The sequence below is a fragment of the Pongo pygmaeus genome, chromosome 2 (genome assembly GCF_028885625.2).
Source record: "Pongo pygmaeus isolate AG05252 chromosome 2, NHGRI_mPonPyg2-v2.0_pri, whole genome shotgun sequence".
Lineage (NCBI taxonomy): Eukaryota > Metazoa > Chordata > Mammalia > Primates > Hominidae > Pongo > Pongo pygmaeus.
In genome coordinates, this window is record NC_085930.1 from 127,128,581 (window position 1) to 127,416,938 (window position 288,358).

At 38.4% G+C, this 288,358-nt stretch overlaps 1 protein-coding gene and 1 long non-coding RNA gene across 7 annotated transcripts; one reads left to right on the forward strand and one right to left on the reverse strand.

Annotated features, from left to right (window-relative positions):
• Positions 1-20,292: 20,292 nt before the first annotated feature.
• On the reverse strand, positions 20,293-108,762 carry LRRC3B (leucine rich repeat containing 3B). 6 transcript variants are annotated; one of them, XM_054483147.2, is made up of 2 exons: positions 108,298-108,762; positions 20,293-21,555 (listed from the first exon to the last, which is right to left on the reverse strand). In XM_054483147.2, the coding sequence occupies exon 2, from the start codon at positions 21,393-21,395 to the stop codon at positions 20,616-20,618; it is 780 nt and encodes a 259-aa protein (XP_054339122.1). In that variant the 5' UTR covers positions 21,396-21,555; positions 108,298-108,762; the 3' UTR covers positions 20,293-20,615. The 6 variants fall into 6 exon arrangements, with proteins under 6 accessions (XP_054339122.1, XP_054339126.1, XP_054339127.1 ...); XM_054483151.1 differs by lacking the exon at positions 108,298-108,762 and adding an exon at positions 107,484-107,937; XM_054483152.1 differs by lacking the exon at positions 108,298-108,762 and adding an exon at positions 106,027-106,891.
• A 6-nt stretch (positions 108,763-108,768) lies between these two features.
• On the forward strand, positions 108,769-224,637 carry LOC129033946 (uncharacterized). The gene is made up of 5 exons (XR_008501713.1): positions 108,769-108,928; positions 110,554-110,591; positions 111,685-111,831; positions 112,026-112,162; positions 224,587-224,637. It is a non-coding gene; the product is annotated as an uncharacterized LOC129033946 (long non-coding RNA).
• The last annotated feature ends 63,721 nt before the right edge of the window (positions 224,638-288,358 follow it).

Sequence of the window (288,358 nt, forward strand, 5' to 3'; positions counted from 1 at the left end):
TCTTAGCTGGTACTTTTTGTTTGTTTGTTGTTTGTTGTTGAATTCTGTCATGTTTGTTATTGAATTTTTTTCTGTCAATAGCATTTGAGAGCTTTGCCCTTTTCAAAACTGACATTTTACCCACAATTCTGCAAACGAAAAGTTTTTGATGGTATCTTAAACCCTTGAAGTACTTTATACAATTCAAATTTTAAATGTTTCTATTTTTAAAAACATCAGAAAGCGACTACTGTGTATTTTTGTATAGAGACTATTCCCCATCTGTGCAGTCTGTGTCAGAGAATAAGATCTCACAAGGTGCCAGGGATCCTCCTCACACAAGCTTTGGCTGCGTTTTCAGGGTTGCTCTTGAGATAGGCCTTAGACACAACATGACTGATGTCTCTGCCATGAGGGCCACTGGAGTTGGGATTTATATGACCAACATCTCCTTTATTCCTTTACAATAGAATGGGTCTCAATAAGCTTTTCCTCAACAAATATTTATTCGGAGTCCATTTTGAACCAGGCCCTAATTCAGCAACTGGGGATATAAGAATGAATAAGAGCAAGTTTTTTTAGGATCAGTAGGAGTTCGTGAGGAGAAAAGCAGAGGAACAACATCTCCAAGTGGTAGGAACAGTGGTTTCATCCTTTACATGCATTGCTTCCACTTGGTCCATAACTCAACTCTTCTGTCTTGTAAAGATTCTCTCAATCACTCATTCTGGAGGGAAGATCTGTTCCAGTTTTTCTTTTCATTCAAAGATGCTTGCCTTATAAGTCTGGTCTCTTTAGAACACCTTAGTCCACTGTTAAAGAATTTTCAACCATTAGGCACATGTTTGAAAGTACTTTTGGCAGGGTGCTGAGTGAGACCTTTTTAAATCTTCTTCCAATCACATGACTTAAAGGGGCTGATCATCTTTCCTTTGGTACCACAGATACCCTGGGGAAGAAATGCTTATAAACTGTCAAATAATTTTAAGTACTTTTAAACTTTTGCTTACATACTAAGTATGTAAGGTACCTGAAGTCATCTTCATTGCTTCTGGATCAAGCTTTACCTGCAGTTAACATTACTTCTAGATTGCTCAGATTACTATTTAAGCCAATTTGAGTTGCATTTTTCATTACTTGCCACATTAAAACAATGCCTAACTTATGCTTGTGTCTCCTACACACTGGGTATGTGCCAGCAAAGATAAATATAACATAGTTCTTGACTTTAATATTAAACAGCTATTTGATGGAGACAGAAAAGTACAGAATGATACTCACTATACAGTGTGGTATATGCTTGTATAGAATTAATGAGCCACATTTAGAATAACCTAGTTAACATATTCAGTTGGCCAGAATAATTTCTTCTGAGATCATTTGTATAAAATGACGATTGGCTATATCTTGACCTGAAGCTGAGCTATAGCTCTTGGCGAAGTTGATTACAAATGCTAAATTTCATCATGATCGTTTTTCCTGGGCCTAACCACTTATTTTCCTGAGTGTATGGCCTCCAACTGAATTATAACATTTCCAGTCTTTGGACACTAGGTGGTTCTCCTGGAAGAGTGTTGTAGAATTCCAGAAACCTCTGAAATAAAAGCACTCTGTCCTTGAGAAAGCATTATTTCTACAGAGTTTTCAAAATTGCTGTGCTTTTCTTTTCTTTAGAAGGGAAATAGACCAATCTTTGTCCTCCTCCAACTTTTAAAGTGATAAAAGTCACCTACAAGCAGAACTGTCAACTTGAACATTACAGATAAAAATAGGAAACTTCCTCCAAGTTATGAGTTTCCATTCTTCCCTTCATCTCCAGCTCCAAAGAAACTGAGAAGTCTTGAAGCATCCTATAAACCAAATGTGACATTCCACTGAAAAGGAGATAGGATTTCATGAAAAGAATCTATCTCTTTGAAAAATCAGGAAAAATGTATTTCTCTAGAATATATTCTAAGGTGGCTTTGTACTTGGCAGCAAAAGGGGAGAAGGAAGAAAGGGTTGAAAGAGAGAGAAAAGAATGACAATTGAAAATAGAAAAGGATAACTATAAGCATAAATAAGGAAGTAATAGGCTAAAGTATGCAATTTCAGGAATAATTTTGCAAATTGTATAAACATGTTATTATTGTGACATCTGCAATTCCTTGATCTTATTTTTTAATGTAGTAAAACTTTAGAAAGGATTAAAAAGACTAAATAATGCAGAGTGTTAGGCATCTCATTGGAAAGGCCTGCTTTTTAAGAATGAGAGGGCAAAATATTACGTGGCAGAGAGAGGCTTTTATGAAAGGTTCCATTTGTGTTGATTGAGGCTTTGCAAATCTGTCCCTAACAAAAGGATTTGTAGGTGGATTATCCAGATTAATTTGCTGAGCCGAGGACTAGTTTCTTCTTTTCCTTTCTGTTTTTTTTTGGTTGTTGTTTGTTTGTGTATTTTTTTCAATTAAACCTAATGCTTAAACCCAAAGCCTAGATATCCAAGTAAAATTTGCTGACTGCTGATTTAAGGAGAAGGCTTCAATGGCTGGGACTCAAAATTGGACTCTACTAAGAATGGTGGGATGGGTGAGAGGTTTGTTATTAATTCTAGTGAGGATGGGACTGTTTCTGGAATTGTTTCACAATGGTTTCAAGGAATGTAACTTTTAAAGAAATGGTTCTTAGTGTCTCTAGAGACCCACATGCAATAATAATAAGAAATAAATTGGAATAGAGCTTCAGTGGGAAACTGAAAACCAACTTTACCTGTATGGAACGAGTACAGTATGAAAATGATGGAAATGATGTCAATATTTTAAATTATTTCTTTTTTGGGTCAATAAAGATGTCATTTATAAGACAAGGTATTTCTGAAGTATGAGAAAACTTGATTCTTTCTGCTCACCAGGTCAGCGCCAATTGTTGTCCACTGCAGAACATGCTGGGTGGGGGAATTTTATCCCTAGACATATGGTTGAAATTCATTAGGGGTATGATTAACTAAAGGAAGAATTGTCCCAGCTGGACACAATCTATGTTCTCACCATTCAGCTAGAGGAAAAGCAGGAAAGGCCATTTCACCTAAGTCACCTGCTCATCGATATATGGCCCACCTGGAAATCCCAAGGACTGGGATTAAGGCAATGCATCTGATTTCTCAGAACCATTAGATCTCTTTAATTATATACCTGATACTATATAAAGATGCCTCTGGAACCTGAAACTTTACTGCAGTCTGATCCAAAGTTATTTACCCAAATTCACCTCCATGTATACTCGACTTCCAATCTACTGACCCTATGGAGACTGATCATATTTCTAAGGCTTAATTTTGCCTCTTGTGTCTGATTTTTCAGGCCTCATTTTTTATTTCAACTTTAAAAAATGAAGTCTCACCCTGTTGCCCAGGCTGGAGTGCAGTGGCACCATCCTGGCTCACTGTATCCTCTGCCTCCCTGGTTCAAGCAATTTTCATGCCTCAGCCTCCTGAGCAGCTGGGATTACAGGTACCCGCCACCATGCCTGGCTAATTTTTGTATTTTTAGTAGAGACGGGGTTTCACTGTGTTGGCTAGGCTGTTCTCAAATTCCTGACCTCAAGTGATCCTCCCACCTGGTCCTCCCAAAGTGCTGGGATTACAGACAGGAGCCACCGCGCATGGCCTCCCATCACTTTCTGACATAAAAATGGACCAGTGTTGTGGTTCATGATCTTCTTGCACATTGAAGTCATTTGGGGAGCCTAAATTAACACTTGAGCCACACCCATCAAAATGCTGAGTTAATTGGTCCAAGGTATGGATGGCATGGGCACTGGGACTTTTAAAGTTCCCCAAGGTGATTCTAATGTGTGGTCAAGATTGAGACCCACTGGACTAAATTCTAAAGGCCACAGAATTCACACCATTTTTGCCCTAGCCATTTCTCCCTTACTCTTACTCCCTCTTCTCCATCTCCATTTCCTGTTAAATTTCCTTGGGTAAGGACCTACATGAGAAACTGCTACAGAGGCTTTGACTCCATTTGGAGTGAACTGAACATCTGTATTTTGGGCCTCCACCTGATGGCTGGTACAGTTTTGTGGACCTTCTGCTCAGGGTGCTTGATGCAAGGCATTGACTGCTTGGGCAAGGTTTTCTACTCGATGTTTGACTTGTTGGCCATCCCACAAATTAGGCCCAAACTGATTTTCTCCATTTATTTTTTCATGTTGAAATAGTTCTGTAAATGGAAAACATAACTGAAGCATAGCAACCAAAGAAGAAACTCCCCTGCACTACTAGTTTTTCTCTGCTCACAGGCTTGCTCTCTAAGAGAAGTTGGCAGGTTGGAGGAAATCATCCTGTGCTCCCCATTGTGTGTCTGGCCTCAGACAGAAACTCCTTCCTGACCGTTGGTTTGTTGTGAGGGTGCTACCTCTGCTTACTGATAATCAGGAAGAAAGGAAATCCACTTCTCTATTAAGTGGAATTCAAAGAAGAATTTCAATGTCCTTACCTAAAGGGGTTTGAGAGATTACGCCAAAGGAGTAGAGAGCTGAGGAGGGGAATAGGGTGTTTGGCACCAGGTCCTATACCCAGTTTTAGGTAACGCCCATGAAACAGGTAATACCCTGGAAGGTGTCCTTCCTAAAAGGAGCTTTCAACCAGGACATTCTGTTGCTTGTTTCCCCTGCTACTTCAGAAACCTTTTCCCCTTTAGTTCTTTTTTACTCGGGTCCCAGTGTCCATTTTTTTTATTTGGGGAACCACCAGATTTACCAAGAATATGATCAACTCTTAATCTCTATTTTCCCCTTCTTATGTCCTATAAATTTGATACTCATGGGCATCAGTTGGCAACATTTTTATCCTTTGCTTTGTTGATATTGCTCTGATCTCAGTGTCCAAAAGCTTGGACATTGTGTGGGGAATGAGCTTGGTTCCCATTCACTCAGAAACGGGAAGAATGAGAGAGGGGTTCTATTCCAAGCAGTAAATTGTCCCCTTTAGGATATTTAAATTCAAACACAACACAATACCATAAGGTTTAATTTCTTTCCCAAGTCTCAAGTCTGAACATCTTGAGAAAAAACTATTCCTCATGTTAATTTAATTTTGATTTTCTTTCATAAACTAATAGCGTGGTCTTATAATGACTAAGAAAGCATTCACTCCTTTCCCTGAGTTAATTCAAAAAGCATTTGTATTACCATGACAGAGACTCTCTAAGCCCAAATCACAAATTCCTAATCCCTGGAAAAGACTAATCAATACAACAAAATGTTAGTTATCTCAAGTTTCTAACTAAACGAAAGCATTGTATCCTTCAGAATTTTTGCTGAGGGTGAGATATTGAAGTAAATTCATCAGACATAAAGATAATATTGTTCATTTGGTTTAGAAATGAAGTCTCTATTTCAAAATAGTAACTAAGGAACAGTGCGTGTGTTTGTGTGTGTGCATGAATGCACATGTGTGTACGTTAAAAAATGATACCTAGAAGCTATTTATTTACATCAGTCATAAAACACTTTTAAATTATCAGTGAATGTTTGTATCTCTCCTGTTCACAATGGAGTTGGAATGCTGTCTCCAAACACAATTTATTTTATGCTGAAGGTTAGTAACTCCTTTTAGATTACTAATGTGATTTTCGTCCATTAATCCAGGCTCTTAAACCTATATTTCAATTTCTAATTCTAATATTTTGACATAGAACCACACCTTAACAGTAGGAATGAATTTGCCTTCATGTCTTCCTAAAAGCATGACTACCATTTTTCTATTTCTATAGTGAGGATTTTTTTTTTTTAAATTTGAAAGGTATCATTATTTTCCTTTAGTGATCATATTTTATGACACATTTCAACTCTATGCCTCAGATATTTGTCGCTTCAACATTGCTTTGTCAAGTCTTTTTTATACCATGGCTCTCTTTTTATTCTGCAAATAATGAACAAGAGCATCAAGGGAAAACTGACACTTTTCACGAGTTTATTTCTGAGGTGGGAATTCATTTACATTGTATCCACTGTATTTTAGTAACACACTGGGTACACTGAATTTCATAGAGATGGGAACATTCAAACATTGATAATGTTGTTCAAAAGAAAGGTAACTGGGACAAAATTGCTATCTTTTATTATGAGAAATCCTTTGATTTAATCTGCATACTTTGAGTACAATGCATAAAAGACAATTTATTTGAAAGGCTCACAGGTATTTCCGGCAGGACAACATGTGCCTGTTTATCTACATGTTTCTTTCCTTGTTCTTGAAATAAGGGGCAAGAAACATGTAGAGTATTCTTAAATGGGAAAGCACAGGTATTTGCTCACCCTGTTCTCACACCCAGCTGACCCAATTTCTTCTCTTTTCAGACTCAATTATCTACCTTCTTCAAGGAGTCACCAACAATTCTCCTTGTGCACACTGAGTTTCCCCTTGCTTCATATAGTTTTGGGGTTTTGTCTCCTCAAAAATACTGCAGTTTCCTTAATTTTAGGGACCATATTTTATAATTCTTATACTTCTATTGTACTAAGTGTACAGTAAATTCATTTCACTTTTGCATTCATTCAAACAATATTTCATTAAACACAAGTTTGTTGAAAGTCCTCTAAATGTGAGTCATCATACTAAGTACTGTGAAGGCTACAGTGAACAATACACCCCTGCTTCTTATTTAGTGTAATGACTGAAGCTTCATGAAGAAGTGTTCCTCAGGAAGCAGCAGGAACCAACAACTGAGGATATACTATCTCCATCTCTAGCTTTCTAAGAACCCTCAGAGGTCCTTTTTGAACTCAAGCTTCCCCTCATCTACTTTTGGGTCTATATCTGGGCTCACAGGCCAAGAAGCTTCCAGGAAGCTTCCAGGAATACACTGTCAATAACACTGACATGTCCCTGAGGTGATCGCATAAGATCACAGTGGCATAAGAGATCCTAGAGATGTTGAGATAGTTATAGTGACTGTGGAACTGGACTTTCATTTCTGTTTTCTTTACATTGTGGGCCACAGTGATCAGGAATCACATAGGCCAAACGCCCCTTTTTGCTGCAGTTGTGGCTGTCACTCCTCTTCTCTATCCCTAGCTTCCAAATGTCAGCTTCTGGACAGTACAGAGGCTGGCAACCCCTCTGCTTTGGAGAGAAGCAACTCTAAAGGTGTTTCTGGGTGGCTGGAAAGCAATATTAGGGTTTATTTTCCTTGAAAATTATAACATCAATTACCATTTATTATTTTTAATGTGGTGGGTATTTCTTTTGATCATACCGTGTTCAACACATTGTTAAGAGATGGGTTCTTGCCCAAGAGTTATAGGGATGACTAAACATACAACACCTTATACTGGGCAGATGACATTGATAGCCATTTATTAGTCACATATACTCACATCCCCAGAGAGAAGAATACCACACACCATATAAGGTTACACAGGGGCTGTATTCAGCAACAGAACAAACAACTAATGGCTATGGTTGGCAGGCTTTATAGTACCAAGAAGGTGAGGTCTCCTTACTATGTACTTTCTATATATTACCTTATTTAACTTTCTTAATAACTCTACTAGAGAGTTATTTTTATCTCTTATTTTACAGTTGAAGAAACTAAAGTTCATAGAATTTAAACCACCCCATGTAATTTTCTAATAAATGGAAAATCCAAGATTAAAACGTGGATCTCTATCTCTCTATAGTTGTGACATGTATAGTGACACAGATTGTAAAGCATTCCTTGTGAATCATACGAGGCCATGCTTCCAACTCACAATGCATGTTGACACCAGAATGCAGATGAGAAAGTGGGGTGTAGATTTGTGATGCTCCTGCTGCCTTCTCTTCTCAATGAACTGCAGCTCAACTGATGGAAAACCCTTGGGTACAGTGAGTACCTTGGTTCTTATGCAAAGTGCTAATATCTTGCAAAACCTTAACAGCTTCTATTTCCCATGGATTATGTTTCCCTTGAGATTTTTGAAGTTATCATGCCAATCTCAGGGAGACATTTTAGATTAAAATGGGGACATGTGACTTGGAATTGTTCAATTAAAGTCATCTATGGCTATTTTTGGAAGCGAGCTAAATATTAACTGATATTAATGCCTACCATTATTCATCTTTTATGTCAGAATCAGACGGAATACACAAGGGCATTTGCTATTGATGAATGGTTTTCCCAAAGAATTTTACAAAAGAAGAGCATAGGTTGTTTCTATACATATCACACAGATGGTGTATTTTCTCTTAAAATAAAGTGATTGTCCCCTCCAGGCTCAGAATGCAGTGGCACTGATGAATTTCTCCACTGTTGATGGAGAGGAGCATTCACTTACAGCAGCAGACAGAAAATTTTAGATCACTCTTTTTCTCATCCCTTTATTTTAGGTATATCTTATGGGTTGTAGCAGTTAGCTATTGCTGCCATAATACTGCATAAGAAACAACCTAAATGTCTCAGTGGCTTAAAAGAGGGAACAGTTATTTCTCTTGAACACTGTTCTGCAAGTCAGCAAGGATGACTCTGCTTCAAGCTGCTAGGTGGTCCACTTCAGGGGACTCAAGGAGTCAGTTTCATGAGTCTGCCAGCCTTGTTAGATCAATGGCTACCTGGTATATGTTCTTCTAATAATGAATAGCAGAAGTGTAGGAGGGTATGTGGAAACATTTGACACCCTGTCTCTGAATGGGCACACTGTTACTTTTGACCAGTGGGAGGTACTGCAAATCACTTGGCACTGGGTAAGAAGTGATAGGGCTATGATCTAATCTGCCACAGGGCACCCAGCGCACTGGTACAGGGACATTTGTTTTCCTCCTTTTGGCTCTTTAAATTTTGCCTCCTGATTCCTCTTTCTATATATCTAAATCTATATTGATATCTATGTCTATATATAAAATCACAGCAAATAGCTATATGAAGAGCCACGTTAGAGTATATTTAATTTAGGCAAAGCTAAACCCTCAAAAAAAGAAGATTAAAATTACACCAAGATTACTTCACCCCCAAAGCTGATATTTTTCTTACTTTTTATATTTTTTTCAAGATGAATAAAAAAGTTGTGTTTTGGAGATATCTCCACTGTTTAGGAAGAAACAGGAACTAAATTTATTGCATACTTTCTCAAAGAAAAGTCTGTATGTTATAGCTAAATCACCCAATTTTCCATAAAGAAGAGCAATGTACGCATTCATGAATTGGATTAAAGCATGTGCCCAGAATGTGATGCATTTTAATTTATTGTCTTAAGTAAGATCTTTTTATCTTAAAATGGTTAGTAGGTTCTTGTTACTGGCAGTGTACTGTAATATAGGTGAGAATCGAACATGAATGTAGTTGTTAATACTAAACTGTCAAGTCTATTACTTATGATGAACAAGAGTTTTTATCACATCATGGTAGACGGTTAAAACATACAAATAATTACCTTTAACAAATCTAATGTTCCTTAATTTGTAAAATGCTCAGCGACTCTTCCGCATGACAGGAAGTAGGTAAATTCAGGACTGCCAGTACAGACTTGGAAATAGATTGTATGATGCTGATACATCACACTCATCAGCACTGAGTATCAGAAGACTGAGGTTATGGTCCCCATTCTGCCTAACTTTGAAAGGCTGGTAAAACACTAAAAGTTTGGGTGCATGGAAGATTATAATGGCACATAGTGTAAGTTCTCAAGCTTAAATGAATTAACCCAAGTGTTAATTATCATGATGATGAAAAACATGTAGACGTGTATTATCCTGGCACGGGGCAGCATTGCACAGCTTTGGTTTGGTGATGTGACCTCTAGAGTCAGAATGCTTGAACTGCAATCCCCTGCTCTACCACTTGAAGAAGGTGTGACCACAGATGAGTTTATTACCCTCTCTGAACTTCAGTTCTTTCATCTGTAAGATATGAATTGTAATGTATCTACTTCAGAGTGTTGCTGTGAAGACTAATCAAAGAAGGCATGAAAAATGCTTAGCATGATACCTGGCACATAGTAATTCCTTAATAACTGTTGTTAGCTAGAAGTTATAATTTTCATTATTTTAAAGTGTGCTGAATTTGTGCAACACTAAAGGGTCCCAGAGGGCATTTTATTAAATTGAGTCTTAAAAACAATGTACTTCATTTCATTTTGACAACCAGGCATTAATCCTTTATGCCATTTTTTGTTGGTCTTTTAGACTCCATGGGATGGTATCCAAGTGGCTTGGAAAATAATATTTAGTTGTGTTCACCCACCTTTAAAAGACATCTCTTTTGGTGAATTCCAGGTACAGCATGCCGCACCCTAATCTCCTGAATAAAAAGCTCAGCCATTACCTAGGTTTTTCAAGAAACAGGTCCACACATGTGTGGAGATATAGAAGGTGCTAGAAGGGCAGAGATTCCAGCTGATTACAACTCTCAGGTCAAAAATTAGACAAGAAATGTAATAAATGACATTAACAGGAGCTCAGTCATTTTCTTGCAAGGTGATAAGTGATTATAGTTTTTGATATAAAGCCTTCATTAAAGGATGTCTTCAAATAAAATTAACTCCATCCTTTTCTGACAACCAATATAAAAGATTTGAGACCATTTATTCTGTGATACAGTTTAAATCAAACCTATTTTTGGCTAGATCAGGTTTGACTTGACAGTGAAACTATGTTGCTGGCTAGAATAATTAAGCTGGTTTTACAAAGCCTCACTGACTCCATGTATTTTAATCATGAACTTCGTAAAGTTAAGGGCCAGAGCACAATAACTACAAAAATGATGATAATGATAGACAGACAGATAGATAGGTAGGTAGATAGATAGATAGATAGATAGATAGATAGACAGATAGATTGCATCTAACATATGCCTGATTGCATCTCCCAAGCATCTCTCAAATTCACCTGCTTTCTGTCTCCACTGCCACAGCTCTGGTCTATGCCTCTAGCTTTTGTTCACCTGGAATTAGTGCAATAAATACCTCGGCTACTTATATCCAATTTTCCTCCCACTCTTGACAATTCTTTCTGAATGCTGCTGCCAGTTAGCTTTCAGAAATACAAAGTTGATCACACTCCCATCTCAGCTTGAAGCTCTTCAAAGGATTGCAGTGGGGTGGAGTGGCAGGTTAGAGGGATGTCGTTTCCAGGAATTCAAGATAAGAGAGGTAGGAACCTAGTGGGTTATGAGTATGTCGACAAGAGATTATTCCAGAAAACTGGACAAGGTCGATCTGGAAGGGCCATATCAGCATGAAGGGGTCTGGCCTAAACATTATTGAGAGGGGCATAGGAAGTTATTAAATGTATCTCAACAATGTGCATAATATGTCACTTTTATATGAAATTTTAGAAATGTATGTGCAGGGAGAGAGAAGAGGTATAAAACAAAGCACAGAATAGGAAAGAATACTTATTTCTTAGTGGCTTTGGAATAATTTATAATTTCTCCTAGTGTCTTTTAATATTGCTCTCATTTTCTACATGATTTTATACCCTCCAATTTTTAAACATTGAAGTTATTTTTGTTTTGTAAGCAAACTAAAACAAAAGCAAAAGTCCTGAGCTCTTTTTTTTTTTTTTTTTTAACCACTCCACAAGGCAAATTAAAATACCGAGTTAATTGGGCCCCTCTGCACTTGTCTCTTATTGTAGCTAAATCTCTGGCCCTATGAACTGTTTTCTAATAGGCTTCCCACCGTCTCTGGCTTCCAAATTTCTTGCCTGAAGAAGTCTTTTTGAGTCTCTTACTGGCAGAACCATAGCCCCTGCTAGCTGAGCCGAGCCAGCTGTGAGTATCATTGACCGAATGGTAAACCGATTGTAATTACAGTGTTTTTGTTACTCTTCGAGAGGAAAGGGACAAAAGCCATCATTTACAATCCTGGTCAGAGTTTTCAGATCTCCCAGCCTCAGAAGTGATCATTGGAGTTGTAAACAGAGCCAATCTACTGTGAAAATTGCTGGAAGGGAATTAATAAAGCCTTCTCATTTTTTTCCCTGTTTTTAAGGAAAACTATTTTAATGGGTATTTGGGATTTTTAACTCTGAGGAAAATTCCTAATGAAGCTGGGCCAGGGGATAGAATAAGAATTCAAATGTAATTAAATGCAGATAATTATATCATTCTCCCAATTAAGATATTTCATTATATATGGCTATTTCCCCTTTAAAATAATTATCTGGAAATAGAGGCAGCATGATCTGATCATGTATTCATTTTTTCTCTTTTGCTCTCATGTATCTACACATAAGTTCTCATTTCTCAGAGGTATGATACATGCTTCTCAGCACAGGGCATTTCCAAAAGACAGAGGTAGATCTGTTTCAAAGGCAAAATTGCCCCTGAAAACTAAGGGCAACACAGAAAGATACACATATAGCACTCAAAATAGGATGGCATTAATTGATCATTTGCACTTCCTACAATTTTCCCATATTGCCTACTAAGAAAACCTTCCAAAAGTCCTTGGAGAAAAAGGGTTAATATGGTGTAGTAGTTTGCTGGAATGTCATAACTAAATAGCACAGACTGCGTGGATTAAACACCAGAAATTCATTTTCTCAGCTCTTTTGAGGCTAGAAGTTGAAGATCAAGGTGTTGGCATGTTTGCTTTTTTCTGAGGCCTGTCTCCTTGGCTTGCAGATGGCTGATTTCTCACTGAGCCTTTGAACACATACATCCTTGGTGACTCTCTGTGTGTCCTATTCACCTTTCTTAAGATATCAGTCAGATTGGATTAGGGCCCACTCTAATAGCTTCACTTTTGGTTTATCTCTTTAAAGGCACTGTTTCAAAATACAGTCACATTCTGAGGCACTAGGGCTTAGGGCTTCAACATATTACTTTTTGTCGTAATTCAGCCCATCATATATAGCATCAGTTGGAAAGCACAAATTGACAAAATGAAACAAGAAAGCAACTAAGATATTATTTGTTCTCTTATAACAATAGCAACAGTGATAAAATAATCTTCCAATCTGAGTAAAGAGATAAATATGGGCCTTTTTCACTCCAAAGAAAACCAAGAAGCTGCTCAAGCCAGATCATTACTCTTCTTCTTGCAATTGCCTGATGCCTCTCCAAAGGTGTTCATGCCTCATAAATGAAAAGTGGATGGAACATGAGCTTTGGTGTCAACTGAGTTTTCTGTAAGTCCCAGCTCTCTTACCAGGGAACATGTTGGGCAAGTAACTTAGCATCTCTGGGTCTCAGTTCCCTCATTTGAAAAATAATGCTCTCATCCACTCTACCTCCCTCCTTCCAAGGTGAATGGGGATCAAATTAGCAAAAGCTACTGGGGGGATGTGAGATTGGGAGACTTGAACTTATGTCTGATCTTGAATCTTGGTGATCAAGACATAGTTTCATAGCAAAGGATAAATGGATATCCAATATTTCTGGAATATGAAACCAAGTTTGAGGAAACAAATTATAAGAAATCAGAACTTGAGCAATATAGAATATTAAATGAGTCTGGGAACTATCTATAAATTTGAGAGAAATATAAAGGACAGCAAATAAATGTCATTTTCTTCCTTATTTCATTACATAAAGGATTTGAGAGATGGTAAATAAATACTTATAATAAAATGGGAACATACAAATAACAAATTTAAAATAATCAGAATAACTAATGACTTAAATGAAATAGCCAAAAGTAGAGGAAATTGGGCTACAGCTAGATGGGCTGTGAGGTTGTGTATCTGAAGCATAGATTTGTTTTTCTTATGATATTCCTAGGATGTAAGGCAAAACAGGGAACATTATTATGGGTTCACATGACACTCACTCTTCCTGAAGGAACAGAGTTCACTTTTTTTTTTTTTATGGCAGCAAAGTTTTGCCAAGTGCAATGGTCCAGAAAAAATTTCTAGTGCAGGATGCTTTATGGGTCAGTGTTGGTATCCTGACTAATCACTAAATCTTCAGAAGAAGGTTGATTAGCAGAAAAGACAGAGGCCTGAACCCAACCTCCAGAGATTTTAGTTTAGTAGATCTGGGTAATGCATTCGTACTTATATTTTTCAAAGGCTTTCTCAATCTGTCTGATCATTAGCCAGGTTTGGAAAGTATTGATGCAGGGTATATTCAGGTGACTTAGGTTGGGTTCCCCCGAAAAGTGGGCAATGAGATGAAATCTGAATGCAAAGAGTTTATTTAGGAAGTGTTTCCCAAAGGTTTATTTGGGAAACACCAAAAGGGAAGTAGAAAAGTGAGACAAGGGAAGAAAGACAGCAAGAATTCATCCCTCACAAAGGCCATTATTTTGATGTATGAGTTGAGCTTCATTCTGCTGGGGAAACTCTGCAACATGGGGTAGAATATATGCTTCCAAGAGTGAGGGGTCTGGGTGTTTATACACCAAGCTCTTAGTAGTCATCAGTTGAGGATTGCACCTGAAAGGTGCAACTCGCCAGCATTCCAAACCTGCTATGTAAGTGGCAAAATGTGCCATGGTGGCCACAGAAAACCCTCAGGCAAGTGGAGGCAGGAGGTGCCAGTTGGAATTTGGCTGGTGTACATGCAAATGGTAGGACTGAAGGCATATGTGGCTGCCAATGACACCACCCTCCTCAACATCCCCACCATCCCAGGAGCAACCTTGAAATAAAAGTCATCATTCCCATGACTGAAAACTATATGTACATCTGCCCCATCCAGGAGCCTGGTTTACTTTAGGTGTATGTGGGATTTCAGAGCTGGGCCTAAAGGGATGACTATAAAAAAGGGATAAACCATTGTGGTCCCCAAACACCAAGCTCTGCTAACTAGCTGAGTGAGCTAAGACTTGCTTTGTTCTTTAGAACCTCACTTCCCTCTTGTGCAAATTAAGAAAAGTGTCTTTCCCTATTCTTCTCCACTTATCATGAGTCTTAAGATGAGACTTCATAAAACGAAAGGACTAGGCAATATGACATTGGTGGAGCAAAGGGCTTTGCAGATAGCTACCTGGCTCTGCTCTTGCAGGATGCTTTCTAAGTTTTAGTTTCCTCATCTGTAAAATGAGAAAAATGATAATATCTACTTGATAATAAATGTTGTGAGAACTAGGAAAGATGGGAACAGAATCTTGCACTATGCCAAGTAAATGATAACCATTGTTAGGGAAAGGTGGAATTATTTGATAAGAGATTCTTTATCTGTGGCTTATGCACAGGATTCCTCAGTTCAGGTGAATATAAAAAGTCTTATTAATGATGAAGTGCTGAAAATATCAGTTTAAGTCAGTCCTGTTTGTCCCCCTAAAGACTTACTCCAGGCAACACTTTTCCGAGATTTTCTTCTTCCTTTCTCATATCGCATTCACCTCTTGTCACAGCAGTTGGCTCCTGAGGGAGCCCAAGAACTGGCAGGGCTGCCTGTGGGAATGAAAGACTCTGAGGGAAGACCAGCATCTTTCAGACATTTTCCTTCAGAAGAAATGCAGACAATCCCAAGGAAGCTGGCTTCCTGTGAATTAACCTCATCCTACTCCCCATGGGTCATTTTCTTTGGAAATCTATTCAACAGTCGATGCCATTAGCACAACAGATTGCTTGTTAATTCTTGGACCAACAGCTAGATTTCAGATTGCCTTTTGTTTTACAAACTCTTCTTTGTAAGAAAATAAAAATAAAAAGAATAAAACAAAAAAACATGAGGTTTTGGTTCCAACCCCAGAGAGACCCACAATGTATTCATTTCAGGCCTAGCTTTTGAGGTCAGATCCAGAGAACTCCTGCCATTTGGATGCCTGGACATCTACAGGGAAAGAAAGAAAATACGTCGATTCTTTTTTGTAAATGGTGAGCAAAATGCAGAACATTTTCCAGCCAAAGAAGAAATACAACTTATGAAATTGATCAACTCAGTTGCCACTAGTGAGTGACAAGTGTAAATGTTTGCACTCAACTTGGAGACAGTCTTAAAAATAATCTAGTAATTTCCCCAGAAACCTGAAACTTAGGCCATCCCTAGGCCAAATTTGGCAGGTACACTTTGTTTTCAATGTTTCCAGCATCTGTTTTCCTGATGTTTTCAGAACCCAATTCCATGTTACCCCAATGTGCATGCAGACACACACACACATGCACACTCACACACACATGCACACATGCATGCACACGTGCATGGTTCTTAAGTGATCCTCACTAGCTTCTGGTTCTTTTCCTATCGAAGAGATTATAGCCATAAAACTAGTGGCTTTCCTTTTTACTGTCATCCACCAATGAAACCATGAGACTCTATGTTCACCTTGTGGCCTGTACAGCATAATTTCCCTGAGTTGGATGAAAAAGTCTTGGACCTTGAGGAGTGCCCCTGGCTGAGGGTATGTAGCCCACTAAGTCATTTGGCACATTTGGGACCATCCGTATCATGAGTGTGGGCAAATGTGGGATGAGGAATGCAGATCTTCCTTTTTTTTTTTTTTTTTTTTTTTTGCGAATTCTGATTCACCTATTTGGACTTCGGAATGAGTTGGACAGGATATTTACAAATGTGTGGTAATTGAGATTGCCTCTGGTTTGCTTTGTCTGGGTCAGACCCAATCAACTTGACAGATGAGTGATACCACTTTGGGAAGCCAAGCTGACAAGAGCTCTGGAAATGGAGAAGGGCATCATTTATGAACAGTCATTCTCCTCCTGCCAAGCAGGGATGCACTTGATCACTTGTGGTTTATGTTGTTACTCAAGGAAACAAATGCTAATCAACTCTCCCTCTCCAGCAACTTGCACCAGGATTATTTTCTCCATCTCTCCACTGGGAAGCCAGGTCATGCTCAACATGGAGCATGTTATCTGGGGTCTATTTTAAAAGGCAAACTGATCTCCTCATCCTCTCTTGAAAGAACAAGAGGGTTTTTGGAATCATAAATATTCTTTACTGTGACTCTGTGACAATGTGGGAGCCTTACATGCCTTTTGAATCCTCAAGGAAACTTGCTGATGGCCAGTGACATTTTCATGGTGTATATTGTTATGTTATTGTTTCTTTGTTGATTGGGAAACAATTTATCAAGAGAGGAAATTAGTGTACTTTAAGGGATACTGGTTGGGGAACATGAGGACACAGGTGCTAATCTGCAGGCCTGCAAGGGTTTCAATTTCAACACCTGTAAAATAAGTAGGTAAGCTCATCCCTAAGACTCTCCCAGCCCTGACAATCTAGGAATTCACCTAACTGTAGTAACAAAAACATTTAATTAAGCAGAATTTTCCACTTCCTACCTCTGCCAGATAGATGAGAGAACTTACTATATGAATTGAAAGTATTAAGCCAATAAGAAAAACCTACCCATATCTGAGACTGCCTTATGTTTGTTGACGTCAGGACAAGAATTATTGTGAAGAATCAGAGAAGGACGTAAAAAAGAACAATGTGTACCTGGCAGATTTTGTATATCATTGCATTACAATTTGCCAAAGTGTTCTTGAAAGCTATATCTTCCATTACATAACTTTTCATTACTTTGTTAAAAATGTTCCAGTTGGGTTGGCATGTTTTATGATTTTCCTTGCTTCAAAGATAAGCACATTATCAATGATTAGACTAAAATTCCTAGGTATTTCTGAATTTAAAAGGTTTGGGTTAAGAAAGAGATGCCAAAAGAGAAGGCTGAGAAAAGAAGAGTTATTTAAAATATTTAGAAGGTAAGATAGAGGTAAGATAGTATGTGCCTTGGATAATGAGTTGATAGTTAATTTCAAAAACCTTACTATCCCAAAATAGGTAGCTCTCCATCTGCAAGGGTTTGGAAAATTAAGGGCCAAGCTGGGATCAAAACTGAAGCATGCATGTTGGGCCTTTTTCTGTGCAGACTTGAGTCTTAGTTCTTTTCACTCATTGGCAGCATATACTATTGGCCTTGGGGGACAGAGCATTCCCACAAGCTGGCAGGAAGAGCGCTTCTTCTCAATTCTGATCACAAATGGGCGCCATAGCCTGGTATTTATTTTAAAATAAAGAAACAAACAAAAGAATTAATTTTCTCCTCCAATGGCTTACACATGATTCATGGCAACTGAACTTAAAGGCTCTTTTTTTTTTTTTTTAAAAAAAAAAGCACTTAAGGCACTGTTAACTAAAAATCTACATATAGAATTCAGGCAGGAGAATTATTAACCTATGACACACCTCTCAGCTCTATGTATATGGAGAATTTCAAAGTGAATATATGGAAATTTAACTTTCCTGCATCTGAACAGGGATATAACTATACTTACAAAACTTTTTAGAGATTTTTGCTTTACGAGTAATTTTACTTGAATAATACAATTGACCATTGGGAAAATAAGCTCTCATTAGTGAAGACAAAGATTATTTTGGAAGAAGCAGCCTGGAATGGATTATCTGATTTGTGAAAGCTTTTCTAAAATGAATGTGACTCATACACTCAAATAAATACAATTAATTTACCTTTTTAAAGGGTTGTCTTAGCCAAGGCTTGATTTTCTTATTCTTTAGGAAAAAATATGTGTATTTCAGTTCAGTTGGGCATCTTTCTAGAGTACCTGCAGAGATACATTATAATATTGTCCTCCAGGGGGCGATAAATCTTCAGCAAAGCTTCAATCTCACTGGAAAGGTGAATTCTCAATTCAGTTTGTAAAAGCAGACAGTCTGGCTTCCTTCTTGCTCGGATGCAGGAATTCTTGGGCCTATATCCTGAATTTTACATCTAGGAGTTACCTCAGGCTTCTAGACTAGATCTAACTCTTTTAGCAAGTTTGGTGGGGTTGGGGTGAAAGCCCATGGCCCTGGGGTGTGTACCATGAGCAGAGCCTGGCCACAGTGCTCTGCATGCCTCGCCACAGGTCCTGGATTAGCTGACCCTGATTGTCCCTTGCAATAAATAAACATTTAAAGAGACTATTGCTGCCTAGGACCTCTAGGGCTTTCTGAGAGCAGAAATATTAGGCCCAAAGATACCCTAACTTGGGTTGGAGAAGGCTAAGTGTCTTAAAATGGCAGAGGTTCCCTCTTACCTACATAAATCTCACAAAGGGCTATTTTTGTGCTATTTGAAAAATAAAACCATCATGTAGGAGGCTGCAAAACTCTAGGTCTGAGGAATCAGCAACTTTAGGTGGTAAAGTTGATGAGCATAAGGCAGCACAGTGGATAAAAGGTTCGTAGGTTCTGGAGTTGACAGACTGGGTTTCAATGCCTGCTATGCTTACAAACTCTGTGTTAATTACTTAACTCCTGTGTCTCTGATTCTCATTCACAAAAGACTGTCTCACAGGGGAGTTTGTAAGGATTCATTAAGATACTCCAAAGAAAGTACTTGGTGCATAGTAAGTGTTCCATAAATGCCATCAGTTCTATTATTCCTTAGTCTGGAACTGAGATCTCTACTATATAGTTCCAGCCTTGTTTCTCACTTCTTTGCATAGACCCCTTCATCCCAAACACCTCCCTATATGGTATCCCTCTGCTCCTTCTGCTTCTTCTATCTTCCTTGTCTACATCATCACCTTATGAGATTCCCACCCAAGTTTTAAGGATTATCTGTAATGGTACCTTAAAACCAATAACTTCCACACAATTCCCTACTCCCAAGAACCAAATGTGCTTTCTCCTATCTCTGGCCAATGACAAGGACACAATATCTTGATTGTATGACAGATGCCAGGAGTATATATATTTTAAAACTCATAGAACTGTGTACTTAACCTAGGTGCATTTTTTAACAGAAAATTGTAACTATAAACCAACTCAGTAGGAACGTAATGTGAAGACCTTTCCTTGGAGACAGAAAGATCTGATTCAAATTTAAGTTCTAATACTTTCTACCCGGAAAATCAATGAACCTCTCTTACTTGAAGTTTTTTCCTACGTAAATAGAGCAGCTGTCACTTTCTTCTCTTGTTGTGAGAGTTTAAAGCCACAATAATAGCATAAAAATGCCTCTCACAGTGCTTGCACCCAGTTGATGCTACATGATTACGAGGACCTTCCTCCCTAGCATAACCATTTATATATTTGTCACACACACCCCAGTCCACCAGAAAGTAATCTTGAGTACAGGCTATGTGCTGTCGTTTTCTTTTCCATTTTGTCCAGCATAGAGCAAAGGTACAGTAAGTATTTGGATTCAATAGCTAATTATATCTATTTTTGAAGAGTAAATGCCAAAAGGCATCCTGACTTAAGCCTCTGAAGGATGCCACACTTGTGTATAACCACCTAGTAAAGCTCAGTATTTTAGAGTCTGACAGATACTTAACTCGGCCAATAATTCAGCTATGGCTCCCCAGTGTACAGTAGGGCTTAATAACACATTTTTTCATTGTGATAGTTCTTTGAGTTCATAAAGGTTGTCTGTTTTTCTTTAGAGCAAGTAGAATGACTATACTGTTTTCTTGACCAATAAGTCACTCTGTTTTCCATGGTTCAAAGTTAAGCTTTTATTTGGTTTTAAATTAAAAAAATAAATTTCATTATTAAATAGTGAGATGGATCTAACTAATGTTCAGATAGTAGCTTACTCAGAAATATACCATCGGGGGTACAGTTAAGGGGTGGATCATCTAAACTAAAATTGTTTGTTATGTTGTAGTGTTTGTTAGAAGTTCAGTAGTGGCATAATTCAAAAGAAACTGAAATACAAAGTTTCAAATGTTTACAATGGATGGGAGAAGTAAACCACTTATTTCTACTGCAATCTCAAACTACTTTCTTTCTCAACGCCAGTCAGTTTGGACACTATACCACAGTGCTAATATCATCAGGTTCATCTGCTTTCTTTTGCCTGCTTGGCAGGGATTTCAAGTATTCGAGGTGTCTCCGGGCATCCTCCTGATTTTGCCTCACATAATATACCACATATGAGATCACCATGGTGAACCAGCCAAACATGGTGACCAGCATGGCATAATCGGTAGTTTTTTTAGGGAGGTTACAAAGGTCAGCGTCGTTGGCAGCATTGAGGAATGGTCTGCCAGCATGTTCATCCAACACGGACGTTTTACAGATTACGTTGTGGGCTGTCTCATGATTGGACGCCATGCTCCTCAGAACTTGCTGTAGAGTACAGTCGCAGTGCCAAGGGTTGTTGGCAATTCTGGCCCTGGCCTTCAGGTTATTGAAGGCATTTTTGTGCACACTTTGAATCCGATTGTCGGACAAGTCCAGAGTCTGCAAGGTTTCAGCTACTCCTTTGAAGGCATGCTCATCGATAAACTCAATGCCATTTTTGGACAGGTTGAGAACTCTCAGTTGATGGAGGTCCTTAAAAATTTCATTGGGAATAGATGTGATCTGATTGGAGTCCAGATACAGTAGGACTGTTTCAGGAGGAAGATCTCTAGGTATTTCCTTGAGATTTGCATTGCTACAGGTGACATTTAAACCCCCAGAGGAAGAACAAAGACAGCCCTTGGGACACATACTGGCAGAATGAAAGCACAGTATCATAAGAACAAAACTTTGTAGGAGGAGACACATGGAGAGGGAACGGGTTAACCACAGGTCTACCAGATTCATGCTGGAATGTCAGCATAATCATGAGCCCATTCCTCATTTACTCCAACAAGCGTGGTAATGGTTCCAGCCGTGTCCACACTATTGATTTCCTTCTTGCGTGGTTCAAAAGGCTGCAGCTAACACACGTGTCTCTTCATTATTTCTTTCCTTGCTTGGGCACCTAAAGGAAAGGGAAACAGATGCAATTAGTTCCTTTGCAAAGGGAGGTACTTGTAATTAAAGGTGTTCTCAGGTGTCTGGCATTCTGCATGAGCAGGGGGGTTAGTTATGCAGGTAATTTCCATCAATGCCACTGGGAGTTATCTGCGAAACGGGAGTCTCCTGTTCAAATCCCAGGTGCTGGGGGAGAGAACTGTGAACATATGAAGATATTTCTGAATTCTGTTGCCTGGTTTTCAGTTGGATAGAATGAGAACAAATATTCCCTATTTCTCTGCTGCTCTCCACATCCTGGACCCCTTCGAATTCTACAAAAATGAAATTTAATTATGTCTCTCACCCTTTCTGAGAAAACAGATGCATTAATGCAATTTAGTCCTGCACTTGGGCAGCAATGAGAAATAATGCCAATATTTCATGGTTAATGACTCTAGACAGGGATATCTGTCATGTCTTTTGAATGGATGCCCAATTTGGAATATTGCCTCTAAAGAAACATCTTACTTGAATTAAGAAAATAATAAATGCATTCCAACAAAATATTGCTAGAGGCTGACAACCAAGAACCTCCAGGATAGTTGCCTTCCTTGTGACCTCTTTAAAGTACATTATACCTGGGAGGATGCTTTTAACTGAATTTCCAGAGGATCCTCTCTCTCTTTTCTAAGGACCATATCCCCTTCCCAATAAATGCTTAAATATGGCACACACCTATATGACTTTTTTATATAACAAGAGAATTAAGAAATGCTGTCTTTGAAGACTTCTGCAATAGACTTCACTCTCTATATGTTGCATGTTGCATATATATACTGTTAGTGTTGGCAGGGGCCACAGAAATTGCAAAATTAAGTGATGAACAAAGTTATGGAACTTACTCAACAGCAGAGAGCAGAGATAAGACTATAAGTTAACTCTCAAAATTACCCTTTAATATAGAGAAGAAAGCACACATCTTTGGGGCCAGTGCACAGAGGAGACAAGTGGATCCCAGAGAGATCAGGTTACTTACCCAAGGTCAAACAGATTGAGGTGTAGAGACAGGACTCAAGCCAAAGTCTTTGTTCTGACTCATTAATATCAAAACTCTTTCCACTATCCACACACTCTCTTCCAGTCTCTTCTGCTCTATAAGTATCCAGCAAGCATTGCTTATTGTGATTTCTGATGCTGTTATGTCGCAGCCCTATCTTTTATGCTATGAATACTGTTCCAAGTTGAGGACCCCATGGAGCTCAAGTGAGGGGTCCCTCTGCATTTTGAAGGGAACCCATGCCTGACTTAGAAGATTCCCTCCCAGGATCTAAGAAACAAGAAGAGCATTCACTCCTCTTACAGCAGTGAACAACAAACAACTTTCTGCATGAGCAACTAATGACTTTCTGAAAACTTATCTTTTATGAAGATCCCAGATGGATAAATACAGAGGGAAATGACTCCACATGTTACCAAACTCACAGAAGAGAAGATTAATATGAGCTGAAAACATAATGATCTGGATTGTTAATCATGGAAAAAATGAGATTAGCAACAGCAGAATGGAGCGGATGTGCTTTTGGAAAACTGAGTCCCTTAAATACCAGAGAATGCTAAAGAGAGACCCTAAGCTTACTAAGCCCTCCATCAACAGATCATTTCATTGGCAATGAAAGTGTCCTCCCTTTCATGTTTCCCTTCAAAACTGTATTGCATAGCACTTGGGGACTCTAGGAATCTAGATGGGAAAGAAAAAAAAAATAAACACGTGTGGAAGGGAAGAGAGAAGACAGGAGTAGAAGGACAAGGCAACGAATTCTAGGAAAAGGGCATGAGAAAAACACAGGAGATAGAAGAAATTAATGTAATTGAAGAAAATAAAGGGAGTCCACATCAACCAAGTGATTTCCATCTATTGAGTATATGCAACCAGCCTAAAACATGCTGAAAGATGAGAAGCCTTTTCTGGAGGACACTTCATATTTCTCTTGGGATTCATTAAAGGAGTTTGGCATAGAAAAGAAATGTTCTCTATTCAGAGTACAAGCTCCATGACAGCAGAGGCTTGTTTCTGCCTCCTGCAGAGACAATAGTAAGCAATTAAAAAGTAAAAAGTACACTGAGTTTGTATATCAGCTTTATTTATTTATTTATTATTTTATTTTTATTTTTTGAGATGGAGTCTTGCTCTATTGCCCAGGCTGGAGAGCAATGGTGTGATCTCGGCTCACTGCAAATCTCCGCCTCCCAGGTTCCAGCAATTCTCCCACCCCAGCCTCCTGAGTATCTGGAACTACAGGCACACACCACCACGCCCAGCTATCTTTTTTTTTTTTTGTATTTTTAGTAGAGACAAGGTTTCACCGTGTTGGCCAGGCTGGTCTTGAACTCCTGACCTTAAGTGATCTACCTGCCTCAGCCTCCCAAAGTGCTAGGATTACAGGTGTGAGCCACTGAGCCCGGCCTGTATTCCAGTTTTAATTCTTATTAGTAGTGGTCTTGGGGGAACTTATGCAATCTCTCTAAACCTCATTTTCTTTATCTTTGTATAAAGATTATAAAAGCACCTAATTACAAGGTTGATTTGAGGGTTATATGAAGTAATCCATGTAAAGCACTTAGCACAGTACGAAATTGGTAGTAAAAGTTCAATGCTTTTAGCCATAGTTACTATTATTATTCTCGGATACATTCCCAACACACAGCATAGTGCTTGGCATATAGTGAGGACTAAATAAATATCTGTTATATGAATAAAGCAACAAAATATTGAAGAGTCTAGGTATGCTTTTTCTTCTCCATGGCAATTATTTTTATAAATATTTTAAACATAAACATAAATATTTTAAACATAAACATTGGCTCATCAAATGTCTACTGGTCTTATACGGCAACATAATGGACTTTGGAAAGTCATATATGTTCAGGCTCCTAGGAGATGGAAAGAAGAATGGAACTCTTCCTCAGCAGGCTTCTTTACACTTAATCAGGGTTTCTCCAGAATGATCAGTCCAATGGTCATGGTCACGTATAAGAAATGTTTAGGACACAGGTTGAGTTCTCTACTCAGATTGCAGTCTTTCTTGAGATGGAATCCATCATATCCCAAACGGTCTACCTGTGAACTGGATGTAATGCTGGTTAGGAGTACAAACACAGAGCACCCCTTGCTTTCAAAGAAGTTGGACTTGAACTAAGTATTTCATTTTTTCTCTATTATGTTTGATAAAAAGAGAATAAAATCTTCTGGGCTTGGCTATATTGCTGAGCTACTGTGACTCACTCAGCCTCTAGAGCCATCAGCCCCAGCCAGAATAAAGTGACAAAAGATGCAGGATGTAGATAGCTGAGCCCTGGGATGCTGCTGTGGTTTGAATATGTGGGTCCTTCACATATTCTGATATCTAAATCTAATCCCCAGTGTGAGGATATTTGGAGGTGCGGCCTTTGAGAAGTGATTAGGTCATGAAAGCAGAGCCATCATGAATGGAGTTAGTGCCCTTATAAAAGAGGCCCCAGAGAATTCTCTCATCCCTTCTGCCGTGTGAAGAAACGGAGAGAAGAGAGCCATCTATAAGCCAAGAAACAGGACCTCACCAGAAACCAAATCTTCTGGCACCTTGATTTTGAGCTTTGCAGGCTCCAGAACTGTAAGAAATCAATTTCTATTGCTTTAGCAGTGCAAAAAGACTTAGACAGATGTCCAGGATGTAGACAGCAAAGCCAAAGGTATCAAGTCAAGGTCATCTTCACCAGGGAGGATGGAAGAGCTCCTCTCCACTCTATGATACTGGTTCTGTAGTTTCCAAAGGGATTATCAGTTTGACATTGCTTTATATTACTAGAGAGGTCAACAGTGGCTGTTGGAAAAGGAAGATATGAGGATATGTGCCTCAGAGAAAAAGAGGTGGATATTCTTCTGACATTGGTTATCATCCAGCAGAATACAGGGCTAAAAAGCTTGGAAGCCTAAAACTCCCTTAGCTTGAAAGCCTAAAACTCACTCCTGCTCTGATTGAATCACATCTACACACAAACCCAAAGCAGTAAACAAGCTATGCTGCTGGGCAAGAAGAGTGCCTTCCTACTAACTTCAGAATGAGTGGTTAGAACATAAAGAAGGGCCTGGGGTTGCACTGGTAATGGCAAAAACAGCAACAGCAACACTGCCTGTCTTTCTGATAAGGAATAAGACCCATTAAAGGGATGGACCAAGTTAAACAGCATCTTTCCTCCCTCCTAACTCCCCCTTTGCAAATCGCGACTCACTGGACTACCCTGTCCCCATCTACTCATTCCCTTTAACTACGTCTGGGTCAAGCAGAAGCCGTAATATTTCTGGATGTGGTGTTTAAGTATGCACTGCACCCCAAAGGAGAATTATTTTATCCAGACTCATATCTCGCTCACATTTTCTTGCCACCCAGCTTTCTGAGCATCAGCAGTTAATTCTGGGATTGAGTGGCAACCATCAAATACCATTTCCAGAAGAAAAAAACCAGTGCATTTAACAGAGTGTTCATTCAGTGAGAAGACAGGCCATTCAGTGGCTGATTAACAACTGACTTTCTGCTTATTTCTTTCTTTTCGTCATTAAATGATAGGAACATTCAGAGATTCTAACCCAAAAGCTTTTATTAACCCTTCTAAGTGAGTGTACCAATTCACAGAGAAATACCAGATACACCAGTTTCTTCCAATTATAGTCTATGCAACTCTATTACTAAACAGGAGAATTTGATTAAAAAGGAAATAGATAGCAAAACAGGAAGGGCTTTTAATTTAAAACATAAAATTCAAATCAACGGGGAAAAACCCTCATACATTTAATTATTTAAAATTTAAAACTTCTCTATGAGAAAAAGTTAAGGTCCTAAGCAAAGTCAAAGAACAAATGACAAAACAAAAGGCTGATTATTTTAATACACAGAAAATCCTTACAAAAGAATAATAAACTAATCTAATTAAAAAAATGGAGAGCTGGGTGCAACAGTACACACCTATAGTCCCTGCTACTTATGAGGTTGAGATGCAAGGATTGAGCCCAGAAGTTTGAGTCCAGACAGGGCAAGATAGCAAGACCCTGTCTCTAAAAAATAAAAATAAAAAAAAGAAAAAAAGCCAAAAAGAAAAATGGATGGGAAAATAATATACATAAATGGCAATGCATATGATGTATACAAAATAAACAATATGAAAAGATTCTTGATCTCACTGGCAGTAAAATAAATTCAGGTTAAAGTACTTATCATCTAGATTAAAATTAGGCATAGTATTTAGTGTCAATAAACATGTTAAGAACAAAGCGTTCTCAAACACTTGATAAGAGGATAGATGGTGCACTCTTGTCATATGAGCAATTTGGGAATATCAGTCAAAAATTTAAAATTGAAGAATAAGCTGTTGATGATATAAAGATGTCCAAAGATTACCCTAAAGAGCAGCTCAAAAAAAAGCAAATACTTATAATATAATCACATTTGTGTAGATTTTTTAAAGAAGATAAATATGCAAATATAAATATGCAATTAATATGTTTACACATGCATAGATCACTTCCAAAAGGGTATATCAGAAACTATTAGTAATGGTTAACTCCAGGTGAGTAGTAGAACTGAGGGGCTGTCAGGGGGAGAAGAGGCATTGCCTTTTTATTTTATATTCTTTTGTACGGTTTTAATTCCTGATGGTATAAATGTATATTTTATTTTATTTTACAATAAATATTTAAAAGATAATGCAAAAGGACTAGGATTAGCCAAAAAATGAACCTACATTTAATGCCTCAGAAAGCAACTATTCAGTGCATGAAAGAGTTGAACAATGGTGGCCAAGATGCCAAAGGCAAATGAAAGAACAATGAATTATTAAAAGCAGTACATGTTTCATGATGAGAGACTGAATATACAAACGGACAGTGGCCACACCATATACAAAAATAGATCTCTGACGCACAATCTGCAGCAACTAGACCAGGAAACCAAACCACAATCTCTGTAGAAAACAGCCCAAATCAGCCAAGAACTGATTATTAACTGATAATTTTCCTAATTTTTGACCCTGCTTCCAACTTAGGACCAACCAAAGAACACGAAATGTACACCCCTAACCAATCATGTAGGCTGCCCTTCTAGTTAGCCCACCTATAGCTTCCCCATGTCAACAGCCTTCAACCAGAACTCTCCTGAAGCCTTCCTTTCTTCCCACTATAATGCTTTTATACTCCTCTGCCAGCCTTTGAGTCTCTCTGTGAAATGCAAGGGATGGTGGTTTTCTCTTTTGCTGTAGGAAGCTCTGAATGAATAGCATTTGCTTATTCTCATTTGGGTGGTTTTTGTTTATTTTCACAAAACCTGAAGTTTGAGTACTTGATATCTTTAATGCGATATTCCCAAAATTAGTCTTATTGACTATCATAGAGCTTAGATATGATTTATTTATATGATCAGGTTATCCATAAAATAAGTATGGGTTGCATAAACCATCAATATGTCTAATTTCCTGTGTATTTGTGACTAAAATAACTAGGAAAAGAGAGTTGGGACCTGGCTAATTCAGGTGAATAAACTGCATAAGTAATTTTTCCACTGCTGGTCTTTGGGATCATGTTTGGAGATAATAACTTCTTCATTCACATCTTTAGCACTGAGTTCTGCCATGGACTTTAGTTCTCCATTTCCATTCTCAACCATCTACTACAGGAAGAGTTCATCAGGGCCTCAAACTTTGCATACCCAAAAGTAAAATCATAATTTTACCCTCAGGTTTACCCAATGACTCCCGCCTCCACTGTAGACCACCCTGTCTTCCCTCCTGATTTCTTGAAGTTTTTATTTCTCTTCTCCATTCTACCTGTCCCTTGCTTTGCATTCTCATGGCCTCTTTCCTAATTCAGATATCCAACATCCTGTTCTGAAAGAGCAAAATCCTCCTTCCTGAATTGTTGGTGTCCAGTCTCTGTGCTTCCATCCTTCCAATGTCAGGTTAAAGTAACACTCTTAACCACATCAACCTGCAGGTCAAAAAAGCCCTAATGACCCCTGATGGTTCATAACAATCTCCTTTTACAGTTGTATCTCCCATCATGTTTTCTTACACAGACACAGAAACATGAATTCAACAAACAGCTCAATGAGGAGAAAACTGATGATGAATGGCACTTTGTTCCACAAATATGAGATTTATCAGAAACCAATCCAACTGAAGATCTCTACACTGTAGAATAGCTTTCCTGATTTAAAATCCCGATTATAAAGTTCTGGCCCATGAGTCATTTAGGTGGCTCATTAATAACAACAGCTGTGATCCTTTAGTCAAGGATATGAACTGACAAGGCAGACAGACGCATGAAGAACAGAGAATATTTTCGTTTAAAAAGAGAATAATCTGGTAGCAGATCCAGAACTGTTTAAGGCAAGGAACTCTTGCAATCCCCAAACTCTCCTTTCTCTAATATTCCAGCCTTTACTATATTATTTACTGTTTTCTACTTCATATTAAATACATCACTTTACCTTCTCTACTGCTAGACCATGAGGTTCCAACAGGCAGTGTCAGTGTTTTGCCCGTTTTACATTCTCACATTGCCCATAGTAAGAATTTAATAAACATTTATTGAAATGAATTATAATCCATTCTCATTTCATTACAACACAGCTATCATTTGCTTGGCATTTATTACACATCACGTATTTAAGTGACGAATTCATCTAGAAGGATGGTAAAATTGAAATTCTGACAAGGTTCTTGGTTAAACGAATGTAGAGTTAAAAAGTTACCATATAACTTTTTTTGGAATTAAGGGGTTAAGTTACCATATAAAGCTTGGCTGACACATGTTCTGTGAGTCAATGTGTCCTTGCCCACTTTGAAAGTAAAACGGTCAAAAGGTACTTATCATGTCACCTTCCCAAGGAAAGGAGAAAGTTTAGTACATGACCCCTGGAGTTGGGAGGCAGAGTGTCTTGGAAAGAGAACCAGGTTAACCTGTTGTTTGGAGATGCAGTTGGGTGATGTTTCGATGTTGGGGTGAGCCTACACTCCCAGAGTTTGTCAATAAGGGATGGGAAACTATTTCCTATAGGTCAAATGTGGTCACTAGAGGGGAAGAGATTTTCAAGGAGTGAGCATCTTGAGTCTTATTTCACTGTTCCATAGGATTTCTTCGTAGAACATAGGGATTCCAGCAACACAAAACTGTAGGGTAGATGCTTAGATTTTGAGCAAGTGGCCACCTGAAACGAATCCACTATCAGAGTCAGGGGAGCCACATCGGGGGAGGGCATGAAAGCCTCAGGAGAGAGAGACCTGAATCCTCTCATCCTATTAATTCTACCTCCTGAGCAGCTGCCACCCAGTTATGCTCACCTGGGGGTGGGGGTGGAATGGAAGGCAGAGAAGAGAAATTAAGCCACTTACTAAATCCTCTTTCCCTTTGAGCCTGAAACAAAGGGAAGGGGAGAACAGTTAAATATTAAATGAAATTCAGGGTTTTTGTTAATCCCTTAAACTACACATTTAAATGATCATGATTAATTTTTATTTTGGTTTAAATTAACTGAGTTTGTGACTTAAAATAATATTAGGACAATCTATTATCTAGGAGTAAGTACAACATTATGGGGCTTATTAACGTTTGCATTCAGGGACTAGAAGAGAATGATCAAGAGGATAGAAATTAAAGGAACGGTACAGGCAAGAAGGAAAGTTTCATTTTATACTGTTTACACATGTATCACCTCACCACAGTTCTCACAAAACCCCTAAAAGGTAGTAATTGCAACCCTCATACGGATGAACAAATTGAGGCTTAAAGAGGTTATATAACCCATTTATGGTAACTAGTGCTGAATGACAGAGGCAAGAACTTAACTGAAGTCCTTTGGCTTCCAGAGCATGTGTGATCAAACATGGCACCATACACCATTTTACAGCTAAACTATAATTTTTTTCCTTCCTAACTGATTCCACTAAGATAGAAAACAAGGACCAAGACGGATTTTTTAATTAAGGGAAGTATACTTCCAAGTCAAAAGCTCTAAAATTATCCATTTGCCGTACATTTGTGAACTATTTTAGAAGTTTGTGGGGCAAGATCACATGCATGCTTTCATTTGATTATCTCTAAACAGCACTGTCAAATACACGTAGTGGACATTATTAGTCTCTATGTTAATACAGTAGAGGAACTCATAAAATGGAGACTCCTCAAAGCCACACAGCTGGTTAGCAGCAGGAAAGGACCTGCATCTCAGATATCCCCGAGAACAGGTCTCATTTAACATGCATTGGTTTCTATATCTTTTTTCCTGGCCACTTTTTATATGAATGTCTGTAAACACAAATGCTGAGTTTCAAATGCCTCACCAGCCCTCTTTTGACCTCTTTCTGCCAAATTTGGGAAAATCAAAGAGGGAGACAACCCCTTCTCCTGTTAGAATTTCTAAAAGGCCACTCTGATATAAAACTTTTATCAAAATCACATGAAATCCATTTGTTCTAGATCTCAGTCAGTTAAGGCACTACTTTTCCACTTTTGAAATCTATTTCACAAGATAAATCTTCAAGCAAACCCTCAATATATTGGGAAAGAATTGACTCTTCTGAATACATTAACTACTTCCTACAAAATCTAGTGCTTATGGATCTTCAGAGTGGGTTTAGAAGTTCTTCCTACCAATGAATCCACTGGAAAAACAAACAAATACATTTTTAAAACCCACTTTTTATGAACCCAGAATTTATCTCTCTGTGGATACTGAGAACAGCATAAAGACACCACGATGTCTCTGCTACATCCATATTTATTATGCAACATGCTGCAAGTTTATAGGGAGACTGAGTGGGAATCTATCCATCTTGGTTTCTTTCTGTTTCTCTACTATTATTTCACAGCAATGCTTATGACATTTACAACGTGAGAGCTTTGCAAACTTTTAACATCTAATCTACATAAATGTAGGCTCTCCAAGATTCACCAGAGTCCAGGATAACTTGAAAGCTTCCTTTAGAAAGCCCTTACTTATTCTGAATTCAGTTGTACTTCTGAGTAGGATGAGTGTCACAATTTTTTTAAAAACATATCCTGCTTAACCCTGCTTTATCCTTCTTACACAAGATGCTGTAATAATATTCACTGGGTTGGTGGGAAAAACACAGGATTGAGATCCAAAATGAAGACTCAGAAACTGGATTCAAACCTCAGCTTCCCAAGGAATGAATTTCAGGAATTTAGCACAACACTCATACTCCCATCCCTTAGTTGCCTTAGGACTATCATCAATAATATCCACCTCATTGGTCTCACAGTTACAAGGAGACAGTAAAATATGTGTGAAATGTGCTTCAAAATCTGTTAATGACCATTCAAAGATGATTAGGTTTAAAATTTAATTATTTTCCTAAAATATAAGATCATTCTGTCTTGAGGGTTTCACATTTCTTTTTCTTAAGTATAACCAATTAGGAAATGATTCTCACATCACATACAGTATTCATGCCAGTATATATTTAACCCGAATCTAATCAAGAGGAAAGCATCAGACCAAGTCACAACTTGAGGTATTTTACTAATCTGGACTTTTTGAAATTTCACTGAAGAAAAACAAAAAACAAAAATAAAAAATAAAACAAAATAACAATAAAACACAGGCTTTAGAACTGTTCTAGATGAAAGAAAGGAGATGTCGCAACTGAAAACAATGTAAGAGATCAACTTCTGGATTTAAAGGAAATGCTAGAAAGGGACATTATTGGAACAACCGGGGGAAATTTGAATGTATGCTGTATGTAAGGTATTATTGCATCAAATTTACGTTTCTTGAAATTTATCCTGATATGAGTAGAACGGAGGTAGTTGTTGTTCTTAGGAGGCACATACTGAAGTATTTTGGGGTAAAGTGTCTTGACAACCGCAGCTGTCAAATTATTCGGCAAAAACGAAATATATCTGCCTATATATTGTGAGAAACAGTGATGGAAAAATTTAACAATTTTTAAAGGGATGGTGATGGATATATGTGTTCATTGTACCAATTTTTCAACTTGTCTGAAAGTTTCAAATTTTTCAAATAAAAATTTGGGGTAGGGGAGATTCTACAACTTAAAAAGAATCTTCAAGGGGAAGATAAGTCCTTTTTTGGTGATGCAAAAAAGTCTTAGGAATCCTAGATGGAGTAAGGCTTATCCCCTCAGAGTGATACAAAATGGAGACCCAAGGTGAAATGAGCAGTGATTCTCTGCAATTGCATTTCATGAACTCCAGGACTCCATTTCACTGCCCTATGAGACATGTGCAAGGTGCACTTGGTTTTAATTGGCCAATATGGAGATCACAGCTTGGCCACTAACTCATTGCATAATTTCTCTATCCTAGTTTTCTCATCTGAACATGAGGGTAATAAAAGTTCCACCTCACAAGGGTGAGATGGGGATTAAATGAGATAACACATGTAAAACATTTAGAATATCTGCTGTTACAAGATACTCTCAGTCAGAGTTACTACCACTACCACTCCTAGTACTACTGCCACCACCACCACCACCATCATCATCATCTTACACTGATGTCTGCTATGACAATGTGGAGCCTTCACCATCTTACACCTTGTCTTCTCTCTGCTATGACAATGTTTCTGAAGAGTCAATGATTTCATTTTATCAACTTTTTCATGTTATTCCAAGAGGGATCCACATTCAGAGACACAGCTAAATCAGAATCATAGAATGGTAAAGAAGATGAACCATATAATGAGGGAAGAGGATGAAGAGCATAATTCTGATGGTGGCTAACATTTTGTGGGCACCTTCTATGTACAAGGCACTGGGCCAAAAGCTTTACTTTAAAAATAGAAAGAAATTTTGCTCCCAAGATGCTTATACCTAGAGTCTTTGCATATCTGATTTAAATGCTAAAATGTGAGGGTTTTGGGGTGATATTTAGATGAGATTTTGTACTTTGAGTTGATGCTGTAATGAATTGAGAATTTTGGGGGATGTTTGAATATGATTAATATATTTTGCATGGAGGATGGATGTAAATCTTTCGGAATCAGAGGGTAGATTGTGATAAGCCAAAAATGGTCTAAAAATATCTAGGTCCCGATCTCTGGAGCCTGTGAATGTTACCTTTTATGGAAAAAGAATCTTTGCAGATGTCATTAAATTAAGGATCTTGAGATGGAAAGATTATCTTGGATTATCTGGATGAGCCCTAAATGTAATTTTGAGTGCTCTTATAAGAAGGATACAGAGGGAGATCTAACACAGAAGAAAAGGCAATGTAACAACTAAGGTAAGGATTGAAGTGATACAGCCACAAGTCAAGAAGTGCTGATAAGCTACCAGAAGCTAAAAGTTGCAAGCAATGGATTGTCCTTTATAGTCTTTGGAGTTAGTGTGGTCCTACCCCCAAAACTGATTTTTTGTCCATTGAAACTGATTTCAGACTCTACCTCCAGAACTATAAGAAAATAGATGTGTGTTATTTTTAGCCACCAAGATTGTGGCAAATTGCTACAGAAGCTATAGGAAACTAATATAGTAGTAAATGGAGAATAGAACTTGAAGTCAATTCTATCTGACTCCCCATTATATGAGTTAAGAGTTTTTGCTGCAACTAAGTACCTGACTTAACTCTGAGTTTCCTGGCAGCTAAAGACAGAAAACAAAAACATCATATTACAAAATGGTTATTATCTAAAACAGTCAAAACGATTAGTTATTAGCAGAGATAAAATTTTTTCAAATTTTATCGTTTTCAAAAACTCCTAGGAAAGAGCTGCCAAACAACACAATGGACAATGTCTTTAAGATTTCACTGATGATGCAGATACATTCTTCTTTGGTCTTTTGCATACAGCGAAATCATTGATGTGTACAAGACTTTCTAAGCCATAGAAAGTTAAATTATGATCCAGGGATGATGTTTACTAGAGGTCAGGATAAAACCAGGATGAGATAGAAATGTGGTGGAACAGGATAGTTAGTATGTCCCTCACAGTGAGGGGCCCACAGAATTTATTGTACAAACAAAGACAAGTCTAACAGTGAAAAGCAATGCTAGTGACAATTGTGCTGGGACAACAGGTTCAAGAAGGAACAGTCCCAGGCAAAATGGAACATGTAGTAACCTCACTTAAAAACAGCATTCTTAAGAGTTAGGGGAGAGTCTGATCAAATTTATAGAATGCCATTTTAAGAGAATATGTCAATCCCTGAGACTACAACAAACCTCCATGCACAGCTCATAGTCTTCCTAGACATCCACAGAGATTAGCCCCTGTAGGCTATTAATTTAAAATTTTACAAATAGTGTTAAAAACATTTGAACTTTAAAAAATAAAAAAATGCATAATTCATACATGTAACACATCAAATATTTTGTTCTTCCAGGCCTTATATGTGTACACATGCATCATTTTACAATTGCCATGTTAGCATAGGTAACAATTTTGTGTTTCTGTCTTTTTCAGGGTTGTAAATTGTCATGACTTTCATCATTTTAATGCCTGCATAGTACCTCAGTGAATGGGGTTATATGTTAGATCTATTTAGACATTATTCTTTTGTTAGATATTTAGGTTGTCTCCCATGATTTCCTATCATAAATAATGTGAAATAAAATTATTCCATTCCTGGTCTACATCATTGAAAGAGCCAGCTGATAACAAAATGGGAATACCTGTAAAATGAGAAAGGTTTGGTTACATCTCTGTCCTTGGCATCAAAGATAAACTGTGCAGAGTTGTTCCATGGGAAGGTAACAGCCTGAGGAGGCTGAAATGCCCTCTCCTGGTTTTAGCCATTGTGGATTTTGGACATACAGGCATCTGATGAGAACCACTGTCTCAGTCCTTTTACTACCTTGTTAGAACAGAGCAGACCAGAAAGTCAGGGTCCTATTTTTTGGTCAAAAATAAATATATATTTTTGGTGAAAAATAAATATATATTTTTGGTGAAAAATAAATATATATTTTTGGTGAAAAATAAATATATATTTTTGGTCAGAAATAAATATATATTTTTGGTCAGAAATAAATATATATATTTGGTCAGAAATAAATATATATTTTTGGTCAGAAATAAATATATATTTTTGGTCAAAAATAAAATATATTTTTGGTCAAAAATAAATATATATTTTTGGTCAAAAATATATATTTAAACACACATGTTTATCTGCAGATTCTATAACATTTCTTAGAAATGGTCCACTATGTTTCCTAAGAAGAGACATTGGGGAAAAATAATGCCCTTTATGTGTTTTCTATTAAAAATGGAACTGTGCAAACACATGTATATAAAACTGTTTTTTTTCAAACTGTCTGTTACAGCAAAAAAGAAAAATAAAGAAGTCTTTTTGTTTGTTTGTTTTTTTGAGATGTTGTCTCGCTCTGTCACCCAGGCTGGAGTGCAGTGGCGCGATCTCAGCTCACTGCAAGCTCTGCCTCCCTGTCTCATGTCATTCTCCTGCCTCAGCCTCCCAAGTAGCTGGGATTACAGGCGCCCGCCACCATGCCCAGCTAATTTTTTGTATTTTTAGTAGAGACGGGGTTTCACCGTGTTAGCCAGGATGGTCTTGATCTCCTGACCTCATGGTCCCCCCGCCTCGGCCTCCCAAAGTGCTGGGATTACAGGCGTGAGCCACCATGCCCAGCCAAAGTATTTTTTAAAAAATAGAATTAATCTAAATATTCATCATAAAGAGATTGATTAAATAAATATGGTACATCAACAAAATGAATGAAGCAATCTGAAAATCCTGATAAAGAGATGTCAAATACATATCACTGAGAGAAAAATTTGAATGTGTAATCCCATCTGTGTAAGGCAGAACAGAAGCATTACACACACACACACACACACACACACACACACGCAAAAGCTTTAAAAGTTGTGGAAAAACAAGAACAAATTGATAATAGTTTTACCTTTAGGGGACGGTTCTGCGAGTTGATGATATTAAGCAGAATTTTTACTTTTTACCTTACATCATTTTCTATAGTCATAATTTTTCACCATGAACATAATCATAATAACAACTAAGCAACAAACAAAGAGATTGGCCAGGAGGCATTGATAGACAACCTATTCCGTGTTAAGTGTTACGGAAGATATGAAAGTATATGAGACATAGTGCCTCTTCTTACCAGTGGAGCCACCCTGGACCGTTTAAACTTTCTTGGTCTCAACAAAATGTACAGAAATCATCCAGAACCTGAAGCTAGATAAAATCAAGTTCAACTTTCATTTCTGATACCAGCTAGCAGGTCTTGGACAAGCCAACGAATTGTTCCGCATGTCAGTTTCCTTAACTAGAACTAAGAATAATGCTTATTTCATTGATTTCTGATGTGGTTCTGATAATGACTGTCTCATAGTAGATGCTTGGGAAATATTATTAGCTCTGAATACACCTTCAAAGGGATCAGAATCACATTCACATTTTCCAGGGGTTCTATGGAAAGTTAGGTGTCTGAGAGTTCTACAAATGAATATTATGAAGTCATAAGTCTGAAAAACACTCTTTCTGAGACTCACAATGGATATCAGCCTGTTAAAGGTTCTGACAGTTGCAGTAAAGTATTTATTAACCCAGACTTTCCCAAATATATTTGGCTCCCTGCTGAAGGCCTCCAGAGGTCTTCTTATTTTTATAGTGAAATCACCCATAGAATAAAACATTGCTATTAATAAATTAAATTAATACATTCAGATTTAAATGCACAACATTTAATACTACCTCTACTACTACAATTACTACTACCAATACATTCACACTTTACCTAAATATTCTGGAAGAGTATGAGGTGACAGGTTTTGCAAATGAGGCTTCTAGTTGCACTTGATCACTGTCAAGTTGCATAATATTACCATAGAGAAACACCCACCACCAACTAATGTCTATTGCAGGCAGAGAAGAAAAAATTAATAATCAATAGTTATCACTAAGGGTTATTTTTTGTTTTATTAAAGAAATGTCCCTGGACTTAAACTAGACATACTTATAAGTAAATGAAGATGAATGGACTATTGTGTTTCAATTTTATACTCTGCTATTTCCTCATCCTCAGATACCACTTTTCTTTTTGAAAAGATTATTTAATACTATTACCCTTAAACGTTTTGAAAACCCTATAAAGCAGTATTTTTTTTAAAGGACTTTGGAATTATGCATACCCAAGTTTGTCTAACTTTGTCATTCAGCCTCTTAGTAGTTACTAGTTACTGCTAGTAATTTGAACTTATTAGTTTTGCAATTTTTAGGGCATGTTACTAAACACTGGACCTCAACGTTTTCATCTATAAAATGGGCATGATAATATCTATTTCACATGGTTTGATAGATTGCTTCCAAAACTGACTTCCATGATTCCTCATCTTGTATTATCCATGGTCTTTTGCAATGCGACCTTAAAGCTCCTTAAATTAACAGGTGGAGCCTATTTTCCCATTCTTTAAATCTAGTCTAGATTGGGACTGTTGAGGCAGATGAGAGATTCATGAGGCAGATGTGACACTATGACAGTTCTGATCCTAGGATTCTCCAAAAGGTCTTGCATGTTCCTGCTCTTGATCTTAGAACCCTGCCCAGCCATCATGTGAACAAGCCCTGGCTAGCCTGCTGGATGTTAAGAAACCATATAAAGGAGAAGCCTGTTGTTCTAGCTGAGGTATCCCAGCCTAGAGCCAACCACACTCCAAACATATCGCAAAACCAGCCTGATCATTAGAGCCAACTACTTGATCTGCAGCTGACCATAGGCTAAGGAGCCAAGAATAGAAGAACCACCAAGCTACTCACGGATTTGTGAGCAATAATAAATGCCACTGAATTTGTAAATACTTGTTATGTAGCGAAAGCTAACTGATACACATGGCTATTTTACCAATTAAATAAGTTAATATATTTATATTTATGTTTTTATCACAAACCGTGATTAATATTTGTTTCACACATATACAGTAACAACTAATAGAACAGTATGCTTTTTAATAAAAGTATAATAGAAACCTCATTTTAAAATTTTGTAATTGCTCAATGCTGAAGGACAACACAGTTCCATTGTCATTAGATACCAAATCATTTAATCCTATTTGCTGACCATGACAGTCAATAATGTTCTAAGTTGTTATGGTAACTTTCAAGCAGCTGAGAAAAACTGATACACAGATGAAAGATATCCATGCACTTCTAAGGTGTAATCTGAATAATAAATTTAAATATTGTTTGCTCACATATCCCTGGTGTCTAGCACAGTTCCTGGTGTGGAATTAGTGCTGTATTAGTATAGTCCAGGGGTTAAGACCAGGGACTCAGAAGTCAGACTATCTGAGTCTAAACCCCAGTTTCCATATTAACCTTGCCTTACCTCAGTTTCTCCACCTGTAAAATAAGTGTAACAGCAGTACTTATTTCTTCTATTGGTAGAAAGGACTAAGTGATATCATTTAGGCAAAATAGAATGAGACCTGGCAGAATAAGTACAAAATAAATATTAGCTATTTCTCTTTGTTGAGTGATTTTTGTTTTAAGCATACTCTTGCAAATAGAGCCTGTGTGGTATATAGTCATCTCAGTGGACATGTGTGGATACCCATCCTAGTGCCTGTTGATTCTCTGCAGCTCTCAGAAGCTCTTTTGCAAACACAAAGACAAACATCAAAGAGACAACTACAAAGGAAGCAAAAATTCTAGAGATTCAGTGAATAATTTAAATGACATGTCTTGGCAATTCTGATGAAACAGAACTGACATAAATAACATTCTGTTAATTCAGGAATATTGCCAGCACGTGGATAGTATAAGGTTCTCACCCAATATTATGTCTGCAAAAGGCGTCCATCAAATGGAGCCCACTCTCCATTATCCACGACTGAAGAGTAGGCTATCAAGAGAGTGCTCTCCCCCATTTCATTTTGACCATTGGTCCCCCAACAAACCTTGTCCAGAACTGTGGCATCATGCAAATTCTCACTGAATTATCCAGACTAATGACCTGAAACTGACACCTGGATGCTGATTTCAATTAGAAATGGATGGAGAAGTTATTTTCACACAATACTTATCCTTCCTTCCCGTTTTTATTTCCTAATCAGGAAGTCAAAAATCTGGTTACAGAGTCAGTGAGGTGGGTAAGCAGCTTGGAGTTGAGACAGATTACACACATGAAGCATGAAATAGCCAAATTTTCAAGAATCATCTCAAAACAAAGTTGCTCTTGTGAATCTCATCATTTTTCTTTTCCAGAACCACTGTCCATCAAATCAAATGGAATAACTACCCCTCCAATTTGTTGGTAGAAGTCAAGTAGGGTATAAATCATCCCTATAACCTTCATATAATTTGTCCTTGATTTCAGGTTTAGATTCTTCACTCTCTTAGGCATCCTAATGTAAATTTTCAAATTTCATCTTCCCAATGATCACACGGGAGATCACGTAAGGTCAAAGTTTTCCTCATTTGATTTATCCTGTCATATATGTATATATACACACATTCATATACATATACATACATATATATGTGTATATATACATATATATGTGTGTATATATACATATATATATACACACATATATATGTAGGTATATGAAAGCTTAAGTCCTCGTTCCTTAAAATGACAGAATGGAAAAGCCAATCAACTAATATTTGTAGAACAATGAAGTCATACAAAATATTGCCTAAATACTATCAATGGCAACGTAATTCTAACAGTAAGATAATCAGATAGGCTGCCTCCTGTTTACCTAATTATGCCAATAGATCACTAGGCAACCCTTTTAAACCAATTATTTGGAGATAGTCTAGAAATGTTCTTGCCTCTATGTTATCACATGAACAGTTTATCTTCTCAGTTAGACACAGATTTTTTCCAACCAAGAGAAATCTTCCTTTCATAGTAAGGAAACCCCCAAGAACAAAAAAGAAAATCAGAACTGAGATTACCACCCATCTTTTCTATACTGTGCAGTTCGTTGAAGTGCCACAGAGAAATAATGTTGCTCTGAGTTGATTTTCCTCTGGGAAGCACCCAGAAAAATGAACAGCTACCTAGGGACTTAGCTTTTGTCAACAATGAACCAAATAAAACTTCCAAACCCATTTAATTGTCTGCATGATGCAGTAAGACTTCCCCTATCTCCTTGCTCAGACATAACACACCAATTTAAATAAAACCAGATTGGCATTCTCCAACCTAGCATTTATTCTCTCTTGGTGAACTGACTGGCAGGTAAGACAAGTAAAGACAGTAGGAATCCGTGCAGGCAAAACTAAGAAAGTCAAGCAGAGGAGAGACAGCCATTTCCAGAACAAGATAATGTAAATCTTCACCTAGCCTTCTTTAGATACTTGCACAATCTTTTAAAAATAGACATCATCATATTAACATGAAGTCACAAATTTCACTGCCTCTGAGGTAGTTTCAAGAATCATGACCAAATTGCTACCATATCAAACCAATTTTTACCCATATTCAGCTCAACAAACCTGTTTTTGGTCAGGTACGCCCATGTTTTACATTTCTGCTATGCCTATGGTTTTTGCTTTATGCAGAGTCATAGCATGTAAGAGGAGGAAGGTGGTGCAGAACCAAGTGGGGTCTCCTCAATTCCCTGATTTAGTAACGTTCAGTCTAAGCAGAGGCACAATCCACCCTGAGCATTTCCTCCTGTTTGTCTTTCCAATTCACCAACACCAAAAGTCACAGATGGGAGGACTGGACAGAGCAGAGCAAGACACCCATGTGTTGGGGGGCCTGCGGACCATCTGACCGTTACAGCTGTGGGCATCCCCAGAGCTGCCTTGGAGCAAATATTATAGTCTGTGCTCAGAACATGTTTGCTCAATGAAGATCTGGATGGCTAAAAAGATGATGGGAGCCTCTCAAGAACCTAAAAGTCCTGGGGGCGGGCCACTCTACCCTTAACAATGCAGATTTTGCCACCTCTTTATGGAAGTCCATATGGAAATGGAGAAAGAGCAGGAGAGAGAGTGAGCCACTAATTACCAGCTCCTCCTTGCACAATCAGGTTCAAAACAAAAGGAGGGAGCTTCTCACATTGGGGAAATGGAAACAACAGTATTTAATTCATGAAAACTAAAATTTGGAAAGATGAAGAGGATGACACGTCTATTCTCCGGGAAAGCCACCCAGGGATGGCCACTGTCAGAAGGAGGTCAGATTCTGTGAGAAGGTCACCATTGTTTAACCTGTCAGGACAGGTCCTGGTGTCCCAGATGCACTGTTATTGAGCCTGTGATGCTAGCCTGGCCTACGAGTTTGAGAAACACGTAGTCAAAACATGAGGGTAAAATATTTACAAAGAGTGAGAGTCAAGGAGAGACTGAATCTGTACTAAGTAAATTTTTCACTTTAAATGCACCAGCATTTCTCTCTTTTCCACTACTTTGTCTCCAACTTAGAAGAAAAGACATCATTTTTAACCCTTAGGGAGATGGAGCATCTGAGAGTCTATAAGGGCTCCTCATGCTCAGCTGCTGGAACTCCCTGGAGTCTAGGAAACATCGCAGTTCTGCAGACACTGAGGTCTCTCCCCCTGTGGAAAGTGGCACTCATCCCATTGTGGGATAACTGAGGCCTTGGTGACGTTAAAAGCTGATTCTTCTACTTTGCAGGTACTAGATTCTTATCTGTTTCGGAATCTAGGCACATCTGTTTACAAGTGACCAACAATTATTTGTGGAAATGCTGTGCTTGCCATTCTACAGCCACAAACGAAAGTGGTTAAAAATTGTACTCTAGGCAGTGATTATGGGGGTGAGATGGTGATATGGTTTGGATCTGTGTCCCCACTCAAATCTCATTTTCAACTGTAATCCTCAATGTTGGAGGTGGGGCCTGGTGGGAGGTGATTGGAACACGGGGGAGGATCTTTCATGAATGGTTTAACACCATCCCCTTGGTGCTGTTCTCATGATGATGAGTTCTCACGAGATCTGGTTGTTTAAAAGTGTGTGGCATCTCCCCTCCTTCTTCCTGCTCTGGCCATGTAAGATATGCCTGATTCCCCTTTGCTTTGTGCCATGATTGAAAGCTTCCCAAGGCCTCCCCAGAAGCTGAGCAGATGCCAGCATCATGCTTCTTGTACAGCCTAAAGAACCATGAGCAAATTAAACTTCTTTTCATTATAAATGACCCAGTCTCAGGTATTTTTTATAGCAATCTAGGAATAGGCTAATACAGATGGGAACAGTCATTATTTTTTATTGGTGCTGGCAAAGATTCCCTGACCAAGTCGAACTTTCAACCTTGGCACAAAGCAGCAGCAAATATTATTCTTTCTGCAGATCTTTATTTAAAATGTGTGCCTGCTCTTCTCTGTAAGGGAGCATTCTTTTCTGCTGACCAGAAAAATATGGATGCCCAGATGTCTAGAAAGAGCTGTGGATGTATTTTAATTATTTTTTACTCAACATAATTCATGGGTTCACATCTGGATATATCTTTATAGGTTCGTCCCTTTTCTATTAATCTGTCATCATAAAACTTCCATGTTATGTCCTCCCATGTGCACCAGGGATACCTGAGCCTCCTTCTGATGTAACCAAGATGGAAGCTTCAATGAGGTGTCTTTATATCACCAAAGCAAGGAGGAATCTGACAAAAGTCTTCCCAGAGGCTACTTGTGAAGCATCTCCTTGTTTGGTGGTTCTGTCCAGTGGCTGCTGTGGGATGAGATAAAGCTGCAGGAGGCAGAGGAGCCAAGGCTAATTCTTCCTTATTCAAACTATGGATTATCTCAACCCTTGATACTCTTCCCATTCCATCTGTCTCCTCAGTCCTGGGTCATTTTCATTGCTCATTATCACCAGCACCAGAGGGAAGGCAGAGGAAATGAAGGAAGTTGAAATTCAAATGAATCGATTCTACCACTTGTTAGCAGCTCAGCTCACAAGTACACAAAGGGAGGAGGCTGCAGCTCTTCTGTGGGTTTCAATTCTCCTTGCTATTCTTGTACCCCATGCTGCCAGGCAATATTGAGTGGGCTGTATGGAAACGATCTCCGGGATGAAAAAAGAAGTGGGGGTAGCTCCCTCTAACAGCAGCTTCTTCAAAGAAAAGAAAAAGCAATTATATGCTCAGTGGCAGCGTGCCACACAGAGAAGCCCAAATTTTATTAAACAAACTCATATTTGGAAGCATACTATCCCCTCAGAACTAGAGAGAAAGGAATGCTTAGAACATATTTAGAGCAATTATAATGCACAGGATACACTGATTGTCATAGCAGCAAAATTTTTAAATAAAGAGGACATTTCCTTAAAAGATTACGCCAAGGACATCAAAAGCAGAAGCAAGCAAAGGCTGTATTAAAATCCTACCTAAAGGATAATGAAAAGGAAGAAAAATGCATTAAGACCTTTAAAACCACTGTTTCCAACACAGGTAGAATGGCAGGGAGAGAATAGAACCCTGGAACAAATGGAATCATCTTTTTCTCCCTGCACTTATAAGATAAGAAAGGGTTGGACTACAGTCAACCTGTCCTGTTCTGTTCTCGATGGTGGACACTGCGAGGCACCACCTAGATGACCCTGCAACAAAGGGTTTGCCCCAGCTTCTGGGAGTGTTGGCAGCAGAGAGCTTTCAATTAGTGACCCATTCGGGGATTGTCTCTGTGGCAGAGAGACACTTTGCCTTCCAGAAACAGCCCACATCCGATGACTGACCAGTGGGGGAGGATGAAGGTCTGGCTCCCTCAGCCTAATATGGGACAGCTCTGAAGGACCAGTCTAGATCCAGAGCTGGCTGTGAGGTTGGCTGAGGCTGTGGTTGGTTCTGCATCACAGCTCATCTTCTCCTTCTTGCCATTCCTTCCCACCCCCTTCACAAATGTTGATCCCAAGGGTACTCCTTAATAAACCTCTTGCATGCCAAATCCTATCTCAGAATCTTCTTCCCTAGAATGTCAACATGCAACAGTTAATAGTCACTAATCTTTGCACACTCTGGCTTTTTTTGTTTTCTGAACACCTTTTTTCTGAGCTGAATATTTACTTTTGTCAATGAGGTTGGTACATACTCCAAGAAGTGAAGTTATGTAACACATCAAAGAAGAAACACAGGTTGGTTGGTGGGGGATGCAGGAGAGAAAAAGACTATGAATGATCCAAATGGAAATTGAATAAAAAGATTGGGCTTCAAATTAAATATTTAAAGAAGCAGTGTTGAAGTTACCATAAGGAGCATGGAAAATTAAGAAATAACCATTTACCAGCTTGGCGCAGTGGCTCACGCCTGTAATCCCAGCACTTTGGGAGGCCAAGGCAGGCGGATCACAAGGCCAGGAGATCAAGACGATCCTGGCTAACATGGAGAAACCCCATCTTTACTAAAAATACAAAAAATTAGCCGCGTGTGGTGGCAGGCACCTGTCGTCCCAGCTACTCGGGAGGCTGAGGCAGGAGAATGGTGTGAACCCGGGAGGCGGAGCTTGCAGTGAGCCATGATCGCGCCACTGCACTCCAGCCTGGGCAACATAGTGAGACTCTGTCTCAAAAAAAAAAAAAAAAGGAAAATAAATAACTGTTTACCTAGGCAAAGCAAGGGGTATAGTCTGTATAAATGCCTATATCATGGCCGAGTCTATTAATGAACAAGTAACTTTTTTTAACTAAGCCTAAGAACTTGGTATTTTCTATCTGAGGTAGCTACTGCCAATAGAATCTTAGAGAATGTTTGCCACCAGAAAAAGATATCATAACTGAGAGACTGGACTAAGCTATCCATGGAGCATATCTGGGCATGTCCCCCCACTGAACCACTAAATGACATTAGAGACAGTATTTAAACCCCAAGTCTGAAAGGAGGAAAGCAGGCAACTTGCTCAGTGAATAGAGATTCATGAAACTAAGATCTTTCTGAATTATTGTATATGAAATTTCCATCAATTGCACTGCCTAAGTAAATTAAGGTATAGTCATAAAATAGTAATAGTAAATAGTTGTTTTTAAAAATGAGGTATATATATGAGTGAAGCTTGTATATATTTGAAGAATATATGTGAATATATATATATATATATATATATATATATAAAGAGAGAGAGAGAGAGAGAGCTAGAGAGAGAGAGATAGGGAGAGAATCTACCATATCTTAATATTAAAAGAAAATATGCCAGTTGCAAAACAGTGTGTGTGGTGGCATAATTCCATTTTAATCAGCAAATCTATGTATGGCATCACGTACTACTCTGATAACTTCACAATTACTAACTTATTTAATACTCATAACCATTTTTTGAGGTATTTACAATAATTATCCCCATTTTCCAGATGAAAAAAAAAATACTGAGGCACACTGAAATTAGTTCCTCCAAGGTCACAGAGCTGGTAGGTGACTAAGCCAGAATGTGAACCCATGCACAATCCATGCTAACCACTACATCGGACTTTCTCTCACTATTATCATGTCTGTGCAAACAAAGAGCATATCAAGTCAATTGAAATTCTCTGTCTTGCCCTCTCTCTCATCACACTGAAGCTGGCTCTTGCAAAGAGGAAGTATCCTGATATCACCTTACATCTGAATGGTGTCTTAGGGTCTATAATGTACCTTTACAGAAGTGGGGTCATCATTACTACGCTTTACAAAATTTTCAGTTCTTCTTCCTTGGGAAGTGGTAGGATTGCCCTCTCCACTCTCTCTATTTATTTATTTATTTATTAGAGATGGAGTCTCACTGTGTTACACAGGCTGGAGTGCAGTGGTGTGATCACAGTGTACTACAGCCCAAAACTCCTGGGCTCAAGGGATCCTCCTGACTCAGCCCCCCATGAGTAGTGGGGACTGCAGGCTTGTGCCACCATGCCCAGCTTCCAATCTCTTTGAAGTTAGGTATGGCCATGTAATCACTTTGGCTGACGAGTCTGAGCAGAATTTGTATGAGTTTTAGGCCTTTCCCAAGCCTCCCACCCCCAACCCCAGTATTCCTTGGTCCATGAGTAAATAGGAAGACCATATCACTCACTGACCCATATTGAACACATAACATAAATGAGAAAATAAACTTTTGTCCTTTTAAGCTTCTGATATTTGAGGTTCATTTATTACCACAGCATTATTGAGCCTATCTTCACTGTTACAGTTGGGTATCCTCCTTCCACAAACTAAGATTCAGAGAAATGTAATGACTGGTCCTTGGTCACATACTAGTAAGATAGGTAGCATTTTGACAAGCAGAGACTGAAGGGAGGTGATCATTTTAGAAAACAAGAAAGTCAAGTAAAATCAAGAAGGCAAAAATAAGTGAACAAACATGAAACCCCCCAAAAAACAACAACAATAACCCCCATGTGGGCCAGGCACGGCAGCTCATGCCTTCAATCCCAGCACTTTGAGAGGCCAAGGTGCGTGGATCACCTGAGGTCGGGAGTTCAAGACCAGCCTGATCAACTTGTTGAAACCCCATCTCTACTAGAAATACAAAATTAGCCAGGTGTAGTGGCACACGCCCGTAATCCCAGCTACGCAGGAGGCTGAGGCAGGAGAATCGGTTGAAGCTGGGAGGTGGAGATTGCAGTGAGCTGAGATCACACCACTGCACTCCAGCCTGGGCAACAAGAGTGAAACTCCATTAAAAAAAACAAACAAACAAACAAAAAAAAACCTGTGTTTGAGTGACTGCAAGCACTCCATTGTATGTGAGAACGGAGTAACAGAGATCTGCTACTGGTGAACTCAGGGATCTGAATGAATAATGAGTTCCACTCTGAACGTATTACATATGTTTATTGAAAGTCAGTGCTATGGTTTGAATGTTTGTCCCCTCCAGAACACGTGTTGACATTTAACTGCTATCCACAGTATTAAGAGGTGATACCTTTGAGAGGTGATTAGGCTATGAGGGCTTTGCCCTCCTGGGTGGATTAATGCCATTAAAAAAGGACAAGTTTGGCCCCCTTTTAGTCTCTTTGCCCTTCTGCCTTCTGCCATGTGGTGGTGTAGCAAGAGGGCCCTTGCCAGATGCCAGCACCTAGATCTTGGACTTCTCAGTATCCATAACTGTGAGAAAATAAGCTTCTGTTCATTATAAGTTGCCCAGTCTCGGGTGTTCTGTCATAACGCACAAAATGGACTAAGGCAGTCAGTAAGAGAGCTGAAGTAAAGAACCAGAAATTGTCAGAAAGGAGATAGAAAAGAGTAAGCACAGATGCGGCACATACCATGGTCAAGGCGAGGATAGTATCATAATTTTCCAACCAACTTGTCCATTTCTGAATACCGCATAGTCCTTTAAAAGCCATATAGATTGAGGCTGACTTAATTTCAGTGGGAACCAGTGGGATTGACAGTTACATACAATCTACTTTCACCCCTGGTTCCTTGGATACTATCAGAAAGCACAAAGCTTTGTGAAAGCACAGAGAGGGCTGGAACTTTCCCAACTTTGTTTTTAAAAAATGTGGAGAATAAAGATTCCAAGGAATTGTTCATCCAACCGTGATCCTGACTGAATAACTTGAGCAAATCATCTAAATTGGCTGATTCACCAGGAGAAACGGGACAAGGCCACAGCAGACAATTCAGCCAGAAGGACCCTGAGAAAATATAGAGAGAAACAAGCCCTGTGGACAAAGGATCAGCTTTTCTCAGACATCAGTATGACTTATGCACAAAAAGGAGCCCAAAGAGCTGGTGCCAAGATTTATCTGACAAAGTGCTGTAAAGTAAGAACAGAGATTTATTCCTGAGAAATTGTGCTACAGATATCTTAGGAAAAGTGTGCATCCTATCTCTACACAAATAAATGAGGTTAGGGGAGGTAGACGGAAAATGGAAAGCTGGCAAGGCTGCTGTCTTAGGCCAGAAGAATTGATAACTAATGGGCTGAACAGAGTGGTGGAGTGGTTCTGCTTTGAGAAAGTAGTATTTCTAGTTTCACTGTTTCAATAGGGTGCAACCTTACGCATGTATGGTTCCACCCAGCCACAGCCTTCCTAACCTCATGGACAAGGACTTTGAATGTGGCTGTGCTTTTATTCCTCATTTGAGTTCAACATCCCTTGGTGAGGACCTGCCATAAACCTCTGCCTCCTGGGGATCCAACTCATAGCATATCTTTTCCAACCCCCTTGTTTATTTCTCTAGACCTTGCTGGAGCTTATGTTTGGCCTAAACTGATGGGCCCCAAAGAACTATGATGCTACAACTGCTCAAATCTGGCTTTGCCAATATTTGGATATTTCAGCTGCTGCTACCACAATTTACCCAACAGATCAGATGGTTGTGGTACTGAAATACCATCGTGTAGTAAAGTAGTCCTATAATGTAGTTTAAACTGCTGTCTCCTTCCTTGACAGGACAAAGGATGCCTCTGGCCTGTAGTGTGATTTTCAACTGCTGCCCTCTTCCTTGATGGGACAAGGGATGCACCATAGCCTCTTAGTTTCTCTTTCCTTGGTCTTGGCCTTTCCTAACCTCCTCCCATTCCCAAATGGTGCCCTAGAAGTCCCAGAACATCCTGCAACCAAGTAAGCATGACTGGAATAAAAAAGATCTCAGAATTGAGCTTCCGGGACTTCAAAACTGGCATAAAAACTATAGATAGGATTGTTTTTGTGTGTCATTCTTACATGCTGCAGAATGCCTGTGAGAGAAACACAGGGTATAAATTAGAAAATCTCAGATTTTACATTGTTTGGGGTAAACAAAATGGAAAAGTGAAACAGGAAATAGAGAGCTAATTGATATAGAAGAGGAAAACACAGCAATTTTTTGACACTTTTAATGTGCAGCAGCTGAATGCCACATGCAGTATGCAATGGGAAGGGAAAGACTATCCACTGAGGCAGTGCCACTTTCATGTGAGAACCCTGAGAGGGGAGCTGTGCAGAGGCCCAGTGGTACTTAAAAGTGAATGACAGCCCCACCAAAAGGAGCGTTTAGTTTTTCTCCAGGCTGGGGATTGTCTTTCTGGTGGCACTTGGCCAGGAAACCTACTTTCCCATCTCAATGACAGGACCTCCTGGGGGAAAATAAATAGATCTTCCCACCAGGAACAAAGGCAAAAGGAAATGTAGTTATGAATAACTACAGTTATTCAGTAAATAAGGTGACTTGAGACAGCAACCAAAGCAGTTCTTTTCTGCAAGTGACAACGTATATACGCATGAAAGTTTGAGGTTGGAGAGGTGGCAGGAGAAGCAAAGGAGAAAGGGGCAGTGAACTTCAGTGTTTGCCAGGAAAAAGGTGGCAGTAATGAGAGGCAAGCTATGTGTATAGCGGTTCTCAAGCCTAGGTAGCGTGTAAGAAAAACAAAAGGAGCTTGAAAAACAGTTGGACAAGAGGAAAGGGCAGCTACAAAGCTATTGGCAAGTCTTGTGGAGAAGGGATTGGGAGTTAACCACAGTACCCTCTTATTTGCGGTTTTGCTCACCATGGTTTCAGTTGCCCCTGGTCAACCATAGTCCCCAAATAGGTGAATACAGTATCATGAATTATTCTGAGAGAGAGAGGGAGAGACCACATTCATATAAATTTTATTAAGAATATTTTTATAATCATTATATTTTATTATTATTCATTGTTGTTAATATCTTATTGTGTCTAATTTATAAATTAAACTTTATCATAGGATATAATATGACAAGAAATGTATACACAAAAACTTGTATGTATAGGAAGAAACAGAGTATATGTAGGGTTTAGTACTATTCATGGCTTCAGGCATCTGCTGGGGGTTTTGGAATGTATTCCCTGAGGGTAAGTGAGGACTACTATATTCAATTCAAGAGGCTTTGGCTTATTTTAGAAATACTTTTGTTTTTACCAGATCTATCAACCATCTGGTTGCTACTCTAGTGCCTGACAGTGATTGACATTAATGATAATATAGTGATAAGAATAATTATTATAATTGTAGTGGCTGACATTTATTTGGCCCTTATTTGGGACTATAGGCTTTATACACTTCATGTTATCCTATTTCACCTCCAGAGCTACCCTGAAAGATATGAATCACTGTCATCCCCTTTTACAGATAAGAAAAATCAAGTCTCAGAGAAGCTTGCTCGAATTATTAATAATTGCTAAGCTTGATTTCAATCCAGATCTGCCAATTCTAGAGCCTGAGCTCATAGACATTATGGAATATTATTTCTTGCTGAGCAGAGACAATGAGGTTTATGTCTGTTCTTCCCTAGTAGACTGTGAGGAAGAGAGGTCACATGTGCTACTAATATGTTCTCATAAGTATATTTAATTTAGCCTTAGTTTTCAAATCAATTTCCTGTTAAAACTACATATTAAATAGGACACATTTTTCTCCCCACAAAATCCACACCTATAATTATGTTCGTTAATACAATTCAGTGTGATCCCAAAGGATTCACATTATGTTAATTATGTCTAAAAGCACTTCCATAAACATCAAAAGAACAATAAAAAGTACAAGCAATGTCAATAAGAACAGAAACTATATATTATTTCCAAACTATCCTTCGTTTCTTCTTCCTCCCTCAAAAGCTACTTTTTTAAAAAGCCTACTCCAGACCACAGTAATTCAGTTGTCTTTTGTAGTATATAAGTGACAAAAATAAATATTTGGGAGAACAAAATAACAGATTTTTCTCTTCTCTGTCCAATGTTACCTTCGGTCTTTGGCTTCCAAAACTAAATTCTATGATTAATAATGAAATAGGAAAGATAACACCTTCTTTCTAGATTAGGATGCTTTTCTGAAATATTTGGAAATCTGTCTTTTAGGATATGCCAGAATAAATCCCCTGTCTGGGCTAGACTGTACTTTGTATCTTTTGGTCACAATGAAACAAAGTTGTTGGAGACGAGGGAAAAATCAGCTATAGAGTTTCCTTTACCAAATGCAATGCCAAATAATCTTGGCATATTTTATGCACAGGTTTATGACATTCTGTGTGAAGATATGGGAGGTCAATTGTTTGGACAATACTGGGATGTAGAGTAGGAATTGCACGCTGTGACACAGAATGACGGAGAGGCTTTGGGGAACTACTGAGGTGTAATATGTGTGACACTTCTGGGCTACCCTACCCACAAATGGATGCAATATAAAATTCTATTTCCCAGACCCATTGAGGAAATTTACAGGCTTTGCTTGTGGCATCAGACCTCAAATAGGAGAAATCCTGTAAGAACATTCTTTTACTTTATTTCTAAAACAGAGATACAAGCCATTTCATCTAAATAGATTAATGAGACAAATATTCCAAAAGCTCAACTTAACAAGATTCCTTAACATAGAAACTTCAAGAAGAGAATTTATACATTTAATTATTCCCGCCTCAATGGGTGTTTCTACTGGGAAGTAGGGGTGGAGAGGTGGTATTGGAAAGGTTGGGAAGCACCTGTGCCTGTCGGGCGGGCTTTGTAATACTTGCCCTTCCCTGGACTGTGGACCAGCAGCATCTGCATCACCTGGGAGAGTCCTAGAAATACTGAATTTTAAGCCCTGCCTGAGACCTACTGTGTCAGAATCTGCATTTTCACAAGATCTGGGAAATTTGTTGCACATGAAGGTTTGAATTGCTTTGCTTAGGCCTCCTCTGCAGGCTGAAGAAGAAAAGCAAGCAAGCTCTGTAGAGGATGGTGTAGTGGCCAATGGAGAAAATGAAGCTCAGGGATTCCGTGTTCTCTGTTATGTGACATACCTTTGTTCTCCTAACCCAAATCCTTTCATCACTCCTTCTCATTCATTTATTTGCTCATTTAACAGATATTTTCTTATGAGCCTCCTACATGCCAGGGACTGTTCTGGATGTTGAGCCTACAGCAGAGAACACAACAGACAAGGTTTCTGCCCTCATAAAGCTCCACATTCTGGTGGAGGAGGGCAGGGAGGACAGGTGACACACAAATAAATGACGTAATGTCAGGAGAAGTAATAACTACCAAGCAGAATAACAACAAAGCAGAATAAAAGCATGGAACATGTTGCAGTGGATGGTGCTATTTTAAATAGGAAGGTTAGTAGAAGCCTCCCCAGGGAGGTAACACTTGAACAGAGAACTGACTGAAGTGAGGAAACAATCTATGAAGACAGTGAAAGGTGCAGAGCTCCAGGAGAAGGAACACCATGTACCAAGACCCTGAGCCACCCTCAGCTTCTTTGAAGAAAAGTGAAAAGTTGAGTGTGACTGCAGCTAAGCAGGCAGAGGCACAGTGGCAGAGACAGGCTTGGCAAGGCCATCGGGGAGAACATGGAGATCTCAAATACGATGCCAGAAGGTTTGGATTTTATTCTAAGAATGATGAGAAGCCACTGGGATTTGATCACAGAAGTGAGATGAACTGATTTACATATTGAAAAGATCACTCTGGCTGTTGTGGTCACACCAAGACTACCTGCTATCATCTTTCTTGCAGAAGCACCCAGTTGACAGATCATCCAACCTAGAGGATTTTGTACAACTCTGTATAAATATTTGAATAACTGAATGAATAACTGATGAATGGATGAATGAATGGTTCTAGCTGTCCAGGTTATGGCTATGCATAACAATCCTATGCTGTCTTATTCATGAGCATAGGATTTGATAATATCTTTTGTCATCAAATACATTTGTATTTGTTGTATGATAGCAGACCTGTTGTCAACAGAGCCCACCCAAATACTCCTGGAAGATCCGCTGTTAGAGGAATTCCAGTTTCCACTTTTTTTAAAATGAGAAAGAGAAAAGGTACACATCTTTCCCATGGAAAGAACTTATGCAACAACTCATAATTCTTCTTCCCAGAAAGTCTTTATTCTCTCTTTATTCTCTAAGGCTTTTGTGCTACCCGTCAACAGAATATGAATTGGGTATTGGATAACCCCCAAAGTCATTTTTATATCTGGTTCTATGAATCTATGATTTAATATCCTCCTATTGTGGTGCTTTTCCAATCCTTCTTTCAGAGTAAGCTTTAAGAACCAGCATCATGCTTCTCATGTGGTTTTGAGGGTCCCCTGGCTCTTAGGTACAAACCTTGAGTACAGATGCTACTCAGGATACAGAATCTGATTCTTCAGGCATCAGCACTGACCAGGAATCCTACTACTTTTTTTTTTCGTTTTTTGAGACAGGGTCTCAATCTGTTACCCAGGCTGAAATGCAGTGTTGTGATCTCGGATCACTGTTACCTTCGCCTCCCAGGCTCAAGCTATTCTCCTACCTCAGCCTCCCAAGTAGCTGGGATTACAGGCATGTGCCACCATACCCAGCTAATTTTTGTATGTTTAGTAGAGACGGGGTTTTGTCATGTTGACCAGGCTGGTCTCAAACTCCTGGTCTCATGTGATCCACCCACCTCAGCTTCCCAAAGTGCTGGGATTACAGGCATGATCCACCGCACCCAGTGAATTCCACTACTTCTCCCATATGTTTATAAATTTCACAAGAAAGCCTCTTGGACTTTCATATGTACCTAAAACTACTGTTAAAAATACCAATCTTGGCTGGGCTGGTGGCTCACACCTGTAAACCGAGCACTTTGGGAGGCCAAGGCAGGTTGGTCACTTGAACCCAGGGGTTTGAGACCAGCCTGGGCAACATGGCGAGATCTTGTCTCTACAAAAAAATAAAAAAGAAGAAAAATACAAAAATTAGCCAAGCATGTTGGCACATGCCTGTAGTCCCAGCTACTCAGGAACTGAGGTGGGAAGATCACTTGAGCCCAGGAGGTCAAGGCTGCAGTGAGCCATGATTGCACCACAGCACTCCAGCCTGGATGACAGAGTGAGACCCTGTCTCACAAAAAAACAAACAAACAAAAGGCAAAACAAAAAAAAAATAGCTATTTATCATATTGGTGATCAGTTTTGACTGATAATAAGAATGTGTTATATGTATACTTGTGTTTCTTTGGTTGACAGTAAGAATGTGTTATATGTATACATGTGTTTCTTTGGTATTGTGGCATTATTGTCCTTATATGCTCTAAATATTCTTCGAAGGTCTATGCTATTGGCACAGGGATGCTCCCAGTGTTCCCCAACAAGCTGGCCCACTGTCCAATCTGCTTTGACTCACATAGGCCATCCCTTCCTCACATACAAGCCTGCCAGCCCTTCCAATGTGGGCTAGGATGCTGGTGAGCAGCCTGCCCCCTGGCAGCAGTGCAAGTCGATCACAGGCAAATAAACACCTCCCACAGTGCCTCCTACCCGGGGTTGTGACCACTGCCAGTCACTGGCTGAACCTTCCTTAGGTTCACCCTGGTATGAAAGATCATGGGAAGTACAGCTTATGGGAAGTACACCAGAATACTGGTGTTTATTTTCAGTGTCACCCCTCCCCTCACATTCCCACTCTCCAGAAAAAAACATGGCTTCCTTGTATGATGAGTGCCTAATTTTTTGCATAGCCCTGTGCAGTTATCAAGGTACTTCATGCACATGATTTTCTTTGATTATTCAACATCCCTGTGAAGAAGGAAGGTATGGTTTTTGTCCCCATTTTGCAAATGAGATTGATGACTCACCTTCTTGACTCATGAGTGATGGAGCTAGAATAAGAATGTGTGCTCTTGACCCCTAGACTAGTGTCATTTCTATTCCACCATGACACCTTGCCCAACCCCGCTTTATATCGTGATTTTGGAAGCACTAACACCTCCATTCTACACTTCCACCCAGAGCATGTCTACAGTGAAGCCTGGACCTCCTCCTTATAAATCACACTGCCAGATCAGTGTTCATGGATATGCAAATTTAAAAATGAAATGACATTTGGGTTGGTTCCAAGTCTTTGCTATTGTGAATAGTGCCACAATAAACATACGTGTGCATGTGTCTTTATAGCAGCATGATTTATAATCCTTTGGGTATATACCCAGTAATGGGATGGCTGGGTCTAATGGTATTTCTAGTTCTAGATCCCTGAGGAATCGCCACACTGACTTCCACAATGGTTGAACTAGTTTACAGTCCCACCAACAATGTAAAAGTGTTCCTATTTCTCCACATCCTCTCCAGCACCTGTTGTTTCCTGACTTTTTAATGATCGCCATTCTAACTGGTGTGAGATGGTATCTCATTGTGATTTTGATTTGCATTTCTCTGATGGCCAGTGATGATGGTCCAACAATGATAGACTGGATTAAGAAAATGTGGCACATATACACCATGGAATACTATGAAGCCATAAAAAATGATTTCATGTCCTTTGTAGGGACACGGATGAAGCTGGAAACCATCATTCTCAGCAAACTATCACAAGGACAAAAAAACCAAACACCATGTGTTCTCACTCATAGGTGGAAATTGAACAATGAGAACACATGGACACAGGAAGGGGAACATCACACACTGGGGCCTGTTGTGGGGTGGGGGGAGGGGGGAGGGATAGCATTAGGAGATATACCTAATGCTAAATGACGAGTTAATTGGTGCAGCACACAAACATGGCACATGTATACATATGTAACAAACCTGCATGTTGTGCACATGTACCCTAAAACTTAAGTAATAATAATAAAAAAAAAGAAATATACAGGCCCAAATTGAAGGCTATTCTTTGAAGTAACTGGCCAACACTCTTCAAAAATGTTAATGTCATGAAAATAAAGATTGAGAAACCATTAAAAAAAAAAAAGAGAAAGGGGCTTTATAACTATAAAAAAAATGAAATGAATGAAAGATGATGTCAGATTGCCACATTTTATTTTACCAACTACCACCATTATTTAATAAAAGAAATTATATGTTTCATCATAAAGAATAAGAAGATAAACATTCTAGAATAAGAGCTAGTCTTTCCCAAGAAACAACAATTAAGGTGTTTCATATCAACCTATTTTTAAAAACACTGTATATTTTCAAATTTAAAATTAAAACAATTTTCCTTTAACTATGCTGTAATTATTTAATTGATACCTGTTTGCCAACCTGAGTATATATTCAAATACATGCATATATATTCAACAATGCCAGAAAAAAACAGTTGTTATTCCAATTAACTTATTTTTTATCAATACCTTTGTCAAACTTCCAGTTTCACATGCTGTTTGGCAAAAATGGAAAAAACACTCACTGGGGCTTCTTCACACAGCTTGGAATATTCTGGGCAAACTGAAAGAAGTTGAGAATTAATTGTTTCCATGCCACCAACCGCTTTTTCTACATTCTCACTCTCTGGAGCGCCAGGAAGACAGTGGGTAGTTGGCACAGTGTGTGTCTGGCTGGAGGTAGCAAGTACTCCAGGAGGGGGCATATGGCACCTAGAGCTCATGGCATAGGCCTGACTCACAACCTCAACCTTGTCAGTGGTGAATTCATCTGATTGGGGTATCAAAGACACATGCAGACTTGATTTTAAGAATCACTGGCTTTGTTTATATGCTATACCTGAATGTATCCATTTCATTTTAAGAAAATGACAAAAGCTCCTACCTGTATCTACCTGCTTATATAGGTATCTACTTATATGCAATAGAATCAGGTGGGCAGAACCACACTGGGAAGACATACTACTAAAGTACACAGAAAACAAAGATCAAAGACTAGAACATGTTGAGAGGAGGACTTCTTGTTCTTTCTGCCTCTGATACCCCAGGGTGTTTCCAATTATTTCAAGTCAAGTCATGTCATGGAATATCAACAAAATAGCCCAACATAAAACTACTTGGAATCCTTTTTAAATTATATTTAAGCCCATGCTATTTGGGAAATCTTCAGGAAAAACCATAGACAGGCCCTGGTCTAAACTGACACCCAGGTATTAGGCCGGGCGACCGCACTGAGAAGGAAAACATGGGAGAAGAAGTAGAGAGAAGGTTGTAGGTTGGAGCAAATAAGGAGGGAGCAAGGATGAGTTCATTTTTAGAAATGCCCAATCTGAGATGTTTGTGGGGCTTCCCAGTTGTGATATCTAGTGGGTACTTATAAGTTTATTTAGTCATCTAAAATATTCATTATATATATTTACTATCAAACCCTGTGTTTGGTACTAGGCATAAGAGTGAATATAGGCCCTGCTTCCATGAATAACCTAGATTTTAACATCAGGAATCAAATAGATAGAATGTTTTTATTCTTTGAGAAAACTTGTTTTGAAATATATAATTCATTTAGAAATTTTAAAAAGCAACCTTCTTTCCTTTTTATAAGAAAACAAGAACGGAAGCCAAGTACTAAGTCATTTGCATAATATCAATATTTTACTTTATTTTGATCTGGCTAAATTAGTCAAAAGCTTAAACTTTATTTTAGTCCATTTAGTTTCATGTTAATGTTTTCATATTCATAAGTAAATGTTTTGCTTCTGTCCTATGACAGCATGACAAAAAATATTTACCAAATATTCATAATTAACCTGTTGAACTGGAGATAGTGCAACCTCCCACAGACTTCAGAAGGATCTTCTCCATTGATTAACTTTTGGAGGTGATGAAAGTCATCATGTTTCTGATAGTACAGCATCAGTAATCCAAAAACTAACTCAACATAAACCTCTCCTCGCCTATGAAATGCAGAGTATGCTTGTTTCAAAAATTCAAGTGATTTAAATGATTTCTATGAAATCACAAAGTTGACTTAGTTCGAAAGCTCATCATTGACAAGCCTACGTGTTTGTTTATTATGTATTTATTATTTGTTATTTACAATCTACACTAGGTCAGGAGATGAAATTGGGCCTCCTGCAGTCTGGCTGGCTTTCCAATGTGGTCCACAAACCAGGGACCAATTTCAAGAAGAAGAACCTCAAAAGAGTGGACAGGGTGGGTGTCACTCACCAATTAATGCACTACATTAAGAAAACTCTCCTAGAGCTGACTGATTTTGTGCAGACTTCCTGTTTGAGTGGGGGAGGCTGTTCTTCAGCAGGCAGAGGTAAGGATGGAGATAATATGAGGGGGATCTCACAGGGCATATGACACAGTAAGAAGGCAGAGCAGCTTAGAGACCCAAGCCAAGAAGCAAGATGGAGGGCACTGCTTCCACTTCATGCTATGTCAGGCTACTGGAACCACTGGAATATTCTCTTCTCTTTTATAGGCAAAGAAGACGTATAAAACAGGCAAGCACCAGAAAGTATTTGTGTCCACCATACCTTATTGCACTGCATAATTTTCTAAGACTGCTTCTCAAAACCTCCCCAAGCAGTTGAACAAAACTTAACATGAAATGAATACATTTTCACTGTTCTGTAGCTCAACCTTGGTGCTATTTTTTTCTCCCCATCTACCTATCTCCCAATACCCTCTTCAGCATAGTTGGGTTTTCATCTCACACAAAGTGTATCTAAAGGCACAGCATTATAATCAGTATTGTTTGAAATGAAAACCTTAAGATAAGAGAAATAAAAGACTGTATGAACTCAGTTTTCAATATTGCATGTTCTGATTTTTTTTTAAAGAATGACTTCTAGAAAAAAGATAAAAGCAACCTATGACCACTTTGATTTTTCTTGATTTTATATTTATGCAGAAAACAATTGCTTGCCACTGCAGCAGACCTTTGTTTTATTTAAGAGTAATTTCTAAGATCCATTTCACGTGGCAACACTGACATGTACCAAAGCTAGAAATTTGATTCTCAGGTGCTGTGAGACTGGACTAGTGGAGTAAAGTTTTTGGACAATAAATAAACCTACTTCGCCAACCAGAACCCTCATTTCACATTTGGAAGAAGAAATGCTGTTCTCTCAAAGTCATTCTGTACAGCTGATCTGGTGGAATGTTAAAAATATTATTGCTCCAAAAAGTGGCCCTTAAACAAAGCATACTATGGAGTCGTTTCTGAATTAAGATATTCCATAAAGACTTGGATACACTCTATTAGAAATGTATTTCAAAGACAAGAAAAGGGGGCAAAAAAGGAAAAGATGAAATACACTGAATCCGAAAATCTTAAGCAGCTACGTAGCATAGCCACTCTAATTGGAGCAATAGATTTGGGGCTGAGATTACATTTGCTAATAGAAACTGGATAATAAAGTTGAGATTTTACATTTAACAATAAAAATGGTTATTACCATTAGGGTGACTAGGCTGGAGGCTGGGAGCAGAAACTGAGTATAAACTGCCAGTTCAGGAACAGGATAATAGAATTAATCCTCCGTTTCAAAAGGAAAGTGGTCTTCCCAGTGTCTTCTCAGGCCCTCAAGTGAAGGGCCACTTGTTTTGGATTATTTACAATTAACATGAAATTATGAGGAGATGTTTTCATATCTCTGCATCATAACCAAGCCTTACTAAGCAGATTAGAACTGAGCTACCAACTGAGGAATAAAAATAAGAAATCAGGCTTGCAAAAGTGCATGGCCTATTGCAACCTATTAATCACTACCCTTCTCCTGTAAAAAAAAGTACTGACTGTGATTTCTAGGATATTATATTAACTAAAGGCTGTGGCACTTTTTTTTCTTAATATCTTCTGCTTTGCCTTTTGAAAAAATCAAAACTATTTTCTTTAAAATGCACTCTGTTAATTAAAACATAAGATGATAAATGAACACCTCAGTTACTGAGCAACAACTTCTTTAAATGGTTAAAGCCTGGAGCTGGGGTGTTGAGGTGCAGAGAACACGTTATTGAAAGGTCTTTAAAATGTGTTTAAAATGAGTTTAACAATGAGTCATTGTTACTTTACTAGAGTTTCCATTTTCAACCGCCTAAATAGATCTTGTGTTCAAAAGCGACAACATTTTAATTCTTGGCATTTCTGGGAGTTTTCTGTCAAGAAAGGATGGCAACCTCAAGTTTGCAAATGTAAGAAAAAGAATTCTAGGACAGATATCTAAACACCCAAACTGTGGTTCTGGTTACATTAATTTGCTTCAAATCCTGAGTACGCTTCACATACTAAGCCTCATTTTCTTCATTTGCAGAAAAGAGCTAGTGTTGATCACTCCATGTATAAAAATTATTTTTATGGCCAGGCGCAGTGGCTCGCACCTGTAATCCCAGCACTTTGGGAGGCCAAGGTGGGCGGATCATGAGGTCAAGAGATGGAGACCATCCTGGCCAACATGATGCAACCCCGTCTCTACTAAAAAATACAAAAAAATTAGCTGGGCGTGGTGGCACGTGCCTGTAGTCCCAGCTACTTGGGAGGCTGAGGCAGGAGAATCGCTTGAAACTGGGAGGCGGAGGTTGCAGTGAGCTGAGATCATGCCTCTGCACTCCAGCCTGGCAACAGAGCAAGACTTCGTCTTTCTCTCTCTCTCTCTCTCTCTCTATGTGTGTATATATATATATATATATATATATATACACACACACATATATATACACACACATATATATACACACACATATATATATTATATATATACACACACATACACATTTATAAGATACATGAGAAGGTAGACTGTGCCCACCTCTCCCAATACTGAGTATGGTATTATGCAAATGCCATAGCATGCTATGAACACACATTAAATAAAAGAACTAAGGCACCAGAATTCTCCTTGATAGTTCTTTGTTATGTGATAATAAAACCATTAATGGGTATTGAGCTTTTATTATGTCCCCAATGCCAGATTGAACTTTTCATATAGATTATTGCTTTCCATTTTCCTAACCTATTGAAGTAGTAGCTATGATTATCTCTATATTATACTTGGAGAAATTGAGACACACAGAGGTTAAGGAACTTGTTCAAGGTCACACAGTTAACTAGTAAAATGAGATTCATATGTGGACTCACTACTTCTTTCCACAATAATGAAACAAATGTTTCTTTGCCTCCAGCTTAATAAGACCCTTGATATAGTAATAATTACTGACATTTTTATAGAGCATGTGGTATTTCACGGGATTCCCAAACAACCTAGTAATATCCTTAGCTCCATTTTATAGATTAAAAAACGCAGTGCTCAGAAAGAAGAAATAATTTGCCCACAGATATAAGTGGTAGAATGAACAAGAAATGAAGCCCTCAGAATCATAACACAATGAACATTTCACTGTATAACCTTTTATGATCTTCTAGCAGGCAATGGGGTAAGAAGAAGGGATCAGGACACAAAACCAAATCCCTTCAGTTATTTTTGGAAACATACTACTAATGTGTCTGTCTGTATTCTAGGAGACTGCTTCATCTCTCTCTCATTTCTGCAAGGCAAAGTGAGGAAATGACTTCTCTTTGAAACTGAGCATCTACCAGGAAATGCACGTCCTTTCCTAAACCACCTTCATTTCTTCTCCTGTGATGAAAAAACTAGATTAATTAACAGCACACACAGGATAAAAATGAGTGAGACAAAAGAAAAAAAGTGATAGCATGGAGCTCTAAACTGATAATAGACCCAGTCAGGTCCAGAAAACATCAGGAATATTAATTCCAATAAGTTGAAAAAGCAGAGCAAGGCGGAGGAAGGGGAAGTAGCATATTATCAAGCTCAAGAAAATGTGATGAACACTGGAATGTAATGGTGTGGATAAGGAGGACTCTCACCTGGGAGCCCGTCCCCATCCTCAAGGAAGCAAACTGAACCTAATTGCACTGAACCAAACCAAAGCAACATAAACTAAAATAAAATAATCAGCCTGTGAGGGGTATCTGTTAGCACATGTCACTTATGGAAATCCAAAAAAATCATCTTTCACCAGCAACCATATGACATTAAGTAAGATTCAATTTTGGGGAAAGAAAATAAATGAAGTATAAAATAGCTTTTTCTTTAAATGGCAAATTGGAAACTTCTTTTATTTTCCAATTTATTGGTTTGCTGTCTTCAAATAAGACAGATTTTACTAACAGAGTAAATCTTAAAGAATAAAAATCAAGCAATTAGTGAAAATTGGAGTTCAGCTACATGATTTGGGGTTATCATGGGGTTAAAAAGGTAATATTGATTATCTCCTTATTTCACAAATACTTGTAAATTTAGACAATATTTTTGCTTGAAGAATTAAATCTTTCATTTACTGGATCTAGTAAAGCTAGTTGAGTTTTGTTAATCCAATTATGGAAGAAGGCCCACCCAATGATGCAATCAGTTCACTCCATCTTAATGAAAGGAATGAAAAAACTGGAGAAGGAATTGTTCTAGAAGCACACAACTGGCATGAGCTCAGAAATGGCACAGTGGAAACAGCAATAGCTCTGTGCGACACTCATCTTCCCATCGAATTTTTGCTTTCACCTTCACAAACACAAGAATACATTGGAACATCCACAAAATAGTTGAGCTCCTTAATGTTCATTGACTGAAAAAAATAACTAATGACAGCAAGCTATTCTAAATTCAGTAGGACTTTGGATGAATTTGCATTTATTAATCTTAATGAATAGCATCTTTGCATGTTTACATAGTGGTTGAACGAGTGTACATGACATATTAATTTGTTCAGTCTATAGACAATGCTTGATAAGTATGTGGATTTGAGGACCCTTGTAAGCAATCCATAGCTCCCCAGAGTTCTTCAGCTGCCAAATAGGAACTACTGAATCCTTTCTCTTCTATTAAATACTTATAATATAAAAATAGACTTATAGAAGGCATTCCAGCATGATATTCAGCAAAATTTGCAGTCTATATGCATTGAAAAGGAGCCAGAGGATCATACACTGCAATGGTAACTGTTCATTGCTGGCTAAAATGGTTTAGGGAGTTTTATTTGCTTTTCTGTATTTTCCAAAATTTTAACAATAATTCTTTATTCCTTTTGCAGTAAAAATAAACAACAAAAAAGCAAAGCAAAAAAGTTAACAAAAGGTCTTAATGCTGCCACATTAAAAAGGCTTTAGCAGTCCTTTGTAAACTTAAAAACCCAGATTCTTGGAAAATGCCCCTAATAGTTGATTCTCCTTGTTCCTGGGGGACCTGCTCCTTCACAGTGACGTAGAAAACTATGGAAACCTAAATGTGCATTCTAAACCTAAATGTGCATTCCACAAAAACTAAGTTTCTGGCCATAGCAAGTATATTTCCATTGCCAAATTTATCCTATCACACTCCTTGAAGTCCTTCAATGGATCCCCCATTGTCCTACTGGGCAATTTCATGGCCCCCAAATCTTTCTGATCCTGCACCACTAAGCTCTCTAATGTCATGATCAATCACTCCTTTAAGTAACCAGCTCTGGCTCTGTTACGGCCCCTCATAGCTTTCTTGCTTGCTACTCCTTGGAAAAGTCTAGTCATTTCTCAGAGCACATCTCATGAAACAAAGGCTCTCTGATTGTTTCAACAGGGCTCATTAATGCAGGGAAAAAAGAAAACCAACCTACTCTATGTATTCCCCATGTAGATTACAAAGAGAGCAAACTCATATTTTTTTAATAATAATATCTAACTGCAACCCAGAAATGCCCCACCATGTACTCTGAAAATTATATGTCCAAAACATTACTTACACAAAACTTAATGGCAGGTTCAAAACAATGTTGAGTTAAAAATTCAATATTGATGGTGCATTAAAAATTGTTGGTAATCCAATGATCTGTGTTTATGTGTTCAGGGTTGGACAACATTGCCAAATGTGGTAGTGACCACTATTTGCCTCCCAATGCCCGGGCTCATCCTCTTCTTTGACAAGAGACACGCTGTGTTTGCCAGGCACAGCACTGCCTCCAATGAAGATTATATTTCTCAGTCTGTTCTTTTAGTAAGTTCCCATGTGATCATGTTTTGTCCAATGAGATATAAAGAGAAAATATTATATGATATTTCCAGAAAATCTTTTTTAAAGAGACAAGGCACACCCTTCTTTTGCTCGATCCAATTCCATGGAATGTGGATGTGATGACAGGAGCTTCACCAGCCCTTCCAGATCAGAAGACTGGGTGGGGGCCATACTTTAGGGATGGTAGAACAGTGAGCTGGAAGGAGCCTAGGTCCCTGAATAGTTTCAGTAGCTCCCTTTCTAGCTCTGGACTGCCTACTCTAAATTGTTGCTAGGTGAGAAAAGAATAAACTGTTACTTTCTTTAAGTCTCTGTAAATGCAGGCCAATTTTTTTTCAGGTCTCTGTATTTGCAGCCAAAGCTAGTCTTAAAGGAGGTATGGAGATTTGCATGACAACCCAGACATTTTAACAGAATATAGAATGAGAACCCTTAACAAACTTCATAATGCACTAAGTCCAGTTAGTGGATATCAAGTGTTAGTGATTTTCAAAATTCACTTAGAAGGCTAGCATCCTCATCAAATCTCCCAGGGGCTGAAAGGCCATGGGATTGGGTATACCAGTCTCAACTGAGGCTGTTTTTTTCTTGAAAGTGAGACTTTACTAACAATGGTTTAAAAAAAAATCACAGAGGGACATTTTACTAGAATTCAAGGAGCCCAGGTAACACTAAAAAATAGTTAATTCTTAGTTATAACTGTTGTTGCTGGCAAAAGTTGTTAGTAATACCTCTCTTTTTAGTTAAAATCCCTATGTTTGATGAAAGTGTTGTAGTTGACACATTTCTATTGAAAACAACAATTTCTATTCTACAAAATACCTGACTTCACAACTGTCAAGGTCATGAAAAGCAAGGAAATATTGAGAAACTGTCACAGACCAGAGGAGAAAAGGGTGGTATGACAACCAAATGTAATGTGGATCCTGGAAAAGAAAAGCACATTAATGGAAAACTGGTGACATCCAAATATTGTTTGGAGTATGATTGATAGTGATGTAACCCATATTGGAGTCTTAATTGTGGCAAATGTACCAGAATAATATAAGATGTGAACAACAGGGGAAACTTGGTGGGGGTATACAGGAACTCCCTGTTCTATATTTACAACTTTTCTGTACAACTAAAACCATTCTAAATTTCTAATTTCATTTAAAAATAGCAGTATCTATTGCCAAGCAGTTGCCGGGATTGGTTGAGATAATAGGTACAAAGCCCTGAGCTTGTAGTAGAGATCTAATAAATATTATTACCCTCCCTTCCATGAAGACCCTTAAAATCCCCCCAATCTTTAACATTTTCTATTATCAGATAAATTCTTTGACATATACTTCTGTGTTGGTATGGCTGAAAAAATAATTGTCTTATAATAAACTTTCATAAATTTGAAGGCAGCCGTGTATTTTCCTTTCCTTTTCTGCTCCACTATTAATAATCTATTTGTCTTCACCTTTTCGTTGTGGTTACTCTGCTTTCTTCTTTGACGTCTTTTTTCTCTGTAGTCTTTCTAAATTCATTTGACTAAATTTAGGATCCAGATCATACTCAGTACTCTTGCAAAGGCATCCCACGATAAACTTATGGACATAAATCCTCTTTTTCTCCATGGTTCTCTCTCCTTCACTCTTTCCCTTGGTTTTACACAGAGTACATTCTCAATGTTTCTGTTACATTGATTTGAATTAATGAAGATGGGATATGGTCAAAGGACTATTTCATAATCCTTGAATGATTTATTATCTTTGCAAACATTTGAGCATGATGTCAGATGTAATTACAACATTAAACTTTTAGCTGTCTTATATTTATTTCAAAGCACCCAGTTAGACAGATTTTCCAGGACATGAGCTACTCTGGTGAACATCACATGCCTTTGGGAGTTCCATGAACTCTTACAAAGAACCAAGATGAATACAGTGAAGAAAACTTTCTTTTAGCTTAAAAAAGTATACCTAAGATTTGACTGGAATTTCAACAATTATCAAAAGGTTTCTTACTGGCTTTCAAATAATGCCTGGTAAATCAAGAAAATAATTTATTTTTCCAGGTCTTTTCTTGGTTATTTAGCCAAACTTAGTGTCGGTTTATTTACTTTTCACACTATGTTTTTATGGCTTGTTGCCTCAACTCTCTTTTCTACACTTGTCAATACCGAACTCCATGCTTTTCGGATTAGATGGCAATATTTTGAAGTTGTTTTGGTAGATTACAATAAAAGAAAGCACAAAAGGAAGCAAGCTGGGAAGAAAAACACATCAACAAGACAAAGCGATGGTGCCTCCAGAAAGTATTTTTAGCAGAACACAATAAGAAGGACAAGAAGAAAACAAAGACGATAGGAAGAAATAGTTTAGTAAATGTGATTTTTCAATCAAGCAAAGTGAAGTTTGATTTAGAAGTTAAATCCTGAGATAAGCCAGTCTTCCAAACTGGGATCTGGCCTTGAATTAGAAATGAGGCCACAGAACTCTGCTCTGGGTAGTTCAGATCCTCCTGGGCATTTAGTCAGGGCCCAGTCTTCAGAAGGAGATGCTGTGGATGCTCTGCCCACATTCCCTTAGATTTCTTAATGATCTCCAAATACAGCAGATTCTGTAGTGCTGCTTTCACTCCCAAAAGCCTGACCGTACCTTTATGGTAGGATGGCCCTTAGGCTGCTGCAGCCTATTTTGCTTAAACTGGTACAGACCAGCAGCATCCATATCACCTAGGAACATGCTGAAAACGTAAATTCTTGTACCCTATCCCAGACCTACTAGATCAGAAACTGTAGAAGAGGGGCCCATCAAACTGCATTTTATTAAGCCCTCTAGTAATTCTGGTACATGCTCAATTTTCAGATCCACTGACACATGGAGAGTCAAGTGACTGGGAGTTTACATTTTGAGGGAAAGCATCCCTTAACCAATGCTGATAGATGTGAGAGCTGCCTCACCCCTTGTGGGAACAAATCAGAGGCGAGACCTAAACTGTCTCCTAGAACTCCACCACAGAACTGACCCAAAATTATTCTCTGTGGGTCTCTCTCGATAGCACAGCCTTCCTTGGCCTTCTCTTCACGTCCCCACCACCCAACCAGTGTTTCACAGGACCACTTCCTAATAATCCAATATCATATGACTCTTCAGCATAGGATCTGCTTCTAGGGAACTAAACCAAAAATACCTTCTTTCATGAAAACCTCAAATTTATTGTTTACAGTCTGGTGATCTGGAATCACATTAGCAATAATCCTAGACTCCACACATGGCACTAGAGGCTGGGGATAACCAGATAAATAGGACTTTCTCTGCCCCTAGAAAACTAGGGGTAGTAGCAGTAGTGGTGGGGATGGGGGGGACAGACACCTGAAAGGATATTGTATATATAGCAATACTCAAATTCTCAACAGTGTAGGAAAAAATTTTACCCAAAACTCCTGGAAGAAGCAATGGGCCAAGCTCACTCCTGAATGTGGATGAAGACTTGTCAGGGTATGAAAAGTGAATGAAGTATTCCGGCAAAACTCATGGACCAAAACATGGGAGTAAGAGACAAAGAAGAACCATGCATAATTTGGTGTTCATGTGGTGTCTAGTTCAAATTGGAGAGGGGCAGATGATAAAGTGAAAAAATTGGGAAGTTCCAAAGCATAGGAAGACATCAATGTCCTTCTAAGTAGTGTGGGCTTTATTTGGTGGGTGACAGGTATGTGATGGTAGGTTTTAAGCATGAAAGTACATGTTCAAATGTGTTCATAGAAAAATCCTCTGGTTGAATTAAAAAGGGGCAATTTTATCAGCAGGGAGACCAACTCAAAGGCTATGGTGAAAATCCAAGCAAGATATGGCAAGGTTCTGAACTGGAGGAGAATATGGAACCCAGGAAATATGTAGGAGCCCAAATTGGCAAGATGGTAACTGAATAAATGTAGTATTGATTGACAGGGAGGAATAAGGCAAGGACAAATCCAGATTTCTGACTTGAGTGATACAATTAACTTAGTCATAACCATTTCTATCTTGCCAGTTCAGAGTGAGGACTAAAACAGCCACACTGAGAATCACCCCCTTACCTTCGGAAAGCTAGATACAATTAATATTCCAAATCAACACAGTCAATAGAAAGCTTTAACAGTGCTGAAAAATGCAAGGCACCTCTGATTAATACTGATATAGAATTGCCTAATCAACAAAAACACCAGGTACAATTAATAAACGTGCCCTTTCAGTTAAATACAATTTAGGCATGATTACGTTAAATGGAGAGTTTATAGAATTTTTCAGTATTTATTTAGTAATTAACAAAATTCTCTTAAGAGAATTAAACATAGAGATATGCAAAAGTTTACTAGAAGAGCAAATAGTGAAATGAAGATGCATGTGTGTATTGGGGTGGGGGGAGTGAAAAACATGATTAATGTGAGCTTTCAACAGAGCAAGCTGCAAAACGAATTCCTCAAATCACTATACAAACAAAAGCAAACACAATACCTAACTCTGGCACAAAAATATTGCCAGAGACAGAACTCGGTCAAGCTAAAAGTTGGCTACAAAAAAGGAGAAACCTATGGAAATGCTTTGGAAGAAGTTTTTACTGGAATCGTGCATGACAGGGCCTAAAGCCCAACTCAATCTAGCCCTAGCCTCTAGAATCTGATGCACTGGGAATCAACGTGAAAGAGTGGCAGAGCCGGCACAGGAACTTGGTTGCCCTTCTGCCCAAAGGTTCAATCTCTTGATTCCCAGAAGGCACCTCCTGAGTAACACAGCTGCAAACCCTCATATCCCTCCTTCCTCAGGCTCCATTTGACTTCAAATCCTCATGACATAAAATAAAAGAATTAGCAACAGGAAAAGAAACAAACCAGTTTCAGGCCTTCCTAAAAATAATGATAATGTCTATTGGCCTTATCATCCCACCACCAACCTGAGAAAAGACTGTTCACTAAAGAAGTGGGCTGAGTTGGTGGCAAGGTGACAAGAAGAAGCAGTGGTAGGACTCAAGAGACATTCCCACCACCAAGGTAGCCACACTCTCTTCAAGAAATTTTGTTACATACTCAAATCCCAGCTTGAATAAAACAAGGGTAATATTAAAACTCACTCATACACACATCCCACATACATGCCTGTTTATCTGTCTGTCTGTCTGTCTGTCTATCTATCTATCTATCTATCTATCAATGACTTAGCAACCAATCAGAAAGGACAATGTTGTAGCTTTAGCAGTAGAGAGACTTCAGAGGAGGGGCTGGGGCTGCCAGGGTATAGTAGGAGTAGGAGGAAGTTAAAGGGTGAATGGGGGCACTTTAAGGGAACAGAGTGGCAGAAAATTTTAATCAGTAGTAATACATTTCAATATTTCAACAACTGTATATTCATATTCATGCATATCAGATGAATATCAGTCCTAGTGAACAAGAATATTTTTCTTGCATTAAACTGTCCAAATCCCAGAATGTGGAGCACAAGTTGGGCATGGTAGAGAGTCTAAGAACAGTAAATAAATTTAATTGACTATAATGGTCTAGGAAAAAATAAGATAGGACAAGCTAGCATTAATAGCCAGAAAACATGACTCAATTATCAAACTCAAGAGAAGTAAAGGAGGACTTTCATTAAAAGATAGGAAATGCATATTTCTTTAACGGTATGACTGGTTTTTGGAAAAGAGAAGTAAATGCTGGGGTGATATGTTAAGGACAACAAGATTTCTCAGAGGAGCCCCAGAATACTCAGGAGATTACTAGTTTTTGAGGAGTCACAGAGGTCAGAACCTGTAACTCTGAGAAAACATCTCTTTATTCTGGGCCTTTCTGAAATTCCTGACCACCAGTCTTTAAAAGGCACAGAAATGTCAGAGACCAGCTTTAGGTGTTGATCCTGAGCTGGTAGAATCTAAAGAAATACGGAAAAGAAGTGTAGGAAATTAATTGAAGCTGCATCAACCAAGTTCTAACTGTAATGATTTTTATAAATTTGTCATATTCAGGAGAGTGTGGCCACTACTATAAACACTGCAGCATTAGCATGCACAAAGATGTTCACGGCAGCATTGTTTATAACAGGAAAGAACTGGGAAGACATAAATGTTTTATTCTATAAAGTTGGCTAGAGTAACTATAATATATCCATTTGATGTGATGTTATGTAGCCATTAAAATGATGTTTATAAAGACTTAGTAATAATGCTTGGAAACATTTTTTAAAATAGGGTATAAAGGGAAGATATACAATTACCCATATAGTATGATGACAATTCATGACAACTACATACTTAAAGACATAAAAATCACCAAAATATTAAGAATGTTTGGATGTGAGGAAGAAGATTTTGTGTGGCATTTGTCATCCTCTGACTTATTAGCATTCTCCCAATTTAAGCATGGAGGAACAAGATGGACTGAAAACAATAGTGAACTTTGGATAAAGTATGGGCACTTGCTCTACCTACAGACCTCATTTCTGTAGGCAGTGCAAGTCTTAAGAGAGGAATCTGCCTTTTGACTGCACGTTGGGAGCCATAACACTTTGTATTCCCTTTGAACAAGATCTTCCCCTAAACAGAAGCCAATATCTGTGTACGCAAGTGTTAGGGGCGATTTCAGTCACTGATGTACATATCCCTGGGGTCAGCACTTCTATTGTCTGTATTGACACAATCTATTCAGGATGTTTTTCAAATTGTTCAAATATCTAAGAAAATTTTTTGAAGCTATTATGATCACACATTAATAATGGTCAAGAGTATCTAAAAAGTAACTCTTATATGGATAATTTGTATTATTTTAAAATACATTTACCATATGCCACACACCATGATTGTATAATTCCCACTAAAATCCCATGGTATGTATTCTTATTATCTCCATTGTAAAAATAAGGAAATAGGTTTGGGCAAAATAGGTAACTCAATCATGCAGCTCAGAAATGAAAAAAGCAGAATTTGGACTGAGTGCTCTCTGACCTCAAGGTCTACATCTTTGACCATTATTCTATAGTGTCTGGATTTTTTTTACATCAGTAATATTCATCTAGACATGTCAGAAGACCATGTTCCTTTGTCAGCATTTGCTCTAGAACAATACCAGGGAAAGCAAGCAATGCTCTGGAAGACACAGGCACGTACTGACTATTCAAGTATCTTATACTGGCCACTTCAAAAACCTAAATGAACCCTCTTAGAAGCCACAGTTGAAGGAAAATGATGATGTTTGATGGTTCTCCTTTTATTAAATCAGCTTTAAAATGTTACCAGTTTACACAGAAAAAAATCACTTAATCTTTGTTCTATTTTGCATTTGATAATTTATTTAAGAGACTTAATTATATCTAACCCTAATATTGACTCTAAAAGACTTATCATCATGTGTAGCCAAAAAGGAAACAAATTTTGATCTGGCTAAATGAAATGAAATAGAATAAAGTTCTGGCTTAAAATTTACTTGCTTTTCTACCATGCCTTTCTGACAGAGAAAAGAGAATCTGTAATCAAGGGGCAACTCTACTACCTGCATCCAGGAACCAGACACAGCAACACAAGCAAATCCCTCACAATCCTTCCTAATCACAATTCTGTGTTATCAGGCTCTCTGAAATCTTAGACTGAGTAGGGATGGAGTAATATAATTATGAGGGGAGCCCTATATTTTCTCCTGCTAAAACTTGGAGGGAGAAAAATGTGTGCAGCTGGAAGACTAAAACTCTAAGCAAAGTGAGGGTTTTTGCAGAATGAGAAATTTGCTGGGATAAGGCAAGGCAACAAGAAAAATTATGGGCTACATCTGAGAGCACAATTCTATGGTGAAATTACTTTCATCATGAAACACCTTTCCAAAAGAAAGAGCTAAATACAGGAGGCGTTAAAGAATCATTATAACCCAGATGGGCTAACACTTCAGAGAAGACTCTACGGGGGATAATTTCTCAGAACGTAGGAATGAATGAAATCAGCTGATGGATCTTCCATTGGTTTTTAGCCTGTGTAGAACATTCTATTTTCAGAAAACCTAAACAAAGCAAATCCAAGAAGAGAGGTTTTTTTTTGTATTGTTTTTCATGTGTGTGTCCAGGCAAAACCAGTTCTTCCTAAAGAAGTAGGAAAAACATAGAAATAGAGACTAAAGAAACATAAAGTGGATATTTACAAAATACTATTCAAATTATCTCCATGGTAATCGAATGCCACCATTCATAAGTTTCCATTGAATTATTAAATCTCTCTTAATATCTGTATATCACTTATAAACTTTCATATGTATTATCTTATTTTAACTTTCCAAAAATCCTGAGAGGTTGCCAGGGCATCTTAGGCCCACCTTGCAGATGGTGGAACTGGGTTGGAGAGATGAAAGGACTTATTCAGGGACAAATGCAAATGGAAGAATCTGAACTTAAGTCACATGAGTATTTGAGTGTGTGAGTTCCATATGTGAGCATGGTAAGAATGGGCTAGGCAGCCAGCCTGCCCTGATTCAAAATCTGAGCTCTGCTGATTTAGGTAGCGTACTTAACCTTTTTGTGATTCAGTTTCTTTATTCAGTGAAGACAATAATAGTACCTACTTCATAGGATTGTTGTGAAGATAAAATAAGTTAGTATTTGCAAAGTGTTTGGCAGCATACATATGGCTGTTATTAATCAATATACACATACATATTTACTTCCACCTCCCATTTTTAACATAAGAATATATTTGTAAAGTTCCCAATATCCACATCAGCATTTCCTGAAACTTCCAATGCATTGTGCAAAATCATTAGGAAGTTAGCACCTGATTCCACCCCAGATCCTTAATTGTCTTTAGATCCGCATACAGCCTTCCTCTTACAGTTAACAATCCTTTTTGCAGGCAATTTGTTGCAGTCATGTCCATGTCACCACTCAAATGCAATACGATCTATTATTTTCTTGTTTATTGTCAGTGTAGATGCAATCTTAGACTTGAAGCTGCCTAAATTATGCAAACTCACAATGACCTAGAGGTGGCACTTTGTAAAAATACTGTAGATTGAAAAACACACAACAGATCACACTTTCCCCGATTGCAATTTTTTCATCTATTTTCATAGGTGCAGCCTGGTTATTACTCTTTGTCAAAGACAGCACATCATCTGAAAGTGTTTTGTATAAAGAATGAGGCTTTGATAAGAACAGGACCTGTCTCTTCAACTCTCCCTCCTCTTCAATGTGTGATACCAGTAGCATCCCTGGAAAACTTGTTAGAAATGCCAAATCCCTGGCCCCATCCTAGATCTACTGCATCAAAATACATTTTAAGAAGTTCCCAGGTAATTACTGCACACATGAAAATTTGGGAAGTACTGGGTTATCTCTCTGCAGATACTTTATTTGCAAATTATGCTTCATTGAAAAGCTGACTTGGCCGGGCATGGTGGCTCACGCCTATAATCCCAGCACTCTGGGAGGCCGAGGCGGGCGGATCACAAGGTCAGGAGATCGAGACCATCCTGGCTAACATGGTGAAACCCTGTCTCTACTAAAAAATACAAAAAATTAGCCAGGCATGGTGGCTACTCGGGAGGCTGAGGCAGGAGAATGGCGTGAACCCGGGAGGCCAAGCTTGCAGTAGCCAAGATCGTGCCACTGCACTCCAGCCTGGGCAACAGAGCGAGACTCTGTCTCAAAAAAAAAAAAAAAAAAAGAAAGAAAGCTGACTTAAAGGATGACACTCTGCTTGGTGTTCAGTGGCTTGAGTAAAGTCAGGATTATCTAAATTTGATAGTCAGTACTATGATATAATGCAGCAATTATTCTGTCACTAAAGGTATCCAATGTCTCACTGATTTTCTCTTATATTTCTTGGTATTTACTTATCAAAGTTTGAAAAGGCAGATGCGGCCTCACCTGCAACAACCCAGAAAAATAAGAGTGAGTCATCTCATTTCGCATTTAGAAGAACAGGCTATGCCTGTCGATTCATAGTTGGGTGAGCCCAGAAATGAATGAAAAGCCAAGCCAGACAATCATCCCTCTGTCAAATGCAGCTTAGAGGGCAGCCTCGAAGGTAATGAGCGCCTTGGCTGGAATTAAGAAGTTTCAAGAGACTTCAACAAGAAAAAAAAAAGAGGAAAAGGAAAATAACTTAATGAATCACTCTAATTCTGGATCGACTCAAAGCATGAAAGCAGGCATGAACTTTTTAAATGACTAATACCATCAACTCAGATAAGTGACTTAGCAAATAAGAAAGTTAGAATGTGATCACTAAGGATAAATTTTACCCTCAAAGAGAGACATGGGAGTTGTAAGAGTGCCATGTTCCATCCCAGAAGACTTAGTCACTACTGTTGTATCAGCCTACTGGACACTTTTGTCATTGACCCGAAGTAAACTTTGAAATTGAATATAATTCAATAAGTATAATTCAATCAATCAGGTATGCACTATATACCTGGAATGCTAAGAATTTCAAACATGGAGGTGATTCAAGCTGTTCTCTCATAGAGTTTATAGGCATTAAAGGTGTGTGTTGAGAGTGAGCGTCTATTTCAGTTCTTTGATAAAATTTACTATTTTTATTTCATTCAGGGAAAAGCTGGGAGTTTGTGGTTTGGGAAGCATTCTCTAAGCAATAGGCTCTTAAGCAGAAAGCCCTGATTATATTAAAAACAAATATTTTATATCCCTCTCATATTTAATGATTTTTAAACACTGTATCGTATGCTACTGAGTTGTATACTCTGGATCCTATAAAAAAGGTGAGGCAAGTGTTTTTCCTCCTAAATAATAGAAAAAGTTTTTGCATCTCAGAGAGCCGAGTTGTGCTTGCATAGCTATAAAGTGGCAGAAAAAAGAATCTGAACTTGGATTCTATTCCAAAATCTAGGTCTTTGTCTATTGTCCCATGCTAAGTCTTAACTTGCTTTACAAAGCATACCCACACATCTTATTTCACTCTAATTTTGATTTTAAGTTACCCTATTACCCTGTGGAGCAGAAAGCGACAGGAGCCATTGATTCTGATTTTCAGATGAGCAACTTGTCAAGTGACTCTAGCAATGGTTGTCAGGATTCAAACCCCAATCTGTGGATTTCTAGTCTTAAATGCTTTCCTCTGCTTCCCTAATACGGGTCTGTCTAAAATTCATTTCTTCTTGGATACCTGGCTTGACAATATTCCACTGCCTCTCTTGCAATTAGGCGTAGCCACGTAACAGAATTCTGGCCAGCGGAATGGAAATGCAAGAAATTCATGCCTTTTCTGAAGCTTGGTCCATAAAATCATCCCATGCATGCTCTTCTTTGTTGCCTTGTGGCTAACAGTAACAGAGATAACAGTGGCAAACTTGGAAGCCATGTATACACAATAATAGAGCTAGAGTCAACTTACCTCCCTGAATGACTACATGGAGCAAACTTACCTTCCCCTCCCACTTTACCACCACCCTCAAACTGCCCTGCACAATCATGTAATCAAGAAATAAACTTTTGTTGTGGTGAGTCATTACATATTTGGATCAATTTGTTATAGTGATTAGACGATCTTAGCCGCAATACACAACCATCCTGCATGTCAGCTCATTTGGGACAGCAGCAGTGGCAGTGGCAGTGGCAGCAGCAGAAGCAGCACCGATATACCTCTTGTTCTGCCTTACAGGGACTATCAAATCCATCCTTGCAGTGATTCTTCAGGGCTTTCATAAATCATTGAGCTAAAATAAGCTGAACAACCAGGCATAGTCAGTTGGAGGCAGAATAGAGAAGTAGATGAGGTTAGGCTTTGCAGTCAAATGAACCTTAGTCTGAAGTCCAGCACTATCATTTATTAGTATGAACATTTTGACTAGTCCTTTAGTCTCTGAGTTGTGGTTTCCTAGTCTGTAAAAAGGTGATAATAAATAGCAATAAGGTCATGGAGAATTTTAAACCATATCACAATGTGTGTGATATGCTTGGCACAGACCTTGGCCCAGTACCTGGCATATGACAGAAACTAACCAGTAGACATTATTAATATAATGCACTACTGAGCATTTCTGTCACCATGACACAGTTAGAATTGCAGCTGAAGGTAATAGGGTGGTTAATAATGATGAATTGGAGATATGAGCTCTGCTCCACTTGGTATTATAAAAAGGGCACATCTATGAAAGATAACTAAAAAGATAAAGCTAAGTATTGTTAATGAAAACAGGACAGATGAATTAGTGAAAAGGAAAAAAGAATATTTCTCTTCAGCACTACAAGGTTTTACTAATAATCCTAGGCCAACCTATCAAGTAAGATCTGCTTATCAGTAAAATGCCTTAGTCATGTCCATTGTAAGAAGGCTCGAGTTTGGCTTTTACTAATAGTCTACATAAACAAACAGCAAGTAACTCAAGATACAGACATTATGGTGCCCTCACAGGCTTTAACAGAGTTTCAGAGGGTAAGAGAGAAATAGATTTCCTTTTTAGTTCATCATTGGCTTTAATGATAGGGTCATAATGTTTGCTCTATGACTACAGGCTTATTTCTTTCTTGTAATATCTACTAATTTCTTTACTAGATAAAGAAATTCTTCACCGTTTAATTCACTGCAGTAAATGGGAGTATCTAAGAAGAAACAATTTTTATTTTTATGGTATTGATTTTTAAGGTTAAACTTCAAGTTATGAGAAGTGATACTAGTTTTCCATTGAGAGAGTAATATAAATGTTCATGGATAGACAGACAGACAGATAGATGATAGCTAAATAGATAGATTGATAAATAAATGAAGAGGTAGATATCCTTTATAAATATATTTAAGTAAAACTAAGTAATTTAAAAATATATTAGACAATTATATTCAAAAATTATGAAGATGATAAGGCAATGACTCAAGTTAGGAAATGCCATTTTAAAGCAACAACAGCCCACAAATATGACACAGGCTTATAATTTCTGCTTTTTTCCAGGCACTTTTTACTCACTGGCGCTATGTTCATTAACAAACAAACAAAACCTTCTTTCTCCAATGATTATTTTTGCCTATGAAATGGCATATAAGATTGCATCAGCCTGATATCTAAGCACTTCTACAGAATATTCTGATGTTCTGATATTCTCCCCTGCTGCTCCTTTATGCCTCCAGGCTATAGTCAAAAAGAACTTTACACTGTCCCACTACATGCTTTCTCATCTCTGTTTTTGCTTATGCTGTTCTCTCTGCCTAGAACATCCTCCTTACTCCCCACCAAAGAAGTCTTTCTGATTTCTCTTTTCTCTGAAGTACTCAGAGCATACAGGTAATCCTCATTTGCATTTATCATACCAGGCCTTGTTTTATTGCTGTATATCAGAACCACCTGGGAAAATTTTAAAGCTACTGGTGCCTTAGTTCCAGCCTTAGAAATTCTGGTTTAATTTATATATAGTGCAATCTGGACCTAGGATGTTTTCCAGAGCTCTCTAAGAGATTCTAGCATGTAGCAAAACTTGAGAAGCATTGCTACACATGCTCACTATCTTCTCTAAGCCCCACTATTGGACAGCCGGTGTCTTATGTCTGCTTGTCTTCGTATAGATGAATAGCAAGAAATACTTGAACAGCATTCAAGAAATACTTAAACAGCCACTTCAGCATTTTCTAAGTCCATCCTGGTCTTGTTCCAGGACACCCAACTCTCTGACAGATTTTAGATCATGATTCTATTCCATTATTTTGCAGGTTATTAGAAACAGATCACCAGGAACAGGGAACACATCACAGCAATTCAGCTAGGCTTTGGACTGTTTCCCCATCTATGAAATGTATCACACAGGCTATTTTAGGCTGTTAATTAGACATGGAAAAAAATAGCCATCTGGTGCCACCAGGTATGGGCATTATAAACTTTTTCTCCAATATCCATACAGTCTAATTCACTTCTTTATAAACTAAATGTCACTTATTAGGTGAACAATTGTTTTCAATACAGTATCTTTCTGTGTGGTCATGCTAACTACTTCAGGATACACATATGGGTGCAGTCTGCTCTCAGAAACAAACAGTTCACAGTGAGTTTACATGGGTGACATTATAATTCATGGTGAAAATCTGACACCTGGTCCTGAGCCGTACTCAGAGAAATGACTTAGGCCTAAAACATCCAGCATGATCAAGAGTTCTCAAAAATCTCAGCTAGACTTCAGGTTATCTTACTGTTGTTTAAAGGACACTGTCAGCTTATTTTTTTTTTCTGTGAGTTCTTCTTTTTGACAGTTTACATGTTTTGTTTTATACTTCATCTCTCTCAGCTTCCCAGAGGCTTAAGTCAGTGAGAAATGACATGTCAGCTTCTCCTAAACCATTATTAATGACAGATCAATTTCTGCAACATCTGAACTCACATGTATATCCAAGCTCATCTTTGAGAATATTTCAAATCAGCTTTTTGAAGTCTTTGTTCCTGTCTGTAAAAAAAATGACAGAAATTCTAGATTTCGTGGAGGAACTGTTCAGGTACAGGCTCTGACTAACACAAACCAGCTGAACTGAATGTCAAGGAGATGCAAGTCATTTTCCTTTCATTAATTCCTACTAATATTGTTTTCCTTCATTTTCCTCTTTCCCCACTTAAATCTTTTGAATTTTTTTATCCAGTCTTTTAGTCATTTTTGTTTCCTCATCTTTAGCACCTTACCTGATATCTCACTCATTTTTTTTTTTTGATCCCACAAGCTCAGCCTAAGGTTTTGAGGCCACTTCTCCTTAAGGATGAATCTACTAGGGGGCACTGTCATCCCCATCCCCTTCTTGTTGACCCAGCAATGCCTGGAACTGGTGGAAATGACAATTATCTCCAGAAATAGATTTCAGCATGTAAGAGATATGAGATTACGCCATAATAAAAATAGGTATGGATACGGACAAGAACTAGAAAGGGAAGAATGCAGAATGAAACAAAAATATTTTTTAGCATAATAAAATTTGGGGAGATGCTTTGTTTACTTTCATTAGTGCTGTTACACTTTTAAATAAAAAATTGTGTACTTTTTAAAAAGTTGACTTGAAATCTCTAAAACATACGTGATTTTTTTAAAAAAAGAAAAATAAAGGGGTTTTGGAAGTGAGTAATCCAAGGAATGAGATAGAAAATAGTGTGTGCCTTTGCAGAGACATACTTAGTACATGGACGTAGGAAACTGTCTCACTGTCTTTATGTACAGTTGACTCCGCAGACTAAAGGATTCCTACACATTTTCCCCCACTGGACTCCCTTTATTCTTGCAGGATTTGAGCTGACTCCGTTCTACTACCCCTCTGCAGGCTTGCATTTAGTTACCCAGCTCTTCTATGAGATTCCTTTGGCTTCTTTCTTCCGCCCCACTTCACAGCTGTGCAGTGACATCTAACACTTCCCGGCAGCATATGCTGGCAGGAACAGGTGCCAAGTCAGCAGAGACTGTGAGAATGGGAGAAGATCCCATAAAGGGTTGGGCTCTGCTTCACAGGCCCCAGCTGTCCTTCCCTCCCAGTCTCAGGGACAGAGCAGCCCCAGTTGATCATGCAGGTGTTATTCCACGTATATACAGTGTTCTGTAGGGTTTGCAGAAAGCCAAACATTACCTTAGCTGCTTGAAAAACCCTCTGACTTTTCTTCCATTTCATGGGAAGTGCTGTGGGTTCACCCACTTTGTACCTGCACTCCCACCATTGCACAATAAAATTATAGTAGGGGCAGCAAAGCATCAAGAGAGTGTAACAGTCAAGAGCCGGTTCTGCAGTTAGACCTGGGTTCAAATCCAATTTTTGATGTTTGCTAGCACCAGGATCCTGGGCAAGTTCCAATGAGATATGATGTCATTTCTCCTCTGTAAAGTGGCTATTCTTGAGAATTCATTGAGATAATATGTATTAAAGGGTCTAACGCTAGAAACTCTCAATATATGTCCATTTTTATTATAAGGTAACCTGAATTAGGCTTACAGGCTGAACTGACAGGCAGGAAAGTTGAGGCAATTTCCATCTACTTCAAGAGGACCATATTTGTAAGGCTAGGAAAAAGGCAAAAGGGTACTTCTGTAGCCCATTGAAAGGTCAGCTTCTTTTTACCCACTTCAAATGAGCCCCAGAGAGAAGAGATGAAATGTCTCTTCAGAATATGTTACTACACTTCATTCATTCATTCATTCATTCAACAGATATTTATTGAGTATTGACTTTATGCCAGATTGTCTCATTGGTGTCTAGAACACAGCATTGATAAAGTAAATTTTCTGACCACATGAAACTTAAGAGAGTAACAGAGGAGACAAATACTAAACAAGTAAATATACACACAGATAAACACAGGTACACACCATGTGCGCTCATTTATAATAGTTCACGTGGTGACAAGCATGGGAAGAAAAACAAACTGTGGTAAAAATGATAGAGAATAAGGCAGAGAATAAAAGGGAGTGATTACATATTTTATACAGGTGGTCACAGAAACCCTCCCTGATGAGGTGATGTTTGCATATAACCATCTCTGATGACCTCCCAGAAAATTGTTCTTCACTAAAACAAAAGCACGTCGGATACACAGGAATTCCTAGTACTTATGAGTCTCAGAGTAAGTCATTTTTAACTACACCCATTCTCTATATGATAAAATGATTTTCAATGATCATCATGGAATGGAACAAATATATTTCATGTATAAAAAATGTGCACTCACCAAACAAAATGATCTACTTTGCAGTATCCAAATATTAAACACCAATATAAACACCACAAGTGTGGACACACAGAATGACAGAATTAATGTAACTCGAGGTGCATTTCTTCATCTTTACAATCTCTGTGCTCTCCATGTTTCACATCGATTTACTGTTTAGATACAGGAATACATGGCACCAAGTGGGGCTGGAGACATGAGCTATGCCTGACACAAGACAAAAATCTGGAACAGTTATGCACTTACCGTCGAGTAGATAACTGAAATCTTGTGTTAGTGGGCATAACTGGGACTTCTCTGAATTAATTTTCTTATAGACTACAGTGTTTACTAATTAATAATAATAGCAATAATAATAATGAGCTATTTGGAGCTTGCATACATTATTAAAATTTAATAGTAACTACTACAACAAAATATTTTGGACAAGAAGGGGTATTTTATCACTAACATTGTTTGGAAATGCTAGTGTTTGGTGAAAAAAAAGCAAAATACCTACGAGTTGGTTTTACAATATTTTCAAATTCTCTCTGTACTTGCTTATTGCCTGTATCCAGGGTGTGCTGTTCCCACTGCTCTGACCTCAGTCTGCCACTGGTGTGGGGAGCTGTGTGACCCCTCTCTCTTCATTTCCAGATCTAGCATGATCTTTTCTTCAAAATATGTTTTACACTCTCCCTCTTGGACCTCTTAAACTCTGAATCCAGCAAGCCACATCCTGGACGTAAAAGAAAAAAAACCTGACACAATCACTGAGGCTCAACAGAAAAGCTTATTTAATACCCATAGAAATGGGAGCCATACAGCCCTGATTTTTTTAGAAAGGACATAACCTTACTTTTGAGAGCAGGTGACAGATATTTACTGAGTACTCATAATGTGTAAGATGACAAGGTAGACAGTGGAGACACACAAAGCTATGAGACATGGTCGTAAAGTTTTTTATAATTAAGTTTGAGAGAGAAAACATAGAAATATAGGCAGAAGACATGGAACAAATAAATTCAAGAAATAGAAGTTTATTTAAAAAGAGGAATTATTTTCATCACAGGTGGTCAATGAAACTTCTGTATTTGTGTTTGTCCTGGGTCTTAAAAAGATGAAATTGCACTGGATAAGTAGAGGGAAAGAGGGAGAAAGTTCCAAGTGGGGGCTACATCAGGGCTGTACAAAAGGGAAAGTGTGTTAAGAAGTGAAGAAACATTTTGGATGATGTTCAGGATGAGCGCAGAATAGCACCATGCAACATGTTAGGAGAAGAACGGGTCCACAGGGTGGCCTTAGATGCCGGGCTAAGGAATTTGGCATTATAGATAGTTTAAGGTTACCAAATGCCTTGAACAAGGAGGTAACCAAATTAAAGTGGTATTTTAACATGATGAATCTGTCAGTGATGTGAAATATGAGGTAGAGGGAGAAGGAGCAGTGAATTTGGACACAGACATGAAGTGTTAAGGTCTGAGTTAAGGTATTGTACCTTCAAATATGATGAAAATATAGGATATTGGGCAACATCATGAAATTAAAACTCAGAGTTTATTAATTTGAGGAGTATGAAAACAGGGATCTGGGGAAAAAGAGTCACACAGTTGGGATCTAGGAACGTTCTCTTCACTTCCTTGATAAAGTATTTCATGCTAAATATTCTCAACTAAATATGCCAAAGAAACAAAATAGAGGAGAAATCAGAGAGGCAAATAATTCTTTTTGAATCTTAGAACCCCAGTGGTAGTTTCTCCACTAAAACCAGTAAAGGCTGCCCATTCTCGAAAACAAGCAAACAAGCGAAAGGATCACCTGTGTGATGTTCTAAGATAATTCTGTTCAGTGTTTTCCTGTACTTGGGACAGCCCGGCCTTAAGTCAGATGATGAAACCCTTGGAACCCTTTAGGCATCAGAACTATACTCTATTTCTAATTCTTTTCTCAAGAACATAAGTAGCCTTTACTATAAACACTTTTTTTAAAGGTAGTGTTTTAATCCTCTAAATGAGCTGTATTTCAGGGCTGCACTTAATTTGTGATTTATTCTGTGCTACTTAATCCACCTCTTTCTTCAAACAAAGCTCCCTAAAAGAAACCTTCAGCTCTGAAGTGGAGAAAAATGCCCCATTCTTATTTTTGAGTTGCCTCAAGGGAGGAATGTAAGCTTTGAGAGTTTAAGACAGCCAGTATATTCATTGTCTTTATTACAGATCATTTGCTGATGTTAAGGCAGAGTCCATATTACAAGTTCGGTGTTGCAACTGCCCATTCTTCAAAGCACTCAAATTAAACATTAAAATGCTGCAGTTTAAACATGACAAATCAAGCATCAAAATCTTTGTGTGCTATACACATTTTTCCCAGTAGACATGTGCATTTGAGGGGTCCTCTTAGGAGTCAAACAAAGAGAGCCCATATGGTAGGAGATGTGGCAGGATTCTGGTTCTCTAGGGAGGGGCAGGAGAAACACAGACTGGATTCAAAATCCTTTTATTGATACTTTAAGAAAAATGGAGAGTATTCATTTTGAAAGCCCCAAGTAAAATGATTTCTACCAGGTTCAGGATTTTGTTTCATTTTCTTGAAAACTGGAGATTTACATTTTTACTGAAACAAAAAAAAAGCTCTTTTCATTTCTTGTAAAAATGGAGTGTGGGTACAAAAAGGCACAGTACTATTCTGCACTGTATCTACAAGGTGACAGGGAAGGAGGGGTTTCCACCTTCTGAAATCAGTGCCAATCGCTGTCTGATTTAGTCTTTATTAGGATGATTTTCACACTTCTAAAAAAAACACATCTTTCTAAACATCATGAATAATGGATTGAGAGTTCTGAAATCCCCTTTCTTTCCCTCCACAATTTAAATCAAGCTCTTTCAAAGCCAACATACTACATCTTGGTTGAAGCCTGAAAATGTTATAAATAGTAAAGGTTGAAAATTTTCCACAAAGGTAAGTAGATGAAAAAAAAAAACCCAAACTTCTTATACCATACATGGGCAAGATGTACTCCTTCCTCATCAGTTCTGTCCTTCATCAAGGCACTGTCGAGTCAAGGAACACAATGAACAAAAATGGGCCTCCAAGCTGAACTCTCCTATGCATAGATTTCTGCTTCCTCATCCCCAAACACAGGCATATGACATTTTCTTTAAGCAAAGCTTGGCGCGGGGAAGCTATATGTAGCTTAAATTCTTAATAGTCTCCCTCTGAAGCTGGATATTGTTTAAACATGGCATGCTCTGTGTACTCCATGGGATTGAAGTTTACACCTGCAAATTCTTTGCCTAGTGGCAATTTCCAAGCTAGGAGACTTTTTTCTCTTGCTTCAAATTCCTCCGAGCTCCATTTGAAACTCCTGCCAATGAGCTGTATCAGGCGTTAAATCATGTGTCAGAAATGCCATATCTTTAGAGTGATGCATAACGCTGTAAGAATATGAAGAGGATAATTTGGGCTGGGGCAATGGAAGAGTTTCTTCATGGACAGGTAGGGAAGGCTTAATAATACATTTTATTCACATAATGTTTTATAATTTCTAAGGCACTCTCAGAAGCCTTGTGTTATCTGATCTTCAGAACAGCCCTTCAAGGCTGTTCTGCTTCTTTTAGAGTTCCAAGTAACTTCCATCCAACAAATATTTGTTGAGCAACTAGTATGTGCCAGGTGCTGGCATACAGGAGTGAAAGCACAAAAGCTATGGTCTCTGCTCCCAGGAGCTCTGGGTTGAGAGAGAGAGGCTGACAATATGCACAAAACACAAATGAGTCATCAAAACAGTTAAGATAGTGAGAGACACCATGAGGAAAAACCTCAGGGTAACATGTATTGGAGGGTGACAGAGGGAGGAAAGGCTACTCTTAGGGGTGACATTTGAGCTGAGAACTGAAAAAAGTGATTAGCATGCCATGGGGTGATTGGAGGGAGGAATGCATCAAGTAGAAGGAAGTGTAAGTTCAGCAGCTTGGAAACAGGAAGATTCTTGGTATGTTCTACAAACAGAAGGAAGGCCAGTATGGCTGTAGCTGAGGGAGCGGATGGAAAGAGATGAGTTGGAAAGGTGAGAAGGAGCTACCCACTTGAGTAAAAAGAATTAAGATGGAGAAGGAAGATGTGGGGCTCATATTTGCTGAGTACTTACTATGGGCCAGGCCTTGAGCCAAATTCACAGCAATAAGTGGTGGGAGTGGGACTCAAATTAGGTTCCCTGACTCCAAATACTGTACATCTGACACTATACCACACTGCCTCACCCACACCCTACCATCTGGAGGCTAGCTTTGGTTCACACAGGTGGAAACAGGGGAAATAGAAAAAACATTACTATTTTGCATCCTCCATAGGATCCTCTTCACCTGCTGGCCTATCTCTTGAGTGATTTTTGCATGAGGGGCATATTTTTGGCCTGCATGTTAAAATCCGTTTTTTGTTTGTTTGTTTGTTTTTTTACCTCCTATCCTTAGTGGCCTCTGGGCTGAAGAATCAGCTGACTGGTTCTACACTCTGGGGTAAATTCAAGCACTGCAGATAGAATATAATTATCAGAGGAAACTGAAAAGGTGACTGCAAAAGAAAGATAAAACATACTTAATGCCTCCAGGAAATGAATCCAAATGGATCTTGATCGGTGTTGCAAGGAGAATGCAATATAAGTTCTTTACCCTGACTCTCCTTCAAGCAAGTTTGAATACTCTCTCTCTCACTGCTTTTACATGAACTCAAATTGCTTTAGAAACCTGTCATATTGAATTAGTAAAAGCAGATAATAATTCAGAGGGGTGCCAATGTGGCATTATTGAAAATCGCTGGTTGGAAGGCTTCCTGCTGCATTATTCAGGGATTATAACTCACTTTCATCACCATGTATCAGAATGAACAAATGAGGAGATTTCTATGGTTTTTGGATTAAGCTTCTTTAAAAGTTTATCATAAAGATGAGGTGGCCTACATTGTGAATGATAAGTGTATAGAGAATGTCTGCATTCATCAACAAGAGAACAAGGAAACAAGCACACACCCTTGGGTTGGCCACATTGTATGGTCACTTGGAATGGACCACAGTCAGAAACAGATCCTGGGGTAGTCCAGCAGAATGGTCAAGTTTCAGAAGGCCTTAGACCTTGATATTAGGGCAAACTCAAAGGCTAGGGGAATTAAGAATAAATAGCAGAGACATGAAAAATAAAATACTCTTCCTTCAAATCTTAATGGTTGGCCATCTCCTCAGAGAACCCATCCTCAATCACTTTCTGACATGATACCCTCATAATTTTTTTTCCATTACAAGATTGCAATTTTTGAAATACATCCATTCCTTTAATTACTTGTTTGGCTATTTTCTATCCCTCACACTCCAGAAAGTAGTGTGTTTGAGAAGTAGGATCTTAATTTTCTTACCTCCAGACCCTAGGAGCAATGCCTGAAGCATAGTAGGCATTCAAAAAATATTTATTGAATGAAAATTATACATGTATATATATATACACACACATATATAACAGCAGAGGCCATTCTGTATGTAATAGTATTGTTCGATCAACTGTTACAGTAAAGTCTGTGCAAGCTAGAATCCAGGCAGTCACTATGAACTATCTTTGCTGAGTTTGTCTGAGCAAGTCAATTTACTTATTTAAATGATTTCTTTGCTTACAGAGACCATCTTTTTGTCTCATAGTTACTTTGTGGAGGGAATCTTGTCTGTGGAATAGTTGGGAAGGAACTATGGGTCTCTGCACAATGTAAACATCCTCTTTAGTAGGCTCAAAAAATTTTATCCAAGTTCTCAACACCTGCTTCTTAATCCCCATGACAAAGATTTATCTCTGAGATTTCTTTAACTCAAAAAGTCTATTTTTATCTGCAACTATTAATTTGAAAAGTTTAAGTCTAAGTCTACTGAACAGTTGTGAGAATTGCAAATAAATTCTCTGGATTGACCAATTGTTAATATTCTGTCATGTTTGCTTTCCCTCTCCATGTATGGATGTATGTCTGTGTCTTTGTCTGTATCTATGCATATACGTATGTATGTCTGTATGTGTATGTGTCTGCAGGTCTATGTTTTTATATGCATGTGTATATGTGTATATTTGTATATTATCTGTGTATATATGGGCATTATATGTGTGAGTATATGTTTATGTATGTGTATTTTGGCTGAACCATTTGAGAGTTAGTTGCAGACATTGATGTACTTCATCCTTAAATAGTTCAATATGAATCTCTTAAGACCAGGAGTATGGTCCTATACTGCAATGATCACACTTTGGAGGTCCAAAATTGATACCTAGACTATTTTCTAATAAGCAGTGGGTTTTCAAATTTCCCAAAATGCCCTTAATAACTTTTTATTTTTAATCCAGGGTTCCATTATGAATCATACATTATATTTCATTGTCATATCTCTTTATTTTACTTTAATTTAGAACTGTTCTCCAGCATGGTTTTTTTACCCTGTCGTTTATGACACTGACATTTTCGTAGATTCCAGGGTCAGCTGCTTTGCATAATTTCTCCTCATTTAAATGTGTCTGATTGTTCCCCCTAATTGTATCCAGGTTAAAGTCTAACATTCTAAGTACCAGATATGACCAATATGAAGTAGATGTGAAATAACTCAGATTCTCAAAGGAATTTTTAGGCCGAATTACCAAATGAATGAATAAAAACACTTCTGACATAGGTACCGGGTATTACCTGGTAAGGCAGTCTCCTCCTCTGAATTTGTTAGAACAAAAGCCTCATCAACACAATTAAGTTAGTGCTTCCCACATATTAGTCACTCAAATACTACCTTCAAGATTTCTGCTATATCTAAGCTCTACCTGTGTTCATACTTATGTAATCTTCTTGAAGTCAACTTATTTAAATGATTCCCCATCCTAAGAAACAATATCTGCATAAATGGCTTTGTTATGCTTGTTTTATTTTTCTAATACTTATCAAAGCATATGTAAATACCAAAAAATAATTCGTACACATCTAAACCACCTTTCACACCACAGTGGTATACTTGGAAATGCTGAGCAGAGCGTGGTCAAACTGCTCTTTGTGCGTATATGTGTGTGCATACTTATGCATGAGTGTGTGTCTATGCAGAATTAGCTGGTAAGAAAGGGCTTCTCAAGAACAAGAAAACAAGAAAATGCCAAGGTTGCCCGGCCAAACTGGGGACCATATCCAAACAAATGACAAGACCTACAACTCCTGAGACTTGCAGCTGCTATATATAGTCCCCTGACATCAGACTCACTGCATCCTCATTCATTTCCAAATCATTCAACAGACAAGACTGAAAAGGGGCTCAGGAAAATGCTACTCAGCCAAACTCTGACAGTGATGGAATCCCCGTGTCCTCCCGAAGATCATTCTTTGTGGCCTGTAAAAAAGGCACGTCGTATCACAGAATTCCTGACACTTCACACCTGCTGTATATCCCAGACAATGAGACTAAGGCCCAGAGACCCTTGTGAGTTGTCCAAGATCACACAGCTAGCGGGTGGGTGGGTGGCAAACTGGGAGCTAACTCTAAATGCCCAGGCCAGCTCATTCCACCACTCCATGCTGAGTCCTGGGCTGACATAGCCATTTATGTATAAAACCATCTATACAGGTATATCACACACATATAAACACAGACACATATATATGTGTACATACATGTACGTGCCCAGTGTATATGGTTTTATATATGTGTTTCATACAACCACATATATATACATATACATGTATACACACACACACACACACACACACACACACACATATGTGTGTATACAAAACCACATCACCATTCTGGATTCCTGAGTCCCTCCCAAGCGCTCTTACAACCATGAATGTGTCCAGCCCCAAGGAGAAGGGCATTCCACAAACTTCATCCCTTATTGTCTTTGTCACTCACCAACCAATTATTTTTCCCTGTGTCGCTGCATATGTGAACATCGCAGACTAAACCAGCCCACACTTGAATGCTTCTGGTAATTCTGCCTTCCTTTTTTTTTTTTTTGAAACAGAGTCTCGCTCTGCCACCAGGCTGGAGTGCAGTGGTGTGATCTCAGCTCTCTGCAACCTCTGCCTCCTGGGTTCAGGTGATTCTCCTGCCTCAGCCTCCCGAATAGCTGGGATTACAGGAACACACCACCACACCCAGCTAATTTTTGTATTTTTAGTAGAGACAGGCTTTCACCATGTTAGCCAGGATGGCCTCAATCTCCTGACCTCGTGATCTGCCTACCTCGGCCTCCCAAAGTGCTGTGATTACAGGCATGAGCCACTGCACCTGGACAACTCTGCACATTTAATTCCTGCTGATGTGTAGTGATATTCTTAAAGTCCAGTCACTGACCTAGGGCTGGACCTCCTGCTTCCTTTTCACCGGGTCAAAGCCTGTAGAGAAACAGGCCTGTGTGGGGTCGGGGTGGCTGAGGAACACCCTATACCTGTACCAGCAGCTTGCTGACATCCAGCTATTCATTTGGCCAAGTCATTCTCAGAGACTCTGCTCTCTCCTCCATCCCCACATCCTATGGGTTATGAAGTTCTATGGCTTATGTCTCCTTAGCTTCTCTCCCATTCATCTTCTTCTCCTTTCCTGAAGATACACCTTGGTGCAGGCCTTCATCTTTCTCCCCTAAGCTATTACAAGGTCTGCTGGTATCCCCACTTGCTGGTAGAGCCATCTCTTCCACCACACCAGTGGCTCTCAAAGTTTGGTCCAGGGACTCCAGGAAGTCCCTAAGATCCTTGCAGGGGATTCCTGAAGATGAGACTATTTGTACAATGTGATTAAGATGTGATTTGCCTTTTTTACTCTTTCTCTCACAAACATACAGTGGAGTTTTCTGAAGGTTCCTGACATGGAATATCACAACAGAGTGAATGTAGAAGCAGATATGAGAATTTGACTGTTTCCTATTAAGCGAGACATAAAGGAGACGTGCAGAACTATACAATAATACCACTCTTCTCAGGAAATATTTTTTGTTTTGCAAAACATAACTTTTTTTCATAAAAATGTGTTTTCATGTTAACATGTGATAGACTTACCTTTTTCAATTAGTAAACATTTTAAAATTTTATCAGTTTTAATTTTTAATATGGTGAATATGGATAAATATAACCCACATGAACAAGACTTCTTTAAGATCCTCTGTAATTGCTGAGTGTCTAAAAGAATTCTGATACCAAAAAGTTTGAGAACTACTCTGATATTTAAAATTTTTTGATTTTTTAAAATTTATTAATTTTTTTAAAGAAAATCTATTTTATCAAGTTACTCCTCCATTTTAATCCATTGATATACAGAGGATAACATTCCTCAAGGTCATCATGCTGCTTTACCGCTGTACATAGGCTAACACCCTATCATACCACCCCAGTCTCCTGCCCCAGCATGCCCACGTTCCATCCTGCCACTTCCAGCTCGGGTTTCCTAAGCCAACTGCAGTGGTTTTCTATTGTGTTGACTTAGCTACGTGGGACCATGTTTCCCAGATTTCCCTTTCCTGTGGGAATCCAGTCGAGGCTGGCCATGAAAAAAGTCATCCTGAAATCTGGAAGGCAGACATGCCATGCAGAATTACACTTGGAAGGCACCATCTCAGCTAACACACATTGTTGCTAATCTCCTGGCTGGCAGTGTTGGGGAGAGCACAGGTGGGCCCACAGCTCTTCCACATCCCCCTGGGTCTCCACCCCCAGTTTCCCAGTCTGGGTGTGCAGCTCCAGGGCAAAGGGTGCCTGCTTCCTCCTTAAGCCACCTACGCTACTGTGGCACAGGTCCTAGTTCATCCTCATAGGTTCTAGTTTGCCCTTGCTTCTCCTCACACCAGTCCCGATTTCTTCTTCTCTGAGCCCTGCTGACCTAGAGCAACTTCAGTCCCACCACTAGCAGTAGAGGCAATACTTGCCATAGATTTCTTCACCAGCTTCCTTCATGGTCCCTACAAAGTGACTTTTTGTGCCCTGCCAGACCTTTGCATTCCAAACATCTCCCACAACTGTAGAAGGTCTGTTTATTTTAGTAATAAATGTATTATTCTATGTCATTCATAAGGACTCTGCTTCCCTGTTCACACCTCAATTCATATGAAGTCTCCAGGTGTCCTTCCCTGCCTCTAGCTGTCTGGGAGAACACAAATTTGACCTTTCCTGGATCAACTCAGGATTCCCAAAGTCCTTTTTAAGCCATTTCACCAGCTCACAGTCCAATGGATATGACTCTTGTGCTCTCCATGTCCTTCCTACACCCAGCATGCCATGCAGTACCCCACTTATAGTGCTTTATAAACACAGTTTTCCACAGGTCTCTCTCTCTCTCCCTCCTACATCTGCAAGCTCTCTGAGATCAGAAACAGGATCTCATGATCTATACCTTTGTATCCCAGTCCCATATTTTAAAAATAACCCTGACAGAGGGGAAGCAGAATAAATATGACATGGATTTTTAAATGTCAGTTACTGGAAAAGAGGATGAATGAGAAAGGCTGGGATTAGCAAATTCTTTATTTCTAAGCTGGGGTCTGCATAAAGCAGTGTTTTTGTTTGTTTGTTTGTTTTTGTTTTTTTGGGTTTTTTTTTTAGTTTATAAGGCATAACAATTACTTAGGGAGTTTTGGGGGTATGTTTTTTTCTGTTTTGTTTTAAAGTAGATTGCTACTGCCATGCTTTCATATATTCTGATTTGCAGACTTGGGGCAGGGCCTAGAATTCTTCAATTGAACAAGACACAGGGTGATCTCACGAAGAGAGAACACAGCTTGAGGACCAGTGGTAAAAAGAATATAGTGGGAGGATAGGGGTTTAGGGTAACAATTCTTAAATTAGGCTCTTTGAATCACTTAGTGGGGAGAGTAGGGGGAGTAAGAGAAACTTAACAAAAATGCAGTTTCCTAGATCCCACGCCAAATCTTCATAATCAGAAGCAGAGGTGCTTCAAAAGTGATGGCTGCCTTGTGGGGCTTGGAGCAAGGAACATTCACTCCTGTGGTTTAGCTGTTTATCCATCCTGACTTGGTGTAGAGACATTAACTTCCTGTCTTCATCTAGTCACCTAAACTCACCCTTGAACCTTCTGTCTATGAAGCAGAGACCATGTGGTGTCTCTGGATATAAATAATAAATACTCATAAGGAAAGGCCTTTGGGAGGGGTCACACAAAAGGATTCTAAAGAGAAGGTGGGGAGATTTTTGGAAAAATATTAGATTAACAAAAAGACTAAACAAAGTGATTCATAGAAAAGACAACTAAAAACTGGAAAGACAAGCAGGACTCTAACATTTCCAGTGAGTTTAAAGCCCACATGGTGCTTATGAATTCCTCTCCAATTGTTTCTTTGTATAGTTTATACCTGTCCATGCAGTAATCACTGGCTACATGTGGCTACTGAGCACTTGAAATGTAGCTAGTGTGACTGAGGAACTAAATATTTAAGTTTATTTAACTGTGATTAATTTAAATTTAAAGACTAATATCCAATTCAGTCATTGGAAAATGTTTAAGTATGTTTGAAACAACTTAGACATATGAACCTGTTTTTTTTCAACTGTAAATTTTATAAAATCTAAATATAGGTCAAGTATTTCTGATGAAAATTTAGTGTCCAGAGTGCACCATGGTGTAAGTATAAAATATAACACCAGATCTCAAAGACTTAGTGTGTAAAATTCAATACATTTTATTTGATTACAAGTCAAAATGATAACTTTGAATATACTGGGTTAAGTATATTACTGAAATTAACTATACTTTTTTCTTTTTATGTGTTTAATGTAGCTACTGAAAAAAATTTTAAATTACACAAGTGGCTACCATTATATTTGTATTGAATGGTGCAGCTCTATTCAAGACTATATAGAATGGGACTATTTAATGAGGGAAAAGACTGTTCCTCTATAAGGCAGTCATTCCAGGGGATTATAAGCTGACTCCAAGGATGCTGTCATTTTGGAAATGCAATCCTTTCTGAATCTCATCCCTACCTCGTCTCCACCTGCTACAAAGCAACCTTCAGGGTAGCTGATGAGCCCCTTCCAAAAAAATCCTTAGGACTTTCAAGTCCCAATCTTGTGTTCACACACCTTGATTACCTTCTTCATTCAGCAGCCTTACTTCAATTGACTTTGGCTTATTTCAAAACACCAGACCTACCCCAAAACAGTCTAAGAATGAACATTGATGACAATATGCAAAGCATTATACCACTGGTTCTCAGAGAAGACCCAACACTATTTTGAATAAAGGCAACAGCATCTCTCTCCAAAGGGACCAATTATGAAGTCAATTGCAAACTTTAGGTTGAACTATGGCATGTTTGTTAAATAAGTTAACAAACAGTAAATGACATTCTTTTTATAATCCCATCTGCAGGTCCTATTTTTCTGAGAACTGCTTTAGTTGTTATTTTCCACATCATCAGGTATTGACTCAAACTTTGAGACAGAGGTTTTTAACTTGGGGGTCCGACAGGTCCATGATGAGGCCGTGGCTAGAATGCAAGGGATCCACAACTGTGTAGGATCTTTTCTGATTTTTTTTCCATTGACCCTTAATTGAAATTTGGCATTTCCTTGCATTTAAAAGGCAGGCAACAGACTACACTACCTTTATAGTACCTGTGACATCACCAGTAAAAGTCACAAGTTTTTTTTCATATGACAATAGTTTTTCCACAAATCCTGAAAATTTTTTTATATCATGACATTAAAGTCATGATAGTTAATTTCTCCTGATCATAGCACCTCATAATATATAGAAACAAGTATTGGTCAATTCTTCACTTGGCAGTTGTTAAGCCATGAAAGGTGGAAGATGCATTATCCCATCCTAGATATTTAGACATCTACAATGCTTCGTGGAATTCCTTATTCATACTTGTTTGTTCTTCATCAATGGAAAGAAGTGAGCCATTTAAATTAGTTGTTACAATTTTGCAAAATTGGAAAGTTCAAATGAGAATTTTTGATTCTTCATAACTTACTATTGTTGTTTGAAATATGATATACATGTAAGCTGCAAGTCTAGACCAGGCAAGTTCAAACACATCTGATGGTTAAACAAAATGTTGAAATGTGTTATTCAAAGATTATTATTGATGACACATTGGGTGATGATATTAGTCATCCATAATGTTGTAAATTCTGTGAGATTCAGTGTACTTTGTGTTATTGTCTTGCTCTTGGTAATCCTATGTACTTTTTTAAATTTAAAAATATCATTCTGAAAAAGGGTACATAGGTTTCACCAGACTGCCCAGGGATCTATAGTAGGAAAAATGGCTAAATCTCCTGCTCTAGGCATCCCATGACTAATCTAGGACCCTGAATATCCACGTATTACTAGAGATGCCTGCTATCCACAGAATCCACAAATGTTTCCTAGCCCTGGACACAGTATGCCCAGACTTCCTGGTCAATTTACAACTCAGTGGAAAGAAGACCTCTTCATTGCCATCCACATGAAGGAAAGGTAAGGTAGAGAAAAGAACATGACTTTATAAAACTAGTAATGGCTCACAATTTTACCTGAGAAAGCCCTAGAAGTTGATGGTGAATTTGAGGTGGTGGAGGTTGAGAAGCAAACAATAACTTCATGGTAACTCCATAAATTACCACTAATTTTTCTAGAAACCAGTTGGTTCTTCAATATGAAAAGTGAATTATTCTTACCTGTTCTTACTGATGCCATTTCCCTCACTCAGTTGAATACAACATGAATGTACATTTAGAAACACATCCTGGCCAACACAGTGAAACCCTGTCTCTACTAAAAAATTAGCTGGGCATGGTGGTGGGCACCTGTAATCACAGCTATTCTGGAGGCTAAGGCAGGAGGATTGCTTGAACTCGAGAGGCGGAGGTTGAAGTGAGCCGAGATCACGCCATTGCACTCCAGCCTGGGTGACAGTTAGACTCCGTCTCAAAAGAAAGAGAGAAAGAGAGAAAGAGGGAAAGAAAGAAAGAAAGAGAGAGAGAGAGAGAGAGAGAAAGAAAGAAAGAAAGAAAGAGAAAGGAGGGAGGGAGGGAGGGACAGAGGGAGGGAAAGAAAGACTACAGCACTCTCCAGTTAAAAAGAAAGCTATATGGGCTTTCCACACCAAACCCAGGCTGGGCAAGAAGAAAGTGATGCATATTGGAGGCCCATATTTTTCAGCACTGTTGTCCCAACATTTAGAAACACCACTGGCATAAAAACAACACTGTAGCTTTTAGAAATTGTGTTCTGTTTTTTTTTTTTTTCTTCACACTAAAAAATGAGATTTAGCCCACAATTTAATATTGTCAATACATACTCTTCATTACACTACTGGCACGCCAACTGTTACCTAAGCACTTCAGACTCTTCAAATCCCACACCCACACATTCTGAACTCATCTGCATCCAGATATGAATAAAGATGAATAGCATCTTGAGGAAATTGCTTCTCCATTCTCAAATGGCAAAAGCCATGGAGTATACTCCTCATAGTGTCTAAGGAATTTCTAAGAGCAACAAGAAAGCATCCTAAAGTCACCATTTTGTAAAAAAAATCACATCCTTCTATGGCAACCTGCCCACTGGAGATTTCAAATTAAAAGGGACCTTAGAATTCCCTTCCTGTAATTCTCTCTCTCTTTTTTTTTAAAAGGACTTCTTTATTTTACTAAACTCAAGTTAATTAGGTTTTGGCAGGTCAGCAGCTCAACTCAGCATCTCTTTATAGAGAATGGTTCTAAGAGATCTTGATGAAACTGCAAATGCTTAGAAACAGTCACTTGCTTGCATGCTGGGTAAATAGGAAAGCATGCTGACTGTATTTATTTTCCTATCATTATATCACCGTGGGGTGAGCTAGTAAAAAAAGTAGAGGCTGCTAACATTTTGGGGTGTGTGTATGTGTGTGTGCATCCTAAAATAATTTATTTTTTTCTTAATCTCAAACCATTATTCCATGATTGCAGGAAGTCCCCAACACTAGAATAAATTGTTCGCTAAATGTTTATTTATAAATTGGATATTTTTCACACTTAAATCATTAGTGTTCATTGATTCATTCAACAGACAGTTACTGAGTGCCAATTATGTGCCAGGCTGGTGGTATACACAGATGCAAAAGCGAGGTCCATTTTTATCCCAAGAGATGCTTACAAGGTGACTAGATGCCCAGGCTAACCTACATTAATTTCTTGTCTTAGCTAGGGCTGCCATAACAAATTGCCATAGACTGGGTGGCTTAAACAACAGGAATTAGTTTCTCACGGTTCTGGAGAAGATACTAGCAGGGTTGATGCCTGGTGTAGGCTCTTTCCTTGGGTTGCAGACAGCTGCCTTCTCACTGTGTCCTCACATGGCCTTTCCTTGGTGTGTGCAGGCAGAGAGAGAGAGAGGAAGCATGCTTTGTGTTGTCTTTTCTTGTAAGAACACTAATCTCATGCTGAGGACCCCACCTTCATGACTTCATCTAGATATAATTACTTCCCAAAGGCCCCATCTCCAAATACCACCACATTGGGGGTTAGGACTTTGAGACCTCCTTAATAGCAAATGTGGTATTTCATCTATAATATTAGTTCAGCAGACCAAGGTGTCTCAAATCCACCTCAGAGGAGAGGAACCTTGGCTCCTCTGGGACTCCTGCAGTGGCTCAGGGGATAGGGCTCCAGAAACTGGCAGGAAATGGGAGCTATAGAGGCATCAGACACTGCAGTCCTGAGGTCCAGGTAGCTTGAGGCTCAGAGGAGACTAAAACAGACTCTGAGGCTCGGGTCAGTTCCAGAAGCAGAGGTAGTAAAATTTCTGCAGTAGAGCCAAAACTCATAATGAATGTGCTTCTGTAAGTTAGGTATCCTTATTTCAAGGTCTGCCTGTATCTTTGAAGCTTCTCATGATCATGTTCAATCAGGCAATACAACAAAACAAATAAAGATAACACAGATCAGACAACACCAACATTCAATGTATTATAATAGCCTGGAGTTTTTGCAAAGCTGCAATTACAGAGAGCTTTTAACCAGGCCCAATGAAGCAAGCTGGGTACATATCCAACTCTCAGCAGTGTCAAGCCAACATCCACCAAGCTCAGCCCCTCAACCAGAAATAATTTGACTTTTATAGGGTTTGATCATTTCCTTAAAAGCCTTTATGATCAAAGCCAACCTGGAATGGAAAGGGATCAAAAGACGGGAAATTACGCAAATGCAAGTGCAGATTTTGACATAATCCCTACTAACAAGTAGTGCAGCAGATTCCTTTTCAGAGAATCCTCCCCCCATCTCAAGGAAACAGCCAACACACACCATGTCAAGGTGAACTGAACCTTTTCCCTGTCACCCTGAATCCATGCAGAATCAATAAATAACTCTTAGCTGGATCTTTGACACACAGACATTCAAAATGGAATGTCAAGCTCCTTGTGATGTTTTTAACAGAATAAAGGGGAAAACTACACCTACGTTTTTCTTCCCCCATCTATTGTTAAAATTAACAAGGCAGGTGAGGACATTCAGGTATCTTTGGGTGACTTAAACCATGCGTAGGGCTGTACTGAGTGTATGGCTCTGCCACAGCATGCTAGGACCCAGGAAGAATTCTAACACTTGTCTGATTCTTTGCAAGGGCTTTTATCTCCATCATCCAAAAAGCTCCTCACAGCAAGGTATGAAAGACAAGAAATATAGCCATCTGGCAGAAAACCAAGGCTCAGAGAGCTTAAGAAACTCTCACCTGTGGTCACACAGCTAATGGCAGAATCATATTCAAAATCAGAAATTTCAATTGCAGAGCTTATCATCTTTAACCAAGCTCGGAAACCCAGGGCTCCACTTTTCTGTGGAAAGCTGAATATAGCCTGCATATGTGTTTTATTTTGTTTTGTTTTTAATTTAATTAGTTCTACCATGTTTTAATTGAATTAGTTCTACCAAACATTAGGAGCTTACACATAAAAATATGGATTTCTGACACTTTTTGGAAAACCCAAAGTTCCCTATACTGGTGCAGGCAACAGGAAAATTAAAAAAAAAAAAAGGACTAAAAGGAAACTGCAGCTCACTCCGTGGAAGATCTTGCCATAACCCAGAGCTGATCAAAGATCTCCTCTGTCTGTGACCTCATGCTCAGCTACACAAAACCCTAACAAGTCATTATTCTGTTCCCTTTTCCTGTATCTGTGCTTTCCCTCCTCCTGGGATATCCCTATCTGTCTTATCAGTTTGGTGGGTATATGTAATCATCTTTCAGGATTCGGTTCAAATGTCCCTGGTTCCATGAAGAATTGACCATGAAGTCAATTCTGATACCCCTGGAATAACCAGGCTTTGTTCAGGGTTCTTGAACATTTTCTTATGCTTGTTTTACAAACTTGTTTTCATATGTGCATATTCAGTGCTGAGTACACAGTAAGCAATCAATAATATTTTGTTCAATACTAATAATAATGACTTAAGTAGTACTTCTCATGTGCCAGATACTGTTAAAAAGCACCTTGTTCATGTTAATTCATTTAAGCCTCACAACTACCTATTATTATACCCATTTCACATAGAGAAAACTGAGTCATACTAAAGGTTAGAAAAATTTCCCACAGTCACTCACTCAGCTATTAAATGGTCGATTAATTAGAACTTAGTCAGGCTACCTTTGGATGAATGGGTGGATGGGTAGGTGGATGAATAATTACATGGAAGAAAGGGAGAGAGAGAAGAAGAGAAAGGAAAAAGAGAGGGGAGGACAAATAAACTGTCAGCAATAGGGAATGACAGTGGAGGCAGATGTGAAAGAGCGCTTTCTGTTGCAGGAACATCAAGTCTTTTGGTGGGGCAGGGGCAGTGGTATGTGCTTGTAAACTCTATAACCAACTTTCTAGGGGAAAATGCTTGCTTTGTAGTATAATAGTGGTGTAAATCCTCCTACCATGGCTGATTTCATGATGTCAACATGATATCTGATCACAGAGTTGGAGAGAGAAAATGTGGACAATTGTCAGGACAGGCCAGTTCGAACACACCAGGGCACAGGGTATGCCAAGGAAAATGGCAGGTAAAGCGACAGGTAACAGCCAGATGACAAAAGACTGTGGAGACCAAAGCAACTCCATCTTAGATGCTAATCCACCATGTTGACTTCTGATTAACTTCAGTTCCTGGAAGGCCTGTAAGATTTCCCACTTATCTAATGTTCCTTGTGTAAGAACAGGTACTTACTTACTATAAATCCTGCTCTTAGGTCAAACAAACTTGATGTTACCCTACTTCAATAGTTCTACAAATCCTTTCTGAATCACCCCTTTCCTACAATATATAAACCCTGGGTCTAGGGGGTAATGGCTCAGGGATCCACCATCTTGTCTCGCCATCGCCCGAGATACAGACATGGCTTCTGTTCATAAGTCTCAATTATAGGTTTCTTTCTGATAAACTAGATTTGTCAGCCTCTTTCTTCAGCCTCTCAGCTTCCTTGAACTTTGAGATAGGTTTGCATAGACCTGCCCATTGCTAAACAAGGACCTATTAAGCCAAACTAAGGATGTAATCCTCTTATATGCAAGCAGGAGTAATTTAAAGGTTTTTAGCAGAGAGTAATACGATCATATGGTTATAAAGAGTTGAACACAAGATGGGCACATAGTCAAAATCTTAGGAACCTTCTTCATCTTCCAACATCTTGCCCGCATGGCAATTATTGCTGCAGGAAAAGTTATTGTTTCACCCCTTTGTACCTTGTCCCTTTACCAGTCAGCTATTGCTCTTTTTGTGTCACTCCCCCTCATCCTTTTATTGTAGGCTCCCAGAAGTGCTCCAGATGTAACAGACCCTCAGGACTGCAGAGTGTCCATCTATCATTGTTGGATCTGTAACATGTAAGGGCTGGAAGGCCTAAGCAAAGAAATGAGTATGAGTCAACTTAAACAGAGAAGACATCATATGGAGTAAAAATAAAACAACGTCAGACACATCCTTGACATTATAAACCCATATAACTGAAAGGGACTTTAGAAACCATTTAACTCCTAATTTCCCTCTTACTGGGGAAGTAGAGCCCAGAACATTTGATGTAACCAGCCCAGTGCCACAGAGATGGTTAGAGTCAAAGCTGGAACTAGAACTAGGTTGCCTCCTTCCCAAATAGTCTACGTGCACAAAAAGAGGGCATTTTCTGAGATGTTGCCACCCCTGCAAGGTCAAAGGCTTTCTTAGAAGAGTTTTTTTCTTCTACTAAGCAGGTTCTATTTCATCAAATAGAACAAACAAAAACATGCTAATTTCCAGGAGCAGGGACATTCTGTTATCTTCTCCCAACACTGGATAACATGAACCATCTGTTTAGGAAACACTCCATGACCACAGTTCCCTCTTTATCACTCAGGGCCTTATTATCTACTTTAAAAATTCTTCAGATCCTGACCTTTTCCCATGGTTCTCCATCTACTTGCCTGTGCCAAAGCCATTTCCTGATAACTGGGAAGTGGGAAGGGAAACGAAGTGAATCTTTAAAAACTATTTTGGCAAGTCTACTTAAGAGAAATTGTTGGAGGGGAAGTTGAAACTTTTGGCTGAAATGCAATGTAGTCTGATAATTCACCCTCATTTCAGGTGATATTGGCCAAGGCTACAGTGAACCTAGCCAAGGGGGCCACTGGAAGCTAAAACACAAGCCAATGTTCATCGGGCCAGGATCCAGGAGGCTATTGCTGCTCCAAGGAAGCCCATTTTTCATTTCTCACAAAGGCATCCCATATCTTGGTTGTGGCCCTGATAAAGGATCCTTTTCCAGCCGAAGGTCTTCTCTATTTTCCAATACCAGTATCCACAGTCTTGATCCCTAAGAACAGAGCAGAAAAAGCCAATTCCCTGAGCCAGAGAAGTGAAAACTGGTCTGGGGAGGAAGATCCCAAAGTGCTAACATAGCTAGAAGATCCCAGAGAGCTAAAGCAGCTGTATTACCATTTGCCCGGGCCTGTCCCAATTTATACCTACTGTCTTGGAAAAACAACTAAGAGCCCTTTCATTCTCCAAAGTGTCCCCGTGGGAAATGATAAATTATATGGTTACCATTGTCTGGAGTTCTTGGGGTCAGACCTCCAAGCCATCTACCAATAGAATTCAAGGCATCCATGAACTTGCATGGAAAAAAAAGTCGCAACTTTGTTTGTGAAGCTTAAATAGCAATGTACCATCTCATTCCCTTTTGAACACAGGCCATAAACCTCAATAGTAGCAGTACTAGTGATTATGTCACCAATATAAATATTTTCATATCACAATACAGCTGCCACAGTTATCTCATAGTAGCATTTATGCCCATTCCTACTTCAAAACAATAGTAGCCACTAGTCCCACTACAAGATCTTGTTATAGAGGCATTATGTAAGAAGCACATATATTAGTAACAGTGGTTTCTTTTATAAGTCGATAAACAGATATTTCAATAAAATTGGTTTGTGCTATAATCTTATGTATTACATTTTATGCATTTAAACACCATTCCAGGGCCGGTAGGCTTTGTCTGACTGTCAAAGGGCACCATGGAGTAAATCAGAGTAGAAGACCTTGGCCTGGAGACTGAGAAAGCCACATTAATGTGGCACTCTGATATGTGAGAAAGAGACCTTGCCCTCTGGCTGGGGAGCTAGGCTGCCTTTGAATTGATCTATGCTATGAGGTATTATTTAGTACATTCCTCTTCCTTATAAGCCTCTTCTTTCAGTCTTTATTACTCCCATTCTCTTTTTTTTTTGGTCTTCTCTTATTCTTATGGGTTTTTTTTCCCCCTTATCCTTTGGTTTAGGTTTACTATCAGATATCTCTTAGTCTTACTGTGCTAAGTATTGGGTTCTCTTCCTTTGGATAGATTTTTTTTTTTTTTTTTTTTTTTGCCTTGCTTCTCTTACACCTCTTTCTCTCCTGCCCCCACCTTTCCCACCTTTCTCTGCTGTTGTCTGCTGCCTCTTGCTTGGCCCTCCTGACTTGGCTGGCCACACACCATACCCCTTTCATAGGTTTTGTAGCAGAAACATTGGGTATCAACAGTCCACCGTACATCTTCCCTTTGGGAATCATTTTCAGTTTACTAACAGACACAGTTTCTGAGCCACAGTTAAAATAACAAACTAGCCACCCCAATAAACGACTGCACAACACATAGTAGCCGGAAAATAAAAACTTTGAAACCCTAAGCTTAAATATAATTGTGGAAAGGGTTACAAGTATTTCACTTAATAATCCCTGATGGCCAGACATCTAGAGAAGATCAGCAGCCTGGACCAGGACTCTTCTCAGTGCATAAATTCCCAGTGCAGCATAGGGAAAGCATACTGCTTAGTCACTGCTAACAGGGGGAGCCCTCTGTAGCAGGCCTATACAATGATTATTTCTCCAAATCAGAGCTCAGGTTAGAAGACTCAGGGGAAAGCCATGAGACATCATGACCTTTGTGCTTCAGCTTTAGAGAACTATGCACTGTGTCTTCAGCACTGTCCTCGCCAGAGGACGTATTTGTCCTGAAATATTATAGCAGTCTCTCCCAGTAAGTTACTGAATACTTCTTCTATCAATGACCTAAAATTGGAAGGAAGAAGGGAAGAAAGGAAGAAAGGAAGGAAGGAAGGAAGAGTGGGAGGGAGTGAGGGAGGGAAGGAAGGAAGGAGGCAGCGAGGGAGGGGGAGGGCTAGAGGAGGAAAAGAGAATAAAAGGAAACTAATCTGTATTTGGAAACATACTTACCACTTTGTCAAATATTACTCCATGGTTGAGAATAGCTTCACATTTTTTAATAATATTTGTTTCCATTTTATTTCTAATAAAAGGCACCTAAAGCATTTTTTAAACTGTCTGAAAATGTAGTGACATTTGCACTGGACAAGTATTAACATAAAAGGTAGCTTAGAGAGCTTAGGATAAAATGAAACTGTAAATTTCATAACCTTTCCTAATCTGTTCATTTATCCTCCTAAAGAATAAAATCCGTTTTTATTTGTGGAGGATTTTTTTTTTTAAGTATTTACTCATTTATCTAGTTTGAAAGAACTAAATGGCCCTTACTATTAACTTACCACCTGTGGTGGAGAAACAGTATGTTCAAGCCTATCAGCTTTTGAGAAGATTCCAGATTTCATTCTCATATGAAATGGCCATTTCATATGTCATTATCATGTTGAGATGTATTAATTCACTAAGTTTTTATAAAGTATATGTAGATATATACTAACATCTCAGGTATAAGAGCTTCCATCATGGCTCCAAACCATTTATCAAATAAAGTTCATTAAAGTCACAATCTTCAGATAATAAAATGAATACAAAATTTATTAATCTTGTGGATTATTCAAATCTAAATATAGATTAAGATATTTTATATTTTTTTAAATAAAATCAATAAGGGTAAAGCTTCTCAGATCCTACTCTGAGATTTTGTTTTATTTTTTTCAGTATCTTCTTCAAACTCTTTCTATAGAACCTTATTATTTAGCTTCTCTTGCTATTAAAAATAGTCAAGATCAGATATTCCAAATCTTGATTATTTTTTATTTTCAAATATCTTACCCAAGACTTTTAACTCATACTATGTATTGTATAAACATATCTATTCATTGTGTTCTGAATAAAAGTTTTTATTTTTTCATATCCTTTGTCTTAGAGCATATTGCTTAATAGTAATTGTTATTCTAAATGTTAACGAACTCATATTTATATGATTTAAGATAAAGGTACACCCCAAAGAATTTCCCCAGCAGACGTGTCATGTGGGACTTTTGATATTGCACCACATAGGAGCCACAGTCAAATAAGTAGAGGGGATTGGACCACATAAGTAAGATGAGGATACAGCTCCCCTGAATAAACTAGGAACTGGAAACCAGAATGTCTGCCCAGGTTCCAAAGGATTCCCCTTCCTGTGGTTCCTAGGACATAGACCATTTCTTTTGGATATTGTCACACTGAACTTCAGTGTTACGTCTGTTTTCTTTAACACTGCTGCAACTCAACTAAGCTGGTATCCCCACCTCCAGAAGGTCACCCTTCTGGATGATCTGGTTTTGAATGGCTCTTCCTGAAGAGTGGGGCTGCTGTGCAAGTTTTTCCTACTTGCATAAAAACAAAATTGATTTCTAATGAATTCTCTGGAAAATGAATGCTTCTCCTTGAGATAACTGGGGTCTTGGGGATTCAGAACAGTCGACCTGACACAAAAGGCAGACTGAGGTCGAGGGTAGGAAAAAAAGGAAGAAGAGGAGCAGCTCTTAGTGCACGTTGGCTCTCTGTGGGCATTTTGGTCACACTTGGGTCCCTCAGCAGCCAAGCCTCACCTCCATCTTCCTCCACCCCGTCCCTTCTCTGACAATATTGTTGCCTCACTCTCTTCTTTTCTCCCTCCACTATAGGATGGGCTAGGTCCTCACTATAGGATGGCCTAGGTCCTCACTATATGATGGCTTAGGTTCTAGAGTGCCACCGCATTAGAGATGGAAATCCTATTCCAGGTGACCTAAAAGGCACCAGGTTTCCACCGTCTGTGTATGACTCTTGCCCCGCTGATCTGATTCTGAAAAACAGGATTCTTCTATCCCTCCTCCCTGTTTACCCTGGCTGACTTTTTGTTGGTTTGTCTCCAAGGGGAGGACATCCTGGTACTACAGCTACAGAGAAAAGACATGAGGTGTTCTTGGAAACTAGAATTTTGTTCCACAAAAATGCTTAAAGGTATATGAAATCCTCAAGTGACTGGAGAAAGCCCCCTTTGTTGAAGGGGCTAGGTAGGCGAGGAAGGGGCAAATATTATCGGAAGTGACAAAGAACAATTTTTCCTCTTTCTGAGCCCCAAGTACAGAAATATATTGTTTTGCCTCAGCTTTACATCAGCATAAACTTTAATGAAAAGTCAAAAATCCAGGAGAAATCCAAGAATTTATGCCATTGTATTCAAAAGAATGTTTCCTGTGATAGGAAAAATTCCCTATTATTTTCACAAATACCTGGAAGTACAGAAGGATGAAGCAATTCAATCTAACAGAAGATTTTGCTAAAATCATTAGAAATCATTTAATCTTATTTAGAATCATCCAGAGGTTTGCATAGTTAATTTTTGTTGATTTGAAGGCTTACAAATATTCTGCAATTTTTTATTTTTGCAAAAAGAGTCACATTTGTGGTAGCTTATTCATTATATATGATATAGAGTTTTTCTGGTTATGCTGATTGAGAAGCATTTATATGAAAATAAGCAAAACAGTCTTTTTAAAAATAAAAAGCCTTTTCCTAATTAATTCTAAGATGCTTAAAAAACAGCAGGAGTGAGCATAATCTATTTATGTATAATGGTACCATATTTGAGCAAGGGTCAAAAGGCAGTGGTTCTAGCATTAGTTATGCTACAAATGCACCAAGTGGCCTTGAGCTCAGCATTGAATCTCCTCCCTAAGTGTGGATTGGGTGGGATGATATCTGAGATCCCTCTTAGCTCTAACTAATTCTGTGACTCAATTCAGAGAGAGGCTTTCATTTGCAGAATACAATTGCTACATAAAACTGCCTCTAGTTTTTGACTACAGAGCAAATCTCTGTTCATATTTGGATCCCTCCTTCCATTTCTCTTCCTATTTAAAAAGGGAATGTCTACGAAGGTTCAGAAGAGAAGTCCAGTACCAGCAGCCAGTTCTCTAAATCGATTTCTAGTACTAGTATTCCACTATACCAAGGTGTACCCCAACAGACTTTGAGACAGGTGATATGCAACATCAGTCTCCCTAATACTCTAGTCACAGGGGCTCACAGGCCAGCACTGGCACTTATAGTATGCCGCTGCAGTTTGGAGTAAAGGGTTAGGGGCCTCACTCACGCTTCCTTCAAGACAAAGGGTTTTTAGTACCAAATAGGGCTGGGAGTATGGGACACACTCAGTGTTCTCTGCTCACCAGACCAATCAGCCCCACCATTTCCTGGCTGAATGTCAATAAGCAAATAACTTGAATTCTTCAATACTCAGTTTCTCCATCTATAACATGAGATAAATAACTCTACCCATTTTTCAGGGTTGTTGTGAGGGTTAAATCTAACACAAGCACACACAACATCAAAGACAGTGTCTGGCACATAGTAAGAACTCCACAACTGCTAGCTAGTGCTGATTGTTACATTACTATTTGTCTCCCCAGAACAGTTCAGCAACCTGAAATAAACCCACCTTGGTGTGGATTTGGAGTCTTTCCTCAAGTTACCAAGGGACATGTTCTAACTTGTTTCTACATGCAAAAAGAAGTGGCCAGAGAGCAAATTCAGGCGATAGATAAGCACCCAGAAAGAAATGAGCCCTAGGGGGTCAGAGCTAAATCTCGTGGAGTGTCAGTTTTAAGTCTAGGATCCTACCTCAGGTGTCCAGGTACTTCTGAAGAAGCCCGGCTCTCTCACCAGGCCTGGCCTGTGAGGGTGTGGCCTTTGTGCTCAGGAGCTGCACCAGGAGCCTGCGCCCAGGGAATCCCCGTTCTGCTCCTTGGGGCTCTGGAGTTTGCCACCGCTAGGCAGGGAGCTAGCTGCTCCAGGGGTGCCCTAGAATGGGAGGGACTGACCTCGGGATTTCTCCCGGGAGCCCTGGCGAGTCGACGTTTCCTCCGATGTGGCCAAGGCGAGGGACCCAGAAAAAGGAACTGCTCTGAATTTTGCTTTTTCCCAACTGGTACAAGGCAGCAGGAGTCCTCTGCAGGGCACCCGCGGAGAAAGTAAGAAAAGCCTGCACGTGGAAGGTCTGAACAGGGAGGACCTAAAGGTTTTACAGGGTTCCAAACCCACCCAACCTCCAAATGTTTCCCTATAGGGCTACTAGGAACCAGGGATCCACTCTCAGCCAAAGGCACCTCTGGGAGAGGAGCATGCACCTCCTCAGGGAGAGAAGGGTTAAGTGAGGTGCTTACTGGCCTTGGCAGTCACCGTGCCCCCACCCGGAAATAGGGGGCTTGGTGGATAAAAGGGAGGGGAGGCTGCCTCTTCGAAACAGCTGACTAAGCCCCCTCCCGCAAACGGTCTTGCACTCCAGATTGCTGGGGTGCAAAGGAGAAAAGAGCCTCCCCTTCCTGCATTCGCCAGAGCATCTGGAGCCACAAGAAGGATCTACCTGGAAGCTGCAAGGTGGGCAGATCCACCTCGTCTGGGCTCCCAGGTCTAAGAGCTGGGTCTCCCTTCACCCGAGGCCCACACCTCCTAGCTCTGCGTTTCCCTGCACACCCTCCAGCTCTGCGATCCCCAGCCTCCCGGGCGCAGCACAGGGCTCCCCCCACTCCCTCGCTCCGCCCAGGTGCAATTTGTGGAGGGGCGGGGGAAAGTGCTCCCACCGCAGCCTCCGCTCCTGCGCTCTCCTCCAACCACTTTGGACCCCTGTTTACTCGCCGCGCGCTGGGGACTCCCCTCTACCCCGCACACACGTCTCCCCCTGGGAGGCAGGAGTCCCCTTCCTACACTGCGGCTGTGGAAACATCCTTGACTCCTGAGTGCCTGGCAGGGAAGGTGGGCGTGGGTCTACCGACCTGGCTGCAGAGGTGAAGGAGCGTAGAAGCAAGCGGGTGCCAGAGAAGAGAGCAGACTATGGTCCTCTTAGAGCTTGGAGAAGCATCCCTAGTCTACGATCTGACCATTCAGTCACCACCCAAGATGCCAAAGCATTCAGATTCTCGCGGGGAGGTTTGTTTGCTTCTGAGGAGGGAGATCGCCCCATCCCAGGCACTCAGCAGCCTGCCTTCCCAAGTACCCAAGGGCCCGGCATTCCGGGGCTCCATTCCTTGTCTCCACGCGCCCCCAGGTACCCAGCCCCTCCCCCATCTGTATTTACATACCCAGGCCAGCGCCCTCCGGACTCAAATCCCTTTTCCTCTTCGTCAGATGGCCTCTCAGGGCTGGCCGCTCGCCCACTTTAGCAGTACCTTTTCATTTCCCTCAACCGTGGGCAGATCTACCCGACCCTCAGCTTCCTCCTCCACCTCACGAGCAGCCTTTCCCTCCCTGAGCCACTTACTTCACCCACCCATATCTGCACTTGCGGTTCCCACGGCGCACAGCCGCAAGCCACTCCAAAGGTTTCATTGCCGAGTTGGGGGTGGCGTGTGCAAGGATGGACTGACTCCCATCGCACTGGACGAAGCTTCAGGGGTGGCCGCAGCCATCCTCCACGTCCCACCTCTCTTATTTCACCTTCTCTGTCCCTACCCAGCTCCTAGAGGCAGGATGAGCACTGCTGGGTCCCAAACCCTCGCCTCAGGAGCCACAGCTGCGGGGAGTGAAAAGTCGACTGGCAAGAACACACAGAGAGAAATGGGCAGATGCATATGGCAAGAGGGGCTGGGGGAAGGGCAAGAACTAAACCTGCAACTTGCACAGCACGGGGTGAGCACCGCGCAGGGAAGGGGTCACAAAAGTTTGCAGACTATTGTATAGCAGCCGGCTGAACAGGAGCAAAGAGGGTCGACTCTCTCTCTCCAGGAGGAGGTCTCTCCCAGGGTCTGCGCAAAAGGGATCGGGGAGCTTAGACAGGCATGGCTTAGAACTGGGGTAATAGTTCTCCTCTACTTGTTCCTTGGAGGGACGACCTAGGTACCCGGGCAGAGGGATGATCCCGCGCTCTGCGAAAAGCAACAGGCGGCTGCACCTTACCTTGCGCCAGTCCCGGGCCGGGGTGGCTGCTCCATCCTCGTGGCTCAGGGAGGAGGCGTTGGGTGCGTATGCTTAGGGGTGTGCGCGCTGCCACGGCTGCAGCGGCCGCCACCTCCAACCAGCTGCAAGCCGAGCTGCCCACCTGGGACCGGGCCGGCCCGGCGGGCTTGGCTCCCGGCGAAGGCGGCGGCGTTGGTGCGCGGCGGCTGGGGCGCGGGACGCAGGCAGTGCGTGGCGCGGCTGGCGTCTTCGGGCGCCGCCACCGAGCGAGGGTGCGGCCCCGGGCGGCCGTGCGGGGCACGACTTGGCTCGCGTTGCTGCGGCGGCCGCTGCAGACCCTGCTCCAGGCGCCGTAGCCTTGCAGGAAGAGCAGACAAAGACAGGAGAGGGGCAAAGCGCCGCTTGCCCAGATGCAGTCGGCTCAGTTAATAAAGGGAAATCGCCTCCAAACCCAGGCTGAGAATGAGGAGGAGGGGCGAGGGGGCTGGGGACTAGAAAAGCAGCAGGGAATTAACGTGACAGTCAGAGCCCAGCCAGCGCCTCGCCGGCGCTGCTCTCTCGCCTCGCGGTTGCGGGGTCCGGAATGGAGAGGGGGAGGGGGCTGAGCGTTGGCTGCCGGAGACTAGCTGAGGTAGGAGTATTAACTCCCTCTGCTGCTCTCGCCTTCCTTCCTCGCACCCCCTTACACAGCTCTACTTGCAGCAGGCTATGGCCCCATTCTTTCTCCTATTTTTCTAACTACTGAGATCAGAGCTGAATTAAGCTGGTGAAAGGAGCAAAACGTGCAATGGATTGATTGCCCTCCTTGGGGGAAAAGCGGAGGCTTAAAATCAATTCGACAAATGAGTGTTTACTGGGTGCCGAGTACTGTGCTCCGCTATTGTGTGGGAGGGTTATGAATAAGGTACTCTCCTCCCGCCCCAGGGTCCGTTGTCGGATCTCAGAATCAGTTTCCCCTGCAGTTCTGGAAGCCCAAAGTTTCGGGGTTGAGTTGTGGTCCCTGATCCCGATCCTCAACCAATCTAGCTTTCTAAATCAGAAGAAGGTGGAATTCAATTTTCCCTTCTCCTTCCTGGGATGACTTTAACGTGCAGCCGAAATGGAGTCTACAGGCCTCTTAAAAAAGCGCGCGCACGCCAGTGTGCGTGTGCGAGCGCGCTCGCGTGCGCGCGTGTGTTTTAAGAGTAAGTCAAATTATTGGTTTTAGTGATGTTCTTATTTCATGATTTTAATTATTTACCATATCTGCAGTAGACCCCAGTTTGGGGCAGAGGAACCCGCCTCTCCAGACTCTACAAATACCACCTTTTTTCTAAAGCTTTTTTCCGCTACCCCAGTCCTCTGACTCGAGGCAGAAATCTTTCCCCTCTCTTTGCCCTCTCAGGATTTTATTTGCCAATCACTTGCGGAACTTATATATTTATAGATTTATCTCTTCACTCACATATGAGTATTCCCTGTGCTTTTTGTTTGTTTGTTCTCACTGCAACATCCAGCAGTGTTTTGTATCTAATGGGTACTCAAGGAAAGCTTATCCAGTTGAAGGTCATTTTCTCCTTCTGTATGAGCTAAATCTCAGTGTCTCTAGAATTAAAGAGACTCCAGGGATGAAAGTTTTGATTTAGGGTGTGGTGGAGGGAGCCACACATACAGTTAGACTCACAGCCCCTTTACTGGAAAGGTAATAAAGTATTTAATTCATTTTGGTCTCTAGACAATCAACCTTCTCCCACTGACCACCCACCTCTGTTTCCTGAATTCCCAAAAGCAAAAGAAAACCAAGCTGCTAAGCAACTGCATAAAGCAAGGCATATATGTTCAGCTGCCAGCACCTAGAGCAAACCCATTCCAAGTGGAGAATGACCAAAAAATCTTGATTATTTCATGACCTGTGTCAAGTATGTTGAAAGCCTGCCAAAGTTTCCTCATTTCTATTGAGGCACTCTTATTCTGGATGCATTTTAGAACAGTTTGAAAGTGTTACATTGCTCAGAGGTGAAGAAAATTGCTTTGTAGTTTAAGGATATTTAAGATTTGTTTGTTTGTTTGTTTGTTTGTTTTCTGTCCCACCTTCTACAAATTGCAGGATAGATACCTCAGATCCGGAATGCTGCATGAAAAAGTATGTCCATAATGCAGGAGATTAGACTAAATGACTCTTAAGATATCTTCTGTCTCTTAGACGTTATCATACTGTGATTTAAAAGATTGTGGTTTAAAGTTTTTTTTTTTAATTTTTGTTTTTGTTTTTTAAAGGAGATTTTAGAACAAACAGAGATACATGTGGATAGCAGGTATGTAATTTGGTGTAGTTTTTCTGAAGGGAAATTTGGCATGCTATTGAAAGCATAACATTTTTGCATTTCATTTTTCCAGTGACTCTAATTCTTCAAATTCATCCTCAGGAAATAACTAAGGTTGAGCAACAAGATTTATCTACCTGGATATTCATTGCAGTGTTGTTTATATTAGTGAAAAACTGAAAAGAAACAAAACTAAACTCAAATGTCTACCAACAGAGGAATGGTAAAATATTTTGTAAATCTATACAATGGAATATCAGTCAGACACTAAAATGTTGTAGGTGAATATTATCATGATTTATGGTTGTAATATAACTTTAATCAAAAATTTCAGATGCACAAAGTGAGAAGTAGAATAGTAAAAAATAAAATCTGGAGTTGACAAATCTGGGTTTGAAACCAGGCATTTCTACTTGCTGATGATGTGATTATGGACCTGAACTTCCAATACATCGACTGTATAATTGGGTTGATGTTATTTACATTGTAGTATTGTTGCGATTAAGTGAAATAGCATTTATGAAGCCCTTAGCATGGTGCTTAATGCATAGTAAAATCTCAATATATTAAATAAATAGATTTATTTGGCAAACAAATGTATAAACATGAGTTTAAGGTATGATATATTTTCTGGTAAAAATATATACATATGTAGACTCATTTCTACAGTAAGAGATACTTCAATATTACCAGTGGCTATCTCTATTGGCACTGGGATTTGGGGTGTCTTTTAAAAAAAAAATCCTGTAGTAATCATAAAGTAAAATTATATAGTAAATAACAGCGGAATTTGTTTTTAATTTAATTGTCTTTTAATTAAAATACGACTAACTATGGACATAGGAAACATCTAGATTTGGAAGTTTTCTGTTTTTGTTGATTCATCAACAAGTCATCAACATTACTTGTTGACTGTTGGTGTCACCCATGCTATAAAAAGGATAAATGACAGGGCATGGAGTTTGTCACCTCTGATATAAACTTAGATTTGTTTTGTAGCAACCAGAAGTCAAGTCCAGCTCAGCAAAATGTGCTGTTTAATATAAAGAGCTGATTGGTTGCTACCCTTGCCTTCTCTTGACAGCCAATACAGAGAGAGGGAGAGAGAAAAAGGTAGGATCAGAAGCTATATTTGTAACTTTTGATTAGTGAACTAGAGAAGGAAGCCTAACACTGCAGGACCATGACCTTCACACCTACTTTAGTGGCCCTTCTGGGTCAGAGATGGATGGTTTCTACAAGTTTTCTGTGTATATTAAAAATGTTATAGAAATACAGGGGGGAATATGATTATGGTGTTTTCAGTTTAACTTTCTTTAGAAATAGGGGCACACGATTTAAAAATCAATATGTTCCAGAATACTTTTCATGTAAAGGAAATTCTTTGAATTTTAAATTGTATTCTCTCTCTGAAACTCTTTACAGAAATGAAAATGCAATTTCTCTGAGCCCAGGAATTGAGTTTCTGAAATCTGAATCACTGGGGTGCCTGAAACTCTGCTGTCTAATGGATGAATGGAATCAAAATGTGAAGATATGATTACCATGAATCCTTTGTACAGGTGATCCAGTTAACTACTAATAACAAACCATCCTTAAACTTCTTGGCTTAAAATAGCAGCCATCATTTATTTAGCCTGAATCTAAAATTTGAACAAGGCTCACTGAGGAAGGCGCACCTCTGATCCACTTCCCACGTGGCTTGCCATGTACCTGACAGGCTGTGTTGGCTGTTGGCTATTGGTTGAGCATCCAACAGGAGATGAGAGCCAGGGACCTTAGTTTCTCTCCATGCGGGGCTCTCCCTGTGCATCACACCATAGGTTCTCAAAGACTTCCTCACCGCATAGCGGTTGGGTTCACCAGGAGAGCTCCAGCAGGGGTCAGACCCTTTCCAGATAATGAAAACCTGAACAATTTATTTAGCCTTATCAATTGTACAAATTCATCCAGTCTTCAAACAATAGCAAAAATTTTAGCCCAGAACACACCAGGCAAACTGAACCAGTGAACTAACGAATCATTTGAACGATTTAGGCAAATGGATCAATTTCTCTTTTATTTGTTGAGATAATTTCATCAACAATTGGAGTCTTAGTCAATTAAATGAATTCATAATATTTTCTATATTAAAAAAATTAATGATGCCTTCACATAGGGAAGACTAAATTTCTCATGGTGTTTTTAAAGGCCTCTGCAATTTAACTCTCTTCCCAGTCCTATCTCATCACCTTCTCTAGTCTCTCATATTTATCCATCTTACCTGAGCCTTGTTTTGACTTGTATTAGGGCTCAATGTTGAGAAGTCTCCCTTTCTTACTAGACTCTAAGTTCCTTGAGAGCAGAGACTTTTTCAGTTTATGTCCCCACAAGCCTCAGCCCTGAGACATGCATGAAGTATGGGCTTGATATACCCTTATTGAAAAAATGAATAATTCAACATCCCTTGGCTTTCTAATTCAATCATTCGTTTTCCAAACTGGCAATATTGGTCATGAGTTACTTCACAGGGAAGCTAATTAATTCCCTGAAACTGGAAAATGTTTTGAAGTCCCACAGTACTTTAGAAGCACACAGGAACATTAATATGTGTAATACATACATTATTATTACTTCCCTGACACATAAATGGTAAATAATCCCTTTTTAATGTATTGTTTTGGATGTACTGGACAAATTTGCAGAAAGTAATGTATTGTTGGCTCATTTCTACTAATGGACACCTGTGTGGACTGAATAAGATGTGGTCTCTTCTAGCTCTATTATTTGTTTATTTCTCCAACTTTCAGAGCTGCTATTTATACATGCTTCTTGCCAGAAAGGTGACCATGACATGAGAATCGGCCTTCTTGGGGTTCTATGTCTTAACAGATAGTATGGGTACCTATACAATTCTAGGAGTTCCCCAGCCACATAATTACTGTGATGTAACTACAAAGCTGCATGAGAATCCTTGCCCCAAAGTGGAACTGTCTCTTCTCTGGAAATTTTGTATAAGAAAACTGGGAGGGTTGGGTTAACCTCTCTGGTAGCTAAAGCTGCAAGATATAAATCATAGGTACAATGAGCAGGTATATTGTCTGCCATGTGGAGAAAGCCACACTGCAGTATGAGTGATAAAGCTGCCACACAGGTACAGATGTGAGAGACAAGGCAATTCCCTGTAGCTTCTATGCCCCTGGATACAGCTATTTAAAGGTCTGGCCATGTCTCTGTTCTTCCCATAGCTTTTTATATATCCACTCATTTCAGTAAATTTCCCTTTTTACTTAAAGTCATTCAAATTTTCTTTCCATCATTTGGGACCCAAAAAATTTCAACTAATGCAACATCAAAGAAAGATTTGAGGAATGACTCTCAGAAAATGTTCAATTAAAAGTTGGAGAGAAGTATTTTGGGATGCTTTGATATAAGGCTTACATTTTTCAAAGTTAAAAGCCCAAAAGCAACATAAACAACTATTTTTCCAGACAATAAAAATAGGACCTTAAATGTGAAAACGTGATCCCAGTGTTTGTAATTTACTAGAATGTAGACTTCATGAAGGCAGAGATTTGAATCCTTTGCTACTGTATTCCAACAACTAGAATAGAATTCTACGTAGGGTAGGATATTAATATTTATTGAATAAGTTGATGTATTTCCTTGTTGCATCTCTTCCTTAATCCCAGTAGGAATATGAAAAACTCTAATTTATTGAACTCATGCTATAAAACAGCCATCGTGCTAAAATGTTGTCAAAATTTCATTTCATTTTTTACCAGATGTTAGGGTAGGGATGGAGGGCAACTGTTCTCATAGACAAATCAGTTTGCTCAAGGGCACACAGGTTCTATATATTGAGGCTAGGGGTTAAACCCAGGATCATCTGTCTCCAAAACATGTGTTTTTTCTACTATCCCACAATGACATATTAATGTGTTTCTTTATAGGGCAGAAATCTTTCCTGAGGTATTAAGATGTAAGGGGTAGAGCTAGACTGGTATTTTGCTTCATATATAATTGCAGCTTTAAATATCAAGGGTTTAATGAATAAAGAATTAGTTCCCATTTTATAGACAAGTAAGTGGAGGTCTATGGTGTTGCCTCAGTATTCATCAATGTCTTCTTTGAAAGTCTTATTATCAGGATGGAAGCTCTACTCTTGCTCCTCTTGCCTTCCCATGAGGAGACTTCATAACATCTTAGTCTCTTGTAGCTGTTGCTGCTCTACCACACAGCTTCCAACTGCAAGGAAGCACCTGCTTCTCTACGCCTGGTCTTTTGACGAGTGCCAGGGGACTTACTGCTCCATTACCAATAACTGATGAGAATTGATGGATAAATATCCCACACACAACTCCTCTTTTGAGATGTCTCTAAGGCATGTTGTACACTGTGCCCCAGAAGTCCTGTGTATGATTAAGCACTTGTTACACACAACACTAGCTTGCCCAAAAGCGAACCCTTTATTGGCTTCTTTCGCATCCCTGTCTCACTGCCCTAACTCTCTACCAGAATTTTCCAAATAAATTTCTTGAATTCACACCCTTATCCCAAAGGTTTGCATCTGGGATACCCCCAACTAAGGCATCTCTCTGGCCCATTCACTCTTGAACTCTAAAAGAGAAGGTCAAATTACCTGATTGATGAGTTTAAAAGAAGACACTGAAAATTATCCTTACCTTTATCTCTTTTGAAGATATCAAGTTCATAGGACACATACGTGTTCAGACTGCACCCTGCCATGTGCTTAAGGACTTGTACTTTGGGGAAGGTCTTGGTGGCTGAATGAACAAGTCAGTATACTTGAAAAGTAAGGTATTAGGACATATCAAAGTCCTTATAGATCTAAAATCACGTTTCCAATCAACTTTATTTGCAATACAGTAGACATTTTAATTTCCATCAAAATTAGCTTCACGTGATTCATAATAGCCAAAAGGTAGAAACAACCCAAATGTCTCCATCAACTGACAAATGGAAAGAGAAAATATATTATAGCCATATAATGAAATATTACTTGGCCATAAAAAGGGATGAAGTACTGATACATGCTATAGCATGGATAGGCCATGATACTATGGTAAGTAGAATAAGAAGCCAGTCACAAAAGATCACATACTGTGTTATTCTATTCACATGAAATGTCTGGGACAGAGAAATTTACAAAGACAGAAAGTAGATTAGTGGTTTCTTAGGGCTGTGGTATGAGTTGGAGATGAAAAACATAACTAAAGAGTGTGAGGTTTCCTTCTGAGGTGATAAAAATGTTTTAACATTGACTGAAGTGTTGGTTGTCCCATATCTATCAATAAAAGCCAACGAAGTGTATTCTTTAAGTAGATGAATTATACCTCAAAAAAGTGGTAAAAGTTAGCCCCACATGGTGAAGCAAAATGTTAATGTTGTGTGAAAGATACATGACAGCTCTGTACTATCTTTGCGACTCCTCTGTAAATATAAAATAGTCATCTCTTAAGGTTGTAATAATCAATTGCGATATTATATATGACACCACTGTATCTGGCAAATACTCTCTTTCCCCCTCCTCCTTCTCCCTCTAACTAAAATAGGGACCCATGTGGAGATATATATATAGATATAGATAGATAGATAGATAGATTGATAGATAGATAGATAGATAGATATATGGACAGCACCACGTCTGCTTCTGAGGCATCTGATTTTTTTTCCCTAAAATCTCCATTATCCTTTATGTCCTCTTGTTACTTTACAGGTGTAACATTTGGCCCGATAAGGTGTAGTTAATATCCCTATTACTACAATTTAATAGACATAATAAGCCACTTCAGTTTTCAATGCCAGAGATTTGGGCAAAAAAATAAAGCAGGGTGACATCAATAATTAATGCCAATGTGGCCCTTCTCAGCAATTGTTTTTTCTTGTTTCTTCTGCACTCCATCATAGCTATTTTTGTTATTTATGTGTATTTTATGAAAATGGTAGCATTCCACCAGATCCACATGTAAGCCTCAAGCTGCTGATGCAGGCTTTCCTTTCCTCCTTCTGTAGAACTTGTGAAAGCCAGCACAATATTTCTGTTAGTTGGTCTGGAGTCAATTCTGTTTCTAATTATGGGGTTTATTTTCTTCTTTTGTTGTAAAGTTTTCTCCACCCCCTGGGGGTGTTTCAAGGATTTGACAAGGAAGCTTTCCCTATGGTCCTGATTTCATCATAAGAAGCCAAGGGTGTGGAGGAAATTCCCTTGCTGGAGTGGAGGCAGAGGTTTCAGTCCTTTTTCTAAACTTAAAAGGAACTAAGGAAACCACAGACAAGCCATCTAATCCCTTCAGGCTTCAGTGTTTTCTTCCGTAAAATGAGAGGATTGGCTTGAATGTCTCTAAAGTTTCACTCAGGCCTGACAGTCTCTCAAAATGCAAGCATTTTCCTGAAGTTTACTGACAAGCAGTTGCCAAACACCAGAAGAGTGCTGATAGGTTGCTAGCTAATATTATCTCTCATCTGTTTGCAGCATTTTGCTGGGAGATCATCAGTGAGAGCAGTTCAGTGTTCTGATGTCTGCACTGAGGAAAGCTTTAGAGAACACAGGAACAGGGAGTGATACAGAGGGTAGATTCCTCCAACATGAGCATGGATGCTGTTGCTCTGTTACGATGTTCATGCAGATACAGAGAGACCAACCAAAGGCTAGTCTTAGTGGCTGAAAGATAAGTATTACATAAGTGCAATTTTACTTTCTGCGTTAATCTTTGCTGAGGTAATTGTCTTCATTCTATTTTCAGTGTGTTGTTGGCAGTGTTGCATGGCCTACTGACAGTTGCTCAATAAAAATAGAGATCTTACCCTAGAGAAAAAGCACAATATTTACTCGCGGCCCATGCCCTGCTTCTACGAACCATGGTACTCAGTTCCTCAAGAGTTAAATGGAGACAGGTACTTGCTGGAGTTTTAACAAGAATCAAGGTTGAGTGGTTGAGTTGTATTTACAGGTTGTTGGGTATGTCTGGCACACAACTTTGTATACAAGGAGCCATTAACGATTTCAGCAAGCAGAGATCTTTCCAAAATGAGAACACCTGAAAGTTACATTCTTCTCTTCACACACCACATATTCACTTTTAGGTCACCCTTACCCTCCATGTGCACCACCAAATGCAACCAAATGTACCTCCTAAATAACTATCTAATGGCCCACAGCACACCATCTCTCTCTTCTCTTCCCAGCTGCTGTCTTGAATCATAACATTATTATTTCTCATCTGAGTACTTCAATATTCTCCTAAAAGGTCTCACCATCCTTAGTTCTCCCCTTACCTCCCTTCCATTCTCTGTATAGCAGTTGGAGTGATCCTTTTAGTCTGCTAATGTGACTGTGACATGCCTTGCTCAAAATTCTTCAATGGTTCATGATAACATTTTAACTTCATTACACAGCCCACAAGTCTCATTATAATCTCCTGTCTGCCTATTTCACTAGCCTCACCTCCTGTCATTCTTCTTTCTTCTGTGGTACAACCGAGCTTAGATGCTCACAGTTTTCCAAAATTCACCACATTCTTGTGCCTCTCACTGAAATACAGCCTGGAATCTCCAATTCATTCAGCCAGCTTCTCATCTTTTGTGTGTCTCTCACTAACACCCTCTTGAGCGCCCTTTCCTGATTCTCCAGGCAGACCTAACAACTGTTTCCTTCTCATTCTCAATGCTCAATCTACATTCTTCCAACATGGCAATAATCAAACTAGCATCGTCCTGGTAAACTCAAGTGTGATCATCTAAAGGCTGAGACCATGTATTGGGTCTTCATCTGCTTACCACCAAACCAAATACAAGGTGCTCAATACATGCTTAAGGAAGAGAATGGAAAAGAACATTTACTAAACACCTAAAATATGTCATATGCATACTTGTAATTTTTACTAAAGCTATGATATTTGGAAGGTGGGGAACAGGGAGGAAAAGAGTGCATAGTTTATGAGCTATATCTGGTAGAATGATAAAAGTAATGAGAGGAGGGGAAGATAATAATAAAAATCATGTATTTTGAAAAGTAACAAACCAGAAAGAAAAATTAATAAATCATGAAAGGGAAGGCAAACTAAGCATAATATTAAGGAAATAAGAACTTTGGCTCCAAGTGACTTTCCCCCTACAGGGAGTAAAAAGGCTCTGGAGTCCTCATTATTAAAGCCTCCTGCCATATTTAAGGATGGCCTTGATGATCAAGCATTAGCATGCAGAATGGATTGGAAAGTGTCCATGTCCGAAGTAAGGGGAAGTTCAGCGATCACTTTTCATAACCTGCAGAGGTATTAAAAGAAATTTTTATCTATACAACTGTATATCCACAGAATTTAATCATAGGTTACAGCAGAATTTTTCTCTTATTGTCTTAAACATCAAAGACTTTGACTTTTAGTGGGGAGTATTGACAGGTGAGGCTAGAGAAGCAGCAGAGAGGAAATTATAATGAAACTTGAAGACTGTAATATAGAGTTAACATTTTAACATAAAGGATATGGGGGCCATAATATAATTTTGAGCAAATTGTGTCACAAGCACATTTGCAAGCTAGAAATCTCTTGACAGTTGTATTCAACATAGTGGGAATGTGTAAAAGGGATGGGAATAGTGAGACCATTTAGGACTTTATCACAGTACTTGTATTAGTCCATTTGCACACTGCTGATAAAGACATACATGAGACTGGGAAGAAAGAGAGGTTTAATTGGACTTAGAGTTCCACATGGCTGAGAAGGCCTCAGAATTATGGCGGGAAGACACTTCTTACATGGTGGCAACAAAAGAAAATGAGGAAAAGCAAAAGTGGAAACCCCTGATAAAACCATCAGATCTGGTGAGACTTATTCACTATCACAAGAACAGCACAGGCAAGACTGGCCCCCATGATTTGATTGCCTCCCCCTAGGTCCCTCCTGCAACATGTGGGAATTCTGGGAGGAACAATTCAAGTTGAGATTTGGGTGGGGACACAGCCAAACCATATGAACACTCCAGGTAAGAAAAGTTGCTGTTCTGAATCAAGAAGACAAGAGGGCATGGGGAGGCATAGACCAATAAGAGAAAAAGGTTCTGAGGTAAATTAAGGCATATGGCCTTATCTAAGTGACCCATGCTATGATGGAGTCCAGTCATCCCTTCCATGTACTAACTTAATGAGGCATTTCTAGCCCTTCAGGATTGCCGTGACTAAGAGAACCCCAGACCCATGGTGGCAGACATGGTTAGTTGTTCACTCAATGACCATCATCTTCTCCACCATTCTTCCAGTAGAGCCCATTTCTCATTACAGAGGCTGAAAATCTACTTTCTCAGATGCCCTTGCAGTGAAGAATGGGAAACAGACATGATTCCAGTCAAAGGAACCTAAGAAGATGCTTGCTGGGATATTTGTAGCAAAGACTTTTCTCCTTATAAAAAGATCACAAGAGAAACAATATCCTTCTTCTCCTACTAATCATGAGCTTTGCCATGTCTATGTGTGCTGGTTAGAATCAGTGCAGCCATCTTGAGACCTTAAGGGAAAAGCCAGTATGGGGGAGTGGAACAATGGAAAGAGCCTGTGTCCTTACTGAGGTCAACACCTACATCCAAACTTTGGTTACATAAGATAATACAAAATCTCATTTTAAAAGTTCTTACTACTCAAAGAGTGAGGTCAGTGGACCAAATGTATCAATATCACCTGGAACTTGTTAAAACTGCAGAAGCCTGGGCAGTATTCCAGAAATACTAAATTATAACATGCATTTTAACAAGATTCCCAGAATAAGTTTAAGCCACTTTTAATTGGGTATTTAGTTGTTTGGAGTTGGAGGCATCCTACTTAACATACACACTATACACACAGTTCCTTTTGTAACTAGAATTGATTGCATTTTTTGTTATTCTACGGTATTTGACTGCCTCCTCTATCATAAAACACATTTTATTTTGTCATGTGTATGTAGAATGGTTAAAACTATCTATGATCATCTGACCTGTGCAATTTACACATTCTTTAAGGGTAGGCTGTATATCCTATTCACTTTTGCATTTCCCTTGCTACCTAGCATTAAGCTCTGTGAAAATTAGTCATTGAAATACTTGTCGAATGAAAGAATAAAGAGTAATCATTTCTTTGAAATTCCTCTGGCCAATGAGAATTTTAGAACTTCCAATAATTAGGCACAATGGATTCTAAGGTATGCTGATGATCTGCCTTAGGCTGTGAATGTATTCCATTTTCTTATGCAAACACATTTCCAGATAGAGCCCTGTTCCACAGAGCTCTTCAGAGTCAAGATGCTCCATAATCTTAGATCTTCTTTGTGGTGGGCCACATCACTGCCATTTTCCTAAAGCTTTATTGCCTCATTGTTACTGGAATAATGAACATCATCTCAAGGTTATCCCTGTCAAAATCACCAAATCCAGCCCTATTGGTATCACTCAACACATAGATTCTTAATTTAAAGTAATCAATGCCACAAATCAATCCACCATTTAGCATCAAGAACTGACCACTGAATAAGGTCAGGAAAGAAATCCCTGGCTTCCTAGAATTCAGGAAAAGCCTAAAAGGGGCAGGAGCATTCCATCCAGATGACTCTGCTTCCCTTAAATGGCTCTGGAAGTGGTCAAACTTGGAGAAGCTTAGAATGCAAGGCTAAATATAGAAAATTGATTTATCTTTTTCATTTAATAAAAAAATCTATAGATTTCATGAAGAAGAAACCCTGCATATAGGTCATCCAAATAAAGAAAACACACAGATAAACAGAGAGAGACAGAGACACATAGAGAGACAGAGAGAGAGAGATGGAGGGAGGGAGAGAATAGCTCTTAGCCATCTTACATCACATGCACACATATGTAGCCATGTCATTTGACGTTCTGCTCTATCCGTTATTTGTAAATATACCTTTATAGCCCATTCAATAAATCTGTGTTCTTGCCTGCTTCCTCAACATCTGGCAAAGCAATAGACATTGTAGTTATGGTGATCAAAGCTCAAGAACTAAAGAAGAAGAGTTCTAAGCTACAGTTCCAGCTCCGTACTGATGAGAAGTTAGAGGTGGACCTATGTCAGCCTCAGTATATTTATATAAGTACTTCTTTAGATGATGAACACCCTTCAACTTCAAAGTTGGGAGTGGATGAGAAAAATCATACAATTACTTAGAGGAAGTAGTTTCAAAAACTTCTTAGGAGTTTTGTAAAATAATTTAGAAGAGGTTGTTACTAAATCTTTCTGTCTGTTTTGACAGTTTTATCTGTTTATGGACAGCTCTAATTGGGCAAAGAAACAAACGTGATGTAGCAAAATAATTCTCAACAGTGCCTATAATAATTCAATATTTTCAACCAAAAGCTAAACTTTATTGCACCAAATTGCCTGATAAAGCTCACAAAACACACACACACACACACACACTCACACACACGGACAGCTGTGGCCTATAAGTCCTCAATTGTCCTTTGAAAATAGGCAAATTACAGAAGCTATTTAAGGATCTGAGAATGCCCAACAGCAAATTATATCTGTTTAGATTATGGTTTAAATTGACAAAATCAATTCTCTAATTGGTAAGGGCATTTTTTCCTCACAGAAGGAACTAATTTTATGTTTATATTAATAAGATAGTTTCGAGGCACTATTCATTTGAAATTCACTGAAAGTTAATTCCCCAGAAAGAACTTGATTAACCAATTCATGGAGTTTCCAACTTGGGTAACAGACATCTTACTTATATTTATGATAAACACACAGGAAGCAAGAGAGCCCCAAGAGGTGAAGTGGCTTGCCCAAGCACACACAATTAGAGGCAGAACCAGGGCCACAGACTCATTGTCACTTTTGCTTGGAGCAGTGATTCTCAACTAGTGGCAATTTTGTCCCCCAGGGAACATTGGGCAATGTCTGCAGATATTTTTCATTGTCACAACAAGTAGGAAGACACTAATTGTATCTAGCAGGTAGAGGTCAGGGATGCTGCTAAACATCCTAAAACACACAAAATAGCTGTCCAACAAAGTGGTGCCAAGGCTGAGAAACCCAGCGATAGAGTCACTTTCATGTGCACGCATGCGTGTGCACATACACACACACACACAAACGTGCAAATAAATGCAAAGATGACAAAAAGAGGATAAAATAGCTATCTAAATTATTTCTAACACTTGTTTATAAGCAAAGTCAAGAAGAGTAATAACAACAGCAAGCCTTAGAGTTTTCTATGATCTTCTCTTTCACTCATACTTGACTTCCAATGTCAGCATATCCTGTCATCTCCACCTTCAAACTAGATCCCCAAATCAGCTGCTTCTTACCACCTTCACTGATGACTCCTAGTTCTGGTCATCATTATCTTTAGCATAGACCAATGCATTAGCATCCTAAGTGGAATGTCTTCTTCAGCTCTGTACCCATTCAGCCAGTTTTCAGCTCAGCAGCCACAATAACTTTAACAATGAAAACCTGATCATGTCACTTCCTCTTTATAAAGATTAGTCCTCCACTCAGACTAACACTCTATCCCAGTGTGCTGTTGGAAATGTGTGGGGCATATTTTTGGCTGTCATGATAAGCTCGGTGCTACTGGCATTTAGTACCTGGGGCCAAAGAAAGTTAATTTTCCTGCAATGGGAGAGGTTATGAAGAACTGACTTGTCCAAGCCTTTTAGCACCTCTGGTAGGATGCAGTAGTTCATCGCCTACCCCAACTCTCCATCTTGCTCTCTATGCTCCAGCCATTGACCGTCCCCCATGATCCTTGGGCCTGCAAATTATGTTTTAATATCAAGGACTTGGCACTAGTTGATCCCTGCCTAAAAAACTCTTCCCCGATTATCCAAATATCTTACTCCCTCTCTTCATTCAGATATCTCACTTAAATTGTCATCTCATTAGAGAAACATTAAGTCACAATCTTAACTAAATTATTATCCCCTTCATTAAAGTGAGAGGTTAGTCTACTGAATGTTCCTTCATTTCACTTATCAACAGCTAATATTATTTTGTTACTGTATTCTGTTTATTATCTGTTTTCCTATGAGAAAGTGAGCTCCAAGAGGGCAGGGGCTTTGTTTACTCATCTTTGTCTCTTCAGTGCCTAAAACAGTGCCTGAACAGAAAATTATTAGAATAATGTGCAAGGAGTGAACAAATGAATGCATACCTTCACTTAGACAAAAAAAAAAAATCCCACTAGAAATGTGTATGTGGTCAGAGTAGAGAGAAAAATCACAAATGTCCTCTTAACCTGATGGTGGTACATTTAAAGAACCTAACATTACCAAAAAAAGAGAATCCCACACTCATCAAGTATTGCTTGCAAAATTATACTTAAGAAGTAGTCCTAATTGTTCTGTTAATTATTTGGTGATCATACCTTTGTGGACTGAGTATTACAAATAGATCAGGATATTTTTCTAATACTTCAGGTATCATGGACAAAAGGGGAAACATTCAATTCGATCTATTCACAAAAGATATAATTAATACCCTTATTAAGGGATACCAAATTTTATAGACTATTTTGTGCTGACAATATTAAATGTGTAAACTCAGTAGGAATGGTGAAGTAAGGAAAATTCTTCTTCATTAACTTTGATGGGAGCTGGGAGTCTGACAAAACTGCAATTGCCTTGGGGTCTGGTTTCAGGCCAAGGAGACAAACTTCTCTAAGAGAAAAGTTTGAGTTTGGAGAGACAGGCTCCCAGAAGTCCTCTGATTAGCAAGCAGAATATGCTGTCATCTCTAATCAAACTTTTCTGAGCTCTGATTGTCCCCATACATCACATTTAACCCCCTGGCTAAAGAACCACAGAGGTGTAGCAGAGCAAGGAGAATGTTGTTATGGAGAAAGAAGCACCTGTAATACTCATCATTTGGATATATGGACCCCATGTGTTTTGGGTCAGCTTCCATAATATGAGAGCCTGCAGTATTTTGGTGAAAGTGTTTTATTAGGAGCTACTGTCCAGAGAAGGGGAGTACAGAAAGCAGAATAGGGCTAGAAGAACAATCTAAACTAGGATGTAGTCTTAACAGGAATCTAGCTTTAGTCTGATTTTATGCAGAGCTCTGGAATACGAGGTATACTGCAGAATTGGTCCTCTTAGAAGCAAGGAAACCAGGCTTTCATACCCTTTGGCAATCCTTGGCCTTTGGCCACTCCATAAGGATGGGGTGCCACCTTCCTGGTGAAGAGCTCCCAATCCATGAAGGACAATTCTCTAAGAAGGAGGCAGCTATGAGACCTTAGCAACCAACAATCATGACAGCTGTGGGGAAAGAAGTGCCCCTATACTTTGAAGGACACTTGGATGAGGGAGCAACAGCATTTGCCTGTCAGCCAGTGTCTCAAAGGGACATGAATCACAAATACAATTAGTTAAAAAAAAAATACCCCAAAGTACTCTAAGTATTACTGCTTGGCACAGCATTATTCACAGTGGCCTTGGGAATCATGTCTGGCATCCTAAGTGTTTTCTGAGGGAATTCTGCTAATATAGGGCAATGTCCACATGGTATTTGTAAAGCCAAATAACATCTTCTTCTGTCCTTGAAATGCCCCAAGCCTTTTACAAAGAGTCGTACTAACAAGTCTCAGAGAACTGTGGACAAAACTAAGAAAAGGTGTTAAACATCAAATTTAAAAGTTAAAAAAGAGTCTATTTACCAATAACTTTGAATAATGATCAACTGAAACCCTTTCAGTAAGTCCTTTAGAAGTCTTATTTGCATGTATTTTTTTTTTTTTACTAATTTTCTTTTTAAAATAATTCTCTAATGCAGCTCAAGGTTTCCCAGCCTCAGCACTATGCACATTTTGGGCCAGATAATTTGGAGCTGTCCTGTGCATTGTAGGGTACTGATACAGTTTGGCTGTGTCTTACCTTGAATTGTAATAATCCCCATGTGTTGTGGGAGGGACCCAGTGGGAGGTAATTGAATCAAAGGGGCGGGTTTTTCTGTGCTGTTCTCGTGATAGTGAATAAGTCTTATGAGATCTGATGGTTTTATAAAGGGGAGTTCCCCTGCACATGCTCTCTTGCCTGCTGCTGTGGTGACTTGCTGTGGCAGCAAGGCATTCAAGAGGTGACTTAGGTGCTGTTATAGGCATTCAGTTTTAAAAAAGAAACAGACATAAAAGTTCAGAAAATTTGCAGCCTGATGATGCCATAGAAAAGAAAATCTCATTTTCTGAGAAGAAATTCAAGCTGGCTGCTGTGTAAGATGTGCCTTTGCTTCACTTCTCCTTTGCCTTCTGCCATGATTGTGAGGCCTCCCCAGCCATGTAAAACTGTGAGTCCATTAAACCTCTTTCCTTTATAAATTACCCAGTCTCAGGTATGTCTTTATTAGCAGTGTGAGAACAGACTAATACAGGTATTTAGCAGCACTCTGGCCTCTACCTACTAGATGTCAATGGCATGCCTGCTCCACCTCTTCAACCTCATAGTGCCAAATGTCCTCTGGAAGGTAAAATGATTCCTAGTTGAGTACCATTGATAAAGCCAAAGGAAATCAGGACAATCTTTGGAGTCATGGCAGGGCTATCCACTATGTGTTTTAGGCAAGCTAAAAAGTAATTCTAAGCCTTGGTTTTCTCATTTGTGAAATGGGAATAATACCTACTCTACAGGCTTATTCTAATGATGCAAGTAGATAATATTATATAGCATACCACTTGAAATATTAGTCAGTGTTTCTTTTCTTCCTTTCCTTCTGGACTGAAATATTTTCAAAAGTGGTTTGCATTCTTATGAATAGAATACTGGATATAAAAGACCATTTTATACAAATTAGAACATGATACATAGTTTTACTTCAAAGATCCAACATTGATAGAGAAAAAAACTGATTTATCCCAACTGTCCCTTTTCAGTTTTTATTAACTGTTCTTTGAAGAAAGTATATTGGGAATTTAAATAGGCATTTATAACAACTAACATTTTCTGAATGCTTTAATAAGTGCCAGATTCTGTTGTAAGCACTTTATATTGATTATTTCCTGAGTAAATACAACTATCCTCAATTTATAGATGAAAAACAGAAGGCAGAAAGAGGTTAAGTTTTTCACCCAAAGTAACAGAAAATGATGAATGATATGGTTTGACTGTGTCCCCACCCAAATATGATCTTGAATTGTAGCTCCCATAATTATCATGTGTTGTGAGAGGGACCCGATGGAAGACAACTGAATCATGGGGGTGGTTTCTCCCATACTGTTCTCATTGTAGTGAATGTCTGGAGATCTGATGGTTTTATAAGGGGAAACACCTTTTGCTTGGCTCTCAATTCTCTTGTATGCTGCCATGTAAGATGTGCCTTTCACCTGCCATGATTGTGAGGCCTCCTCAGCCACATGGAACTCTAAGTCCATTAAAGTCATTTTTCTTCCAGTCTCGAGTATGTCTTTATCAGCAGTGTGAAAACAGACTAATACAGTAAATTGGTACCAGTGGAGTAGGGTGCTGCTGAAAAGATACCCCAAAATACAGAAGTGACTTTGGAACTGGGTAACAGGGAGAAGTTGGAACAGTTTGGAGGTCTCAGAAGAAGACAGGAAGATGTGGAAAAGTTTGGAACTTCCTGGAAACTTATTGAATGGCTTTGACAAGAATGCTGATAATGATATAGACAATGAAATCCAGGCTGGGGTTGTCTCAGATGGAGACGAGGAACTTGTTGGGAACTGAAGTAAAGGTGACTCTTGCTATGTTTTAGCAAAGAGACTGGTGGTATTTTGCCCCTGCCCTAGAGATTTGTGGAACTTTGATCTTGAGGGAGATGATTTAGGGTATCTGGTGGAAGAAATTTCTAAGCAGCAAGGCATTCAAGAGGTGACTTAGGTACTGTTATAGGCATTCAGTTTTAAAAAAGAAACAGACATAAAAGTTCAGAAAATTTGCAGCCTGATGATGCCATAGAAAAGAAAATCTCATTTTCTGAGAAGAAATTCAAGCTGGCTGCAGAAATTTGCGTAAGTAATGAGGAGCCAAATGTTAATTGCCAAAACAGTGGGGAAAATGTCTCCAGGGCATGTCAGAGACCTTTATGCCAGCCCCTCTTATCACAGGCCTGGAGGCCTAGGAGGAAAAAATGGTTCCATAAGCTAGGCCCAGAGCCCCCCTGCTGTGTGCAGCCTAGGGACTTGGTGCCCTGTATTCCAGTTGTTCTAGCTATGGCTAAAAGGGGCCAAATGTATAGCTCGGGTCATGGCTTTAGCGGGTGCAAGCCTCAAGCCTTGGCAGCTTCCATGTGGTATTGAGCCTGCCTGTGCATAGAAGTCAAGAATTGAGGTTTGGGAACCTCTGTCTAGATTTCAGACAATGTATGGAAATGCCTGGATGTCCAGACAGAAATTTGTTGCAGGTGCAAGGCCCTCATGGAGAACCTCTGCTAGGGCAGTGCAGAAAGGAAATGTGGGGTTGAAGCCCCCGAACAGAGCAAAGGCCCACTGGGGCACTGCCTAGTGGAGGTGTGAGAAGAGGGCCACCATTTTCCAGACCCCAGAATGGTAGATCCATTGACAGCTTGCACTGTGCATCTGGAAAAGCCACAGACATTCAATTCCAGCCAGTGAAAGCAGCTGGGAGGGAGGGTGTACCCTGCAAAGCCACAGGGGTGGAGCTGCCCAAGACCATGGGAACCCACCTCTTGCATCAGTGTGACCTGGATGTGAGATATGGAGTCAAAGGAGATCCTTTTGGAGCTTTAAGATTTGACTGTCCTGCTGGATTTTGGACTTGCATGAGGCCTTTAGTCTCTTCATTTTGGCCAATTTCTCCCATTTGGAATGGGTGTATTTACCCAATGTCTGTACCCCCATTGTATCTAGGAAGTAACTAACTTGCTTTTGATTTTACAGGTTTACAGGTGGAAGGGACTTTCCTTGTCTCAGAAGAGGCTTTGGACTGTGGGCTTTTGAGTTAATCCTGAAATGATTTAAGACTTTGGGGGACTGTTGGGAAGGCATGATTGGTTTTGAAATGTGAGGACATGAGATTTGGGAGGGGCCAGGGGCAGAATGATATGAGTTGGCTTTGTCTCCACCCAAATCTCATCTTGAGTTGTAGCTCCCATAATTTACACGTGTTGTGGGAATGACCTGGTGGGAGATAATTGAATCATGGGGGCAGTCTACCCTATGCTTTTCTCATCATAGTGAATGATGAGATCTGATGGTTGTATAAGGGGTAATCCCTTTTGCCTGGTTCTCAATTCTCTCTTGTCTGCCGCCATGTAAGACACCATGATTGTGAGGCCTCCCCAGCCACATGGAACTGTGAGTCCATTAAACCTCTTTTTTTAAAAAAAAATAAAATAAAATACCCAGCCTCCAGTATGTCTTTATCAGCAGCATGAAAACAGACTAATACAGTGGAGTTTGAATTTATACTGAGGTAGCCTACTGGAAAGTGGAAGAGCTACGACAAAACCTAAAAAGACAGTTGGTGGTTTGGGAATAGAAATACCACAGGAAAAGTAGCTACAATGATAGCTGAGGGTATTTTGTTGGTCAGCCTGTAACGTCCAATCCTCAAGACACAATTAAGACCTTGCATTGAATTAAGACCTTAGAGGCCCTAAGCATCGAAGAATTGAAGTTGCCTGTCTCTGCCCTCACCTGCCATATGCAATTTAAATTAAAGCAATAAAAAATAAAATAAATTTTTGAAATTCCAATACAGTTTAATTTTTTCCATTATGAATATATTAATGCTTTTTGAAACACTGAATATTGCATTTTAAAAATATTTTATCATGTTTAGCTTGGTTATTGGGTATTCAGTACTAATAACTCAGAATCTCTTGATCCTCCTGCAAACTTATGGCTATTGAATTTATGATCTTGACCTTGGCTGTGGAATGAAGAGTTCATGACTTTGGACTGGTAAACTTGGTTCACTCATCTAACCTTGGTTGGACAGCCTCATTTAGATCTTTCATGTTCATTTTGATCTAGGGCAGACACCAGCAGACTTTTTCTGTAAAGGGCCAGAGAGTAAATACCTTAGGCTTTGTGAAGCATGGGGTGTCTGTTGCAGCCATTCAATTCTGCCACTGTAGTTCAAAAGCGGTTATTGACAATATATGAATAAATTGACATAGCTGTGTTCAATATTTTATTTACAAAAACAAGCAGCAGGCAAGATTTGGCCTGTGAGCCACAGTATGCCAACCTCTGATCAAGGGTCCTCTTTTCTGTGTATACTTCCTTAACCATCAATTCTTCATGCTTTCAATGCAGTGCTTTGCCTACAATTATATTATATTGCTGCCAAATAGGTGATGATTCATTTTTGGCCTTATGATCCAGAAGGCCTGGCTTCCCTAGAAGTGGTGACCCCATCGTTTATGATAAATAAACAACTCTTTATAAAAATGGAAAAAAATACAATAAATGCTCCAGATAGATTAATAAATTACACCATTAATAAAGATATATCATAATTAAAGGAAGTATTTCTGGAGAATGGTGCCTAGAGGAAATGCTTGCAATCATGCCACTATTAAGCGACAGATGCAAGAGTAGAATAGAGCAGAGCTCCTGAGCCTCAGTCTGGTACATTTTACTGTACCCTTTTACCTCTTTCCTCCAATCCTGCTTACCCTGTGCTTTGAATAAAACACTTCTCATCTACTCTGTGTCTCTGAATTTAATGTTTAAGGGCTCTGATGTCTATGCTCTTTTAGGTAAAAGTTCTCTTCACATGGTTGTGGCTAAAAAGAGGAACCAATGATTGAGTGACAAAGTCCAGTGGCTATTTCTTAATTCTCACTCTCCTTGACCAACATAATTCATTTGACTTTTTCTTTTTATAACCATCTTTTCCTTCTAGAAATTTCCTTCCCTTATGGTTTCCCAGCATTGTTTCTCAAGGTTCCTTTTCCTCTCACAGTAGTTCATTTTAAATTTCTTTTACTGGCTCTTTGTCCATGTAAATGCTGGTGTTCCCCACAGTCTTGTCCTCAGTCTTTTTATTTTTCCATAATTCTCTCAGAGATCTCTTATCCATTCCCATGGCCTTGACTACCGTTGACCTGCTGAATCTTGCAAAATCTGTATCTTGTCCCTTTTCTGAGATCCATATTTCTATTTTCAACCAAACACAGTCATTTCTGCTATAATGTGACTTATGTATTCCAACATTATGCAAAATCATGCAACAAAAACAATAGGACTTGTAGAAAATCAGAGTTAGAAGAACAGTCTGCCAGTTACTGTAGTGGACTGAATGTTTATGTATTCCCCAAACTTTATATCTTGAAATCCTAGCCCCTAAGGTGGTGGTATTCTGAGGTGAAGCCTTTGGGAAGTGTTTAAATCATGAGGCTAGAGCTCTCATACATGGGATTATAAAAGAAACCCCAGAGAGATCTCTTGCCCCTTCTACCATGTGAGTTACAAATAAGAAGATGGTTATCTATGAGGAAGTGAATCCTCACCTGACTCTGAATCTGCTGATGCCTTGATCTTGAACTTATCAGCCTCCAGAACTATGAGAAATACGTTTCTGTTGTTTATAAGCCAGCCACCGGATTTATGGTATTTTGTTACAGCAGCCAAATACACTTAAGACAATGACACAGAGAAAAAGATAGAAACCTAAGAAAAGCAATGTCACAATTTTACACATATTAAATGGTTAATAAATGCACAAATACTACAATAAATATGGCACTTTACCTTAAAGAAGACTTGAAGTTTGCTTGTAGAAATGTGATTTGAAATCGTTGTACTCTGTGTTATTCTGAAGTGGTAGAAAGAGGGCTATGTAAAATCAGTCGGAAAGTTGTGAAACCAGATGTGGATGGGTGTGGCTCATAACACAGGCTGCAAACTGGGATAGTGTGTAGATGTTTGAGGTAAGCATGTGTGCAAATTTTGGTATTCCTGTGTAGTTTGGTTCACCTGTGTGCAGTTTTCTGCATTCGCCTAGTGTTTTTTGTGGATGAAATCACACATAAGCAAATGCAAAATTCTTGTTATGCTCAAATTATCTCCTAATATATTCATATCATTGGAACACATTCAAGGTTTTACAAGTGTTATGCCAGAACTGATGCCTCCCAGGCATCTCAGTCTCAACACATCAAATCATGATATGTCCAACTATTTTTTTCTGCAAAGTCTTTCTTTCTCCACAAAGTCTGTTGATGCCATCGACAAATAGCCAACTTCCTTAAACAGAAACCTTGACATGGTCTTCAACTACCTCTCTGTCACTCATTACATCCAATTAGTCATCAACTACTGTCAATTCCACCTCATAAATGTGTCTCAAGTTCATCTTCTCTTCTCCACTGTGGGAAATGTACTGATTCAAACTTACCGTTTCTTGCTAGAACTCTTGCAAGAGCCTCATACTTGGTTTTCTGGCTCAATTCTTATCTCCCAACACCTGATATTTTAAACAGCCATCATGATGATCTTTCTCAGAGCAAGTTTTCTAAGAGTAAAGGCACTGAGTTTAACTCTCTGTCCTGCCCTACTATCTGTATGAATTTAGGTAATTTTCTTAACCTCTTTATACCTCGGCTTCCTCATCAAGAAAAAGGAAAATCTTGTGTCACAGATTTGTTGTGAGGATGAGACATTTAAAGAGCTTAGCACAGTGTTCAGCATATGTGTTAAATGAATAATAGTTATAATCAGTATCATTATTATGATTATGATTATCATTGTCATCATCATATCATTGCCACCATCAGGATATCATTATTCCAGAAAAGCTGGAATTAAGTTCTCCAAGCTGAAAAACCAGACTTTTTAGCTTTTACTTCATTTATTTTAATTCAATACATATGTCATATATTAAATGCTTACTGCATCCAAAGCAGTACCAAGGGAGACACTCAATTAAATCTAACTACCAAGACTGACAAAAATTATGTATTAATATTTCCACCTTAAAGCAGATTGTCATGATGAGTATAAATAAAGTACAAAGGGATTATAGGAAAGGAGATAAATTCTAGTGGAGGATTTTGGAGGCCTTTGGGGAGAAAATAATATTTCAATGGTCATGAGGATTGGGTGGCCTTGAGAGCCAGCTATAAATGATAATCTCTATTTTAGAAACATGATGTGGTTTGTATGTGGGTGGAAGAAGGAGAGTTTAAAAAATGACAACTATGTCTATTGCGGCTGGAGTGCGGTAGGCAGGATGAAAGGAGCTAGAATGAAACATGAGTTACTGATGAACTGGGTCAAGGTGAGGGTTCAGCAGGTCTTGTTCATTCTACTTTTAAGTGAAGTCTGAATCCATTCATTCATCTTCATCCCCACTATTGTGGCTCCAACCCAGGACACGGCCTTCACTCACATGGAATACTGCAAACCTTTCCTATCCAAATCCCTTTCTCTGGCCTGCAGAGCTTTGTGCTGTCTTGACTTTGCTATAATACACCTGCATTAACCACACCCCTTATCTCAGTCATGATGGTTTTCTTATGACCCTTGAAGAAGACAGGTCTGTTACCATCTTCAGACTTTGACTCTTGCTGCTCCTCTACCTAAAGTTCTTCCCCTTTTCTTTGGATGACTAACTTATTCTCACCATTCAAGTCTCAGCACAAGTATCTCTTCTTCAGAGAAAACTTTCTTAACAATCCTATTCAAAATAGACCACCTTGTCACTCTCTATAGCATCACCATAGATTACATATTGTTTATCGCCTATCAATTCCACCCAGACACAAGCTCAGTAACTGTTCTGGCTCAACATTGTATCTGTAGTGCTTAAAACCACTCCTGTGCATACTAAGTGCTGAGAAGTTCTGGTTCAATGGACACATGACTATAGGTAGGTACAGGCTATACAGTTGGATAGGAAAGGCCCTGAATGACAGACTGCCGTATTTAGGTTTTTCTCTGTGACAGTAGAAGTTTTGTGAGTGGATGTGTTTTCTCTTCCTTCTCAGCTTCTTCTCCACCTAAGTCCCCACTCATTCGTCATGGCTCAACTCAGGCTCCACTTTATAACAGTGATTATCCTTGGTCACATATGTAAATACTCTCTCTTTTTCTCTCCTTTGCACCCTTGGCTTTTAAATAAATACTATTTATGTTGTTTGGGGCACTAATCATATGCTGCAAAGAATTACTTGGTATTTTTCCATCTGTCTAAATTTATCATTCCAAAAAGATATCTGAATCTTTTAAGGACATCATGTATGACCTATGCCCTGTGGTTCTTGCCATGCCTCTTATAGGTCTGAGGTGCTCCAGAAGTTTCTTGTGTGCTATCTGGTTATTTTTAAGGTAATTAATATTCTTTCAATTTCATTGTGTGAATTGTCTTCAATTCAACACATATTTATTGTGTGCCTAGAGTGTGCTGTGTTCTGTGGCATATAAAGATGAGAATGGTACAGTCTTTGCACTCAGGTAGTCCATGACCCACCTAGAAAAAGCAGGTGCATATATCAAATGTAATAATTAAAGTGCTGTTATATAAGTTTGTGCCGACTGCAATGAGACCATGAATGAAAGATCAACTGATTTCATCAGAAGTGAAAAAAGGTGGTTGTACAAAGATAAGAAACTCAATTGAGTTGGGACCATGGGCAGGATGTGCAGCATTGCCTGGGGACAAAGCATTCCATTTGGAAGAATGGTACGGGACAAAATTCAGTGGTGTGAATGTGCTGATGACTCTGTGAATAGCCTATAAACTAGAGTGGCTTGAGCACAGGGTGCAGAGGTAGAAAAAGAATAGCTGAGAATAGGAATTAATTTAAAACATATTTTACATGTTTTTAGAAGGAAGAGTACATGCGAATTTGATGTCATACATACCTCTTCCCAAGCCAATTGCATTAGGGCTATTCTGTGATAACGAGTTTCCAGAAGGTGATGGCATTGGACTGATCCCACAGGCAACTCACCTTTTTCCAGTGAGTGTACCCCGCCTATAAAGCAGCCTGGTGCTGGCAGAGCCATCTGTGTTTCATCTTGGTTCCATGTGTTTACACTGCTACAAAGTTAACATAACCCAACCAGGGTGGGGTGAGCTCACCAGAAATGTGAGCCCGGAGTTTGATTCAGTGTGGTTCAACTTTAAGGCATTCCTGAAAATGCATTTAGCATTAGCAACTAGAATTTCAGTTCTCTGGGATGTGCTTGCCCCGTGGATGTGGCTTGTGAACAACACATGGCAGAGGATGTTTTTACTGAGATGAACGAGATTTTCATCCTGAGAGTCTGCTGGAGGCTCTGTCGGGATGACATAGGTGTCTGCATAGTCAGGCAGGGTCAGGCAAACATGTTGCCTTTGGCAGATCAGGAAGGACAGGCCTAGTGCCATGGTGTCTTAACGGGGAAGGGAAGGCCAAAGGTGGAGCAGTAATAGCCCAAATGTACTGTGCTTTTCCAGAACTTGATTACACTGCTTTCTGATAAAAGAGGATATGTACTCAGGAGCTGGGCAAAATTCACTAACTTCTAATTCCTAATCTGGGTAGACCAGGGCTTTAAGAGCTCTCAGTTTGGGTTAACCACACCCTGAAACATGATGGCAAAGAGAGAGATTAGCAACGTTTCTCCCTCACACTGGAGAGATAATGCTCCAAAGCAGCCGTCATCCGGTGACTGACAGGGACTTGGTGGACAAACATCCGACAGCATCCTTGCTCCTTTGCACAGATGATTGATTCTGAGGTGTGCCCTGCCCTGTCTCAGGGTCCCCCTGAGGGATTGAGCCTCAGTCACCCACAGCAGAACTCTGATCTATAACACACCCTCTACTGACTGCCTGTTCTTCCCTGCCTCACTTCCCCCTTCCCGATTGTTGCCATCTGGTGTCATCTCCCAAATAAACCACTTGTCCTCAAACCTCTGTCTCACCCCTTTTGGAGGAATCACCTAGTATAGCCAGAGTAGACTTAAAGAATAGAATCTGGCCACAGGAGATTTTAAGAAAGAGTAGATTGAACGTTACAGACATTTATTGAAAACCCATTGTGAGCCAGGTTCTCTACCTGACACTTGTCCTGTAGCAGGACTGTAGTCCCCCCATCTCCCCTCAGCACTCATCTGTGCACACTGAAGCTGCTCCCCACATAGCTTTTCTGGCCTCAAGCATGTACTCTGTCTGCAAACTGAACTCAGAACTGAGGTGGAATGAGTATTTCTAAGGCAACTCTCAGTTAGTGATGGATGGCAATGACTAGGTGAATAAGCACATTCCTCACCCCTTGGGAGAGGTAGCTCTCAGGCACAGCTTCCCTATTTCCCAGAGGTCCCTGGCAGAATAGAGTCTCTAATGTCCGCAGTAGGACCCTGACCATTAGCACACTTTGTGAGCTGCCTCCTCTTTTCTCTCTTCCTTCTCGAGCCCCCTACCAGTGCTTCCTGAGACCTTCCCCCAGACAAACCACTTGCATCCAAATCTTTATCACAGGGCCTACTTCGGGGGGAGGCCAAAACATAAGACAACATATGTATCTCATTTGGTGCTAATAATAAACAATGGAGTCAGAAAATATAATAATGGTAACGCCTACTCACTCTTCCAAGTACTTTACACATATTAACTAGTTTAATTCTCACATCACCATAATAATCACGGTACTAAAATTATACCTGTATACGGATGAGGACAGCAAGGCACAAAGCATTAACAGTGTGGCCTATAGTTGCACAACTGGTTAGTAGAGGAGCCAGGATTCTAGGTCAGGCAGTCTGGCACCAGAATTGACCCTATTTTTCATTTAAGGAATCAAGACTCAGAAACATTAATTAACTTGACAAAGGTCCCATGACGGCAAGCAACAAGGCTGAGATCAGAACCCATATCTGTCTGAGTCAATGAACTTTCCCAGCTGTTATTAACAAACACTTTCCTGAGGTCCCTGAATGGATCTCTGGTTCTCTGGAGCAACAGGCCTGGACATGTGGGGCACCATCCCATGGTAGCCTGGCTCCTACACCCCACATTACTGTGCTGAGAGGGAAACAAAGCCAGCTTGGGTACTGTAGGAGGGATCCCCACAAGCCACCAAGTAGCCTGAAGCTACCCAATGCTTCCACCTGGATGTTTTCCAAGATGTGAAATTGCTTCATAAGGAAAGCAAAGAAGATTTGTTTTCTATGTGCTCCTGATCTTTCTTTCTAGTAAACTGGTTAGTACTTGATGAATTTATTGTTCTTCAAAAGAAAGGGGAAAACAAGTAAGGTTTGGACATCAAAACATCGAAGACTTTGATTTTCAGAATTCTTCTGTGGATCACCTCTAAGTCACTAACCATATCAGTAAGAAGAAAACACTCAAGAGTCACAGCTCATTGCAGCCAGATGCCTGTTCACACCAGAGCTATGTCACTTCTTAGCTGGGTGAATTTAGCAAAATTATGTCACCACTCCGAGCCTGACTTCTATCAAAGTGAGAATAATAATAGTGCTGACTATGCCAACCTGAGGTGAGGCTCAAAATGGGGCAAGGCATAGGGAATATTTTATGGATATTAAGAAGATATAATATACTAGTGATGTTAAAAGATTGCAAAGCAAAGTATGTGTTCCTTCTCTTAATTTTGCCAATATTAATTAATGTAATAACTATTTACTGAGTATATTTGAGTTCTCAGACACTGCCCTAGGTTCTGAGAATACAGAGTAAATAAACAAACGAAATTTCTTGCCACGAATTTTAGTGTAAACAAAATAAACTATTTAGTTTGTTAGAAGGTGATAAGTCCTAAGAGTAACAGATCAGCAAGGAAGGGCAGAGGAAATATTGGAGGAAGAGCTGCACTTTCACATAGAGTAGTCCAGGAAAGGTCTCATTAAGTAAGTAATATTTGGAAAGAGAGATGATCAACTCAAAATAGATTAAATACTAAAACATAAGACCTGAAACTATAAAAATCTTAAAAGAGAACATAAGGGAAATGGTCCTTGACATTAGTTTTGTCAATGAATATTGACACCAAAAGTACAGGCAACAAAAGCAAAGATAAATAAGTGGCACCACATCAAACCAGAAAAGTTCTTGTGCAGGAAAGAAAACAATCAACAAATGAAAAGGCAAACTACTGAATGGAAGAAAATATTGGGAAACTGTATATCTGATAGGGGGCTGATATTCAAGATCTGTAAGGAACTCACACAACTCAACAGCAAAACCAACCAATCAACCAAATAACTCAATTAGAAAATGAGGAAAGGATCTGAATGGATGTTTTTCCAAAGAATACATACAAATGACCAATAGGTACATGAAGTGGTGCTCGCCATCACTAATCATCAGGAAAATGCAAATGAAAACCACAACAAGATATTACCTCACACTTGTTAGGATAGCTGTTATCAAAAAGGCAAAAAATAACAAGTGTCAGTGAGGATGTGGATAAAAGAGAATCCCTGTACACTGTTGGAGGAAATATAAATTAGTACAAACCTTACAGAGAATAGTAGAGAGGTTCCTAAAAAATTAAAAATAGAACCACCATATGACTCAGTAATCCCTCTGCTGAGTATGCACCTAAAATAAATAAAAGCAGCATGTCTAAAAGATATTTGCACTCCATATTCATTGCAGCATTATTCACAATGGTCAAGATAAGGAAACAACCTTAGTGTCTGTCAATAGGTGCAAGCATAGAGAAAACGTATGTGAATGTGTGTATGCATTACAGGAAATATTATTCAGGCTTAAAAAAGAAGGCAATTCTGCCATTTGTGACAACAGGGATGAACCTGGAGAACATTATGCTAAGTGAAATAAGGAAGACACAGAAAGACAAATACCCCATGATCTTACTTAATCTACAAAAGTTGATCACTAGAAATAGAGAGTATAACAGTGGTTACCAGGGGCAGGAGGTGGGGGAAATTGGGGACTGTGTGTCAGAATTGTAAAATGAATATATACAGCATGGTGACTAGTTAATAATAATGTATTGTGTACTAGAATTTTCTAAAAGAGTAGATCTTAAGTCTTCTCATTAAAGTGTGTGAGGTGATGGATAGGTTAACTTGATTGGGGGAATCATTGTACAATGTATTCATATATCAAAACATCGTGTTGTACATCTTACATATATTTAATGTTTACTTGCCAATCATACCTCAATAAAATTGGGGGGAAAAGACTTTAAGAGGTGAGCATGCAGATCATGAAGGAATAACATAAACATGTCTGAGACACTTTGGCAAGCACTACCCTGGTGACTAGCCAATCTTACCACACTCTAGCATTCCATAGCTATGGCTTTTGAAACAAGCAGAGCGTGCCCCAACCCAGCACAGAGAAAAGTGACTTTAGCTGATCCTCATTCTGAGCATGCTGTTGTAAACTACGTGTATCTAACAAATTCTTATATCTGGAGCTCCAGTTTGAGAAACCTGGGAAAACAGCCCAAAAAGTTTGTGTAAAACTGACAGCTTGGGAGAATTGTTCTACAAAGCCAGCAACCATTACAGACTCTTGAGTTTCTATTTGGGCTGTAATCATGAGAGAGCCTCCATGTGCAAGGTGAGTATGGAGCTGGCAAATCCTTCCCATTAATATCTATACAGGAAAGCTTTTCTTTTCAGCAAGCTGCTTCTGACCATGAGAAAATCAGTAGCATTCCTGGCACTGTAGAACCAAACCTTGACAAGTTCAGCAGCAACCTCAGCATCACAGAACTATGAAGAGGTCAGCAGTATCCCAGCACCAAAATTACAGCATCTCCAATAGCATCGAAGCATTAAAAGGTCAATGGTGACCCCAGTATGATGAAATGGGCGTAACGGTAGCCTCAGACCACATCTGGACCACCTGAGGAGCAATTAGATTTATAGGGTTTGTCACTGCTAATGCTCTGCAGAAAATACTTTTGACATGTAGAGAGTGAGAATCAGAGCACTGAACAGAATTCTCAGGCAATACATTTGGCCTGAGTCGTACTTAACATGTGTTAGACATAAGTTGCTATGCTTGGCTTCATAGTCACTCTCCTTTTAGCAAAGCAAGCATAAGGGATTGAATGTGTCTCAGCTGCTCTGGGATGTCTCCTTGCAACTCAAAGATGACATAGGAGATTCGGAGGCAAAGCACAAGACCAGGGTTCTAATCCTATGTATGTCTATCTGGGGACCTGAGACAAGAGGCTACATTCTCTGCATTTCCGTGTTTCCATTTGTGTGATAAGAAACTATGTCTTCATGTTTAACGGGGATTTTCCTGAGGCTAAACCATACTTAAAGGGGGAAAGATTCAAATCTATACAAGCAGGACATCTCATCAGGGTTTGGGCCTTTGTGCAAACAGTGTTCAGGACCTACTGGACAGCTAAAAATCTCTCTGTGGGAATTGATATTAATATGTAAATGAATCAGGCTTTGAGCTCCCTTCTAGACCATCAGACAACCAACATTTTCACCTACTTCCTGCCCATCTCATCTGTACCGCTCATTGAATTCTTACTAATAAATATGTTTTCTCCACTGCTTTAAATCAGAACTAGCTGTACTCCAAATGGCGATAAAAGAGGGTTTTAAAATATTTATATTTATTTTGAGAATTTCTTTAAGTTACTGTTGAATTGATGAGCACTGAACTACGTGGCAATCACAGTGCTAAGTATGTTTACATGAATTTTCCCCATTGAATCATATCTCTATGAGGTAGATATTATGAGATGAGGTTGCTATTTTTAAATGATAAATTCGGAGCTCAGAAAAATAAGGAACCCACAGAATTCACATAGCTAAAATGTGGCAATGTCAACCACAGTCTGATTTCAACTCCTTGCATTAACCACAAAGCTGCACTAGTTAATTATTGCTGCAAAACAAGTTATTCCAAAACTTAACAGCTTATAAGAACAAACATTGATGATCTCACCCAGCTTCTGAAGTCAGGAATCTAAGAACATTTTAGATGGATAGTTCTGGTTGAGAATCTCTTGTGAAATTATGGTCAAGATGTTTACCAGGGCTACAGGCATCCCAATGCTTTGATGAGTTCGAAGAGCCAAGTCCACTCACATGGATGTTGGTAATTAACTTCAGTTTCTCATCATGCAGGCATGCTCACTGGGCTGCTTACAGTCACAGAGCTAGCTTCACCACAATGAATGACCCGAGAGACAGAAAGAACAAGACCCACATAGAAGTCACAGCAGATACAGAATTTAATCTTGGAAGTGACATGTCATCACTTCTGTCATGTGATATTGGGTTATTGGTCACAGAGACCAACCCTAGTATAATATGGGAGGGAACTGTATGAAGGCATGAATACCAGAAGGCAGAGATTACTGTGGGCCACCCTGCAGGTGGGCTACAATTACCTATTAGAATTTTATGCTATCACTTAAAAGGGGCTCAACAGACTCCTTGGCTCCAGGTTTCCCTACCAGCTAAATATTGGCATGTAGAGTGTAGAGGATGACATTTCTAGTCATCTTCTCCTTAATTCAGAGACCAGGAAAAAAAGAAGGAGAAGGGCTGCATTAAATTAATTATTTTTGGATCCTCTATAGCACCCCTAATGACATAGATTGGATACAATACGGTGAGGGTAGTTAACTACTCTCAGGACACCCCGGCCCCCACTTCTGACGTTTTTGATGAGAAGAGAAAGAGAGAGAGAGAGAGAGAATGTGTTTCCAGACTCCCCAAACACAGACTCACCATCAGATTTAGTACTATTTTTCTCATAACATGGCAGGACATTATCAAGCTTGGGAACTGAGAAAACACGATGAGAGGAGAAAGGGAGAAATGAACCATAAATGTTGGAATTATTCCACAGCACCAACAAATGATAAACTCCTACTGTTCCTCACATAGATCTGTAACCACAATTGCACTTGTCCCTTTTAAAAATAGCAGTTGGAGTCTAGAATATTTCTAAGACAGTAGAGTGTCATCTTCATTTTTAAACATGAATAAGCTACACAGATGAAGCCTGTGGGGGCTAAAGCATTAGAGAGACACAGAACAGAGAAAGAGGCAGGGGTAAGATTTACCAGGACTTCCAAAAAAGCGTTGTTTATTCATTTATTCTTTCAACTAGCACTCAGGGAGCCTTCATTATGAGATAGCTACTAAGCATTTAGGAGGGTATAAAAATAAAAAAAGCACTGTCCTTACTTTCCAGAAGGAATAGTATAGATTGATTCCCATAGATTTAATAGACAGATATAGCCTCAATCATTTATTCATTTATTCACTAAATATTGCTGTGTCAGGCATTTCGCTAGACAGTGGTGTGGCAAAGATGAATAAAAATGTTATCTGTTCTTCAGGGCCCACAGTCTTGGGTAGGGGTGGGGGGGATCAGGATTGAGGTGGATCCAGAATGATAAGAGAAAAATAAAGAAGTGGCATCTAAATTAGTTTGGGGAAGAAGATGGGACAAGTGTTAGGCAAAGTGGTAATGTATCTGAGTCTCAAGGAGAGAGTTTAAATCAGTATTTAAATGTGTGTCTGTATAAATGACTTTCCAGCTGTCTGCCTATTTTATTAATGGGGCATGGCTCGGAGGTACGATTATAGTTTGAGTCCCAGCTCGACTGCTTTTTAGGTGTGCAATCTTGGGTAAGTTAGCTTCTTGATGCCTCAATTTCCTCATTTGTAAAATGAGGATTATAATAGCAATTACCCTTTATGATCACTGTGAGAATTAAATGAGTTAGTCTCTTTAAAGTCCTTAAAAAAAAGTCCTTAGCACATAGTGAGTTCTATGTAAGTATTAGTTATCTACAGAGAGACTAACATTTTCCACTGGAATGTCTCCTAGACAACACCTGTCAGGTATGTTTCTGGGTCTTCGGAATTAAAATTAGGGCCTATGAACGGGAAAGTCTTAAGATGCTAGTTTTGAGAGTGTGCTAAGAAATGAGGTGAGGAATCTTTACTGGGAGAATCCAGAGTTGCAACCTCTTTGGCAGGCAGTATTCTTTTTTTGGCAGGAATCAGGAATTCCAGATTCTTCACAGTATCAGGGACCTTGAGGAGGAAGCAGTTGTACTAATAAATTCACAGATATTCTGGATTAACTGACTGCATCTTGGAAGAGCAGGAGCACATTGTTGAGTCTACAGTAGTTTTCTGTTGTGCAGAAAATGGCAAATAAAAACCTGTACTTGCTTCAATCTTCATATCCTTATTATTTCTTCCCTTCCCCACTCAATCCTTTTGGAAGGCCTAGAGACTGAACCCACTGCAATCAGTGTATGGCATGTATCCAAGTAACTGCTATGCAAAGTATGGAGTAGGAAATCTTATTTGTAGCGAAAGAAGTAAAACAAATTACTATAGTGTTTTATCTACATTGTGGCATTATGATAAATGTATGGTATTATTCCATGTCATGTAGCTCCTAACCAGTCTCCCAAAGAGGATCTTATTGTTATTCCTATTTTAAGATGAGTGAAGAAATATTCCGAGCAATTGATGGGTTTCTTTTTTTTTTTTCTTTTTATTATTATTATTATTATTATTATTATACTTTAGGCTCTATGGTACATGTGCGCAACGTGCAGGTAAGTTACATATGCATACATGTGCCATGCTGGTGTGCTGCACCCACCAACTGGTGGGTTTCTTAGTGTTATTATTAGTAATTGGAAGTACTGGTTTTGAGCCTAACTCTATGACTCTAAAGCAAGTGCTCGTAACTTCTGTGATGTTGGGTATAAGAACTAAGGAGTTATAGAGTGTCAAAGGAGGAATAGAGGAGGAAACAGTGAGAACATCCCCATAGAGGTGGTATTTGAGTTGAGTATTAAAGATAGGCACAGTTTTTAGACATGGAAAGGATAAGGCAGGTCGTTCTAGATGAAGAAATGTTAAACGTCAGGAGGGCATGAGCGTCATGAGCCCCCTGAAGAATATAGAAGCGTCTTGTGAGAGTAAAGCATGGGTGTTTTGTAGAAGATAAAGCTGGATATGGACACATTCAAGGAAGGTCATCTGTTACCTCAACCAAATGGAAATGCAAACCCATCTTTGAGGCAGAGGGAGGAAAGGGCTGAGGGAATGGCTCCATGTTCTACACTGTGTGATAAACAATAGACATTATATCTCTACCAGCCTTTTGCCATGGTGGATGCTTAGTTTCTGCATCACTGTCTGAAGACAGGGGCACAGAGCCCAGCTGCTGAGACTCTAGAGATTGCTAGTGCCCTAGCTGTTGAGATTGAACTTGTTAGCGGGAAATGAACAGCAGAAGAGAAATTAGGAAGGAGTTGAACCTTAGACCCGACTGATGGGTCACAAAGCAGAGAGAGTGCCTAGCCATACCAGGAAGGCTTTTTTTTCTGGCTTCCCGTGGCAGCACCGATGATGTCTCACAGCAATGCCAATCTGGACACAACCATTCCACAGAATGTTTTGCTGAACTGTGGTTCATGAAGACATCAAGCCTAGGATTTGTTGTAAGTGATCCTTTTCTTTTCCCACACCATTTTAGACTAGAAATAATCCCCAGCCAGCTGGTATGTCACTTTCAGAGGTAATGTGAATCCAAAACAACACAACTCTGACCTCTTCTTTGTGGGAACACACATGGCATTATAGGAAAAGCACTGGTTTCGGGACCAGCAGTTCAGATTCAAGTCTCAGCTCTTAGCATTAAGCAGTTGTCTGATCTTGGACAAAATGTTTAGCTTCTCTGAACTTCAGTTTTCTTAACTGTAGACTAAGAAAGCATGCCTTACTTTATACGAAAAGGCCAGCTATCTCAGGGTGGATGTGAGCAGAAATTAGATAGTGCAAATGAAATGAAATAAAAACACACTGCTAGTCTAAAGCAGTCAACATTTAGACTGCATGAGAAATAATTAAATTATTTTAAAGTATGAAGGAAATGTAATCTGCTTCTCCCATCCTGCCCCCTACAGTATCCAGCAGCAATGTTCATAGGCACTAGTCAATGTCTTTGCTGTTGAGTCTCCCACAAGTATCACAGTTGCTTCCTGTCAGGGACTGGGACCATGTGCAGTCAGAGACTGTGTCATCTCTGCCTTGGTATTCTCATATCTGTGATATTAGTGTCACAGTCCTCCTTTCTAGTACTATTATTATGGAGATTAATTAAATATTATATATACGGAGAATGGCACATCATTCCTTTACAGGGGTTGCAGCCACACTAAACTAAATGCTCCATGGCAGCACGTTGAGAGGTGTGGGTGGATTTGACATATAGTAGACTAAGAATAAGTGAATCCAGAAAAGTCAGCTCTCATAGCCAATGGGGATGGGATGTCAGGAGATTTCTTGGAGGAACAACAAAAAAAACTGAGACTCAAAGAATTGGAAGTCACAGGTAGGTGAGGAGGAGGGAAGGACTCTAGGCATTCACTCTAGCATGTGTCACTCAGCACAGTGACATGATACAGTGAGAGGACAAGGTGGTCATCAATGTCACCAGATGGAGAAGTGGGAACATACGCCGAAGTCCTCAAATGCCATGTTAAGCAGCATAGACTGTAACCCCTAAAGTCAGTGCTTTCCAAACTTCAGCCAGTCAGTATCAGCTTCACAATTTTTGCCAGATCTGAGTATTGCAGTATCTCTTCTTTAACCATTTACTTAATATGTTCTTTAAATGGACTCACCTTCTTTTAAACTAAATAAGCTTACTTTATAAGGAAATTCTATTACCATTGTAAATAATAACCCATACCATTTGTCATAAATATAAGAAAATGAAACCCATAAAGTAAAACCAAACTATATTATTACACTCTTACTAGATACTTTCGCCTAATGACAACTCTGAGCCCAAGCCTACTATCTCTTGGCTAAAAAGGGAAATACGCAGGTTTTTGAGGAGTATGACAGCCATAAAGCACTCCTACAGTGAAGCTTTCCCTTAGAAGGATGGAGAGGGATCTGGGAAGTTGCTGCTGTGGATTTAACGTGAGGTAATGCTGTCACCATGGGCCTCTAAAAGCATTCTCAAAACTACCAGCGCCAAGTGTCCCATTATTAGGAAAATCCTCCTGAGGTGACAAGAAAATCTTTGAAGTTTTGGGAAAGAAAATTTATGTTCTTAGGACATCTTTTTGGCCATATTGTGGGGTGTGGATTTATAGGAACAGAGACTGGCCACATGGAGATCAGGTAGAATGAAGCTGCTGTATCCCAGGTGACAATGAAGGTCTGAATAAGCAGAAGTGCTATAGTGCTACGGAGGAGAGAAGTCATTGATGGAACATTAGAGGAACATGGATTGTGCTTGATTATTGACTGTGCAAAGGATCTAAGATGTCTTCCAAGGGGTCACCTTGGATGAGTTGAAAGATAATGATGCCATAGTGAGCTAGAGAACACTGCAGGTGATGTTCCCACTTTTCTGCAAACTTGTCTAGTAACCTTCTCCTAGGCTTCTACACCCCTCCTGCTGTTTCAAGTTGCTCAGACCTCTGGGGTGCCCAGTCAGACCTGGGGAAGAGTTCACACTGCAGACCCATCATCCTGCCTAGGACTATCTTAAGGTAGGGGGAAGGCTGAAGAAAAATCACACTACATTTCTCTCTCTCCACTGTACTATTGTACAGTGGAAAACGTTTTTCTTTTTCTTCTTCTTCTTTTTTTTTTTTTTTTTTGAGACAGTGTCTTGCTCTGTCACCCAGGTTGGAGTGCAGTGGTGCGATCTCAGCTTACTGCAACCTTGGCCTCCTGGGTTCAAGCGATTCTTGTGTCTCAGCCTCCCAAGTAGCTGGGATTACAGGTATGTGCAACCACACCTGGCTAACTTTTGTATTTTTAGTAGAGACGGGGTTTCACCATGTTGGCCAGACTGGTCTTGAACCCCTGACCTCAAATGATCCACCTGCCTTGACCTCCCAAAGTGCTGGGATTTCAGGCGTGAGCCACCATGCCGGATTCCAGTTGAAAACTTTTTTTTGTTTGTTTCTGTTTAAAGACATTTTATTTAATGTATATCATTGATTCATTAACATTGCACTCATAGCCAACAGCACTATAACTCATGCCTAAACAAAGCTTATTTAACACATGTACTTCTTCTGTAAGATATATCACAGCCTTCTTGCACTTAGCAACACTAGGCAGTATTTCAGCATTGAGCTTGGGGGTCATTTAAATAACAAAATTACCAACAAAAAGCACAAAAATGCAAAATACATATCACTAAATAGATTGCAGAAAGAATATTTGTTTACAGTATCAGATTTGAAACAAGAAGGCAAAGCACCATTTTGTTCCTCAACTGGGAATGTGCACATAATTACATTCGAAGTTTTTGCCACTTTGCTCATGTCCATGAATGACTGCAAAAGTGCAGTATCCAGTTGAAAACTTTTTAAAGGATGGTCAAATACATGGTAAACAAGACCTTCACAATTCACTCAGAAAATCCCCAAGAATCCAGATGGAGGCATGTAGAGTCCAAGAGCTTATCAATTTTCTTTTCCAGTTGGTGACTAAGTGAGGTAGAGAAAGTTAGAGGCTAAATGTATGTATTTGCACATTATATAATGTGTTAGACCTCCTGGAGAAAGAATTTTCTTGACCTCATATGGCCCTACTTCACTGCTCAGACAGACATCTTTAATTGCTATAGTAGAATTCCTGCCCTTGTATTGAGGGTCCAGTAGTTATCACATCAATTTGATACAACCTGAAATGACTCCACCCATCTTATTCTCCCTAATCTAAATGAAGATAACAGCTGGAGGTCACAGCAGAAAGTGGTTAATGAACTAGCTCAGACTATGGTACAAATGACTGTGAACAGGTTAACTGAATAAAATCTAGCAATAAATTAACCCAAAGGAATGAATATGTAGTAAAGTTTCAAATCCTTTGGGCTTTATTTTGAAGTGGAAAATGAACTTTCCTGTAAGGCTACCTGAAATTAAGTCTCCACGGTTGTGAAGTCCATTGATTTGGTAAGCACCAATGGTCTATAAAGGACACTCCCAGGAGCCCAGCCACAGAGTCAGCTCTTTTCTGAAACAAACACTTTCTTCCATTTCTAAGAACTATTACATTTATTTCAAAGCGAAAACTCATTTGATGATACTTCAAGTTGAAAATACACTAACGTGGTGGCAAGAATGCATAAAGACTTTCTGTGGAAGATGAAAATGTTTCCAGGTAACTTCCTTAGTGAGTGGCCAAGTGATGTAATCTGACATTTCATATGGAAATACAAACATATTATCTGAATAGGAAAATGGAAGGGAACACAGGAGAAGATGATAGACATTCCAGGAATTGCAGGGAACTATGAAGTTCACTGTTTTGAGAAAGTAGAGGTTTCTCTTTCCTTCTTTATACCTCAATTTCCTTTAAGTGAACATCATTTGAATTTGTCCTTATTGACAAATTTCTACTTGAACCTCTTCTACTTGTTGATTCAATGTTGAACCTTATCTACTTGAAAAGATTTAAAAGGATGTTTCTGATTAGGCTTAAAATACTTCTTAGCCACAATATAGGAGGTCAGCAGGCTTTGCAAGTTATAGTCATTCAAAATCCTCAAAGTCAATACAAGCCAACAGGTCTATTTCCTTTAACTTTCTAAAGGAGAGTAGTTTAAGCATATAGCTGTATTACAGCCTGCGATGTTGGATAATCAAAGTGAGTGATATGGGATATAGAATATAATCTTCCTCCATCAAGCCATATTTCCTAGCCCAGAAGCACTTTCTTTGATACAGCAATTGGTTTATTCATTCAAATCATAGGCTCTTAACACACAAAAGGAACTTTAATGTTCACTCACCTCATGCTGCTACATCTAGAACAATGGTTTCCAACCCTGGATGCTCAGAACTCCCAGGGGAGCTTTTAAAAATTGCATATGCCTGGGCTCCACTGCTGAGCTACCAAATCCTTATCTGTGGTTGTTGGAGCCCAGGCATCAGTGTTTTTGAATCCAACCTCTCTCCCTCCAAGATGCTGATCAACAGCCAGGATTGGGGACCACTGACTCGGAATTCAAATTCACCTCTACTATTGAGACCTTGTTTCTAAGTAGTCAGGTTCAAGCAATGCGACTCATATATAAAAGATACAATTTATAATATGAGCCCTTACGCAGTATTTAATTTGTTTTCCTGTTTCCAGGTACAAGATGATTTTTTTTCTTTTTTCTACTGCCAGGAGAACAGAATTGGACTCAGCAAGAATGAGGTCTTGGTTGAGTGGAGAGAGAGGATAAGAGACAAGACACCCCCGATACTATCCTTTCCCTCTCTGTTCCAGGGCAAATCAGTAACATCCTCATATGGGATATCATCAGAAACTAGAGACTTGACCCACTTCCCAGCCTATAAACCCTGAAGCATTGCACCAATTGTAATGCATATCCAGTATAGTGGATTTGTTTATTGGCACCTGCAATATACACTCCGTAACTCTCAAAAATCATGTTGTAGGCATTAACTTAATGAGATAATGAATAATTATTGAGCTTCTACTTGTGCTTAACACCGTGGTAGGCACATTTATGAACAGAGAATAGGAATTAAAGCCCAACTTCAGGGAACCTCTATATTATGCACCTGTGTAAAATAATGGGAAAAAAAAGTGAGCTGAACTCTGATCAGTGACCAGAGATCTCTGGGACCTTGGACACTGATCAAAACTGAAAGTACACATAGCAGAATTAAAAAAATAGAGTTGGACCAAAACGTGGACATATTAGGATCTTGAGAATCCAACAGAAGAAGTTACACTTGCTGCATGGAGTCAGTGAGGGATTTGGTCCAATGCCCCAATGATACACGAAGCAGCAGTGAAACTGGAGGACAGGGAAGGGCTGGGTGGGAAAGGAAGGCTGTTGATGTGACTCAGGTAGAGGTAATTACATGATGTTGTGCCAATGGTATTCCATTTTGAATAGGAAAAAATAACAGAATTAGTCTTTGGGAGGGGAGAACAAAGAAGAATGAGTCAAAGGAGAAACAAGATCTTTAGAGTAAATGAGTGTATAGACATAGACAGTCATGCTGGGAAAGAACTCAAAAGTCTGCTTTTAGACATATTGAGTTTTAAGCCATACTAGGATATTTAAATTAAAATTTCCAGCTGGCAGTTAAAGATAAGAGGCCAGAGTCTAAATAAAATAAGAGATCTTCAGTTTTAGATTAAGAAAGATCCACAAGGAGTGTAGTCTGAAATGAGAGGACTGATGGGATTCTTTAAGATTGAGAACCTAAGAAAAACAGGACACAGAGTTGCAGTCTGGGGAACAGCCTCAAGAGAAGAGATCATCAGTAAGTTTTGCATGTTCATGAGAGTTGTGCTGGTGTAGTTATTTATACGTGTTAATAACTCCTATGTAGTTTTAGGGTGATTGAAATCTCAGACTTTTGCCCAAAGCAACTCCATCTTATGCTATCGATTCAAAATTTTCCACACAGAATAAAGTACCTTTTGCACATTATCTTATGTTGACCAACTAATTAGCTCTAACAGGAAGTTTTCTAAAAGGGAGAAATGTATACAAAAAGGGGAGAGGCAGTTACTTTTTTAAACTGTGACCTTTATTTTTCATATTTTATTTATCTTTTTTTAGCAGATAAGGTTAAATACCTTGCTGTTCAAACTGTATTACTAATTTATTGAATTTGTGGGAAAAACATTAAAACTTAACAGTATTAAGCACTATAACCATCTTATTTATTTTTAATAAACAGATCATTATTCATTCTCCAATTACCATTCAGTCATAGCTCTCCATATTATTCCGGACTGTGAAACATAGAGCAAGCCAAGGTGCATAATAGAGAATCTATGTAATGGGATTCAACAGAAAATAGCACAAAATAGTCACAAACTTTCTTTTAGACTTTAAATAATATCACTAACCTATCTGGGCCAATTTCACCTCATCTATAAAATGGGCCTAATAAGAATTAACATGATCACCTACTAGGTTTGCTATGAAGAATAAAACTAAAAAATGGAATAACTTCCTCACATGCTTTCACTATGTCCCCACCCAAATCTCATCTTGAATTGTAGTTCCCATAATCCCCATGTGTCATGGGAGGAACCAGGTTGAGACAGTTGAATCATGGGGACAGTTTCTCCTATCCTATTCTTGTGAGAGTGAGTTCTCATGAGATCTGATGGTTTTATTAGGAGCTTTTCTCCCCTTCACTCATTTTTCTTCTTCCTGCCATCATGTGAATAAGGACATGTTTGCTCCCCCATTCTGCCATGATTGTTAAGTTTCCTCAGGCCTCCCCAGCCATGTGGAACTGTGAGTCAATTGAACCTCTTTTCTTTATAAATTACCCAGTCTCAGGCAGTCCTTTACAGCAGCATGAGAATGGACTGATACACTTTCTAAGCCATGAAGCCTATAAGCATGAAAGTCATTACATTGTAAATGCTGTGGTCACCAGAAAGAGATTCATCTATTAGCAAAATGGTAAGATAAGCAAAGGAATGTGTGTGGGGCAGATCCCAAGCAACGCTGAGGGATTCTGAGTGAGAGTACTACTGAGATTGTCTTATTTTGAGTTTCCCTCAAAAGGAAGCACTCAGGCAAGAGTTTTTGATCACATTGTTTACTTGGGAAGCACTGTAAGGGAGCGAGAAAGGAAAACACGGAGGGAGGAGAACCATAAAGCTTGCACAAATGAGGTTACTACTGTGAGCAGCAGATGCTCCATCCCACTGGGGACTATTTTGGACACTCCTTGAAATTTTCCACTAGGGGGTGAGAAATGTCAGGTACTTAAGTACCAACTTCCATTGCACCCTGGGAGGGTTACTCCTAGAGCCTTAGCTCCTAGGCACTTCCAGGCTGTGACATGCAGGAGCCAAGCATGCTTCCTGTAGAGTGACATAAAGCCATGGGGATGTACAGAAATGTCTGATGGTGACCTCCAGGGTAGGTCAATGGCATTTAGAAGGAGTATCCAAGCATCTGTTTCAGAGTCAGACAGACTTGGTTTTGAATCCTGGGTCTCCTCTCCATAAGCTGTTCTGTCTCAGCACATCACTCAGCTTTCTTAGCTTCAATATCTCCAGCTGCAAATTGGGAACAACAGTAGCTACCTTGCAGAATGTTAAATACATTATTATGCATTCTTTCAATGGCATGTGTAATAGCCGATATTATTTTAAAATATTCAATGTTCTAGGAAATGCCTCATGCTATAAAAGTAAGTCAATAAGAGAGATCACATTTATTTGCAGCATGGCTCCAATTATGTGAAGTATATGTATTTTATATGTAAGGCAATAATTGGGACAAAATACACTAAGAGATTAAAAGTGATTAATTCTGGATAATAAATTATTCCTATTTTCTTATGCACAGTTTTTTTCCTTTTCCTATATTTTCTACAAAGTGTATATACTATTCCATAATCAGAAAAAGGCAAATTTTATAGAACTTGTTTTCCAGGGCTCTTGTAAAGATAATAGATCATTACATTAATACAAAAAAGTGCTTTTATAGCACATGACAAAATGTGTGCTCAACATATGGTCATTATAAAAAAGAAGATGCTACTAATAAAAATAACTAATTAGATGAGTGGTTACTATTTTTCAGATCCTGTACAAAGCACTTTATGTTTATTTTCTCTTTTAATTCTCATATCAGTCTTATGTGGTAGGTATTGGTCTTACCACCATTATAGAGAGGTAGGAAATGGAGAATTATTAAGAAAGTTGTGGCTTATTTTTGAAAACACTTTCCTGTGTCTTAAAACCCCTCAGAATGGTTTTGGCACTTTAAAATAAATGGTTCAGAATGGCATGTATTCCTTTACTTAAAAGAAGGCTTCGGAGATTGATATGGTTTTGATAACTGCTATGTTAACAACAAAATGGTTAAAATGAAATGTCAAAGAGTAGCCCCTTGGTCACTTCAGTCTGTGGTCACGTTGTGTGGTGGAAATCAGATGGACTCAGGAAGCTTTCAGCTTGGCCTGAAAGGTGAGATTTTTATGCATCTCTGAAATGCAGTTATCTTTTCTTACAACAAATGAAAGCTGAAGATAGGAATTTCAGCATGCCAAGACCTCATATCTGAGAGATAAGATGTGAAGAGAAGGCTGCTGCTTGGACAGCTCTATTGCAGTACACATAACAACAAGAACAAAAATTCCAGGACACACTCATTATGAGCACAGCATGAGAAAAAAAAAAAAAAGATTTGTATTAAACAGAATAGGTTTACTTCATTTTATTTATTTTGCTGACCATAAAGCTGAGGACCTTTTCCTGTTTCTTTGTTATTATTGTTGGTTTGCTGTGTTCTCTGAAAGCATTTAGGACTTAGTTAAAATAGTTTAAATCATCATAATCTGTCAAGCTTACAATTCCCCTTAAAAGCCTCTCTGCTCTCCTCTTAGTGAATTTCATTGTAAGGAAATCAAAGAGAAAAGCTCTGGAAATCATCACCATGAATATAAATGGTGAAGAAGGTACAGAAAGGGAGGGAGGTGAAAGTGCCTGCATTATTTGAATAGCAGTAAAGCCATTCATAATTTCAGCTTAATTATCTTCAAATGATAAAAGGCTTCGGCTACTGTTTGTCAGAAGTAAAGACTTTGGAAATAAATACATAGCACTAGCTCTATTTATTTTCATGGCACTTCTCTGATTCTGTTTCTTCTTGGTGGAGAGGATCCAAGAAGCAGAGGAGAACAACAACTTTGGTTATGACTGTTTTGATTTAAGGTGGCAAGGACACTTGTAAATGCTTTGGACATACACTACCTTCAATTCAGTGGAGGATCCTGTGTGGATGAGCAAAAGATCTTGTGTCCCAGATAGAGAACAAACATTGGTTTCCAGGAGATATGAACACTGGAACTTCTACAAGTGGGTTTATATTTGTAGATTTAATCCCTTAAACAGTGTTAAGAAAATTTAGAGCCAAAAATGCCATGTCATATTGGTTTAATATCATTTTAGCTCCATTTTGTGACACATCCCTTGATTTTACCTATATTTTCCATCACCTTTTTCTAATTTATATTTTCTTGTGGCATTGTATGCATTATTTTGAGCTATCTTAAGTTATTTTTGGAAGAGAAGGAAGTATAAAAACATTTTAAAAAATAGTACATAGGCAATAGTGAGGTCTCTACTCAATACTTGGAAAGATGGAATGAAAATACTTGTCCTTAAGGAGTGAAAATAAGAAGAGCCCACACTATGCAGAGGAGACTGTGTGCCAGGGTGTATGATTATAGATTGGTTGTTCCACATGGAGAAGGAATATTTCAGTTAAAAGTGGTAATTTGCTGTACTCTTGAGATACCAACTGAACAGTCTACCATTGCTGCAGAGACAGCCTCTAAACCTGGGGATCACAAGAATTCTGCCTGGGGTGGGGGTAGTGGGGAGGGATAGTATTAGGAGATATGCCTAATGTTAAATGACGAGTTAATGGGTGCAGCACACCAACATGGCACATGTATACATATGTAACTAACCTGCACGTTGTGCACATGTACCCTAAAACTTAAAGTATAATTAAAAAAAAAAAAGAGAGAGGTCTCTACTGTAGGGCAGGGGAGGTTCATCAGACAACGTCATGGCCTGGATAAATGATGTTACAAACACCTGTTTCCTTTTGTCCTACATCAATGCCAATGTAGCAACTTTATGAGTATTCACTAGGCTTCAGGCACTTTGATAGGGGCACCATAGACAGAAAAATATACTGATTCCTAAAACAAACGCTGTCTCACTGTAAAATTACTCATTGAATTTCTGGCATATCATTAGTAATGTATACTTAGATAAGAGAAGTTTAACACTAAAGCACTTATCATGCCAGTGTATGGAGAAAGTCTAGTCTCTCTTCCTGTGAGGTTGTGTCCTAGTCTTAATTTATCACCTCATCTAGAAAGTAGAACTTACGTGAGTTCTAAGTGGCCAGGCCACAGCCCTCCCTTGTTTATAGCCTCTCCCTGGATTCTGTCTTTGGTCGAGTTCCCACAGACTTCTGACTTAATGATTTGACTACAAGAAGTTTATTTGGAAGATAATCCCTAGGATCACCCAAAAAGAATAGAAGGGTGTCCAAGAAGGGAAAAATCCAATGTGGTCAAATGAGGCTCAGTGCTGCTGGGAGACTCTGGGAGATGGTTGTGAATTGCCACAGTTGTCCCACATGAGAAGTAGACTATTTAACCTTCATCACATTCCTTATTAGCCAAAAATTGTTTCCAGGGATGTTAACTCCATAGGACTCTGTCTAGGTTAGGCATACTTCTTTGGTCAGAGAAAATACTCAGATGTCAAGTTGCAGGTGCAAGCAGGAGGAAACCCTTGGAGTGTTGGAAACAGCGAGCACTGACAAAATTTGGGAGGGTCATCAGCAGTGCCTGGTACAGTGTCCTTTAATAATGGCAGCATAAGAGACAGCACCCTTACATTTCCTGTATCCCTACTCACGCTTCACTATGTACTTACTGTATTCATTGAGTTTGATTCTGAATTCTTTAGCATACTTTATGAGAGCAATCCATGTTGGATCACTAAAAAAGAACACTAAACGAAGGCTTACAGTCCTAATGGTGCTTTAAGAAAATAAGAAAAAAAGCATTGAAACTATGAACATACAAAATCACACAATTTTATCAAATCTCTACATTGATGTTATGGTAAGAATTGTTTCCATTTTGAATTATATTTGGTGATTTGGGAGGTGTGGCAATCAGACCTCAGGGCTTCTAATGGTGTTAATGCAGTCCTGAGAATGAAGATGAATCCAATCAGAGACTAATTAGCTTCCTATCCCTAAGGGCATTGCATGGTTATAACCACCTCCAGGAGGAAATGCCTTTCCAACAGCCAGGCTTCGTTTTCTGGGAATGGCCTCAGCATGTAAGAGTGGACCTGAGGTAGCAATGCCTTTACTGGATGATCCTGCCCCTTTGGCCATAATGATTGAACAAAGTTGTGCCAATCAGAGTTGTGATCTGAGGAATTTTAATATTTGGATGAAGAAACCAAGAGCAAAACTGATCAGTCCTGAAAAACGTTAAGGCAGTAGAACTTTAGAAGGAGGGTCTGATGTGGTTTGGCTCTGTGTCCCCACACAAATCTCATGCCAAATTGTAATTCTCAGTGTTGAAGGAGGGGCCTGGTGAGAGGTGATTGGATCATGGGAGTGGACTTCTCCATTGCTTCTCTTGTGACAGTGAGTCAGTTCTCAGGAGATCTGGTTGTTTAAAAGTGTATAGCAACCCCCTTTCACTCTCTCTCTCTCTCCTGTTCTGCCATGTGAAGATGTGCCTGCTTCTCCTTCACCTTTGCCATGATTGTAATTTTCTTGACACTTCTGTAGCCATGCTTCCTGTACAGCCTGTGGAACTGTGAGTCAATTAAACACCTTTTCTTCATAAATTACCCAGGCTCAGGTAGTACCTTATTGCAATGTCAGAACGGTCTAACACAGGGTCCATGTGCCCTTCCAGAGAGTTGAGGTCTTGGTTTTTCTTTCCATTCCAAAGCCAATGTCATTAAACTCTTCCTAAGACTCTACCAGAGTGGAGTGGATAGAACATTTATTTCTTACCTTTTTAGCATCTAGCCCCCAATTCTGACTTTCTAACAGGACCCAGGTTGACATTCAGTTGTCTTTTTTGTGTGGATAAGATGACCCTACCCTTAAGTCAGAAGTGGGCGCTGGTGGGACCAACCCAATCATTTGTCTCTATTTCCTTTGTCACAGTGACCACCCAGACCAGGTCATCCCTTGGTTCACAGAGACTGGTAAAGTATTAGGCACATGACCCAAATCAAGACAAAAAAAGATATAAGGTGATTTTTTTTTTTCAGAAAACTGGGGAAAAATCATTCTTGCTTTTGTAAAAAAGTTATCCTAAGAGATGGCTTCTCCTCTTAGGGATGATGTTTTGCCGATGTAAAGGCTGGTAGTACTGCAGCCATTTTTCCACCTTGTAGGAAGACAGCTTAAAGATGAAACATAAGGGAGGGAAGAAAGACAAAGAAAACATGTACTTCACGTCATCACTGATCATTGAGACTTTCCCTGTCGCAAAAATATCTAGTTATCTGAGCCAATAAACCTCCCTTATTGTTTAAGCCTGTTTGAGTTGAATTTTCCATTCCTTGTGGCTATAAGCATGTAGTTTGTCTTCGGTCAGATTTTCCAGAATCAAAGCCTGAGACAAGGATTCATGTGCAAATCTTTTTTTACGGCAGGGATCTCAGGATAAACTGGGGTGTGTGGCATGTAGGGGTGTGAAGAAGAAGAAATTAAACAAGGTGTGATATCAGACAGAGAGTTTCAGTCACACTGTGAAAGGGAATCTATAGTAAGTCATTCATAATTTATCTTTAACCCAAAACCAGTGAGCTAGAATCTCATACTCTCACATCATTCAGTTACTGGCTAAAAACTGCCCCCAAGGGGACATAGAATTTCAGACATTTACAGCTCTCTGAGTAGGCAGGTGAAGTGGCTCTAGAAAGGAAGTCTTTCAAAAAGAGTTGCAGGTGCAGGCAACAGCAAAGAGAAGCCAGAAGAGGAATTAATAAAAGTAGTAAAAGGGATTAGGATCAGAGTGAATCTGAGTGGAGCACCAACAGTACCAGCACACACATTTATTATCTTTCAATTAAAGTTTGTTGATTCCTTTTGTTGAGTACCTACCAAAAGAACCTGTGGTTAATATAGACAAGTAAATGGAGGGCACAAAATCATGGTGATAGTGAACATGATGCTTTTGACAAAGTTCAAGGAGTGTGTAGGTGTCAATGTCACAATAGATAGTGGAATGGTTTAATGAATCTGAAGCATAGTGTCCTATACAGACTCCAAGATAACGTTCTTGACTCTCCTCTCTTGCTATTTAATGGTTTTGTTAGTCCTCTCCAACAGTGAATAGGACTGGCCTGCATATTAATAAGATATTGCAGAAATGGTGGGGTGTGACTTATGAGGCTAGGTCATAAAAATCACTGCAGCTTCCACCTTGTTTTCTAGGACCATTCATTCTTGGGGAAGCTAAATGCCATATCATAAAGAATCCATGTAGCTGTATAAAGGGGCTTACATGGTGAGGAGCTGAGACCTCCTGCCAACAACCTATTATGGAAGAGAGTCCTTTAGCTCAGGCAAGACTTCAGATGATGACAGCCCTGGCTGACATCTTTTTTTTTTTTTTTTTTTTTTTGAGACGGAGTCTTGCGTTGTTGCCCAGGCTGGAGTGTAGTGGCACGATCTCGGCTCACGGCAAGCTCCCCTGGCTGACATCTTAACTACAATATCTAATGGGAAACCCTAAGCCAGATAGCTCAGCTATGCCACTCTTGAATTCCTGACCTGCAGAAACTGTGAAAATAACAAATGTTTATTGTTTTAAGCTGCCCATGATTGGGGATGTTTTATGTAGCAGCAGACAAAGAATACACAATGCAAACCACTTACATATCTGGAACATACTTTTCTGAAGAACAAATACACTTTTTATTTCACTTGTTCATTCATTCATTCATTCATTCATTGAGTAGTTCATGCGAAGAAATGTACTATATAGAAGTGATAGAGACTTTGTCCCAGCCTTCTAGGTGCTCCATCTAAAGCCTACAAATTTTCAAACATACCTTGGGTTGCCTTAGGATTATCTGCTACTGATGTCAATATACATAGAAAATAACATATAATCTAGCAATCCCAATATGGTTATGTATCCAAAGGTAATGTAATCAGTATGTCAGAGAGATATCAACTCTACTGTAATTCCATGTTTTGTTTTGTTTTTGTTTTTTTGAGACAAGGTCTCACTCTGTCACCCATGCTGGAGTGGAGTAGTGCAATCACAGCTCACTGTAGCCTTGACCTCCCAGGCTCAGGTGATCCTTCCACCTCATCTTCCTAAGTAGCTTGGACTACAGGTGTGCACTACCATGCCTTCATGCCTGACTAATTTCTTTTTGTATTATTGTTTTTTTTTTTTTGAAGAGGCAGAGTTTTGCATGTTGCCCAGGCTGGTCTTGAACTCCAGGGCTCAAGCAATCTGCCTACCTCAGCCTTTCATAATCATGGTAGGATGACAGGCATGAGCCTTTCCACCCAGCCTCCCATGTTCATTGTAACATTATTTATAATAGCCAAGGTATGGAATCAACTATCAGTAGATGAATGGATGAATGGATAAAGGAAATGTAGTATATATACACATGGGATATTACTCAGCTTTAGAAAGAGTTCCTGCCATTTGCAAAAATATGGATGTATCTGGAGGACTTATGTTAAGTGAAATAAGCCAGGCACAAAAAGACAAATATCAGCGGGGCGCAGTGGCTTATGCCTGTAATCCTAGCACTTTGGGAGGCCGATGCAGGTGGATCACCTGCTGTCAGGAGTTTGAGACCAACCTGACTAACATGGTGCAACCTCATCTCTACTAAATACAAAAAATTAGCTGGGTGTGGTGGCACATGCCTGTAATCCTAGCTACTTGGGAGGCTGAGGCAGGAGAATTGCTTGAACCCGGGAGGCAGAGGTTGCAGTGAGCTGATATTGCGCCATTGCACTCTAGCCTGGGCAACAAGAGTGAAACTCTGTCTCAAAAAAATAAAAAAGAAAGAAAGAAAAAGAAAAAGAAAAAGAAAAAAAAACCACATGACCTCACTTACATGTGGAATCTAAAAAAGTCATATTCATAGAGTAAAATGGTGCTTACTAGAGGCTGGGGTGGGGAATAGTTGAGAAAGAGAAGGAAAATACAAAGCTGATTGGAAAAGCTATTTGTACATTTAGCTAAAAGCCTAAGCAAAAAAGAAAAATGTTAAAGGCAAATTCACGCAAATACATCATTTTGTCAAAAGCCAATGAGACTGTCTTAAAACTGACGCCCTCCACTGACCCAATGGCACCAAGGAAAAGATAAGCTCCTGACACATAACCAGTGCTGAGAATTATCTTGACAAGACCATTCATTTTTGACATTGCACATGTTCTGAGACATTGCATTCCTGGAGGATGGGGATAATTGTGTGCAGTGTTCAACATGCTCTGTATTCAGTGTCAACTCTGCACAAATGAAGCACTTATGCCTTTTAGTTGGGTGAGGATGATGATCATAGTTAGCCCGCCCAAGCACAATATTCTGAAAATTCAAGAGCGCAGTCACATCTGAGAAGGTGGAAGACCTGATATTAATTTTTCTGAATAAATTTGTCCTCTCTAATACGGGGCTAATGGTGAAATCATAAAGAACAGAATCTGTCTAGTTTTTTCCTCACAATTTACATATTTTTTTTCATTTCCCACTTCTGAAAATATAATGCTAGAATTGGGCTCAAGCATTACGTGGTTTTTCTGCCCCAACAAGTATTTGTTTTGGATGATACAAATGGTATATACAAATTCATATAAGGTGCGTGGTTTTAGGTAGCACGTATAATTTGATAAAAGTCAGTAAGTATCACTTAATTAGAGGTTTTAACAGAGCTCTATGCCACTATGCTAGTATTTTTATGGGTCACTTTTATAGCTTCTTAAAAGGTTTACTTTACATATACCAGCTGAAAATATTTAAACTATACAACTTTATAAATTTTGACACCTGTGTACACTTGGTAAATTATTATCTCAACTAATATAATGAACATATCTTTCATATCCAAAAGGTTCTTCTGTAATTCTTCCCTCCTGCCTTTCCCCACCAACCTATCCTCTGACCACAGGCAAACTCTGATTTACTTTCTGCCACTATGATTTGTTTATATTTCCAAGAATTTTATATAAATATAATTTTATGCTGCCTATTCTCCTAGGCTGGCTTCTTTTGCTCAGCATAATTATTTTGAGACCCATCTTTTTTTTTTTTTAACAATAGACAATAGTTTGTTTTTTTCCTTGTTAAGCAGTGCTTTTTTCCTTTTAGCTATTGATGAACATTTGAGTTGTTTTCAGGTTTTTTTGTTTGTTTGTTTGTTTTGTTTTTTTTTTCTTTGAGACAGAGTTTCACCCTTGTTGACAGGCTGGAGTACAATGGCGCAATTTCGGCTCACTGCAACCTCCACCTCCCGGGTTCAAGTGATTCTCCTGCCTCAGCCTCCTGAGTAGCTGGGATTACAGGCACCCACCACCACACTCAGCTAATTTTTTTTTTTTTTTTTTTTTGTATTTTTAGTAGACACAGGGTTTCACCATGTTGGCCAGGCTGGTCTTGAACTCCTGACCTCAGGTGGCCCACCTGCCTTGGCCTCCCAAAGTGCTGGGATTACAGATGTGAGCCACTGCACCCAGCCTGTTTTCAGTTTTTTACTATTACATAAAGTAACTATGAACATCTGTGTACAAATCCTTATGTGAATATATGCTACCAATTATCTTGGGTAAAATTCTAAGAGAGGAATGGATGGGTCGTATGACGGGTATATTTTTAATATTTTAAGACATTGTCAAACTGTTTTCCAAGGTGGTTGCACCATTTTACATTGCCATCAGGTGCATATAAAAGTTCTAGTTGCTCTACATTTTTACCAGCACTTAGTATATGGTCATGTCTTTTAAAATTTTACACATTCTAGTGGGTATTAGTGGTTATCTCATTGTTATTGCTTTTGAGACAGAGTGTTGCTCTGTCGCTTAGGCTGGAGTGCAGTGGCATGATCTCGGCTCACCGCAACCTCCACTTACTGGATTTAAGCAATTCTTATGCCTCAGCCTCCCAAGTAGCTGGGATTACAGGTGTGTGCCACCACACCCAGTTAATTTTTGTATTTTTCATAGAGATGGGGTTTCACCATGTTGGCCACGCTGGGCTTGAACTCCTGACCTTAAGTGATCCATCCACCTTGGCCTCCCAAAATGCTAGGATTACAGGTGTGAGCCACCGCACTCTACCTCCTTGTTGTTTTAGTATGCATATTGACTCTGAGGAATAACTAATAATGGTGAACACCTTTCATGGCTTATTTGCCAGCTGTACATCTTCTAATCTTTTGCCCATTTTTTGATTGGGTGTTTTATATTCTTATTTATTTATTTATTTTTTGAAACGGAGTCTCACTCTGTCACCCAGGCTGGAGTGCAGTGCCACAGTCTCGACTCACTGCAATTTCCACCTCCTAGGTTCAAGTGATTCTCCTGCCTCAGCCTCCTGAGTAGCTGGGATTACAGGCACCCACCACCATGCCCGGATAACTTCTGTATTTTTAGTAGAGACAGGATTTCACTGTGTTGGTCAGGCTGGTCTCGAACTCTTGACCTCAAGTGACCCACTTGCATCGGCCTCCCAAAGTGCTGGGATTACAAGAGTGAGCCACCACTCACTAGTTGGATTAAGAGTTCTTTAAAAGATATGTAATTTGCAAATATATCTTTTCACTTTTTTAAGAATGTCTTTCAGAGAGAGAATTCTGAATTTTGATGATGTCCAGCTGCTAAATTACTTCTTTTATAGAATATAATTTTGTTGTAGCATAAAAGTCTCTCTAATCTAATGTCATAGAGTTTTTTTTAGTGTTTCTTCTCATAAGTTTATAGTTTTTTGATTTTACATTTAGTCTATTTAAGATTTTGTTTATGGTTTTAGGTATGAATTAAGGTTTTTGCTGTATATGAATATTAAATTATTCAAGCATCGTTTGTTGAAGAACCTGTCCTTTTTCCACTGAATTGCCTTTGCACTTTTGTCAAAAATCAATAGATCATGAATGTATGAGTCTACTTCTGTGCTCTGCATTCTGCTTTATTGATCTATTTTCTAAATTTATGTCAATACCACACTGTTTGTAGTATGTCTTAAGGTCACATAATGCAACCTCTCCAACTTTGATCTCTCTCCTTTTCTTTTTGGCTAATCTAGGTTCTTTGAATTTGTATATGAATATTAGAATCAGATTGTCAATTCCTATTAAAAATCCTGCTAGAATTTTGTTTGATATAGAATTGAATCTCAGATAAATTTGAGTATACCGATAACATACTAGTCTTCTAATACATGAAAAAGGCCTATCATTCCATTTATTTATGTCTTGCTTGTTTACTTCCAGCAATGTTTTGTATTTTTCAATGTATAGTTCTTGCATATCTATTATCAAATGTACCCTTATGAACTTTATATATTGATGCTATTGTAAGTGCTATTTTAAATTTTAACTCCAACTTGTTCATTATCAGTATAGATTAAATACTTTTGGTATATTGATACTGATCCTGAAAATTTGCTAAACTTACTTATATATTGGTTCTAGTAACTCTTTTGTAGATTTTTAATATATTTTACTCAGAGTCAGTCATCATCTATGAATAGATTATTTTTTCCTTTCCAATCTGGATGACTTTAATTTTTTTTATTTTGAAATAACTTTAGCTTTACAGAAGAGTTGCAAGGATCATATAAAGTGTTCCTACTTATCCTTCACCTATTTTCCTCTAATGTCAACATCGTACATCCTTGTGATGGCAGTGGCTGCTGCCATCAAGCTGGCTGCGGCAGGGAGGCACGGCTTGGGTTGAACACTCCATGGAGCTGGTGGGACCCCCGCCTCTTCTGAGTTGGGACTGGAGCTCCCCGGTTGCCATCCAATGCAACTGCAGACCCAGGGCTCCTGCTCAACTGAGCAGGCTGGAGCCCCACCCTCCTGCGTGGGGCTACAGCCACCCAAGCTGCAGCTGTGGATCCTAGCCTCCCTGTGCTCTTAGGGGAGGGCCAGGAGCAGGGAGGATCTGCCTTCCTGGGTGCCAGTATGGCTGCTGCCGCCCTCCTAGGTGCAGGAGCCAGGTGTCTCTGCAGCCTGCACCTTTGGGGGCCCCAGGAAGGAAACCCCTCTCCCCCATCTTTGCAGGCTCAAAGATGTCTGCCCGGACTCTCTCCATTCCCCGCGTCTGCTCCCATCTCCAAGCAGGGTTGGGGTCGAGCCCCAGGGCCATGAATGGCAGCAGGAGGCAGCGTTCTGAACGGAATGGGTCCTCAGTAAGGCCTCACCTTTCGGCCAGGGAGAGCCTGAAGGCTGGGCTCTTCTGGGCCCTCCCATGGCCATTCATGGGCTAATCAGCATGCACTTCTTCCCCTCTGAGGTCCATAAAAGCCCTGAGCTCAGCCAGAGGAGGGCAGAGGATGAAGACGGCAGAGAGACGATGGGACCCGACGACCACTAGCTGTAGATAGCTGCAGAGAGGAGCAGATAGCTGCAGAGATGAGTACCGTCTCAGCTGATAGCTGAGGATGGGAAGACAAGCTGCCCAAAGGAGTACCCTCTCTGCCGAGAGCTGCAGACAGTGACCTGCTGGCAGAGAGAAGCTGCCTCCTCTGCTGAGAACTTCAGAGACCTGCAGAGACATGGGAATGACTTGCCTGTGGAGAGGAGCCACCCTCTCCAGGGCCTCCTCTCTGCTAGGAGCTGAAGACTCTGCTGGACGAACTGCCTTCAGAGAGGAGCTACCTACTCCTCTGAGCTGTCCTAACACTAAATAAAACTCTTCTACACCCTTCACTTGTCTACGTACCTCATTATTTCTGGATGCAGGACAAGAACTCAGGCAAAAGTGATGTGGCCACAGAGGTTTCCAGCCAGAAAAATCAACACCCAGAGATCCCATAACACTTGGTATGTTTATCAAATGTAAAAGTTTAACACTGGTGTAATACTACTAACTAAACTAGAGACTTGATTTACCCAGGTTTTTAAATTTAATTAACTCCTCTTTTTTCTTCTCAGATCCAATCAAGCATACCTCATTGTATATAGTCATCACGTCTTCTTAATTCCCCTTGATCCATAAAGTTCTCAATCTTTCATGACCTTAACACATTTTTGAAGAGTAGTGATAAAGTATTTTGTAGAATTTAGATTTATCTGATGTTTTCTCATAAATATACTAAGATTATTAATTTGGGGGACTATTATCACTTTTATACCTAGTTTTTTGAGAGTTATTTTTTATCATTAATGAGTATTACATTTTTTAAGTTTTTTTGCATCTGTTGTTTAATAATAGGGGTTTTATTTTTTCTTCTGTTACTCTAATCTATTGCAGTTTCATTTTTAAATATAAACTAATCTTGCATTCCTGGCATAGAACCCGGTTGCATAGATAGATAGATAGATAGATAGATAGATAGATAGATAGATAGACAGACAAATATAGATATAGATATATAGATATTCTTTATTCATTCCGAATTTCATTTGCTAATACTTCATTGATAACTTGTGTCTAGGAATTGAAGGGCTATTCATCTAAAATTTACTTTTCTTATAATGTATCTTTAAAGTTTTGGCCTCATATAGTGACTTGGGAAGTAGTCTCACCACCTCTATTTTCGGAAACAATTTATGTTAGAGATCTGTTGTTTGTTTTTATTTATTTATTTATTTATTTATTATTATTATACTTTAGGCTTTAGGGTACATGTGCGCAATGTGCAGGTAAGTTAAATATGTATACATGTGCCATGCTGGTGCGCTGCACCCACTAACTCGTCATCTAGCATTAGGTATATCTCCCAATGCTATCCCTCTCCCTCCCCCCACCCCACAACAGTCCCAGAGTGTGATGTTCCCCTTCCTGTGTCCATGTGTTCTCATTGTTCAATTCCCACCTATAAGTGAGAATATGCGGTGTTTGTTTTTTTGTTCTTGCGATAGTTTACTGAGAATGATGATTTCCAATTTCATCCATGTCCCTACAAAGGACATGAACTCATCATTTTTTATGGCTGCATAGTATTCCATGGTGTATATGTGCCACATTTTCTTAATCCAGTCTATCATTGTTGGACATTTGGGTTGGTTCCAAGTCTTTCCTATTGTGAATAATGCCGCAATAAGCATACGTGTGCATGTGTCTTTATAGCAGCATGATTTATAGTCCTTTGGGTATATACCCAGTAATGGGATGGCTGGGTCAAATGGTATTTGTAGTTCTACATCCCTGAGGAATGGCCACACTGACTTCCACAATGGTTGAACTAGTTTACAGTCCCACCAACAGTGTAAAAGTGTTCCTATTTCTCCACATCCTCTCCAGCACCTGTTGTTTCCTGACTTTTTAATGATTGCCATTCTAATTGGTGTGAGATGGTATCTCATTGTGGTTTTGATTTGCATTTCTCTGATGGCCAGTGATGGTGAGCATTTTTTCATGTGTTTTTTGGCTGCATAAATGTCTTCTTCTGAGAAGTGTCTGTTCATGTCCTTCGCCCATTTTTTGATGGGGTTATTTGTTTTTTTCTTGTAAATTTGTTTGAGTTCATTGTAGATTCTGGATATTAGCCCTTTGTCAGATGAGTAGGTTGCGAAAATTTTCTCCCATTCTGTAGGTTGCCTGTTCACTCTGATGGTAGTTTCTTTTGCTGTGCAGAAGCTCTTTAGTTTAATTAGATCCCATTTGTCAATTTTGGCTTTTGTTGCCATTGCTTTTGGTGTTTTAGACATGAAGTCCTTGCCCATGCCTATGTCCTGAATGGTAATGCCTAGGTTTTCTTCTAGGGTTTTTATGGTTTTAGGTCTAACGTTTAAGTCTTTAATCCATCTTGAATTGATTTTTGTATAAGGTGTAAGGAAGGGATCGAGTTTCAGCTTTCTACATATGGCTAGCCTGTTTTCCCAGCACCATTTATTAAATAGGGAATCCTTTCCCCATTGCTTGTTTTTCTCAGGTTTGTCAAAGATCAGATAGTTGTAGATATGCGGTGTTATTTCTGAGGGCTCTGTTCTGTTCCATTGATCTATATCTCTCTTTTGGTGACAGTACCATCCTGTTTTGGTTACTGTAGCCTTGTAGTATAGTTTGAAGTCAGGTAGTGTGATGCCTCCAGGTTTCTTCTGTTGGCTTAGGATTGACTTGGCGATGTGGGCTCTTTTTTGGTTCCATATGAACTTTAAAGTGTTTTTTTCCAATTCTGTGAAGAAAGTCATTGGTAGCTTGATGGGGATGGCATTGAATCTGTAAATTACCTTGGGCAGTATGGCCATCTTCACGATACTGATTCTGCCTACCCATGAGCATGAAATGTTCTTCCACTTGTTTGTATCCTCTTTTATTTCCTTGAGCAGTGGTTTGTACTTCTCCTTGAAGAGGTCCTTCACGTCCCTTGTAAGTTGGATTCCTAGGTATTTTATTCTCTTTGAAGCAATTGTGAATGGGAGTTCACTCATGATTTGGCTCTCTGTCTGTTGTTGGTGTATAAGAATGCTTGTGATTTTTGTACATTGATTTTGTATCCTGAGACTTTGCTGAAGTTGCTTATCAGCTTAAGGAGATTTTGGGCTGAGACAACGGGGTTTTCTAGATATACAATCATGTCGTCTGCAAACAGGGACAATTTGACTTCCTCTTTTCCTAATTGAATAGCCATTATTTCCTTCTCCTGCCTAATGGCCCTGGCCAGAACTTCCAACACTATGTTGAATAGGAGTGGTGAGAGAGGGCATCCCTCTCTTGTGCCAGATTTCAAAGGGAATGCTTCCAGTTTTTGCCCATTCAGTATGATGTTGGCTGTGGGTTTGTCATAGATAGCTCTTATTATTTTGAGATACGTCCCATCAATACCTAATTTATTGAGAGTTTTTAGCATGAAGGGTTGTTGAATTTTGTCAAAGGCCTTTTCTGCATCTATTGAGATAATCATGTGGTTTTTGTCTTTGGTTCTGTTTATATGCTGGATTACATTTATTGATTTGCGTATATTGAACCAGCCTTGCATCCCAGGGATGAAGCCCACTTGATCATGGTGGATAAGGTTTTCGATGTGCTGCTGGATTCGGTTTGCCAGTATTTTATTGAGGATTTTTGCATCAATGTTCATTAAGGATATTGGTCTAAAATTCTCTTTTTTGGTTGTGTCTCTGCCCAGCTTTGGTATCAGGATGATGCTGGCCTCATAAAATGAGTTAGGGAGGAGTCCCTCTTTTTCTGTTGATTGGAATAGTTTCAGAAGGAATGGTACCATTTCCTCCTTGTACCTCTGGTAGAATTTGGCTGTGAATCCATCTGGTCCTGGACTCTTTTTGGTTGGTAAGCTATTTATTATTGCCACAATTTCAGATCCTGTTATTGGTCTATTCAGAGATTCAACTTCTTCCTGGTTTAGTCTTGGGAGAGTGTATGTGTCCAGGAATTTATCCATTTCTTCTAGATCTTCTAGTTTATTTGCGTAGAGGTGTTTGTAGTATTCTCTGATGGTAGTTTGTATTTCTGTGGGATCGGTGGTGATATCCCCTTTATCATTTTTTATTTCATCTATTTGATTCTTCTCTCTTTTTTTCTTTATTAGTCTTGCTAGCGATCTATCAATTTTGTTGATTCTTTCAAAAAACCAGCTCCTGGATTCATTAATTTTTTGAAGGGTTTTTTGTGTCTCTATTTCCTTCTGTTCTGCTCTGATTTTAGTTATTTCTTGCCTTCTGCTAGCTTTTGAATGTGTTTGCTCTTGCTTTTCTAGTTCTTTTAATTGTGATGTTAGGGTGTCAATTTTGGATCTTTCCTGCTTTCTCTTGTGGGCATTTAGTGCTATAAATTTCCCTCTATATGCTGCTTTGAATGCATCCCAGAGATTCTGGTATGTTGTGTCTTTGTTCTCGTTGGTTTCAAAGAACATCTTTATTTCTGCCTTCATTTTGTTATGTACCCAGTAGTCATTCAGGAGCAGGTTGTTCAGTTTCCATGTAGTTGAGCGGTTTTGAGTGAGATTCTTAATCCTGAGTTCTAGCTTGATTGCACTGTGGTCTGAGAGACAGTTTGTTATAATTTCTGTTCTTTTACATTTGCTGAGGAGAGCTTTGTTTCCAAGTATGTGGTCAATTTTGGAATAGGTGTGGTGTGGTGCTGAAAAAAAATGTATATTCTGTTGATTTGGGGTGGAGAGTTCTGTAGATGTCTATTAGGTCCGCTTGGTGCAGAGCTGAGTTCAATTCCTGGGTATCCTTGTTGACTTTCTGTCTCGTTGATCTGTCTAATGTTGACAGTGGGGTGTTAAAGTCTCCCATTATTAATGTGTGGGAGTCTAAGTCTCTTTGTAGGTCACTCAGGACTTGCTTTATGAATCTGGGTGCTCCTGTATTGGGTGCATATATATTTAGGATAGTTAGCTCTTCTTGTTGAATTGGTCCCTTTACCATTATGTAATGGCCTTCTTTGTCTCTTTTGATCTTTGTTGGTTTAAAGTCTGTTTTATCAGAGACTAGGATTGCAACCCCTGCCTTTTTTTGCTTTCCATTTGCTTGGTAGATCTTCCTCCATCCTTTTATTTTGAGCCTATGTGTGTCTCTGCATGTGATATGGGTTTCCTGAATACAGCACACTGATGGGTCTTGACTCTTTATCCAATTTACCAGTCTGTGTCTTTCAATTGGAGCATTTAGTCCATTTACATTTAAAGTTAATATTGTTATGTGTGAATTTCATCCTGTCATTATGATGTTAGCTGGTTATTTTGCTCATTAGTTGATGCAGTCTCTTCCTAGTCTCGATGGTCTTTACATTTTGGCATGATTTTGCAGCAGCTGGTACCGGTTGTTCCTTTCCATGTTTAGTGCTTCCTTCAGGAGCTCTTGTAGGGCAGGCCTGGTGGTGACAAAATCTCTCAGCATTTGCTTGTCTGTAAAGGATTTTATTTCTCCTTCACTTATGAAGCTTAGTTTGGCTGGATATGAAATTCTGGGTTGAAAATTCTTTTCTTTAAGAATATTGAATATTGGCCCCCACTCTCTTCTGGCTTGTAGAGTTTCTGCCAAGAGATCCACTGTTAGTCTGATGGGCTTCCCTTTGAGGGTAACCCGACCTTTCTCTCTGGCTGCCCTTAATATTTTTTCCTTCATTTCAACTTTGGTGAATCTGACAATTATGTGTCTTGGAGTTGCTCTTCTCGAGGAGTATCTTTGTGGCATTCTCTGTATTTCCTGAATCTGAATGTTGGCCTGCCTTGCTAGATTGGGGAAGTTCTCCTGGATAATATCCTGCTGAGTGTTTTCCAACTTGGTTCCATTCTCCCCATCACTTTCAGGTACACCAATCAGACGCAGATTTGGTCTTTTCACATAGTCCCATATTTCTTGGAAGCATTGCTCATTTCTTTTTATTCTTTTTTCTCTAAACTTCCCTTCTCGCTTCATTTCATTCCTTTCATCTTCCATCACTGATACCCTTTCTTCCAGTTGATTGCATCGGCTTCTGAGGCTTCTGCATTCTTCACGTAGTTCTCAAGCCTTGGTTTTCAGCTCCATCAGCTCCTTTAAGCACTTCTGTGTATTGGTTATTCTAGTTATACATTCTTGTAAATTTTTTTCAAAGTTTTCAACTTCTTTGCCTCTGGTTTGAATATCCTCCCATAGCTCGGAGTAATTTGATCGTCTGAAGCCTTCTTCTCTCAGCTCGTCAAAGTTATTTTCCATCCAGCTTTGTTCCGTTGCTGGTGAGGAACTGCGTTCCTTTGGAGGAGGATAGGTGCTCTGCTTTTTAGAGTTTCCAGTTTTTCTGCTCTGTTTTTTCCCCATCTTTGTGGTTTTATCTACTTTTGGTCTTTGATGATGGTGATGTACAGATGGGTTTTTGGTGTGGATGTCCTTTCTGTTTGTTAGTTTTCCTTCTAACAGACAGAACCCTCAGCAGCAGGTCTGTTGGAGTACCAGGCCATGTGAGGTGTCAGTCTGCCCCTGCTGGGGGGGTGCCTCCCAGTTAGGCTGCTCGGGGATCAGGGGTCAGGGACCCACTTGAGGAGGCAGTCTGCCCATTCTCAGATCTCCAGCTGCGTGCTGGGAGAACCACTGCTCTCTTCAAAGCTGTCAGACAGTGACATTTAAGTCTGCAGAGGTTACTGCTGTCTTTTTGTTTGTCTGTGCCCTGCTCCCAGAGGTGGAGCCTACAGAGGCAGGCAGGCCTCCTTGAGCTGTGGTGGGCTCCACCCAGTTCGAGCTTCCCTGCTGCTTTGTTTACCTAAGCAAGCCTGGGCAATGGTGAGCGCCCCTCCCCCAGCCTCGCTGCTGCCTTGCAGTTTGATCTCAGACTGCTGTGCTAGCAATCAGCGAGACTCCATGGGCGTAGGACCCTCTGAGCCAGGTGCAGGATATTAATCTCCTGGTGCGCTGGTTTTTAAGCCTGTCAGAAAAGCGCAGTATTGGGGTGGGAGTGACCCGATTTTCCAGGTGCCATCTGTCTCCCCTTTCTTTGACTAGGAAAGGGAACTCCCTGACCCCTTGCGCTTCCCGAGTGAGGCAATGCCTCGCCCTTCTTCGGCTTGCGCACGGTGCACACACCCACTGACCTGCGCCCACTGTCTGGCACTCCCTAGTGAGATGAACCCGGTACCTCAGATGGAAATGCAGAAATCACCCGTCTGGGAGCTGTAGACCAGAGCTGTTCCTATTCAGCCATCTTGGCTCCTCCCCAGGTGGCTGTCTTGTTCGAGATCTGTTGTTTTTGACTTAAACATTTGATAGAATTCACCAGTGAAGCCATCTGGTACTAGAATTCTCTTTATGGGAAGAATTTTCATTATTAAATAAATTAATAGATATAGAGCTATTAATACTTTCTATTTTTATGTGATTTTTAAATTTTCTTTTAATGAATTTTTTTACTTCATCTAAATTGTTAGGTTTATTAATGTAAAATTAAGAATAACTTTTGTTATGAATCATAATTTCTCTTTATACTTTAAATGTACATACGATCCGTAGTGATGTTTTACTTTCACTTTCTGTATCTGTAATGTGTGAATTTCTCTTCATTTTAGCTCATATCTCTAGAGGTTTATGCATTCTATTGATTTTATCAAAGAAACAGCTTTGGTTTTATTGTTCTTTATTTTTGGTTAATTTTCTATCTTGTTACCTCATACATTTATCATTGTTATTTCCTTTGTTCTACTTTCTCTGGGGTTTTTTTGCTTCTTTTCCCTAGCTCCTTGAGATGGAAGTTTATTTAATTAATAATTTCTTCTTTTCTAATACCAGCATTTAAAGATATTCAATTCTCTTTAAGCACAACTTTGGCCATATTCCACAAATATGCTATGTACAGATATGCTGTGTTTTATTAGTTGAGACATTAATTTCATAGTACATTTTAATTTACAAATATTTGTGTTTTTTCCAAATATTATTTTATGATTGTTTCCTAATTAATCCATTTAAATATTTTATATCATATACATCAAAACTTTTACTAGTTATCAGATGCTGGGATTGGGGGAAATAATGGGTGGTTAATGGGTGAAAAAAATATAGTTAGAACAAATAAGACCTAGTATTTGATAGCCCAACAGGGTGACCATAGTCAACAATAATTTACTGTATCTTTTTAAATCACTAAAAGAGTGGAATTAGAATGTTCCCAACTCCAAGAAAGTATAAGTGTTTGAGGTGATGAATACCCTAATTACTATGATGTAATTGATGTAATTATTACACATTGCATGCCTGCATCAAAACATGTAGCCCATAAATATATACACCCATAATAGTTAAAAATAATTTTTTAAAAGCTCCAAAACTTTTTAAATGTATTGAGAATTATTTTATAGGCCAAAATATGGTCTACTTTGGCAAATGTTTCATGTGCCCATGAAAAAAAGTACTTTCTGGTATTTGAGGGTATCATGTTTTTAAAATATCAGCACTTGGTTGTATAAGGTTATTCAGGTCTTCTGTATCCTTACTAATTTTATGTCTACTTATTTCTGTCAATTACTGAAGGAGGAATATTAAAATCTTCAAATGTAATTGTTGATGTTTTACTTCCTTTACTTCTGTTGGGTTTTGCTTCACATATTCTGAAGCACTGTTTTAGGAGCATATACATTTATAACTATATGATTTCTTGAGTCTTTCGTTAACATAAAATGTCTTTTTTCAAGTTACTTGCAGTGCAGTCTGATTCTTTGATGCTTGTTTTTAAGATTTCTTATGGAAAATATTCCTATAGAGCTAATTTACTCCTATTACTAGGTTGTAAGCCTATTGATATATCCACTATATCCCTGGGTAATCAATGAGTTCTCTCCCCTTGGCTGGCCAGCCCATGTGGGTTCTGGTAACTGTTCTTGGAAAGTTGTTCTTTACTTTTTTAGTCATTATTTCCTTGGCCTCATACATTTTTAGCCTCATGTTCACGATTTAGTCTTCAATGACTTGAGAGGACTCCATTTCAGATTTCTGGAATGTTTTCCCTATATAGATTCCCTCTCACTGATACTCTCTGATCAGGCAAATTCCATCTCAAAATCCTTGAACTTTGGCTGGGTGCAGTGGCTCATGCCTGTAATCCTAACACTTTGGGAGGCGGAGACAGTAGGATTGCCTGAGCGCAGGAGTTGGAGACCAGTGTGGCCAACACGGTGAAACCCCGTCTCTACTAAAAATACAAAAAATTAACAGGGCGTGGTGGCGGGCGCCTGTAATCTAAGCTACTCCAGACGTTGAGGAATGAGAATCACTTGAACCCGGGAGGCAGAGGTTGCGGTGAGCTGAGATTGCGCAACTGCAGTCCAGCCTGGGCAACAGAGCAAGACTTCATCTAAAAAAAAAAAAAAATTCCTTAAACTTTAATTTCTGTCTTCTGAGCTTGAAGAGACTGCTGTGCTCTGCTATATACTCTGCTATGTTTCCCCTTCTGGCATTGCATTCTCAAAAATGCCTTCAGGCAAAAAGCCATAGTGAAAAATGGACTGAACTCTTTTTACTTCTCTCCTCTTAAGGATCACTTTTTTTTGTTTCTTGTTTTCAAATGTTTGAGAACAGCCATTTCATTTACTTGTCCAGTTTTTTACTTATTTATAGTTATTGGGAAGTGTATTAGTTGGCAAGGCTGTCATAACAGAGTAGCACAGCCTGGCAACTTAAACAACAGGAATTTATTTTCTCACAGTTCTGGAAGTTAAAAGGCCAAGATCGAAGTTTGACAGAGTTGGTTTCTTTTGAGGCCTCTCTTCTTGGCCAGTAGATGACCGCCTTCTCTCTGTGCCTTTACACAGTTGTCCCTATCTGTGTCTGTGTTCTAATATCCTCTTCTTGTAATATTGGATTAGAGCCCAGTCTAATGACCTCATTTTAACTTCATAATCTTTTTAAAGAGCCTATCTGTAAATACAGTTACATTCTGAGCTATTAGGGGTTTATGTTTCAACATATGGAATTTTTTTTGGTGGGGGACACAATCCACTCACAATGAACAGTCCAGTAATGACTACTCTTTCATGCCAGCAACAGAATTTTTGAATACTTGCTATTTGCCAGTCATTTTATAAGCATGTTGCAGACTTTAACTCAATTAATTCTCCTAATATCCTTGTCTGATAGATATTATACACTCTAGTTTAGATCTAAGGACACTAAGCTCCATGAGTTAAGTAATTTACCTAAGGTGCTGTAGCTAATAAGCAGAAGAGCCTGGATTTGAATCTGAGTATTACTCCAAAGCCCTGGTTCTTAACCACTATGCTTTGCTTTCTTTTAGGGCACACATGAAAGGCAAGACTAATGTCTCTAGATTATATTCTTGGAACTGTGGGCAGATATTCCTAAAATACCTAGCCTTGAAGCTTAACTGCATACAGAGTTTTACTTCTTAGCAACTCACAAATTTTCCCATGTCATAAAACAGAAAAATACTAGAGTATAATTGATTACTCATACAAAATAAACATCTTTCATTTTGTCTCTCTCACTCAATCTCTTACTTTATCTATATGTATATAACTTTCCTTAAGATATTCTTTAAAAAAGCAAAAATTGAGAATTTCGTATAAATGAAGTGTCAAATAGCATAATGATCCAGCCTATGTGGAGTGAAGTTTGCTTTATTTGTAAATTATCAGTTATATATGGATAGCTAGACAAAGATAACTCTCATCATTTAGGGAGTTAATTTATTCATCAGTCAAATAAAAGCATTCCTTTAGGCATCAGTACAAGTAGTTAGATATTGATTTTTCATGGGCCCATTTATGTCAAGGATAATCAAGAATTATAAATACATTATGACAGAAATGTCTTCTATCTCAAACAATAAATTAGACTAACACTTGGCATGTAAGCTCTAGTTTTTAAGTATCTTATGACAGCAGGAGTCTTCCATGTAAAATAAATAGTTAATATATGAGGCAGAAACAGACAATAATATGTAGTGTGGATTCTAATGTTGATATGTCAGTTTGGGGCACTGCAATGTGATTTCTATGCAGGTCATATTTTCGTATGCATCTTGAGCTATTGATGGTCAAATGAGAATGGGCCTAAAGGGCCAAATTGATTGAGGTTTTTCTTATAAAATTGGTCCAATTTTAAATATAAAAATTTATTCTTTATTCTCCCTTCTCAAAGAATTTCTTTCAATCTGTGACTAAAATGTTAACATTATGTTCATGAAGACAGAGTAAGAGGTCAAAGAACAAAAGTCAAAATTTCAGTCAGGCATCAGAGTATTGAAAGAATACTCCACTATCGAAGCTCTTTACTCAGCTTATTTTATAGACAAATGATAATCTAGACCTTCAACTTGTTCACTGAAAGTACAGCTTCTGGTGTGGCAATAATGAAAAGAGGAGCTTGAGACAAGGACTCAGAGGTAGTCAGTCTGGGAAGTCATCTCAGGAAGCAAGAATGAGGAATTGGAAAGAGGAAAATAGAGAAGTTATCAAAGACAATAAGGGTGTGTAATTTGTTTGTCACTGCAAATCCTGGGACTGAGTCCTACCGAGGAACCTCTGAGGCACCATTTAGAACATTCCTTAGAGTTTCTCCTCTGAAGGATTGCAGAATGTGGCTAGTATTTTTCTGTCAACAATCATACCCCATTAATTGAGGGTTGTCCCCAGGGGCATTAAATCTCTCTCAATTCTGGCCTGTGCCTGGTTGCTGGATGAGGAGACTTTCCAGTTCCTAGAGAAAGCCCAGGGGCAGAAAACCAGGTGAGTTTGAGGGGATGACATCAGCAGCCAGTGCAAGGAACTGTCCACTGTGGCTCCTCTGAGATCAGTTTTGGGATATAATACAGAGCATCAAAGATATCTGCCACAATTAGAGTACTTGCTTTTTTATTTTTAAAGTGTAGGATTTCTTTATCAGGGTAAAAGTGAAGATATCTTTCTGAGGATTTCTTTCTTCCTGATGAGCATGTTTCTTTTCAGTGAGGCACAGAGCACTGCTCAGTAGCAGCATTTGTCCAGCCTTCTAATGAAAGATGAGAATGAAATTTTATCTTTCTCCAGACATGGTGCCATCTGGACCTGGGATTAATGACCACAGAGATGAAATCTTTAAAGCATTAATCCCAGTGCAATGGCAAATGCACAAATATAAACATATGTGCAAATCAGGGTTAAAGACTACTTAATACTTTAAGAAATCTGGAGGGAGTACATTAAGTATGGCCTTGTGAGCAGATAAAATAGGTGGCCATTTACAACCTGTATATTTGGAGAGCTGCCATGCTGGGGAAGAAACACCGTACTGACACTTTTCTCATCTTTAAATCAGGGGAACTTCATTATAATAATATTTTTAATGACCCTAATTGACACACAATAAACTGCATATCTTTAGACTGTATACGTTGCTAAAATTTGACATGAACACACCTGTGAAATCACCACCACAATCAAGATAATGAATGGATCAATCACCTCCAAAAGTTTCTTTTTGCCGTTTTGTAATCCCTTGTCTGCCCTACTCCCTCCCCAGGCAACCACTGATCTGCTTTCTATCATTACAGATTAGTTTATATTCTAGACAATTGTATATGAATAGGCTCATATAGTATGTAATCATGTTTTGTCTTTTTTTATACTCAGCATAATTATTTTGAGATTAATCTGCATTGCTACATGTATCAATAGTTTCTCCTCTTTATATCTGTACTTTTCATTGTATCGATATGCTACAACTCACTTACTCATTAACCTATTGATGTACAGTTGGGTCTTTTCCAGTTTCTGGCAGTGACAATAAAACCGTTTTAAAGAATTATATACAAGTCTTTGTATGGACATATGTTTTCTGTTCTCTTGACTAAAACAGAAATGGCTGGGTGATATGGTATGTACATGTTTAACTTTTTAAGAAACTGACAGACTGCTTCCAAAGTGGTTACATCATTATACATTCCCACCAGCAGTGTATGAGAGTTCCAGATGCTACGAATCATTGCGGATAGTTTGTGTGGTCAGTGATTTGACCGTTAGTGGGTATGTAGTGTTATCTCAGTGTGATTTCAATTTGCATTTCCCTAAAGACCAATGATTGGGAGTATGTTTTTATGTGTTTATTTGCCATTAGTATATCTTATTTGATGAAATGTCTATTCAAGTCTTTTGCCCATTGTCTCATTGTGTTGCTTGTTTATTACTGAGTTTTGAGAGTGCTTTACATCAGTCCTTTTTAAGTATCTGATTTGCAAATATTTTCTTTCCAGCTGTGGTTTATCTTTTCATTATCTTAATAGTGACTTTTTAAAAGCAGAAGTTCTTCAATTTGATAAAATCCCAGTTTTTCTTTTATGAATTATGCTTAGCCTAAACTCAGGTCATAAAATATTTCTTCTATGTTTTAATCTAGAATTTTATAGTTTTAAGTTTTATATTTAGGTATATAATGAATTTTGAGTTAATTTTTATAGAGTGTGATTTATAGATCAAAGCTCCTTTTTTTGCATTTGAGTTTCCAGTAGTTCAATCACAATGTATTAGTAGTAGCAGAAGAAAAGGTAATTGTAGTTGTAGACCAATTAAGGTTGCTCTCTTTGAAGGATGGGAGGCTGTAGCATTTATCTGCTATAGTCAGACAGGTTGCCAGATGCTTTGGATCATTTCTAATCTTACCCCCGGCTGACAAAAAAGGTGTAGCAGATGTATTTGGTGTCCTCATGGCCCACCTCTTATTTCAGTTGCTGAGGCAAAGGGCATCTGGACCAGCTCAGGTTCATCTCCTTTGCCACCTCCCACCTCAGCAAGCTATGCATTCTACCTCTGGATCCTCTCTGATGTCACATAGTTGGTGTTCACTCAGCATTGCAAATGCAGCCTGGAAATACAGGGAAGCTAATGCCTCAGGACAAGTCTCAACCAGAACACATCAGCAAGCAGTGGGTAAATTGCTGTCTCAGATCCTTCAGGAGAGCACTTCTGAGGGGCATTCTATAAACTCTTCTTAGGAGCTCATGGAAGAATCAAGTTCCTGGTAACCACAGTACAACCTATCAATATACTTTCAAACTTCCTTTTCCCCTTCTTTTTTCAATCTCTCCACTCCTTCATTGATGCTCCCTAGGATTATCTTCCAAATAAAATAACGGCACCCAAGTATTTGTCTCAGGCTCTGGTTTCAGGGTAACTCAAACTAAGAAAATAGTTATTTTTATTCTCATATTAGAGATAATTAAATTTCACCAAGATAAAAACAAATGTCCTAAGTCACCAAGCTCATAAATGATGATGCTGGGATTTGAGCACAGATCTATTTGTTTCTAGGACCTATGTTCATTCCTTGATAGGATCATCCTGTTCATTCACCTGCAGCTTGGCAAAAGCATTAATGTATAGCAGCAAGAAGCTGGAATTTAAAGTTTCAGGAGCCAGATTGCTTAGTTCTGTCACCTGCTGGTTGTGAAACCTTGAGCAAGTTCCTTATCTCTGTGCCTCAGTTTTATCATATAAAAATTGATATAGTTTTTTACTTTTACCTCACAGGATTAAATAAATTAACATTAATAAATTATTAGGACAATGCCTCAGAAATAATAAGTATCACATGTATTAATTACTATTACTATTTTTACATTATTGTGGTTGTGGTTGTCATTGTTATCACCAAGCCATACCATACTCAAATTGTCTTCCTCAACATCAAACCTGCATGTGGTAATCTAGTTATATTCCCTGTGGGAATGACAAGGAAGAAGAGTTGAGAGGGATCTCTGCTGACACCATATGCAATCAGAGGATGAAGGATTTAACTATATCTTTGTGATAAAATCATGCAACTTGAGTAGATAGAATAAAATAATTTTACAAAGTGTTTGTATCAGTTTGCACTCCCAAGGGAAGCATATGAGAATTCCATTTGCCTGGCAACACAAATCTATGAAGACAGAGCCACATCTTTTAAGATGCCAACACTGACTGGTTAATAATGTAAAGATCACTCCTCCTACTAAGTCATTCTCTACTACACAGTCATTTTCAATTTTTCTCTACTGCATTCATTTCCAATAACTTGTCTAGTTCATTTATTTGTTTATTTTATCTTTCCCCTACTATCAGAAGCTCCCTGAGGGTAGGGACCTTAACTGTTAATTTTTTTGGTTTTACTGTTTTTAATGGATATATAATAGATGTACATATTTGGGGGGTTAATGTGATAACTTGATACATTCATATAATATGTAAAGATCAAATCAGGGTAATTGGGATATCCATCACCTTAAATAATTTTCTTTTCTTTATGATAAGAACATGTGAATTGGTCTCTTCTGGCTATTTTGAAATATATACTAGATAAACGTTAACTACAGTCACCCTACCAATTATTAAATACTATCTTACCTTATTCTTTCTGTCTAGCTGTATAGTTGTACCCATTAATCAACCTCTCTTCATGTCTCTGCCCCCTACTCTTCTCAGCCTCTGATAACCATCAATCTACTCTTATCTTCATGAGATCACTTTTTTTTTTTTTTTTTTCGATGGAGGCTTGCTCTGCCGCCCAGGCTGGAGTGCAACGGCGTGATCTCAGCTCACTGCAACCTCTGCCTCAGAGGCTCAAGAGATTCTCCTGCCTCAGCCTCTGGAGTAGGTAGGATTACAGGCACGCATCACCACGCCCAGCCATTTTTTTGTATTTTTAGTAGAGATGGGGTTTCACCACGTTAGCTAGGATGGTCTCCATCTCCTGACCTCGTGATCCACCCACCTTGTCCTCTCAAAGTGCAGGGATTACAGGCATGAGTCACCATGCCCGGCTGAGATCCACTCTTTTCACTCCTGCATATGAGTGAAAACGTGACATTTGTCTTTCTGTACTTGGCTTATTTCAGTTAACATAATGACCTCCAGTTCCATCTGTGTTGCTGCAAATGACATGATTTAATTCTTTTTTATGACTGAATAATATTTTAGTGTGTATATATATCATATTTTCTTCACTGGGCACTTAGGTTGATTATATATTTTGGCTATTGCAGATAGTGCTTCAATAAACATGGGAGTGAAGATATCTCTTTGATCTATTGATTTCCTTTCTTTTGGGTATATATCCAGTAGTGGAATTGCTGGATCACATGGTAGTTTTATTTTTAGTTTTTTGAGGACCTTCCATGCTGTTTTCCCTAGTGGCTGTACTAATTTACAATCCCACCAACAGTGTATGAGAGTTCCGTTTTCTCCATATCCTCGCTAATGTTCAATATTCCCTGTGAGTTTGACAAAAGCCATTTTAACTGAAGTGAGATGATACCACGTTGTGGTTTTGATTTGCATTTCTTTGATGATTAGTGATGTTGAGCATTTTTTCATATACCTGTTGGCATTTGTATGTCTTCTTTTGAGAAATGTATATTCAAATCTTTTGGCCACTTTTTAGTTGAATTAATTATTTTTTTGCTATTGAGTTGTTTGAGCTCCTTATATATTCTGGTTATTAATCCCTTGTCAGGTGAGTAGTTTACAAATATTTTTTTCCATTCTGTAGGTTGTCTCTTGACTTTGTTGATTGTTTCTTTTGCTGTGCAGAATCATTTTAGCTTGATGTAACCCTTATCTATTCTTGCTTTTGTTTCCTGTGCTTTTGAAGTCTTACACAGAAATTCTTTGCCCAGACCAATGCCCTGGAGCATTTCTTTTATTTTTTTTTCCAGTAGTTTCATAGCTTCAGGTCATAGATTTAAATCTTTAATCAATTTTGATTCAATTTTTTACATGGTAAGAGATAGGGGTCTAGTTTCATTCTTTTGCATATGGATATCCAGTTTTCCCAGTGTCATTTATTGAAGAGACTGTCCTTTCCCCATTGTATGTTCTTGATGACCCTGTCAAAAAAGGGTTGACTGTAAATGTGTGGATTTATATATGGTTTCTTTATTCTGTTCCATTGGTCTATAGATCTGTTTTTATGCCAGTACCATGCTGATATGATTACTATCACTTTGTAGTATATTTTCAAGTCAGGTAGTATGATGTCTTCAGTTTTGTATTTTGCTCAGGATTCCTTTGGCTAGTTGGCTCTATTGTGGTTCCACATAAATTTTAGAATTTTTTCTTCTGTTTTTGTAAATAATTTCATTGTTATTTTGATAGGGACTACATTGAATCTATAAATTGCTTTGGTAGTGTTGTAATTTTTACAATATTAATTCTTGCAACCTATGAGCATAGAATATCTTTCCATTTTGCCTGTCCTATTCAATTTCTTTCACCAGGATAATTTTCTTTATTAGGTCTTTCACTTGTTTGGTTAAATTAATTCCTAGGTATTTTATATTATTTGTAGCTATGGTAATGTTGCTTGTTTTCTTGTTGTTCTGTAACTCCTCCCTTCCTTTCTTTCTTATGATCTTCATTTGCAGTTAAATGATTTTCTCTGTTAGTATGTTTTAATTTGTTCCTTTTCATTTTTAACAAAACAACTACAGGTTTTTGCATTGTGATTACCATGAGGCTTACAGAAACATCTTATAGGTATAACAAGTTATTTTAAAGACATAAGTTATCTCAGATGACCAAAAAAAAAAAAAATAGAAACAAAACAAAGAAAAAGTGGTTAAAAAAAGTACACTTTAACTTCATGCTTCCCATTTTGACTTTTAGTTATCTCAATTTATATATTTTTATATTGCTTATGTCTGAACAGGTTGCTGTAGCTATTACTGCTTTGGATAGATTGGTCTTTTAGAATTCTTACTAGAATTATGAGTGGATTCTACACAACAGTTACAGTATTAGAGTATTCTTGGTTTGTCTGTGTGCTTAATTTTGCCAATGGGTTTTATACCTCCAAATGTTTCCTTCTTGCATGTTAGTGTTTTTTTCCTTTCAGATTGAATAATTCCCTTTTGCATTTCCTGTAAGATGAGTCTAGTAGTAGTGAATTCTATTATTTTTTGTTTGTCTGAGAAAGACTTCGTCTCTCCTTCGTATTTGAAGAATAGGTTTGCTGGATGCAGTATTCTTGAATGATAGTTGTTTCTTTTAGCACTTCGAAAATATTGTCCCATTCCCTCCCAGCATGCATGGTTTCCGCTGATAAATCTTTTGCCACATTAATTGAATCTCCTTTATAAGGTATTTGCTTCTTTTCTCTTGCTACTTTTAGGATCCTCTCTTCATCTTTGACTTTTGAGAGTTTGATTATTATATGTCTTGGATTACTCTTATTTGGGTCAAGTCTTTTCGGTCTTTTCTAACATTCCCATATCTAGAAATGCATACCTTTTTCAAGTTTTGGCAAATTTTATCTTATTATTTCTTTAAATAAGTGTTCTACTCCCTTGTTCTTGTTCAACTCTCCCTTGAACACCAATAATTCTTAGATTTGGGGCTTTTTTAAAGTACTTTTTGGTGATCGTTATTTGTTTTCATTCTTTTTTTCTCCTCTGTATATTTTCAAATAGCCTCATTGATTCTTTCTTCTGCTTAATGCATTGTGCTGTTGAGAGCCTGTAATGAATTTTTTAGTTCAGCAAATATATTTCTCAGTTCCAATATTTCTGGGATTTTTTTTATTATTTCAATCTCTTTGTTGAATTTCTCTGATAAATTTCTAAACTGCTTTTCTGTGTTATCACAGATATTATTGTTTTCTTATAACTACTATTTCAAATTCTTGGTCAGAGAGTTCACATATTACCATCTCGTTAGAGTCAATGACTGGTTCCCTGCTTTTTTCATTTGGGGAGGTCATGATACTTTGTTTATTGTTGTTTCTTGTTAACAGACATGTGTCTTCATATTGAAGCATTAGTTATTTATTCGATTCTTCTCAGTCTAGCCTGTTTTGGTATTTATTAGATAGTTTACTTAGGAATTATTTGTAATTTACCTGATGAATTTATCATATTTTCCCCACTAGGTCACTGCCTCCTTTTTGACACTAAATGGCACCTTTAGCTCAAGTTTGCCTCTGCTCTAATAAACTATCAGAGTGCTGCGTATCCTGAATAGGATAGGGAAACATGATATCCTGGCAGTGTGGAAAGACTGGCTAGTGATTTGTGCCCAAGAGACTAGTTAAATGTATCTGCTAAAGTGTAGTGCTGCTAAATAGCCACTCAGATTTGGCTAGATTACAGAGTAGAGCTTCCAGGCTGGAGATGGTAGTCCTGCCTCTACATTTTGTCTCTGGTGGTCCTGAGGGATATTTTTCCCTTCAGAAACCTTCAATGCTTCCTGTGGGTTGAGATAGGCACAGGTATCCTGCTAGAGCACCCAAGATGGTGAGGAAGCTGGTTGTCCACCTTGATCTCACTTTTTCATTGTAGAAATCATGAGTTAGGGGGAAGTTTTCTGGATACTTGGGGTCCGGCAGATTGTGGGGAGAGGCATTGTGGATATGGAAGTTTGATTCTCTTACTATCTGATCAGTTTCTTCACTTCTCTGTGGCCTGAAAACTGTTTCATTCTCATATTTGAGTTCTGGGATATTGTTGGTGATAACCTCAGCACTCTATATTTGTTTTTGGTTTTCTGGGTGTTGTGGGGAGTTAAGCCAGCTTGCTTCTGTGGTGCTATTTTGGAATCAGAATACCCAACTATTGACTATTAGTTGTTAACTACTGTTTCCCTTAAACCTAGAATAGTTGCTGTCAAATAGTAGGTGCTTAATTAACATCTGTGAAATGAACAAATGTACCTATTGTTTGATTACTCAGCTATTGTTGCTGGTCTACTTAGGGGCCTTAAAATATCACAGTGGCTTTGGCTAAGCTTTACAAACTTTTTAGTTTATCTCAGATATAGTTTTTCTTCCTCCCAAAGGTACATTGTTGGGTCAAAATTTGATGCCTATGGATACTCTAAAAATAAAAGATTCCAAGAATATTGAAGTTAATATATTATGCTAATCATATATGCTATATGAAGTTAATATATTATGCTAATCATATGCTAATCATCACCTATAAACAGATATTAGGTGACATGTTAAACTGTATTAAAACTACATAGATCAACAGGAAAAAACAATGAACTAATAGTAAAAGTAATTTTATCTGGCTTTGACATGCACACACGAACCCATTTATGCACTCATGCACTGATCTTGTTGTGACACCACACCCCTCCCTCTTCCACTCATATCAGCATCCTGAATCCTATGGAATGAGAGGAGGTAGGAAAATTGTAAATAAGGATGCAAGGGAAATCCTCAGGCTAGCAGAGTTAATCCACAAAATGTAAAATACTCTGTCAAGTTTTTAAGAATTAGCTACTAAGGAAAGACATCTCTGCTGAATGTATCCACTTTGAACACCAGTTTTATTAGACAGTTGGGGGTACTGTGCTCAGTCAGAACAACTGCTGAAGAATAGACATCAAACTCAAAATGGCTCAAAGGAAAAGAAGGAATGTATTGTATCATGTAACATGAGTTAATGGATATGTTTGACTTTAGGCAAAGTTGGAATTAGGAGTTCAGATAATTTCATCAGGACTTATTCTTGATTTTCCGATCTCTAATCTCTTCTTCCTCTACTCTTCATTCTCAGGCAGTTTATTTCTTCGTGGCAAAATAGTTGCCAGTCATTTTACTTTCTATTCATCCCTCTCGGAAAAGGATTTCTCTTGTCTATAAGTTTCATCAAAAGTCTTAGAATTGAGTGTCATCTGTCTGACTTAGGTTGTAAGCCAATGTCTGACCAATTGCTATGGCCAAAAAGAGTGAATTCTCTGATTGGCAAAACATGAGCCTAACTTTGAGGCTGAGGGTAAATATAACTGCATTCAAATGACATTGATTAAGAATGGGGGTGAGGAGTGAGGGAGTTTGTTCTCCAAAGCAAAACTGAGGTGTGAATATCAGATGAAAGGTAAATAGGCACCCAGCAGGGAAAAGCAGTAAATGTCTTACATAGGTAACCTATATATTATCCACTGTATCTGCATGGATCACAGATTAAATTCCTCTAGAAAATTCTACTTAATTCCTGAATACTCAAATCAGTTACAGTTGCCTGCTACTGTCCCTACTATCTACCAATAAGGCCACTCAGTACCTTTATATTCTTCATCCTCTTTCTCATCACTGTCATCATCTTCATCTGAAAACACTTGTTTCTATGGCTAGGCAGTTGAATAAACAAACTAGAAAGTATGATACCTTGTAGCACAAAGATTGTTAACCTGGATTCCATACCCCACCATCACCGGATGATATGCAAAATATCTCTGTGTTTGGGTGTGCACATTTTAATGTTTACAGTGTCCATAGATTTAATTCAATTATTAGAGGGACTAGGACCCCCACTCCACAAAGCTTTAAAGTCCACAAAATTAGAAGGGCAGTGAATTAATCCCAGAGCCCACGCTCTTTGAATGGTAATTTTTAACCTGGAATTCAGGAAGTCCACAAACTTTCATGGGAAAAGTTATTGCATCTTCATTTGTACTTACTTTTAAGTGAAATTTAGTATTTCCTTTCACTAAGAGTATAGATAAAAACCCACAATTGTATTAATAGTATCTGTAACTTTGTCACAATTGAAACACCCATTTTCCCATTACATTAGTTTTTACAAACATCATGAGATATTGTTTATACTTGTCACCACTTTGAAATTACAGTAATTATCAGCTATGCTGCTAGATCTTATTATTTAATTCATTAATAAAAAAACTAATAATCACAATTTTTAAATATTTTGATGACTGTGCTTTAATACAATGAGTTTCCTTTGTAATACTGTGTGTTTTTATTTTATGGATTCAAAAACATTATTCCAAGAAGAAATCTACTGGCTTTACCAGATGACTGAAGGAGTCCAAAGGGGTCAAAAAGGTTAGAAACACATTTCTTAGCCACTACACTAACTCTTCTGTTAGACTTCCTGGTACAAAATTTCGCTAGGTTACTGTGGAGATACATTTTTATTTCTTCAAGGGGTTCTAAATAGATAATGTTAAATAATTATCTATCTAGTAAATCTCTGTCACCAAATCAGAAGCAAATTCCCCCAATGTGTCATTTATTTGGTGGGTTCAATCCTAGTGAGCATTCCTTTGTGTGAGGTTTAGTATTCCTGCATCCGGATAGTGTTTAAATTTATATTCAAAGTTGATCCAGAAATAAATATTCTTCAAGAAGAGCACCTCGTGGATTTAGAATATAATGAAGTGATGAGAAATGTTAGCAAATTAGACTGTCATCAATATTGTAGTGCTGGATAAATTTTCCCATTACAGGGTTTCTGTGCTTTTTTGTGAATTATGTCCCCACAATAGGTTTAAAGTTGGTCTCTTTATCTATTAGTTTGTTTTTAAGGGGAGGAGAAGTAGAGAGCAATTTTTAGCAGTAACATCACGTCTTCCAAATTAAAGTTTAGGTAAATACAAGGTTTGGTAAAGCCCCTGGGCAGCAGTTGTATTTGCCCACACAACGTGAGCTTGTCATACAATTAGGTAGACAGATCAGCAAAGCCTGTGGGTAAACTAATTGTTTATTGGTTACATGTTGTTTGAATTGATGCTGAAGATTTGAGTCATTCAAACTGCATTATTTTAGTGGAAGAACTTTAAAATATAACTTAACATGTTATCTCTAGTTAAGAAAGTATTTGGGTTTTATTCAATGAAGAAAAAATAGTCAGTTCTTTAACTGTAAAGCAGATGATGACTCAGGGTTGCCACTATCCCCCACTGTGTGGGATAATGTTGTTGTTATGGTATGTATAACCTACCCATAACTTTATATTTCCAAGCTGCCTGTAAACATGTCTTCTCTGTCACAACTGCATGTGTTTATTCTGGAGGGCAGAGAGGGTAGACAATAGTATACTTCAGGTTATCCAAGCAAGTGACTGAGGCAATCAGAGATCCCAGGACATATTATTCAGAACTTTTTGGTTACAAGGAATAGAAAGCAGTATTTAAACTGTTATAAGATGGTTACCTTGTTAATATTGCTTTGATTTTATCTGCTATAATTGGCAAGTCATTGGCAGAAATGGCTTTAAGCCTGGCCTTATCCAACACTGAAGCAAGGACTCAGGTTCTGACTTCTCATTACAGGTTTCTTTCCTTCCATGGTCATACAATGACTGGGCATTTGGGGGCTATACTTTGATGCTTCTAGAAAGAGAAAAACTTGTCTGTAATTGACCTGACCTGGATCATTTGCTCATCTCTGATCCGATAACTACAGGAGAGGACAGAATAGGAGGATTATCTTAAGCCAATTAGGATTCATGTCTGGAGAATGGGGTCAAGTAATTCCCTTCCAGGCTGAGTATGGTGGCTCATGCCTGTAATCCCAGCACTTTGGAAGGCCAAGACGAGAGGATTTGTTGAACTCAGTAGCTTGAGACCAGCCTGAGTAACATAGAAAGACCTCATCTCAAAAAAAAATCCCTTCCAAACTTCAGGGCGTGGGAAATTCAAAGCCTGATACTAAAGGAGAAAGACACTAAGGAAGCTTATAGAGAAACATCCCCTATGCAAGGGAAGTGTGTTCTTAGGGAAAGGGCAAGTTGTAGGTCTTATAAATTTTATTTTTCTGTTGTCTAATTTGGTTTATTAGATTGAGACTGGACTTGGGGAGGACAGAGAGAGATTGGGCTTGGGAATGAAGGGGATGGAGGCTGAGCTTGGGGAAGTTGAGAGTAGGAGCTGGTATTGTCAGAATTGCTGTTCATGTTAATTAGTGAAGAATAGGATAAGAAAGGTATCTGCTAAATATTTGATCTCACTTTCCTGGATTCTGGAAGGATTATCCCAAATTCAGCACAGTTATAATGAAATCCATCCTCAAGCCCAAGTCAGGTACACATGGATGATCCAAGCACTAGCTGAGGGATAAATGCACAGTGCATCTTGCACATAATCGTGTTTCCAAGCTGGAGGACTCTAGCACATGTGGTGTCTTGCCTGACCATGCTTTCTTGCTTCATCCTTGGTTTTCCCTGCTCATTTTTCAATTCTGGGATTGTGATGGATATTTTATCTTCTGTGGGGATATAGTAGCAGCCCCTACTGCTGCCTGTTCCTACAGTCCAGATGACACAAGTCAGACTGTAGCTATTGATATAGGCATTCTAGCTGGTCCCCCTACTCAATAATGCCTATCCGCCTTTCATGTAATCACAAATACTTATATATTCCTGCTCAAAATCATAATAATAATGTTAGTTAATCTTTATTGTGAACTCGAATGCATTAAGCACTATTCTAATAACTTCATGTATATTCATTCATTTATACAATAAGATCCTTCACTGACTCTTTATTGCCTAAAAAATAAAAAAAAAATCCCACTTAGATTATTCAAATCTCCCTATAAACTAGAACATACTCAATTTTCTAGGCTGCTCTTACATAGGCTATATTTTAGACACATAGAAGTTTTCTGTTTCCTGACTATCATTTGCATTTTCTAGGCTTTGAATTTACTCACTCTGCCAATGGCACCTCAAACCCACCTCTCACCACCAAAATCATCATGAAACATCAAACTCTCCATGGAGCTTTCTTCAATATCTCTTATTAGGAACAAATTGTCTCTCCTCTGTGAATCTAACACTTGTTGTTTGACCCTTGATTACAACACAATTGAAAGCGCACAGATCTTCCCTACTGTAATTAGACTGATTTAATTTAGAACTTATTAACTACCTGCCACATGTCAGGTGCTTATTCATTGTCAGAAGTACAGTACACAAGGCATAGTCCCTCACCTCAAAGATCTTGTGGTCTAATGTTAGAGAAAACACAGGTCTCTGTAATTCCAACACAGTGCGAAAAGGCTGTGCAAATTGGAGTGACATAGAAAGTACAGAAGTACAAGCAGAAGTACAAAACAAGAGGTGCAAAACTGTCTGAAATATAATCAGAACACACTTGACAGTGCATTGAGGTGGGCTATGATGAAGGAGAGGAATATGAACACATAGGCACAAGACAAAGTGCATTTGAAAGAAGGTCCATTATCAAAGGCATGAGTATTCAAAATTTATATAATGTTCAAAGTTTGTATAATGTATTCAAAATTTATGTAATCTTCAGTAATGTGAAAAGTTTGGAGAGTGTTTTTAGGAGGCAGACTTTGTGCCTAAGAGCATGGATGGTGGGTTCAACAAAACATGGATTTAAATTCCAGCTTTACAACCTAGGAGCTGTTTGAAATTGGACAAGTTAGTTAATTTATTTGAGTTTTCCCTATGTATAATATGGGTTTTATTAAAATTCAGCCATGCTCACTCATGCATGCATTTTCTGTATTTGAAAGCAAATACAATAGCGGAATTAAATAGTTGTGTTTCTTATAAGAACGTAACTAAGAAAAAATGACCTAAAAAGCCTAAAAAATCTGGCCCTTTACAGATAAAACTTGCTAATCTCTGCTCTAGCATGTATCATTAAAAGAACAGGAAAAAAAAAACTTTTTTTTTTGAGACAGAGTCTTGCTCCATTGCCCAGTCTGGAGTGCAGTGGAACAATCTCAGCTCACTGCAACCTCTGCCTCCTGGGTTCAAGCAATTCTTATGCTTTGTCCTACTGAGTAGCTGGGATTACAGATGTGTGCCACCATGCCTGGCAAATTTTTGTATTTTTAGTAGAGATGGGCTTTCACTATGTTGGTCAGATTGAACTCCCAATCTCAGGTGATCTACCCACCTCAGCCTCCCAAAGTGCTGGGATTACAAGCATTTGCCACTGCTCCCAGCCAGTAAAGTGAAAAATAAAAAACTTTTAATTTTTTACAGCAATAAGAGAAAATGTCTTAATAAACTGGGAAATAATAACCTAAGTGTATTTTTTTGTTTAAAAAATTAGGCAAATTAAATTTAACAGAGTCTATTTGGGCTAAGAACAATTTATGTATCAGGCAGCACTCAGAGCCAAAAGAGGTTTAGAGAGCTCTGTTCTGCAACATGGGCAGTGACTATTTATAAACAGAACGTGGAAATGAAGTACAGAAATAGCTTGATTGGTGTCTTAGTCTGTTTTGTACTGCTATAATAGAATACTGAAGACTGGTTAATTTATAATAAACAGAAATTTATTTGGCTCATACTTCTGGAAGCCAGCAAGTCCAAGATTAAAGGGCTGGCATCTGGTGAGGGCATTCTTGTTGCATCATCCCATAGTGGAAGGTGGAAGAACAAGAGAGGACAAAAGAGAAGAGCAAGAAGGGGGCCGAACTTCCCCTTCTATAAGAAACCCCCTCTCAAGATGACAATCCCAATCCTGTGATTATGGCATTAATACATTAACGAGAACAGAGCTCTTATGGCCTAATCACCTATTAAAGGTCTCACCTCTTAATACTCTTACAATAATAATTAAATTTCAACACAAATTTGGAAGGAAACAAGCCACATCCAAACCATAGAGATAAGCTAGATGTTTCCCTTATTGACCGTGGGCTAATCAGTTGGCTGCCTGTGATTGGCTGAAGCTTGGCTGCTTATGACTGGATGAGGCTCAACTGTTTGTTTTCACTACTAATTAGGTTTTCAGTTTGTACCAAGTAGGTTGTGGTTTGTTACAGAGGAAATCAAAGTATAGAGAGGCAGCCTCAGGCCAATGATCTGCTGCTTATTTAAATTAACAGTTTAGAAATATAATGGCAAGGACAAGAAGAAACAGATAACAGAGTAAAAAATGATTGCTTCTTGGTTAGGGTCAGAGAACTGCTGGATTTTTTAAAGGCTAAGTTTATTAATATTATTTAATATTTCAAAATAATAGTATGCACTATTTTGATAAACAAATTTATGCCAAGAAACAACCATAACACCCTCCCTTGATCTCCATCTTTTTCTGAAACTGTTAACCTCTCTCTCCTTTCTAACCAAAATTTCCTGAAGGACTTGTCTGTACTTTCTGCTTTGTATAGTTCTATACTTTTCAATGAAGGAAACTGTTCTTCACAATGCTATCAACATCCTCCAGGTTGCCAAGTTAAGTAAATGTCTTTTCTAACATCTTATCTTACTCTCAGCAGCAGCCAACAGTTTATTCTTCCTTTTTGAGACACCCTTCTTTTAGATTCTTTATTTTCCTCTTACTCACAAACTATTCCTTCCAACTGTCCTATGCAGGTTCTTCTTTATCACCCCAATCTTTTTGGATCACTGAGTCCCAGGGCTTGATCCAGTACCTCCCTCTTCTCTATCAATATATCTCTCTAAGAGATCTTATCCATTCCCATGAATCCAACCAGGATATTTTTCTTCACCATTTACTTGACATCCCAGTAGGTTTTATATGGTTATCTCAAACTTTAACTAAAAGCAGAGCTCTGGAAAAATTTTCACATCCTTCATCGTAAGCCTGCTTCTTCTTTTAGGTGGTTCCTTCATTAAAACCCCAAATCTAGCAATTATTTATTGATTCATTTATTTTTAGATGGAGTCTTACTCTGATTCCCAGGCTGGAGTGCAGTGGCACAATCTCAACTCACTGCAACCTCTACCTCCCAGGTTGAGGCAATTCTCCTGTCTCAGCCTCCAGAGGAGCTGGGACTACACTCGCATGCCACCACGATGCCTGGCTAATTTTTGTATTTTTAGTAGAGAGAGGGTCTCACCATATTGGTCATATTGGTCAGAGTGGTCTAGAACTCCTGACCTCAGGTGATCCACTCACCTTGATTTCCCCTTCTTCACTATCCTTTCTAATCAATCACTACGTTCTATCCATTTTACCTTCGAAATACATTTCTGATTTGCTCACTTCTCTCCAGGTCCACAGCCAGCTTTTTAGGTCAACTAATAATCATTTCTTGCCTGATCCACTATGATAGTTTCTAAGTGACTTCTCAGCATCCACATTGACCACCACTATTCTTTCTCCACACATTAGCCAAAAGGATCTTTTAAAAATATTAAATCATCTTTAGCACACATCAGTAGCTTCCTATTGCTTACACAATAAACCCCAAACCTTTTATGATAGTCTAAAATGCCCTACGGCATCGGCTAGCTTCGGCTTCCTCTTCCTTCTTCATTTCTCAATATTCTTTTCACTCATTGTGCTCTAGTCCCACTGGCCTGCTTTCTATTCTATGAACAGTTCAAACTTTTTTCTGCTCCTAGAGATTTGTACTTGTCCCTCCTATAGTGATTTTACCCCACAATACACATGGTTAAGTCTTCCTCATTGTAAGGCCCCAATCAAGACTGCAAAGGAAACAACAAAATGAAAAAGCAGCCTGTGTATTGGAAGAAAATATTTGCAAACAATATGTCTGATAAGGGGTTAATATTCAAATCATTTAAGGAACTCATACAACTCAACAGCAAAAAAAAAAAACAATTTAATAATGGACAAAAAACCCTGAATAGATATTTTTCCAAAGAAGGCATACAAACAGCCAACAGGCATATGAAAATCTGCTCAGTGTAACTAATCATCAAGTAAATGCAAATCAAAACCACAATGAGATATTACTTTATACCTGTTAGGATAGCTATTATCAAAAGAAAAATAAGAAATTATAAGTGTTGGCTAGGGTGTGGAGAAAAGGAAACCCTTGTACACTGTTGGTGGGGATGTAAATTAGTACCACAATTGTGAAAAACACTATGGAGATTCCTTAAAAATTAACAATAGAACTACCATATAACCCAGCAATTCCTTATTTGGATATATACCTTAAAGAAATAAAGTCAGCATTTCATAGAAAGATCTCCACTCCCATGTTTATTGCAGCATTGTTCACAATAGCCAAGATATGAAAACAACCTAAGTATCCATCAATGGATCAATGGATAAAGAAATTGTTCTATCTATCTATCTATGTATCTATCTATCCATCCATCCAAAGGTATATTTTTCAGCCTTGAAAAAGAATGCAATCAACATGGATTAATCTATAGGACATTATGCTAAGTTAAATAAACAAGACACAGAAAGACAAATATTGTATGATATCACTTACGTGTGGAAGTCTAAGAAACCGTCAAATATGGCCGGGTGCGGTGGCTCACACCTGTAATCCCAGCACTTTGGGAGGCCGAGGCAGGTGGATCACGAGGGCAGCAGATCAAGACCATCCTGGCTAACACGGTGAAACCCCGTCTCTACTAAAAATACAAAAAAAAAAAAAAAAAAAAATTAGCAGGGCGTGGTGGCAGGCGCCTGCAGTCCCAGCTACTCGGAAGGCTGAGGCAGGAGAATGGCGTGAACTCGGGAGGCGGAGATTGCAGTGAGCCGAGATCGCGCCACTGCACTCCAGACTGGGAGAGAGAGCGAGACTCCGTAAAAAAAAGAAAAAAAAGAAGAAGAAAACAGTCAAATATATAAAAATAGAAAGTAAAACAGTGATTACCAAGGGCAAGGAGGAGGAGAAAATGCAGAGATGTTAGGTCAAAATGGACAAAATTGCAGCTATGTAGGATGAATAAATCTAGAGATCTAATGTACAGCAGGAGTACTGTATTAGTCCATTTGCATACTGTTATAAAGAACTGCCCGAGACTGGGTAATTTATAAAGGAAAAACGTTTCATTGACTCACAGTTCAGCATGGCTGGGGAGGCCTCAGGAAACTTACAATCATGGTGGAACGTGAAGGGGAAGCAGGGCAGCTTCTCATAAGGCAGCAGGAAGGAGAATTGCCGAGCGAGCAGGGAAAAGCCTTTTATAAAACCACCAGATCTCATGAGAACTCACTCACTATCACAAGACCAGCACGGGGGAAACCGCCCCCATGATTCAATTTCCTACACCTGGTCTCTCATTTGACATATGTTGATTACGGAGATACTGGGAATTACAATTCAAAATGAGATTTGGATAGGGACACAAAACCTAACCATATTAAGTACTACATAGAAGTGTACTATTGTCTACAGCAAAAGGACTATGTACAATATATTGTATTGTATAATGAAAATGTGCTAAGAGAGTAGACTTCAGATGCTTTTACCACAAAAAATAAGTTGCCTATGGAAGGTAGTGGTATATTAATTTGCTTACTTGTAATAATCATATCATTATGTATATGTATATTGAAACATCATTTTGTACACATAGAATATATACAATAAAAATAAATTTTAAAAATTATTGCATTCTTACTTAGTGTAACAGGAAAAATTACCCACAGCTTCCCAGCAAACCAATCCAAAGCTAAGGGGCTTTGAATAATAATTTATTATTTTTCACAATTCTGTAGGTCAGGATTCCTGGCAGGACTCAGCTGGATGGTTCTTTTGCTCCATGTGGCTTTGATTGGAGTCACTAAGTTTCATTCAGCTGGCTGCATCAGAAGCCCTAAGAGAACATTACTTGCATGTAAGTGTCACGATATTCCTGGAGCAGAGTCTGTTGCAAGGCACTTAAGGGAAGTCACCATAACCACATGATTAGCATCTAACACAGAAATGAAACTAGAAAAAGATAAATTTAAGTGGATTTAAATAATACTTGTATCTTTACAAACATGTATGTTTATACATATGTGCACAAATAATTTCTGAAGAAATAAGTCAGATTTAAAGACAGGCAAACTACCTCTCCTTGCATCATTTTATTCAGATCCAGTTGCTTTGTCTCTACAGCATCTCTGACCCTCTCTTGGAAAGAGTTGACTGGAAATAATTATACAAGGTGAAGATGCCAGGAATCTTTGAGACCTTTGAAACTGCTGAGACACCTCCAGCTTCCTCTGCCAAATAATTTCTTCATCAAGTGTTCAAAATATCTCTGTGCCTTAGTTCCTGGTCTTTTCTACCTCCAACACTTACCCTGTACATGTGTTCTGTTTTTATGTTCTTCCTAGAATTTTCCGACATTGAACTGAGCACTGCCATCATTATTAGTTTTTACTTCTGATGTTATCTTATACTTGGTTTTCTGAGGATCAGAATCAACCTTTAATTTTGATCCATTATACATACCTTGATACTGAGTGAATACCTGGAATTCTGATTTTCCTTTTGAGACATTCAACTACTGCATGTTGAACTCCCCAACACAAAGTACCTGCTTCAGCTACCTGCTGCATGCTCCTATTTTCCCTGTTGGTCCATTGTGCCATTGAGTGGGGCTGCCTTCCACAATCTGAGGTGAATTCTTCTCCCTGGTACCTGCCATATGCCAGTGGATGTATATTGATACAAACTTCCTCCTGATGTGTCCCATTATGATGCAGCAAATCCAATCAAGACTTTTAAATCCTGAAAAATAGTAGGGTGTAGCATACTCACCAGTATTTCTCCAACATGGGGGTATTGACCACCTGGACACTTTGATTTTGTTTGATTACCCATACCTCTAGTCTGATTTTTTAAGCTTGCCTAACTATTTCTGAAATCTACATTATCCTAGGGGAGGTTAAGTAGGTAAGGGAATAGGGGAATCCAAGGTGTCAAAATAGGGTTTTAGAGAGAAGGAGAACACTCTACTAATGACTATAGGAGAGATCCAAGAGTCAGCAAAGCCAAAAATGGTGAAGAAGATACATCAACCTGCTCAAATGGGGAGACAAGATTATCAAATCCAGAAGAGGCAAAAATGAATTCCACAGTCATGCAGGAATACATGGCATGTCCATCATCAAGGGCCTTGGCCTATCAATAGTACAGCAACTTTGATCCATTTAGACTAGAGAAGTATTTAGCAACATTGTTAATAATAATAATGAAGTTCCTCTGGCCTTATGCAAATAAACAACATGGTATTAGAAAAAGAATGTAAGCTTTAGAATCAGACAGACTTGGGTAAGTTACTCAGGGATGTTGCTCAGAAAATAAGATTATTTCCAATGTTAGACAGTGATTGGCACTTTGTAAGCACTCCATAAGTGCTAATAGTCATTATGCAATAGATGCTAATATTCTTGAGGCCAAGGACTATCACATTAGGGTTATGTCTGCAGTATGTGGCAAAGTACCTAGCATATAGTAGGTATTTAACACATGTTGAATAAAAGGAATACTTGAGAAAAATTGGCAAAGGAAAGATAAATTCTAGTTTTATTTCAATTCACATCTCTTTTGTAATATATTTTATAGTGGATATTTCAGCCACTTTTACAATTTCCCTCTCTCAACATTTAATTTCAGCTAGCTCTGCTCTGTCTCGTAAGGTGGACACATCTAGTTAGTTATCGTCCTTGGATCATCACTGTGACATTCATATCCTGATATTATGTTTATTTTTGGGTGACATGGTGTTATTTATTCAAAACCAATCATTTATTTCATTCATTGTATTTTCAGTTAGCTTAATTAATGACCATGATTCATCAAGACATGGCCCCACCTCCAATCTACCCTGCTCCCCTTCTCTGTAGTCCATCTCCAAAATCAGTTACTGTTTCAGTCCAGTGCTGCTCAAACCTGTGTCAGAATCACCCAAAGAGCTAAATTAAACTCAGACTGCTAAATCCCTCTTCCATAGAGTCTCATTCAGGCAATATGAATTGTGGTCTGATAATTGGCATTTCTAATATGCTCCCAGGTGATGATCCTGCTGGTTCATGGATCACACTTCAAGTAGCACTATTCTAGCCCTATGATATTATCCAACTTTTCCCTGACATATAAGCATTTTCATGCTTCCACATCTTTCATTTTTCTATTTCCTCTCCCTAGAATATCATTCCCTAGTCTTTTCTCTTGGAAGACTTCTACTCATCTGTTGGTCCCAATTTAGTGTTATCTTATCTCGAATGCTTTCTCTGTTCCATTCTTTATTCCTAAAGTATTTGCCCTTTCTTATTAGCTTTATCCCTAGCCCCTGTCACCTGAACACAATTGAGCAGCTTTTCTGATTGTGCTTAGTTTGTACTTTATGCTTTTGCTTTTCCCGCTAGATTATGAGTTCACTGAGGTCAGAGACTATGATTTTCCTGAGGCTTATGTTCTTCTCACTAACAAAGTTTTGGATAGAAAGACTTTTTAAAAAATATGTTTGTTCTTGATTAAATTATTGTTCCTTTTTTCCTTCCTTAGGTTAGACTGTAATTGCATTGCAACTTCATACTAAAGGTTTTGTTCAGTTTTCCAGTTATTATACCAGATGGCACCAGAAGGCTTTGGTTTAATTCTCTATGGGGATATTGGGGAATATTAGGTAACTGCTGTGCACAACAAGGATCTCAAGGAGCATTAGCAAAGTCTAACAATTATAACTCCCTTTAAGAACCATTGTTGTCTTCAGGGACACTCAGCAGGCCAGAATCATTAGTGACAAAACATCATCAACATACTCTCCAAATAGGAAGGATGTTGCCTATGTGGAATGGAAGGAAACTGGGCCAGTGAGACTGTTTGCCTAACGTACCTGAGCTTCATTTCAGATTGAGAACAATCAAAACTTGTAAATTAGCTTGAGATTCATGGGGAGCTTAAAAAAATTATCAGCGGTGGTAAAAGTATCTCATTTGCTACTTCTGCTTCCTTGAGCTATTCCATGAAGAAGATTTCAGCATACTGCAATAAAGAAGAAGAATGGTTCTCTCAAAGAGTTTCATTTATTTGGTTGTAATTTCTCATTTATGAATTAACATTTCCAGCCAAAAGCAGGGAAGGGTTATAGGGAGCTGGGGGACAATCATGCATATTAGTTAGTTTTTCATAATCATTTACTTGTTTTCACTAAAAAATGAGCCATGATATACTGCAAGTCTATGCTTCTGTGAGAACACCTGCTCAAGAACGATAATTTAACATTTACCAGCAAGAATCCATTGCAACTGAATACTATTATATAATTATCCCCCAACTCCAAGTATTCTACAAGCCCCTTCTCTGCCCAAGAAACACTATCCCGGGGGATTGAATAAGGAGTTTAGTTCCTTCGTCTTAGACAACTTCTAGAGTTATTGGCTAATAAATTATCAGAGTCTGTTTATTATCCAAGGGCAGCAGTCTTTGGGAGACTGTTATCTCTACTCAATAGAAAGAGTAGAAATAAGAGTTCAGTATGAAGGAAAAGTATCTATAAAATTCAGCCCCACAATGATCTTATTTGGTTTTGGCAAGTATAATGCAAACATCAGACCCCAGATCACCAGACAAAGACAGTTTCTTTCTTCCCTTCCCCTTCCCCTTCCCTTTCCCCTTCCCCTTCTCCTTCCTTCCTTCCTTCCATCCATCCTTCCGTCTGTCTCTCTCTCTTAATTTCTTTTCTGCCTTTCTTTGTGACAGAGTCTGGCTCTGTCACCCAGGCTGGAGTGCAGTGGCACAATCATGGCTTATTTTAGCTCAATCTGGGCTCAAGTGATCTTCCCACCTCAGCCTCCCAAGTAGCCAAGACTACAGGAGTGCACCACTGGCTAATTTTTGTAGAGATGGGGTTTTGCCATGTTTCCCAGGCTGGTCTCAAACTCCTGGGCTCAAGCAGTCTGCTTGCCTCAGCCTCCCAAACTGTTGGGATTACAGATGTGAGCCACCATGCCCAGCCTAAAGAAGGTTTTATTGTAAAAATAAAGGCAGAGTTTGGGCAAGAAAATAGCTGGAAATTGAGGCAGATCCAAAGATTGGTCTCTCCCTCTTTCATGGACCACCTGGTCTTTTTTTCAGAGCATATCTGCTTTTCTTGTTGTGCACTTGGTTCTCTCCCTTCCTATTGATTTTTTCATTTGCTCTTGCAGTGACTCCCTACTAACTTCTACTTTCAAATAAATTTGGCTACACCTCCTTTTCCCTTCATTTCTGCTGCTCATTGCCAAACTCATTCTGTGTTTTTTAATTCAAATTACTAAAATAATTACTTGAAATCTAATTTGTTCATCACATGACTTTATAACACATGTGTGGGTCAGCATATGTTTAGCTATAACCAGGAAGAAAACTGAGGGAGCACAAGGTACAAACCATGGTTTCCATTTGGGGAAAATTTTGATAATACTTGGTCAGATAAAAGATACATTTAAATTAAATGTATTAAAATTTGGAAGATAGCATAGAGAGTTCCCATCTACTACATACCCAGTCTTCCCATTAATATGGGACATTTGTCACAATCAATGAACTAATACTGGTACACTATTATTAATGGAAATCTATACTTCATGCCAATTTCTTTAGTTTTTACCTAATGAGCTTATTTTTGTTGTTCCAGTATCACACATTACATTTAGTTGTCATGTCTCCTTGGGCTCTTGTTAGCTATGATATTTTTTGATGACCTTGACAGTTTTTAGGGTATTGGTGAGGTATTTATTTTATAGACTATTGCTCAATTAGAATTTGTCTGATGTTTTTCTCATGATTAGACGAGTTATGGGTTTTGGGGAAGAAGACCGCAGTAGTAAAGTGCCATTTTTATCATACTATACTGAAGTGCAATTACTATGATTTGTTACTGTTGATATCAACCTTGATCATCTGGCCAGTTTATTGGGTTTCTCTGCTGTTAAGTTAGTCTCTGTTTTTACCTTTCCAAACTATACTCTTTGGAAGGAATCACTATGTACAGCTCACATGTAAGAAGTGGGGAAATACGCTCCACTCCCTTGATAGCAGAGTATCTATATAAGTTATTTGAATTTATTCTACCTAGGGTATTTTTCTATTCTCCCCATTCACTTATTCAATCATTTATTTATGTCACATGGACTCATGGATATTTGTTTTACACTCTATATTATAACCCAACACTATTTAATCAATTAATTTGCTCAAATAGTTCCAGGTTTAACTATTTGGAAGTCTTCCAGTTGACTCTTGTGCTCCTTTAACACTATCATTGTTGGGGGTGCGGGTTGCTGTTGATGCTATTTTTGTTCGTTTGTTTTGGGTACTTCCTAACTTGGTAGGACTACGGATTCTCAATGCTATGTTCCATATTTCCTGTCCAAGTCCTAGAATCAGCCATGTTTCTAAAACCCCTGGGTCCTTTTATTGGAGAAACTAAGATCTTGGTGCCAGGTTTGTTCATTGCTACTAGGATTTTGTTGCTTCTAGGCCCTCTCAGCTGATAGAACAAGGAAATATGTATATGTACTAATCTGTGTATATATTATAAATATTTTGATATACAGCCATCTGTATCTTTATTAAGCTAAAAATAAGCTAAACTCATGTTTAGCTTAATATAGATAGCTGATGTCTCCAATTCTAATCCATTACTATATGAATCACTATAGTCTCCTTCCCCTGCTTATCTGTAAATTCCTGCTGCCATAATAAAGAACCTGGCTACTCCAATCTGCCATTAGTTTACTTAGTTGGTCAATTCTAGTATACATGTATAGCAGTTTTGTAATTTTTAACCCATATACTCATGGGAAATAACTTTATCACTAGAGCACAGTGTTTATGTACAGTTCCTTTTGCCCTTAGTTGTACAGACTTCAATCATTACCTGAGTTGCTTAGTTCAGCACCCTCCTCCTTACCCTCTTTAGTGAGGTTGCAGCATACACTCTCACACAGTTAGAGTCATTTGTAAAAATTTTGCCTTCCATACTTGGATACATCAACCTCATATATTATAATTTTTAATTTTATAAACTAATGTTTACTTTTTATGCCATAAGTTTCTATGGATACTAACAAATTCATACTGTCATGTATCTACCTTTATAGTATGAGAAAGAATAGCTTTACCTCCCTAAAAACATCTCCTGTGCTTTGCTCATTGAATCCCTCTCCCAAAACCACTGACAATCACTGATCTGTTTACCTTGTCTAAGTTTTGCCTTTTCAGAATGTCATGTAAACTGAAAAATACATGTAGCCTTTTCAGTCTGGTATACTTAGCTTAGCAATATTCATTCATCTTTATGTCTTTGCATGGCCTTGATCATTTCTTTTATTGACAATTAATTTCCCATTTTAATGTCATACTACTGTTTATCAAGCCACATATTGAAGGACATCTTGGTTGCTTCCAGTTTTAGATGGTTATTAAGAAAAAGATGCTATAAACATTGCATGCAGATTTTGTGTGTACTTAGGTTTTTAAGTCAGCAAATACTTAGGAGTATGATTGCTGAGTCATACAATAAGACTATTTTTATCATTGGAAGAAACTGCCAAATGATCTCCCAGAGTAGTTGCAACATCTTGCATTTCCACCAGCAATGAATGAGAGTTCATATTCCACCATTTCTTTCCCTGCAATTTCAGTTATCAATTTTTAATTTAAAAAGTAGCCATTCTAATCAATATGTACTAGTAAAAATAATATATTTTTAAGGCAGGTATATGCCTTATGATACATATTTTACATAATGGATAAAGATTCACCTGAGCTTCCTTAAATAAAAACTCTTCTAAGTGTATATGTCCCTGTTTCTATAAAGAAATTCTTAATTTCTTGAAGACGAAAGAAGAATCAAAATTGTTTAGTAGAGCATTGGCCCATGCACCAATATCACTGGCGTCACATGGGAGCTTGTTAGAAATGCAGAATCTTGGGTCTAAACCAGACCTACTAAATAATGATCTGCACTATAACAAGATACCTAAGTGAATTATGCACATTAAAGTTTAATATAGGCCAGGCGCAGTGGCTCACACTTGTAATCCAAGCACTTTGGGAGGCTGAGGAGGGCAGATCACCTGAGGTCAGGAGTTTGAGACTAGCCTGGCCAACATGGCAAAACCCCATCTCTATTAAAAATACAAAAATTAGTCGGGCATGGTTGTGGACACCTGTAATCCCAGCTACTCAGCGGGCTGAGCCAGGAGAATCATTTGAACCTGGGAGGTGGAAGTTGCAGTGAGCCGAGATAGTGCCACTGCACTCCAGCCTGGGTGACAGAGCAAGACTCTGTCAAAAAAAAAATAGCTTAAAATACATTGTCATAGAATCATATTACAGATTCATGAAGGTGGAAAGGACCCTGCTATTTGGCAGATAAAGAAACCATCTCTCGTCACTGGCAAGATAGCCAATAAAAACAGCTCTGGTCTGCAGCTCCCAGCAAGATCAACCCAAAAGGCAGGTGGTTTCTGCATTTCCAACTGAGGTACCTGGATCATCTCACTGGGACTGGCTAGACAGTGGATGCAGCCCACAGAGAGCGAGCTGAAGCAGAGTGGGCATCGCCTCACCCAGGAGTGCAAGGGGTTGGGGTACTCCCTCCCCTAGCCAAGGGAAGCTGTGAGGGACTGTGCCTTGAGGAATGGTGCACTCCGGCCCAGATACTATGCTTTTCCTGTGGTCTTCACAACCCACAGACCAGATTCCCTCAGGTGCCTTCGCCACCAGGGCCCTGGGTTTCAAGCACAAAACTGGGCTGCTGTTTGGGCCAACACTGAGCTAGCTGCAGGAGTTTTTTCATTCCCCAGTGGTGCCTGCAATGCCAGTGAGATGCCATTCACTCCCCTGGAAAGGGGGCTGAAGCCAGGGAGCCAGTGGTCTAGCTCAGCAGATCTCACCCCCATGGAGCCCATGGGGTCTTAGCCCAGCAAGCTAAGATCCACTGGCTTGAAATTCTCACTGCGAGCACATCAGTTTGAAGTTGACCTGGGACGCTTGAGCTCAGTTTGGGGAGGGATGTCCGCCATTACTGAGGCTTAAGTAGGTGGTTTTCCCCTCACAGTGTAAACAAAGTCCCCAGGAAGTTCGAACTGGGCAGAGCCCACCACAGCTCAGCAAAGCCACTGTAGCCAGACTGCCTCACTAGATTCCTCCTCTTTAGGCAGGGCATCTCTGAAAGAAAGGCAGCAGCCCCACTCAGGGCCTTATAGATAAAACTCCCATCTCCCTGGGACAGAGCACCTGGGGGAAGGGGATGCTGTGAATGCAGCTTCAGCAGACTTAAACGTTCCTGCCTGCTGGCTCTGAAGAGATCAGCAGATATCCCAGCACAGTGCTTGTGCTCTGCTAAGGGACAGACTGCCTCCTCAAGTGGGTCCCTGACCCCTGTGCCTTCTGACTGGGAGAAACCTCACAGCATGGGTCACGAGACACCTCACACAGGGGAGCTCCAGCTGGCATCTGGCAGGTGCTCCTCTGGGCCAAAGCTTCCAGAGGAAGAAACAGGCAGAAATCTTTGCCGTTCTGCAGCCTCCAATGGGGATACTACAGCAAACAGGGTCTGGAGTGGACCTCCAGCAAACACCAGCAGACCTGCCGCCGAGAGGCCTGACTGTTAGAAGGAAAATTAACAAACAGAAATAAATAGCAGTGACATCAACAAAAAGAATGTCCACACAAAAACCCATCCGAAGGTCATCAATGTAAAAGACCAAAGGTAGATAAATCCATGAAAATGAGGAAGAACCAGCAAAAAAAGGCTGAAAATTCCAAAAACCAGAATGCCTCTTCTCCTCCAAAGGATCGCAACTCCTCACATGCAAGAAAACAAAACTGGACAGAGAATGAGTTTGACAAATTAGACAGAAGTTGGCTTCAGAATAGCAAACTCCTCCAAGCTAAAGGAGCATGTTTTAACTCAATGCGAGGAAGCTAAGGACCTTGAAAAAAGGTTAGAAGAATTGCTAACTAGAATAACCAGTTTAAAGACGAACACAAATGACCTGAAGGAGCTGAAAAACACAGCATAAGAACTTCATGAAGCATACACAAGTATCAATAGCCAAATCGATCAAGCGGAAGAAAGGACATCAGAGATTGAAGGTCAACTTAATGAAATAAAGCGTGAAGACAAGATTGGAGAAAATAGAATGAAAAGGAATGAACAAAGCCTCCAGGAAATATGGGACTATGTGAAAAGACCAAACCGACATTTGATTGGTGTACCTGAAAGTGACAGGGAGAATGGAACCAAGTTAGAAAACACTCTTCAGGATATTATCCAGGAGAACTTCCCCAACATAACAAGACAGGCCAACATTCAAATTCAGGAAATACAGAGAACAGCACAAAGACACTCCTTGAGAACAGCAACCTCAAGACACATAATCATCAGATTCACCAAGGTTGAAATGAAGGGAAAAAATGTTAAGGGCAGCCAGAGAGAAAGGCTGGGTTACCCACAAAGGTAATTTGGTCAGACTAACAGCAAATCTCTCTGCAGAGACCCTACAAGCCAAAAGAGAGTGGGGGGCCAATATTTAACATTCTTAAAGAAAAGAATTTTCAAACCATAATTTTATATCCAGCCAAACTAAGGTTCATAAGCGAAGGAGAAATGAAATCCTTTACAGACAAGCAAATGCTGAGAGATTTTGTCACCACCAGGCCTGTCATACAAGTGCTCCTGAAGCAAGCACTAAATATAGAAAGGGAAAACCAGTACTAGCCACTGCAAAAACATAGCAAATTGTAAAGATCATGAACACTATGAAGAAACTGCATCAACAAACAAGTAAAATAACCAGCTAGCATCATAATGATAGGATCAAATTCACACATAACAATATTAACATGAAATATAAATGAGCTAAATGCCCCAAATAAAAGACAGAGAATGGCAAATTGGATAAAGAGTCAAGACCCATTCAGGAGACTCATCTCACATGCAAAGATACACATAGACTCAAAATAAAGGGATGAAGGAATATTTACCAAGCAAATGAAAACCAAAAAAAAGCATGGGTTGCAATCCTAGTCTCTGATAAAACAGGCTTTAAACCAACAAAGATCAAAAAAGACAAAGAAAGGCATTACATAATGGTAAAGGGATCAATGCAACAAGAAGAGCTTGTCAATATTAGACAGATCAATGAGACAGAAAATTAACAAGGATATTCAGAACTTGAACTCAGCTCTGGACCAAGCAGACCTAATAGACATCTACAGAACTCTCCACCCCAAATCAACAGAATATACATTCTCCTCAGCACCACATAATACTTATTCTAAAACTTACCACATAATTGGAAGTAAAATACTCCTCAACAAATGCAAAAGAATGGAAATCATAACAGTCTCTCAGACGACAGTGAAATCAAATTAGAACTCAGGATTGAGAAACTCACATATCTACAACTATCTGATCTTTGACAAACCTGACAAAAACAAGAAATGGGGAAAGGATTCCCTATTTAATAAATGGTGCTGAGAAAACTGGCTAGCCATATATAGAAAGCTGAAACTGGATTCCTTCCTTACACCTTATACAAAAATTAATTCAAGATGGATTAAAGACTTAAATGTTAGACCTAAAATGATAAAAACCCTAGAAGAAAACCTAGGCAATGCCATTCAGGACATAGGCATGGGCAAAGACTTCATGTCTAAAACACCAAAAGCAATGGCAACAAAAGCCAAAATTGACAAATGGGATCTAATTAAACTAAAGAAAGAGCTTCTGCACAGCAAAAGAAACTACCATCAGAGTGAACAAGCAGCCTACAGAATGGGAGAGAATTTTTGCAATCTACTCATCTGACAAAGGGCTAATATCCAGAATCTACAATGAACTCAAACAAATTTACAAGAAAAAAGCAAACAACCCCATCAAAAAGTGGGCCAATGATATGAACAGACACTTCTCAAAAGAAGACATTTATGCAGCCAAAAAACACATGAAAAAATGCTCACCATCACTGGCCATCAGAGAAATGCAAATCAAAACCACAATGAGATACCATCTCACACCAGTTAGAATGGCAATCATTAAAAAGTCAGGAAACAACAGGTGCTGGAGAGGATGTGGAGAAATAGGAACACTTTTACACTGTTGTGGGAACTGTAAACTAGTTCAACCCTTGTGGAAGTCAGTGTGGCGATTCCTCAGGGATCTAGAACTAGAAATACCATTTGACCCAGCCACCCCATTACTGGGTATATACTCAAAGGATTATAAAACATGCTGCTATAAAGACACATGCACACATATGTTTATTGCAGCACTATTCACAATAGCAAAGACTTGGAACCAACCCAAATGTCCAACAATGATAGACTGGATTAAGGAAATGTGGCACATATACACCATGGAATACTATGCAGCCATAAAAAATGATGAGTTCATGTCCTTTGTAGGGACATGGATGAAGCTGGAAACCATCATTCTCAGCAAACTATCGCAGGGACAGAGAACCAAACACCACATGTTCTCACTCATAGGTGGGAATTGAACAGTGGGAACATATGGACACAAGAAGGGGAACATCATACACCAGGGCATGTTGTGGGGTTGGGGGAGGTGGGAGGGATAGCATTAGGAGATATACCTAATGTTAAATGATGAGTTGATGGGTGCAGCACACCAGCATGGCACATGTATGCATATGTAACTAACCTTCACGTTGTGCACATGTACCCTAAAACTTAAAGTATAATAAAAAAAAAAGAAACTCACTCAAAACTGCACAACTACATGGAAACTGAACAACCTGCCCCTGAATGACTACTGCATAAATAATGAAATTAAGACAGAAATAAATAGGTTCTTGGAAACCAATGAGAACAAAGACACAATGTACCAGAATCTCTGGAACACAGCTAAAGCAGTGTTTAGAGGGAAATTTGTAGCACTAAATGCCCACAAGAGAAAGCTGGAAAGATCTAAAGTTGACACCTTAACATCACAATTAAAAGAACTAGAGAAGCAAGAGCAAACAAATTCAAAAGCTAGCAAAAGACAAGAAATAACTCAGACTAGAGCAGAAATGAAGGAGATACAGGCACAAAAAAACCTTCAAAAATATCAATGAATCCAGGAGCTGGTTTTTTGAAAAGATTAACAAAATAGATAGATCGTTACCCAGACTAATAAAGAAGAACAGAGAGAAGAATCAAAACACACAATAAAAAATGATAAAGGGGGTATCATCACTGATCCCACAGAAATACAAACTACCATCTATGGATGGTAAACACCTCTATGCAAATAAACTAGAAAACCTAGAAGAACTGGATAAATTTCTGGACACATACACCCTCCCAAGACTAAGCCAGGAAGAAGTCAAATCCCTGAATAGAACAATAACAAGTTCTGAAATTGGGATAGTAATTAATAGCCTATCAACCAAAAAAAGCCCTGGACCAGACAGATTCACAGCTGAATTCTATCAGAGGTACAAAGAGGAGCTGGTACCATTCCTTCTGAAACTATTCCAAGCAACAGAAAGAGGAGGACTCCTCCCTAACTCATTTTATGAGGCCAGCATCATCCTGATACCAAAACCTGGCAGAGACACAACAAAAAAAGAAAATTTCAGGACAATATCCCTCATGAACATCGATGCAAAAATCCTCAATAAAATATTTGCAAACCAAATCCAGCAGCACATCAAAAAGCTTATCCACCATGATCAAGTTGGCTTCATGCCTGGGATGCAAGGCTGGTTCAACATACGCAAATCAATAAATGTAAGCCATCATAATAACAGAATCAATGACAAAAACCACACGATTATCTCAATAGATGCGGAAAAGGTCCTTGATACACTTCAATACCCCTTCATGCTAACAACTCTCAATAAACTAGGTATTGATGGAATGTATCTCAAAATAATAAGAGCTATTAATGACAAACCCACAGCCAATATCATACTGAATGGGCAAAAGCTGGAAGCATTTTCTTTGAAAACCAGCACAAGACAAGGATGCCGTCTCTCACCACTCCTATTCAACATAACATTGGAAGTTCTGGCCAGGGCAATCAGGCAAGAGAAAGAAATAAAGGGTATTCAAATAGGAAGTGAGGAAGTCAAATTATCTCTGTTTGCAGATGACATGATTGTATATTTAGAAAACCGCATTGTCTCAACCCAAAATCTCCTTAAGCTGATAAGCAAATTCAGCAAAGTCTCAGGATACAAAATCACTGTGCAAAAATCACAAGCATTCTTAAATACCAGTAATAGACAAACAGAGAGCCAAATCATGAGTGAACTCCCACTCACAATTGCTACAAAGGGAATAAAATACCCAGGAATACAAATTACAACGGATGTGAAGGACCTCTTCAAGGAGAACTACAAACCACTGCTCAAGGAAATGAGAGAGGACACAAACAAATGGAAAAATATTTCATGCTCATGGGTAGGAAGACTCAATATTGTGAAAATGGCCATACTGCCCAAAGTAATTGATAGATTCAATGCTATCATCAACCTACCATTGACTTTCTTCACAGAATTAAAAAAACAACTACATTAAATTTTATACGGAACCAAAAAAGAGCCCGTATAGCCAAGACAATCCTAAGCAAAAAGATCAAAGCTGGAGGCATCACGCTCCCTGACTTCAAAGTATACTACAAGGCTACGGTAACCAAAACAGCATGGTACTGGTACCAAAACAGATATATAGACCAATGGAACAGAACAGAGGCCTCAGAAATAACAACACACATCTACAACCATCTGATCTTTGACAAACCTGATGAAAACAAGCAATAGGGAAAGGATTCCCTATTTAATAAATGGTGTTGGGAAAACTGGCTAGCCATATGCAGAAAACTGAAACTGGACCCCTTTCTTATGCCTTATACAAAATTTAACTCAAGATGGATTAAAGACTTAAATGTAAGACCTAAAACCATAAAAACCCTAGAAGAAAACCTAGGCAATACCATTCAGGACATAGGCATGGGCAAAGACTTCATGACTAAAACACCAAAAGCAATGGCAACAGAAACCAAAATTGACAAATGGGATCTAATTAAACTAAAGAGCTTCTGCACAGCAAAAGAAACTGTCATCAGAGTGAACAGGCAACCTACATAATGGGAGAAAATTTTTGCAATCTATCCATCTGACAAAGGGCTAATATCCAGAATCTACAAAGAACTTAAACAAATTTACAAGAAAAAAACAAACAACCCCATCAAAAAGTGGGCAAATGATATGAACAGACACTTCTCAAAAGAAGACATTTATGTGACCAACCAACATATGAAAAAAAGCTCATCATCACTGGTCATTAGAGAAATGCAAATCAAAACCACAATGAGATACCATGTCACGCCAGTTAGAATGGCGATCATTAAAAGTCAGGAAACAACAGAGGCCGGAGAAGATGTGGAGAAATAGAGATGCTTTTACACTTTTGGTGGGAGTGTAAATTAGTTCAACCATTGTGAAAAACAGTGTGGTGTTTCCTCATGGATCTAGAACCAAAAATGCCATTTGACCCAACAATCCCATTACTGGATATATACCCAAAGGATTATAAATCATTATACTATAAAGACACATACACACATATGTTTATTGCAGCACTATTCACAATAGCAAAGAGTTGGAAGCAACCTAAATGCCCAGCAATGATAGACTGGATAAAGAAAATGTGGCACATATACACCATGGAATACTATGCAGCCATAAAAAAGGAAGAGTTCATGTCCTTTTTAGGGACATGGATGAAGCTAGAAATCATCATTCTCAGCAAAATAACACAGGAACAGAAAACCAAACACCACATGTTGTCACTCGTAAATGGGAGTTGAACAATGAGATACATGGACACAGGGAGGGGAACATCACACACCAGGGCCTATCGGGGGCTGGGGGGCTAGGGGAAGGAGATTATTAGGAGAAACACCTAACATAGATGACAGGTTGATGGGTACAGCAAACCACCATGGCATGTATATACCTATGAAACAAACCTGCACTTTCTGCCCTTGTATCCTAGAACTTGAAGTATATCTAAAAAAGTAAAACTATTTTTTTACTACGTGTTATTCTTTTATACTGTAAGTTTGTTGTCAAGATCTGATCTCTAGGGAGAATTTATTAAGTGTAATTTAAACATAAGCAACAGTTTATAGATCTTAATTTAAAAAAATAAAAAAGAAACCATCCCCTAGAGTTTTGCGTGCTGTGTGTGACTGTATGTGTGCAACACTGTATTGTTGACCTTCTTGGGAATATTCTCTCTCAAGCAAGGTGACACTTTTTTCAAGGTTACATAATTATTTATACAAAAAAAGAGAAAAATAAGCTAAGGCTCATTTTTAAGCAATAAAAAATAATACAAGATTAATCTGAAATCATGGTGTAAGTCATTGGAAAAATTATACTTATATTCACAATTTCAAGTTAAAGATAACTTTGTAAAGCACATCAGTTGTGTAAAATGAGGCAAGTTGCTCTTGCTTCTCTCTGTGTATTCACTGTGCAGAATTGTGCTGTCACTTACATTAATATAAAGCACCTGGTCTCTATTTAGCCTTCAAGAAAAGCTAAAAATAATCATCAGAAATATTTTATTTACCAATACCAGCCATGTAGCTGTGAACTCTTAATCTTACAATAGCACTTAATCACCAGCCCAATAGAACATAAATAACCCTGGAGCCAGGTATTGATGTAAACATTCTAAAGTAAGCTTGTAGCAGCATGGTAATTCAAACCTGTAGCTGCTACTGGAGAGCAAGGAGAGTAAAATCTTCCCCTTCCTCATCTGCCAATGGATATCTTCAGAAAATGCTGTCCTCTTAGTCCGAATTCCCATGTCTTAACAAGGTTTGTATGTAACACTTAGGGACCCACCCAACAACCTAAGCTGGGGCTGCCCTCAGTGACACCCAGAATTAATTCAACATTGCTAGTGTGAAGCTACTAGGATCTGCATGTTTGTATCTTCAGTTGAAACATAATCTAAAATGTGGTGGTATTAAGAGGTGGGATTTTGGGGAGGCGACTAGATCATGAGGGCTCTACTCGTATGAATGGGATTAATGCCTGTCTTAGTCTGTTTTGTGTTCCTATAACATAATACCACAAACTGGGTAAGTTAGAAAGAAAATAAATTTATTTCCTACAGTTCTGGAGACTGTAAAGTCCAAGCTCAAGAGGCCTGAATGAATCTTGTGAGGGCCTTCTTGCTGTGTCTTCCATGATGGAAGGTGAAAGGACAGGAGAGTTTGAGACAGAGAGAGGAAAGTGTCCTAACTCATCCATTTATCAGGAACCCACTCCTGCAATAACTAACCAACAACTGAGATTCAGTTTTCAACAAATGCACTTTGGGAGACACACTCAAACCATAGAAGTGCTCTAATAAAAGAGGTTGAAGAGCCCTGTTCACTCCTTCCACTATGTGAGGACACAGCTAGAAGGTGCCATTTACAAGGAACAGGGCCTCATTAGAATCTTATAGTGCTTTGATCTTGGACTTCTCAGCCTCCAGAACTGTCAGCAATAAGTTTCAGTTGATTATAAATTACTCAGTCTATGGTATTTTGTTTTAGCAGCCTGAACAGATTAAGACAATAACAAAGCCCTAATCTTTGCTACTTGAAGTATTTGGCCACATACCAACCACTTGAGGGCTTGTCATAAATGCAGAAATTCAGGCCACACCCCAGATACGTTGAATCAGAATCTGCATTTTAACAAAATACTTAGGTGATTTGTACGCACTTGAAGTTTGGACAGCAGTGCTACAGAAGAAAATAAAATAAGAAGACAAGCATCCAGGCAGGTTTTTGATGACAGGTCATTTAAATTTCTACACTATGAGCCTTCTATCTAGGAGCCATTGATATAGAGAGATGTAAGGAGAATCACTTCCAAGACTAAGGGAAATAAATGTATTGTTAACAGAATACAATTTAATTGCTATCAGGATAATGCCTATTAGAATCCAAAGATTTAGCCCCACTGTTAGACTTCAGTTTCTGCATTTGTAAAATGAGGCTAGCAGTTACCTCATTGGATTGCACAAAAGAATAAATGACATAAAAAACAAGGCAGAATGGCAGAATAGAAGACTCCACCAAGTGTTCCTTCCACAAGAACACCAATTTAACAACCAGCAAAATAGAAAAAAAAACCTTCATAAGAACCAAAAATCAGGTGAACAGTCATAGTATCTAGTTTTAACCACATACTGCTGAAAGACAAACTGAAGAGATTTATAAAAAACAATCTCTAATAATCATCACTACTCCCCTACATGCCAGCAGTGGCATTGTGATGTGGGGAGCTTCTCTGGGTACTGGGGGAGGGATATTACAGAAATTGTGAGGCATTGAACCCAGTGCTGTCCCATTAGAGCAGAAAGAAAAACTGGACCAAACTCAACTGACTCGTGCCGGCAGAAGGAGTATTTAAACCAGCCCTAGCTAGAGGGGAATCTCTGATCCCAATGGTCAGAGCTTGAGTTCCCACAAACCTCACCACAGAGGACTATAGTGCTTTGTGTCTCTAAATAACCTTGAAAGGCAGCCTAGGCCATAAGTACTGCAACACTTAGGCAAGTCCTAGTACTGAAATATTCCCAGAGACAGTGGACTGCGGTGGGAGGGGACAGTTGCAGGGGGACACAAGACATACTGAGACATCAGCTGGGGAAGCGAAGAGAGTGCTGGCATCACACCTCCCCTAATCCCTGGCTGCACAGCTCATGACTCCAAAAAAGACTCCTCCTTTCTGCTTAAGGAGAGAAGAGAAAAGAGTAAAGAGGATACTGTCTTGCATTTTGGATACCAGATAAGTCATAGCAGAATAGGGCACTGGTCAGAGTCATGAGGCTTCCTTTCCAGGCCATAGATCCCAGAGGACATTTCTACATACACCCTGTGTCAGAAGGGAACCCACTGCATTGAAGGAAAAGTCTCAGTCCTGATAGCATTAGGAAGATGCTAACTGAAGAGCCCTTGGGCCCTGAATAACCAGCAGTGATACCTAGGTTCTATGTCGAGGGCCTTGGGTAAGTCTATAAGGCTTGCTGGTTAAAAGTACTAGCATGGCCACAGGTAGGTAGAGCACCAAGTGGGCTCTTGGGGTTCCTGATTCCAGGAATTGACTCTTGGACAGCATTTCTGGACCTGCCCTGGGCCAGAGGGGAGCCCACTGTGGTGACAAATGAGTCTCAGGCCAGGCAGTATTAACCACGAGGTGACTTAAGAGTCACTGGGCCTTAAGGGAACATTGTAGTAGTCTGGCAGTACTTGTGGCCTGGGATGGTGGTGGCTAGAGAGTAAGGCTTCTCTGACTTTGGAAAGAAGAGTGAAGAGTAGGAAGGATGAGGGGATCTTGCCACCCTAAAGGGAAAGACACAGGCCAGGCTGGCTTTGCCACCAGATGATTGTGGAGCCCCAGGGACTTGAATAAAAATAGATGCCAAGATGTGATTAGAGCAGGCCCTGGGCAAGACCCAGTGCTGTGCTAACTTTATGTCTGACCCAGCACAGTCATAGTGATGGTGGTCACCAGGATGCTTGTGTCACTCCACTCTTCATGTTAGGTGGCTCAGAACAGAGTGACAGATTCTGTTTGTTTGGGAGAAAGGAAAGGAAGACAACAAGAGTCTCTCCCTGGTAATCCAGAGAATTCTCCCAGAACTTGTTCAAGACCATCAGGAGGGACCTCTATGAGTTTGAGTCTTCAGGAACCACAATATTACTGGGCTTGGGATGCCCCCTAAAGGAGACATAGTTTGAATCACAACACCCATGTTCTTTCAAATATCTGGAAAACCTTCCCAAGAAGGATGGGCACCAATAAGCCCAGACAGTAAAGACTATAATAAATACCTAACTCTTAAATGACCAGACACTGAAAAACATCTCCTAGCATCAACACTATCTAGAAAAACAGTACCTCACCAAACGAACTAAATAAGGCAGAAAGGACCAATCCTGCAGAAACAGAGATGTGTGACCTTTCAGGCAGAGAACTGAAAATAACTGTGTTGAGGAAACTCAAAGAAATATAAGATAACACAGAGAAGGAATTCTGAATTCTATCAGATAAATTTAACAAATAGATTGAAATAATTTAAAAGAATCGAGCAGAAATTCTGCAGCTCAAAAATACTATTGGCATATTGAAGAATGCATCAGGGTCTTTTAATAGTGGAACAGATCAAGCAGAATAATGAATTAGTGAGCTTGAAGACAGGCTATTTGAAAATACACAGGCAGACGAGACAACGACAACAAAAAAGGATAAAAAACAATGAAGCACACCTACAGAATCTAGAAAATAGCCTCAAAAAGGCAAATCTAAGAGTTATTGACCTTAAAAAGAAAGTAGAGAAAGAGATAGGGGTAGAGAGTTTATGCAGGGATAATAACAGAGAATTTTCCAAACCTAGAGCAAGATACCAACATCCAAGTACAAGAAGCTTAGAGAACACAAAGCAAATATAACCCAGAGAAGACTACCTCAAGGTATTTAACAATCAAACTCCGAAAGATTAAAGATAAAGAAAGGAACCCAAAAGCAGCAAGAGAAAACAAACAAATAACATACAATGGAGCTCCAATACATCTGGCAGCAAAATTTTCAGTGGAAACCTTATAGGCCAGGAGAGAGTGGCATGACATATTTAAAGTGCTGAAGGAAAAAAAAGTTTACCCTAGAATAGTATATCCAGTGAAAATATACTTGAAACATGAAGGAGAAATGAAGACGTTCCCAGACAAACAAAAGCTGTGGGATTTCATCAACACCAGATCTGTCCTACAAGAAATGCTAAAGAGAGTATTTCAGTCAGAAAGAAAAGGACACTAGTGAGCAATAAGTAATCACCTGTAGGTACAAAACTCACTGGTAATAATACGCATACAGAAAAACACAGAATATTATAACATTGTAACTGCAGTGTGTAAACTACTCCTATCCTAAGTAGAAAGACTAAATGATAAACCAATCAAACATTTTAACTGCACCAACTTTTCAGGACATTCTCAGTCTTAAGAAAGGTCAGTCAACAAAAAGTTTAAAAGCTGGGAGACAAAGTTAAGGTGTAGCATTTTATTCATTTTCTTTTTGCTTGTTTGTTTGGTTGTTTATGCAAACAATGTTGTTATCAGCATAAAATAATAGGTTATAAGATAGTATTTGCAAGCTTCATCATAGCCTCAAACTAAAAATTATACAATGGAGACACAAAAAATAAAAAGCAAGAAACTAAATCATATCATCAGAGAAAAGTCACCTTCACTAAAGGAAGATAGGAAGGAAAGAAAGAAGGAAAACCAGAAAACAACCAAAAAACAAATAAAAAATGGCTGGAATATGTCCTTACTTATCACAAATAACATTAAATATAAATGGACTAAACTGTTTAATCAAAAGATATAGACTGGCTTAATGGATGGAAAAACAAGACCCATTGATCTGTTGCCTAAAAGAAAGCCAAGGCTCAAGAACTACGTGAAGAATGCAGAAGCCTCAGGAGCCGATGCAATCAACTGGAAGAAAGGGTATCAGTGATGGAAGATGAAATGAATGAAATGAAGTGAGAAGGGAAGTTTAGAGAAAAAAGAATAAAAAGAAACAAACAAAGCCTCCCAGAAATATGGGACTTTGTGAAAAGACCAAATCTATGTCTGATTGGTGTACCTGAAAGTGATGGGGAGAATGGAACCAAGTTGGAAAACACTCTGCAAGATATTATCCAGGAGAACTTCCCCAATCTAGCAAGGCAGGCCAACATTCAAATTCAGGAAATACAGAGAACGCCACAAAGATACTCCTTGAGAAGAGCAACTCCAAGACACATAATTGTCAGATTCACCAAAGTTGAAATGAAGGAAAAAGTGTTAAGGGCAGCCAGAGAGAAAGGTCGGGTTACCCTCAAAGGGAAGCCCATCAGACTAACAGCGGATCTCTCAGCAGAAACTCTACAAGCCAGAAGAGAGTGGGGGCCAATATTCAACATTCTTAAAGGAAAGAATTTTCAACCCAGAATTTCATATCCAGCCAAACTAAGCTTCATAAGTGAAGGAGAAATAAAATACTTTACAGACAAACAAATGCTGAGAGATTTTGTCACCATGAGGCCTGCCCTAAAAGAGCCCCTGAAGGAAGCACTAAAAATGGACCGGAACAACCGGTACCAGCCACTGCAAAATCATGCCAAATTGTAAAGACCATCGAGGCTAGGAAGAAACTGCATCAACTAACGAGCAAAATAACCAGCTAACATCATAATGAAAGGATGAAATTCACACATAAGAATACTAACTTTAAACGTAAATGGACTAAATGCTCCAATTAAAAGACACAGACTGGTAAATTGGATAAAGAGTCAAGACCCATCAGTGTGCTGTATTCAGGAAACCCATCTCACGTGCAGAGACACACATAGGCTCAAAATAAAAGGATGGAGGAAGATCTACCAAGCAAATGGAAAACAAAAAAAGGCAGGGGTTGCAATCCTAGTCTCTGATGAAACAGACTTTAAACCAACAAAGATCAAAAGAGACAAAGAAGACCATTACATAATGGTAAAGGGATCAATTCAACAACAAGAGCTAACTATCCTAAATATATATGCACTCAATACAGGAGCACCCAGATTCATAAAGCAAGTCCTGAGTGACCTACAAAGAGACTTAGACTCCCACACATTAATAATGGGAGACTTTAACACCCCACTGTCAACATTAGACAGATCAATGAGACAGAAAGTTAACAGGGATATCCAGGAATTGAACTCAGCTCTGCACCAAGCGGACCTAATAGACATCTACAGAACTCTCCACCCCAAATCAACAGAATATACATTTTTTTCAGCACCACACCACACCTATTCCAAAATTGACCACATACTTGGAAGTAAAGCTCTCCTCAGCAATTGTAAAAGATCAGAAATTATAACAAACTGTCTCTCAGACCACAGTGCAATCAAACTAGAACTCAGGATTAAGAAACTCACTCAAAACCGCTCAACTACATGAAAACTGAACAACCTGCTCCTGAATGACTACTGGGTACATAACGAAATGAAGGCAGAAATAAAGATGTTCCCTGAAACCAATGAGAACAAAGACACAACATACCAGAATCTCTGGGATGCATTCAAAGCAGTGTGTAGAGGGAAATTTATAGCACTAAATGCCCACAAGAGAAAGCAGGAAAGATCCAAAATTGACACCCTAACATCACAATTAAAAGAACTAGAAAAGCAAGAGCAAACACATTCAAAAGCTAGCAGAAGGCAAGAAATAACTAAAATCAGAGCAGAATTGAAGGAAATAGAGACACAAAAAAACCTTCAAAAAATTAGTGAATCCAGGAGCTGGTTTTTTGAAAGGATCAACAAAATTGATAGACTGCTGGCAAGACTAATAAACAAGAAAAGAGAGAAGAATCAAATAGACGCAATAAAAAATGATAAAGGGGATATCACCACCGATCCCACAGAAATACAAACTACCATCAGAGAATACTACAAACACCTCTACGCAAATAAACTAGAAAATCTAGAAGAAATGGATAAATTACTCGACACATACACGCTCCCAAGACTAAACCACGAAGAAGTTGACTCTGAATAGACCAATAACAGGCTCTGAAATTGTCAACTGGCAATAATCAGTAGCTTACCAACCAAAAAGAATCCAGAACCAGATGGATTCACAGCCGAATTCTACCGGAGGTACAAGGAGGAACTGGTACCATTCCTTCTGAAACTATTCCAATCAATAGAAAAAGAGGGAATCCTCCCTAACTCATTTTATGAGGCCAGCATCATCCTGATACCAAAGCCGGGCAGAGACACAACCAAAAAAGAGAATTTTAGACCAATATCCTTGATGAACATTGATGCAAAAATCCTCAATAAAATACTGGCAAACTGAATCTAGCAGCACATCAAAAAGCTTATCCACCATGATCAAGTGGGCTTCATCCCTGGGATGCAAGGCTGGTTCAATATACGCAAATCAATAAATGTAATCCAGCATATAAACAGAACCAAAGACAAAAACCACATGATTATCTCAATAGATGCAGAAAAGGCCTTTGACAAAATTCAACAACCCTTCATGCTAAAAACTCTCAATAAATTAGGTATTGATGGGATGTATCTCAAAATAATAAGAGCTATCTATGACAAACCCACAGCCAATATCATACGGAATGGGCAAAAACTGGAAGCATTCCCTTTGAAAACTGGCACGAGACAGGGATGCCCTCTCTCACCACTCCTATTCAACATAGGATTGGAATTTCTGGCCAGGGCAATCAGGCAAGAGAAGGAAATAAAGGGTATTCAATTAGGAAAAGAGGAAGTCAAATTGTCCCTGTTTGCAGACGACATGATTGTACATCTAGAAAACCCCATTGTCTCAACCCAAAATCTCCTTAAGCTGATAAGCAACTTCAGCAAAGTCTCAGGATACAAAATCAATGTACAAAAATCATAAGCATTCTTATACACCAATAACAGACAAACAGAGAGCCAAATCATGAGTGAACTCCCATTCACAATTGCTTCAAAGAGAATAAAATACCTAGGAATCCAACTTACAAGGGACGTGAAGGACCTCTTCAAGGAGAACTACAAACCACTGCTCAATGAAATAAAAGAGAATACAAACAAATGGAAGAATATTCCATGCTCATGGGTAGGAAGAATCAATATCATGAAAATGGCCATACTGCCCAAGGTAATTTATAGATTCAATGCCATCCCCATCAAGCTACCACTGACTTTCTTCAGAGAATTGGAAAAAACTACTTTAAAGTTCATATGGAACCAAGAAAGAGCCCACATCACCAAGTCAATCCTAAGCCAAAAGAACAAAGCTGGAGGCATCACGCTACCTGACTTCAAACTATACTACAAGGCTACAGTAACCAAAACAGCATGGTACTGGTACCAAAACAGATATATAGATCAATGGAACAGAACAGAGCCCTCAGAAATAACGCCACATATCTCCAACTCTCTGATCTTTGACAAACCTGAGAAAAACAAGCAATTGAGAAAGGATTCCCTATTTAATAAATGGTGCTGGGAAAACTGGCTAGCCATATGTAGAAAGCTAAAACTGGATCCCTTCCTTACACCTTATACAAAAATTAATTCGAGATGGATTAAAGACTTAAACGTTCGTCCTAAAACCATAAAAACCCTAGAAGAAAACCTAGGCATTACCATTCAGGACATAGGCATGGGCAAGGACTTCATGTCTAAAACACCAAAAGCAATGGCAACAAAAGCCAAAATTGACAAATGGGATCTAATTAAACTAAAGAGCTTCTGCATAGCAAAAGAAACTACCATCAGAGTGAACAGGCAACCTACAAAATGGGAGAAAATTTTTGCAACCTACTCATCTGACAAAGGGCTAATATCCAGAATCTACAATGAACTCAAACAAATTTACAAGAAAAAAACAAACAACCCTATCAAAAAGTGGGCAAAGGTCATGAACAGACACTTCTCAGAAGAAGACATTTATGCAGCCAAAAAACACATGAAAAAATGCTCACCATCACTGCCCATCAGAGAAATGCAAATCAAAACCACAATGAGATACCATCTCACACCAGTTAGAATGGCAATCATTAAAAAGTCAGGAAACAACAGGTGCTGGAGAGGATGTGGAGAAATAGGAACACTTTTACACTGTTGGTGGGACTGTAAACTAGTTCGGCCCTTGTGGAAGTCAGTGTGGCGATTCCTCAGGGATCTAGAACTAGAAATACCATTTGACCCAGCCATCCCATTACTGGGTATATACCCAAAGGACTATAAATCATGCTGCTATAAAGACACATGCACACGTATGTTTATTGCGGCACTATTCACAATAGCAAAGACTTGGAACCAACCCAAATGTCCAACAATGATAGACTGGATTAAGAAAATGTGGCACATATACACCATGGAATACTATGCAGCCACAAAAAATGATGAGTTCATATCCTTTGTAGGGACATGGATGAAATTGGAAATCATCATTCTCAGTAAACTATAGCAAGAACAAAAAACCAAACACCACGTATTTTCACTCATAGGTGGGAATTGAACAATGAGAACACATGGACACAGGAAGGGGAACATCACACTCTGGGGACTGTTGTGGGGTGGGGGGAGGGGGGAGGGATAGCTTTAGGAGATATACCTAATGCTAAATGATGAGTTAATGGCTGCAGTACACCAGCATGGCACATGTATACATATGTAACTAACCTGCACATTGTGCACATGTACTGTAAAACTTAATGTATAATAATAATAAAATAAAATAAAATAACTTATTTTTACATTTTAAAATAACTTAAAGAGTGCAGTTGGATTGTTTGTAACATTAACAATAAATGCCTTAGGGGATGGATACCTCATTCTCAGTGATGCACTTGTTTCACATTACATGCCTGTATAAAAACATCTCATGTATCCCATAAATATATACCTACTATGTACCCACAAGAATTTTTTTAAAAGAATAAGTGACATGATGTAGAGCACTCAGCACAAAATCTGCTACATGGTAAGTGCTTGATACATATTATTTATCATATTTAGTATTGTGTAAAATATCTCTTCTCCAAGAATAAAATGATTTCTGGTTTCAAAATTCTTTTATCACGTTATAAAATTTTATTTACATAAATTAAAAGTGTATTATGTTGTAAGAGTATGCCCTTTTTATTTTTGTGGTCATTGCTAAAGTCAAATTTTGGAATTCAAAAATGTATACATGTACTATGGAAAACAGTAAAGAGATTTCTCAAAGAACTAAAAATAGAACTACGATTCATTCCAGCAATTCCACTACTGGGTATCTACCCAACGGAAAAGAAATCATTATAACAAAAAGATAATTATACTCAAGTATTTATTGCAGCACTATTCACAATAGCAAAGATCGGGGATCATCTTAAGTGTCCATAAGATGACTGGATGAAGAAAATGTGGTATATATATACCCTAGAATACTACTCAGCCATAAAAAGAATAAGATCATGTCTTTTTCAGCAACGTGGATGAAACTGGAGGCCATTATCTTAAATGGAATAACTCAGAAACAGAAAGTAAAACACTGTATGTTCTTACTTAAGATTGTGAGCTAAATAATATATATATATGGACATAGAGTGTGGAATAATGGACACTGGAGACTCAGAAGGGTGGGAGGGTTGGGGAGTGAGGAATGAGAAAGCACTTAGTGGGTACAATGTATACTAGTTTGGTGATGACTACACTGAAAGTCCAGACTTCATCACTGTGCAATATATCCATGCAACAAGACTGCACTTGTACCCCTAAATCTATACAAATTTTTAAAATCTATACATGTATCATAACAACACATTATACACCATAAATATACACATTGTCAATAAAAATGAAGTAAAAAATTTTAAAAAGAATGTATGCAAATAATTCCTTTCACAGATTATAAAATTTTGGAATTACAATGCAAAGATTAATTGTGGCTAGGCCCAAAAGAAGATGGAGAGTGTTCAGAACTTGTTAGTGAAAGACATCCACACGTCTCCAGTGTACTCTCCTGGGCGTTTTCTGGCAGTGGCGCTTTGCACTACTGAACTCTCTTGAGGGTTCTGTTAATTCTGGAACTGTACCCTTAAGCCCTCCCATTCCAGGACAAGCTGTGGAAACCCTTTCAAAATTACTACAAGAATTTTGCTGGGGAATTATTCAGGTTATTCCTCCTATCTTCTACTTCAAACTTTTGCTCATACCTGACACCAAATTCTCCATTTGTGCTCAGCTCTTTTAACACAGGTTTGGAGGCTCTGCTAAACTACCTGTTTTTTGTTTTGTATATTATTTTTAGGACGCAGCTTAATACTTTAGAGTCAGACAAAACTGGACTCAAATCCGAGTTCCTCTGGTTCCCAGCTCCTTTAAGGAGCAGGAGTTACTTAGACACAGTAAGCCTCAGTTTACTCACGGTTAAATCAGTATGGCACCATACTCACAGTTGTTGTAAGGATTCACTGAGATTGTGTACGTAAAATGTGCAGCAGAGTGCCTGGAAAGTAGAACATTCTCAATAAAGAGGAGCTTTTTATGAGGAGATTCGCTTCCTCTCTGAGGAACTGTGTTCTGGGCTACCCCTGGAGTTTATTACATGACAACCTGTAGCTGTTGATGCCCTGTCCTAAAGTCTGAACCTGGTCACTGGGACACAGGCCTGGCCCTGGCCTCAGAGCCCCTCTTCCCTGGGGAGAGTTGATTTGGAGCGTGCATAGGAGGTTCCTTAAGGAATAGTTACAAAGCTGTTGACTGTGGGGACAAAAATGGAAAGTGAGAACTATGAATAGCTGAAAATATTCAAGATTTTTAAAGTAGTGCTTTAAGCATTAAACATTAAAAGGTGCTGTCTATATTTGTAGACAAATTTTCAGTAGAGGAAAGTTTTAGTCATTAGTACAATTAAATTAATAATTAAATAAAATCAAAAAGAATTTCAGAAGGAAAAGTAAAGCAGTTGAGCCAGAAAGCATGTGCCTTATTTAATTCAGCAATCTGAGAAGTAATTAATTTGAAGAGAAGTAAGTCTCAGCTTTCAATGGAGTAAATTTGAAGCTGACAGATGATTGAGAGGCCAATCTCTAGCTTGGGTAATAGAAGTCAGGGAAAAAGGACAATCCAATTGGCACCTGTCACATACTGGGTGGCAGTGGTCAGGTGAGCTTTCTTGCTCATTGGATGATGTCCTGAGATATAACCCTACATCCTGACACTTTCTTACATAAGCCACTTGGCAGAGGTACAACAGCAGCCCAGGCTTGGTATGAGAGGGCCCCCGACCATCCTACCCATCCTCAGGCACATTCATTCATAGGGGGTACATCTGAATGTCCCAGCTGGGGATTGGGACCCAAGGACGCAATAACACCTTCTTTGTCCACATGTAACTACATTAATTAGGACTGTTTTAAGAGTCTGTACATCATAACTACTTAATCGGGAGCTACTTCAGAGAAGAGAAAATATAATTTTCTATAGTTCAAATAGCTGGGCCTTTATATTATCTCTACACTGCTTTGGGCTCTGGTTGTCGCTTTGAGGAGGCCAAGGCCAAGGTGTCCTGAGCCTGTTTCCAAAAGGAAGTGTCCACTGTGGCACCACAGTATGCCCAATTGGCCATCCATGAACATATGCCTCAGTAGCCATCAAAGCCAAAACTCAGAATGATATCTCAATTATTTTATAGTGCTCGCCCCAAACCTCTTGGGATAAGACCTGTATCATTTGGTCCCTGTTTGAATTTCCTGACCATCAAACCAGGGACCCCACTCTCATCTCTCTGTTTATTTTCTTGTTTTTTTTTTTTTTACTTGGAATAATTGGTTTGTTTGAAATGAAGTAGTAGGAAAAATTACAGTAAAGTCTGCTTGATGATCAAACTAATATTCCATGAACAGTTTAAGACTCAGCACATTTTAAGCTTGTTTTTTTCCCCAAAATATAGAGTAGTTATAATACAGTGCTGAACCTCAGGAAACACTTGCAGTTCTGAATATAGAAGAATAAAGCAACACTGTTCATCCCTGGGAAGCAAAATATACATTATTTAAATGAAATCCTTCCCTAGAATGACACTGGAAGTGATGGAGTTTGACCATGTGGCTGTGCTGATTAGAATCCAGAAGTCAGGGTTAACTGCGATTCCAAATCCTACAGGTTGTCATCTTGTGAACACTTTAGTACCAGTTGATGGGCAGTATTGTAACTTCCATTCCAGTATCATCAACCAGTGAAATATAGCAGTCTTTCTAAGTATCTATATCCCTCCACAACTGGGCTATTCAGTGTTGAATGCCTCCCTCCCTCTGACCATTTTCCAAAGAGTATTCTCACCATTATCTCTTTATCACCATTGATCTTGGGCTTTAATAACTGAGTTTTTTTCAAGTTCTGCCATATACTGACCGTGTGACATTAAACAAGTAGCCTAACTTCCTTTGGCCTCAATTTTCTCCTGTGTAAAATGAGGTCGGGCAGATTGTCTGCAAAGGTAGCTGCCAATCATTCCACCCATTCCTCTATACACACATGCTATTTTTCACATTAAGAGGTAGAGTCTATTTCCTCTCTCTTTCAATCTGGCTTTATAACTTGCCTTATCCAAGAAGATTCAGCAGAAGTGCTGCTGTGTTAGTTCCAGCCTAGGCTTTAAGAGACCTAGCAGCTTCTGCTGTTGCTCTTTTGGAACCGGTTTATTTTATTGGAGAGAGAGGCCAGGTGGAGACAGTGACCTTGTGGAAGAGAACCAAGGTATCTATATAACAATCAAAGTCTAGGCCTGTGAGTGAGGTCATCTTGGCTGCACCAGCCCCAGTGATGCTCAGCCAACATAATTAACTTGTGTTTTAAGCATCTTGAGGTTAACTGATATGAGCTTTCTCCTCTGAGTTCAACTTCAATTTTCTGACCCACATAATCATAAGCAATAAAATAGTGTTGACTTGAACTACTAAGTTTGGAATGGTTTATTATGCAATAAGGCTAACTGACATATAAGGATAATGCTATTTTCCCAAATTATTAAAGGCTTTTGAAAATCAAATGAAATAGTAAATACGGAAACTCTTTTAAACTTAAAAGTATTTTAAATTGCAGAAAATTAGTTGTACTATAACTAGTACTTTTTATTAATTACTTAAGATGTCCGGAACTTTGTATATAAAATACCCGCCTGCTCCACAGTATTGCTGGCAGGGAAGGATAATGAAAACAACGAAATTAGGTGTCAGTTTTAATAATGATAGTAGTAGCTATTATTTTTTGACTACCTGCTAAGCAGCAAAAATTTCTGCTGGCCAATTCACAATCCCCAGGGTAGTATGATGCAGTGACCCACTTTTACAAAAAGAAAACTGACTCTAGAGTGATTGAATGTATCACGGAGCTTCATGCAACCAATAAATAGCTGAGTCAGGATTGCCTACTTATCTGAAGCCAAAGTTCTTTCTCATATAGAATACCAACTTTGGGCCGGGCACGGTGGCTCACACCTGTAATCCCAGCACTTTGGGAGGCTGAGGCGAGCGGATCACGAGGTCAGGAGATTGAGACCATTGTGGCTAACATGGTGAAACCCCATCTCTACTAAAAATACAAAAACAAAATTAGCCGGGAGTGGTGGCGGGTGCCTGTAGTCCCAGCTACTGGGGAGGCTGAGGCAGGTGAATGGCATGAACCCATGAGGTGGAGCTTGCAGTGAGCCAAGATCATGCCACTACAGTCCAGTCTGGGCAACAGGGCGAGACTCCGTCCCCACTCTCCCACCGCCCCCCACAAAAAAAAGAATACCAACTTTGTTTTTCCGTAGCTCTTTCACAGGTAGATAAACACATATTAAAAAATAAAGGTGGCACACTCAGAAAGTAGACAGGAAAAGAACAAACTTCAAGTTTTCTGACTTTCCCATCCCCATTAAGAAAATTCATGCTGCTCCTCATTTATCTGTGTCTTAGGTGCCCTGAGCTTACCTGAGGACTGTGACTGGAACTACTGGAATACTGAAGACATCATAAGCAACCTGCCTTGATGTGTGTAGAAAACGGGACACTGATCTCCACAAGCAGAGAGAGCAGGGCAAGGAGCTCACGAAGAGCAGCAGATGAACTGGCTTCTGTGTTTGCCCAAACAATATCCTGTTTTGACACCATTCAACATAATTTGAAACAAATAGGCAAATAAAAATGAAGAAATTAGCTATTATCCGGTGCGTATGATCAATGGAAACTACTGAAATGGGTTTTGGAGAGTGCAAATCTCTCTTTCCTTGAATAGGATGGTTTTTGTCTCAATTAGCTAGATAAAAAGCCACTTTTTCTGTTTTATTTTGCCTTTGTGGCAACCTAGTGTTTGCTATATTTAATAAATAAATTAGTATATATATCTTTAGTAACATCGTAATCTGAAAATAATTAAATATCTTCATCAATATTTATAATAGAAAGAGCCATGCATTATTAAACGTGAAAGAAGATATAATTTTCATGACTTAGTCTTCTTGGACTTGAATTTATCACCTTGTAAAATTCCCAGCTTTAGCTCTACACTTTTTCTTTTTCCTTAGGAAAAGCAGTAATCCATTTCAAAAATCCCCTATAGGAAAATGTTCAGATTTCTTTTTAACTGCTCTGTGTTCGATTTTAGTTTCATGGAAAACATTCAGACACGAAACAAAAACAAGAAATTTTTATTCCTTGCACAGTTAAGAAAATCCATTTGAACTCCTATTCTCTATTGCCAGCAGCCACAGGGTTAAATTTACTTTCCGTGCTTCTTGGTCTGAAATAGCTCATCCTTCTAAACAGCTGCCAATATTCAAATTCATGTTGGGAGAAAATATTTTAAAAGCAGGTAACTTAACTGATAATCATCTCTGTCAGGGCCTTACCTGAAATTCCTTTGTTATTTTTTTTGAAATCAGTGACACCCACAGATAGATTCAGGATGCAGGTTCAAAATGACTTTTTGGAAAGAATCTAGGAAGGTGCTCACTGCAGGCTAGGATCAGGTTTGCAGAACTTAGGTAGAATATTTCATAGATAAAAGAGAATTGACAGCTTCTTCAGTAAGCCAGTTGTTAATTAGTGTTCAAAGATGCCATATCAAAATATGCACTTCCAGATAATTGCTTTCTAAGTGCTTCCCTTAAAAAATGATTTAAATTTGCATGATACTGGGTGCTGTTGGAAGGCCATAAAACAGAAAAAAAAACCCAAAAATACATACAAAAAAATTTTTTAAAATATACTCTTAAAACATCAAGCTGCATTTAAATTTATCACCAAGTCCTTTTAAACTCAATGCGTTGAATAAGTCTCAGTGTTTACCTATGAGGTTTCTTGCCTCAGGTTTCATAGCTGTTAAAATGAGAAGGGATATTTCCTCCTTTACTTACTTTGTAATATGATTTGAGATGACCAGTCAATGAGTCTCTTAGTTAGCGAAATCAAAGTACTAAAGGATTACATACCAGACAGACTTGGAGAGCACAACAGGAAAGAGGAAAAGGAAAGGGAAGCAAATGAGATTAAGCTAATTCTGCTTTACTCCAATTTCACTAACGATTAGAGCTGAAATTGCAAACAGGTGCCCACAGATGTACTTTAGTTGAATCACATAGTACTTGAAAAAAAGTGACGCACATTAAGAAATTGGAAGATGTATCAAAATCTGGATTTTCTCTGGCTTCTCTTTAAAATCAGAAGATCTGGCAGCGGTACGCTAAGCTCCCTCCTGGCTTCAGTAGGCCAGAGCTGTATGGTGTTTCCTTTTTTAGATGGAGCACGTTTTCTCTTGTTTGTTAGCATTCATTGCATTTGCAAAATCTCTTCACAGTGACACCTAAATTAGTGTTTTACTGAATAGCTGGGAACTATAGCCTAGCCAAGTCAACCTGATCCACTTCATTCATTGATGTTACCTGCCTGCCTTGCAGGAACTGAAGTTGTGACTCTTATTTCTTGTTTTGTTTTGTTTTGCTTTTATAAATTACTAAAATAACTGGAAGAAGGATATAATATTTCTGAGAGTCTTAGAATGTGCTGGAGATATCATGCTACTCCCAGAATATTCCCCCAATTCTTTTTCTGCATCCAGGTTTCCCATACTACTTTAGGCTACTCCCTATTGCAATGTTGCTGGTAAGGCTGGGGATCAGATGAACTACTTTCATAAAGAGTTTTTGCCATGAATCCTGATATAGTTGCTGATCCTGTTAACCCCATCACTGTCAGCAGCATGGCAGGGAATAGAAAGAAGTTAGAGGCCCTGGGGCACTACTTGCCCTGGAGGACTCTGGAAGACCCGGGAGCTATCACAGGGCTGCCTTCCCACGGCCCTCTGAGCAAGGACGGAGCAAGGAATCTCTCTCTTTCCCTATGCTATGCTGGTTTTTTCCTTGGAAGTTCTGGACTATACCACAGGTCCAGCTGCCCACCCCACAGTCCTTTAGATACGGAGCTCTCTCTCCCAGGCCACAAAAACCACATAATACCCTTACATAGTCATGTATTTTGCTTGTAAATGGCTAGAGTGAAGGGACTTCCATTACAGTCACCTACATGGGCCTTTCTCCTCCAGACCCCCGAAAAGAGGAAGCTTCCTGCACTCTCCAAGCCCACCTCTATTTGTGCAGTTATGGAATCACTAATCTACCCTTCATAGAAAACTCCATATGCTGGTTACCATATTATCTCTTAGCTTCAAACCCACTCTTCTAAACATTGCTCTCTGATGCCAAGGTTGGAATTCCCCAAACTATGTGTTAGGATTTAACCAGACAGGCAGAACCTGTAGGAGATACACACACACACACACACCATACACTTATATACATATGTGCATATCTGTGTTGTATATTTAAAAATATATTTATTACATGAAATTGGCTTATATCTTTTTGGCAACTGGCTAAGCTAGTCCAAAAGTTTAAACTCTGTGCTCTGTAGGATAGGCATCCAGGAAAGAAAGATCACAGAAAGACTGGAACATACAGGTGTAAGCCAATGAGCCAAATGTCTGCAGGTGGAATTTCTCTCTCTTTCCCTCTCTCTCTTTCTCCCTCTCTCTCCTGGAGAAGCCTCAGTCCAAATTTAAGGTAAACCAAGATCATCCAGAATCACCTCCTTTACTTAAAGTCAACTGATTGGGCACTCTAATTACATTCGCAAAATCTCCTCACAGTGACGCCTAAATTAATGTGTGACTGAATAGCTGGGAACTACAGCCTAGCCAAGTCAACACATCAAAAAAGTCATCACACACCACCACTTATCAACTTGACACCAAAACACATCTTCTTAAGCCATATTTAATCTCCAAATAAAGATAATAAACAAGGTAAATTATTTCCTCATATGATGCAAATATCCTGCAACCACCAAAATCATGCTAGTCATGTCTCCAAAAGAGGATGCAAAGTTATTGTGTGATCCTCAGTCTTTTAATTCTCCTTTGATATGCTGTAACTTAAAAACTGAGATGTAAAGTTTATGATTATTAGCTATGTTAGATGATAAAGTAATAAAATGGGAAAGAAAATGTATTTTTATATATGTATATACACAAAAATGTATTCATATATACCTTTTAATACATATACACACTGTTTGAGTTGGGGCTGTTATGACAAAGTACCACAGACTGAGTGGCTTATAAACAACAGGAATTTATTTCTCACAGTTCTACTGGCTGAAAGTCCAAGAATAAAGTGCCAGCATGGTCAGGTTCTGGTGAGGGTTCTTTTTAGATTGTAAACAACCAATTTATCATTTTGTCCTCACATGGCAGAAAGACAGCTAGCTAGTTCTCTAGTCGCTTCTTATAAGGGCATCAACGCCATTTGTGAGAGCTCCATTCTCATGACCTAATTGCTGCCCAAAGTTCCCGCCTTTTCATATAATCACATTAGCATTAGGGTTTTAACGTTTAAATTTTGGCAAAGCCAGTACTGAGCAGCTGATACAACTCCTTTCTTTGGGGTGATCAGCCAGCTACTGCATGATAGGTTGATTATACTTGATAACTTCCATCGTGGAAGAAGCAGCACTGTTTAAAGAAATCAACACTGACCATAATCACACTGGCTTTTGTCAGTGAAAATCCATGTTGCTGAGCCCATATATAACCTCCATTTCTATTACCATGGTGACTTTCCTCATGAGCCCATTGAGTAATGACAAGAGCTTCCAGGATAAAACACTAACTGGTATCCATAGAATAGGTCGTCTCATCCGCTTGATTTCTAAAATTCTCCTTTACTGAGGTCACTGTTTAGTGACAATTTACATGGGACACGAATATCTTAACACTCTATAATGCTATGCAACTTGGAAAGATCTATCCACATATATCTTAACCAAACCTCCTTGCCATCAATTTACTAATTATATTCCCTCCAAGTCCTTGATCATTCAGTCCAACTGTTGGACATAGCCCACAAATTGATAGAGACTCATACCTCTGGCTATTTTCTTTCCAGGAAAAATGAACAGCCCAGTATATTGTTCAAAGTTCTGTGCATGGAAAGAGTTCCTTTCACCACTATCCTTCTGCGATACCATCTATTTCTTCTCTAGAAACATCATGATCTGCTGGCTAATATTATGGATTTCTGTGGGTCAGACTGTTACGATTACTACTTTGGCTACACTGTCCACTATGGTAACCAGACCCACCTTGTTCTTGATCACTGACACCCCAGAACCCCTTTATCCCCACTGGCTTTAGAGATACCAGTCCAAGATAGTGATTCCTACCATAATTTATGACCCACCACAAAGCTTTTCAAGGATGAATCACAAATTTATTTCTCAGAGTCAAGGGAAAAGTTGTGTCCTCTGTGCCCTCTTAGGATGAATGCACAGGTCTTACCTGATACTTCCATTCTAACAGTCCAATCACTCTTTAAGTCTTTGAATATTTCTCTCTATTGTATGATAAGACAGTTTTGACATTTTGACTTTATTTAGTGCAGAACATCACTGGGTCCATATTTTAGCATATTTCTCCTATCAAATGTTAGAGTCATCCCTAGCCCCTTGAAGTAAAATATTTAATCCAGAATCAATGCTTAGTGGGCCCATATCAATAAATTCAGCCTGACCCAATTTTATATACTTCCACCACAATCCCATATTCTAAATGTCTATTCCTACAAATGTCACTCAAATTTCTGTCTATGTAACCACAAAAACTCACATAGTTCTTTATGTGCATTGCCTCCTTGTAGGTAACTGTACCTCATGTTTTGGTTTCTGCTGGGATTTGAGTCTAATTGTAAGTCTGAAAGCAAAGAGGGTCATGAGGGTAGTTCCTGGAGAGGACCAGCAGTGCCTTGCCAAGGGAGGCTATTACAGATCTTTAGGCTAATGAGGGCTGAGCTCCTTAGACAGAATGGAAGGGCTACTTCTGCTACTAAAGGAGGTCCACAGAATTTCATGGTTGAAGGTCCGCAGATTTATCAAGATCTTTTCATATGTTTCCATTCCACTTTTCAGGATCCCATTTCTTCCCAATTAGTGCCCTCATTTTAATGGAAGAGCCTTTGTAGCTTCAGGGGTGGGATTTCTGAAAACCAATTCCATTTAGTCCTCTGCCAGACTTGGTATCTCTCTAGGCTGAGCGTAGCTCTGTTACTGGACCCTACAGTGAATAAAACAATGAAGTCAATAATTGAGCAGGAAAGCATCAAGAAATTCTGTGTCTAGTCCTGCTCTGACATCACTATTCAGGTCTTAGGATAGGATTCTCTTTCTTCTGAGGTGTGCCTAAGCCTCTAACTCAGCTCCTTGGCATCTAAATGCCTCTCTTGATAACTTGCCTGATAGAACACTCTGTTCAAGGTGCTGCCTTGTTCATGACGGTCCTCTCAAACACTGATGTTCTCTCTTTAAGCCTCATTTACATAGTTAGGGTCCTGCTTTCTTCCTTCCCGCCTCTCTAGTCTAGCCACTGGCCCGTCTAAAAAGCTCTTCAGATACTGTTAACTTCCGGACTTCCTTGATTAAATGCTTCACACACTTGCTGGACACCCCTTGATAAACAACCACAATGTTGACTACATTAATTAGAACTCTTCTGGATGCAAGAAATAGGAATCTAATCAAAACTAGCTTATAAAAAAAGGAGGTGTCAGCCAGCAGGATCAAACCATGAACAGGACATGGATGTTTCCGGGCTCAGAAAAGTAAAAAACAGATTCACAAATGCCCTCATGGCTCTCTTTGGCCCTTAACTATTTCTTTCTATTTGCTTCACCATCTCATACTAGGTTTTTTTTTTTTTCTCTTTAATCAGGGTCTGTTAACTGGAAGACTTACTGTCTTTATAGCTTAATGACCAGAGGAGAAAGAAGGCTTCTCTTTGTAGACTCCAGTTTAAAAAATCCCAGTGAAGCACCCGATTGATCTTGTTTAGCTGGTATGCTTATCCCTTGGACATTATCCCTATAGCCATGGGATTGAGATTCTAAGATTAGGCTAAGTAGTTCATATGTGCATCCATTTTATGGGGGAGTAGGGGTTGCTTTGTCACCCAGGCTGGAGTGTAGTAGCATGATCATAACTCACTGCAGCCTTGAACTCCTGGGCTCAAGTGGTGTGCATCCTTATGGCAAAGAAAGAGGTGGAATTGGTAGAAGAGAAAAAAGAAATAACATAGATGATGCAACTGGGAAAATGGCTTCAATGAAGAGTCACTTGATTCATGTCTATCTTAGTATTCACCTATTTTCATGAATGACTATATATACCATGTTATCTTTGTCTGCTTCTCTGGAATTTCAATTCAACTGAACAAGCATTGATTCAGGCCAACCATTTCAAATTATTGGAGAGGGAGCTGGGAATCTGAAGATAAATAATTCATGTACCCTGCCCTTGAGGAGCCTACCACCTATGGTGGGAGCAACTTCTATTCGTTGCTGTGTTCCATGACTCCTTTGGATTTGTATCTAATAACAAAGGCTTGAATTTTCTTCATGTAGCTGGAATCATATTAATTGAGTCACACTTTTGACAGGGATTTAACCTAGTGCTGTATTGCCTTTCTTAAGTCAATGTACCATTTTGTTTGGGAATAGAAAATAGGCCTTTATGTTGTGGGTTAGTTCCAATTAATTGATAGTGGCTACTTTGAGAACTGAGTTAAAAAGAATTCTGAGGTTGTGTCTGTGCTCAATGAAAGAAGACCATAAAGTGATTAGCAAGCTTCATGATGAATTTGGAAATGTGGAAGCAAACATACCATTAATTTCTGGCCAAATATTTAGTGCTTGGCAATGCTGTTAATTGACTTGTTATTGTCTAATTTTTAGTATCCATTTAGCAAATTGAAAACATCAGGCCTTCGGTGGGCATTACCAAAAAATATTGACATAAGTGCATATATATGTAGTTGTATATATAGTTGCATTTATATAGTTGCAACAATAAAGGGACTTTTTCTTTCCCCTTTCTGCACATAAAAAAGATAATAGATTCAAAACATGATCTGAAATTAGGGGCATTTTGAATTCCTAACATATGAAAAGTAGGGAAATAACCACACACTTAGAAGAGAAATAGCCATTTAGTACGTAAAGGAGGAGTTGGATCAAGTTTAAGGGAGACTTCTGGCTTTTGATTTAGGGAAACTGGCAATTTCTCCACCCATAGTTTGCAATGTTGGACAAGAAACTTGTGTTTTTTACTAGTGAGGGGGAAATAAGACTTGATTCATAGTATCAGTTTCTTTCACCTATATGCTGGATACACGTAACTGGTCAGTCATTTTTTATCAATATGAATAAAAGCTTTTCCACTTTTATGGCTCAGAACAATTCACCTAGACAAGTGATAGAGGTGCAGAGCAATTTTTAGGCAAATACTCCTATGTGTTTTTAATCAGAACACATTATTTGGAGGATCAAAGCACTGCAAAAGAAATTAGAAGCCCCAGACATTTAGGTTGTCCACGTGATTCAGAGATGGTCCCCTCACTATCTGATAATTGCATTATTTAAACTGCGTTTGTGACTCTTAAGCTTAAGGATGACAAAATTTTAGGACAAAAATGTCCATTTTCCTTGGCTATTCATGGCTACATAAAAGAGGATAAGTTGGTGAAAAGGTGAGAAGACAAAAAAAAAACCTGTTGAGAAAGACAAAGAGAAATGGAGAGAGAGTCTGAGTCTCATCTGAGTCTCTTCCCAGTTTGCAGATTTTGAAGGTAATATTTTGCAACACAGAAAAAAGCATTTTGTCTTTACACCAGCAGTAACTTTTCATTGTGATACAGTTGCCATGGGGATGATGTGCTGGGTTGTGCCACTTTATCATCTCTCTCTTACATGTTCTATTATAAAGTGAGTACTTGGGATTCTAGGCCATAAATATGCATCCACGAAATGTTAATCTGTAAACTAACCTGCCAACCAACTTCGGAGTAGTAATAGGTTCTCTGGCTGGCAGAACTGCATTTTCCCTTTTGAAAGCAACAGGCAGGGCAGTAATTGGGCAGGCACAAACATCTGCAATTAGAGAGACTATTTCCTTTCCAGGCACTGTGGCCTTTGGACCAAATGTAGAAAATGAAAAGGAATGTAAATTTATCTGGCAAGAAACGAAATTTGTTAATGATCTACTGTGTTTCCAGGTTACATGCAGCTTTTGGTCTAATCCTTTGAAAATATTTTCTGAAGCTAATCAGGTCCTTTTTCAAACCTGTGGGAAAGAAATGTCATAGGTAGATAAATTCCCCAAATAATAGCCCACTGCATGTATTTAAAAACAGCAAAGTATGCCTCAGCAAAGCTCAGATCAATTTCATGTGACATCCTTCAGAAGTCCCCACTCTTTCTGAAATCACCAAGCATCGTGCAGAATATTTCCCCAGGGCTTCTGGGGAAATGCTTCATTCACAGTGAAGCTGAAATTCATAGAAACCAGAATTGCACAAAGGCAACTTAAAAATCAAACCAACTTGTCTACACCAACTGGCCTGACCCTTGCTGCAGACATATCCCTTCAAGCCAATTTAGCTTCAGACAGTAGCTGTCAAAGCAGACCACATTATTGACTTGGACTTAACATTTATTTTCTATTTTTCTGTTAACTTCAACAAAAAGATTGCCTTTAGGAGCAACTTTGCAACTTTTCACTATCTATGAGTGTCCCAGTTTAATAGACTTATTCTGCTGTGATTATGCTATGTGTCAACATTCTCTTTCAAGAAAGGAATTAATCTTGAGAATTCTTTTTAAAGCATATATGCAACAATATTATATAAAAATCATATGCTAATAATTTGTATAAGAGATGATGTTTCTGCAACCTTGTGATTGTTCAGAAAAAACAAAACCAGTAATAATGTCTATGTTATCACTATAGATATCTTTTCATAATGGATAATGTTATTATTTAAAATATTTATTCCTCCTCCCTATAGGAGGAATATACATCCTGGTCTGATTGATATCAGGCTTGGTCATCAGCTTGCTTTGGCTAATGAGATGTAAGCAAAAGGGATGTGTGCCAATTATAACAGAAGCCTTCAGAGCCTATGGGTTTTCACCATGTCCTCTTTTCCATCTTCTACAAAGCTCACAATGTCCCAAAGAGTGCCTGCTCCTTCATTCTGGGTCCTAGAATGATGGCAATTTAAAGCAGAGCTTTAACTCACCCAAGTCAGACAGGCTGTAAGATGTAGGGTGTCATAAATTTGTTCAATGTAGCTGCTGCCTTGGCATTCATTTTTAGGCTGGCATAACTTGCTTGAAACCCAGTTGTACCCTGTCACCTTTGGCCTAGTTAAAACTTCCCTGTGTGGCTGTTTGCAATAGAGCCTACTTGTTCTTCATCTCACTGATTCAAAATCTAACACATCTCATAGTTAAATGATAAAACCTAATAGTCAACAACAGAGTCATGTAATTAAGTTTCCCGCTTCAGGCATGTTTTCTTTAGACTAGACAATCCACAGCTCCCACGGGAAGCCTAAAGAATAAATAGTCTCACAATCCTTTCACTCTCTTTTGCTTGGTGTCTGTCCTTCTTGCTCTCTTGGTCCCCACCTACTGGTTCCAGTCAGCCTTGTGTTGACACCCCTAACCTTCCCAGGACCTGGGAGTAATACATTTCTTCTATTTTATGCATTTTGGGTTTCACTTCCTTGTTGTGCCTCGTCTGACAGTTTCCCCACAAATCAGGACTCTCTTAGAGAGCAGCTATATTGGCATATGGCCAAGATATCAAGACCAAACTAGAAAGAAATCATAACAATAGAAATTACAGCCTGAGGGTTATTATTTTGTATTTTTTGCATAATCTAGCTGACATGGACACATCCTTATTCACAAATGTATTTATTCTCTCAGTATCCATTTAATCAATGCTTACAGTGTCCCAGATACAGTACTAGGAAATGGGAATTCAAACATAAGAAAGATCCAATTATGGTCTTGAAGTGTTTAATGTGTTTATATTGCATTAAATATGGACATAAAGCAACTTCTGCAAAATGAGTCTACTTTGTTTTCTCAAAATACTCAGTAAAATATTCAAACAGAATTTAATCATTAGGGTAGTGAGTTAAAGATGGTAACAAATCATTTTTCCATTGGAATGTAGAGTTTATTTCTCTAACCTTTTGAATTGGGATATAATACGGGGGAGACTGATGCTGTACCAGTCTGGGGCCCCTTCTTCAAGTGGCAGTTTTGCTTCCTTCTACTTGGTAGCCCTGTCCACCCTGCTGGAGAGATTGAGGCCTGGCTAGCCCCCAGCTTTTCAAGCTGTCCTAGCTGAGGGTCCAGGCATCTGAATGAAGAAATAATCTTGAATATTCTAGCCCCAGCATATATCACATGGAGCAGAGACAAGCCATTCCTGCTGTGCTCAGTCCTACTTTCTACCCCACTGAATCTTGAGCATGCAGAATGGCTTTAGCTTAAGGCACTAAAGCTTGGAAGTAGTTTGTTAGCAGTGAGATAACCAAGGAGTTTAATAGTTGCCAGAACCACTCTCTGGGTATGCTTCAAAACCCTTTGCTACTATTTTATTTCTCCTCATCTCAGGTATTTCACTCATTTTTAGGATTCCCTGACTCCATGCAGTTTCTGTCATTTCCAATAGTTTTCTTGTAACACTGCCTTTTGTTGTGAATGTAAAAAATGTCTATCAGCCTAAAATATCACACTTTGCCATAAGGCGCCAATGTCAAATTTTAACACATGCCACTCAAAAATTACCTTAAATTTGTATTTAAGGATTAATAAAATAGGGCACAGGAAAATTAAAAGTCAACAAAATGATTTTTAATGGAAAATATAATGAGAAATTTCTGCTAAGAAAAAAAACAATGCTGTTTTGGATAATTATATAAATTTAGGTAGTTTCATGATTGATATTTCTTTAACCCAGAAGTTCTCAAAGTTAGCATGCATTGGAATCACCCGGAGGGCATATTAACCAGATTGTTAGGCCCTAGTCCCAACAGTTTTGGTTCAGTACATCTGAGTCGGTCCTGATAATTTGTAGGTCTAAAAGGTATTCAGGTGCAGCTGATGCTCCAGAGACCACACTTTGAGAATCACAGGAGAAACTTTTCTTGGCACATTTGTTTCTACTTTGTCATATTTACCCATGACAGACAGAACTAATTAATCATTGGACTTTCTCTTGTTGATCCATGGAGCCAGTACATCAGTCAAACAATACCATTTTTGTTGAAAATCAAGAGAAAACCTATTTGTTACATGAAATAACTCCAAAACTCAAGTAAATCCTCTAACAGATTATTGTCTGCTTTGCTCTTGTCTCATATTTATCTCCTTCTTTTTATTAATATGACAAAATGTTCATTTTCTATACTTTTTAAAAACAATTTATTCTCAATAGATAAGAGCTTTAAATCTATGTCTGCCATCCCAGATATCATTATATAACAAATATTTAGGCAGTATAAATTTAAAAAATCAGCATTCTATGCTTGTTGTGGTGATTGGTCAGGTCAAAACAATATATAATTAAAAAGAGACAGATACAAGACTTTTTTTCAAACCTACATTAAATAAGAACCAGTGAGTACTGGGTATGATCACACACACACACACACACACACATACACAAACACACACACAAAAGTTGAATTTTACGTCATTCATGCAAAATTGCACTTTAGGGTTTATGTTTGTATCGCCTGTAAAAATTCCTTTCATGTAGCAGCTTCTTCCATTGCAGCAGTCATTCCAAGGTTTATTTAATTTTGCTATGAACATTTTCAGGAAACATATATTTGAAGTCATCAATATAGGGTCCAATGCACAGTAACAAATAATTTTATGCTGTTCTTATAATGACACTGAAAAAATGAATGAACTGTTGAAATTGCCATGATATATTTTCTTCAGAATTTTTCTTTTCCTCTGAAAACTATGTTTTTGCCTTTGAAGTGTTTGAAGATTTGGAGGCAGAATTTCACTGTTCCATCTCCGAAAATTTGGCAGTATTCATAATTTCTCCCAGATAAACAATGAATTATAGCTTTCAGTTTTGAAGAAAGTCTCTTTTGAGCACAAAGGAGGCTTTTGAAAATGTCTCTAGTTTCATTTTCACATTTTTTAGCAAGAAAAATACTGTAACACCTAGTATGTGATAAAGAAAGGTTATAAAGAGGATAAATTTTAATCTAGAAAATACCAACATGAATACTTAAGATAACATTTACCACATTTTAAAATGTTTGAGTAGTCTTCAGGTCTCTTTAAGTTAAAGCAATAATTATCAGTGAAGTAGATCAATGATTTTCTTGACAAACTGCATAACTTTTTGCATGTTACAGCTTGATTCTGCTTATATTTTTGTCAAATTTTTGCAAATGTAATACAATTATACAAGGAATTGACAGTATTGAAGACATTTTCAAACTTAATTCATGTAAGAATAGCTAACAAGAGCCTCCCTCTATTGAGGGCTTACTCTTCACCAGGCATTGTACTTCACAGTCTTAGTCTTATTTAATTATTAGAAACAAACCTATAGGTGGCTATTATTATCTCCATCTTACAGATGAGGAGACTACAATTTAGAAAAATCAAGTGATTTACCCATTGTCACAAAATTAGTAAGGGGTGGAGAAAAGAATTGAATTCCGACTTTCTATTATACTTTTGCACCAATCTAAGAATTAGGAAAAACCATATCTTTAACTGCTAAATTTATGTTTCAGAAAGTTGTGTGATGTCCTGACTCATTTAAAAAGGAAAATAAAATTTCTTTAAAAGTATAATCGCACTGAACTTTACTGCCTCCCACAAAATAATTTTATCCCCAAACTCTCATCATTCATTCCAATGGTAAGCATGCCCCTAGAAGTATATGCTCTTAGCACCTGCTCTTTAAAATTCTGTGACAGCTTCATGATGCTCTCTACCTTTGTGAAAGGCGCAATAATTGTTTATTCTGATTTGCTTCAGGTACGTTTTAGAAAACATTCTATTTACTCGGATCGCAAAGGTAATACATGATAGCAGCTAAAAATAAAAAAAGTATAATCAGGGTCGGGCGCTGTGGCTCATGCCTGTAATCCCAGCACTTTGGGAAGAGAAGGTGGGCAGATCACGAGGTCAGGAGATCGAGACCATCCTGGCTAACACGGTGAAACCCCGTCTCTACTAAAACTACAAAAAATTCACCAGGCGTGGTGGAACATGCCTGTAATCCCAACTACTTGGGAGGTTGAGGCAGGAGAATCACTTGAACCCTGGAGGCGGGGGTTGCGGTGAGCCGAGATCACCCCACTGCACTGAAGCCTGGGCAATAGAGCGAGACTCTGTCTCAAAAAAAAAAAAAAAATCAGGACTATATATCATTGATAATGAAGGCTCCCCAACACTGATTGTTAGGACTTTGGTTTGTATGTCCTTCCACATATAGATATAAGGTTTGACATACACATATATAATATTTATATAAATGTATATGTTCGGTATCATACATACTTACTGAAACTTGCTTTTTCACTTAAAATATCTTTTTCTCTCTCCAAAATCCTTTTATCCAATTTTCTACAATTAGCACTTCTTAAAATCTCATCAATTTCTTTAATCTTTTTCCTGAACAGCCCCTCCAGTTTCCTAATTTAAAGGAAACCAAAGTGATCCTTGACGATATTGTTTTCTCTTCAGCCTTCTTAAATCACACCTCTCTCCAATCTCATCCATCAGTCACACCGGGTTCTGGGCTGCTTCCCTCCTTGTTTCACAATGACGATTCCAGATCATCACTACTCCATGCCCTTGGAGAAACTCCAGTTCCTTTAAGTTCCATGCCCTACCACTGTGGCTCCTCTAGCTTTGCTCATGGCTATTTCCCCATCACTCTCCATTTAATCAAGGCTGGAATACTTCACTCTAACTCAGGTTATCATTTTTGGTAACTCCCCTGTCACTTCAGTCCATTTTTTCCTATGTTTTTTCCCAATACAATGTATATTCCAGGGTCGACTACTTTAATTACCCTCTTGTCAATTTTCTGATCTCCTTTTGTTCTTCATATCTTCCTGGACAACTTTCAACTTTGATCGGTACAACTATTCCCTGTCAGAAGTACGTTCTGATAGAGTGAAAAACCACACAGTCTATTAGCTTGCTTTGGCTGCTTGTATAGGGTCTTAGAGGTCACTATTACAACTTTGGAATTCGTGTGAGATTTCGAGCGAATGAGCAACATGACATCATTCATGTTCTAAAAGAATCACTGGGTGCTCTGGGGAGAATAGAGTTTAGAAAAACATGCATGGAAGCAGGGGCAATAGTAAGGAGGTGTTTGCAATCATCCAGACCACAGGGGAATGTGAGCAGAGTGGGAGCAGTGGAGGAAGTGAGAGGAGGCTGGTCTCCCTTTCAGGTGTGGAGAGTCTATTTTGTCATGGTGCTAGAAGTTACCTGGAGCAAAGCTCTGGTTTCTGGACCACAAACTCGTTCTAGCTATTTCCAAAGGATGATCTCCCTTTTTACATGGAGAACGAATATTGTAGCTTGGAACTGAGACTTAGAAAACAACTCTGAGAGTATTGCAGAGGTTTTTGTCTGTTTGGTTTTTTTTTGTTTTGTTTTCGTCCTTTGATTAGTCACTTTATAACAAGTCCAAGCTCACTCTCCACCTGTAGCCCTGGGTTTTCTGATATTGAGCTTTTGGATTCTGATCAGAAACTTTTTTTTTATTTTGGTGGTGTTATCTTCTGCCTGTAAATTGATTTTTCATTCTCACTTCAATCTTTTCTGCTTTACATTTTTCAGAAATCCCTCAAGGTTCGGATCTGTTTATAGTTTCTTTCCTATTTTTTAGTGCTAATAATGCCTTATTTATATTTTTGTATTTCTTTTAATATTTCAATGGGAAGGATGAGTAGTCAACAAAAACATGCGCTTCATGATTTTGATGTATAAACTTCTTCAATTCTCAGCCCAATAGCAATGCCAAAGTGGGCCAGCAGGTTCTGCATGCAGCAGGCAACTATCAGAGGAGAATATGATGCCAGTGTTTCTTCCTTGGGCACTCCCAGTCTCAGTGATTTATTTGCTTAGAGTCCTCATTTTCTGGTGGCCCAGTCTGATAGCTCACTCTAACACATGAGAACCAGAAGGCCCTTAAACATAAAGCCAAACTCAAGAGCAAACTAAAACAGGGATAGGGATATGAAACACAAAAAACTGCCAGGAAGATAGTTGGAGACCTAAAGCCTCAGCAGCTAGGGAGTAGAGCTTTTAGAAAGCAGATGGTCAATACTGAGTTCACTCTGTTATGGCATTAGGATGCTGCAATAGGGCATCAAATTTGATAAAATAAGTCTTAAGGCTGGGCGTGGTGGCTCATGCCTGTAATCTCAGCATTTTGGGAGGCCGAGGCAGGCAGATCATGAGGTCAGGAGTTCAAGACCAGCCTGACCAACATGTTGAAACCCTGTGTCTACTAAAAAAAAAAAATAGAAAAATTAGCCTGGCATGGGGGTGCACACCTGTAATTCCAGCTATTCAGGAGACAGAGGCAAAAGAATCGCTTGAACCTAGGAGGCGGAGGTTGCAGTGAGCCAAGATCATGCCATTGCACTCTAGCCTGGGTGACAGAACAAGACTGTCTCAAAAATAAATAAATAACTAAAAATAACTAAACAAATAAATAAGTCTTAAGTTCTCACTCCAAGGACAAGAGTATGGATCTACATTGCTGCAAAAAGCAGAATAAATGGATGCCTGCTTAGTCTTTCCCACATGCCATGACAGGTACTAACCCACTCCATGGAAGGCCATTCCTTTTTCTTTATCTGTATTTTTCTCCTCAAATTATCCAAGGGCTGTTACATCTGCTCTACCTTCTATGATATCAACAAAAATCTGTAAGTTCAATAGGTTGCAGAGAATGGGAAACAAGAAGAAACAATAGGTGATTTTTGAATTTGACCAGAAGGTGATCTTGGTATCTTTATAGAGAGTAGTTTCTGCGGTGATGGTAGTGGGAGGGACAGTGTCAAAGCAGGAAAGCAACAAGAAAATAGTATATATATATAAATAAATATATATATATATATGTGTATATATATACACATATATATATTCATATATATATATATATATACACATATATATATTCAGAGTTTGCATTAAAATAAAGAGGACAATTGAATAGTTGAATGGTGGGCTGGGGGAGCAAGAAAAGGAATTTACGTGTTTCTTATGTAGGAGAGAAGTATACACGATTGAAGGCAAATGGGAAGGGGCCACAAGGAAAGAAGGTATTGGAAAATAAGGGGTTAAGAGGTGGAGTTTCGTCTGTGAGTAGGCAGAGTGGGGTACAATCCATATTACCAGGGAGACTAGATTTATAGAAGCGGAAGAGTTAATCTCCTATCCTAAGCCTCTGGGGGTGCCTAGAGGAGAGCTACAGAGATAGTTATAGCTGGGATAGGGTGAAGAAGAGGAAAAATGGATCAAATTATGCTGGCTGGTTTTGTCGTCTATTTGAAATAGGGTTGCTGGCTGTAAGTAACACGTTTCAGAAACAGCATTAAAAGCCTTCCATTAGGAACAGCCATCTGGTGTTTAAAGGCTGAGGAGAGAGATCTAGCTAGCATCTTAGGCTTCAGGACAGTCTAGGCAGTTTTGGTGGGAGGGAGCTAAGGACAAAGTGGGAAGAAAAGAGACTGCAAAGCAGTGGTCAGGGCCATTTGGACAATATTTTTATGCAACAGGATCCATCTGTTCAGTTATGGAATTGTTAGTAGCTGCTATTTGAGTTGTTCCATAGCCCTTCTGTAGTTGGGGATGGGAATGAAAAAATCTGTGAGCTAAGGTCAGCCATGGTTCTGGCTCACCAGAAGGAAGTCTAAGTATCCAAAAAGGAGACTCATCCTAGTAATCAGAGAATGGGGGGAAACCTTGGAAGTTGATAATAACATAATTGTTTGGTAGTTAATTACTCAATTAGTGAATGAATAAGTTATTGAATTTTATAGGTTAGGAAATATAAAAAGAAAATAAAAGAATAAACCCCCCACCCCACCCCATCCAAAAAAGGATGAAGGGGAAAAGTACAAAGAATTGCCCCACCTACCTTTGGTTCCCACTGCAACTGATCATTTGTTGATTGTGTCAAATCAGAAGCAGGCTATAAAAGGAAGCTCCTTCCCAGTGTTGAACACCCCCCAACCCCAGTTACATAGATTCAATGCTAACTGGTTGGCTGTTTTTACACAGGGGGATTTTTAGATTGACATTTTTGATGATTGACTGAAGGCTCGACAAATTAATATTCGTCAAATCTCAGAAGATCGTTGGAGTAGACAGTCAAACTTATCTTTGCTCACATTTTAATCATGACAAGGACTGACACTGTGAATGACTCACTCAGTGCTCTTAAACTGGTGATGCACCCAGGTAACACCCTAGGAACAGGCTTTCTCCATGAGAGTAAGGGGTGTCATTATGAACTGGGCTACTAGGTGGCCACAGCGAGTATCTCAGTTCCTCGCAACCACTCCTCTGGTATAGGCTTTTCAGTTTGGGAATTTCTCAACTATCTTCTGCAGTGTCCATGATTGCCATTTATTTGCATCAGCTGAAAATATTTTTATTATTTCCTTTTGAGAGCGAAGCTGCCTGGTAGCTTCAGGCTGTGGTTCGTAAAGATACATTTATGGGCACTGACTACATAAATAGCATAAAAGCCAGAGTTCAATGTTGGTTATGACTTAAACCATTGTGCTGAGTAAATATAAGAACAGAGAAAGATATCAAAAAAAGTTAGTGCTTTTAGCATTTCTTTCACAGGAGGTAACATAATAGTTGATGAAAATAAATGGAAGATTGTTATAGTAGAATCTGCTGTTATGGCAAGGAAGATGCATGACATTGCCACTTAATTGGGGAAGTCAATAAGGTTCCAAGTTCTCAATCTCAACATCTATAGGTGGCACTTCTAGAGTAGCTACAACATTGACCTCAGAGGAGGGGCATCAGGATAGTCTAAACAAATAGCATAGGTGACAGGCTTAAGAAAAACAGCTCTAGGAAAGAACTAAACTTTATATTTTTAAGTTGCAAAATTCCAGCCTACAAAAATAATGCAATCCCTGGAATTTATTTTCTTAGTATGCATATGACATTATCTTTGGCTTTTGTCAGGGTATGTTCTCAAGTCCCATATTTCCATATTACTCTCAGTTTCGTTATTGTTGCTTGCCTGGCCTTTGAAAACATATGAGTTTGGTGCTTATGGCTTAGAACGTTGTAGTCAAAATGGACCAAAACGACTGAAAAACAAGTCATGAATAAAAGCAATTTCTGGGGTTAAAGTTCAGAGCAAGAAATGGTCATCATAATTTAGATACCTTAATTTTAGAGTCATCTTAATGTAATTTTAGAGTCTAAATAAGCAACAGAGGAAACAAAAGCAATGCAGAACCATAAAAGTAAGGGACCCCAATACTTATCTATTTAAACCCTAATATTCTGCAGATGATAAAAGAGAAGCACAAAGAATTGACTTGTGTATGTAAGGTCAGGGTAATAGGAAAGGAACACTGGTAGCAACAAGGACCATGAGCACTCAGGAGACATTTGGATCATCGAGGGATATTAAAGCCAGGTCCAGTCTCCAGAAATGGCTAAGATAGGAACGACAATGAAACTACTCAGGTAGCTGTATATGTAAGGAGTTACAGCGCAAACAGGAGAGGTGTTTTGTAAAGAAGTAAACTTGGGGGGAGGAGCCAAGATGGCCGAATAGGAAAAGCTCCGGTCTACAGCTCCCAGCGCGAGCAACGCAGAAGACGGGTGATTTCTGCATTTCCATCTGAGGTACTGTGTTCATCTCACTAGGGAGTGCCCGACAGTGGGCGCAGGTCAGTGGGTGAGCGCACCGTGCGCCAGCCGAAGCAGGGGCGAGGCATTGCCTCACTCGGGAAGCACAAGGGGTCAGGGAGTTCCCTTTCCAGGGGTGACAGACGGCACCTGGAAAATCGGGCCACTCCCACCCGAATACTGTGCTTTTCCGACGGGCTTAGGAAACGGAGCCCCAGGAGAGTATAGCCTGCACCTGGCTCAGAGGGTCCTACGCCCACGGAGTCTCGCTAATTGCTAGCACAGCAGTCTGAGATCAAACAGCAAGTCGGCAGCGAGGCTGGGGGAGGGGCGCCCGCCATTGCCCAGGCTCGCTTAGGTAAACAAAGCAGCCTGGAAGCTTGAACTGGGTGGAGCCCACCACAGCTCAAGGAGGCCTGCCTGCCTCTGTAGGCTCCACCTCTGGGGGCAGGGCACAGACAAACAAAAAGACAGCAGTAACCTCTGCAGACTTAAATGTCCCTGTCTGACAGCTTTGAGGAGAGCAGTGGTTCTCCCAGCACGCAGCTGGAGATCTGAGAACGGGCTGACTGCCTCCTCAAGTGGGTCCCTGACCCCTGACCCCCAAGCAGCCTAACTGGGAGGCACCCCCCAGCAGGGGCAGACTGACACCTCACACGGCCGGCCAGGTACTCCAACAGACCTGCAGCTGAGGGTCCTGTCTGTTAGAAGGAAAACTAACAGAAAGGACATCCACACCAAAAACCCATCTGTACATCACCATCATCAAAGACCAAAAGTAGATAAAACCACAAAGATGGGGAAAAAACAGAGCAGAAAAACTGGAAACTCTAAAAAGCAGAGTACCTCTCCTCCTCCAAAGGAACGCAGTTCCTCACCAGCAACGGAACAAAGCTGGACGGAGAATGACTTTGACGAGCTGAGAGAAGAAGGCTTCAGATGATCAAATTACTCCAAGCTACGGGAGGATATTCAAACCAAAGGCAAAGAAGTTGAAAACTTTGAAAAAAATTTAGAAGAATGTATAACTAGAATAACCAATACAGAGAAGTGCTTAAAGGAGCTGATGGAGCTGAAAACCAAGGCTCGAGAATTACGTGAAGAATGCAGAAGCCTCAGGAGCCGATGTGATCAAATGGAAGAAAGGGTATCAGCCCTGGAAGATGAAATGAATGAAATGAAGTGAGAAGGGAAGTTTAGAGAAAAAAGAATAAAAAAAAACGAGCAAAGCCTCCAAGAAATGTGGGACTATGTGAAAAGACCAAATCTACGTCTGATTGGTGTACCTGAAAGTGATGGGGAGAATGGAACCAAGTTGGAAAACACTCTGCAGGATATTATCCAGGAGAACTTCCCCAATCTAGCAAGGCAGGCCAACATTCAGATTCAGGAAATACAGAGAACGCCACAAAGATACTCCTCGAGAAGAGCAACTCCAAGACACATAATTGTCAGATTCACCAAAGTTGAAATGAAGGAAAAAATGTTAAGGGCAGCCAGAGAGAAAGGTCGGGTTACCATCAAAGGGAAGCCCATCAGACTAACAGCAGATCTCTCGGCAGAAACCCTACAAGCCAGAAGAGAGTGGGGGCCAATATTCAACATTCTTAAAGAAAAGAATTTTCAACCCAGAATTTCATATCCTGCCAAACTAAGCTTCATAAGTGAAGGAGAAATAAAATCCTTTACAGACAAGCAAATGCTGAGAGATTTTCTCACCACCAGGCCTGCCCTACAAGAGCTCCTGAAGGAAGCACTAAACATGGAAAGGCACAACCGGTACCAGCCGCTGCAAAATCATACCAAAATGTAAAGACCATCGAGACTAGGAAGAGACTGCATCAACTAACAAGCAAAATAACCAGCTAACATCATAATGACAGGATCAGATTCACACATAACAATATTAAATTTAAATGTAAATGGACTAAATGCTCCAATTAAAAGACACAGACTGGCAAATTGGATAAAGACCCAAGACCCATCAGTTTGCTGTATTCAGGAAACCCATCTCATGTGCAGAGACACACATAGGCTCAGAATAAAAGGATGGAGGAAGATCTACCAAGCAAATGGAAAACAAAAAAAGGCAGGGGTTGCAATCCTAGTCTCTGATAAAACAGACTTTAAACCAACAAAGATCAAAAGAGACAAAGAAGGCCATTACATAATGGTAAAGGGATTAATTCAACAAGAAGAGCTAACTATCCTAAATATATATGCACCCAATACAGGAGCACCCAGATTCATAAAGCAAGTCCTGAGTGACCTACAAAGAGACTTAGACTCCCACACATTAATAATGGGAGACTTTAACACCCCACTGTCAACATTAGACAGATCAACGAGACAGAAAGTTAACAAGGATACCCAGGAATTGAACTCAGCTCTGCACCAAGCGGACCTAATAGACATCTACAGAACTCTCCACCCCAAATCAACAGAATATACATTTTTTTCAGCACCACACCACACCTATTCCAAAATTGACCATATACTTGGAAGTAAAGCTCTCCTCAATAAATGTAAAAGAACAGAAATTATAACAAACTATCTCTCAGATCACAGTGCAATCAAGCTAGAACTCAGGATTAAGAATCTCACTCAAAACCGCTCAACTACATGGAAACTGAACAACCTGCTCCTGAGTGACTACTGGGTACATAACGAAATGAAGGCAGAAATAAAGATGTTCTTTGAAACCAATGAGAACCAAGACACAACATACCAGAATCTCTGGGATGCATTCAAAGCAGTGTGTAGAGGGAAATTTATAGCACTAAATGCCCACAAGAGAAAGCAGGAAAGATCCAAAATTGACACCCTAACATCACAATTAAAAGAACTAGAAAAGCAAGAGCAAACACATTCAAAAGCTAGCAGAAGGCAAGAAATAACTAAAATCAGAGCAGAACTGAAGGAAATAGAGACACAAAAAACCCTTCAAAAAATAAATGAATGCAGGAGCTGGTTTTTTGAAAGGATCAACAAAATTGATAGACCGCTAGCAAGATTAATAAAGAAAAAAAGAGAGAAGAATCAAATAGATGCAATAAAAAATGATAAAGGGGATATCACCACCGATCCTACAGAAATACAAACTACCATCAGAGAATACTACAAACACCTCTATGCAAATAAACTAGAAAATCTAGAAGAAATGGATAAATTCCTCAACACATACACCCTCCCAAGACTAAACCAGGAAGAAGTTGAATCTCTGAATAGACCAATAACAGGAGCTGAAATTGTGGCAATAATCAATAGCTTACCAACCAAAAAAACTCCAGGACCAGATGGGTTCACAGCCGAATTCTACCAGAGGTACAAGGAGGAGCTGGTACCATTCCTTCTGAAACTATTCCGATCAATAGAAAAAGAGGGAATCCTCCCTAACTCATTTTATGAGGCCAGCATCATCCTGATACCAAAGTCTGGCAGAGACACAATAAAAAAAAGAGAATTTTAGACCAATATCCTTGATGAACATTGATGCAAAAATCCTCAATAAAATACTGGCAAACAGAATCCAGCAGCACATCAAAAAGCTTATCCACCATGATCAAGTGGGCTTCATCCCTGGGATGCAAGGCTGGTTCAATATACGCAAATCAATAAATGTAATCCAGCATATAAACAGAACCAAAGACAAAAACCACATGATTATCTCAATAGATGCAGAAAAGGCCTTTGACAAAATTCAACAGCCCTTCATGCTAAAAACTCTCAATAAATTAGGTATTGATGGGACATATCTCAAAATAAGAAGAGCTATTTATGACAAACCCACAGCCAATATCATACTGAATGGGCAAAAACTGGAAGCATTCCCTTTGAAAACTGGCACAAGACAGGGATGCCCTCTCTCACCACTTCTATTCAACATAGTGTTGGAAGTTCTGGCCAGGGCAATTAGGCAAGAGAAGGAAATAAAGGGTATTCAATTAGGAAAAGAGGAAGTCAAATTGTCCCTGTTTGCAGATGACATGATAGTATATCTAGAAAACCCCATTGTCTCAGCCCAAAATCTCCTTAAGCTGATAAGCAACTTCAGCAAAGTCTCAGGATACAAAATCAATGTACAAAAATCACAAGCATTCTTATACATCAATAACAGACAAACAGAGAGCCAAATCATGAGTGAATTCCCATTCACAATTGCTTCAAAGAGAATAAAACACCTAGGAATCCAACTTACTAGGGATGTGAAGGACCTCTTCAAGAAGAACTACAAACCACTGCTCAAGGAAATAAAAGAGGATACAAACAAATGGAAGAACATTCCATGCTCATGGGTAGGAAGAATCAATATCATGAAAATGGCCATCCTTCCCAAGGTAATTTACAGATTCAATGCCATCCCCATCAAGTTACCAATGACTTTCTTCACAGAATTGGAAAAAACTACTTTAAAGTTCATATGGAACCAAAAAAGAGCCCGCATCACCAAGTCAATCCTAAGCCAAAAGAACAAAGCTGGAGGCATCACACTACCTGACTTCAAACTATACTACAAGGCTACAGTAACCAAAACAGCATGGTACTGGTACCAAAACAGAGATATAGATCAATGGAACAGAACAGAGCCATCAGAAATAATGCCACATATCTACAACTATCTGATCTTTGACAAACCTGACAAAAACAAGAAATGGGGAAAGGATTCCCTATTTAATAAATGGTGCTGGGAAAACTGGCTAGCCATATGTAGAAAGCTGAAACTGGATCCCTTCCTTACACCTTATACAAAAATCAATTCAAGATGGATTAAAGACTTAAATGTTAGACCTAAAACCATAAAAACCCTAGAAGAAAACCTAGGCATTACCATTCAGGACATAGGCATGGGCAAGGACTTCATGTCTAAAACACCAAAAGCAATGGCAACAAAAGCCAAAATTGACAAATGGGATCTAATTAAACTAAAGAGCTTCTGCACAGCAAAGGAAACTACCATCAGAGTGAACAGGCAACCTACAAAATGGGAGAAAATTTTTGCAACCTACTCATCTGACAAAGGGCTAATATCCAGAATCTACAATGAACTCCAACAAATTTACAAGAAAAAAACAAACAACCCCATCAAAAAGTGGGCGAAGGACATGAACAGACACTTCTCAAAAGAAGACATTTATGCAACCAAAAAACACATGAAAAAATGCTCACCATCACTGGCCATCAGAGAAATGCAAATCAAAACCACAATGAGATACCATCTCACACCAATTAGAATGGCAATCATTAAAAAGTCAGGAAACAACAGGTGCTGGAGAGGATGTGGAGAAATAGGAACACTTTTACACTGTTGGTGGGACTGTAAAGTAGTTCAACCCTTGTGGAAGTCAGTGTGGCGATTCCTCAGGGATCTAGAACTAGAAATACCATTTGACCCAGCCATCCCATTACTGGGTATATACCCAAAGGACTATAAATCATGCTGTTATAAAGACACATGCACACGTATGTTTATTGCAGCATTATTCACAATAGCAAAGACTTGGAACCAACCCAAATGTCCAACAATGATAGACTGGATTAAGAAAATGTGGCACATATACACCATGGAATACCATGCAGCCATAAAAAATGATGAATTCATGTCCTTTGTAGGGACATGGATGAAATTGGAAATCATCATTCTCAGTAAACTATCACAAGAACAAAAATCCAAACACCGCATATTCTCACTCATAGGTGGGAATTGAACAATGAGAACACATGGACACAGGAAGTGGAACATCACACTTTGGGGACTGTTGTGGGGTGGGGGGAGGGGGGAGGGATAGCATTGGGAGATATACCTAATGCTAGATGACGAGTTGGTGGGTGCAGGGCACCAGCATGGCACATGTATACATATGTAACTTACCTGCACGTTGCGCACATGTACCATAGAGCCTAAAGTATAATAATAATAATAATAATAATAATAATAATAATAATAATAAAAAAGAAGTAAACTTGGGCAGATTCTTACAACAAGCTTCCATCTTCAACATAGTTCCAAAGTTAGAAAAATGTGGCTATTTTAAAACTCATGGGCATCTCCTTCTAGAATTAGTACATGTACAACAGAACAGTAATTTTCTCTCTGTATCAGTTAATGGCATCATCATAAAATCAGCCTCCCAAACTAACATGATAAGAGCTGTCTTGTATTCTCCACCTCACATGCTCATTCATCATCTCTCAGGGTAAGAGATGCGGAAACAATTCCACATTATTTATTCTTCATAAGCCATTATGTAAATCAAATTTTATATTACACACTTTTGCAGTTTATAGCTCTTGGAGGCTTTCAGCTGCAAAGTCACAAAATCTAACAGTGCAGTGCTAAAAAATCTAAAGCAATGGTTAGTGCAACTTGTTTTAGTAGTAATGTTGATGATAGTATTATAATTTCAGTAAACCTTTGTTGATTGTTTAGTATACAATCCCATAAGAAAAATGTAATTACTTGAGATACTTCTAGATATAAATAATAAAATAACCAACCAAACTGATAGAACAGCTAGACAGAAAATCAGCAAGAATAGAGAAGACTTGGGAACTATCAATTAAATTGAACCTATAAACACAGAATACTCCACAAAATTACCACAGAGTATACCTTCTTTATGAGTACTAGAAACACATTTCTTCATTGTTTTTACATCTTTCACATACAGAGAATTATAATAACTATCTGGCATCTACTGAGAAACTGGAGAGGATTTGAGGGACAATGATACTGAATTTGGTAAAAAAAAATATTACATTTTTCATATTATATAAAAATTTTAAAATGAAACACAAAAATTGAGGAGGATATTAAATGGAACACTAATGTAAAACTTCGAAATAAAGTATTTTTTATTGTAATGAAAAACTGGAGAGTATGTCTGTGTCAGTGTCCTAGAGTTGTAAGAAAAAACTGGGTGACTTAAAACAACATAAATTGATTTAGTTCTAAAGGCTAGAGAAGTCTAAAATCAAGTATCAGGAGGGCAATGCACCTTCTAAAAGCTCTAGGGAGAAATCATTCTTTGCCCTTTCCTGGCTTCTGGTGGTTGTCAGCATTCCTTGGCTTGTAGATGCATCACTCCACTCTCTGCCTCAGTCATTACTTAGCATTCTTCCTGTGTGTGTCTCCAAATCTCTTTCTCCTTATGAGGGCACGAGTCATTGGATTTAGGGCCTTCTCTAATCCAATATGACCTCTTACTAACTTTATCATATCTGCAAAGATCAAAGATCCTATTTCCAAAATAAGTTTACATTCATAGGTTCTGAGGGTTAGGACTTCAATGTATCTACTTGACAGACACAATTCAACCCATAACAGTGTGTGTATGAATATAATTTTTTATGTCAAATTTTATGGTAAAAATGACTAACATGTCATTCTTGATCAAAAATGTTTTAGTGATAATCTCTTTATATTATTGAGTTTATATTGAAAATTAGTTTGTATAAGTTGATGATAGGAAAAGTAAAACATTTATAACTTCAAAGTTGACAAGAGTTGAAAATATATTGAAATAATAAAGAGTTCTTCATTTTCCTTCATTGAAAAATGTAGACTTTTTGTAATAATGCAAATTGCTGTAGACTCTCATCAAAGCATTTTATAACAAGTATCTGAAAATAATAAGGCTTTAAGTATACACATCACTATAGTAGTCACTTGCAGCTAGCTTGGACTCCACTAAAAGGGTCCATCCAACTGAAGTGACAAAAAATCAATGATAGAGGTTCAGGGCTGCTGCCTGGAGCTGGACCCATCAGAAGTCCCAGCTCTTTTGCTATCACCTTCCTGCCACCTCCTGGCTTTGGAATGCCAATTGCCACCCTTGAACACCTGAAATAACTCATTTAACAGTACCATGGATTCCTTCTTCACAAACCACAGAGTGCTTTGCTGTTGGCATCATTCTTTGATGACATTCAGCATATGATGGCAAAGCAGCAGATGCTGCAAGTCACTCATTCTCACTGGCTGCAGAACCATGGGATCTGCCTTCAGACACTACTCAAGCCCCAGAGGAGGTTGCTCAAGATCTGAGATGATCAGCTTGAGGGCTACACCTAGTTGTCTCAAGGCCTGATTGAAAGAACTCTTTGTCACACACCTGAAATTCAATCTCAGCTGCCTGGCAAGCTTTGCTGTAGACCATGCAACTGAATAATAAATCAGCTCAGGGTTTTCCAAGTTGCATCTTTACCTCGATGTGCAAATCAGTGCAAAGCTCTTTTATTTGCAATTTATATAATTTGATATGACAACTTAGCTGTGGAGTTTAAAGATTAAATGAACTGCAGACACATCAATTATTAATATTATTATTACTCTCAGCCCACCATTTCCAAGTGTACTTTTCACCTCACAGCACATCAGTGGGAAATGAAATATTGTTATACTCCTTGGTTCAAGCATAAATGTGAAAGCCTCTGTAGACCTTGATGTATGTAGCAGGGTACTTTAGGAGGGTAGTTCCCTAGGGTTCCACCAAAATGAAAAGGAAGAGATATGTTTTAATTTGTAATTATATACCTCCAAGAGATATTGAGCTGCACTTCCAGAGCTCATGAATAAAGAATGTATGAGCCAAGGCTGTGCTGAATCATACTTGTATGAAAATCAACATTTGTTAAAGATAAGTGAATTGTATTCTTATCTAGTTCATAAAGTAGCTTCTACTTGCAAATAATTATTTGTGTTTTCTTTTCTGCCATCTTTGAAAATGAATAAGAATAAATGTTATAGTATTTAATTTAATTTGGACAAATTAACCTTTTCTTGAGTTTATTTAGGGCACCATGAAGGGATCATAATCCCACAAATTATTAGTGGAGCTGTAAGAACTTTCTTATTTAGAAGACATAAATTCTTTAAAAATCAACTTAGATGATTGCACTCTTTTTCCATACTAATAAATGCTGTCACCTCACCTAGATCTTTTGGCCCAGAAATATAAAAGTACTCTTTACATATCTTACCTCTTCCTAGCAACCTGTGCATTTTGAATCTGTGTAATCCTTACTCTCACCTATTCTTAACACTCAGTTCCTAAATAAAGTTTTTTCGATGATGTTCAAATGTGCCTTCCTCAATTTTGGGGCTTTACTGTACCTTTTTGAAAATCAAGAAGACTTAATGATGTGGTCATCAAATCTATTCAAGGACTTTTTAAATAGGAAGGGATAAACAATCACCACACATATCAAAGCCAGCCGCGGAGTGGAAAAAACACAATTGCAAAGTGCTCACAGGAGGGTAATAATCCTTTGGGAATCCAATTTGCCTTAACATATTTGTGCTCATTGACCCAATAATTTCCAAAAATCTATTAAAAAGAAGAAATTGAGAATCAGAAAAAATTTTATGCGCATAGATGCTTATCGCCATATAACGTATAATGTTTAAAAAAGAAGAGAAAAAAGTAAACAGTCTAGTATTTTTAAAAAATAAATGATTAAATAAATGTATACCATGATTACACCAACTAATGTTTCAAGGCAATAACAATAGATGATGAAATATACGTGTTAAAGAGTTTAGCAACAATATCCTATTATAAAGTCATATATTAATACAAAATCAACTATTTAAAAATAACCCAAAACAATCAGTAACATAAAATGTAGAAAAGGAAACATAGTAACAGAAAGGTAGTTGTTACATCAAATGAAGAGATTATTTTTATTTTTCTTCTTAAAAGTTTCTGTATTTTCTACATATTCTGTAATGAGCATGCGTTGCTTTTCTCTCAGAGAAAGTAAAGAAGCTAATAAAAATCATGTTTATATAAAACAAATATTATTAACAAAACAAGTGAAGAAACAAGTAAAAATATTATCATCTATTAGAGAATGAACAATTTTTCTAAGCCCCCACCCAGATGTATATCATTTATCCTATAATAGGGATTCACAAATAGTGAATATATTATTCCTGCTTTTTTGGTTGTTGTTTCCATAGGCAGAGAACAGGAAGTAATTAATATCTAGAATCTATGGTTTTCCCAATATCATCATAGAAAGACCCATATGTTTAAATATTATGTTTTTAATGCTATTAAGGCTAAAGAAACAATTTTGATTCAAATTCAAGATTATTCAATCCTTGACTGTATTAACATTTTAAACCTTCCTTTCAAAATTTGGCTTGTAATTTAACAGATCATCATTATCTCCTTGTAAACTCTCTCAAAACTGCTCTGAAGCCACCTTGTAAAGATTCCAAGGTCCTTTAGTGGTAGCAAGGCTGGCTATATTCACCATTGGTTGAATTATGGCTATTGATAATATAGGATGGCTAGCAGGACCAGCTAAGTTAATGATCAAGTCTAACTCTTCGATAGTTTTGCATCTCTTATAAGCATGAAAACCAAAACATTTGGATGGCTCACTAACTCAGATAGGATAGCAATGATTTAACACACTATTATTCAGCACAGAATTTATATTCTAGCCGAAGTCTTGTATGCCAAGGGGAAAATAATCTTATTTTGATTTGAATCTCACTTCTAAAGAAGAGAAATAATTGCCAGGGAAATGTAAATGAGGAGAAATCAAAAGAATGGCATGAAAAAAGAGTGCCAGTATGGGTTTCGGACCATAGAACTGAAATTAATTTAAAAACAAAATTCTTTCTACTTCTGCATCTTTTCCTAAAATTAACATATATCTTTTTGAGAACGAAAAAGTATCAATAAATGGTCAATTATATGATGCTAAAGCTTTATCTGTTTCACCTCTGTCATATAATTACCCATTTAAGTAACCAGCTATTATGTTTCAAAAAAGGAAGAATAATTTCTAAGCTGATTAGGGTTAAATTCTTGCCCCTTCCAGTAGCTTTTGCTATGAGAAGACTCTGGGTACCTTAAAATGTTTAAAAAAGTCTGTTGGTGAAAATTCTAGTATTAATAATTGGAATATATGAAAAAAGAATAATATTTATTGAGCACCCACTAAGTCAGGCATAACATATACATTTCATCGCTTTTAAATCTTAACAACTCCACCTAGTAGGTATCTCCATGCCAATTTTACACAGTCAGAAACTGAAGCTCAGGAAGGCCAAAGTTGTTTGGTCAAGATGATACAGCCACTAATGGCAGAAATAGAATTGGACATGGATGTGTTTTGTCTCATTTTTCACTTCATTATGTTATCTCTTCTACATTATAAGAGGAAACTGCGAGGATTGTAGAGAGCACTTTCTAATGCCCTCCATCACAGCTAGGAGTTTTTCTATTTCCTACCAATTAAATAGTGCTTAAAGAATTTAAAAAGCAAAAATTGCCTTATTTTGCATCTAAACACCAATGTATTGTACATCTATGTTTGCATTTTCTGTTGACTTTATCACTTCACAAACAGTCTTTCTTTAATTGGAAAAATTAATAGAAATGAGAGAATGACAGTGTGAACCCGGGAGGTGGAGCTTGCAGTGAGCCGAGATCGTGCCACGGCACTCCAGCCCGGGCGACAGAGTGAGTCTCCGTCTCAAAAAAAAAAAAAAAAAAAAAAAAAAAAAAAAAAAAAAAAGGAATGAGAGAATGATACAGTCATATTAAATTTGCAAACAAAATTACTTGAGCATAAATTTACTGTTTTGAAATCAATAGCTGACAATTAGCTGTCATTTATAAGATTTCATCTCCAATCACTTAGTAGGTATTTTTCTCCTACTAAGGCACCAGAAAAGGTTAAATTTGACAAGTGAAACCCCAAAAATATAAGAAAAGTATGTGCTACTGTAAAGTGGAAACTCATGTACCCTTTCATCATTATCTGAGTTGATAGTCTTCCAAATTAGATTTTTGAAGGATAACAGCCAAATAATATTAGATTGGTGCAAAAGTAATTGCAGTTTTTGCCATTCTTTCAATGCAGAAACCACAATTAATTTTGCACCTACCCAGTATCAAACTATACTATTTTTAAATATGCAAAATTAATTTCCGATAAAAGGATTTCTAAACCCAAAGTGTGTAGTGAAATTTGATGTCATATGGTGGACAAGTGGTTTTTGTTTATTTGCTTGTTGGTTTTTTATAACTGGAAAACAAACTCAACTCTCACCTTCTTCCTATCTGAAATGTACACGCAAGCCTGTGTTAGAATGTATATGGTATGATATCCTATTCACTTTCCAAGGTAACCTGGAAAATAAGTATATGAAATGCAAAGGTAAAAGCTTTAAAATTGCTTTCTGTCAAACATCACAGTGTGGGTATACACCATTGTGTGGCATGCACGCCATTTATCAAACAGCTTCAATTTAGGAAGCAATGAAATGGAAAACTCACTTTCATGCTGACGTGCCATCATACCGTGAATTACTCAGAGGAAAGAGGGGAGTGTCAGGGCTTCAGAAGGAGGTTTCTGAAGACAGTATTCCACATGAAATTTCTGCTGGCCATGGTACACAGTAAAATCATTGAAGTCTATCAGTGAGCACTGGCATTCGAAAAAGATGAGTGGAAGAACTCAGTTTTAAAGTACTTTGCATGCTTCTTCACATAATGAAAATCAGAAAACTCAGGGTTCACCAAGTCCTTTTGATTTATGCCCCTTCAGTTCACTGCCATGCATAAATATTTCTCATCATCAATTTTGAACAAAAGCTAAAGAATCCAAAACCTTATGGAATGATGACACATTTTCACTGCATCATCAAACTATTGCTCTTTTGCTCAAATATCCTTGTCATTCAGGTCATAGTTTACTTTTATTGTCCTCAACCATGACTCTAAGTAAGATTATCAGTTATGAGAATTCACAGAAATGAATTCATGGATTCCTAAACATCTGAACTAGAAGAAATCTCAGATGTTACATACCTCTCCTTTTCTTTATAGAATGGGTATTGATAGCTGAAATGAGTTTTTACCCTAATGTTTTTGTGAATCCATCTCACTAGAAGTAAGGTTGGCACTGGATGAATCCCTTTTCCTCAGTAATTAACAGCATATTCCCAAGATATTGTGACAACTTTTGCTCAGAGCTGAAGTTGGGATGAAGCAATGTATGTCTTTTATTATTATTGTTTTTAAATAAATTTTATTGTGGTTTTTTTTGAGGTTTACAACATGATGTTATGGGATATATATAGAGATAGTTAAATTATTCCTGTATCAAAGCAGATCAACGTATCTGTCATCTCACATAGTTACTTTTTTGCAACAGGAGCAGCTAAAATCTACTTATTTAACACAATCTGTAATATGATAAAATTTTATTAACTATAGTCCACAAATTATATGCTTTTATTTATCACTGCTTGCATAAAAAGATTCTAGAAAAGGTTTTATAGAATGTGTTTATTGTGCTTAATCAACTAAGACATATAGACAATCACATGCATTTATTTTACTTTAAGCAGAAAACCGATTTAATTTTGGAGAGTGAGGTATCTGGATGAAAACAATTAGCAGGTTGCTTACTAGTCACTGTAGTATATTGTAAGGTAAAGTGGTCTTGGATCCAAAGTAGGAGTCCATTCAATATTAGAGCCTCTATTAAGATAATTCATCAAGATAATAGTTAAAAATAAATATGATTACTCAATGAGAGTTAAATTAGATGATCTTGTTTTTTAAACTTTCATATATGTAATAAGTCTGTAAGATCCCCACAATCTAGAATTTAAGAATTATTGTCTAATATGACCATTGCCCTTTACAAGATTATAATAGTACTTAACAGTTTTTCGAAACGATTATACCTTCATGGAATTTTCAGTGAGTGATTGTTTACATGAGATTCTGCTATGCCACATCTTGCTCCAAATCTACTGTTGATAAGACAGTTATTCACTATGGATGATTGTAAGGGAAAATATTTACCATGCATAGCTAAAATAAATGGAAATCCTAAAATAAAGCATTAGGCATTGCTTTTGGCAAGGCAGCCTTCAATGTGAAGGAAAACATTCCATGAGGATAAACAGAAACACAAAGATGGTCAAGGATCAATATGCTACTAAGAGAGAATAACATAGAAATAGGTTTTACTTTCATAATTCGTCAAGTTCACTCTCAAATTTATATTAAATAGGGAACCATGAATGTATTGAAGTGTGACATCTTTTTCTTCCTTAATCTCTTTTCAGAACCATGTGAATTATCCACTTCAACACACACTGTGAGCTGGGCTTGGAAAAAACAACTAACAAACAGAAAACACTGATAAGAGAAAATTCACCAATTTAAGCATGATGTGCAAATGAATTACTGGTTTTTGGTCAAACAGTTAAGCTATTTCATTTTTCCTTATAAAATAATAGCTAAAACAAATGGCTTTATTGAGTTCAGAATAAAAGAATTAAATATTATTCCAAGAATGTGGCTGGTGAATGATTAAATTAGGAATGAGTGAAGCTGCTGCTAGATGATTTATAAAAAGGAAAACCCTAGCTGGCCTCTATATTTCTGTGATGTCATTAATTCTTCGACAATAATTTCTTTTCATCATTTTAATTGTTCTTCTAATGAAATATGGTAGCTCTTAGAATTGGCGCATACCTCAACGAGTCATCTAATCAAGCTCCTTGCCCTCCAGCAGAAAATTCAATTCAACAAATTATTATTGAAAGCCTGCTACATCAGAGCAACCGTCCTAGTCCCTGGGTCAGATTCAGAAAACATGCCTACCGGTCTTGAGAAATTCACATTCTTCTCAAGTAATAGGTTCAGGAATTGAGTCCCAGGCAAGTAATTTATTTGCCCAAGGTCACACAACATAGTGATTTTCCACAATTTAAGAAAAATATTATCTTCAATGTATTCATGAGTTCCTCTCAGATTTGGCAATTCTTCTTGTCACGTTATCAGTTATGTGACAAAAACAGACTATGTGGTAATAGCAGGGTAATTTGTTCTTTGCTCCAGATTTAATAATAAATACTATATGACAATTACATCAGAGGGAAAAAAAGGATTTTGAAGCACTTAAGTTAGGAACTGGAATATAATCACAGATGAATATTAATCTATTAAAATACAACATCAAACTCTCTGAGAGATGAATATTTTTCCAAGAAAATATGAACAATAAAAGTAGAAAACTGGGTTATATCCATTAAAATGTAAGAAATCGGAAATGTTGTCAAAAAGTACATGCCCTCCTCCATCCCCCAAAAAGGGGGCCAGACTAATTCTCTCAAACTTTCAGGAAATAGACTCACCTGTAAGTTATTTTCAAAGATGCATTGTAGTTTTATGATTCATGAGTGTGTCCCCAGTACCTGACATATAATACTGTTCAATAAAGGTATTATTGGAAGAAAATAGAAATGTCATTTAATATAGAAAATGTTCACAGCATAGAGAAAAGAATGGAGACGATCATAGTTGTTTTACCAAGCTAGGAAAACTGACAGAAAAACCTAAGAGGATTACCAAGCAAGAAAACTATGGAACAATATCCTTACTTATGAATATAAAGTCTAAAGTTTTCAGGCAAATATTAGCATATCAATCCCTGAGTATATGAAAGGAAAAATGCTCAGTGACAAAGTAGCGATTATGCTTTGAATGCAAGAAAAATTCAGTATAAGGAGCTCTAATTATACAAATCGACTTACTATTTCTGCAAAGACTCAAAACATTATATCAATACATGTTAATATGCTTTGATAAAAATAATTATCTATAGTAAACATCTTTTAAAAAACGAAAAATAATTTATTTTCTTAATATGATTTTTTTAAAAAACATTGTAACTGAAATCTAATGCAGCATTAAGATAAATAGTAAAATGAATTAAATTAGGAAAAAGACAAAGATGTCCTTTTTCACCACTACTATTTAACAATATTCTAGAAGTGTTCCCTGTGATCAAGCAAAATTAAAAAGTGAAAAGTATAAATACTGAACATAAGGAAATTGTCATTATTTGCATATAACTTGATTATCTAGCTGGGAAAGCCAAGGCAACCAACTGAAAACTGTATAAACTAATAAGTATTAGTCGAAATGCTGACCACAGACATAAATTAGTAGCAGTAGATTTCATATATATCAATAATCAATATTTTAATAAATAATTAGCATCTAACAATAATGTAATATAATAATAATTGAATTCAGATTAGCAACAATTTTGCAAAATATGTAGGGATTAAATTTAACAAGAATTACGAAGACTATCAGAAAAAAAACACAACATTCTACTGAAGAATACAGAGATGAATGAATAATGGAAATACTAATTTGCCAAAAATAAAAATAAATGGTTAAATCAAATATAGCACAATAAAAGTTAATTGATTTCCTACATATAAAATTTTTCACATAGCAAAAGAAATATGGGCTAAAAAGGTGAGCAAGCAATTTACAAAGTAATACACGCAAATGGGTATGGATGTTTAAACTTACTTGTAATTAAATAAATATTAATTAAAATGGGAATTATCAGAGGCCAATAATTAGATGATAAATAAAAAAGTATTGCAACCAACTTCTGGGGAGTTGGGGAATTTTGCACTCTCATTTATCGCTGGGTTTGTACATTGGAATAACCTTCAGGGAGGCATTTCAGTAATATGTGTTAAAATTGAATATACATGCCTCCTTTAACCTAGACATTAAAAATTTGGAATTTATCCCAAGAAAATACTTGGATACATTCACAACATGTATATATAAGGATGTTACTACACTATATATCTATAGTTGTAACTTGTTCATATGTAAATAAATTCTGGAAGCATATAATCAGAATATCCAGAGTAAGATTACGGGTAATCCTCTTCCATATGATTTCTTGTGTTTTCTGAAATTTCTGCAATGAACATATCTACTTTTCAATATGAAATAAAAATAAACATTTAAGAAAAAAATACATCATTTAGGGTTGGAGAAACTGAGAGGTGAGTTGATCTGGCATATTGCTCAACGTAGAGAAAAATCTACCCAAGGACATGGATACCTAATCACAGTTTTGCTGGGTCTGGAGCAGTTAAAACTCCTTTCTTTCTTTTCTTTCTTTTTTTTTAACTATTATACTTTAAGTTCTGGGATACATGTACACAACGTGCAGGTTTGTTACACAGGTATTCATGTGCCATGTTGGTATGCTGCACCCATTAACTCATCATTTATGTTAGGTATTTCTCCTAATGCTATCCCTTCCACAGCCCTCCAGCCCCCGACAGGCCCCAGTGTGTGATGTTCCCCTCCCTGTGTTCATGTGTTCTCATTATTCAACTCCCACTTACGAGTGAGAACATGCAGTGTTTGGTTTTTCTCTTCTTGTGTTACTTTGCTAAGAATGATGGTTTCCAGTTTCATCCATGTCCCTGCAAAGGCCATGAGCTCATCCTTTTTTATGGCTGCATCGTATTCCATGGTGTAAATGTGTCATATTTTCTTTATCCAGTCTATCATTGATAGGCATTTGGGTTGGTTCCAAGACTTTGCTATTGTGAAGAGTGCTGCAATAAACATACGTGTGCATGTGTCTTTATAGTAGAATGATTTGTAATCCTTTGAGTATATGCCCAGTAATGGGATTGCTGGGTCAAACGGTATTTCTAGTTCTATATCCTTGAGGAGTCGCCACACTGTCTTCCGCAATGTTTGAACTAATTTACACTCACACCAACGGTGTAAAAGCGTTACTATTTGTCCACATCCTCCCCAGCATCTGTTGTTTCCTGACTTTTTAATGATCGCCATTCTAACTGACATAAGATGGTTTCTCATTGTGGTTTTGATTTGCATTTCTCTAACGACCATTGGTGATGAGCACTTTTTCATAAGTTTGTTGGCTGCATAATTGTCTTCTTTTGAGTAGTGTCTGTTCAGATCCTTTGCCCACTTTTTGATAGGGTTGTTTGTTTTTTTCTTGTAAATTTGTTTAAGTTCTTTGTAGATTCTGAATATTGGCCCTTTGTCAGGTGCATAGATTGCAAAAATTTTCTCCCATTCTGTAGGCTGCCTGTTCACTCTGCTGATAATTTCTTTTGCTATGCAGAAGCTCTTTAGGTTAATTAGATCCCATTTGTCAATTCTGGCTTTTGTTGCCATTGCTTTTGGTGTTTTAGTCATGAAGTCTGCCCATGCCTATGTCCTGAATGGTATTGCCTAGGTTTTCTTCTAGGGTTTTTATGGTTTCAGGTTTTACATTTAAGTCTTTAATCCATCTTGAGTTCATTTTTGTATAAGGTGTAAGGAAAGGATCCAGTTTCAGCTTTCTGCTTATGCCTAGCCAGTTTTCTCAGCACCATTTATTAAATAGGGAATCCTTTCCCTATTGCTTGTTTTGTCAGGTTTGTCAAAGATCAGATGGTTGTAGATGTGTTGTGTTATTTCTGAGGTCTCTGTTCTGTTCCATTGGTCTATACGTCTGTTTTGGTATTAGTACCATGCTGTTTTGGTTACTGTAGCCTTGTAGTATAGTGTGAAGTCAGGTAGCATGATGCCTCCAGCTTTGTTCTTTTTGCCTAGGATTGTCTTGGCTGTGCGGGCCCTTTATTGGGTCCATATGAAATTTAAAGTAGTTTTTTCCAATTGTGTGAAGAAAGTCAGTGGTAGCTTGATGGGGACAGCATTGAATCTATAAATTACTTTGGGCAGTGTGGTCATTTTCACAATATTAATTCTTCCTATCCATGAGCATGGAAGGTTCTTACATTTGTTTGTGTCTTCTTTTATTTCACTGAGCTGTGGTTTGTAGTTCTTCTTGAAGAGATGCTTCACATTCCTTGTAAGTTGGATTCCTAGGTATTTTATTCTCTTTGTTGCAACTGTGAATGGGAATTCCCTCATGATTTGGCTCTCTGTTTGTCTGTTATTGGTGTGTAGGAATGCTTGTGATTTTTGCACATCGAATTTGTATCCTGAGACTTTGCTGAAGTTGCTTTTCAGCTTAAGGAGATTTTGGGCTGAGACGATGGGGTTTTCTAAATATACAGGCATGTCATCTGCAAACAAAAACAGTTTGACTTCTTCTTTTCCTAATTGAATACGCTTTATTTCTTTCTCTTGCCTGATTGCCCTGGCCAGAACTCCCAATACTGTGTTGAACAGGAGTGGTGAGAGAGGGCATCCTTGTCTTGTGTTGGTTTTCAGACAGAATGCTTCCAGTTTTTGCCCATTTAGTATGATATTGGCTGTGGGTTTGTCATAAATAGATCTTATTATTTTGAGATACATTCCATCAATATCTAGTTTATTGAGAGTTTTTAGCATGAAGGGCTGTTGAATTTTGTCAAAGGCTTTTTCTGCATCGATTCAGATAATCATGTTGTTTTTGTCATTGGTTCTGTTTATGTGATGGCTTTCATTTATTGATTTGCGTATGTTGAACCAGCCTCGCATCCCAGGCAGGAAGCCAACTTGAACATGTTGGATAAGCTTTTAAGCTTTTTGATGAGCTGCTGGATTCAGTTTGCCAGTATTTTATTGAGGATTTTCACATCAATGTTCATCAGGTATATTGGCCTAAAATTCCATTTTTTGTCTTGTCTCTGCCAGGTTTTCGTATCAGGATAATGCTGGCCTCATAAAATGAGTTAGGGGGGATTCCCTCTTATTCTATTGATTGGAGTAGTTTCAGAAGGAATGGTACCAGCTCCTCTTTATACCTCTGGTAGAATTCGGCTGTGAATCCATTGGGTCCTGGAGTTTTTTTGGTTGGTAGGCTATTAATTATTGCCTCAATTTCAGAACTGGTTATTAGTCTATTCAGAGATTCATCTTCTTCCTGGTTTAGTCATGGGGGGTGTATGTGTCCAGAAATTTATCAATTTTTTGGATACTAGTTTTTTCTAGTTTTTTTTTGCATAGAGGTGTTTATAGTATTCTCTGATGGTAGTTTGTATTCCTGTGGGATCGGTGGTGATATCCCCTTTATCATTTTTTATGGTGTGTATTTGATTCTTCTCTCTTTTCTTCTTTATTTGTCTGGCTAAAGGTCTACTTATTTTCTTGATCTTTTCAAAAAACCAGCTCCTGGATTCATTGATTTTTTTGAAGAGTTTTTGTGTTTCTATCTCCTTCAGTTCTGCTCTGATCTTAGTTATTTCTTGTCTTCTGCTAGTTTTTGAACGTGTTTGCTCTTGCTTCTCTAGTTCTTTTAATTGTGATGTTAGGGTGTTGATTTTAGATCTTTCCTGCTTTCTCTTGTGGGCATTTAGTGCTATAAATTACCCTCTACACACTGCTTTAAATGTGTCCCAGAGATTCCGGTACGTTGTGTCTTTGTTCTCACTGGTTTCAAAGAACATCTTTATTTCTGCCTTCATTTCGTTATTTACCCAGTAGTCATTCAGAAGCAGGTTGTTCAGTTTGCATGTAATTGTGCAGTTTTGAGTGTGTTTCTGAATTCTGAGTTCTAAATTGATTGCACTGTGGTCTGAGAGACAGTTTTTTTGTGTGATTTCTGTTCTTTTACATTTGCTGAGGAGTGCTTTACTTCCAATTATGTGGTCAATTTTAGAATAAGTGTGATGTGGTGCTGAGAAGAATGTATATTTTGTTGATTTGGGGTAGAGAGTTCTGTAGATGTCCATTAGGTCTGCTTGGTCCAGAGCTCAGTTCAAGTCCTGGATATCCTTGTCAATTTTCTGTCTCGTTGATCTGTCTAATATTGATGGTGGGGTGTTAAAGTCTCCCACTATTATTGTGTGGGGTTCTAAGTCTCTTTGTAGGTCTCTAAGAACTTGCTTTATGAATCTGGGTGCTCCTGTATTGGGTGCATATATATTTAGGATAGTTAACTCTTCTTGTTGCATTGATCCCTTTACCATTATGTAATGCCCTTTCTTGTCCCTTTTGATCTCTGTTGGTTTAAAGTCTGTTTTATCAGAGACTAGGATTGCAACTTCTGCTGTTTTTTGCTTTCCATTTGCTTGGTAGATCTTTCTCCATCCCTTTATTTTGATCCAATGTGTGTCTTTGCATGTGAGATGGGTTTCCTGAATACAGCACACTGATGGGTCTTGACTCTTTATCCAATTTGCCAGTCTGTGACTTTTAATTGGGGCATTTAGCCCATTTACATTTAAGGTTAATATTGTTATGTGTGAATTTGATCCTGTCATTATGATGCTAGCTGGTTATTTTGCCCGTTAGTTGATGAAGTTTCTTCATAGCATCGATGGTCTTTACAATTTGGTATGTTTTTGCAGTGGCTGCTACCAGTTGTTCCTTTTCATGTTTAGTGCTTCCCTCAGGAGCTCTTGTAAGGTAGGCCTGGTGGTGACAAAATCTCTCAGCATTTGCTTTTCTGTAAAGAATTTTATTTCTCCTTCACTTGTGAAGCTTAGTTTGGCTGGATATAAAATTCTGGGTTGAAAATTCTTTTCTTTAAGAATGTTGAGTATTGGCCCCCACTCTCTTCTGGTTTGCAGGGTTTCTGCTGAGATCCGCTATTAGTCTGATGGGCTTCCCTTTGTGGGTAACCTGACCTTTCTCTCTGATTGCTCTTAACATTTTTCCCTTCATTTCAACCTTGGTGAATCTGACAATTATGTGTCTTGGGGTTACTCTTCTCAAGGAATATGTTTGTGGTGTTCTCTGTTTTTCCTGAATTTGAATGCTGGCCTGCCTTGCTAGGTTGGGGAAGTTCTCCTGCATAATATCCTGAAGAATGTTTTCTAGCTTGGTTCTATTCTCCCTGTCACTTTCAGGTACACCAATCAAATGTAGATTTGGTCTTTTCGCATAGTCCCATATTTCTTGGAGGCTTAGTTTGTTTCTTTTCACTCTTTTTTCTCTAATCTTGTCTTCTCAATTTATTTCATTAATTTAATCTTCAATCACTGATATCCTTTCTTCTGCATGATCGATTCAGCTGTTGAAGCTTTGTGCATGGTTCAGGAAGTTATCCTGCTGCATTTTTCAGCTCCATCGGGTCATTTATGTTCTTCTCTACACTGGTTATTCTAGTTAGCAATTCATCTAACCTTTCTTCAAGGTTCTTAGCGTCCTTGTGTTGGGTTAGAACATGCTCCTTCAGCTCAGAGGAGTTTGTTATTACCTACCTTCTGAAGCCTACTTCTGTCAATTCATCAAACTCATTCTCCATCCAGTTTTGTTCCCTTGCTGGTGAGGAGTTGTGATCCTTTGGAGGAGAAGAGGCATTCTGGTTTTTGGAATTTTTAGCCTTTCTGCTCTGGTTTCTCCCCATCTTTGTGGTTTTATCTATCTTTGTTCTTTGATGGGGTTTTGGTGTGGACGTCCTTTTTGTTGATGTTGATGCTATTCCTTTCTGTTTGTTAGTTTTTCTTGTAACAGTCAGGCCCCTCAGCTGCAATCTGTTGGAGTTTGCCAGAGGTCCACTTCAGACCCTGTTTGCTGGGATATCACGAGCGAAGGCTGTAGAAAAGCAAATATTGCTGCCTGATCCTTTCTCTGGAAGCTTCATCCAAGAGGGGCACCCGCCAGATCCAGCCAGAGCTCTCCTGTATGAGGTGTCTGTCAGCCCCTACTGGGAGGTGTCTCCCAGTCAATTGCTTTCTACACGGCCATTTTCCCTTGATGGACATACACACAGCTAAATTTGAAAACGAATAAGATAAGTTAAATACTGTTCTCTCCAGAGCACTTATACCTTGTCTAAATAATTATAAACAAACCATCCTTAGGTAGCAAGACTTGAGAAAGATCTACCTTGAAAGCATACAGTTTTTGTTCCCTCATTTAAAAAGCCAGCTTTTGAGGTGAGAAATTAAAGTGGTGCAACTATTTTGGAAATCTGAGTGCCTACTAAAGCTAAGTAGACATATATATTGTGATCCATCAGTTCCATTCCTGAGTGTATACCCAACAGAAATGAATGCTTATATTCACCAAAGACCCACGCATGAATGGAAGTTTAATTCCTAAGAGTCAAGAACAGCAAACAACCAAAATATCTGTCAAAAGAGAATGTGATGCATTCATTCTGTGGAATACTACATAGCAATGAAAAGGAACAAACTACTGCCAAATGCAAAATCATACATGACTCTCACAGACTTAATTGTGAGTGAAAGAAACCAATCATAAAAACATCATTATTGTTTGATTCCACTTATATCAGTTCAAAAAATGAAAATGTAATCAAAACTAATAGAAGTTAGAATAATAGTTGGCTTGCGAATGAATTTATTGCCTTAAAAGGGGACATGTGACCTTCTGGGGTATCAGAAATGCTCTATAACCTAATTTGAGTGGCAGTTATATGTATGGATACACATGTAAAAATTTTCTGAGCTACACATATAGACTTGTTCATTTTACTTGTACAGAAGTTATACCTTAATTAAAAGTTTTTTTAAAAGTAAGTAAAAATAAAAGTTAATCTTTCCAGGAAGAAAAAAATCAGGTCAGCATACTGAGCAGAGGTGGTTTCAGGGTATTATACAGTCAGCACTTTTTCAGGCGATGGGAAGATTATTGTATCATCTGAATACATTTAATTATTATAACTGGCCAGCAGTCATTTATAGAAATTATTCATAAATATTTAAATACACTGCCTGGGAACATTTCTAAAGAGCTTTTAACACCTTCCAGTTGAGGTACATTGGTGTAATTTTCCAAGATCATGCTCTTGACATTGAAGTAATTGAAAAACCCAGTGCAGATTGACTGATCTTAGTAACAAAGAAATCTATTGCTTTCTTGTCCTTTATTTTATAATACTTTATTTTAGGTTCATCATATAATTCTGCTTAAATGAGTTTCTCAATATGGAATTCCTGGCTGACCCCTTCCAATTTGCCCACCATTCTAACGTTGCCAAAAGCCTCTACCTGAGGGCTGAGTCCAGCCTCTATTGACAAATCTGCCTGATGGTTTATCTATAAGAGACGGAAGATAAAGGAGAATTTGCCAAGGGAAAACTGTAAAAATCTCATGAGTAATTATCACAATTTAAGATCTCTTTATTATTTTTAAATTATTTATTAAGGGTTTTTATTTTTTAGGGACAGGGTCTCAATAAAAAAAAAAAGGAGGCCCAGGCTGGCCTCCAGTGATTCAGCCTCCTGAGTAGCTAGGACAACAGGCACTTGCCACAGAGCGTAGTTAATCACTTAAAATTATTTCATTCTATCATTTCTCTACTGACATATTTTGCTTCCTAGAGAGCATTCTGGGTAGCAAAAATGTAAGCATTGCCCTGCAAGTTGCAAAAGTTACAGATTCATATATGCATTTTGCTTTCCAACACGTCATTTATTCTCTTTGCTTTCTGACACATAGTTTATTCTCTAATACTGCTCTGAACTTCCTTAGAAGCCTCATTACCCCTGTGAGGAATGGGAACAACTCAGACTTGCCAATTAATGAAGTTCCAAGTTGTTCTGGTTCAATTGTTTCCTTTTAGTATAGACATTTGATCTTTCGAAGTTGAACCCTTTATCAGGCCTCTTCTTTCACTGTTCTTCCCCTTGCATTGCCCTTTTCCTAGATGGCATTTGGGTGTCTGGGAGTGAGGTGGGACAGGTGTCACTAGTGGGACTTCATGGTTGGGAGTGGAACATTTCTGGGATTGCTGCATGTCATCTGCTTTCTCAGGTATCCCTCTGAGAAGATGCCCCTTGTCTGGTAGATTGCTTGATGTATAGCCTATTGCCAGCTGTATCTAACACTGACAGGTTGATCTCTCCCAGCTGGCTCAAGGTTCAGTAGTATGTCCTGATGATATCAGCCTCTCTTTTGTTCTAATTGGTATTATAAATGCCTCTGAATATTTGTGCATTCTGCATCAGTTCTTAGCCTAGATGTTCCAACCTGCAGCCCCCCTTTCCTGTCACCTCAGTAACCCACAAGGCAGGGCTACTTGACTTCACTCAGCCTTCTTGGTATCTGCCTCTAGAGACCCGTGGAAATTTTCAAATCTAAATTCAGGTCACGGGGCAGTAGTCTTTAACTTTAGGGTGCATCAGAAACCTCTGGAATTCTTGTTGAAACACAGATTGCTGGATGCCCACTAGGTCTGGTGTGAAGTCTAAGAATCTGCATTTTTAGCATGTTCTCAGGTGAACCTGGTACTGATGCTGCTGCTGCTGCTGCTGTCACCTTCTGATGACCACTGGTCATAGGAGAATAAAGCCAAGCTCAGAAAAGCTGAAACTTTGGTACTTCCAATTTTACCTTGATATGGCTTGATATAGTTGATGAGAGTCTATCATTATCTTCTGGATCTCCCAAAGGGAATTTTTTTAAAAATCCCCATCTTTTCTATTTCCCTTATCTAACACCAGTCCCTCTCAGGGTTTCTCATATTTCCCACCCTGTACCCTACAACCTTACATCCTTTCATCTCTTCACATTCCTTTGGAAACAGAATAAGTGGATTTGTCTGTCACATCTCCTATATGCAATATTCTCTTACCTAGACAACATGTTAACTACCACAGCTGCCACAGGAAGGCAGGGTATCTTCTTTACACTTTATGGAAGACCTGGTTCTGGAAAAGCTTGAGATATTTCGAATATCCTTTTTTTCCTAAAGGAAGTCTAGCTTTAAAGACAATTGTCTTTCTGAAGGATCATACTTTGGTCCAAATAAAGATTAACTCTTTCTTTCAGAAGCTCAAGATTAACTCTTCTTTTTTTCTCTTTGTACTACTGATATAACCACCCTAACCTCTCTGCTCTCTGCCTCCATCTACAGCAGCAGGTAATTGAATGCCTCTGCTTAACTAAAAAGAAGATTATGGCCAAGGAATTACAAAATACAGAGGTCATTAATGTTTTGCTAAATTATCTTTGTTAGGGATAATGTTCATTAAAGACCCGATTCTATTGCTTTATTTGAGAAACTGGTGACCAGAGGGCTCAAATTACAGAGCATGCTGCATATTATAATGTAGAAAGCAAATCTATTCTTAGTGCTAAAATAGTGCTTAAATTACTTCATTAAACACTATGGAACAAAAAAATCCATATACTGTAATCATTTTCAAATATTCACTTTCCTGCCAATAGCTATATTTTGCCAGGTTGTGGAGACAAAGCAAGTTGGCAAGATGACGAGAAACCTGTAATTGGCAGTACGAAAATCTTTCTGCTGCCAATTTCATGGGCAGGTGTCTGAGATTTGATAAGATAGGAGAGGAAAATTTGTTGCGATGACTCTGAATTTTATAGAAAGCCACTTCCTGCTATTTTAATGTTCGTGATTCTAAATCTATGTTGGCCAAATTTTTCAGGTAGATATGCTATTTAATTGGACCCACCACCATACCACAACTCTCCGAATTTGAGAAATAAATATAATAATTAAACAGGTATAAGATCTAGACAATAAATCAGACTCCATAGAATGTAGCAGCATAGATTCTTTCATGTAAATTATACATACCAAGTTTTTCCTGTTTGTGGAGCTCACTAAAACTGATTTATTTATGTGCTGACATTGAATTCTATTGAATTTCTCAAATTATCTTTGAAGACAACCAATTTTTAAGCCACGACAAAAGTATGATGGTTGGAATTTTTGCCATGTACCTCAGCCAAGAATGGAGCACAGTCACTGACTCCTTACTGATAGAGAAAAAATTTTACCAATCCTTTGCTTACTTTCGGATTTGGTCATGGGGCATCTAATTCCTATTAGTATGAACACAATGAAGTCCTTTACATTTTATTTTTTTTAAGCCAAGGCAGCACCATTCTATATTATTCACTGGCCCCATTAAGAGGTCTGGTCCTGAACACCATCTCTCTTCAGAGAGGCTCATTACCTTGGTAGATCACCAATAAAATGTGCTTCTTCTTCTCCTAAAAAGAATCCTGGTACTCCATTTTATATGTCCCATTTTCCCCTAGTTTTTTTATTTCCTGTTTCATAAGGAAGGGTCTTTACTGTAAAGAAAGTTATTTGGAAGAGAAAAGAGCCATTTTCAGAGGAGTCTACATTGAGAATTTTTCTTTGGTTTATAGTCAGTCTAATGCAATAGATAAAATACTGGACCAGAGATAAGAAAAACTAAATTTATTGTCCATTTTAGGCACTAACATTATACATCCTGGAGCAGGTGGATGTATAATGGATCTCTCCTATATAATGGAAGGTTGGGGCAGAAGGTGTCTATTCTTCCTTACACTCAGTTGTAACCATACATATATTTATGTTATGGTGCTATAAGAATCGTTAGCGACCAGGCGTGGTGGCTCACGCCTGCAATCTCAGCACTTTGGGAGGCCAAGGCGGGCGGATCCTGAGGTCAAGAGATTGAGACCATCCTGGCCAACATGGTGAAACCCCGTCTCTACTAAAAATACAAAGATTAGCTGAGCATGGTGGCAGACGCCTGTAGTCCCAGCTACTCGGGAGGCTGAGGCAGGAGAATCGCTTGAACCCGGGAGGCGGAGGTTGCAGTGAGCCGAGATCGCACCACTGAACTCCAGCCTGGGCGACAGAGTGAGACTCTTTGTCTCAAAAAAAAAAAAGTAAAAAAAAAAAAAAAAAAAATCCTTGGCTTGCTCATACTCCCCCTGAGCTGCTCAGTACCACCTCAATTGCTTAATTCCAGCAAAAGAAACAAGATGCCCAAAGATGCTGTAGGCAGGGCTTAGGGGGTTCATAGAAATCACTAATACTGGTGTAGGATCTAGTTCCTAGAGTCCCCACCAAACACCCAATATATTTGTCCCCAAAGATGCCTTCTACCTTTTGAGTTGCCCTATAAAAAGATTAGCTAAGAGAATGGGAATATTGGGCTTTGGGGGCCTTATGGCAAAGAATTCCTATACTGTGTCCCCTCACATAGCGAGGGGTTTTTACTGTCAATGTCTCACCTAGAGATCAGGTCCACTTACATTAGAAGATCTTCTAGCAGTGTTTCTTCCATTTTTGTGCTTATAGGGATACTTTCTGCTGCTTCAGGAAGCCTCTTTCCCCTAACCTCTAACTCTATCACGTACTGCAGTTCAGAATTTACACTGCGTCATGTATTAACACATCTTCAGGATACACATCAAGGACTTCAGCAAGGTGGAAAGCCAGTCAAGGCACAGACCTGGAGATGTTTTCTAAGGTAGTGATTGTTTGGGTCCCTTGACATCCCAAGTCAGGAGGAAAGACTGCAGTTTCTGCATGTGGAGGTTTAGTTCCATAAATTTGCAGGAGTCAATTAGTGAATAACTAGTCACAATATATTAACTTGTCATCCGCAGCTGAGTAAAGTCCCTAAAATGAAACTCTTGTGAAGCTGCAGTTGTGCCTATAATTACTCCATCCTAGTTGAATCTAATTTTAATACTTCCACATAATATGCCAAGAAAGGAATTATATGTACAAACCATCTTTTAATTAAGAGGAGAAAAACCTATGCGTATTTGGCTGCTTGGTGTTCTTTCGGTTTCCTCAATGCAGAAGAAGGCACATCCGTCTTTAAGTGACTCCTGATTAATAAGTACTTATTTCAGGGCTACAGAGACTGAAATAAGATAAACACATATTAACAGAATGGGAACAATAATAAAAGAAAATAAATGTCACTGGTTTAAAATGCATATTGTAAGTGATTCCAAAGGCATGGAAATGTAGTTATTAAACTAGCACAGAGGACAACGGGCCAATTTTATTGAAGTAATTAAATACTCTCATCAAGTTTGTGGCTTCTTGGATCATTTCAGGCAACTGGAAATTACAGGGGAAATGTTAATTGAGACCTAATAGATGGCAGACAGCTTGACTTCTTGACTTCACTGGACAGAGTGGCTGAGTCTTGAGGCCCACTTGCTATACAAACCGCATGGCCTATTGAATTTTGGGGTTGAGGTGGGAAAAGGATTTGAGCAGATGGCATCATAGTCAGCATTTTCTTTAAGTTGCCATGTAATTATACTATTAACAACAGTGCAACAATAACAATACTGTAACCTTATCGCACACTTTGTATATGCCAGGCACTATTCTAGGCAGTTTATAGATTTTAAGGCATTTGAACTTGACCACAACTCCATGGGGTAAGAAGCATTCTATCATCATGTTGGCCATGAAAATACCCTCCTTCTGATCCTCCAAATCCATGCTTCCACTTTGTGCCTCAGTATTCCATGAATATTGCCTAGAGTTCTCTCTTCCTGCTATGTCTTATACTAGGTATCTTTATTTCTGTTTACCCCTCTCTGGCCCTCTCACTGACAGAATATGAACTGACTGAAATCAGAGACTACATCTTACTAATCACTGTATTTAGGCTGTATTTAGACACTTAGATCACTGATTCTTCACATATCTGTAGACTACAAGATTTGAATAAATTAAGAAATACTATATAGGTATTTTTTCTGTCAAATAATATTTCAGGACATGTTTTAAATATTCATACCTTATTGATTGGAAAGTAAGAATTCTGGTTTAAAGCAGTATGTAAAACTTGATCCCAATTTATAAAAATGTCATTATAGGTATATAAATATACATTGATTAGACTATATAAAAATTTTAAAAGTAATCGTCTCTGGACAAAAGTTGATGGGTGATTTTTATTGCCTTTCCATTTTCTAAAACAAAAATAAGACTATAGCAAATGTTGGCTGCTAAAATATTTATTATTTGAATATAATCATGGTTTTGTCCAATTACTTTTGCTGAATATTTAATGGCATAGGGAATAAATAGAAAAAAAGCTAACATCTAATAGACATTTCATAGAAATTTCTAAGTGAGGATTTTATCTGACCTTAGAAAAAGAGCAGATTAAAAGTTGAGCAAATTATTGCCAAACATTCACATTTCCCATATCTGTCTTTTACAAAGACTTAATCCATCATTTGTTTCCAAAACTCAAGTTTGAGAACATCAGGACTCTTTTGCAATCCATATTCCAAATCTGGCTTCAAGATATCAGACCAGGGTTAAGCCAGAAAGAGAAACTTTTCTTGGGACACCTGTTTGCAGCATACCCCCTTGGGGCATACTCTGAAAATCTCACACAATGAATTAAGGTTACTCTAAATAATCTTGCTTTGAACAACTGGAGTATTCAACATCCTTTAAAATCATACTTGGCAAAGTTCTTACTGATCAAAGACTTTCTACCTCTTCAAAGCTTTATGGCTGCTAGGGAGAAAACATTTCTAATGACTTCAGCTAAAGTCTGCACAGGACGATTTAAGCATCAACTAATGCCAATGTCACAAAATCTGCAGAAGGTTTTAAATTTATGGGAAGGAAAAGAAAGGTTTCTCTCATGTTGCTATGGTTAAGTAAAATTCTTGCTCTCTCTGCTTTTTAGCTACAGGAGTAATTCTGTGCTTAGTTACTTCATATAAAGTTTCAACTGGCCATGTAACAATGGATAAGGTGATAGGTACAAGAAAAATCTAATCTGAAAGGATCATTTTCCATAAAACACTTTTCTCTTTGATGAAACTATCCAGGTATACATTGCTTGGATTAAATCAGCATTCACAGGCACTTGAAAAATCTTACTTTAATAGATTGGACCCATTCTTATTTCCAATCCATTCGTTATGTTTTATTTAATGTTTATATTACCAAGATTCTTGAAATTTTACTTGTTTATTCTACTTTGTATGAACTGTCAAAACTCTACTTTTCTGTGAAGCTGAGGAAGAGAAAGTGCTTCAATATTTTTCTCTTCAACATGAACCCACTTACATGGTAGTATGCAGACATTCTTGAATTAGTTTGCCAATGCTCAAAGAATGAAGAAAAATATGTGAAATATTTTCATTCATCTTTGCCCATTTTACAAATAATGCATGGTCATTACAGAAAAAGTAGAAGAAACAGAAACAAAATTTAACTTAAAAAACTCATATTTCCACTGTCTTGAAATAACCACTGTTAACATTTAATGTATTACTTTTAGATTTTTTTTTCCATTTTTGCAGATATAAGATAGATGACTGTGTGCAAAAATGTGATCACAATTTTATGGTATGTAATCTATTTTCTATTTCTTGGCAACATAGCAAAAACTGTCTATATTATGAGAGTTAAACCACATTTATATCTTTAAAAGTTGCCTAATATTCCATTATTTGATAGTATCACAACTAAATAATCCCTTTTTTGAAGATTGAAAAGATTTTTAAGCATTTGTGATTATAAATATTATCCTACTAAATATCCTTCTCACGAAATTCCTAAAGATTTGTTTAGTTACATTCTTCTAAATGTAATATCTTGCCCAAAACATATGCACATTTTAAAGCTTTTGTGATTTGTTGCCAGATTGCCATTCAAACAAGTGGTGCCACTTTTTTATCAGCCTCATTTATGACAGTCACTTCTTCAAACCTTCTGCAGCACTTTTATAACTTTTTATAACTGCAGTATTATAACTTTTAACCTCCAAATTTTATATATAAAAATGAGTTTTTTAAACTTTTTTATTAATGAAGTTTTGTCCTATAATTATCATTCAATTGTGTACGTTTTTTAAACTGCCTATCTTATTGGCCTTGTTAGTGCTGGTGATATTTTTTATATTTATTTTTAGGGGTTTATCTAGATTTGGGATACTAATGCTCTTGCTACTGTTCATGAAGCTAATATTTTTCTCAATTTTCATTTGTGTCTAATTGTATTATTTAGATGCAAATGAAATTTGTGTATTATTTAGACACAAATGAAATGTATTGTATTGTGCCTAATTGTATTTGTGTCTAATTGTAATATTTTTCTCAATTTTCATTTGTGTCTAACTGTATTAATGTTTCAAAATGCCATTTTTTTAATGTTCATAAAGATATAGCTAACTGAAAAAATGGTCAAAATAAAATTATTCAAAGAAGCATTAGGCTGGATAGTACCAAAATCTAGCTCAGTTCTATTCTCCCAACTTAGATAAGATCTAATTCCATCCTGAGAGATTTATAGTCCCGTCCTTTCCATTGCAACTTCAGAAAAATAAAATCAAATAACAATAATAAATAATGTCTGACTCTGTATCTCAGGGTCTGTTATTTATAAGATAAGAAAATTTCTGCAAAGTGTTTTTCCCATATTTTTTCAAGGAATACTTAACAGTTTTGATAAATCTAACCAATGTATAGATAGTTATATTATTTTAAATCTGGCTCCCAGTGTAAAACCGAGATGAATTCTGACAAGACATTGACTCATGGGCATCTCATTAATGACAATAGCTTACAATCATGTCTATTTTCTGTCAGACACAGAAGTTCTTAAATACAGACATAAATAAAGTTCCGTTTATCCGAACTTCTAACAGACTTCAGACTCTTAATGAATTCAGTGACCACTGTTTTTGGCCAGCAGAGCTGGACATTCACTGTGTGATCCAGCCACCTGTATGTGCTACAGTAGTTCTACAACACGGAGTGGTTTTCTTGCCTAAGACAGTACATTGTACACACACTTGGGACAGCTGGTGCTTTTAAGGTGTTGTGTTCACAAAAATACGTCCTTGGCATGTCATCTGTGATGACTATCAGCAAAAGGAAAAAAACAGCATAAAGCCAAATAGTGTGCATGTTTGTGAAGGTACAGATATCCATCTGAAGTCTATGTATGGGCCCCTAAAGAGATTAAAACTTCCCGTTCTAAAATAATATGATTTATAATACTTTTCTGAGAATCTGAGAAACAGTAAGAAAGAATCACATTCACCAGAAGTCCTCCAATCAGATGCTGAATGTTGAGACTATGGTGTGAATGACATCACTTGTGACTTTGCCAACAGAATGCCCTCCTGTGTCAGAAAACTTTTGAAGACTAGAATGGACAGCTGGTCCAATTATGCTGTTCCAAGATAGTTGACCAAGTGTTTTGTGAATGTGCCTGCGTGTAATAAACAGCCTACCCTGTAGAAGATTGTTTATCATTTCCATCACCCAGAGTGAAGCTGGGAAGCCAGTCTTACTCTTGATGAAAGTGATAAGTGCCTGCTCACACTGAGCACATTATTCTTTATGAAGCATTGACCTAATCAGTGAGAAAACTGGCGTGTCCTCTCTCTGAGTCACACACAACCCCTTTCCTATCACTCTGGCTTTTATCACTCAGCTATAATATAATATATAAGCCAAAATAATAAAAATAATAAAAAGTGGCTTCAAATTTATATTATATTTGCTTACCATTTCATTTTGATCTGGGAAGCTGACAAAAAGTTGAATAAACACATACTCATGAGAATTCTTGAAAAATCATAATAACCAGGCTATAGGGTGAGATGGTTTTTCTGACAAGCTGGAACTTCCCAATAGAAACTGATCAGAAAAAATACAGTATACACTGTATATATATATATATATATATATATATAAAAAATATATGTCAAATATATATATTTGTCTACGTATGTGTGTGTATATATATAATATATGTCAAATATATATTTGTCTACATATACACACATATGCTGGCAATATTTGTTATTCCTTAGCCTGCAGAAGCATTTCAGCCTTTACGTTCACATGGAATTTATATATATATATATATATATATGTGTGTATATATATATATAAAAATATGTCAAATATATATATTTGTCTACATACACACACATATGCTGGCAATATTTGGTATTCCTTAGCCTGCAGAAGCATTTCAGCCTTTACATTCACATGGAATTTTTTTGTGTGTATGTATGTCTCTGTGTTCAAATTTTCCCTTTTTATGAGAATGCCAGTCATGACGAATTAGAACTTACCCTAATGACCTCATCCTACTAATTGTATCTGCAATTACTCTATTTGCAAATAAGTCCACATTCTAGAGGTAATGGGGGTTAAGATTTCAACATAAATTTTGAGGGAACACAATTCAATCCATTAAAATACATATATGTGGGCCAGGCGCGGTGGCTCACACCTGTAATCCTAGCACTTTGGGAGGCTGAGGTGGGCAGATTACGAGGTCAGGAGATCAAGACCATTCTGGCTAACACAGTGAAACCCTGTCTCCATTAAAAATATAAAAAATTAGCCGGGTGTGGTGGCAGGCGCCTGTAGTCCCAGCTACTCGGGAGGCTGAGGCAGGAGAATGGCGTGAACCAGGGAGGGGGAGCTTGCAGTGAGCAGAGATTGTGCCACTGCACTCCAGCCTGGGCAACAGAGCGAGAGACTCTGTCTCAAAAAAAAAAAAAAAAAAATACATATGTGTACACACACACATACATATTAGGTTGGTGCAAAAGTAATTGAAAGTAATTAAAAGCAATGGCAAAACCTGCAATTACTTCTGTACCAACATAATCTATGTATATATTCTTAAAGGTTGAATATGTCAACCTAAAATAATCAAAAGGGTGAGAATCTAATTTAAAGAGACTTTATCCAAGTGTGAAAAGTGTGAAAGCGGCTGTCTGGGGAGCAGACCTACACTAAAAAATGCGGATTAGTGCTCCCAGTGTGGAGAAAAATGAGGATCATATATATAGGCAAAATGAAGGTGCTGAACAGAATTACATTTTCATAGAAAGGCTACTATTAATTATACTCTTAACGGGCTTGTTTAACATTATATTGAAAGAGGTAACAGTCACAAGGATCTCTATCTCCACGTCATTTAGTTGAGATTTGAGTAAAGAATGGGGACTGTGGGTAAGGTATAACAGGTCAACACCAAGGTTAGAAAGCAATGACCAGCCACCAGGGAAGAAAAGCAGTCATGTTACCTGAGTCAGCTTTCAGGGCTTAACTTTTCCCCTTGGCCTAATACATTTGGAAGGTACTGAAATTTTATTTTCTTTTTAAACACATATATGTTGTCCCATTAAGGTGTTGTTTTGAGATTTACGAAACTTCCAAAACCACAGACTCACTGCCCCCAAACCTGGCTCACACCTTCAAGTCCGCAAGTTCTTTGGGAAATTCCTGAAGCTGTAGGATGAGTTAGAGAAGAAGCAAAATCTATAGACACCAAAGGGTTGAAGACAGGAAAAATTATTTACCCTCCTATACCCTCTCCCCTCCAGACCCATGATTCCAGTGTATTTGAGAAGTCTTATCTGGACTTGTTTTCTTTGGCTCTCTCCTGAAGCCCCACATCGATCTCCATGAGTCATCAGTTAAGATCTCTTGCCTGTGAGCACCCTCACATCTAAATAGACCCTACACCCTCCTGAACACCTAAGGAGCCCCTGGTATGCTCTGCTGCACACATCCTTAAATTGTGAAGCAGGCTGAGAAGATCAAATACACATTCTAGGCTCCCCTTTCCCCTGGATGCAGGAAGGTCTTGCAGTTAGAATCAAATCTATGCTTCAACCTTAGCCTTGGTACTTACTAGTTGTGTGGCCTCAGACAAACTACTTAGCCTCTTTGAAACACAGTTTATTTTTACCTCTAAAAGGGTTTGGTGATATCCCCTTCACAAAGCTCTTTCCAGATTAAACGAGGCAATGTATGTGAAAGTATATAATAACTGGAGGGTAGCACATGTTTACATGCTTAGTACATTTCAAATTCTCTTCTCATTCCACAGAGATTGTGATAACAGATCTTGAGTTGGAGAAATGTTTAAGAACCTAGTTATTATTAGCATCCTTGGGTCTTGGAGGATGTACCAAAATTTGCTGTTTTAATGAAATATAGCTTGAACTTATTAAAAAAAAACAGCACAGTATTTAACATGTAGCAGCCCAGATAATTTGCATCTAGAAAGTCCAAAGAAAAAGGTTTCTCCGGATGCCTTTGCTCTTCTCCCTCCTTATATTTATCTCTTCAATTTGTTCTTCTAATTTACTCCAGAAATCTCTCATTATCTTTTACTGTATGCTGCTAAGTAAGAAAAATTTCTACCTGACATATGTACTGACAGATTTTGCTTTTATCTATCTATCTATCTATCTATCTATCTATCTATCTATCTATCTATTTGTCTATCTCATCTATCTATCTATATCATCTAATCTAATCTAATCTATCATTTAGGGGATGGGATCTGAAACTCATCACTACCTCAACATTTTTCTGTTAATCAACAGCTAGGGTCATTAAAATTGCCAATATTCAAAGTAACCCATTAAGTTTAAAGGATTTTAAAAGAAAGGACAGATATTGTACTACTGCACTGCTTTCTTGACATTCCAGCACCAGTTGACAAAGTAGACTACTCCTTTCTTGAAATCTCTTCTAAGACATCACTTCTGCTGGTTTTCCTGGTATACATTGTACTCTCCCAGTTAGTTCCCATCTCTCTTCTGCATTCTAAGTATCATCTCGGTTTTACACTGGGAGCTAGCCAGTGAGTCCTAGCCACTGTCAATACTTACAGATCAAGAAGAGAGAAGGGAACTAATGGGGAGAGTACAATGTATACCAGGATACAATGTATACCCTCTGCTTTTCTCCTCTACTCACTCTATCTATGAAATCTCATCTCATTCCATCCCATAACTCCAGCCCTGATCCCTTCTGAAAAATCCAGATGCCTATTTGGCATTTCTACTTTGATATCTAAAAGGCACCTTCTTGCTCTATGGGATAAATAAATGTCTTTATGTTTAAACCTTTGGTGGTCAGTTTCTTCAGTTACAAATGTAACATTGAAAACTCACAGGCCGTTACCTACCCTGTCATATAAGAAGAAAACCCTGAGGTCATGAGGCTCAGGGGAGGGGAAACCTTTGGCTAGTAAGAGGGCAAACTGGTGGCATTGGGGAAGGGATGCTAATGACAAGCAACTGAAGTTTGAAATTATATACTGATAACTTTTAGAGGTATAGACATGTTTTTATATCCATAGTCTATATTCTTTTCTTAGCATAGCATCCCGTATACCCAAACATGTACTATTCTCACAAAGAGGGAATGTTGTGCTAGGCAATATGACATAGTAGCATTTAGATCTCAGTGTTAGGAGAATGAGGAAAGCATTGGCCATCTCTGCATCTTGGTTTTACAGCTGTAAAATGGTATTCTTAAACTAAATGCTTTATTTGTTTTTTAGGATGAGAGGCAACATACATGCTTAAATATTAAATGTTTCATTTAATATTCTGAAATATTCTGCAAATAGAAATTTAATATTCTGAAAATAGAAATCTTGATGTACTTTCATCAATGCAATAAAGTATTGATCAGTATAATTTAGAAGAAATGCAAAGTTTTAAAATGTCTTTGGAACCAACTAAAAAGGATAAACCATGTTGATTTCATTATTTGGGTTGACCATTTATTATATTCATGAGAATATTTGATCTATACTTGGCTTTTATGATAGTCATAGTACTTTTTAGTTAACCAAACTAATTGTCCTACTTCAGAATAGCACACAATGTAGTTTATATAAGGAATATGAAATTATCATTTTATATAGCTGTCTTTTGACTTTGTTTAGAGCCTTCTGAAAGTCCAATTTTTAGGTGTGTCTACTATCTATTCGGTTGCTATTTTCATTCTTCTGACCTTCAACTGCTTTGTGATTTGAGGGACTGTTTAGAAACAGATGTAGTTTCACTTCATGGAATATGTTGAAGTGCAAAGAATGCATCTATCTCATTTTCCTCACAATCAGTCTGCTTTTCTTCTTTTCTCATGCTCTGACATATTCTTTCCTAAAATGTTAAATCACTGTCTCTTGAAAAAAACAGAGCTCAAGAGGGACAGAGTATTTACTGCCTGTCCAAACTTTTTACAGTCTCACACCCATAAATATACAGGCAGCAGCAGAAGAGAAGAGATGTTCATTTTTTGACACACATACTTTCTGCTCTCCCTGGAGAGAAAGGAGAACGTGTTTCCTTCTGATAACCCCAAAGCATGTCTCTTTTATGCTATTCCTGCTAATAGTAACTGTTAGTTCCCATATTGTCTCCTTGGGACAGAAAAACAGAGGCATGATTTACCTGATTGGCCATTGCTACTGGTTTGTGAGTGAATTGCCTCTGGGAGATAATGTCACTGATACATTTTTCACTAATTTGACTCCTGAGTTTACCCGAAATATTGAAATCAAAAGAAGATCTTTTTTGTCATTTCCTATCTACATTGAAATTATTAAAAAATAAAAATAGCAACTATAATAAGTACATCATGAAGTAAAACTATAACTAAAAAAGTTTTGCAAGACGTAATTTGTACTGGTGTAGGAATCATTTTATCACCAGTACAATCAAATTGGTGGAATGTTTTTGTAACAGTTCTTTATTATATTTTTAATCGTGTTTTTATTAGAAAATAATTTCCCAAACAATGACACAATAGGGATGTAGATTTAAAAAAACAAACTTTGTAAAATATTTCAGAGGTTTATTCTGAGTGAATAGGAGTGACTGTGGCCCAGGGAAAACACAAATCCAAAAGTCCTGAGAATGTGCTCTTAAGGCAGTCAGACTACAGTTCTGTTGTATAAATGTTAAGAAAGCAGAAGTTATAGGCAAAGTCATAAATCAATACATGGAGGTTATACATTAGCTTGGCTGAAAAAGGCAAGATATCTTGAAGCAGGGTCTTACAGGTTATAGGTGGATTCAGAGACTCTTTGTCTAGAAAACTTGGAGTCAGTAGAAAAGTATGTTTAAGTTTGATTTTAACATATGTTAGTTAAAATAAGAAGTCTGCTAATTATTATGTGATGCTGTGCCAGAGTTGGGTTGGGAGAACACATAAAATATACTGGGTCAAAATGACTTGTTTTGCAAGACTGATGGTCTCCAGGCCCTGTGGGAAGGAATTTAGAGAAAGGAGTCCTGCAGAGTTTAGTCTTTAGGGAACTAATCTGAGGTTTAGTTGTTTTTTCTGTCACAACTTTCTAGTGCTATTTCATTCTATGGTTTAATAAAGAAAAATCTTAATTAATTATCCTCCCCACCCTTCTATACAAACATTTATACAATGGCAATGACCTGACCACTTTTTACTCAAAAAATAATTCTCAGTAACATTTCCAATAAGATTTGTAACCTTTCAACAAGATTCAGTAAACCTTTGGGATTTAATTCTCTTTATATTTTATATTTTCATCTATAAATCATAAATATTGTCTAAATTTCAAAGACCTGGAACAATGATTTATCCCATGGCTAACCCTGAAGTTGTGATTAATGATTAAAAAAGAAAAATTTGTCCTAATTTTAAAATCATTTTTATTATTTTTAAATTATAAAAATGATATAACCAGATTAGTTAATTAAGAAAAAGATTGAGAATTTTTAGTTAGTACTAGTAGAGTTCTATTTCGATAATATTTTTACTCTATTTTTCTAAAAAGATGAAAAGAACAGAAAAAAAGAAAAGGAACTTATTTGCTAAATCATACAGAGCAACTCACAAACTCAAATCACGTTTTTAGATTACATCCCAATTATAGTATTATAGTAAAATTTGAATTATAATGAAGCATGATAACAAAAGCTGACACAAACTTTCTTATAATTTAGAAAAAATAAACATGTTTATTAAAGTGAGTGTTGCAGCCCTGAAGGGCCATCTGGTGGAACTTTGTTTTCTAGAATAGAAAGGTGTAGGTGCGGGACAATCTAGAGACACTGGGGTCTAGTAATAGAGACCCAGCTTTAAGCCACGAGATGGAGCAACCTGCACAGGTGAGGAACACAGACAATCTTGAGATAGTTGAATAACATGGTTGTAGGTGAGGTGAGGTAAAGCAGGGAGTGTGGCGTGACCTGAGGCTACACTATGAAGAGCCTGTGACTTAAGATGAGTAAGACCGACAGTGGCGTTTGAAATACATAGCGCTAAGAGGAGACATGACCTCCAGAGAGGTGACGTATTTTTCAGAGGAGAAGTAAAGGTCAAATAAAGCAGAAAGTTACTCTCGCCCTTTTCTGTAGTATGCTTAAAGAAAAAGGTGGCATAAGAAAAGAAGACATAAGTTAGATTTGATACATGAATAATAATACCACCCTGTCATACACCAGAGAGAGGGTGATGGAAAGATATAAGTGAGGGAGGGAGGAAGAGAAAGAGAGAGAGAAAGAAAGAAAAGAGAATTAACATAAAAAGTAACATAAAGAAATAGTATAAAGGCTAATTTAAGTGGAACCATCCCCAGAAAACAGAATAATAATTCAGATAGCTTAGTCTACATAGTCTAAAAAATTTTCAGGCAACTGGGTGTTTAGGAAATAATAGATGCTAAATAAACTAAAGGAGATTCAAGGAAACAACAGAGCCAAAACAAAAAAATTCAACCCGCGAAGCCCTATCAGAAATTGAAAAATAAAGGAAAAAAATGTCAGAAAACACAACAAAGATCTGTCTTGGATTTCAGGATTAAGAAAATCACACAGACTAAAATGGGATATATGAAGAGATTTATTATTAATGATTAGAAAGAAAACAAAAGATAGAAGACAGGAAAAAAACATACAAATAATGATATTCCTGAAAAAAATAGGAAAAACGTAAAAGAAAATATATGCAAATTGTATATATAAAATATACAATTTTTGAAATTAGGTAAAAATTTAATCATCTGATAAAAGTGTTCACTGTGTCATAAGATAAAATTAACAGAAATAAACAACATTTATTTGGTGGACCTGTTAAATTTGATAGTTAAAAGAATCATGGAGAAATTTAAACTGAAAATGTAAATTATGTGCAAAACTTATCTAAGTCATCATTCAATACCATGAGTTTATGTAGTCATTTTTACAAAGTTAAAAAAAAAACGAGAGAGACCTAAGAATCTTATTCACCTGATTTGTCCATAAAGCCAGACAATCTCAAATACACAGGAATACAGGAAATATAGCATTCATGAATCTTTCTTGAAAAACTACTTGGAAATGAAAATACAGTAAAAAACAAAAGTAATAATCAAACATGAAAAAACCGTGAAGAAATTAAAAGATTTGTGATAATAACGAATTCATTTAAATATAAAATTAAGATTAGACAACTGGAAATTATGGTTACAGAAGAGAATGTTTTATTAACCTTCATGATACAAAATACTAATATAAACAACAAAAATCATTGAATTGATAGAGGAAAAGAAGCAACAACTAAAGGTTAGGTACTAATTTCCTCATCTTTAAAAATTAGGGATTCAACACATATAATCTAAAAATAATATACAGGGATTAAAAACCTCTTCTTGTGTGAAATAATCTATTTTAAAATTTAGAGGAAGCTTTCAGTAGTACCTCATATCATTTGTTTGACAGAAATGAATGAAATTCAACAAGTCCTTCACTTTTAATTATGTTTCATGCTTTGGATATAATATAATACAACACAATCTAATAGTTTCTTATTTATAATGGAACTTAAAGCATTAAAATACAGTCATATTTTAGAAAAATATTTTTATCTATACCACAGACATATTGGGACGGTCTTTACTATTTAAAGAAGTCAAATAAATAAATAAGAAAAATATTTTTTTCCAGTTCAAAAATGAACAATGGATGAGAATGAATAATTTTAAAAGAAAATAGTGTTAGTACCTAATAAACTGTAAACATTTTCAATTCATTAATAGTCAAATCAATGCAATTTTAAATGAGATATCATTTTCATCTTTCAAATGAATAAGATTTGTACATGTACATACACACACACCCCCCACATCATATGTGTGGATAGACAGAGAATTCCTCAGTTCCAGAAAAGCAACACAAGACTCTTTTACATATTCCTGATAGCTATGTAAGTTATTGACAGACCCTTTTTGGAAAGCAACTTAGAAATATTTCTCAAATATCCTAAAATGTACTGATCTTTTGACCTACTGATTAAATTAAAATGCCCTCATCTTTTGATTTACTGATTAAAATGTATGCTAAGAAAATATTGTACTTAGGGAAAAATGTCAAGGTCAAAGGATGTTCATTTGGAATTTTTATAATAGGAGAAAAAGTAGGAAATTATAAAGGTGCAGGTAAAGCAAAATGGTAAATTTTATCCATTATTTAGTGCCTATAATTGTCTATATTTTGGTCAGTGCTGGCAATCCATAATGGTAAAACAAAGTTCAAGAACATGTTATTTTTATAAATGTGGTCATGTATTTACATGCAATTTAACATTTTCTGTTACACAACTTACAATTTGAGGTCATGTTTCATATGCTATTCAAACTGAGAGACTGGAGTCTCGCTAGTATAGAAATAGTTATCTTTAATATTTGGTTCCAACAAAAATACTGGAATTGAGTCTCGTTGAATCTGATTGGCTTTGCTTGGTTTTTGTTCCTATCAGTTCTAGCAAAGCAGCCAGCATGCAGTCGTAGGCACTCAATAAATGTTTGTTTAACCAAACTGAGCTTCTTGAGATGGGTACCTTTTATTTAATACATTTGAAGATAATTTATTTTCAATCAGCATTAAATTGTTCTGCCTCTCTAAAACTACCCATTTATCTCCCGTGAGCCATGTGTCCACATATAGAGCTTCTGGACATTGTGCTAATCACTCCCAATTAGATCCTAAACTTTCAGATGTTCTTGGTTAACAATTCACTCACTGATGAAATAATCTTTTATGTTATAGGCACCTTTACTTCTAAATCTACCATTTTCCAAAAAGAAGTTTCATTCAGTGGTTACATCTACAAAAGCTTTTCCTATTTCTCTTGTTCTACTCCATGGTTTCAGTATGCCTTTTATCTACTCTGATTTTATGGCCTACAGATCCTAGTTTTTGATCAAGCAATACATTTTATTATTTTCCCCAACCACTCTTTTTTCCTTTGGAAAAAAAGTCACATTGAATTTCCGCATCTGTTTTCTTATTTACCAGCTGAATTAATTATTCATAAAGAAAACTCTCTTTTTTACAAGTTGAACTCTTTATTGTTTTCACCAAAGATATATTTAATGTCATCGAGTGTTTTGGTCAGATTTCAAAATAATTACTTTAAAGAAATTATATTTCCTATAGTCAAGTGTTAAAAATAACTGTGGGAAACAGAGTAAAATTCTAATTTGTGACAAGCAAATTTTCAGAAATAAATAACTTTTGTAATGGTCAATGGTGCTCAAGTTGTAATAATGTCATGTATCATTTATCTTAATAAAGGAGGTTTATATATATAAACTTGAGGAGAAAAGTGGGATTCTAAAAACTAACACTGAAAAAGTCTTCTGTTCTTCTGCATTACTTTCTAATCAAACAAAACTTTTGTTTTTTTCTAAATATAATTAATTATTCAGATTTTCACAAGAGGATTTTTTATGTTTTGTGGAATTATAAATAACTTTATAAGAAAAAATTTTAATTGGAAATATTTTTTCTTTTTATATTGAGGTAAATATACATATAAAATTTACTATCTTTGCAATTTTAAGTGTAAAATTCAGTGTTAATAAATACATTTGTATTCTTTCTCCCCTTCATAACCCCCACCATTCTGGCTTCTGGTAAGCACTAATCTACTCTGTACCTTCATAAGATCCGTATTTTTTAGCTCCCACGTGTGAGTGAGAATATGTTATATTTGCCTGTCTGTGCTTGGCTTATTTCACTTAATATAATGGCCTCCAGTCCCACCGATGTTGCTACAAATGACAGGATTTCATTCTTTCTTATGGCTGAATAATATTTAACTAGATTTCTATACCACATTTTCTTCATTTATTCTTCCATTAATGTACCCTTAGGTTGATTCCATATTTTGGCTACTGTAAATACTTCTGCAAAAAACATGGGCATGCAGAATTATTTTTGGTATATTAATTCCCTTTCTTTTGAATATGTACCTAGTGATAGAATTGCTGGATCATCCAGTAGTTCTAGTTTTAATTTCTGAAGAACCTGTATACTGTTCTCCATAGAGGCTGTACTAATTTACATTCCCACCAAGAGTGTACAAGGCTCCCCTTTCTCCACATCCTTGCCAGCATCTGTTACTGTCTTTTTGATACAAGCCATTTTAACTGGGGTGAGATAATATCACATTGCAGTTTTAATTTGCATTTCTCTAATGATTTGTGATATTGAGCATTTTTTCATATACTTGGCCATTTGTCTTCTTTTGAGAACTGTCCATTCAGATCTTTTGTCCATTTTTTAATCAAATTATTTAGATTTTTTTGCTATTGAGTTTTTGAGCTCCTTTTAAAAGGATTTTTTTTCTGTAAGTCTAATTATTTACCTCAAATCAAAGGAAAAAAAAAGAAAATCATGTTTTGTAACAAATCAAATCAAAACTGCAGAGCCAATTATAGGTTTTAAAAACCACAGCCTCCAATGTTACAGGTACTGTGCTGGGTGTGGAAACAAATTAGTGAGAAAATCAATGGGTTGCTGCTTTAATAAGGCCTACTCACTGGCGAGCTGGGTGGACATGAGTTAAGTAAATACACAAATGAGAAAAGGATGTTCACACTTCTAAGAGACAAACTTGACTCCAAGGAAGAAGGGCAAGAATGTGACATCTGAACTAAAATCTGAAGTAACACTGAAGGTTAACAAATTGAGGAGGGAGGAGAGTGGAGGGGAGGAATATTCCTACGGGAAAATGAATAAGGGCCCTCTAAGATGTCCACATTCTAATCCTGGAATCTGTGAATGCATTATCTTACATGGCAAAAGGGAC

Bases quoted from the DNA above. Each gene is read 5' to 3' on its own strand.
- LRRC3B (XM_054483147.2), bottom strand. From the start codon at position 21,395: ATGAATCTGGTAGACCTGTGGTTAACCCGTTCCCTCTCCATGTGTCTC.